Source organism: Schistocerca nitens, chromosome 2 (assembly GCF_023898315.1).
Source record: "Schistocerca nitens isolate TAMUIC-IGC-003100 chromosome 2, iqSchNite1.1, whole genome shotgun sequence".
In the NCBI taxonomy this organism is placed as follows: Eukaryota; Metazoa; Arthropoda; class Insecta; order Orthoptera; family Acrididae; genus Schistocerca; species Schistocerca nitens.
In genome coordinates, this window is record NC_064615.1 from 1,066,948,942 (window position 1) to 1,067,237,299 (window position 288,358).

Here is a 288,358-nt window from a genome sequence, read left to right on the forward strand (position 1 = left end):
AAGGTTCTGGTAACTGGGGTGATACAAAAGTTTTTTTGATGTGTGTATTTTGAGAAATCGCAAAACCAGGATAAAAAAATAAGAAACTGAGGCCATTTGTTGTCCTTAATCAATTTTTAATGGGACTAAGAAGGCAGCATTAAAATTGAGGGCTGTCCGCAGAAAATTAGGACGTCTGGTAACCTCAGTTTAATGATTAAAAGTACAGTAGGAGATTTGGTTTGCTGTGTCGATGGATGTTGGTGGTGCCGCAGAAGGGAAAGATATTGGGGAGACCGATGGTGCTAAAAAAGAATAGGAGTCATTTTTTAATTCTCGCCTACAGCGCAAAAACACCTAACAACACAAGTCAAGTGGAACACAGTATAGACAACAATAAGGGTATTGTTCAATTTATAATACTATGGCAGAACCCCTACTTCAGAAGTTGCAGTGTCATGTATTATACTTTCCGTCTCACAGTAGATGTTACATTGTCATTTCCAATTATAGCGCCATTTTTCATTTTTGTTTATTTGTAATGTGTTCATCGATGCACAAAACGTGGTATAAAAGTCATAGCACCTTGCCCTATTAGAATAATGGCTGTGTACATATCATAAGGGCATACCATCTTTAAATTGGCTTTTTATATGACTGGCCTTGTGCTATTCTCCACTTTTAAATGATTCACATCGTATTCTCTCACATACTGTTACATGTAGGCTATGTAGATATTGCTTAAAAATAAATATTATTCGCAAGACAGCTGTCGTCTGGTAGTACCGCACTATATTATTCTGTTAGCCCAACTGGTATTCAGCTGTGGTTAGCCAGCTGTCAGCTCATACATATATGTAACACCTGTGTGACTTTGTGTTGCCATGAGGGCACAGCTATATTTTTTAATGTTTTACTCTCTTTTCATTACGAGCTAAAAATATCTTTGGCATACACTGGAATTTATATACGCATTGCAATAACTTATGTAAATGTAGTTGTATTGTTTATTTCCAATTCAAAGTCCATCACGATGCTTCAAGACCAAATGTGTTCTTTATCGTACAGCATGATATCAAAACCTGCACACAGGGGTATGTCAGAAAGAATTTATGTATAATCGTTATTTTAGTCTTGCAACTACAACAGTGTAACATTTTTGTTATCTTTGTAACCTTGTAGACCTGAAGGTGGCAGCTTTGTCCTGCCGAAACTAGTGATTCAGTTACCTATGTGCGATCAAGGCCCTAAAAACTTCATACCTGAAACTTTTTTTTAAATATTCAATATCAGTGTGTTTTCCATGTGCGGTGTCCTGTTACTTGACGGTTTCTTTCCTATGAAGCCAATCCCAGGATACAATATATTGCTCACATAAGGACTGCATAGAAATTCGAGGGAGGACGAGTCACTCTCTCACTATTCTCCATATTCAAGCGTATTATTTAAAGTTGATTTAACACCCAAGACATGGATTTTGTGAAACGACAGGAAGTTATCAGCAGGAGGAGGCATGGATGGGAGTATGTATGTTGTTAATGTATGTGGGATCTTTATGATGGATCTCCATCTAATAGTATTTTTCTGGAGTTGAGAACAAGCAGGCAATTTGGTCATTTAATAGGAAATCTTGCAGTTGATATTTGGGGCTTGAAATATATATGCAGCTATTAGGGAAAGGAACATCTCGAAGCATTTACTGGCGACAGGATGCTAGGCACAAGAATTTCTCGTACCGGTGTGCAGACAATGCGTCGAGTCAAAGAGCCAAAAAAACGACCTACCTGGACTTACCTGTTAGGCGCCTCTTGCCACAACAACGACAGGGAAGTCGAGATAAATCTTGGTCACCCAGCCATTGCGTTATGACATTGTTGTAAACATCCTTTGTGAACACGGCTGGCAGCAATAAAAATTCGAGAGTTCCCATGTTCACTTTGGACAGGATGCTATCGAGGGAGTTGTCAGGTGATGTTGTCCCTCGGCCTGCAGAGGTTTTTGGGAAGCCTCAGACTTTCAAAACAATTTTAGAAGGAATACAAAATTTATGGCGGCTCTGAAATGATCTATATTGGGAAACATAAGTACTTCTCTTAGTTTAGCCGGGGCCCCTGGTCGGACACACGGTAACGTCTGGCCAGTCCGGATAACTATCTCCATGATAAATGTGTTGTTCACTTTAGAGCTATACAGGAACTTAAAATAACATGCTGCCCAAAGTGGCTGTGGGAAAGATGGGGAGCACAACATCTCCTTTCTCTGCCGGGGAATTTGCGACTCAGGGATTGGCCGCTTCTCCTGAAGAGTGAAGAATATTGTTAACTTTGATTATGATTGGACGACGAGTAGAGCAGATGAGTTCGAGGGGACACAGAGCTTGTGGAGTTTTGTTCGGAGCAGTTGCAGGAATAATTTTGTGGAGTTTACCGAGGTTTAATGGAATGGGAGAGAGGAAAAACTTGGTCTTCCAATTCAGAACAGTCTGGAGTGAGTTTCTGATTCAGACTCCAGTTTGGGGAATATTCTGGTCTTGACTTTTGTTATGAGTATGTTACACTTGGGACACTTGATCCTGAGCGTGACTTTGCACTAGCGCTGGTCTGGACTGAGGAGTCTGTGGTGAGGACTTGGCTGCACAGACGGTTTAGACCTCAGTCATCTTGGACAACTAGCTGTGCCGAGGGCAATCTTATCTGTGACAGGTCTGCCGCCTTCACGTCTGATCTCCTTGTGTGGACTGCATTGTAAGTGAGTCAAGTTGGTCCATGGTATGACCGGCGAATGGGAGTCCCACATGCTGGAATTTGCAGAGATTTCAGGGCTCCATTGGAGAGTAATTGCGATCTATCTTACAGATCGCCAGCCGTGACTTTACATATTTCTTACCTGCGATAGGGAATTACAGGCGCCACACATCACTGCTCTGCAGACACGTGAACCATGACTGTCATCTGCGAAAATGCAGCACATCGAGAAAAAGAGTATTGTATTGCTGCTCCAGTTTGTTCTACATCTACATCTACATCCATACTCCGCAAGCCACCTGACGGTGTGTGGCGGAGGGTACCTTGAGTACCTCTATCGGTTCTCCCTTCTATTCCAGTCTCATATCGTTCGTGGAAAGAAGGATTGTCGGTATGCTTCTGTGTGGGCTCTAATCTCTCTGATTTTATCCTCATGGTCTCTTCGCGAGATATAGGTAGGAGGGAGCAATATACTGCTTGACACTTCGGTGAAGGTATGTTCTCGAAACTTTAACAAAAGCCCGTACCGAGCTACTGAGCGTCTCTCCCGCACAGTCTTCCACTGGAGTTTATCTATCATCTCCGTAACGCTTTCGCGATTACTAAATGATCCTGTAACGAAGCGCGCTGCTCTCCGTTGGATCTTCTCTATCTCTTCTATCAATCCTATCTGGTACGGATCCCACACTGCTGAGGAGTATTCAAGCAGTGGGCGAACAAGCGTACTGTAACCTACTTCCTTTGTTTTCGGATTGCATTTCCTTAGGATTCTTCCAATGAATCTCAGTCTGGCATCTGCTTTACCGACGATCAACTGTATATGATCATTCCATTTTAAATCACTCCTAATGCGTACTCCCAGATAATTTATGGAATTAACTGCTTCCAGTTGCTGACCTGCTATTTTGTAGCTAAATGATAAGGGATCTATCTTTCTATGTATTCGCAGCACCTTGTCTACATTGAGATTCAATTGCAATTCCCTGCACCATGCGTCAATTCGCTGCAGATCCTCCTCCATTTCGGTACAATTTTCCATTGTTACAACCTCTCGATACACCACAGCATCATCTGCAAAAAGCCTCAATGAACTTCCGATGTCATCCACAAGGTCATTTATGTATATTGTGAATAGCAACGGTCCTATGACACTACCCTGCGGCACACCTGAAATCACTTCGGAAGACTTCTCTCCAATCAGAATGACATGCTGCGTTCTGTTATCTAGGAACTCTTCAATCCAATCACACAATTGGTCTGATAGTCCATATGCTCTTACTTTGTTCATTAAACGACTGTGGGGAACTGTATCGAACGCCTTGCGGAAGTCAAGAAACACAGCATCTACCTGTGAACCCCTGTCAATGGCCCTCTGAGTCTCGTGGACGAATAGCGCGAGCTGGGTTTCGCACATTCGTCTTTTTCGAAACCCACGCTGATTCCTACATAGTAGATTTCTAGTCTCCAAAAAAGTCATTATACTCGAACATAATACGTGTTCCAAAATTCTACAACTGATCGACGTTAGAGATATAGGTCTATAGTTCTGCACATCTGTTCGACGTCCCTTCTTGAAAACGGGGATGACCTGTGCCCTTTTCCAATCCTTTGGAACGCTACACTCTTCTAGAGCCCTACGCTGCAAGAAGGGGGGCAAGTTCCTTCGCGTACTCTGTGTAAAATCGAACTGGTATCCCATCAGGTCCAGCGGCCTTTCCTCTTTAGAGCGATTTTAATTGTTTCTCTATCCCTCTGTCGTCTATTTCGATATCTACCATTTTGTCATCTGTGCGACAATCTAGAGAAGGAACTACAGTGCAGTCTTCCTCTGTGAAACAGCTTTGGAAAAAGACATTTAGTATTTCGTCCTTTAGTCTGTCATCCTCTGTTTCAGTACCATTTTGGTCACAGAGTGTCTGGACATTTTGTTTTGATCCACCTACCGCTTTGACATAAGACCAAATTTTCTTATGATTTTCTGCCAAGTCAGTACATAGAACTTTACTTTCGAATTCATTGAACGCCTCTCGCATAGCCCTCCTCACACTACATTTCGCTTCGCGTAATTTTTGTTTGTCTGCAAGGCTTTGGCTATGTTTATGTTTGCTGTGAAGTTCCCTTTGCTTCCGCAGCAGTTTTCTAACTCGGTTGTTGTACCACGGTGGCTCTTTTCCATCTCTTAGGGCAAGCAACAGCACAATCTCGCCAATTGTTCTCAGCTGCACCAACGAAGATAACTACTGTGTAGAATAAATCGATCAAAGTCCTCTCAGTGTTAGATATTTCCGATTGCTTTATCCATATTTTGAGCCAGAGTAAACAGTTCAATCAGACAAACGTTATTCTTTGCCAACTAGCCACCACCCAGGGAAGTGTTAATTGTTTGTAGCATATTTGTGTTGCCATCGGATCATGCTTTATTTTTGTCACTTCGTTTAAAATGTATGTTATTGTCCTATTTTGTAATCATTAACTTGTGCCATAACTTTTATAAAAGACCGAAGCTGTGTTGATGTATTAATCACCCATCAACAACTGATTCTGATAAATGTGATAATTTCTAAGGCATGCTATCAACAACAGACAGTCAAAGGGCATAAAAATGAATTTAGCGGATGCGTGGGGCAGTCAAGTGGAAGATTTACTAATTAAAGTAATTTCTGCCAGGGCGGTGATTATAATTAAACTTTCAACGCTGTAGAAATAACACCAATGGTCAGAATGACGTTAAATTACAGCGGAATATGATCGGAGGATGGGGAAAACGTATGGAAGAAGAAAAAAATAGTGTAAAAATTGATCAATAGTTGGCGCTGAATATCTCAGAATACGTAAATGAAAACACCTGTCATGCTCACGAGCCATTGAAGTTGGCATAAATAAGCTGGGTACGCGACTTTGGCTCAAATGGCTCTGAGCACTATGGGACTTAACATCTGAGGTCATCAGTCCCCTAGACTTAGAATTACTTAAACCGAACTAACCTAAGGACAGCACACACATCCATGCCCGAGGCAGGATTCGAACCTGCAACCGTGGCAGCAGCGCGATTCCGGGCTGACGCGCCTAGAACCGCTCGGCCACAACGGCCGGCTTATACGGCTTTTCCTCCTTTCGCGTCTGCGACGTTCACCATTACTGTCTCAATCCAGGATCGCGCTCTGCTTGTAAAGTTGCATTACAAGAATGATGACTGTACATAAGTCGCTCTGCAGAAGTTCCGCAGACTAAAGGGTTCGAAAAAAAGGCACTGTTCCGATGACTGCTGTCGGTCTGGAGAAAATAATTCGGAAATTCGAAAAGACGGGTACTTTTGGTGTGCAACCTGGTAGAGGGAGGAAACGAATTGATTCGACGACCGTGGAAGCAGTGGCCACAGCAATGCAAGAGGAGACGAGTGGTGATGTGCAAACGTGTAGTGCTTCTAGAATTGCTCAGACATTGGACATATCCGTGAGCACGATGCGTAAAATCCTACAAAACGTCCTTCTTTGCTACCCATTCAAAATTACTCATGTGCACGAGAGCTGCTTCCTGGTGACCTGCCAGCAAGAGAGTCCTCTGGTTTAGAATTTATTACTCGCATGGAAGTGGACAATGATTGGCCGTGGAAGATTTTCTGGACAGCAAAGCCCATTTCCATCTGACAGGATATGTCAATACACAGAATTGTCGAAAATGGGCAACGGAAAATTCACACGCAAATTAACCAGTACCACTTCATCCTGAAATGTCACTGTGTGGTGCGGGTTTACGGCATCATTTGTCATAAGGCCATATTTTTTCGAAGAGACAGATGCTTCCAGTCCTCTTTACCTGTATTTTCACTGGTAAGCGCTATGAGTTTCTTTTGCGCAACCGCGTCATTCCAGCTCTCCAACACCGTGGATGTGTGGATGGGATCATTTTTATGCAAGATGGCGCACCTCTATACATTGCATATCACGTTAAGCACGTACTGAAGCGCTATTTCGGAAATGCTAGAATTATCAGCCGACATTGCCCTACAGCCTGATTGTCCCGATCACCTGATCTTAATCCGTGTGACTTCTGCCTGTGGGGCTATCTGAAAGATGTTGTGTTCAGTGCTCCGATGGCACTGAAGGCACGCATTCCGCAACACATTCTGAACGAGACCCCGACAAAAACTTCGGTCAGTTGTGGAACATGCTGGTTCTCGATTTAAACGCGTTGCAGAAAACGGTGGACAGCATACTGAACATGTTTTGCATCAGACACGCAGAAATTAATAATCCGGATTGATTTTGACTGATGCTTTTTATGAGGTTTTTGGCCTCAGGTCAATTAAAAACCGATGTGATTCATGCTTTTTATGCTGTTTTTGGCCTCGAGACAATTAAAAACCGACGTGTGTGTTGCTTTTTATGCGGTTCTTGGCCTCAGGACAATTAAAAACCGATTTTTCCCATCAGATGTGGTATAACCTTGCCATGGAGGGTGGGCTTACATAACTAACAGTATCACACTTGTAGACACATGCACACTGAGTGGTACAGTTTGTTTAACGTCATGCGTACACATTAACCATTGTTGTATGATTCAGTTGTCATTTGTAGTCGACCACTATTAAATTATGATGCTTACAGCGCCATCTACTACTACATTTTGTAACTATTTTTCTTCTGCCATCCGTTTTCCCCATTCACCGATGATATTCCGTTGCAATTTCACGTTATTCTGACCAGTGGTGTTATTTCTACAGTGGTTTGAAAGTTTAAGTTTAATTATAATCACCCTGTAAATTAAAATTTACATCTATTTTGTTTCTCTATGTTGTTAAATTTTGGCATAATGTACTTGTTTTGCTATTGAATAATTTTGTAATTTCACATGAGAAATATATAAATTTTCAGAGGCAGACCATATGGACCGACGACTTGTCATTCTTTGTCCTCTTAGCACTCACTCTATGGGAGGAACTTACAAAAATGTAGAAGATGCTTGTTTGGGTGTACACAAGACATGAGAAAGTCAATGTTTTGTGGCTTAAATGATAACAATGAAGGCTTTTACATTTATAAGATAAGTATTAAATATATTTCTTTAATTCATTACCAGAATGGTAACAATCTCTCATATTACAATATTTTCAGAAGGCATGAACATTATACATGATCCGTTAATATTTCCATCAGTGTACATTTAAACAAAATACCACATTTGCAAAATTTGAAAGACATATATATTCACTTTTCATTCGTAAGATTTAATTTAGTAACAATGGTTTTTGAATGTGCACAACTGCAGCTCCATGGTCAAACTTTTGCCATCACCCATTATCGACACTGCGAATGATTCCACTAGCATCGTCAGTGACCACTATACTGAACGCTGCTTCCTGCCATCGATGCAGTACATCTACTGGTATCTCAAGATCTTAGATCGCGGCTGATTACTTTCCCTGAAAAGAAAGGTTGAGGTGGTTCATAAAACATGGAGAATTAGGGTATAATTGTTCTCGCAGCTGGCAGCTAATTATTGTGGTAATCAATCTCTGTAAATGAGTATGAGTAGTTAGGAAATTTGTGGTAAGGTTTTATGGGACCAAACTACTTAGGTCATCGGTCCCTAAGCCACCACACTACTTAATCTAACTTAAACTAACTTACGCTATGGACAACACACGCATCCATGCCCGAGGGAGGACTCGAACCTCAGACGGCGGGAGCCGCACGGACCGCGACAAGGCGCCCCTGACCGCGCGGCTACCCCGCGTGGCTGAGTAGTTAGATACCATTATTTGAAACTGGTGGATTGTTTCTCACATCGTTCACTTGGAAGCCATACATCATTGCTTCCAGTCGTTTCATCAAAGAAAAATTGTCAGATTACTGAGTAAACTGTCATTTGGATCAACAATACCCTGGGTACAACACTCTGCTGTTTGTGTGATTACCAATGATTCGAATTTCAAATGATTATGTAAACCAGGGATTCCCAAAGTGGTCGATATCGGTTTCCTATGGGTCGACATAAACGAAAACTGATTTTGGGGGTCAACGAGGTCTAAAAATCGACCCCTATTAAATTAACACAAGTTCTTATTTAAAAAGTTCAAGATAGGTAGGTACTGTATTGTTTATGTTGTTTTACGTGTACTAAGAAAAATTAATATTTTTGTAGGAAATAGCATTGTTGTAGTAATGTAAAGTCTCAAGTTCATACAAGATGAAAAACTCGGCAAGTCTGTGTGGACAAGTTTGTGCATGATAATGAGTTCGAACGTACGTCTTTTTATTTTGTTAAATTTGATGAGAAAATGAAGTCAACTTTACTCACTTAACCAAGTGCAATGTTTTCCATTTGGTACCTTAGTACCTAGGTTTTTTGTATCAATAGGAAAAAACTAAAGATAGGCCCCCTTATTCATAATAGTCTGCTAACTTAAAGCATTGCTAATTCTCACTCTGTCTTCTTCTATTGACCTAAATCAGAATGGAAAATAACACTCTGTAGCAGCTGTTTTAAGTTAGCGGACCATTATGAATAAGGAGGTTAATCTTCAAAGTGGGTAATTTGGCCATGGGGGTCTGAGGTAACAGTTCATTTTGGAAAAGGGGTCACTTGTCCAAAATAGTTTGGGGATCCCTGGTGTAAACTGTCATTTGGATCAACAATACCCTGGGTACAACACTCTGCTGTTTGTGTGATTACCAATGATTCGAATTTCAAATGATTGTGGACTTTAGCTGACCTTACCCTTGTGTTTTATACACGTTTTGACTGTGTACTGGACATTATTTCTTTATAATACTATAATGTAATGCTAGCATTTTCGTACCTAGTTACAGTATGTGTGCTCCATCGTATAACATATTATCGGTGAACTTTTCACATTATTTTTGCATAAAATATCAAGCATTCAACAAAATCCGCCGTTTCTTCGCCAGGGAAGTAATGGACTGCCACAGAGAAGACACACATCCAAAGATGTTCTGCCTATGACCAGAGATCACGCCAGAACCAGCGATGGTGCAATCACGCCAGAGCCAGCGATGGTGCAATCACGCCAGTGCCTGCGATGGTGCACTGCTGCAACTTCATTGTTCTCATAACGATGTAAACACTGGAGAACATTTTCCTAAAGGTTCACTGTATAAACCAGTCATTTTCACTTATTGATGAGACTGTAAACTCAGCTATATTAAATTTGTAAATGCACGAGGTGATGTCTCGTTGTTGACTGAACACCGTTTATAAGAAGTGTGTTTCAGAATCAAATCCGTGTGTGATATACTTCCATCTTGTGCGCGCATAGGGTACGTAAGCAAGCGGCCTGTCAGGAGCTAAGGATGTTCATGCAATCAGCATTGGAAAACCTCAACTTAACTGCTGTAGACACACTGGCAATGGCCGTTTTTGTTGTAAGGGCAAAATAACACTGAAAATCTGAGAGTGAAAGCAAACTGAATGAACCGGTAGTCACACAAAATCCAAATACGTCAGATGGGAAATTAGGCTTTGAAATTAATGGCAAAAAATGCGTAATCAACACAGCCAGCGCTTTCAAAGTTGGTATTGTACAAGTGAACAAATTTTGTATTACTCCAAAGATTAGTAATAGCCACATAAAAATTACTACAGGATGCAGCGAGGTGGTCGTTTTTGTTGTAAGGGCAAAATAACACTGAAAATCTAGGAGTGAAAGCAAACTGAATGAACCGGTAGTCACACAAAATCCAAATACGTCAGATGGGAAATTAGGCTTTGAAATTAATGGCAAAAAATGCGTAATCAACACAGCCAGCGCTTTCAAAGTTGGTATTGTACAAGTGAACAAATTTTGTATTTCTCCAAAGATTAGTAATAGCCACATAAAAATTACTACAGGATGCAGCGAGGTGTAAATGAAGGGCCTACATCAAGTGGTATCTAATAATGTCGCAATGTCTACCATACAGACAGTTGTTTACCTGGAAGATGCAGAAAACCGATAATTAATTTAATAACCTAATTAGGCATTCAAATGGTTCAAATGGCTCTGAGCACTATGGGACTCAACTGCTGAGATCATTAGTCCCCTAGAACTTAGAACTAGTTAAACCTAACTAACCTAAGGACATCACAAACATCCATGCCCGAGGCAGGATTCGAACCTGCGACCGTAGCAGTCTTGCGGTTCCAGACTGCAGCGCCTTTAACCGCACGGCCACTGCGGCCGGCTCAATTAGGCATTGATAACCAATAAAAACACAAACGCACGCAACGCTGTGTGTTACAATCAAATGAATTAAGATACAGCCTTAGTTTCTGAGACACGAATGTGCAGTAATTGCTTAATTAACTTCACAAGATCATGACACTAATTAATGCGACTATGGATCAGTGGTATGTGATAGCTCCGTTTCATAGACACTACTGGAAAGAGGATGATTTTACATGTACACTAAATATTATTATTAGAAACAGTCTTTTTAGGATATGAAAATTTGCAAGTGGAGCTTTATTTTCCAAGCAACAGCATGTCTCTAGCATTCAAAATCTTATAAAAATGTTCAAATTTTGTTTCAGACACTTTATGTCTTTATTCAGGAATACTGAAAACGTTTAGAAGAATTCTAATAGTAATCTGTTACTTTTTACTTCCTTGTGCAGAATATTTTTGGACCTTCATTTTAAAATTACTAGCCGTTTTTCGAGGACGAGAGCAGTCGTGCAGATACAGTGAATTCGGAACAATATGTGACAATGTTAAATGACTTTTTGGTGCCGGAATTGCGAAACTTCTCTGTTTATAACTAAAGAACATGGATTCAGCAAGACAGGGCCATAGTACACACGTCGAATGTGTCTACACTGCGAGTTCATGAAATTTTCCCTGGCAAATTGATCCCCAGGAGGGGGTGGCAGATTGGCCCCCACGCAATCCAGATTTGAGCCCCATGGTTGTTTTCTTATGGGGCTATGTCCAACTTAAAGCGCATGTCACTAATCCGACCTTTCTGGAGCAACTGAAAGAAAATACCCGTAGCGAAGTGGCAGCCATCCCAGTGTCTACATGTGGAGCCGTCATGCAAAATTTTGCTCATCGTTTGAATGAGTGCTGTTGACATGCTGGACTGCGTTTAAATGACATTATTTTCAAGAAGTACATTCCTACACTGTATATTTCAATAATAAAGATTTGTCGACAGACTTCAACGTCTATTTTATTTTGACGTATCAAATATAAACTTTCTTTAGAGACACTCTGACATTTATCCTACTCTGAGATAAGGCTGTCATTGCCTTCATAGAAAATGTTTGAGGTTGCCTACGGAACCATGAGTGTTCCCAGCTCAGCACTTCTTCGTCCAAAGTAAATTGATGGCCGCGAATGTCTTTCTTCTGGGGCTGTTGTCGCAAACCACACCCTCTTTAAATGGTGTCACGTTGACGGAAAACTCAAAAAAATTCGAAGAAAATTTCAAAAATCCAAAATCATGGAATTAGCCCAGCTGTGCTTTGTAACACCTCCGCCTGCCCCGCCCTCCAATCAGAGAATAATCTTTTATACGCCATTAAAATGAAACAGCCGGTCACAATGTAGCCATTTCGACTGTTCAAAAGTATCTCAAAGCTCTGAAATGTTTTTTTTTTTTTTTTTTTTTTTTTTTTTTTGCAATGTTCAAAAGTATTTATCGAAAAAATTATATTTAGGTTTCCAGAATGAGATTTTCATTCTGCAGCGGAGTGTGCGCTGATATGAAACTCCCTGGCAGATTAAAACTGTGTGCCCGACCGAGAACCGAAATCGGGACCTTTGCCTTTCGCGGGCAAGTGCTCTACCATCTGAGCTACCGAAGCACGACTCACGCCCGGTACTCACAGCTTTACTTCTGCCAGTATCTCGTCTCCTACCTTCCAAACTTTACAGAAGCTCTCCTGCGAACCTTGCAGAACTAGCACTCCTGAAAGAAAGGATATAGCGGAGACATGGCTTAGCCACAGCCTGGGGGATGTTTCCAGAATGAGATTTTCACTCTGCAGCGGAGTGTGCGCTGATATGAAACTTCCTGGCAGATTAAAACTGTGTGCCCGACCGAGATTCGAATTCGGGACCTTTGCCTTTCGCGGGCAAGTGCTCTACCATCTGAGCTACCGAAGCACGACTCACGCCCGGTACTCACAGCTTTACTTCTGCCAGTATCTCGTCTCCTACCTTCCAAACTTTACAGTTTTAATCTGCCAGGAAGTTTCATATCAGCGCACACTCCGCTGCAGAGTGAAAATCTCATTCTGGAAACATCCCCCAGGCTGTGGCTAAGCCATGTCTCCGCTATATCCTTTCTTTCAGGAGTGCTAGTTCTGCAAGGTTCGCAGGAGAGATTCTGTAAAGTTTGGAAGGTAGGAGACGAGATACTGGCAGAAGTAAAGCTGTGAGTACCGGGCGTGAGTCGTGCTTCGGTAGCTCAGATGGTAGAGCACTTGCCCGCGAAAGGCAAAGGTCCCGAGTTCGATCTCGGTCGGGCACACAGTTTCAATCTGCCAGGAAGTTTATATTTATGTTGTTTCTTGCAGTTTATCCAAACACTGAGCTTTTTTGGTTCGTGTTGTAAAGCAGTCATTAAAACGAGAACAAAGTGAACACAGTTATTCCCACATCTAAACGTCACGAACTCGTGTCTAAAACCGATATCAAACTCAGCCATACGCTATAGTAGCCCCATGCTAGGATATTAGCTTTGTCTTGCTGTTCAAGACATTGGCCATCTTCTGCTATGGAAACAAAAACGCACTTTGATGGAACAGCATACTGAACAGTAGTAATACACATTTGTATAGCTAAGAAATTACGGTCACTATGCTTTCAGAGCCAGCCAAACATTGTAGAGGTGCCAGGATAGGTTATTAATTTTACCTTGCAGCACAAAATGTTTGCCATCTTCTGGTGATAATGCTAAATCACGCTGTAACGCAGCGAAACCTACAGTCTTTGAAATGCATGTTTTCCGGAAATTTTATGCATCAGAGATAGTCTAGGAACTTTGAACAATTACTGAACTTGCTACAGGGTTTCAGCTATTGGCCGGCTGTCATCTGCTGGGAGTATCAGCTACTGGGGACTGTTTCCCAGTGTAAACAGATAGCAGGTGAAAGTATAATGGGTAACTGGTACTCAGTAACAAGTAAACAATAATGGCCAATGGATAAATAAGTAAATAGTAAATGGACCCATTATCTTTTCCCCAGTACCTGTTTAACCATTTCCCATTATCAGTTTACCTGTTACCCTTACCTGTTTAACTGTTTATGTATTTAACTGTCACCCATTTAGCTGTATACGTTGGAAAACAGTACTCAGTAGCTGACAACCGCAGTAGGAACCCTGTCCCGCTTTGCACCCCTCAACCAGCTGAAATCCCATAGGAAGTACTAGTGAACGGTACAAAGCTTCCAGAACAACTACGATATATAAAACTTCTGGAAAATATTCAGTTCCAAGCCACTTGATTCCACTGTGTGACAGGATTTAGCACTATTAGCAGAAAATGGCAAACGTTTTGTACTGCAATATAAAGTTAATACTTTAGATGGAGTCACTACAATGTTTGGCTGACTTTGAAAACACAGCAACCTTTGCCTATACGAATATGTACTACTACTGTTCAGTGTACTATTCCATTAAAGTGTCAAGTAGTTCCCACAGCAAAAGATGACAAACGATTTCACCTGCAAGACATACCCCCGCATGGGGTGACTATAAGGTTTGGCCAACTTTGATATCAGTTTTAGAAATGAGTTTTTGTTGAATGTGGACATAGGAGTAACATTGAGTACTTTGGTAATTCTCGTCAACAAGTGCACTTTAAGCTGTAAGTTAGATCAACAGTATGCCCATGTGTGTTTTGTAATGTGGTATGCATGTCATATTACACTGAGCTGAGAGACAGTTCACTGGATGTCAGCAAGACATGAAAAACACTCAGTCAACAAGTTCAGGCTTGCCGATATCTACCTGTCTACCTAGTGCCACGTGACAAGCATCGCAGAAGAATTTAGATGTAGAAAATAATTAATTTGAGACTCTGTTGTGCCATAACCATCTGGGGTACAGAAATAGAACTTTGCAAGTACACAAGTGCTGCTTTACGTAATTTTTGAATAAATACTTTTGAAAACAGCTCAAAACAGCTGATCGTTTGGATACTTTTGAGCATGTCCAAGATAACTACGTTGTAACCGGCGGTTTTATTTTAATGACTTGTAAAGCACTTTTAGATGTGTAAATATAGCAAGTTACACACTTTATATAATTTTTCAGATAAACAAAGTGAAAACAAAATTCAGAGCATTTTGATATTTTTGAGGAGGGCCAAAATAGTGCATGTTACAACCCTCATAGAATTTTTGAATAATGCTTTTGAACATGGCGCAAAAAATTTCATACTGTTTGGATACTTTCATGCACAGTCAGGATGGTTACATTGTGACTGGTTGTTCCATGTTAATGGTGTCTAAAATACAATCTTCTGATTGGAGGAGGGGGGGTAGTAAGGAGAGGAGGTGGTGGTAGAGGACACAGCTGGGCTAGTTCCAGCATCTTGGATTTTTAATTTTTTTATTTTTCTAAATTTTTCGAGGTTTTTTTTGTTTCTTACCATCCTGCATTACTAAATTTTCCATGAACATGATATTATTGAAAAAAGGTTGTGAATTGTCGTGTCATAATGATTCAACATAAATAAGAGGGTGTGACTTGTAATGTCACAATCGAAAACAAAGTGTTCCAGAATACACAATGTAAACAAAGTGCACTGGAATTGGTATGCCTTCCTACTGTAGTCTCAATACAGTGAGCCTAAAGATAAAATCTGTGCACGGCTTGTATTGAAGTAAGAACAAAAAGGCTACAGGCAGTGTAACATCGTTGGCATCATCTAATTCCTGGTCACAAATGCTTCTCAACAGGTTTCACATTTGTTGATTTTCATAATCACTTGATATTCAACAACAAAGTGCATCTAAATTAAGTTTGACAATGCACTATCTAATATTTATGTCATTGTTGCTGACTTAACAGCAATTATGTGAAGCGTGTTTCCAAATGCATGTCTTCATGTGCCATTACTTGTATCTTTGGTGTGCTTTGTGGATGTAAGCCAATGACCTTTGAAGATACTACAAGAATAAACATCTTAGATAAAGAGACTTTGATACCACACCACCAAGAACTGTGGACTAAAGAAGATGACAAAGAGGAAGGAGTAGCAACTGAGGACGAAGGAGATGGACTTGTGTATCACATATGTGACTTCACACTAGATGAGATGCAGGAGGCACTGAAACTGATGAAAAGTTTTCAGTAAAAAAACTAAAACAGTGATTTTCAAAGGGAAGTTTCCACTAGGCTCCAAAATAGTATTAGATGAACCATCAATAGAACAAGTGCTATATTTTAGCCTGTTAAACTGTGATATTACCTATGAATATGAAAACGATGTCGCTAATAAATTAAACGAGTTTCAAGTGATGTGTGGCACTACATACACAACACTGGGTAACAAGACAAGGAAGGGAAAAACCAAAAAAATTTATGAAGTGCTGCCTACTCCTACTGTAGTGTATGGAAGCCATTGTTGGACATTGACTAAGACAAAAAAAAGAACAATATAGTCAGCTGGAAATGGAATTTTTAAGGAAAGTTAAAGGGCCTACACTCAGTGATCAAATATGAAACAATATCATAAGAAATGAACTTAAAATATACAGTGTAAATGAAAAAAATAGAGCAAGCGTTCATAAAACTGAAACAACATATCCCCTACAGTTTCATTCATGTACGTATTCGACAAATATACTGCACGCATCTCCTCTTCCTCCTCCATCTCTTTCTCCATCATCATCTCCTCCTCCTCCTCCTTCTCTTCCTCCCCCTGTCTCTCTGTCCACCTCATCCTCCCATTTCTATGTGTCCATACCCTCCTCCCCAATCTTTCTGTCTCTCTGTCTCCTTCTCCTCAGTCTCTTTGTCCATATCTTCTACACCTCATTATGACCATATCCTCCTCTCCCTCCCTCTGTCCATGTCGTCCTTCTACTCTCCCTATCTGTCACCTGCTCCCTCTCTTCCTTTTGCACCACTATCCCTCTATACCTTCCCCCTGACTCTTGTATTCCCCCTCTCTCTTACCATTTCCTCCAGCCCCTCTGTCTGTTCATACCTTCCTCTGCCCTATCTTCATCTCCTCCCATTCTCTTACCCTATTTTCCTCCTCCCCCCCTATATCCTCCTGCTCCATCTCTACATTGTCCGCCCCTGGTAGCTGAGTGGTCAGCGCGACAGACTGTCAATCCTAAGGGCCCAGGTTCGATTCCCGGCTGGGTCGGAGATTTTCTCCGCTCCGGAACTGGTTGTTGTGTTGTCCTAATCATCATCATTTCATCCCCATCGACGTGCAAGGCGCCGAAGTGGCGTCAAATCGAAAGAATTGCACCTGGCGAGCAGTCTACCGGACGGGAGGCCCTCGTCACACGCCATTATTATTATCTCTACATTGCCTCCTGTTCCTTCTCTCTATCTGCTCCATGCTCCCTCTCCTCTCTCCCTATCCACCTCCAACCCCCCACCTTTCCTTATTCATCACCTCCACCCCCACTTTACCTATTCATCTCCTCCTGCCCTTCTCTCCAATCTGTTCCTCCACCATCTCCCTGTTCCTACCCTCCTTCCTCTCTGCCCTTCACTTCGACCATCTCCTCCTCCCCCTCCCTCTGACCATACCCTCAACCTTCCCTCAACCACACCCATCCGCATGCGTATTTTTGTAGATTTACTCGTTACTGTTTTTAGCCATTATCTCCGCATTTGTTTCTTTTAATGTTTTAAGGGCACTGATAACCTCAGCATTGAGTATTCCAACCCAAAACAGTCACACAAACTCACCCACCTACACACACACACACACACACACACACACACACACACACACACACACACACGTGTAGCTCCTGCAAAACAAACCAGGTCGATAAAGCAGGCCGATACTTGTCCTACAAAACAGTCTGCTGTGCAGGACATTATATAAGGCACAGGCTGAAAAAACACGTTTTTGACTGTTCTACCACTCCTAGTGGAGCTAGGAGGTTATACACCCCACAGTGCTGATATTCGTGTAGTTTTCTGTTTGTGTGGCAAACTTGGTTGAAATCGATACAGGGATTTGAGAGGAGATCTTGGACATATATATACAGACTCTGCTCCACTGACAGAGGAATCGGAGGAGTTTGGCAAGAGCTTGATATTTTATCCAAATTAATGAGGTAAGTGCACTGACGATATGTTACACAGGAAACCTGTTGCGCTCCACTGAGAGCTCCCGCTTGAGTCCTGGAATTCTCACTCGTTATCCTCCTGCTGCTGCTGCTCCAGCAGGTCGTAGAAGATGGCGGCGGGGTCCGGCTGGAGTTCCCCCACGGCGAGCCGCTCCGCGAACCACCGGCCTGCCTCCTCCAGCTGCCGCACCTTGCCCGCGAAGGCCGAGGCGCTGCTGCTTCTTCTGCGGCTGCTACCGGTCTCGTCGCGACTGTACTGCAAGAGACAAGTCAAAACAAAAGAATAGCACTCCACACTAACAGATTAATTTGCACTGACGAGCCAAAACGTTATGAGCACTGCCAACCTCGAGGTTGAATGCTGGCTCGTGGTCTGGCAGACACGTGACATGTACGGAAAGTGTACAGGGTGTCACAGGAGAAATGGGCGATACCCAGGGGTATAACAGGAACGATCATTTGTAGCAAAAAAGCTTCATATGGCCATATGCCGTATTCCGAATGTTTTCCGAGATGGAACACGGCTAATGTACCAGGTGATCAAAAAGTCAGTATAAATTTGAAAACTTAATAAACCACGGAATAATGTAGATAGAGAGGTAAAAATTGACACACATGCTTGAAATGACATGGGGTTTTACTACAACAACAACAACAAAAAAAAACAAAGATCACAAAATGTCCAACAGATGGCACTGGACAGGAAAACTACTACCGTGACGGATGAGAGGTACGCCGATATGTTACAGAATCGCATCATCGCAAGCTTGCCTGATAAACACCTGCTGGAACGTACGATGTTTATGCAGGATGACGCTCCACCCCATATTGCTAGACGCGTGAAAGATCTCTTGGGCGCGTCGTTTGGTGATGATCGTGCGCTCAGCCGCCACTTTCGTCATGCTTGGCTTCCCAGGTCCCCAGACCTCAGGCCGTGCGATTATTGGCTTTGGGGTTACCTGAAGTCGCACGTGTATCGTGATCGACCTACATCTCTAGGGACGCTGAAAAACAACATCCGACGCCAGTGCCTCACCATAACTCCGGACATGCTTTAAGTGCTGTTCACAACATTATTCCTCGGCTACAGCTATTGTTGAGCAATGATGGTGGACATATTGAGCATTTCCTGTAAAGAACATCATCTTTGCTTTGTCTTACTTTGTTATGCTAATTAGTGCTATTCTGATCAGATGAAGCGCCATCTGTCGGACATTTTTTGAACTTTTGTAATTTTTTGGTTTCTAATAAAACGCCATGTCATTCCAAGCATTTGTGTCAATTTGTACCTCTCTACCTACATTATTCCGTGATTTATTCAGTTTTCAAATTTATACTGACTTTTTGATCACCCGCTACATTGTTATTTATTTTCTGTATCACATTGTGAGTTTGCAAATGAAGAACTTTTAGTAAAAAAACATGTTTGAGCGAAGTTGAACTTTCATTATCAAAACTTCTGCCAATAAATGACAAGGATTCTGAAAGTGGAAGCTTTGCGAATAGAGGTACCACATCCAAACTGACAGATAGATCACAACACTGATTTTAGATTTCTGGAGGACTTCGACGATAACGCGCTGGAATGTGCTATCTTGAAGTGTACGGTTTCTTGGTGATACGTTGACGCCGGCCGGGGTGCCGAGCGGTTCTAAGCGCTACAGTCTGGAACCGCGCGACCGGTACGGTCGCAGGTTCGAATCCTGCCTCGGGCATGGATGTGTGCGATGTCCCTAGGTTAGTTAGGTTCAAGTAGTTCTAAGTTCTAGGGGACTGATGACCTCAGACGTTAAGTCCCATAGTGCTCAGAGCCATTTGAACCATTTTGTTACGTTGACGAAACGTTTGTAGCGTGGCCCCATGGTGAAGCCAAAATAACGAGAATGTTTAAGTCATCTGAATTCCATCCATGGACAATCCAGTTTACAATGGAAATTGAAAAGGAGGGCTGCCGTCCATTTTTGGATGTTCTGGTACAGCACAAAGATGATGGCACTTTGGGACATGTAGTATACCGGAAACAGATAGTTGCCGCCAACCTTCCCAAGTGATGAGTGTTCTTAGAACTTTGGTTCACAGAGCACACATCATTGCTGACGAGATAAGTCTGCAGGACGAGCTCCTACACTTAAAGAGAGTTTCTGCGGCCAACAGGTATTCTCCACAGACGGTACGTAAGGCGCTACGAATGAAACCAAATGTGGCCATAAGCAATGCAGACGAAGATACAGAAATATTTAAATCCGTGGCTTTCCTGCCATACGTGTGAAGCCTATCGCCAAAAATAGGGCGGATCCTCTGGAAACACAAGTAGAAGTGATTTTTCGGCCTCCACCGAAGACAGAAGCACACTTTGGTTCCGTTAAAGATGATATGATGCTCTGGAAAGCTGGCGTTTATTAGAAGATCCCCTGTGAATTTCTCTTTCATACACTTTTTTTTTTTTTATTTTGACAGATAACGCTTACAGTCCATGAATGATGTATGGAGCGCCGACGCCACACCCAGCTCTTACAGCCCAATAAATCGGCTGTGCCAGAGCAGGGTACTGATAATGATCCCTCTATGTTGTACGAAAACGTCGAAATTTTAGCGTCTCCTTCATCTTTTTGGGACTCGACGATGAAAGACGCAATTAAAATTAGCTTGGCGACGAAGTTAATTAATACACTACTGGCCATTAAAATTGCTACACCATGAAGAAATGCATATGATAAACGGGTATTCATTGGACAAATATATTATACTAGACCTGACATGATTACATTTTCACGCAATTTGGGTGCATTGATCCAAAGAAATCAGTACCCAGAACAACCACCTCTGGCCGTAATAACGGTCTTGATACGCCTGGGCATTGAGTCAAACAGAGCTTGGATGGCGTGTATAGGTACAGCTGCCCACGCAGCTTCAACACGATACCATAGTTCATCAAGTGTAGTGACTGGCGTATTGTGACGAGCCAGTTGCTGGGCCACCATTGACCAGACGTTTTCAGTTGGTGAGAGATCTGGAGAATGTGCTGGCCAGGGCAGCAGTTGAACACTTTCTGTATCCAGAAAGGCCCGTACAGGACCTGCGACATGCGGTCGTGCACTATCCTGCTGAAATGTGGCGTTTCACAGGGATCGAACGAAGGGTAGAGCCACGGGTCGTAACACATCTGAAATGTAACGTCCACTGTTGAAAGCGCCGTCAAAGCGAAAAAAAGGTCACCGAGACGTGTAACCAATGGCACCCCATAAAATCACGCCGGGTGATACGCAAGTATGGCGATGACGAACACACGCTTCCAATGTGCGTTCACCGCGATGCGACCATCATGATGCTGTAAACAGAATCTGGATTCATCCGAAAAAATGACGTTTTGCCGTTCGTGCACCCAGGTTCGTCGTTGAGTACACCATTGCAGGCGCTCCTGTCTGTGATACAGCGTCAAGGGTAACCGCAGCCATGGCCTCCGAGCTGATAGTCCATGCTGCTGCAAACGTCGTCGAACTGTTCGTGCAGATGGTTGTTGTCTTGCAAACGTCCCCATCTGTTGACTCAGGGATCGAGACGTGGCTGCACGATCCGTTACAGCCATGCGAATAAGATATCTGTCATCTCTATTGCTAGTGATACGAGGCCGTTGGGATTCAGCACGGCGTCCCGTATTACCCTCCTGAACCCATCGATTCCATATTCTGCTAACAGTCATTGGATATTTGACCAACGCGAGCAGCAATGTCGCGATACGATAAACCGCAATGGCGATAGGCTGCAATCCGACCTTTATCAAAGTCGGAAACGTGATGGTACGCATTTCTCCTCCTTACACGAGGCATCACAACAATGTTTCACCAGGCAACGCCGGTCAACTGCTGTTTGTGTATGAGAAATCGGTTGGAAACTTTCCTACTGTCAGCACGTTTTAGGTGTCGCCACCGACGCCAACCTTGTGTAAATGCTCTGAAAAGCTAGTCATTTGCATATCACAGCATCTTCTTCCTGTCGGCTAAATTTCGCGTCTGTAGCACGTCATCTTCGTGGTGTAGCAATTTTAATGGTCATTAGCGTAGATAAAGCGACTACAGCTTGGATAAACCATGGAATCCGGCGCTTTCTGAAACAAACATATAAAGTGATAGATTGACATCCCAGCGTCGATCTACCACGCAACCACAGATCGAACTCATGCATACGTATTTGCAGCCGGTTAATGTCTCTGGTGGTTGTGTATCTGTGGCCGCATGCGCAGAAGCGTGTTCAGCGAGTTTAAAAGGGTGGAGCGACTGCTGGGGTGTCAGACTTTTTTCTATGTAGTAACCTCGAGTCTTTCGGATGACTCTAAAGATGGCTGAACGATATATTTGAATATGAAGCTCAATTTATGCTGCTGCACACCCGAAATTTAATGGACTTTTACGACACACGTTTTACAAAGTTGTTGTTGTTGTTGTTGTTGTCGTTGTTGTGATCTTCAGTCCAGAGATTGGTTTGATGCAGCTCTCCATGCTACTCTATCCTGTGCAAGCTTCTTCCTCTCCCGGTACCTACTGCAACCTACATCCTTCTGTATCTGTGTAGTGTATTCATCACTTGGTCTCCCTCTACCATTTTTACCCTCGACGCCTCCCTCGAATACTAAATTGCTGATCCCCTGATGCCTCAGAATATGTCTTACCAAACGATCCCTTCTTCTAGTCAAGTTGTGCCGCAAATTCCTCTTCTCCCAATTCTATTCAGTATGTCCTCATTAGTTACGTGATCTACCCATCTAATCTTCAGCACCTTCGGTAGCACCACATTTCAAAAAAATCTATTCTCTTCTTGTCTAAACTATTTGTCGTCCATGTTTCATTTCCATACATGGCTACACCCCATACAGATACTTTCAGAAAAGACTTACTGACTTCTCTTCTTCAGAAACGCTTTCCTTGCCATTGCCAGTCTACATTTTACATCCTCTCTACTTCGACCATCATCAGTTATTTTGCTCCCCAAATAGCAAAACTCCTTTACTACTTTAAGTGTCTCATTTCCTAACCAAATTCCCTCAGCATCACGTGATTTAATTCTACTACATTCCATTGCTCTCGTTTTGCTTTTGTTGATGTTCATCTTGTATCCACCTTTCAAGACACTGTCCATTCTATTCATCTGCTCTTCCAGGTCCTTTGTTGTCTCTGACAAGAATTACAATGTCATCGGCAAACCTCAAAGTTTTTATTTCTCCTCCATGGATTTTAACTCCTACTTGATATTTTTCTTTTGTTTCCTGTACTGCTTGCTCAATATACGGATTGAATAACATCGGGCATAGGCTACAACCCCGTCCCAAACCACTGCTTCCCTTTCATGCCACTCGACTCTTATAACTGCCATCTGGTTTCTGTACAAATTTTAATTAGCCTTTCTCTTCCTGTATTTTACCCCTGCCACCTTCAGAATTTGAAATGGCTCTGAGCACTATGGGACTCAACATCTTAGATCATAAGTCCCCTAGAAGTTAGAACTACTTAAACCTAACTAACCTAAGGACATCACACACACCCATGCCCGAGGCAGGATTCGAACCTGCGACCGTAGCATTCAGAATTTGAAAGAGAGTATTCCAGTCAACATTGTCAATAGCTTTTTCTAAGTCTACAAATGCTAGAAACGTAGGTTTGCCTTTCCTTTTACAAAGTATCAACTTCAAAATACGTGTTTTTAACAAAAAAATTGGTTCAAGTGGCTCTGAGCACTATGGGACTTAACGTCTGAGGTTATCAGTCCCCTAGAACTTAGAACTACTTAAAACTAACTAACCTAAGGACACCACACACATCCATGCCCGAGGCAGGATTCAAACCTGCGACCGTAGTGGTTGCGCGGCTCCAGACTGTAGCGCCTAGAACCGCTCGGCCACCCGGTCCAGGAAGGGGCTGCTTACTAAATTCCGAAATCCGATCTTCGCCGAGGATGTAGAGCATATATTATTACCATCAGCTTTCAAATCGCGCAATGATCACCATTCAAAGATAAGGGAAATTAGAGCTCGTACTGAGGCCCATAGTGCTCAGAGCCATTTGAACCATTTGAACAGATAGCCGTACCGTAGGTACAACCACAACGGAGGGGTATCTGTTGAGAGGCCAGACAAACGTGTGGTTCCTGAAGAGGGGCAGCAGCCTTTTCAGTAGTTGCAAGGGCAACAGTCTGGATGATTGACTGATCTGGCCTTGTAACAATAACCAAAACGGCCTTGCTGTGCTGGTACTGCGAACGGCTGAAAGCAAGGGGAAACTACGGCCGTAATTTTTCCCGAGGGCATGCAGCTTTACTGTATGATTAAATGATGATGGCATCCTCTTGGGTAAAATATTCCGGAGGTAAAATAGTCCCCCATTCGGATCTCCGGGCGGGGACTACTCAAGAGGATGTCGTTATCAGGAGAAAGAAAACTGGCGTTCTACGGATCGGAGCGTGGAATGTCAGGTCCCTTAATCGGGCAGGTAGGTTAGAAAATTTGAAAAGGGAAATGGATAGGTTAAAGTTAGATATAGTGGGAATTAGTGAAGTTCGGTGGCAGGAGGAACAAGACTTCTGGTCAGGTGATTACAGGGTTATAAACACAAAGTCAAATAGGGGTAATGCAGGAGTAGGTTTAATAATGAATAGGAAAATAGGAACGCGGGTAAGCTACTACAAACAGCTTAGTGAACGCATTATTGTGGCCAAGATAGATACGAAACCCACACCTACTACAGTAGTACAAGTTTATATGCCAACTAGCTCTGCAGATGACGAAGAAATTGAAGAAATGTATGATGAAATAAAAGAAATTATTCAGATAGTGAAGGGAGACGAAAATTTAATAGTCATGGGTGACTGGAATTCGAGTGTAGGGAAAGGGAGAGAAGGAAACGTAGTAGGTGAATATGGATTGGGGCTAAGAAATGAAAGAGGAAGCCGCCTGGTAGAATTTTGCACAGAGCACAACTTAATCATAGCTAATACTTGGTTTAAGAATCACGATAGAAGGTTGTATACATGGAAGAACCCTGGAGATACTAAAAGGTATCAGATAGATTATATAATGGTAAGACAGAGATTTAGGAACCAGGTTTTAAATTGTAGGACATTTCCAGGGGCAGATGTGGACTCTGACCACAATCTATTGGTTATGACCTGTAGATTAAAACTGAAGAAACTGCAAAAAGGTGGGAATTTAAGGAGATGGGACCTGGATAAACTGAAAGAACCAGAGGTTGTACAGAGTTTCAGGGAGAGCATAAGGGAACAATTGACGGGAATGGGGGAAAGAAATACAGTAGAAGAAGAATGGGTAGCTTTGAGGGATGAAGTAGTGAAGGCAGCAGAGGATCAAGTAGGTAAAAAGACGAGGGCTAGTAGAAATCCTTGGGTAACAGAAGAAATATTGAATTTAATTGATGAAAGGAGAAAATATAAAAATGCAGTAAATGAAGCAGGCAAAAAGGAATACAAACGTCTCAAAAATGAGATCGACAGGAAGTGCAAAATGGCTAAGCAGGGATGGCTAGAGGACAAATGTAAGGATGTAGAGGCTTATCTCACTAGGGGTAAGATAGATACTGCCTACAGGAAAATTAAAGAGACCTTTGGAGATAAGAGAACCACTTGTATGAACATCAAGAGCTCAGATGGAAACCCAGTTCTAAGCAAAGAAGGGAAAGCAGAAAGGTGGAAGGAGTATATAGAGGGTCTATACAAGGGCCATGTACTTGAGGACAATATTATGGAAATGGAAGAGGATGTAGATGAAGATGAAATGGGAGATACGATACTGCGTGAAGAATTTGACAGAGCACTGAAAGACCTGAGTCGAAACAAGGCCCCCGGAGTAGACAACATTCCATTGGAACTACTGACGGCTTTGGGAGAGCCAGCCCTGACGAAACTCTACCATCTGGTAAGCAAGATGTATGAAACAGGCGAAATACCCTCAGACTTCAAGAAGAATATAATAATTCCAATTCCAAAGAAAGCAGGTGTTGACAGATGTGAGAATTACCGGACAATCAGTTTAATAAGCCACAGCTGCAAAATACTAACACGAATTCTTTACAGACGAATGGAAAAACTAGTAGAAGCCGACCTCGGGGAAGATCAGTTTGGATTCCGTAGAAATACTGGAACACGTGAGGCAATACTGACCTTACGACTTATCTTAGAAGAAAGATTAAGGAAAGGCAAACCTACGTTTCTAGCATTTGTAGACTTAGAGAAAGCTTTTGACAATGTTGACTGGAATACTCTCTTTCAAATTCTAAAGGTGGCAGGGGTAAAATACAGGGAGCGAAAGGCTATTTACAATTTGTACAGAAACCAGATGGCGGTTATAAGAGTCGAGGGGCATGAAAGGGAAGCAGTGGTTGGGAAGGGAGTAAGACAGGGTTGTAGCCTCTCCCCGATGTTATTCAATCTGTATATTGAGCAAGCAGTAAAGGAAACAAAAGAAAAATTCGGAGTAGGTATTAAAATCCATGGAGAAGAAATAAAAACTTTGAGGTTCGCCGATGACATTGTAATTCTGTCAGAGACAGCAAAGGACTTGGAAGAGCAGTTGAACGGAATGGACAGTGTCTTGAAAGGAGGGTATAAGATGAACATCAACAAAAGCAAAACGAGGATAATGGAATGTAGTCGAATTAAGTCGGGTGATGTTGAAGGTATTAGATTAGGAAATGAGACACTTAAAGTAGTAAAGGAGTTTTGCTATTTGGGGAGCAAAATAACTGATGATGGACGAAGTAGAGAGGATATAAAATGTAGACTGGCAATGGCAAGGAAAGCGTTTCTGAAGAAGAGAAATTTGTTAACATCGAGTATAGATTTAAGTGTCAGGAAGTCTTTTCTGAAAGTATTTGTATGGAGTGTAGCCATGTATGGAAGTGAAACATGGACGATAAATAGTTTGGACAAGAAGAGAATAGAAGCTTTCGAAATGTGGTGCTACAGAAGAATGCTGAAGATTAGATGGGTAGATCACATAACTAATGAGGAGGTACTGAATAGGATTGGGGAGAAGAGGAGTTTGTGGCACAACTTGACCAGAAGAAGGGATCGGTTGGTAGGACATGTTCTGAGGCATCAAGGGATCACCAATTTAGTATTGGAGGGCAGCGTGGAGGGTAAAAATCGTAGGGGGAGACCAAGAGATGCATACACTAAGCAGATTCAGAAGGATGTAGGTTGCAGTAGGTACTGGGAGATGAAGAAGCTTGCACAGGATAGAGTAGCATGGAGAGCTGCATCAAACCAGTCTCAGGACTGAAGACCACAACAACAACACTGAGGCGTTCACACAGTCGTTTTTCCCTCGCGCGATACGCGAGTGCAACACACCGCTTAGTGGCTACCGGAGTATACAGGGTGAGTCACCTAACGTTACCGCTGGATATATTTCGTAAACCACATCAAATACTGACGAATCGATTCCACGGACCGAACGTGAGGAGAGGGGCTAGTGTAATTGTTTAATACAAACCATACAAAAATGCACGGAAGTATGTTTTTTAAAACACAAACCTACGTGTTTTTAAATGGAACCCCGTTAGTTTTGTTCCATTTAAAAAAACGTAGGTTGGTGTTAAAAAACATACTTCCGTGCATTTTTGTATGGTTTGTATTAACCAATTACACTAGCCCCTCTCCTCACGTTCGGTCTGTGGAATCGATTCGTCAGTATTTGATGCGGTTTACGAAATATATCCAGCGGTAATGTTAGGTGACTCACCCTTTATATGTTGATGTAGGTGTAGATATGGGTAATCTCTCTGGGAACCATACAGGCCAGAAAAGGGCAAATCTGCTAACACAGGCGACTTTGGTTAGGGGCAGATTATTATGGGCTGCTGGCAGGGAACGAACATCCATGAAACGGTGATGCTGGTCGGTTGGTTGCGCGCTGCTGTCGTGAGCATCTATGGAAAGTGCTTAACGGACAGTGAAATAAGCGACAAGGTGTTGGGAGTCCGCGCATTATCACAAAAGGTGGATGCCGCAAGGTTGCTCACCCTTTGGAGCAGGACAGGTGCCGATCTGTGGAAGGTCTGACGAGAGAGTATAATGCTGGGTTCAGATAAAAGTGTTTCGCCGTACACCATTCATTGCACGACGTTGTACATAAGGCTCCACAGTAGACAACCAAGACGTATTAACTTGTTGACACAATAACATCGTGAACTACGATTGCATTGGACACATGCTAATCGAGACTGGACCATGGATCAGTGGGAGTTGTCGCCTGGTCTACATCTACATCTACATTTATAATCCGCAAGCCACCGAACGGTGTGTGGCGGAGGGCACTTTACGTGCCACTGTCATTACCTCCCTTTCCTGTTCCAGTCGCGTATGGTTCGCGGGAAGAACGATTGCCGGAAAGCCTCAGTGCGCGCTCGAATCTCTCTAATTTTACATTCGTGATCTCCTCGGGAGGTATAAGTAGGGGGAAGCAATATATTCGATACCTCATCCAGAAACGCACTCTCGAAACCTGGACAGCAAGCTACACCGCGATGCAGAGCGCCTCTCTTGCAGAGTCTGCCACTTGAGTTTGCTAAACATCTCCGTAACGCTACCACGCTTACCAAATAACCCTGTGACGAAAAGCGCCGCTCTTCTTTGGATCTTCTCTGTCTCCTCTGTCAAGCCGACCTGGTACGGATCCCACACTGATGAGCAATACTCAAGTATAGGTCGAACGAGTGTTTTGTAAGCCACTTCCTTTGTTGATGGACTTCATTTTCTAAGGACTCTCCCAATGAATCTCAACCTGGCACTCGCCTTACCAACAATTAATTTTATATGATCATTCCACTTCAAATCGTTCCGTACGCATACTCCCAGATATTTTACAGAAGTAACTGCTACCAGTGTTTGTTCCGCTATCATATAATCATACAATAAAGGATCCTTCTTTCTATGTATTCGCAATACATTACATTTGTCTATGTTAAGGGTCAGTTGCCACTCCCTACACCAAGTGCCTATCCGCTGCAGATCTTCCTGCATTTCGCTACAATTTTCTAATGCTGCAACTTCTCTGTATGCTACAGCATCATCCGCGAAAAGCCGCATGGAACTTCCGACACTATCTACTAGGTCATTTATATATATTGCGAAAAGCAATGGTCCCATAACACTCCCCTGTGGCACGCCAGAGGTTACTTTAACGTCTGTAGATGTCTCCCCATTGATAACAACATGCTGTGTTCTGTTTGCTAAAAACTCTTCAATCCAGCCACACAGCTGGTCTGATATTGCGTAGGCTCTTACTTTGTTTATCAGGGGACAGTGCGGAACTGTATCCGGAAGTCAAGGAAAATGGCATCTACCTGGGAGCCTGTATCTAATATATTCGGGGTCTCATGAACAAATAAAGCGAGTTGGGTCTCACACGATCACTGTTTCCGGAATCCATGTTGATTCCTGCAGAGTAGATCCTGGGCTTCCAGAAATGACATGATACGCGAGCAAAAAACATGTTCTAAAATTCTACAACAGATCGATGTCAGAGATGTAGGCCTATAGGTTTGCGCATCTGCTCGACGACCCTTCTTGAAAACGGGGACTACCTGTGCTCTTTTCCAATCATTTGGAACCTTCCGTTCCTCTAGAGACTTGCGGTACACGGCTGTTAGAAGGGGGGCAAGTTCTTTCGCGTATTCTGTGCAGAATCGAATTGTTATCCCGTCATGTCCAGTGGACTTTCCTCTGTTGAGTGATTTCAGTTGCTTTCCTATTCCTTGGGCACTTATTTCGATGTCAGCCATTGTTTCGTTCGTGCGACGATTTAGAGAAGGAACTGCAGTGCGGTCTTCCTCTGTGGAAAAGCTTTGGAAAAATGTGTTTAGTATTTCAGGTGGTCGGTTGAATCGCGTTTCTTATTACACCAGGTGATGGTCCTCCCAGACATTCCACCATACGGGCGAATGGCTGCCTGAAACATGCACCGCGCCACGGATGCAAGCCAGTGGCGGCAGTCTAAAGCAGTGGGGGACATCCACTTGGGCACCCATGGCATCTGATTTAGTATTCGAAGGCACCATTACAGTTGTGGGCTCCGAGAACATTAGTGTGAAGCGCCTGCATGCTTGATGCCTTCACTGATAACGATGGACAGTTCCAGGAAGATAACTATCCGTGACACAATGCCAGAGACACGCTAAGATAGTTCGTGCAGCGTATTAGTGAACTCACATTTATGTCTGCACCACCGAATTCGGTAGATTTGAACCAGAAAATTTTGGAAATTTGTGGTAAGTTCCTATGGGACCAAACTGCTGTGGCGCGATCTGAGGCGTCACGATCCGCGCGGCTCCCCCCTTCGGAGGTTCGAGTCCTCCCTCGGGCATGCAATCCTGCAGCAACAACAATACTCGAATGTTCCGACAACAGTGACTGCCACCAGTACATTTCCACCAGTACATTTACAGTGCGACACGCTGCAAGTAGTCACTAGTAGCTGACGCAACCTGAACGGTTCCGTACCAACACCGACTCAAAGGAAGGCCTCGGCGCTTGTTGGTGACGTCACGTCAGCTAGACACGGCGAACACCAGGTCTGTTGCAGACAGAAACGCCAGGGCGTGCTTATCACTATAAATCTCTTATTTTTGGACAAAATGTTTGGTATTGTTTTGGATTCTGCAGTTTTATTTAGATGAAAGATTTTCTTACTATCGTAAAGCTACAAATGAAGATCATAGTTCTGTATTACTGAATCCTGTCGAAACAAACGTAGATCAATATGAGAAGATGCTTTGTCCCATTGCAAGCTTCGGAAATTTTACATTCAAGTAACTATATTTACTTGATCCATTTTGTTATCGAAACTTACCCCAAACCCCTTAGAATTAACTCGTTTCTTTTAATTATTTATTTATTTTCGCTTGACATCGTCACTGAAAATGTGAACTAATTTACATGTGTAAATGTCCAACTGTTGCCAGTCATTAGATTACAGTCGTTTTCAACGAAAGGAATTTTAAACAGGAAACAAAATAGCTTCACACATCGAAAATATTGCTGAGCTTAAACTTTTTTAAACATGCACATTAGAAAAGATAAATATTCCCCTCTTGCAACTGAAAGGAGAAACTTTATAAGATAAAAAAATTATATTTGATAAAACAAGTATCTCTCTTTTGCCTCTTCTTCTGCCCCCACCCCCTCCCCCAACGTGTACAATCGCAAGACATTTCATTAACATTCAGTGCTCCTCACCCCATAGTCAACCAAGATACCTAAAGAAGAGCACCAATATGTTCACAGTTTCTTGTAAAAGCAACCCAGTACAAACGTAGCTTCCTCAGATTTACAAATAAGGTAAAGAAGCACGAATTCTGTTGCTGCTGGACCATGAAGTTGTTTTTGTATGTCAATCGTTAAAACAGGTGGAAATTTAAGTTCAGGAGTACACTATTTGTTAAGAAGTGTAATGAATTGCACAATTAATTGATTGCAGAAATCTCTCAGAACAATGTGTGTTGGTCAACTACCGCCAATAGTTTCACATTTTCCTGTGTCGGAGAGAGAGACACCACCATTATGAGTATGCCTGCAACAGATCTGGCGTTTGCCGTGCTTAGCTGACGTGACGTCACCAACAAGCGCCGAGGCCTTCCTTTGAGTCGGTGTTGTCCGTACACTCGCGGGAGTGACGTCACTAGCCTTCGCCACGAGGCCGCCGACCTTCGGACAGCTGCGCCAATCACGTCCACGACCAACAGTTCCACACATAGGCGGGCTGCCGTGGCTGTGTTGCTTCCACACTCGCTTCGCGACCTGGCATGCAACTACTTACACACTGTGCAGCCACCGAAACGCTACAGGGTTCCAGTTCGCAGCACGCAATGATGACACCCACAGCTCAGACAGGTGGCTCAAACTAATATTGCCCCAGTTCTAAGCGACAGTGACAGACTATGTGCTAGATCTCTCAACAAACCAATACTTTATTATCGATACTGGCGCGGAAACGTGCATCATCTACCGAGGAGAACCTACCAATGGAACTTACATTCCACTATGTGCACGCGCCATAGACCTTGTCGATGTAAAACATTTCCACAGCAGTTTTGGTCACTGATGTTCGAGACCTGATACTGGGAGCAGATTTCCTCTGGCACTTTCATCTTTCGTTAGATCTGACATGACGAATACTCATGTAAAGCAGTAGTGGAGAATCCCTACCCGGCATCACCGGTAGTTCGCCACTTTACTCATAGCCATCTTCAGAGGACATTAGTCTGCAGGCATCCCCCACGTGATCCACACAAATGAGACAGCAACTGTCACGTCATCAGCAGCGACATACACGTACAGTTGAAACAGAATTCAATGCCTGTTCCACCACAGACACAAATCAGTACGATGAATTATCCTCGCAGTGTGCATGCATCCTCTGTGTGTGCCCCCATTGCCCCTCAGGACTTGCAAGTGACATTTCAATGCAAAAACTGTGGATTCTACTGACATCGAACTAGCCTTGTTTACATCAATATTATCTGCCTGACAGGTTCCTGACCATCACGGCTCACAGATTACAATAACTGCCTCTGCACATGTAAGTGGAACCTGATGTTGCTGCACCCACTACCCTGTCGAATCCACAGCTCACCATTCCAACGCCACAGCTGGGTAATCCCAACACAGACTGACTGACGGCAATTCCGCCGACTTCCACCCTACTCTGTTAATATCACCTGTATCGAGACGGGGCGAGAATCACAACATCAAGTTCTTTTTGTGCCCTCTCGCCGAGAAACAGCCCAGCCAAGCCCTGCATAGCAGCCAGCCGTGGCACGATTGGTCACACGCACCTGAGCGGAGATGACACCAGCAGCTACGATCTTCGGCGACCTCCTTCTCCAATGCGCCTCACTCCTGGGAGGTGGTGGTGGTAGGGGGAGGGGGCACTATGGAGACCTTACCATCAGTGATGATGAGGATGATGGTTGGTTTGTGGGGCGCTCAACTGCGCGCTCATCAGCACCCGCACAAAGTCCCAATTTTTTTCTGGCCACTGTCACAAATGATGATGATGATGATAAAATGATGAGGATAACACAAACACCCAGTCCCTAGGGAGGTAAAATCCCCAACAAGGCCGGGAATCGAACCTGTGACCCCATAATCCAGAGGCAGCAACGCTAGCCAGTAGAACACGAGTTGCAGACCCTCACCATCGATAACGCGAGACTCAACCCTTGGTGTTTTCCGGTTAGGACAGATGTGGTGAGCAGTGAGAGTCAAAGTCTAGTTAAATGATTTCTATAAGGTATTCTGAAGTTCTTCCTTCCGTATGCCAATTAATTAAGCTGTCCAAAAAAATAGTAGTCTATCCCACTATATGAGCCTTGTCGTAATCCTGTTCATGGCTGTACTACAGGTGAGCGACACAAATGATCTGTGTGTTCCTGACGTTATTGGCAGCTGCCTTTCACTGTTCTTAATGGTAATGGAAAAACTGAAGTGGTATGGCGTTGTGGGCTGACAAGGGGAGGCCGCCAATTGTGAAATTCAGATTCGATTCATACTGCGCATAATAAAAGCTCATGGCCAGACGTGTAATGTGGCAAAGCACCAAGATGCACTTCTCAGCCCTTGTCGAGAAAATCGACAGTTAAAAGAAACCGTTGCGGTGAAATACTCTCTACGATTAATAATTTTCTACAGCGTCGTGGCGCAGCGGTAAGCGATCGGGTTCGTAATGCGAAGGTCGCCGGATCGAATCTCGCGCCATGCAACATTCTTTTATTATTAGTTTTTTGTAATATATATATATATATATATATATATATATATATATATATATATATATATATATAAACTATTAATGAATTGCTTATGCATGTTGGTGAAGGCGGATCGCTCTCCAATTGTACCGCCTCCATTTTTCCGTTTGTTTAACAGGGTGTACCAAAGCTCTCACGTCCGCACTGATTTTCGACGATGTTATAAGTTGCGCTAGGGACCGCATCTACCTTCTTTCGAAGTTAGCAGGCAGTTACGCTGTTATGCGGCGGCTCGTTTCGGCCCATTCAACATCTGTCCTTGAAGTGTAACGAGCGGGTAACGGAGTTTATATTTCATACCTGCCACAGCAAATTTGTGTTCGTGTGGTTTCTATTCTAATTCGAACGTTTGACTTACGCTATACGTATTCGTTTCGGAATATCGTTTCTGCGTCTTCCGTTAACTATACGTGGTTAACATTATGAAGACAATTAATAACATTTGTGAAATACAACTTTGTTTGCGGAAAACATAATGATGTTCGAAGTCACCAGTTTTTCCACGACAAACGACTTTCAACAACTTATTATATGCATAATTGTTGCAACTGATTGCCGGGAATTATATATATATATATATATATATATATATATATATATATATATATATATATATATATATATATATATATGTGTGTGTGTGTGTGTGTGTGTGTGTGTATACACACACATTTGAATTACAAAAAACAAATACTAAAAAAAAAAAAAAGGTTGCATGGCGCGAGATTCGTACCGGCGACCTTCGCATTACGAACCCGAGCGCTTACCGCTGCGCCACGACACTGTAGAAACTTATTAATCGTAGAGAGTATTTCACCGCAACGGTTTATTTTAACTGTCGATTTTCTCGACAAGGGCTGAGAAGTGCATCTTGGTGCTTTGCCACATTACACCTCTGGCCATGAGCTTTTATTATGCGCAGTATGAATTGAATCTGAATTTCACAATTGGCGGCCTCCCCTTGTGAGAGATTCTGAGTAGTAGTTCAGTCACCTAATTGGAAAGTGCATGTTGGTACCACTGTTTCATGAAATGTAGTGTTGTGCCGTAAATTTACACCATGCTGAGTGTAGGTGATAGCGGTGAGTGCCTGTGGAGTTCAGAGTCATGTTCGTGTTGTTAGTATCGATGAGAGGGGAAAAAAAAAACAAGGAGAAAATCGGTGATAACACACTGCCTACTCTTAATAGCAACATGGGGGCAGTAGAGTTTGACGCATTCATCTGACAGATGGATCACCATCGTCTACATTCACATCGATACTCCGAGCGTTTCCCCCCTTTCCTGATCCAGTTGCGAATGGCACACGGAAAGAACGATTCCAGAATGAGTTTTTACTTTGCAATGTGAACAGATATGAAACTTCCTGATAGATTAAAGTCGTATGCCGGACTGGTAACCGAACCCGGGACGTTTGCCATTCGCATGGAATGGCTCTACCGACTGAGTTACCCATCCGCGACTCACGACCCGTCCTCACCGCTTTACTTCCACCAGTACCTCATATCCTACCTTACAAACTTCGCAGAAGTTCTCCTGCGAAACTTGCAAGACTAGCATTCCTGGAATAAAGGATATTGTGGAGACATGGCTAAGCCACAGCCTGATTCCTGCTTGGGTAGCTTACATGGTAGAGCACTTACTTGGTCCCTGGATCGAGTCCCAGTCCATCACACTGTTTTAATCTACCAGGAAGTTTCAGGAAGAACGACTGTTGGGCGATACATTTTGGTTGATTCTTATAGGAAAGTACCATCACTGGATTTTAACGGTACATCATACAGCAAGGCGTATCTAGCGTTACCAGATGTCCCGATTTTCGCGTGATATCCCAATTTTCGGACTGTCATGACCCGACCTCCGTAAGCTTTACCTGGGATGGTTGGTTGGTTGGTTGGTGTTTTTTTTAAAGGGGCCAAACTGCGTGGTCATCGGTCCCAGGATGCCAATTGTTCGGGCCTTAAGGCAGTGCTGACAGTTCGAGGTATAGTGCATACTCAATTCATGTTGTTGTTGTGGTCTTCAGTCCAGAGACTGGTTTGATGCAGCTCTCCATGCTACTCTATCCTGTACAAGGTTCTTCATCTCCCAGTACTTACTGCAACCTACATCCTTCTGAATCTACTTAGTGTATTCATCTCTTGGTTTTCCTCTACGATTTTTACCCTCCACGTTGCCCTCCAATACTAAATTCATGATCCCTTGATGCCTCAGAATATGCCCTACCAACCGATCCCTTCTTCTAGTCAAGTTGTGCCACAAATTTCTCTTCTCTCCAATTCTATTCAGTACCTCCTCATTAGTTATGTGATCTACCCATCTAATGTTCAGCATTCCTCTGTACGACCACATTTCGAAAGCTTCTACTCTCTTCTTGTTAAACTATTTATCGTCCACGTTTCACTTCCATACATGGCTACACTCCATACAAATACTTTCAGAAACGACTTCCTGACACTTAAATCTATACTCGATGTTAACAAATTTCTCTTCTTCAGAAACGCCTTCCTTGCCATTGCCAGCCTACATTTTATATCCTCTCTACTTCAACCATTATCAGTTATTTTGTTCCCGAAATAGCAAAACTCGTTTACTACTTTAAGCTTCTAATTTCCTAATCTAATTCCCTCAGCATCACCCGATTTTAATGCGACTACATTCCATTATCCTCATTTGCTTTTGTTGATGTTCATCTTATATCCTCCTTTCAAGACACTGTCCATTCCGTTCAGCTGCTCTTCCAGGCCTTTCGCTGCCTCTGACAGAATTACAATGTCATCGGCGAACCTCAACATTTTTATTTCTTCCTCATGTATTTTAATTCATATATGGTCGATTATGAGGATTAAAGTTCCGAAATGAATTTCTCAACGCGTCGATGGCGGTAACCGAGAAGGAATAGGCTATGGTGCGCAAGAAGCCGCGATCAGTCGGTGAACTAATGGGACGTCTCAGCGCATGACGGAACATTTCGTTCCAAAAACACTCCGACGCGTAGCTTCCACTGTTGTGTTTATAGTAATACCACCATGCCGCTATTTTCTGAACAGTGCTTTAACTTCTGCCTCCCTCTCGTCCATTAACTGGCCACGACTTCGGCCACGACTTCTATTGGTGCGAAACAAAAGGTGGAAGGCAAGGGCTGATATTAGAATAACGCGCAACCTTTTTTACAGAGGCGAGTGGTACACATTTAGTAGGGCATGGGGGCAGGATCTGGATATGCAGCGAAAGCATAGACACTTGGTTGACGCTTGCAGGGACGCGGGAGCGAGAGTTTCAAACGTGGTGCTGCCCCTCATACCACCTGAAGTCACTCGATCCCACACAGGGCCCACGATAAATACGGGTACACAATGAACCTGTAACATCACACTAGTTGTCTTGCCTGAGATACATTGTGGAAGCTCGGCTACGTCTGGGACCGGCCGGTAATCAATTTGTGAATGAAAAGGTACCCACCCAAGGCCTTACCTTTGTCATTTGTTATCGGCATATAGCCTATATTTAAACATGCAGCTACGAAGTATGAAATTGGTGGCAAATAGTAACTCGCATCCCGCCAGAGAATGTCACTGCAACTTGTAGGACCTGTAGCGTTAGGTGCTGTAACGCGCATCACCAGGCCCGGTCCTGAAGTGGGTAGAGCTGCTACGAGATAGGCAGCTCGCCTCTTGTCCATGAGTCACTTTGGCCCTTTCTACAAGGTTCCAGACGTTTGTAACGCGCTTATACATGATCAGCCAGAACATTATGACCACCCAACTAATAGCCAGTATGTCCACATTTGGCACGGATAACAACAGCGATGCGTCATGGCATGCAAACAATGAGCCACTGATAGGTCACTGCAGGGAATTGGCACCACATCTACATACATAAGTCACCTAATTCCCGTAATTTCCAGGGAGGTGGGCGATTCGGTCTGACACCATTTCAATCACATCCCAGATATGTTCGATCGGGTTCAGATCTGGTGAGTTGAGGTGCCAGCACATCAATTAGAAGTCGCCACTGTGTTCCTTGAACCACTCCATCACACTCCTGTCATTGTGACATGGAGCGTTATCTTGTTGAAAAATGTCACTGCCATCATGAAACATGACTGTCAAGAAGGGGTGTACGTGATCTGCAACCAGTGCGCAATACTCTTTCGTCGTCGTGGTACCTTGCATGATGCCCACGTGAATGTTCTCCGGAGCATAACTGAGCCAGCTTATGTCCGTTCCGCGGAACAGGTGTCAAGGAGCTGTTCCCCTGGAAGACGACTGATGCGCGCGCCCTCCATCGGCATTATGGAGAAGGTATCGGGATTCATCAGACCATGCAACGCTCTGCCACTGCGCCAACGTCCAGTGCCGATGGGCACGTGCCCATTTCAGTCGTAGTTGCCATGTCATGGTGTCAACAATGCCACACACATGGGTCCTCGGCTGCAGAGGCCCATCATCAGGAGTGTTCGGTGCTCTGTATGTTCAGACGTACTTGTACTCTGCCGAGCATTAAAGTCTGATGTTAGTGCCGCCACAGTTCGACGCCTCTCTTGTTTTACCAGCCTGCGCAGCCTACGACGTCTGACGTCTGTAATGATGCGTGGCTGCCGAATACCACGACGTCTGGACGTGGTTCCACCTTGGTTTCGGCACGCTTGAAGACACTTACCACGGCACTCCTCGAGCACCCCACAGTCCGAAATGCTCGGCCGAGCCTCTGCAACACCGACTCAAAGGAAGGCCCCGGCGCTTGTTGGTGACGTCACGTCAGCTAGGCACGGCGAACGCCAGGTCTGTTGCAGGCAGAAACGCCTGGGCGTTCTTATCACTATAAATCTCTTATTTTTGGACAAAATGCTGGTATTGTTTTGGATTCTTCAGTTTTATTTAGATGAAAAATTTTCTTACTATCGTAAAGCTACAAATGAAGATCATAGTTCTGTATTACTGAATCCTGTCGAAACAAACGTAGATCAGTATGAGAAGATGCTTTGCCCCATTGCAAGCTTCGGAAATTTTACATTCAAGTAACTATATTTACTTGATACATTTTGCTATCGAAACTTACCCCAACCCCCTTACAATTAACTCGTTTCTTTTATTTATTTATTTTCGTTTGACATTGTCACTGGAAATGTGAACTAATTTACATGTGTAAATGTCCAACTGTTGCCAGTCATTAGATTACAGTCGTTTTCAACGAAAGGAATTCTAAACAGGAAACAAAACAGCTTCACACATCGAAAATACTGCTGACCTTAAACTTTTTTAAACATGCACATTAGAAAAGATAAATATTCCCCTCTTGCAACTGAAAGGAGAAACTTTGTAATATGAAAAAATTTTATTTGATACAACAAGTATCTCTCTTTTGCCTCTTCTTTGTCCCCCACCCCCTCCCCCAACGTGTACAATCGCAAGATATTTCATTAACATTCAGTGCTCCTCACCCCAGAGTCAACCATTTACCTAAAGAAGAGCACCGATATGTTCAGTTTCTTGTAAAAGCAACCCTGTACAAACGTAACTTCCTCAGATTTACAAATAAGGTAAAGAAGCACGAATTCTGTTGCTGCTGGACCATGAAGTTGTTTTTGTATGTCAATCCTTAAAACAGGTGGAAATTTAAGTACAGCAGTACACTATTTGTTAAGAAGTGTAATGAATTGCACAATTAATTGATTGCAGAAATTTCTCAGAACTATTGGCCGTAGTTGACCTTTTCCTGTGTCAGAGGGGGAGACACCACCATTATGAGTATGCCTGCAACAGACCTGGCGTTCGGCGTGCCTAGATGACGTGACGTCACGAACAAGCGCCGAGGCCTTCCTTTGAGTCGGTGTTGCCCTCTGGGCCATCACAGTCTGCCCTCAGTCAAACCGCGCGGCTTCCCCATTTTACACGCGGGCAGCTCGCTCACTGACAAGACGTGCGACGTGTGTCTGTCTGACTAGCAGTCATTCCTCACCGGGTGACGCTGCTATCGCCTGGAAGGCTTCATATCGATATTAGGTCGGTGGTCACAATGTTACAGCTGATCAGTGCATAAGCGCAACACCGTGCCAGCCCCACCAGACAGTGGCTTTTACTCCTGATGACGATGCCTGTCTTAGCTGTTGTAAGCTCGACTTTTTATTTGAAGTAACTTGTAAACCGAGATCATATTCAGTCTTGTTGCTGCCGGATTACACGATTGTCGATCGATTACTGTAGACAGTTACAACCATAGAATATACTGTTGTAGAAAAAGCATAAGCGAGACAGATTCATTGGAAGAATCTTGATTCATCCACACAAGCTGTAGCTCACAATAAGTCCATTCATCGATTCTTAAATAACACTTGTTTGGCACCCTTATGACATGGGACCAATAGCAGAGATGAAGATACAAGGAAGAGCAGTGCCTCCGTCACAGGTTTGTTTAATAAGTACGAGATGATCATGCAACTCCAGTGGCCAATTCTGTGAGAGAGGCACTTTATATGACCGAAAGATTATTATTAAATTTCTGTCGGCACATGTTCCAAGAAGAGAACATGATACTTCCTGATGGGAATATTAGAGAAATCCCAGCTCACATTTGTGAGGTAATGGGCGGGTCGTGGCGCCCTGAAAATATTCTAACAAGGGAACCTCCCCATCGCACCCCCCTCAGATTTAGTTATAAGTTGGCACAGTGGATAGGCCTTGAAAAACTGAACACAGATCAATTGAGAAAACAGGAAGAAGTTGTGTGGAACTGTGAAAAAGTAAGCAAAATATACAAACTGAGTAGTTCATGGGAAGATAGGCGACATCAAGGACTCTAAGAACGCAGGAGCGCCGTGGTCTCGTGGTAACGTGAGCAGCTGCGGAACGAGAGGTGCTTGGTTCAAATCCTCCATCGAGTGAAAAGTTTAATTTTTTTATTTTCAGTTTATGTGACAAACTATTGTGTTTTCATCACTTTTTTGGAAGTGATTATCACATCCACAAGAAAACCTGACTCGGGCAAGGTACAAGAATCTTTTTACCCATTCGCCAAGTGTACAAGTTAGGTGGGTCGACAAGATATTCCTGTCATGTGACGCAGATGCCGTTACCAGTGTCGTATAGAATATATCAGATGTGTTTTCCTGTGGAGGAATCGGTTGACCTATGACCTTGCGATCAAATGTTTTCGGTTCCCATTGGAAAGGCACGTCCTTTCCCTACTAATCGCACGGTTTTGCGATGCGGTCGCAAGACACAGACACTAAACTTATTACAGTGAACAGAGACGTCAATGAACGAACGGACAGATAATAACGATGTAAAAATAAAGTAAAATTCTCACTGGAGGGAAGACTTGAACCAAGGACCTTTTGTTCTGCAGCTGCTCACGCTACCACGAGACCACGGCGCTCCTGAGGTCACATTATCCATGATGTTGCCTATGTGGCACATGGACTACTCAGTTTGTATATTTTGCTTATTTTTTCATAGTTCCACACAACTTCTTCCTGTTTTCTCGATTGATCTGTGTTCAGTTTATCAAGGCCTATCCACTGTGCCAACTTATAACTAAATCTGAGGGGGGTGCGATGGGGAGGTTCCCTTGTGAGTTTGGAGTTGGCGTGGCCGAGCTGGGGCCTCTCGGTAGGACGCGGCCCGCCACCAACCATGTGGTGGCGAACGTTAGCTTAGCAACCGCGCGATGCCGCACAATGGCCGGACGACGTGGCTGGGAATTCACTGGTGGCGCTGTGTCGATGAAAGACACTTGTACACCGGTAGTGCCAATGATGGCGGACTTTGTGAAACCTTAATGACAGACATTTCACAGTTCATATAGAAATTAATAGTAGCCAGTGGAATCATGATACCTCAAAAAGAAACATGTAAATTACCATTATTTGCAAGACGATTCTGATGGTGTAATCAGATTTTCAATATCTTTATTAGTTTAAAGTATTATCTGACTGTAAGTTGGACAAGTAACACCCAGCAACGAATTTCCAAAATGTAAGCGCTTCATCCGATTTCGTCGATCGACGCGTCTTTAGAAAGCTATCAATGTAAACCTACATTGGTATAAATTACAGACATGTGACTTGAATGGTACATGAGTTATTGGTGGTCAAAGTGGCCGATAACAATCGATCGCGTCATGCCACAAGTACTCCACAGTTACATGAAAAAACGGTAGCAGCATGCTTATAAATATACACTCCTGGAAATGGAAAAAAGAACACATTGACACCGGTGTGTCAGACCCACCATACTTGCTCCGGATACTGCGAGAGGGCTGTACAAGCAATGATCACACGCACGGCACAGCGGACACACCAGGAACCGCGGTGTTGGCCGTCGAATGGCGCTAGCTGCGCAGCATTTGTGCACCGCCGCCGTCAGTGTCAGCCAGTTTGCCGTGGCATACGGAGCTCCATCGCAGTCTTTAACACTGGTAGCATGCCGCGACAGCGTGGACGTGAACCGTATGTGCAGTTGACGGACTTTGAGCGGGGGCGTATAGTGGGCATGCGGGAGGCCGGGTGGACGTACCGCCGAATTGCTCAACACGTGGGGCGTGAGGTCTCCACAGTACATCGATGTTGTCGCCAGTGGTCGACGGAAGGTGCACGTGCCCGTCGACCTGGGACCGGACCGCAGCGACGCACGGATGCACGCCAAGACCGTAGGATCCTACGCAGTGCCGTAGGGGACCGCACCGCCACTTCCCAGCAAATTAGGGACACTGTTGCTCCTGGGGTATCGGCGAGGACCATTCGCAACCGTCTCCATGAAGCTGGGCTACGGTCCCGCACACCGTTAGGCCGTCTTCCGCTCACGCCCCAACATCGTGCAGCCCGCCTCCAGTGGTGTCGCGACAGGCGTGAATGGAGGGATGAATGGAGACGTGTCGTCTTCAGCGATGAGAGTCGCTTCTGCCTTGGTGCCAATGATGGTCGTATGCGTGTTTGGCGCCGTGCAGGTGAGCGCCACAATCAGGACTGCATACGACCGAGGCACACAGGGCCAACACCCGGCATCATGGTGTGGGGAGCGATCTCCTACACTGGCCGTACACCACTGGTGATCGTCGAGGGGACACTGAATAGTGCACGGTACATCCAAACCGTCATCGAACCCATCGTTCTACCATTCCTAGACCGGCAAGGGAACTTGCTGTTCCAACAGGACAATGCACGTCCGCATGTATCCCGTGCCACCCAACGTGCTCTAGAAGGTGTAAGTCAACTACGCTGGCCAGCAAGATCTCCGGATCTGTCCCCCATTGGGCATGTTTGGGACTGGATGAAGCGTCGTCTCACGCGGTCTGCACGTCCAGCACGAACGCTGGTCCAACTGAGGCGCCAGGTGGAAATGGCATGGCAAGCCGTTCCACAGGACTACATCCAGCATCTCTACGATCGTCTCCATGGGAGAATAGCAGCCTGCATTGCTGCGAAAGGTGGATATACACTGTACTAGTGCCGACATCGTGCATGCTCTGTTGCCTGTGTCTATGTGCCTGTGGTTCTGTCAGTGTGATCATGTGATGTATCTGACCCCAGGAATGTGTCAATAAAGTTTCCCCTTCCTGGGACAATGAATTCACGGTGTTCTTATTTCAATTTCCAGGAGTGTATTTATTCATCTGTGTCTTTGTTTATATCCGATATATACTATTCATGAAGAAATTAGTTAAATATTTGCTGTGTTTTACAAAGCACAGAGACATTAGGCTACTGGCCTACCTTCTGTTACTATTACTCTGATATATGTTTATTTAATTTGTTTATATATTTAATAATGTTTGTTAGAGCGTGTTTATGGTCCAGCTGTACGAATATTTACTTAATTTCAAGTCATTTAAATGTAAATCCAGTATTTTGAATGTGTTTCATTATGTTTGTGTGGATATGTTGGCTTGGAGACATGGAGGGAGCGCTCTAGCCAAACACAGCGCTAGTCACTAAGAGAGACGTATCAAGGTTGGGGAGTAACATCGTTTCCGGAGAGGACACGAGGTAGTTTGGAACGGTACAGTGCGAGGGAAAGGACGGCACAGGACACGGGGGAGTCTGGGACAGTACGGCGCGAGGGACGCACGGTGGCGAGACAGACTTGGAGTGTGGAGCGGTTTGCGCGTGGTCGCGAGATAGAAATACTTCGAAGTGCCGATTTGTGTACCTGTGAGATTTCCGTAGCTTCTACAGTGAAGACGTAGTGTGCGTTTAGAAGTGAATATCTTGTGAGCTATGTTGTTGTTCATAACTAATTACGTTCAGTAGGAATCTATTGTTTCCCTGTTATTCAACTTATATTTTATTTAATTGCTGGACCATCGACACCAATAAGTGTTTTGCAGAAATATACCACATTCTCAAAAGTACTTCTACTATCGCACTCATCATTTAAAGTCGTTAAGATAGTACCTGCAGATTTTATTTATTTGCAATCTCTCATTTATAAATTTCTACGTTACATTCGCAATTGCCGAGTGATAGAAATCTTCGACCAACCGATTCATCTGTATATTCATATTGTATACTGTCGACTCAGTAGTGTGTGGCTTGTAATGCGGCAACTATGTATCCCAGCTCCTAGACAACAAAACAAGGCACAACTTTTAATATTTCAACTCTGAGTCTGAGGGTACGTAGTTGAGGGAGGGCCACCACCACCATCATTTCATTTTACATTTGAAAGCCCGCACATTGGAGCTCATAGAATATCTCTCTTTTCACGCATCATTTGCAACTGGAAGAAAAAAATGGGGAGAGGGACTTGGGTCCATGAATGGGTGATATTGGTACACGAAGTCCTCCACTATACGCCCACCATAATATGTTTTCCACAGGACAGCGTGACATCTCGTTTACTGGTATAGAGTGGAGCATAAGAGTGGAGCTGTTGGCTTAGCATACATTTCATACCCTAACTCTGACTGATCGTCTTTGTCTGCGAGCACGCGGAGAATTTCACACATTATGCACAGCTTACATCATTCGACTTTTCTCTCTAGGACTTTCATGTTATTTACAAACAAATTTACCTTGACGGTTAACAGAGGATAAACCAGTCAACAAAAATAAAGCAGCCAGCAATAAGACTTAATGATGCTGCGACAGACTTACCTGGAAATCCGTGGGACTGCGGAACACATTGTAGGTGTCGTGTTGCGTCGGTGGAGGGGATGGGGGCCTGCTTTGTGAAGTCACCTCCGGTTCAGCCGGAATGTCACCTCCTGCAAAACACGTCTTGCCGAGAAAACGGGATACATTAATCACGAAATAAAGCACTTCTCTTAATTTTCTGCAACAATTTTTTTGTTAACTGGCCTGTTTATGGCTTTTTGAGCCATCCTCAAGTGGCAACTGACTGTAGCAATCGTAGATAGAACAAAAGAGCATCAACCCTGAGACCCGTGCTGTTCCCAAAATTTAGCAAGCCCTTCATATCTTTGCACGATATAAACTTCACATTGCTTTCCATAATCGACAACCTTCTCCCATCCGCATCCTGTACCAGATAACAAAGTTCCAACACCTATTCAAAAAAACTGTAACAGCTTCACCTATTCTACATCTCCCACGAACGTGAATCCAAACACTCCTTGTATACCACAGTCCAGACTTCCCTGTCCTACAGCCGTGCCTACACCAGCACATCCCATGTTTACTCAGTCACCAGACACTCCACAATCTTCCCCTGAGTAATTATAGTCGTCTTTCTACATGTACATGTTTACTCTGCAATTCACACTTAAGTGCCTGGCACAGGGTTCGTCTTCCCCTGAGCAATTATAATCTAATCGTCTTTCCACATCTACATGGTTACTCTGCAATTCACACTTAAGTGTCTGGCAGAGGGTTCATCGAACCGTTTTCATACTACTTCTCTACCATTCCAATCTCGAATGGCGCGTGCGAAAAAGGAAAACCTAAATCTTTCCGTTCGAGCTCTGATTTCACTTATTTTATTACGATGATCATTTCTCCCTACGTAGGTGCGTGTCAACAAAAATATTTTCGCATTCGGAAGAAAAAGTTGGTGATTGAAATTTCGTAAATAGATCTCGCCGCAAAGAAAACCGCTTTTGTTTCAGTGACTGCCACCCCAACTCGCGTATCATATCAGTGACACTCTCACGCCTACTGCGCGATAACACGGAACGAGCTGCCCTTCCTTGCACTTTTTCGATGTCCTCCGTCAATCCTACCTGCTAAGGATCCCACACCGCGCAGCAATATTCCAGCAGAGGACGGCTGTCTCTTCAGTGGGTTTGTCGCATCTTCTAAGTGTTCTGCCAACAAAGCGCAGTCTTTGTTTCGCCTTCCCCACAACATTATCTATCTGGTCTTCCCAATTTAAGTTGCTCGTAATTGTAATTCCTAGGTATTTAGTCGAATTGACAGCCCTTAGATATCTGCGATTTATCGTATACCCAAAATTTATCGGATTTCTTTTAGTACCCGTGTGGATGACCTCGCACTTTTCTTAGTTTAGTGCCAATTGCCACTTTTCGCACCATACAGCATTTCTCTCTAGATCATTTTGTAATTGGAATTGATCTGATGATTTTACTAGACAGCTTCATCTGCAAATAATCTAAGGAGGCTGCTCTGATTGTCACCTAGTTCATTTATGTAAATCAGGAACAGCAGAAGACCTACGACACTACCTTGCGGAACGCCAGATATCACTTCTATTCTACTCGATGATTTACCATCCAGCACTATGAACTGTGACCTCTTTGAGAGGAAATCAGGAATCCAGTCACACAACTGAGACGAAACGTCATATGCACCCAGTTTGATTAATAGTCGCTTGTGAGGAACAGTATCAAAAGCCTTGCGGAAATCTAGCAATATGGAATTGATTTGAGATTGTAACGTAGCAGTATTTTGCACCTTACTATAATATAATAATTGTTGCAAACACGAGTTAGATATCGGTTATTATGTTATTTATCAGGCAATCAGCCTATTGAAATTAATAAAGAGAGTATCAGACGGCATAAGACGCGTGTTAACTTTAGGAAATTAGCATGTTGCATGAAGTCGGGGTTCAGGTGATATTTACACGGAGTTTGGCTGGTGCGGACGAGCGGCACTGCTCAAAGGCAGGGCAGAGGGGTGCGGAAGTTTACAACCGACCATTACGAGTCGGCATGCGAAAGCGTCCCACTCGGGGAGACGCGCCGCCGGTGCAGGTAGACAACCATTGCGTGGCTACGTGCCAAGCAAGATCGTAACAGATGGAAAAGAGCCACCGTGGTACAACAACCGAATTAGAAAACTGCTGCGGAAGCAAAGGGAACTTCACAGCAAACATAAACATAGCCAAAGCCTTGCAGACAAACAAAAATTACGCGAAGCGAAATGTAGTGTGAGGAGGGCTATGCGAGAGGCGTTCAATGAATTCGAATGTAAAGTTCTATGTACTGACTTGGCAGAAAATCATAAGAAAATTTGGTCTTATGTCAAAGCGGTAGGTGGATCAAAACAAAATGTCCAGACACTCTGTGACCAAAATGGTACTGAAACAGAGGATGACAGACTAAAGGACGAAATACTAAATGTCTTTTTCCAAAGCTGTTTCACAGAGGAAGACTGCACTGTAGTTCCTTCTCTAGATTGTCGCACAGATGACAAAATGGTAGATATCGAAATAGACGACAGAGGGATAGAGAAACAATTAAAATCGCTCAAAAGAGGAAAGGCCGCTGGACCTGATGGGGTACCAGTTCGATTTTACACAGAGTACGCGAAGGAACTTGCCCCCCTTCTTGCAGCGTAGGGCTCTAGAAGAGTGTAGCGTTCCAAAGAATTGGAAAAGGGCACAGGTCATCCCCGTTTTCAAGAAGGGACGTCGAACAGATGTGCAGAACTATAGACCTATATCTCTAACGTCGATCAGTTGCAGAATTTTGGAACACGTATTATGTTCGAGTATAATGACTTTTCTGGAGACTAGACATCTACTCTGTAGGCATCAGCATGGGTTTCGAAAAAGACGGTCGTGTGAAACCCAGCTCGCGCTATTCGTCCACGAGACTCAGAGGGCCATAGACACGGGTCACAGGTAGATGCCGTGTTTCTTGACTTCCGCAAGGCGTTCGATACAGTTCCCCACAGTCGTTTAATGAACAAAGTAAGAGCATATGGACTATCAGACCAATTGTGTGATTGGATTGAAGAGTTCCTAGATAACAGAACGCAGCATGTCATTCTCAATGGAGAGAAGTCTTCCGAAGTAAGAGTGATTTCAGGTGTGCCGCAGGGGAGTGTCATAGGACCGTTGCTATTCACAATACACATAAATGACCTTGTGGATGACATCGGAAGTTCACTGAGGCTTTTTGCAGATGATTCTGTGGTGTATTGAGAGGTTATAACAATGGAAAATTGTACTGAAATGCAGGAGGATCTGCAGCGAATTGACGCATGGTGCATGGAATGGCAATTGAATCTCAATGTAGACAAGTGTAATGTGCTGCGAATACATAGAAAGATAGATCCCTTGTCATTTAGCTACAAAATAGCAGGTCAGCAAATGGAAGCAGTTAATTCCATAAATTATCTGGGAGTACGCATTAGGAGTGATTTAAAATGGAATGCTCATATAAAGTTGATCGTTGGTAAAGGAGATGCCAGACTGATATTCATTGGAAGAATCCCAAGGAAATTCAATTCGAAAACAAAGGAAGTAGGTTACAATACGCTTGTTTGCCCACTGCTTGAATACTGCTCAGCAGTGTGGGATCCGTACCACATAGGTTTGATAGAAGAGATAGAGAAGATCCAACGGAGAGCAGCGCGCTTCGTTACAGTATCATTTAGTAATCGCGAAAGCGTTACGGAGATGATACATAAACTCCATTGGAAGACTCTGCAGGAGACGCTCAGCAGCTCGGTACGGGCTTTTGTTAAAGTTTCGAGAACATACCTTCACCGAAGAGTCAAGCAGTATATTGCTCCATCCTACGTATATCTCGCGAAGAGACCATGAGGATAAAATCAGAGAGATTAGAGCCCACACAGAAGCATACCGATAATCCTTCTTTCCATGAACAATACGAGGCTGGAATAGAAGGGAGAACCTATAGAGGTACTCAAGGTACCCTCCGCCACACACCGACGGGTGGCTTGCGGAGTATGGATGTAGATGTAGATGTAGACAACAGAGGCAGGCCTTCGTGGGACGGTGCCTCGTTGGCGCTGGGCGTTACGCCGACGCCACTATGTCGAGACGAGCTGGGGCCTAAGGGAGCCTTCCCAAGAGTCTTAACGTTTTCTGGGGCTTTCTAAGAAAAGCGGTTAAGCTAGGGCAATGACCTTTTCCCGCGCGAGGGCGAACAGAGAGGCACGATTGGTGGGTTCAATTTTGAACGGAGTTTCCAGAACATTCTAGGTGCAGTAAGGTGCGGAATGTTTTGATTGGTTGGAAGAAGCCAGGAAATAATAGTGGGAGCGAACTGTGCTGGTCTAGAGCCACGGGATTGGCCAGCTCGAAAAATAGCGGGGAGGGGGGGGGTGCTGATTTTTGCAGAGGGAAGCTTTTGGAGCTGTTATCTGGGAGAAGCGTCTTAGCTCCTGTAGCGAGCGGACGTCGTGCTTTCGGCTCTGCTGTAGGAGAGTAAATTATTTTCAGTGTGCTGTGCAGGACTTTGAATAAGTCTGCCAGCTGCAACTGAAACTAGTATTCAGCTAGGGGAACTGTCGTGTTTTACTGTTAGAGACAGGCTGATTCCACCAATTACGGTTGGGAATACTGTCTCACAGAAAGCAGACAGGAGCCGAGCAATTTCCTTCAGCCACACTTTATTAAAGACGTTACTGGATTGCGCCTTTGGGCTGGTGAGTCACGTCTTAAAGTGTGCGAGACGATTGGAAAGAAAGCAGAATTAGCTTTTGAATAGGAGTTTACGAACAGGAGGCCTGTTCGCGAAAGTAAATTCATTTTTGTTACAATTGTGGCTCCTCGGCGACGCAGACGCCATCGGCAGCTTGCTGACCTGTCCACGACGCTGCATTTGGTAACGTGATGCTCAGCTTCGGCATTTAGTCCGACATTACGCACGCCTGTGATTACCAGAGCTGAGTTTTCCAGCCACGCTCTTATTGAGAATTTGGTAATTAAAGTAGGTTTGTCTGCCGTATTTTATGCTGTCTGACAAGAGGAGAGAGTAGAAAATAACAAGTACAGATGCGTTATCCGACCTTAAGAGTTAGTTTTGGAATTTAAGGGCCATTACTAATCTTGATTTTATCACTTATAAATGTACGTCATTGTTCAGTTTGATGTTAGGAAGATTATTGTTCAATAAACGTGTTCAATGCTATCCTTGTTTGTTTAGTAGTGATCAGTTCCCTGAACACTATTTAGTTATTAAATATTAATCAAAATTTGTAGAGGGGCAGTTTTAATTATCACGTTGGGTCTCATAACAGGCCTTCAGCCAGAGCCAACGACCCGATCCAGTAGGGTAAGTGAACAAGTAAAAGCACTCTTGTTAAAACCCCTCGACATTTGTCGGACCAGCCTAGGATCCCTCATCGTCATTTATTGAAATAAACCTCGTTCCTCGTGGCTGACCCGCCTAGGATGCATAGACAGCTGTAATCTTCTGATTAGTAATCACGGCGGCAGTTATTTGTGCGCGGTAAATTCTTTATATTTGTGTTTGTGTATTTATGTTGTGAATTTGTTTCAGTGTTTCTATGTATTGCTGGCGCGTCGTTAATTTGTTGTTGGTGGGATTACTGTGTTGTTTTGTGTTCTGTGTTTTGTCATAGATTGAATAAATATTTTGGCTTAGGGAAATAATGAGAGTAGGTTAGGCATAGGTTCCGCAGAGATCGGGAAGATTTGTGGGATTTGTTGGGTAACCTGTTTGTGAATATTATAGAGATACTGGGAGTTAATGTTTATAATGTGTACTTTGTGTGTAAAATTTTGTTAGTGTATAACGTTAGTGGGTAAGGAAACGTAGATGATTACGAGGGATATGGCGCGCTTAATAGAGGCAGTTCAGGGCGCAACAGGGGTTGACAGAATGGCAGACATGAGAGGAAGCAGCGACAGCCTACACGAATTAGCGGCAGCGGAATTCGAAAGAGAAAACAGCTATTTTCGGGAACGAACAGAGCGCATGGCGTCACCGGACGACATGGAGCATGATACAGGAATTGGTGGGCCATTGGCGAGTCCAAGAGGTGCAATCAGGCACATTGAACCGGTGATACGCACGCGCGAGTTCGGCAGTGTGACACCGCGGGGGCAAACGTCGCCTACGAGAAGCATGAGTGGGTTACGTACAGGAGGATCGGAACGGAATAGTCTGACACTGTCGTACCGAGCAGGGTTTAGACCTTACTCGACAGGAGACGAAAGAATGAGCAGGAGACCACCTGCAAGTCATAACAGTAGTTGTTGTTGTGGTCTTCAGTCCTGAGACTGGTTTGATGCAGCTCTCCATGCTACTCTATCCTGTGCAAGCTTCTTCATCTCCCAGTACCTACTGCAACCTACATCCTTCTGAATCTGCTTAGTGTATTGATCTCTTGGTCTCCCTCTACGATTTTTACCCTCCACGCTGCCCTCCAATGCTAAATTTGTGATCCCTTGATGCCTCAAAACATGTCCTACCAACCGATCCCTTCTTCTAGTCAAGTTGTGCCACAAACTTCTCTTCTCTCCAATCCTATTCAATACCTCCTCATTAGTTACGTGATCTACCCACCTTATCTTCAGCATTCTTCTGTAGCACCACATTTCGAAAGCTTCTATTCACTTCTTGTCCAAACTAGTTATCGTCCATGTCTCACTTCCATACATGGCTACACTCCATACAAATACTTTCAGAAACGACTTCCTGACACCTAAATCTATACTCGATGTTAACAAATTTCTCTTCTTGAGAAACGCTTTCCTTGCCATTGCCAGTCTACATTTTATATCCTCTCTACTTCGACCATCATCGGTTATTTTACTCCCTAAATAGCAAAACTCTTTTACTACTTTAAGTGTCTCATTTCCTAGTCTAATTCCCTCAGCATCACCCGACTTAATTTGACTACATTCCATTATCCTCGTTTTGCTTTTGTTGATGTTCATCTTATATCCTCCTTTCAAGACACTGTCCATTCCGTTCAACTGCTCTTCCAAGTCCTTTGCTGTCTCTGACAGAATTACAATGTCATCGGCGAACCTCAAAGTTTTTACTTCTTCTCCATGAATTTTAATACCTACTCCGAATTTTTCTTTTGTTTCCTTTACTGCTTGCTCAATATACAGATTGAATAACATCGGGGAGAGGCTACAACCCTGTCTCACTCCTTTCCCAACCACTGCTTCCCTTTCATGCCCCTCGACTCTTATAACTGCCATCTGGTTTCTGTACAAATTGTAAATAGCCTTTCGCTCCCTGTATTTTACCCCTGCCACCTTCAGAATTTGAAAGAGAGTATTCCAGTCAACATTGTCAAAAGCTTTCTCTAAGTCTACAAATGCTAGAAATGTAGGTTTGCCTTTTCTTAATCTTTCTTCCAAGATAAGTCGTAAGGTCAGTATTGCCTCACGTGTTCCAACATTCCTACGGAATCCAAACTGATCTTCCCCGAGGTCAGCTTCTACCAGTTTTTCCATTCGTCTGTAAAGAATTCGCGTTAGTATTTTGCAGCTGTGACTTATTAAACTGATAGTTCGGTAATTTTCACATCTGTCAACACCTGCTTTCTTTGGGATTGGAATTATTATATTCTTCTTGAAGTCTGAGGGTATTTCGCCTGTCTCATACATCGTGCTCACCAGATGGTAGAGTTTTGTCATGACTGGCTCTCCCGAAGCCATCAGTAGTTCTAGTGGAATGTTGTCTACTCCCGGGGCCTTGTTTCGACTCAGGTCTTTCAGTGCTCTGTCAAACTCTTCACGCAGTATCTTATCTCCCATTTCGTCTTCATCTACATCCTCTTCCATTTCCATAATATTGTCCTCAAGTACATCACCCTTGTATAAACCCTCTATATACTCCTTCCACCTTTCTACCTTCCCTTCTTTGCTTAGAACTGGGTTTCCATTTGAGCTAATCAATCTGCAGTTCATAACCAATAGATTGTGGTCAGAATCCACATCTGCCCCAGGAAATGTCTTACAATTTAAAACCTGGTTCCTAAATCTCTGTCTTACCATTATATAATCTATCTGAAACCTGTCAGTATCTCCTGGCTTCTTCCATGTATACAGCCTCCTTTCATGATTCTTGAACCAAGTGTTAGCTATGATTAAGTTATGCTCTGTGCAAAATTCTACAAGGCGGCTTCCTCTTTCATTCCTTCCCCCCAATCCATATTCACCATGATAACAGTAGTTATCATGCTGAAAGGGGAGACCTGGCGGTTGACGGTTCAGGTATTGTAGAATGAAGGCTTTCACGACCGGGTGACATGGCTGTTGATATACTTTCCGGGATGTGAGGTCGTGGTCCAAGAACTTTTCTGCTCCTTACGTTTCATCCAGAACTGCGCTGGACTTCCTCAGAGGCGCTGCTCCGCTGAGTCTTGCCGACTGACTGGTCGGGTGTCTGAGAGCGACTTATATATTGTGAGAAAGGGGGGGCGTGGTTCAGGTGACACGTGATGAGCAGTGATAATCCATAGCAAAGATAAGGTTGACTAACGATTACCACCTTGTCAAAGATAAAAATTGTTAGCAATTTTGTAGAGCCACTGATAATCCATAGCAAGATAAGGTTGACGATCGATTACCACCTTGTCCAAGATAAAAATTGTTAGCAATTTTGTAGAGCCACTGTCCATATATCGCTAAGTTTCATAGCCTCCTCTTTCCTATTAAAATTATCGTGATGTTTATAAATTTCAAGGAAAGAGATAAATAGAATTTTGCGTCCAAGGAACAGAAACCCAAAAGATAAGAATGAACCACAACGACAGAAAAATACAGTAGTTCTCCCTTTTATTAAAAAAGTAACAGATCGGATCGGTAAGATTTTACGAAAACATGACATAAAACCGATCTTTAAACCAACAAAGAAAATAAGTCAGGTACTACGATCTGTGAAGGATAAACGCCCTCCCCTGTCGACATGTGGTGTGTATAAAATTCCATGTACCTGTGGTAAAAGAAGTGTAAACACGCGACTCAGAGAGCATAAAAGTCTTTGTCGACTTGGAAAAATAGAAAAGTCAGCTGTAGCGGAACATGCTTTTCAACCAGGCAACCACCAAGTGAAGTTTTTAGGAAAGAGGAGGCTATGAAACTTAGCGATATATGGACAGTGGCTCTACAAAATTGCTAACAATTTTTATCTTTGACAAGGTGGTAATCGATAGTCAACCTTATCTTTGCTATTGATTATCACTGCTCATCACATCACGTGTCACCTGAACCACGCCTCCCTTTCTCACAATATATAAGTCGCTCTCAGACACCCGACCAGTCAGTCGGCAAGACTCAGCGGAGCAGCGCCTCTGAGGAAGTCCAGCGCAGTTCTGGACGAAACTCAAGGAGCAGAAAAGTTCTTGGACCACGACCTCACATCCCGGAAAGGTTCAGGTATTGCTGGATTGGAGCGTACGATACAGAAGATAGACGCTAGTACGAAAGTGACGCAGGAAGGAATTGAAACGTGTAGAAAGGAGGCGAATGAAAGTAGAGTAGAGACGCAAGCTAGTTTGCAAAGAATCAGTGAAGAAACACAGAGGAGCATAGAGGAAAGTAGAGTAGAGACGCAAGCTAGTCTGAAAAGAATCAGTGAAGAAACACAGAGCAGCATACAGGAGTGTAGAAAGGAAACCCGGACGCAGCTTGCCATCATAAAGCGTGAAACATGCGGTGTGAAGGATGACGTAAAAGGGTTGCGCGAGACGTTAGAGCGAGAGATAGCCGAAGCGAAAAGAACCGCCAATGAGGCGAAATTAATTGCGCGGAGACCCAAGAGAATAGCGAGAGAAACGAAGGAGGTCACAGGGAACACGACCAAGATCGGAAAAAGTGTTATAAATAAGCTGCAGACACGAGTGAAAAAGATTGAAGAAACCGTGTCGTGCAGCAAGGAGGAAGCCGGAGAGGCACCACTGATGGCAGAATTTGCCGAGTTTAAACGACAAATCGAGAGCAGGGTAGAGGCACTGTCAGTCGACAGAACTTCTACAAATACAGGACAAACTGGAGCCGATATTCAGACGGTATCCACGGAAAAGGTAACCTCGGAAGTACGGCAATGGGACACAGTATCTGTCACAGGAGCTGTGAACCGACGTGATAATGAAGCACGCATGCTGCAAACGAGACCGTTAGAACGTCAGAGCTGCTATGAACCGCGAGACACACGTACGGAGGTACCGCGCGTAGTTAGTGATTTGCCAGAGGCGGAGTTCAGTAGCAGAACAACTGGCGCAAGCAATTGCTACCCGCTTAGGCGATCCACCTCGCACTTGCGAGAGCCACAGGATACCCAGGAGGCGCACACGGAGGTAGTTTATGAAAACATCGAAACGCTACCGCAAAAAGATGAAACTAGGCAGTCTGATTATAAACACTTTCTGTCGGTACGCAAGTTCCAGCACTATAAGGATGATAATAATACGTTACATCCAAAAACCTTCATTGAATAGTTTGATCTAACGTTACAACCACAGTGGCCGTTAACGTACAAACTTAACTCTGTGTGCGCGCACTTGGAAGGTGCATCAGCGGAAAGTATGCGTTGTGGTGTCACCCCCAGACACCACACTTGCTAGGTGGTAGCCTTTAAATAGGCCGCGGTCCGTTAGTATACGTCGGACCCGCGTGTCGCCACTATCAGTGATTGCAGACCAAGCGCCGCCACACGGCAGGTCTAGAGAGACTTCCTAGCACTCGCCCCAGTTGTACAGCCGACTTTGCTAGCGATGGTTCACTGACTACAGACGCTCTCATTTGCAGAGACGACAGTTTAGCATAGCCTTCAGCTACGTCATTTGCTACGACCTAGCAAAGCGCCATATTCAGTTACTATGTCTCCTGAACAGATAATATTGTGACATGTACCGTCAAGAGCGACGTTCATCATTAATGGATTAAAGTTAAGTATCAAACTAATTACGTCCGCTTTCTGAATTCTAATTCCTTGTCATGTTCCAGACCTCACGTCAGTATAGTCCTTGCCTCCTCACGCCAGCCTGCGTGAGCTAAAACGCGTGCATTTCGGCCTCAACTAGGAACACGGTGTTGGCTCTTCTGCCAACACAACATGCGTAGTGTTGCTAAAGATTGCAGAACGTCCCAAGAGTTCCGCGACGCAGTTTTGAGCAGATACTGGGCAAAGGAGACCCAAGACAGAATTAAACAGGAAATCCTTATGACACGTGACTTCGAGAGCTCAGGTTTCCGAAGTGTTGTGAAATTTTTTGACAACACGCTGAAAAAGAATCAGTATCTGGACGAACCGTGCAGCCCTGGGGAGATTATACGCGTATGCTATATGAAGCTGCCACTTACATATCAGCAGATGCTAGCTGGCAGATGCGGAAATGACGTAGAAGCATTTAAGGGCATTCTTAGGGAACTGTAGTCTGCCTATAACGAGCAGCAGGTGCGTGAGAAGAAGCAGCAAAAGGAACCGTTTGGGGAAGGCCAAGGCGCGAACATAGAGAGAAACAGAAGCCAGAATTGGCAAGGAAACAGAAACCAGATGAGGAATAACTATGGCGGTAACGGTGGCAATAAGGGAAACAACCCACAGTCGCGCGATAATAGACGACAAAATTTTCCTCCACAGCAACGTAGGTGGAACCAGGATAGTAACAACTGGAACCCAGCCAATCAAAATGGAAGGGAGCAACCAGTGCAGAACTGGAGAGCGAGTGCAGACCGCAATCCAGAACCTGCACAAATAATCGAAATACGTCCGACGAACCCTGTCCGTACGCAAACTGCGCAAAACAGACAAGAATGACTAGGGCGGCACACTCGGCAGCGAAGAACCCGGCCGGGAAAAAAGTCGAAACCCAGGAGATACAGATCCTAGAATATGAAGACACACGAAACGTGTTGTCTGAAGAAACAAGCAGTAAGTCCCAGCAGGAAATCTCCCCCCTGACGACAGTGAACGTTGGTGGTGTATCGCGTGTTGCTATTGTCGACAGCGGGAGCCAGCTGTCCGCAATATCAGAGGAGGTGTTCAGGAGGTGTGAAGACTCGGTAAACCCTCCGACTTTGAAAATCCAGAAAACGAAAGTGCGTGGGGCGCTGTTAGGCAAGTGTAGCGATATTTTGCAACAAACACGGCTAGAATTAGAATGTCACGGACACCACCTGACTGCCAGCTTGTTCGTCATACCTAAGTTAAGCGCAGAAATGATTATCGGGATGGATTTCCTTGCTGAGAACAAGGCGATTCTGGATCTGGGACGGGGTGAGCTGTTATTAGGGGCAACAGAAAAGTTGCGCATCCGGTTCAAAGAACAGGCGATAAAGGCACAAGTACCAGCAAGCTGTTCACGGCTACAGTTTGCCGAGGGAACAGAGGAAATTAATGGGGAAGAAAGTCAACGGTACGAGGCAAGACTCTCAGATCGTAGGCAAGATGACCCACTCGATGACGTTCACGATGAGATCAGCGCAAAGTTGGACAGAATCGAAAGGATAGGGGTATCTGTAAAGAGACACCTTGAGAGAACTGTGGTGTCACCGCCAGACACCACACTTGCTAGGTGGTAGCCTTTAAATCGGCCGCGGTCCATTAGTATACGTCGGACCCGCGTGTCGCCACTGTCAGTGATCGCAGACCGAGCGCCGCCACACGGCAGGTCTAGAGACTTACTAGCACTCGCCCAGTTGTACAGCCGACGTTCATAGCAAGGGTCACTGACAAATACGCTCTCATTTGCCGAGACGATAGTTAGCATAGCCTTCAGCTACGTCATTTGCTATGACCTAGCAAGGCGCCGTATTCAATTGATATTTATTATTGTGAAGCATGTATCATCAAGAGCGATGTTCTACAATTATGGATTAAAGTTAAGTATTACATCATCTACATACTTTATTTGCAATTCTCAAGACATTGTCCTGTTCCAGACCTCACGCCAGTCTGCGTGTAATTAAACGCGTGCACTTTGGCCTCCTCTAGCAACACGGTGTTGGCTCTTCTGCCAACACTTCACATTGGCGCCAAGGATTTTGTGTTTGTTGATAGACTGATTTCATTGTGTCATGGCTTCGATACAATCTCCCGATGTACTGTCCGAATTTTATCGCTTGCAGAATCAGCAGACGCAGGCCTTACTGGATGCCCTTGGACAGCTCGTCCAGGGTCAACGAGCAATGCGAAACGATGCGGCGGCCGCCGCTCCACCGCTACCGCAGCCACAACACGCAGTTGCACCACCTTTTCGTCCTTTTGATGCGGCACTGGAAAGCTGGACGGAGTGGTCACGCCAATTTGGATTCCATCTCGCTACATACAGAATTTAAGGTAACGAGCGGCAGCCTTTTTTGTTAGCATCCGTCGGGGTGCACACATACCGAGTGATAGTGAAATTATTTCCCCGACGCGACGTAGCAACTCTGTCCTACGACGAAATTTTGTCGGCATTAGATGCATATTTCAAAGAATCAGTCAATGTAGTTGCCAAACAGTATACGTTCTTTCGTACCAAACGTACGGCCGGTCAAACTAATCGGGAGTGGGTTGCAACTTTGCAAGGCCTTACTAGGGATTGTGCTTTTGAGTGTGAATGTGGACTCCCTTATTCAGATACTATGGTGCGTGATGCAATTGCACAGAACGTTTCTGATGTTCGTATAAGGGAACAGATTTTGAAACTAGTCAATCCCTTCCTTCAACAAGTGATTGACATATTGGATCGGCAGGACACACTTGACTTTGCTCAGGAATCATTTGCAACTTCGCCAGCCGTGTGTCACGTTAACCGGCCCGCCGGGCGAGCTGCACGGAACAGTAAATAGCCCTCGCGCCCGTCCGCGCAGCTGCCGCCAAGCCCTCCGCTACGTGTGCCGCGCAAGCACGCAAATGCAGTGCTAAAGTCATGCCCGCGGTGTGCTACTAGACATTCATGTGAGAATTGCCCGTCACGCCAAGCTATTTGCTTTTTCTGTAATAAAAAAGGACATGTTCAGAGTGTTTGCCAGAAAAAGCTCAGATCGGACACTCCCAACCATTCCAGGCCCTTTGCTTCGCGCCGGAATCGAACCAATAATACTCAGGCTCGTGAACCTTCGCCCATGGACATTCATGCAGTTCATTCCACTCCGCCCAGTGCCACTCTCTCTAACAGTGACTGTGTTCGTCCCACAAAAAGTGTGCGTCGACGTGGACGGAAATCCCGTCAAGTCGCAAGTGCTTCGGTACCAGTGTCTGTTCACGTTGCACGAGACAGTCGCTCTTGTCGTCAGCACGACAATAAACCTTTTGTAGACTTGGACATTAATAGCAACGTGGTCCCATTCCAGCTCGATACCGGAGCTGCAGTTTCACTAATCAATAAAGACACGTACTAACAACTGGGCACACCTCCGTTGCGTGCTGCAAATGTTAAGTTAAATAGTTATTCTGGTCAGAATATCCCTGTGTTAGGACAGTGCAGCCTTCTTGTAACATACAAGGGACAAACAAAACTTGTGTCATTTTACGTACTTCGTTCTTCTTCAGCAGTGAACTTGTTTGGTTTAGATTTATTTCAGTTGTTTAACTTGTCTATAGTAAATCAGGTCCTATCAGTGAACCAGACTGTGCCTTCAGACGGTGTTTCTCGTCTATGTGAAGAATTTGCTGACATTTTTGCACCGGGCCTCGGTTGCGCTAAGAACTATAAAGCACATTTGGAACTGAAAGTCAACGCGCAACCGAAATTTTTCAAAGCGCGCAATGTTCCCCATGCATTGCGTGATGAGGTCGCATGGACATTAAACGATTTGGAATCACAAGGTGTAATTGAACATGTGCAGGCTTCTCTCTGGGCCTCACCCTTACTAATATTGCCAAAACCTTCCGGAACATTGAGACTTTGTGTGGACTTCAAGGCAACGGTGAATCCACAACTAGTAATGGCAACTTATCATTTACCCCGCCCGGAAGATCTTTTTGACAAACTGTGCCCGGGTAAATATTTTTCGAAGTTGGACCTTGCAGATGCATACTTGCAAATACCAGTGGACGACGAATCCCAGCGTGTCTAGGTGGTTACACACATTGAGAGGTGGCATGAGCCCCCTCTCGTATTTCTATCTTACGATTCTCCTCTCTAGTTGCTGACGCGGACTTCCCATGCAGCGTCTCTCGTCACCCGGGTAGTCCAGTGACAGGCGGGCTCTTCTGACTTTGAAAGGGTAGGCCGAAAGGCGTGGGGGGTCGAGTGAATGCTTTCCAGACGCCGGCATTGTCAGGAGACGCGCCCGTTTGGAGCCGGAAGTGGCGGCTGGGCTGGAGGTTCCGTTGCTTCGCAGAAGCTTAGCGAAAACACTTTCTGGCGGGCTACCAGCGAGGCGTGGGAATGACTTATGTACCCAGGCAGCTGTGGCGGGAAAATTCCCGCGCTTTCTGCAAAATAGGAACTGTGATTGGCTTGCTCAGGGCATAGCTCCGTGACGGAGCAAAATCAGCACAGAAATTGGCGCCAAGAATCTCCATTGGTGGAATGGTAGTGCCCCGGCAATGGAGTGGAATTTCCGCCGGTTTTCGAGTTGCTGATTGGAACGTAACCACGACCACTGTCGTGGGGGCGGGAATGTTGTGTGTTCGGCCTGTACGGGTGCTCTAGGGAGTCGGCAGTCGCCTTTCGGTCGAGGACGTCGAAGCAACCAGCCCTCGCCTGCGGTACGCCAGATCGTGCTCTGGCAGTCAAGAAGACAGTTTTGGTAATGTATGTCCGCAGCACCGGCAGATAGGAATTTTCCTAGGTGATAATCAGAGCTCAGCAGAGCGCGCCTGTTCGTCTTTTTCTAACTTTGTTCTGTCTTGAGTAGCAGCAATTACTGTTGGATTAGCTGTGTGACTCTCTTGAGATTTGAGTGACAAGGAATTGGCTCCACATACCACCTCGTCTTAATCCTCACGATCTAGTTTAGGAACAACTTCACCTTTACAGTGTTTGTATGAATCTCCAAATTTGAGCCAATTTGATATATTATATTTCCTGTGTTTCTTTTACTATTCTGTGTTTAGTCTTAATAAATCATATTGTTATTTTGGACAGAACTTTCATTCTGTTAATCGATAGAGCAACCCTATCATTCCTCACTATGCTAATGAAACCTTTGTTTATTTAACTTATTTATCAAATTAAATTATTGCAGGTGCCAAACTCTCTTCTACTCCACTGGCAGGGTTGATTAGAGTCAGTTCGCGTATTTTTTTATCCTTGTGCAACAGCAAAAGTTGGAGTTAGAATAGGGGGGGCTTAGAGCATGATTTACATATGTGGATTCTAGTAGAATTTAGTGATAAATACACTGCTAGCCCCGGCACCTCGCATAAAATGGCGACCCTTGGCCTCGGATCTTTCCTGTGAATCTCTGATAAGCAAACAGGATTCTTAGTAGGAACATTCAATTTTTTTTCTCTACTTTTTTTTAATGATTAATACCCAACTTGTTTTTTCTGGTAGTTCCGCGTTTAGTTTTAAGTAGCGGCGCATGATTACAGTTTTTGTTTTCAGTGTATATATTTTTTTGTTCATTGTTTTTTGTGTTTCGTTGATGTGGGGTCCGTACCACATCGCACTTTGTCGGATCTGGGTGCGGTTTCTGTACCACATCAAATTGTGTTTGTAGTTACAGCGTTGGAACGGCGTTGTTGAAATTTTATGTCTATGTGGAAAAATATTGGGAGTAGATGATTTTTATTGTGAATTTTAGATAAATTTGTTTTTTTATGAATGATCACGAGAAGTAAGGCACGACTATTAGCGAGCGAAACTAAAACAAAAGAGAATAGCATAATGGATAAGGGGCAGTTTACTGACGGGAATAGGTTCGGAGATGAGATGGGCACATTTTTAGCAGGACAGGACGACAGGATCATTGATGAGGAAGGTGATTTTGACGCGATCTTAGAGCAACGTCGTGACCGTGATTATGATAGTGAGGTAGAGGATGAAACAGAGACAGGCACACAGATCGAGACGGCAGCAGAAGTTCATAATCAAACGAGCGAGAGCAGACAGGGGCCAGCTCGGTCACGTCAGAGCTCTAGTGCCCAGGTGTCCAGAGTTACATCTCCCACGTTTGAAGAGGATGAAAAAGATGACGTAAACCCAATACTGAGCTTCCTACGATCAATGAAAGAAGAAGCTGACGAACAGCGTAAGAAGGAGAAGGAAGAAGCTGACGAACAGCGTAAGAGGGAGAAGGAAGAAGAGGAGAAACAACGTAAGAAAGAGAAGGAAGAAGCTGACGAACAGCGTAAGAGGGAGAAGGAAGAAGAGGAGAAACAACGTAAGAAGGAGAAGGAAGAAGCTGACGAACAGCGTAAGAGGGAGAAGGAAGAAGAGGAGAAACAACGTAATAAGGAGAAGGAAGAAGCTGACGAACAGCATAAGAAGGACACTGAGGCAATAATTTCCCATATAGGGGAAATTCGTGGGGAATTACAAACAATAAAGAAAGAATGTGGAGAAGCAAAACAAATGTCGCTGGTAGCACAAAAAGTAGCAGGCCTGGCCAAAACGGCAGCAACAGGGGCAATGAAAGTCGCAAAAGTAACTTCTCAACTCGCAGGGCGCTTGCGACGTGCGACACAAGCCCACTCAAAATCCCTAGCGTTCTTAAAAACCCAAGGTAGTATCGCGGTTACGAACATCACGAAACGAATGAAAGAAGTAGAGAGTCGAATAGCAAAACTAGAGCGAAACGGGCACACGAGTACTGCGCGTTCGGATACCAATGATGGAGTACACAGGATTGTGTCTCCGAGGAAAAGCCGGCCGTGCTCTAGCCCAGTGACAGCGTGCGGAACGAACAATGCACACGCAGAAACAGCGAGTAATAGCTCCAATAATTATAGCCCACTTAGGAGAGTGAATTCTGAGTGCCACTTCCACTGTGATACAGAGGTAGCACATTACAGTCATCAGCAAGATAGAGCAGGACACTCAGCAGACGTGCAAGTATCGGAAACGAGTGACAACACCAGTGCGAGGATCAGAACGGATTTTGATCACAATCACTTCCTGTCGATGCTAAAATTCCAGAAGTTCAAAGAAAATGGAGGGTCGATGCATCCGAAGAGCTGGGTGATGCAGTTCACAAATTCATTACCGGCATCATGGCCAACCCAGGCTAAATTAGAATTCATGTGTGGACACATCGAAGGCCAAGCCGCGGAAAAGATGCGGGGTGTGGCAGTGACGTGTCGGACTTATCAGGAATTTGTTGGTGCATTCCTGCGGACCTACTGGTCAAAGGAAACGCAAGACAGGATTAAAGAGGAAATAATATTTTGTCCTGAACTGGAAGCGTCCGGGCATAGGAGCGCAACCAAATTTTTTGATGATTTACTCAAGAAGAATCAGTTTTTAGATAGTCCATATAGCAACGGAGAAATCATTAAATTTTGCTTTTCCAAATTGCCAGTTAGGTATCAACAGACACTTGTCGGCAAGTGTGGATCTGACATAGATGCTTTCAAGAGTCTACTGCGCGAACTCGAAGTAGTCTTCGACAAACAAGACGCAAAGGACAGGAAGAAGGCGCAAAATAACAAATACCACGGGCCAAGAAGGGAGGACGACAACAGATCGCATAGTCGCACTGGTCAGTTAGGAAACCAGGGTTACGGAAATCAAGGTTACGCTATTCAAGGTTATGGAAACCAGAGACACGGTAACCAGAACGTCAGGGAACAGGGTCAATCTAGACAAGCAATCTGGGACAGGAGGAATGACGAACGGCAAAGCGACCGTAATTGGAGTGAGCGAAATCAAGGACAACAGGAGAACCAAGAGATTGAAATTAGACCTCCAAATCCTAATGCACGTCAGAGGAGGGGGAGTCTAAGAAGGGATTGACGCTAGTCCATAGGACTCCACCACTTCTCTCACACAAAGAAGTTCGTGGAATAATAGTAGTTTAAGTGGTGTACATAGTAGAATAGGCAAATATATGAACCTTTCTTCGGGGAACAATAATCGTAGCATTAATAGATTAAGATTGTCAAAGTATTAACACGCGGCATAAGAATTTACTGCTGTTAACGTTTTTTTTTTGTCTATGTTCGCGATCTCCTCTGTCTTTGCGATAAGAGGCACTACCTTTCCATGAGCAATGTTTTTTTTTGTCCTTTCCTATCTGGTGTCCATGTTAAGGGGTAAAGATGAGTGACGAGATGTCGCACAAACGGGCGCATACAAGAACGTGCTCTTAGAAGCGTTCTGAGAAGTCGTGATGCGCTCCATAGCGGCCACAACCAGTTCGTGAGACGTTCATACCAATGCTTGCAGGCACGCGTCAGTGCATTGCAAGATTGTGGTATAATGCGTGATTTCGAGGATGAATATGGGCAGCATAGTTTTTACAGTGATGCGCCAGCATCGTTGTCTCGCAAGTCGGGGTGAACCTGTGAGCGTTTGACTCCAGTGGTGCCCTAGGGCCTAGACGGTAGAAATGCGGGCATAAAGCCTACCATGCCAATGTGCTGGTTGGGGATTTAGCGTGCTGCTTGTGACTGTCACAGATGAATCACCAAGGAATTATACTTGGAAATTCGTGACATACTGTGTAGCTGATGTGTGGTGGGCGACGGAATCCTCAACAGGAACCAGTCCGGGCTTGGTCAAATTACATTGCCTCTGGAAATGTGTGCTTTGATCGCGAAAACCGCATCACATAGAGAAGGAAGTTGCAACTATAAATTTATTGTCGTGTACAGCCATGGCTAACCCAGTCTCTGGAGTTTCAGTGAGGCGTAATGAAAACTCGGAGGTCATGTCGTACGGCGCGCACATCACTGTCGTCAATAGCGGCGAGCAGCGAGACATCTCAGCGTAACAGGAATTATGTAAGAGTATTGTATAAGGTAAATAAAAAAATAATAATAAATAAATAAATAAATAAATAAAATAAATAAATAAATAAATAAAAGGGAAAGTACGATACTAGGATAAGTTAAACTGTAGGATTTAACAATAACTAGATTAATATTGTGGGGGTTTTCTACCACAAGTGTGGCGTGCGCCTGTTGGGATGCTATTTTTCAGGTCATCAAATCACAGGGCCGAGATGGAGGGACGACCGGCGAACGAAGTTGCATGTTCTTTATGTTGTTGTTGTTGTGGTCTTCAGTCCTGAGACTGGTTTGATGCAGCTCTCCATGCTACTCTATCCTGTGCAAGCTTCTTCATCTCCCAGTACCTACTGCAACCTACATCCTTCTGAATCTGCTTAGTGTATTCATCTCTTGGTCTCCCTCTACGATTTTTACCCTCCACGCTGCCCTCCAATGCTAAATTTGTGATCCCTTGATGCCTCAAAACATGTCCTACCAACCGATCCCTTCTTCTAGTCAAGTTGTGCCACAAACTCCTCTTCTCCCCAATCCTATTCAATACCTCCTCATTAGTTACGTGATCTACCCACCTTATCTTCAGCATTCTTCTGTAGCACCACATTTCGAAAGCTTCTATTCTCTTCTTGTCCAAACTGGTTATCGTCCATGTTTCACTTCCATACATGGCTACACTCCATACAAATACTTTCAGAAACGACTTCCTGACACTTAAATCTATACTCGATGTTAACAAATTTCTCGTCTTCAGAAACGATTTCCTTGCCATTGCCAGTCTACATTTTATATCCTCTCTACTTCGACCATCATCAGTTATTTTACTCCCTAAATAGCAAAACTCCTTTACTACTTGAAGTGTCTCATTTCCTAATCTAATCCCCTCAGCATCACCCGATTTAATTTGACTACATTCCAGTATCCTCGTTTTGCTTTTGTTGATGTTCATCTTATATCCTCCTTTCAAGACACTGTCCATTCCGTTCAACTGCTCTTCCAAGTCCTTTGCTGTCTCTGATAGAATTACAATGTCATCGGCGAACCTCAAAGTTTTTACTTCTTCTCCATGAATTTTAATACCTACTCCGAACTTTTCTTTTGTTTCCCTTACTGCTTGCTCAATATACAGATTGAATAACATCGGGGAGAGGCTACAACCCTGTCTCACTCCTTTCCCAACCACTGCTTCCCTTTCATGCCCCTCGACTCTTATAACTGCCATCTGGTTTCTGTACAAATTGTAAATAGCCTTTCGCTCTCTGTATTTTACCCCTGCCACCTTCAGAATTTGAAAGAGAGTATTCCAGTTAACGTTGTCAAAAGCTTTCTCTAAGTCTACAAATGCTAGAAACGTAGGTTTGCCTTTTCTTAATCTTTCTTCTAAGATAAGTCGTAAGGTTAGTATTGCCTCACGTGTTCCAACATTTCTACGGAATCCAAACTGATCTTCCCCGAGGTCCGCTTCTACCAGTTTTTCCATTCGTCTGAAAAGAATTCGCGTTAGTATTTTGCAGCTGTGACTTATTAAACTGATAGTTCGGTAATTTTCACATCTGTCAACACCTGCTTTCTTTGGGATTGGAATTATTATATTCTTCTTGAAGTCTGAGGGTATTTCGCCTGTCTCATACATCTTGCTCACCAGATGGTAAAGTTTTGTCATCACTGGCTCTCCCAAGGCCATCAGTAGTTCTAGTGGAATGTTGTCCACTCCCGGGGCCTTGTTTCGACTCAGGTCTTTCAGTGCTCTGTCAAACTCTTCACGCAGTATCTTATCTCCCATTTCATCTTCATCTACATCCTCTTTCATTTCCATAATACTGTCCTCAAGTACATCGCCCTTGTATAAACTCTCTATATATGTTCTTTATAGCACAGTAAAACTTAGACCTGCATAACAACATAATTGAATTAATAGACATAGAATGTAGATCGTTGGCAAATGGTAGTTAATTCTTGAGCATGTCTACTGTCGATCTATGTAATTAATAGTAATATTAGTGCGGGCCCGCACATTTAGTTCTTCATCCAATATAGCGTCACACACCATGTACAATAGTGAGATCGGTCTCTACACAAATATCAAGATAAATTATTTCCATGATTTTTGTTATGATAGCTACAGATAAATAACTATAAAATTAAAATTAGAGTGTCTGAAATGACAGACCATCAATGTATCGTGATGTAAATTTATTATAACATAGAAGGTCATGGGGAAAAGTTAGGCATAAGATTTTTGTAAGAATTGTGCAGATGACGGGGATCGTGGCAATGCAGAGGCCAGCCGGAGGTCATCGGCTACCTGCAAGAAGAAAGCGTCTGCGTGCTACCTGACGTGAAGGGCGCGAAAGCATCCGGTCCTAGAAGCTGACAGCTTCGGGCCGTGTACCTGAGGGATTAGGCGGCAGACAGCCCTCGCCGGGCCACAAGCGAAAGTGGGGCTGGCCGTTGACACTGACACGCGACCCACACGCGACAGCCTGCTAGCTCTCCGGACACGGCAGCCGTTTGGAGGGATTCCCTACGGCAGACCACGTTGTCGTGAGTACACGAAGAAGATCACATATCGTGTCAGAACCTGCGCCCCATGTGCCTCAGGACAGAAAGGGACGCTATATACTCACCTGTTTGGGTTTTTACAACTCACTAGCATTGGCCGATCTGCATACACAAAGCAGTATCGTGCCACACTAAAAAATGTATGGTCTCATTTCTAACTTCTCCTCTCTAATAGAGAGCAGTTTTAGCAATCGTCGCTCCTAGTTCGATCCTGTATGGATGACCTCACACACTTGTGGAGTCACTCCACGTGCCATCATCCCTCGTCGAACTGCAATATTGGGAAACATAAAGTACTGTCCAGCGAGAGAAGAGGCCTAGACTAGTCATGTATCCCAAGAAGTAGACCTCAGAGACAAGTAATCAACGTGAGGAGAGCCTATCACTGTGTCTTCCTACCGTACTGCCGTGATCATATGCGTAGGTCTTGGTGCAATCTCAACAGAGTACTGCAGATGCTCCAGCACACCCTATTGCCGTTGCAACAATGTAGCAACAACACCCGACGTTAGCCTTATGTGATGTCAGTACTGTGTAATTAGTGAAGTGCTACGGATATTTCTAACAATGTGATTTAGTGCCTCATTCTCAGCACAGTCGTGAACTTTGTGCAATGTGCATGCACAATTTGATGCCCCATGAACCTTGTTTTTTTTCTTAAATTTCTTTCTCTTATGTTGTTTTTGTAATGTATGTTATACCTTGTATGCGTTCGTGTTTTACACTGTAATTCTTATTACAGATTACTGTATTGTTCTCCACACCATGTTCTTTTTGTATTTTGTGTTTATTGTTGTGTGTATGCAAACAGTGTGCCTGAAGTCCCCATAAACTGAAGCAGATACCACCACTGTCATTGTGAATGGACCATCAGTTCAGGGAACATTTTGTAAAGGTTATTCTTGCTGCAGGGAGACAGAATGAATCGGAGGTTGTAACTAGATTCTGAAAGCTCACAAAGAGATTGTTAACTTATATAGTATCATGTGTGAGTGAGGTCAGGTTAGTTTAATGATTAAAATTGTTGTAACATCTTGGGCATTTAATTGCGGAGCACTCCAACTCTGATTGTAAAGAATAAACTGCTCCATATTTGGCTCAGATGCCCGGGCCCTATTTAGAGCGTGAATGTCTGCGTGAATCGGTGTTTGGAAGGGGCTCCCTGGGTATGGATGTGTGATGTGAGTGTTAGTGTTCCATATTAAGAAGGTGAAGTTGGCTACATCATAAATAATCCTCCCTCTATGAGCTGCATTTTACAGTTGCAGTGATTTTCTTTATAGAGTGCGGCATGTGGAGCCAGTTTGCGAGATTGTTCTTGGGCGATTGACTCACTACCTTGCTCCTAAGTGGGCCAACCGCTCACCAATTACAATCTAAAATGGCGTAGGGGCTATGAGAGGTGGCATGAGCCCCCTCTCATATTTCTATCTTACGATTCTCCTCTCTAGTTGCTGACGCGGACTTCCCATGCAGCGTCTCTCGTCACCCGGGTGGTCCAGTGACAGGCGGGCTCTTCTGACTTTGAAAGGGTAGGCCGACAGGCGTGGGGGGTCGAGTGAATGCTTTCCAGACGCTGGCATTGTCAGGAGACGCGCCCGTTTGGAGCCGGAAGTGGCGGCTGGGCTGGAGGTTCCGTTGCTTCGCAGAAGCTTAGCGAAAACACTTTCTGGCGGGCTACCAGCGAGGCGTGGGAATGACTTATGTACCCAGGCAGCTGTGGCGGGAAAATCCCGCGCTTTCTGCAAAATAGGAACTGTGATTGGCTTGCTCAGGGCATAGCTCCGTGACGGAGCAAAATCAGCACAGAAATTGGCGCCAAGGATCTCCATTGGTGGAATGGTAGTGCCCCGGCAATGGAGTGGAATTTCCGCCGGTTTTCGAGTTGCTGATTGGAACGTAACCACGGCCACTGTCGTGGGGGCGGGAATGTTGTGTGTTCGGCCTGTACGGGTGCTCTAGGGAGTCGGCAGTCGCCTTTCGGTCGAGGACGTCGAAGCAACCAGCCCTCGCCTGCGGTACGCCAGATCGTGCTCTGGCAGTCAAGAAGACAGTTTTGGTAATGTATGTCCGCAGCACCGGCAGATAGGAATTTTCCTAGGTGATAATCAGAGCTCAGCAGAGCGCGCCTGTTCGTCTTTTTCTAACTTTGTTCTGTCTTGAGTAGCAGCAATTACTGTTGGATTAGCTGTGTGACTCTCTTGAGATTTGAGTGACAAGGAATTGGCTCCACATACCACCTCGTCTTAATCCTCACGATCTAGTTTAGGGACAACTTCACCTTTACAGTGTTTGTATGAATCTCCAAATTTGAGCCAATTTGATATATTATATTTCCTGTGTTTCTTTTACTATTCTGTGTTTAGTCTTAATAAATCATATTGTTATTTTGGACAGAACTTTCATTCTGTTAATCGATAGAGCAACCCTATCATTCCTCACTATGCTAATGAAACCTTTGTTTATTTAACTTATTTATCAAATTAAATTATTGCAGGTGCCAAACTCTCTTCTACTCCACTGGCAGAGTTGATTAGAGTCAGTTCGCGTATTTTTTTATCCTTGTGCAACAGCAAAAGTTGGAGTTAGAATAGGGGGGGCTTAGAGCATGATTTACATATGTGGATTCTAGTAGAATTTAGTGATAAATACACTGCTAGCCCCGGCACCTCGCAACATCTTGGTTTGTATCGAATCAAACGACTGCCATTCGGGTGTGCATCCGCCCCTGCAGTGTTTCAGCAATATCTGCAAACTGTATGTGCGTCGGTCCCTACTGCAGCAAACTATCTGGACGATATTGTGATCTCCGGAAAGACAGAAGAAGAACATTTAGCCAATCTCCGAACATTATTTCAGGTCTTGCGACAAAATGGTCTTCGCTTGCGGAAGGACAAATGTGTGTTTTTTGCTCGTGACTTACCCTATTTGGGACATGTAATCAATGCCCAAGGCATACATCCCAGTCCCGAGCACCTCCGTGCCATACAGGACTTGCCTTCGCCGCAGAATTTGAAGCAGCTACAGAGTGTGCTGGGAAAAATAAATTACTAGAACAAATTTGTGCGCCATGCCTCTTCCATTTCAGCTCCGCTTCATCGCTTACGCCGTAAAGGTGTTCCGTTCATCTGGACGACGGAATGCGAACGCGCCTTTCGCCAGTTGAATTCGGCGTTGCTTTCAAATACTTGCCTTACGCCATTCGATCCCCAGAAACCCCTTTTGTTGATGGTGGATGCCTCGGATTTCGGGATCGGTGCTGTGCTTGCGCACAAAGATGGATCGCATGATCGCCCTATTGCCTTTGCGTCCAAATTGCTCTCGTCTGCGCAAAGAAATTATTCACAGATTGAGAAAGAAGCTTTGGCTCTCGTATTTTGTGTTACTAAGTTTCATGATTTCTTGTATGGTCGTCACTTTACCATCATCACAGACCACAAACCTTTGACGTCGCTTTTTCATCCGAACAAACCTGTACCTCCACGTACAGCGCAGAAATTCATTCGCTGGTCTATTTTCCTCTCGCAGTACCGCTACGATATCTTGTATGGGTCCACTGCTAAGCACGGAAACGCCGATGCGTTGTCCCGGTTGCCTGTTGCTGAGGATAAAGCATTCGATTCTTCCGAACTTGCTTGCATGTTCATTGTTGCGGAAACCGATGACGTGGTCGAATCGTTTCCGATTGATTTTCGTCGTGTAGCTACAGCCACAGCTGCTAACCCTGTACTTGCTACCGTTTTGCGTTTTGTTGCTACTCAATGGCCCTTGTCAAAGTCATGGATCGAGGATCCGTTGGTTCGCCGATTTTTTGCTCACAAGGAGAGACTTTTAGTTCGACGTGGTGTTTTGCTGTTGCGTTCTGATAATCATCAGTCCAGGGTCGTGGTCCCACGTTCGTTACACTCCTCTCTCTTACGGCTTCTCCACCAAGGACATTGGGGTATAGTGCGAACGAAACAACTTGTACGTCAGCACTGAACTTGGTTCGGAATCGATGCTGCGATTACGAATATGTGCTCTTCTTGCATGGCGTGTGCCGAACAACAGTCAGTACCACCATGGAAATTCTTTGCATGGCCGAAAGCCACTTCCCCTTGGCAACGCTTGCACATCGATTTTGCTGGTCCATTCTGGAATGCTCGATGGTTGGTTGTGGTCGATTCCTTCAGTAATTTTCCTTTTGTTGTCCGGATGTCTTCCACAACGTCATCTGCCACCATCCAAGCGTTATCCACTATCTTTTGTATTGAAGGTCTTCCACAGACTATTGTTTCCGACAATGGCCCACAATTCATGTCCGCAGAATTTCAGTCATTCTGCAAGGCCAATGGTATTCAACATCTGACATCCGCGCCGTTTTCGCCTCAGTCAAACGGTGTCGCTGAACGATTGGTCCGGACTTTCAAGTCCCAGATGTTGAAATTGAAAGAGTCGCATTCTCGGGAGGACGCGTTATTGCTCTTTTTGTCCTCGTATCGCTCTCAGCCCCGAGATGGTCGCTCGCCGGCTGAGTTGCTCCACGGTCGTCCTCATCGAACCTTGATGTCTTTGCTACATCCGCCGCATCAGGTTCCTGTGCAGCGGCAGCCACCTGCTTTTGCTCCAGGCGACGTTGTATACTATCGCACCTATCAAGGTTCACAACGTTGGCTCGCAGGGCGCATTCTTCGCTGCCTCGGCCGCGCTATGTATCTGGTTTTGGGGGCCTCTGGTGAGGTGCGTCGGCATCTCAATCAGCTGCGCCTCTGTCGTCGCACGGGTTCTGCCGCTCCCCGTCTGCTTTCAGCGACGGTGCCGTCAGGTCAGCGCCCTGGGGACCCATCTACTGGCTCGCCTCATCCCCAGGTGTTACCGACGCTGCCTTCCATTTTGCCCCATGGCGACGCGCCGCCGCCGCCGCCTGTTCTCCCGCCGGCGACGCCCGCAGTGGACACTTCACTCCCACCGCCGGGCGCCTCCCTCGGTCACGCGCCGCCAATCGCTTCCCGTGACCAGCTGTCCTCCGCCATGGAACTCTTGCCCGCTCCGGACCAGATGTCGGCTTCACCCGTCGGGTGCACCGCCCCGATGGAGGTCGACCCTTTGGCCACTCCTGTCTCTCTAAGGGCGCATACACCGCATGTTGGCGTGCACCCTGGACTAGGTTTTCAGGCGTTTCCTAGCTCCCTTCGGACCGAATGGCCGGGTGCGGGTGGCCCAGCCTCGCCTGTTGTTAGGCTCCCCACCTCGTCGCCTACATCAACATGGGGTCGTCCCCACGGCAGGCGGAAGCCTTATAACACAACCGTACGCCGATTTGCGAGGGAGGAATGTGGTGTCACCGCCAGACACCACACTTGCTAGGTGGTAGCCTTTAAATCGGCCACGGTCCATTAGTATACGTCGGACCCGCGTGTCGCCACTGTCAGTGATCGCAGACCGAGCGCCGCCACACGGCAGGTCTAGAGACTTACTAGCACTCGCCCAGTTGTACAGCCGACGTTCATAGCAAGGGTCACTGACAAATACGCTCTCATTTGCCGAGACGATAGTTAGCATAGCCTTCAGCTACGTCATTTTCTACGACCTAGCAAGGCGCCGTATTCAATTGATATTTATTATTGTGAAGCATGTATCATCAAGAGCGATGTTCTACAATTATGGATTAAAGTTAAGTATTACATCATCTACGTACTTTATTTGCAATTCTCAAGACATTGTCCTGTTCCAGACCTCACGCCAGTCTGCGTGTAATTAAACGCGTGCATTTCGGCCTCCTCTAGCAACACGGTGTTGGCTCTTCGGCCAACACTTCAAGAACACTTAGGGCTAACGTGGCAGTCTTTTTGCCAAAGCCGGGTGCCATCAAGGAATATCAGTACAGGTTCAAGGTGAAAAAGCACATCCCTTTCTGCGTACGGCAATACGATATCCCTTGGTCGTACCGGGAGAGGGTAGCCCAAGAACTTGAGAAGATGCTGGAGGAGGAAGTAATCGAACCTGCAGCCTCCGAGTACAACAGCCCGCTCCGGGTCGTGGATAAATGTGACGGCAGTATACGGCCAGTACTCGATTCCAGACAGATCAATACGATAATAGTACAAGAGACAGACCGACCGGAGAGACTGGAAGAACTCTTGCAAAAATTCCAAGGGGTTTCAGTCTTCTCTATGCTGGATCTGCGCTCTAGATTTTATCAACTGCACCCCGAATGCAGAAAATATACGGCATTCGTAGCATTTGGTAGATGTTACCAATTCCGGAGACTGCCATTCGGACTTAATATCTCCCCTGCCGCCTTAATTCGTGGATTAGGTACTCCTTTCAATGACGAAATGAAGGACAAAATGACGTGCTACATCGACGATATATTTATAGCAGAACCAAACAGGCAGAAGCACAATGAGGTGCTCGGTGAAGTCTTAAATAAAAGGAGTACCGTGTTACCGTAAACATAGGAAAATCGTGTTTTGGTAACAGTGAGGTCGACTTCCCGGTGGCACGTGATCGCTGCGGAGGGTGTAGTGCCGAACACAGAACGATTGGAGGCGATAAGTGAGTACGCGATGCGAACCACACGAAAACAACTAAGAAAGTTTCTAGGGGTTGTAAACTTTTATTATATATATACACTCCTGGAAATGGAAAAAAGAACACATTGACACCGGTGTGTCAGACCCACCATACTTGCTCCGGACACTGCGAGAGGGCTGTACAAGCAATGATCACACGCACGGCACAGCGGACACACCAGGAACCGCGGTGTTGGCCGTCGAATGGCGCTAGCTGCGCAGCATTTGTGCACCGCCGCCGTCAGTGTCAGCCAGTTTGCCGTGGCATACGGAGCTCCATCGCAGTCTTTAACACTGGTAGCATGCCGTGACAGCGTGGACGTGAACCGTATGTGCAGTTGACGGACTTTGAGCGAGGGCGTATAGTGGGCATGCGGGAGGCCGGGTGGACGTACCGCCGAATTGCTCAACACGTGGGGCGTGAGGTCTCCACAGTACATCGATGTTGTCGCCAGTGGTCGGCGGAAGGTGCACGTGCCCGTCGACCTGGGACCGGACCGCAGCGACGCACGGATGCACGCCAAGACCGTAGGATCCTACGCAGTGCCGTAGGGGACCGCACCGCCACTTCCCAGCAAATTAGGGACACTGTTGCTCCTGGGGTATCGGCGAGGACCATTCGCAACCGTCTCCATGAAGCTGGGCTACGGTCCCGCACACCGTTAGGCCGTCTTCCGCTCACGCCCCAACATCGTGCAGCCCGCCTCCAGTGGTGTCGCGACAGGCGTGAATGGAGGGACGAATGGAGACGTGTCGTCTTCAGCGATGAGAGTCGCTTCTGCCTTGGTGCCAATGATGGTCGTATGCGTGTTTGGCGCCGTGCAGGTGAGCGCCACAATCAGGACTGCATACGACCGAGGCACACAGGGCCAACACCCGGCATCATGGTGTGGGGAGCGATCTCCTACACTCGCCGTACACCACTGGTGATCGTCGAGGGGACACTGAATAGTGCACGGTACATCCAAACCGTCATCGAACCCATCGTTCTACCATTCCTAGACCGGCAAGGGAACTTGCTGTTCCAACAGGACAATGCACGTCCGCATGTATCCCGTGCCACCCAACGTGCTCTAGAAGGTGTAAGTCAAGTACCCTGGCCAGCAAGATCTCCGGATCTGTCCCCCATTGAGCATGTTTGGGACTGGATGAAGCGTCGTCTCACGCGGTCTGCACGTCCAGCACGAACGCTGGTCCAACTGAGGCGCCAGGTGGAAATGGCATGGCAAGCCGTTCCACAGGACTACATCCAGCATCTCTACGATCGTCTCCATGGGAGAATAGCAGCCTGCATTGCTGCGAAAAGTGGATATACACTGTACTAGTGCCGACATTGTGCATGCTCTGTTGCCTGTGTCTGTGTGCCTGTGGTTCTGTCAGTGTGATCATGTGATGTATCTGACCCCAGGAATGTGTCAATAAAGTTTCCCCTTCCTGGGACAATGAATTCACGGTGTTCTTATTTCAATTTCCAGGAGTGTAGATTGTACTTCAGGAAGCGCCACGGAACGTGGGACGTACTTTTGAAGGACTTTCAGGATGTCATTAACGAGCTCCCTCATAGTACCACATTGTTACCGCCGATGACGGTTTTAAAGAACAAATGGCCTCCTGACAGGATTAGGGAAAACACTGACTTTCCACCCAGGACGCGCACACAGCACAGGGCAATGATAGCCGAAGCTATACAGAGGATAAAAAGTGCGGGATAGAAACGGAAGGCACGGGCGGAGAAGCGGGCACAAGTGTGAGATTTTGTTGTTGGACAAAGAGTTCTGGTGAAATCACACCGTCTGTCCAATAAACAGAATAAACTCTGCAACAAGTTTTTTGCACTGTATAATGGCCCTGTAAAAATTAGAAGGAAAGCTCACAACAATGCCTACAAGCTGGAATCACTGAAAACTGGCAAATCACTGGGCTTACACCACGTGAGTCACATAAAGCATTTGTAGGGTAGGTTTGGGTGACAACAAGTGCGGACAATGTATGTAAATAGTGTATAATTACATTAGATTTTTGTGATTTGTTGGTGGTGTTTATTTGTATTAGTATAGGCAGTGTTTTATTTGTGTTTTGTGATTATTTGTCTTATGTTGTGTGTATTTATTTTGCTATTTCTCATGTGTTTGTCTTATTTTGGTATGGGTTGTGTCTATATTATGTGTTTCATGTCAAATTTTGTTGTATGGGGACCACTGGGTCGGTTAGTATAGAAAATTTGCTTCAGCTATGACACAAACAATATTTAGAAGTATTAGATTAATTATAGAAGGGGTTTTCTTATGTAGATAACTTCCTATACAAAATTTTATGGCAAGGCTATTGGACGGGAGAACTTTCAGGACAAAATATGGATCTGTGGTGGATGGATTTGGGGTGTGTTGAGCGTGTTGTGATGTGGTAGGTGGACATTGCGTTCCACCGAACGTGTTGCGTTTCTTGAGACGAGTACAGGGTGTGACGTCCGGCGCGGTAGTGTTCAGACCCACGCATTGCGTTATTAGCGTATGGCGATAGTGGGTGTTTCGGGTGATAATTATGAGGTGGTCTGTCCGATGCAGTAGTGTTCGAGATGCACATGTTTTGTCAATTGTGTTGCTAGTGTGAGTATGGTGATCAAAACGATTATCCGGTGGCCAATCAATCGCAATTAGGCGATAAGGACGCATCAAACATGGATAATTCGTAATAGGAGCGATGAGGGCGTTGTGTGAAAAGGCGAGTTTTGAGCCGTCATAGAAAGACGTAAATCAGGTGGCTGGTCGCACGCAATAGCGTGATCCACGCACTTTATTGATGATCTGCACTGTAGGAGTGTTGTAGAGACGTGTTAGCGACGGTAGCCGAGTCTGGGCTTAACTATTTGAGTTAAGCAGAGACGCTAAAACAACACATCACACAGTTTAAAGGAAGATAATGAAGTTCACCACGAGAGATAGATGCTCTGAACAGAAGTCCAGCCAAGAACCTTGACCACTATCACTGATTTTTACTTGCTGTAACCTGCAAAACTAACTCTTGTTTTGTTCAACAGATAAGCATGACGTTGAATTGAGCCTATCATTACAGACAGAAGCAGACTAGGAGCGGAAGACCAATGCCATAACCAGTCAAACAAGCACTACATCAAAGGGGTATCGGAGAAATTCAGAATCACGGTAACCTACAATAATGTGCAACAAATGTTTTTTAATTGTTCACAGATAATAGCAGCAACTGAGCGACGCCAGGGAAAGGGGTTTACTATAAAAGGTCACAGTATGTAGTAGTAGCATGTTGATGTCAACTGTAGAAAGTAGAAATAGAGAAATTAGTAGTTCGAGACCATGTAGTGATGGGATGACTAAATTAATAAACGTTTATTTTATCCACAGGGAAAGACCGTCATGCTTGTTTCTATAATTTTGTTTTGAACATCTTGTTTAAAAAATGTCTTTCTGTAAAGTAATTGTAATGTATTGTACGGGATGACGTAAGAGGAAGTGGCTTAGGCAATAAGTAATCATGTATAAAATATCGTATCATCAGTGAGTGCAGTTACATGTTCCTACAAGAACAGGTATACAGAGTAAAAGGCATATTACTATAAACAAAACTAGGTCTACTTTGCGTCTTCGGGTCGATTCCACAGTGCCAAGTCTTGTAGGCGATGATATCTCGGTCGGCGAAAGATTCCAATCCACGTAGGGACGCATTCTCACAGCGGACAATTGCGAGTGTAAACCAACCACAGCCAGCTGCTCAACTTGCAACATCAAGTGAAAAATTAAGACGATATTAAAAAAAAAAAAAAAAAAAAAGTCCATTAAGTATAACAGATTGTGCGGTCCCATTTGTTCCAAGTTTATTTTCCAAGCTAATTACATGTTTGTAAACTGGCATGCGGTGGCGGCGATGACGATAAACACGTCGACGAGGCATAGTGCTTCAATGCTGTTGCAGATAGAGGTCACAGCGGAATGGTTCCGCTGGCGTGCACTGCCCGCTTATATAGAGAGCGAACGACCTTGGTTACGTAACGACGCTGATAAGAGACTTTGACTGGCCAGCTGACGACGGGCTGGACAGCAGACGAGAACCACGAGGGCACAGCGCAGAGCGGCGCGTGACCAGGGCGAGATGAATGAGCGGCCGGCAGGCGGCGGCGTAAGTCAGCGCAGCGTGGGGCGGCTCTCCAGCAGACACAATGGCCCAGCTGCGAGGAAGGTGGGGGCAAACAGCCTGTATTTAGGTACACTACTTAGATGTTCGTACGTGAAGATTGACAACTAGATACAGATACACAGAATCCTCAGCCAGCGCAGAAGGTTCCGTGGCCCACTGAAATCTAACCATTAATATTTCAATGCCCACGACCACAAATGACGAACAACGTCTGTTCACAGTCACACACCAGGCTACCACTGGAGATGCAGGGAGTGATTCGCCATGCCCAGGTGAGGACGAGGTTGGAGCCGGACGGGACACTGCGCCACGGCCGTGGGTGCAGTGGTACGATCGAGTTGAGAGCAGTTGGTTTGCGCAGAATTCAGAGCTGTTAGCGTGTGCTAAGTGCTTGCGAATAGTGCCAGTGCATGTCAATTAAATTTGCTGTTTATGCATGCAAACAAAGTGACAAAAGTGTAACGATATGCCCTAAATCACTAGCCACAAAATTTGAAAGACAGCTAGGAACTGTGTACTCACTAATCTCATTTATGTGATTGCTTTTGTATAGATTCACTGTAGTAGGCCATTTTGTAGTTATGACAATATGTCTGCCTCATGATTAACATTAATGAATAAGGCAAGGCTCATTTTGGTCATCACTCATAATTTTCTTCTCGATTTTGTTAATGTATATGTTGTGTTTTTGTGTATTTGTTTGTTTTGTCTTGTATTGATTTGATTCAGGTGTGTTTAAATTTGTTGTGTGTACTATGTTGTTTTATGTGCCACCTCTTTGATATATGCCAATTGTTTTATGTGATTTTGTACTATGTGTTTTTGTGTCACTGTTTGAATACGTTTTTACGTAATTATTTATGTGTTAGATAGTGTTGAAAGAATCCGCATAGATGTGATATTATTCTTGCCAGCAGTTGCCACACTAATTCAATAATTATTTCTGTGGTATTTCACAAAATGTTAACACCTTGACAGCCACTGGACTTGAGCAGACCGTATTGAAATTTTGTAAAGCTAGAATGTCACATTGTCACCACAAACACGAAAACATCCAGCAACAGGAACACGATTTTGACTGAATGAAGTGAGCTTCAGATGGAAGCATATGTTAAAATTATTTTGTACTAGTTTTGGGCAATCTGCTGAGCGTAAATTAAAGAGGGATTACCTGTCAAAAACAGTGGACACTTTAATGTGTAGTTGTAAAGTAGGGATGGATGAATGGGATGAATGGACCTTATGTCAAAATCATGAACAGGATAGGATGTACTAATTTTGAAAATAAATGATTAAAATTCATTTGATCATGGACAAGAGTAAGTATTGCTGAGTTTTGTTATACCTCTGGACTGCGTTCTAGCAAAGAGGAAGAGACTGTAAATGTAAATATATTCTTGTCCATTAGTAATTTACTTGCCTTTCAGTACTTTGTGGGACACGAATCAGTTTTGACTTGCAATTAGTTTTTTTTCGAATCTCAGGACTATGTACCAGCATAAGAGGATAAGTTAAATGTAAATGTAAATGCGTTCATGTCCATAACATATTTAATTGATTTTGAGTATTTTGGGGAACATGAGACCAAAAATTGTTTCCATTTGTCGAAACTCAGGACTACGATCCAACATTATAGACGCGACTATAGAGTAAATGTCTGTGTTCCATAATAATGATTAATAATATCTTGATAAATGTATGTATACAAGTATGATTGGACAGTGAATGTGCAGGAGGCATTGGCACTTACATTTCCTTTTCACAAACGTAATGTAGCGAGCTCATAATATGTACAGATATGAATTTTGTACGGCGTGAGGTAACTCCAAATGACTCAGCTCACTTGTACAAAATTAATGGAGGAGGATGGGGTATTGTAAGGTAGCAGTACTTTGCACCTTACTGTAATATAATAATTGTTGCAAAGACAAGTTAGATATCGGTTACTCTGTTATTTATCAGGCAATAAGCCTATTGAAACTAATATAGGGAGTACCAGACGGCATAAGACACGTATTAACTTTAAGAAATTCTGTTGCATGAAGTCAGGGTTCAGGTGATATTTTCACGGAGTTTGGCTGGAGCGGACGAGCGGCAGTGCTCAAAGGCAGGGCAGAGGGGTGTGGAAGTTTACAACCGGCCATTACGAGTCGGCATGCGAAAGCATTCCACTGGTGGAGACGCGCCGCCGGTGCAGGTAGGCACCCGTTGCGTGGACAACAGAGGCAGGCCTTCGAGGGACGGTGCCTCGTTGGCGCTGGGCGTTAAGCCGACTCCACTCCGTCGAGACGAGCTGGCGCCTAAGGGAGCCTTCCCAAGAGTCTTAACGTTTTCTGAGGCTTTCTAAGAAACGCGGTTAAGCTAGTGCAATGACCTTTTCCCGCGCGAGGGCGAACAGAGAGACACGATTGGTGGATTCAATTTTGAACTGAGTTTCAGTTTGTTCCAGAACATTCTAGGCGCAGTAAGGCGCGGAATGTTTTGATTGGCTGGAAGAAGCCAGGATATAATAGTGGGAGCGAACTGTGCTGGTCTAGAGCCACGGGATTGGCCAGCTCGAAAAATAGCGGGGAGGGGGGGGGTGCTGATTTTTGCAGAGGGAAGCTTTTGGAGCTGTTATCTGGGAGAAGCGTCTTAGCTCCTGTAGCGAGCGGACGTCGTGCTTTCGGCTCTGCTGTAGGAGAGTAACTTCTTTTCCGTGTGCTGTGCAGGACTTTGAATAAGTCTGCCAGCTGCAACTGAATCTAGTATTCAGTTAGGGATACTGTCATGTTTTACTGTTAGAGACAGGCTGATTCCGACAATTACGGTTGGGAATACTGTCTCACAGAAAGCAGATAGGAGCCGAGCAATTTCCTTCAGCCACACTTTATTAAAGACGTTACTGGATTCCGCCTTTGGGCTGGTGAGTCCCGTCTTAACGAGTGCGAGACGATTGGAAAGAAAGCAGAATTAGCTTTTGAATAGGAGTTTACGAACAGGAAGCCTGTTCGCGAAAGTAAATTCATTTTTGTTGCATTTGGAGGCTCCTCGACGACGCAGACGCCATCGGCAGCTTGCTGACCTGTCCACGACGCTGCATTTGGTAACGTGATGCTCAGCTTCGGCATTTAATCCGATATTACGAACGCCTGTGATTACCAGAGCTCAGTTTTCCAGTCACGCTCTTACTGAGAATTTGGTAATTAAAGTAGGTTTGTCTGACGTATTTTATGCCGTCTGAAAGGGGAGAGAGTAGAAAATAACAAGTACAGATGCGTTATCCGACCTTAAGGGTTAGTTTTGGAATTTAAGGGCCATTACTAATCTTGATTTTATCACTTATAAATGTACGTCATAGTTCAGTTTGATGTTAGGAAGATTTATTGTTCAATAAATGTGTTCAATGCTATCCTTGTTTGTTTAGTAGTGATCAGTTCCCTGAACACTATTTAGTTATTAAATATTAATCAAAATTTGTAGAGGGGCAGTTTTAATTAACAGGTTGGGTCTCATAACAGGCCTTCAGCCAGAGCCAACGACCCGATCCAGTAGGGAAAGTGAACAAGTAAAAGCATTCTTGTTAAAACCCCCCGACATTTGGCGGACGTGCCTAGGATCCCTCATCGTCATTTATTGAAAAAAAAACACCCCTTCCAAGATCCCTTGTCGACAGCACTCATTACTTCATGAGAATAAACTGCTAGCTGTGTTGCACAAGAACGATTTTTTCTGAATCCGTGTTGGTTATGTATCAATAAGTCATTTTCTTCAAGGTGATTCATAATGTTTGAGTACAGTATGTGCTCCAAAATCCTACTGCAAATTGAGGTCAGTGATATGGATCTGTATTTCAATGGGTTACTCCTATTTCCTTTCTTGAATATTGATGTTAGCTGTGCTACTTTCCAGTCTTTAGGAACAGAATTTTCGTCAAGTGAGCAGTTGTATATGATTGCTAAGAAAGGCGCTATTGTGTCTGCATACTCTGAAAGGAACCTGATTGGTATATCATCTGGACCGGAAGACTTACCTTTCTTAAGCGATTTGAGTAGTTCACAACACCTAAGATATCTACTTTTATGTCACTCACGCTAACAGCTGTTCTGGTTTCGAATTCTGGAATATTTACTTCATCTTCTTTCATGAAGGAATTACGGAAAATTGTATTTAGTAACTCCGCTTTAGTGGCACCATCATCGGTAACATTTCCACCACTATCGCGCAGTGACGGTATTGACTGTTTTTTGCCACTGGTGTACTTTACATACGACCAGAATCTCTTTGGGTTTTCTACCATATTTTGAGACAATGTTTCATTGTGGAAACTATTAAAAGCATCTCGCATTGACGTCCGCACTAAATTTCGAGCTTCCGTGAAACTTAGCCAGTCTTGGGGATTTTGCGTTCTTCTGAATTTGGCATGCTTTTTTCGTTGCTTCTTCAACAGTGTTCTGACGTGTTTTGTGTACCATGGTGGATCAGTCCCGTCCCTTATTAACTTATGCGGTATGAATCTATCTATTGCTGTCGATACTGTATCTTTGAATTTGAGCCATATCTGGTCTACACTCACATAATTAGCTTGGAAGGAATGGAGACTCTCTCTTAGGAAGGCATCAAGCGAATTTTTACCTGCTGTTTTAAATAGATATATTTTGCATTTATTTTTGGTGGTTTTGGTTTATATGGTTTTGAGCCTCGCTACAATGACCTTGTGTTCACTAATCCCTGTATCCGTCATGAGGCTCTCTATTAGATAAGGATTATTTGTGGCTAAGAGATCAAGTGTGTTTTCACAACCATTTGCAATTCGTGTGGGCTCATGAAGTAATTTGTCAAAGTAATTCTCAGAGAAAGCATTTAGTACAATTTCGGAAGATGTTTTCTGTCTACCACTTGCGTTGAACATGTATTTTCGCCAACAAATCGGAGGTAGATTGAAGTCTCCACCAATTATAACTGCGTGAGTGCGGTACTTATTTGTAATGAGATTCAAGTTTTCTTTGAACTGTGCAGCTATTATATCATCTGAGTCGGGGGTTCGGTAGAAGGAGCAAATTATTATTTTGGTATAGCTGTTGAGTATAGCCTCTACCCATAGTACGTCGCAGGAGCTATCTACACTTATGCTCATACAGTATATTAAGGGTAATGCTGATACGTGGTGAAACAACTCTCTGGTGGGCGGTTTGCGGGTTTAAATCGCCTCGGGGTATGACCATGCGGTGCATTTGACCTGCGGTCGTCGCACGGTGGCACTGGCAGCTGTCCACATACGCAGAGGTGTGTTGGTGTATGTCAGACTACGGTGCAGCGAGTAAGTGTGCAGACGTTATCAGACGTGCTAATGGTGACTGTGTGTTGAAAATTGCTCAAAGAACACGTATTGATGACGTTATGAGGGCTAGAACACTAGGGCGACTGGAGGCTGGTCAAACACAGCAGGTCGTAGCACGGGCCCTCCGTGTCCCACAAAGTGTGATCTCAAGATTATGCCAATGATTCCAGCAGACAGGAAACGTGTCCAGGCGCTACAGTACGGGACGTTCACAGTGTACAACACCACAAGAAGACCGATATCTCACCATCAGTGCCCGCAGACGGCCACGGGGTACTGCAGGTAGCCTTGCTCGGGACCTTACCGCAGCTACTGGAACAGTTGTCTCCAGACACACAGTCTACAAACGACTGAACAGACATGGTCTATTCGCCCAGAGACTTGCAAGGTGCATTCCACTGATGCCTGGTCACAGGAGAGCCCGTAAATCCTGGTTTCGAGAAGACAGTAAATGGTCATCGGAACAGTGGTCCCAGGTTATGTTCACGGACGAGTCCAGGTATAGTGTGAACAGTGATCCTCGCCGAGTTTTCATCTGACGTGAACCAGGTACCAGATACCAACCCCTTGATGTCCTTGAAAGGGACTTGTATGGAGGTCGTGGATAGATGGTGTGGTGTGAGATTATGATTGGTGCATGTACACCCCTGGATGTCTTTGACAGAGGAACTTTAACATGTCAGTTGAATCGGGACGTCATTTCGCACCAGTATGTCCGCCTTTTCAGGGGTGCAGTGGGTCCCACCTTCCTCCTGATGGATGATAACGCACGGCCCCGCCGAGCTGCCATCTTGGAGGAGTACCTTCAAACAGAAGATATCAGGCGAATGGAGTGGCCTGCCTTTCTCCAGACCTAAACACCATCGGTGAACGTCTGGAATGCTCTCCGTCTGACATGAAGAATGATTGGGAGCTTCACACCACTGTCTCTCTATTCTCCCCCTGCATATGAAATACTGTGTGCATTAATGACTTCATATATGACGGCGGGTTTTAAACTGAAAATATCTACATCTACATCTACATCCATACTCCGCAAGCCACCTGACGGTGTGTGGCGGAGGGTACCCTGAGTACCTCCATCGGTTCTCCCTTCTATTCCAGTCTCGTATTGTTCGTGGAAAGAAGGATTGTCGGTATGCTACTGTGTGGGCTCTAATCTCTCTGATATTTTCCTCATGGTCTCTTCGCGAGATATATGTAGGAGGGAGAAATATACTGCTTGACTCTTCGGTGAAGGTATGTTCTCGAAACTTTAACAAAAGCCCGTACCGAGCTCCTGAGCGTCTTTCCCGCAGAGTCTTCCACTGGAGTTTATCTATCATCTCCGTAACGCTTTCGCGATAACTAAATGATCCTGTAACGAAGCGCGCTGCTCTCCGTTGGGTCTTCTCTATCTCTTCTATCAATCCTATCTGGTACGGATCCCACACTGCTGAGCAGTATTCAAGCAGTGGGCAAACAAGCGTACTGTAACCTACTTCCTTTGTTTTCGGATTGCATTTCCTTAGGATTCTTCCAATGAATCTCAGTCTGGCATCTGCTTTAGCGACGATCAACTTTATATGATCATTCCATTTTAAATCACTCCTAATGCGTACTCCCAGATAATTTATGGAATTAACTGTTTCCAGTTGCTGACCTGCTATTTTGTAGCTAAATGACAAGGGATCTATCTTTCTATGTATTCGCAGCACATTACACTTGTCTACATTGAGATTCAATTGCCATTCCCTGCACCATGCGTCAATTCGCTGCAGATCCTCCTGCATTTCAGTACAATTTTCCATTGTTACAACCTCCCGATACACCACAACATCATCTGCAAAAAGCCTCAGTGAACTTCCGATGTCATCCACAAGGTCATTTATGTATATTGTGAATAGCAACGGTCCTATGACACTCCCCTGCGGCACACCTGAAATCACTCTTACTTCGGAAGACTTCTCTCCATTGAGAATGACATGCTGCGTTCTGTTATCTAGGAACTCTTCAATCCAATCACACAATTGGTCTGATAGTCCATATGCTCTTACTTTGTTCATTAAACGACTGTGGGGAACTGTATCGAACGCCTTGCCGAAGTCAAGAAACACGGCATCTACCTGTGAACCCGTGTCAATGGCCCTCTGAGTCTCGTGGACGAATAGCGCGAGCTGGGTTTCACACGACCGTCTTTTTCGAAACCCGTGCTGATTCCTACAGAGTAGATTTACGGTCTCCAGAAAAGTCATTATACTCCAACATAATACGTGTTCCAAAATTCTACAACTGATCGACGTTAGAGATATAGGTCTATAGTTCTGCACATCTGTTCGACGTCCCTTCTTGAAAACGGGGATGACCTGTGCCCTTTTCCAGTCCTTCGGAACGCTATGCTCTTCTAGAGACCTACGGTACGCCGCTGCAAGAAGGGGGGCAAGTTCCTTCGCGTACTCTGTGTAAAATCGAATTGGTATCCCATCAGGTCCAGCGGCCTTTCCTCTTTTGAGGATCTTAATTGTTTCTCTATCCCTCTGTCGTCTATTTCGATATCTACCATTTTGTCATCTGTGCGACAATCTAGAGAAGGAACTACAGTGCAGTCTTCCTCTGTGAAACAGCTTTGGAGAAAGACATTTAGTATTTCGTCCTTTAGTCTGTCATCCTCTGTTTCAGTACCATTTTGGTCACAGAGTGTCTGGACATTTTGTTTTGATCCACCTACCGCTTTGACATAAGACCAAAATTTCTTAGCATTTTCTGCCAAGTCAGTACATATAACTTTACTTTCGAATTCATTGAACGCCTCTCGCATAGCCCTCCTCACACTACATTTCGCTTCGCGTAATTTTTGTTTGTCTGCAAGGCTTTGGCTATGTTTATGTTTGCTGTGAAGTTCCCTTTGCTTCCGCAGCAGTTTTCTAAATCTGTTGTACCACGGTGGCTCTTTTCCATCTCTTACGATCTTGCTTGGCACATACTCGTTTAACGCATATTGTACGATGGTTTTGAACTTTGTTCAAATGGTTCAAATGGCTCTGAGCACTATGGCACTCAACGTCTCAGGTCATCAGTCCCCTAGAACTTAGAACTAGTTAAACCTAACTAACCTAAGGACATCACACACATCCATGCCCGAGGCAGGATCTGAACCTGCGACCGTAGCGGTCTCGCGGTTCCAGACTGCAGCGCCTAGAACCGCACGGCCACTTCGGCCGGCCTTTGAACTTTGTCCACTGATCCTCAACACTATCTGTACTTGAGACAAAACTTTTGTGTTGAGCCGTCAGGTACTCTGTAATCTGCTTTTTGTCACTTTTGCTAAACAGAAAAATCTTCCTACCTTTTTTAACATTTCTATTTACGGCTGAAATCATCGATGCAGTAACCGCTTTATGATCGCTGATTCCCTGTTCTGCGTTAACTGTTTCAAATAGTTCGGGTCTGTTTGTCACCAGAAGGTCTAATATGTTATCGCCACGAGTTGGTTCTCTGTTTAACTGCTCAAGGTAGTTTTCAGATAAAGCACTTAAAATAATTTCACTGGATTCTTTGTCCCTGCCACCCGTTATGAACGTTTGAGTCTCCCAGTCTATATCGGGCAAATTAAAATCTCCACCCAGAACTATAACATGGTGGGGAAATCTACTCAAAATATTATCCAAATTATCCTTCAGGTGCTCAGCCACAACAGCTGCTGAGCCAGGGGGCCTATAGAGACATCCAATTACCATGTCTGAGCCTGCTTTAACCGTGACCTTCACCCAAATTATTTCACATTTCGGATCTCCGTCAATTTCCTTCGATACTATTGCACTTCTTATCGCTATAAACACGCCTCCCCCTTCACTGTCCAGCCTGTCTCTGCGGTATACATTCCAATCTGAGTTTAAGATTTCATTACTGTTTACGTCTGGTTTCAGCCAACTTTCTGTCCCTAGTACTATGTGGGCGTTGTGACCGTTTATTAATGAGAGCAGTTCTGGGACCTTTCTATAGACGCTCCTGCAGTTTACTATTAGCACATTAATATTGCTATTCCCTGTTGCATTTTGCCTACTCCTACCTTGCCGCGTCTCAGGAGGCGTCTTGTCGGGCCTAGGGAGTGAATTCTCTAACCTAAAAAACCCACATGTGCACTCCACACGTACTCCGCTACCCTTGTAAAAAAAGTAACTTGCTTCTGTGGAAGCTGAAGTGTTTGCTCTGGAGTGACTATTTGGCTCTCATGATTTTTAACTGCCATCATGAGTCAATTTTGGAAGATTCTAGGATGAAGGACAGAACCAGATGCGATAAGGGGACGCCGTCATACCATTTAACCCATTACTTGCCAAAACTGTATTATTTTATTTTTTCAACCTAGTTTTTGCATTAATGTGAAATGGCAAATGAAAGGAAAAGCTGACTTGGAAAATTTGAGTATATTTTTAAAACAACTACACTGCCCCTTTTTAGGACATTGGGAAAATTAGCTATCAAAATGTACAATATTATTGTCAATGCAGAAAACTACAAGAAACATCTTGAACAACATAAAAACACTCTTTGTAATATTATCGAGTGTTTATTCAGTACGAAATGAAACAAAAAACTTGTCATTTACACTAATATTGCACTTATAACATATTTTTGTTACTCTTTTCACCTGCAGTATTCACATTTCCTGGATCTAGTCGTACATCTGTGCTCACCTATCCTCCCATTAGTTTGCTACCTTGTGGTCCTCTGCTTTTTGATGTTGCTCCTGTTTTCTTTGAAAGGTACATCACCACTATTCTCCTTCGGACACCCAAAAGTGAGAGCTTATCATCTGGGTTAGCAATTAGGTATACGCGCCATGTGTTTACCATATCAATCATCTGGGTGAATAATGGCCACCACCATTTCTTTGATCGAATAAAGTGACAACTGTTTGTCTAGTAGAGCAACACCCCCCATATGGCTATTGTATTCTTGAACGAGATGCAGGTTTATAACAGATATTCCATTTTTCTTTGCCTGCGAGTATCATTTAGTACAGCGCAAAGGGGTAGTGCACTGTAATTTGTGGTTACATGTACTAGTTTGTTGTCCCTACATTTCACTACGAGAAGTTCATTCTCTTTCCCAAAATTGTAGCCACAGAATCCTCATCCCTGCTGGTTATAAATTCTACAGTTACTGCTACATCTTGCTCAATACAGTAGTCGTTCAGTTCATTTTCTTCAATGCCTTCTGCAATTGTTATTTCATCTACACTAAGTGAAATATTCATCTTCACTCAATTCATAGCTCTTTACTTTTACTTGAATTTCTTTAACTATCAGGTCCACGTGGCATTTTTTGTCGTATTGGAAACGTAAAATGTGAAAGGTATTGTTTCACTCTGTTACCTAATCCTGGCAACAATCTCATACAATGTAAAGAAGCTAGATCTTAACAATGTAAATAGTAATTTTTGTATATAAGAAGTGTATCCATTAATACGGCATTTCATCGCAGCAGTGATAATCTGAAATGGCATTGTTGCATTATTGGGACGCATAAAATAAATTGACATTGCACTTATTTCAGGAAATCTGAAATATACTGAATGTTTCATGGATATCCGTACGTCCATAACAAACACACACCCACAACTAAATCAGAATTCACAGTTGTACAGAAACTACCAGGAGACATTCAGTGTAGCCAAGTGTGGAGACAGAAAATAGGCAAATTAATTTCTTTCCCAAAATAAGCTAATTAGAGAAAAATTATTTCTTTCCAATTTGCAGGCATTGTCAATAACAACCTTTACATATAACAATCAAAGCCAAAAATTTCATTGCTTACGTTGAAAGAAATAAAATACAGGGGGTATCAAAACGAATGATCCGATTTAAAAAATCATAACTATTATGTTATTTGAGATATGTGCATGAACAACTTTTTGTTGGAAAGAGCAAACTCTCGAGGTTTACATGTTTCCCGCTAGGTAGCAGCAGTGTGTGCTGACTTCAGTTCTAGTAAAACTGTGTCGGGACTACAGAAAGCGTTTTGTGTTCTATGTTTTGCGCAGTGCGCGTCAGTAACAACTGCTCATTGTGACTTTCGTACAAGGTATGGCGTGGATCCACCTATAGCGCAGAGCATTGACGATGGCATGAACTTCCGAGAAACTGGTTGTTTGTATAAAGGAAAATCGCCGGGCCGTCCACGACTGGCTGACACAGACGTTGAACACATCCGCCATAGTTTTACAAGCAGTCCGCAGAAATCAGTTGGCCGTGCAGCTCGCCAGCTCAACATGCCCCTGATGTTCGTATGGCATAAGAACGTAGGCTTCCGCGGCCGGTGTCATAGTGATCAAAATTCTTCTGGGTATTATGCCGCGTCATTGCTAAAAACTAACAACAACAATGAACTAAAACCGACGTTTCTGACGAATTGCAACGGCCTTCCTCAGGGCACGACTGGTTTTGCATGGGGATAGGTGCTACTGTTTATTACAGACTGTCGGTGTCTGACGTCACTGTTATAAAACTTTTAATTGGCCCTCTAATATGATTGGCTAGTCATGACGTAAGGGAAGATAGAAAGAAAGAGGCTATTCGTGGATGTCCACGTCGTCAACGATTGTTAGCTGTCCGCCAATCAGCGTTCGGCTTCTGGTCGGCAAGTTTTCCTCCTGGTGTGCGCGTAAGTGGACTGACAGTTGCTCTACAGCTGTTTATGCAGATACGTCCGTGTCCCCTGTAGCTTCTGCCCCGCGACCGCTCGCGGCCCGTTGGACTGGGATGGCCGGCAGCCAGGACGCCGGGAGTTTGTAGCCATCTTCTCTGTTGATGTTGTCAGACTGTTTAATAATTTCGATCGCCTCCTGTATTTTGCGTTCTCGCATCCACGATTCTTTCGCCAGTACTCGGGCTTCCTGGAACCTGATAGGTTGTCCACAGTCACGGCGGTATTCCGCTAACGCTGATTTGTTACGTTGTTGTAATCGTACATATCGTTCGTGCTCTGTTACTCGTAAGCTGACAGGTCTTCCTGTTTCTCCTATGTAGGAGGGCCAATTAAAAGTTTTACAACACTGACGTCAGACATCGATACTCTGTAATAAATAGTAGCACGTATCCCCATGCAAAACCAGTCGTGCCCTGAGGAAGGCCGTTGCAATTCGGCCGAAACGTCGATTTTAGTTTACTATTGTTGTTAGTTTTTAGCAATGACGCGGCATAATACCCAGAAGAATTTTAATCCGTATGGCATGTTTTGCGACGACGTTTACACATGAAACCATACAAAATTCAGCTACTGCAAGCTCTTCGTGAAGGTGACAAACAAAAACGTGCGGAGTCCTGTAATTTCGTTCTTGGCAGGATGAAGGATGACAGTTTTCATCCGCCCTTAGAGTTTAGTGACGAGGCAACATTCCATTTAAACGGAAAGTTGAACCGCCATAATGTGAGAATATGGGGTACGGAACAATCACATGAAGTTGTACAGCATGAGTGGGACTCTCTAAAATTTAATGTGTTTTGTGCAGTTTCACGAGAAAAGGTGTATGGTCCATTTTTCTTTGCCGAGAACGCTGTTACAGGAAGCAAATACCTCGATATGCTTGAGAACTTTCTTTTCCCACAGTTGGAGACTGATTCGAACGACTTCACATACCGACAGGATGGGGCACCGCCGCACTGGTATATGTAAGTGGGAATTTTTAAATCAAAGGATTACTGAACGACGAGTCGGTCGCAGCCTTACATTACTGACCGTACGTGATTATTTCTTGTGGGGGGTTTATGAAAGACTCTGTTTATGTGCCTCCGTTACCAACAACAATGAATGAACTGGGACATCGCATAACAGCAGCTGTGGAAGCTGGAACTCAAGACATGCTGCAGAATGGGAAAAATTTTAATACCGCATTGACATATACCGTGCATCTCAACAGGAACATATTGTACTCCTATGAAAGGATATTTAAAAAAATTTTTTGAGTTCCCTATTCATCAAAAAACAAAATTAATTGTATATGTTTATTAGTTCCGGAAATATAGACGTGTCAAATCGGATAATTCTTTTTGAAACCCTGAATTTGCGCCCCAAAAAAGGAGTATTGGTAAATAATACACTACTGGCCATTAAAATTGCTACACCAAGAAGAAATGCAGATGATAAACGGGTATTCATTGGACAAATATATTATACTAGACCTGACATGTGATTACATTTTTACGCAATTTGGGTGCATAGATCCTGAGAAATCAGTACCTAGAACAACCACCTGTGGCCGTAATAACGGTCTTGATACGCCTGGGCATTGAGTCAAACAGAGCTCGGATGGCGTGTAGAGGTATAGCTGCCCATGCAGCTTCAACACGATACCACAGTTCATCAAGAGTAGTGACCGGCGTACTGTGACGAGCCAGTTAATCGGCCACCATTCAAAAATGGTTAAAATGGTTCTGAGCACTATGGGACTTAACTTCTCAGGTCATCAGTCCCCTAGAACCTAGAACTACTTAAACCTAACTAACCTAAGGACAGCACACACATCCATGCCCGAGGCAGGATTCGAACCAGCGACGGTAGCGGTCACGCGGTTCCAGACTGTAGCGCCTAGAACCGCTCGGCCACTCCGGCCGGCTCGGCCACCATTGACCAGACGTTTTCAATTGGTGAGAGATCTGGAGAATGTGCTGGCCAGGGCAGCAGTCGAACATTTTCTGTATCCAGAAAGGCCCGTACAGGACCTGCAACATGCGGTCGTGCATTATCCTGCTGAAATGTAGGGTTTCGCAGGGATCGAATGAAGGGTAGAGCGACGGGTCGTAACACATCTGAAATGTAACGTCCACTGTTCAAAGTGCCGTCAATACGAACAAGAGGAGACCGGGACGTGTAACCAATGACACCCCATACCATCACGCCGGGTGATACGCCAGTATGGCGATGACGAATACGCGCTTCCAATGTGCGTTCACCGCGATGTCGCCAAACACGGATGCGACCATCATGATGCTGTAAACAGAACCTGGATTCATCCGAAAAAATGACGTTTTGCCATTCGTGCACCCAGGTTCGTCGTTGAGTACGCCATCGTAGGCGCTCCTGTCTGTGATGCAGCGTCAAGGGTAACCGCAGCCATGGTCTCCGAGCTGATAGTCCATGCTGCTACAAACGTCGTCGAACTGTTCGTGCATATGGTTGTTGTCTTGCAAACGTTTCCATCTGTTGACTCAGGGATCGAGACGTGGCTGCACGATCCGTTACAGCCATGCGGATAAGATGCCTGTCATCTCGACTGCTAGTGATACGAGGCCGTTGGGATCCCGCGCGGCGTTCCGTATTACCCTCCTGAACCCACCGATTCCATATTCTGCTAACAGTCATTGGATCTCGACCAACGCGAGCAGCAATAACGCGATACGATAAACCGCAATCGCGATAGGCTACAATCCGACCTTTATCAAAGACGGAAACGTAACGGTACGCATTTCTCCTCCTTACACGAGGCATCACAACAACGTTTCACCAGGCAACGCCGGTCAACTGCTGTTTGTGCATGAGAAATCGGTTGGAAACTTTCCTCATATCAGCACGTTGTATGTGTCGCCACCGGCGGCAACCTTGTGTGAATGCTCTGAAAAGCTAATCATTTGCATATCACAGCATCTTCTTCCTGTCGGTTAAATTTCGCGTCTGTAGCACGTCATCTTCGTGGTGTAGCAATTTTAATGGCTAGTAGTGTATGTTGATTTCCGTCAAAACGGACGTTTTCCGTGCGCATTTGGACAGCAACAGCGCTGAAATCAGCGACTTAGGACTTATGACTAAAGAAGATAGTCTCGTGGGTCTGTGCAAGGCTAGAGACCTCATTAAAGAAAATACGCGAGGAAAGGAGTATAGAAGAAAGGCAGGAGTTCAAAATGGCTCTGAGCACTATGGGACTTAACATCTATGGTCATCAGTCCCCTAGAACTTAGAACTACCTAAACCTAACTAACCTAAGGACATCACACACATCCATGCCCGAGGCAGGATTCGAACCTGCGACCGTAGCGGTCACGCGGTTCCAGACTGAAGCGCCTAGAACCGCACGGCCACACCGGCCGGCCAAAGGCAGGAGTGTTGTGGTTTATAGGATAGAAGTGTAAAAATTGTAAAGCTGTCTGGTGATGTTCTTACCACTGGCTTCCTGCGGTGTTGTTCCATCACCTGCTGCTTGGCCTGGAGACTGTGTGCACGAACGAGTCGACGGCTGATCATCAACAGGTGGTGCCGGTGTGCCCACAGTGTTAGCCTTCTGCTTCGTGGACCGCTTGCGGGGTCGGCCTCGTTTCTTGTACGTGGGAGTCATGAAGTCGGCCAGCACCAGACCCCTCCTGGGGGAAGAGGCCTCTTCGGTCGCCGGGACATCCGGCGGAAGCGTGGCAGCCTGGCGCCCAGCCGCCACGTCGGCGTAGGAAACAGTCTGGGTGCCCTGCGGTTCATCACTGACTGTTCTTACTCCCTCTGCATCGCCTGTTACTTGCCTCTTGTCTGGAAGTTCACCAATGACACCGGCCGATCCACCCTGTGAGAAATGCGCCGTTACCGACCTTTCGCAGTTATATACATACAGGTCATTACAATTAGCAATATCATCAAAACGGCATGCAGCAAAACTGCATTAAGTACAGGGTGTAAATTTTGTCAAACCAGAATAACTCGAAAAATAAGCTTCACACGAAAAAATGTGTAGAATCCAAATGTGTAGAATCCAAAGTTTCTGGTGCTAAAACTAGCCCGCCACCCCCAGGCCCCTGGGGGTGCGGCGGGAGGCAACTTTAAGATTTCAAATGAGAACCCCTATTTTTATTGCAGACTCATATTCTACACAAAAAACTACGTACATTTTGTCAAACATTTGCTTTGAATCTGGATGCACTGTTGCCTGGTTATTGACCGAGTGGTACCCCTGTATTGCATCCTGAATCACAAATGTAAAATTTTCTGCAAAATCAGAAATTTTTGAATTTAGGGTATTTTGTGTAATAGACAATGCTGTAGAGAACACTTCTCTAAAAACAATCATGTTGTTGTTGTTGTTGTGGTCTTCAGTCCTGAGACTGGTTTGATGCAGTTCTCCATGCTACTCTATCCTGTGCAAGCCTCTTCATCTAAAAGTACCTACCGCAACCTACATCCTTCTGAATCTGCATAGTGTATTCATCTCTTGGTCCCCCTCTACGATTTTTACCCTCCACGCTGCCCTCCAATACTAAATTGGTGATCCCTTGATGCCTCAGAACATGTCCTACCAACCGATCCCTTCTTTTAGTCAAGTTGCGCCACAAACTTCTCCCCAATTCTATTCTCCTCATTAGTTATGTGATCTACCGATCTAATCTTCAGCATTCTTCTGTAGCACCACATTTCAAAAGCTTCTATTCTCTTCTTGTCCAAACTATTTATCGTCCATGTTTCACTTCCATACATGGCTACACTCCATACAAATACATTCAGAAATGACTTCCTGACACTTAGGTCTATACTCGGTGTTAACAAATTTCTCTTCTTCAGAAACGCTTTCCTTGCCATTGCCAGTCTACATTTTATATCCTCTCTACTTCGACCATCATCAGTTATTTTGCTCCCCAAACAGCAAAACTCCTTTACTACTTTAAGTGTCTCATTTCCTAATCTAATTCCCTCAGCATCACCCGACTTAATTCGACTACATTCCATTATTCTCGTTTTGCTTTTGTTGATGTTCATCTTATATCCTCCTTTCAAGACACTGTCCATTCCGTTCAACTGCTCTTCCAAGTCCTTTGCTGTCTCTGACAGAATTACAATGTCATCGGCGAACCTCAACGTTTTTATTTCTTCGCCATGGATTTTAATACCTACTCCGAATTTTTCTTTTGTTTCCTTCACTGCTTGCTCAATATGCAGATTGAATAACATCGGGGATAGGCTACAGCCCTGTCTCACTCCCTTCCCAACCATTGCTTCCCTTTCATGCCCCTCGATTCTTATAACTGCCATCTGGTTTCTGAGAAATTGTAAATAGCCTTTCGCTCCCTGTATTTTACCCCTGCCACCTTCAGAATTTGAAAGAGAGTATTCCAGTCAACATTGTCAAAAGCTTTCTCGAAGTCTACAAATGCTAGAAACGTAGGTTTGTCCTTCCTTAATCTAGCTTCTAAGATGAGTCGTAGGGTCAGTATTGCCTCACGTGTTCCAACATTTCTACGGAATCCAAACTGATCTTCCCCGAGGTCGGCTTCTACTAGTATTTCTATTCTTCCGTAAAGAATTCGCGTTAGTATTTTGCAGCTGTGACTTATTAAACTGATAGTTCGGTAATACAGATCATTACAACTGCAATATCATGAAAACGGCATGCAACAAAACTGCATGAAGTACAGGGTGTAAATTTAAAGTTGACAAACCAGAATAACTCGAAAAATAAGCTTCACACGAAAAAATGTGTAGAATCCAAAGTTGATTATTTTCGAGGGGGACATTTTCTGGTGCTAAAACTAGCCCGCCACCCCCACGCTCCTGGGGGTGGGGCGGGAGGCAACTTTAAGATTTCAAATGAGAACCCCTATTTTTATTGCAGACTCATATTCTACACAAAAAACTACGTACATTTTGTCTTAAACATTTGTTTTGATTCTGGATGCACTGTTGCCTGGTTATTGACCGAGAGGTACCCTTGTATTGCATCCTGAATCACAAATGTAAAATTTTCTGCAAAATCAGAAATTTTTGAATTTAGGGTATTTTGTGTAATAGACAATGCCGTAGAGGACACTCCTCTAAAAACAATCATATCAATTGCAATGTTATAACTCAACCCAGTGAAGAGATATTCATAATTTTGCTAACGTCTCTAAACTGAATGATCATTGCGCGCTTACAAACGAAAATGGCCGCCATTCAGTAAAGGTGAAAGGTAGAATTTTTTTTAAAAAACTGTTTTGAACTTCTCAGTTATAGGGTAATCACATATAAAAAATTAAAATATTTAAAAAATGGTCAAGCAACCAACTTAATTTTTATTGGACCACTTCATTTGCATTGACCCGGATGAGACCTATTTCAACTGCACTCTCGTTTACAACCTCTGAAATTCACGGCAGTGCGCACAATCAGATCACCACCAACCTTTCTCCATCAGTGTGTAGGCTACTAGTACAATATAATTCCGCTAATGAGACCGTATTTGCTGCTATCGATTTCTGTGCAAACTACGTTGTCAGTGGTTCGTGAAGTAGTTTTTGCACATGAAATGCACGTAGATGGGGAAATGTCGAGCTGGTGGACGCCGGTGTGCGTTGTGAGGGCAGACCATGTCACTGGAGGCTCTCGAAGCTCTGGCGCTGTTTTACCAGCTTTGGCGTCAGTCCATTAGCTCCGATAGACGACAGAACAAATGAAGCACATATTTAAGGAGTTTAATACTGTAACTACAAAACACATTACTTTCAAACAATGAAAACTCCAGGTAGGAACATCAACAATGTTGGAAGTGTAGCCGGCCGGTGTGGCCAAGCGGTTCTAGGCGCTTCAGTCTGGAACCGCGCGACCGTTACGGTCGCAGGTTCGAATCTTGCGTCGGGCATGGATGTGTGTGTTATCCTTAGGTTACTTAGGTTCAAGTAGTTCTAGGTTCTAGGGGACTGATGACCTCAGATGTTAAGTCCCATAGTGCTCAGAGCCATTTTTTTAGAAGTGTAGATTGCTACTTACCTTATCAACAATGCAGGAAAAGACAGATTGCTACTTACATCCCTAGGCAGGCTATGTGGGAGTGATTTTTTATGTGAAAGGGATGACAGCTGTCAAAATGCAGACACTGTTAGTGGTTAGTGGGTTTAATGTGGAGCGAGCTAAACATCAAATCCCTAGTCTGGTTCATGTTCATTGTCCATATCTTCATTTCTGGACTCAGGGCCAAGACACTCTACCTTCGTTCCTGCACAACCTCAACACATTCTCACCCATCTGCTTCGCGTGATCCTCCTCAAGCCAGCGTGCCATCTTCCTAAATGTTGACTTCCTCCTCTCTGATGGCTCCATCAGCAACTCCGTCCACATTAAACCCACTAACCACAAACTGTATCTACATTTTGGCAGCTGTCATCCCTTTCACATCAAAAAATCCTTCACATATAGACTACCTATCTGGGGATATCGTATCTGCAGTGACAAAAACTCCCTTGCTCAGTATGCTAAGGATCTCACCAAGGCCTTCACAGACAGGCACTGTCCCTCAGACCTAGTCCACATGCAGGTTTGCTGTTTTATTTCCCCTCACACTTCCAATCCTCCCATCATTCCCAAGAACCAGCCACAAAGAAGTGACCCCTTTCATCGCCCCCTACCACCCCAGAGGAACAACTGAACCACATCCTTCGCAAGGGCTTTGATTACCTATCATCATGCCCTAAAATGAGGGACATCCTACCCAAGATACTTCCCATCCCTCCTACAGTGGTGTTCCCTCGCCCACCCAACCTGCACAACATCCTAGTCCATATCTATGCCACCGGGGTGGCAGAACGGTTCTAGGCGCTACAGCCTGGAACCGCACGACCGCTACGGTCGCAGGTTCGAATCCTGCCTCGGGCATGGATGTGTGTGATGTCCTTAGGTTAGTTAGGTTTAAGTAGTTCTACGTTCTAGGCGACTGATGACCTCAGAAGTTAAGTCCCATAGTGCTCAGAGCCATTTGAACCATCGCAAGAATGATGCGTGTGTGTGGGTCTTTTACTAATCAGGGATGTGCCCGAAAACTATCTGCAAGTGTCTTTTAATTGTGCTCGTCTGCAACTTGACGTGTCTTCTTTACGGTAAGTAGTGAAGTGTTGGCAGAAGAGCCAACACCGTGTTGCTAGAGGAGGCCGAAATGCACGCTTTTAATTACACGCTAACTGGCGTGAGGTCTGGAACAGGACAATGTCTTGAGAATTGCAAATAAAGTACGTAGATGATGTAATACTTAACTTTAATCCATAATTGGTGTACATTGCTCTTGACGGTACAGGTTTTATAATAAGCTCAATATAACTGGTAATGGCGCCTTGCTAGGTCGCAGCAAATGACGTAGCTGAAGGCTATGCTAACTATCGTCTCGGCAAATGAGAGCGTGATTGTCAGTGAACCACTGCTATGAACGTCGGCTGTACAACTGGGACAAGTGCAAGGACGTCTCTCTAGGCCTGCCGTGTGGCGGCGCTTGGTCTGCAATCACTGACAGTGGCGACACGCGGGTCCGACGTATACTAACGGACCGCGGCCGATTTAAAGGCTACCTCCTAGCAAGTGTGGTGTCTGGCGGTGACACCACAAGTAGCAATCTATCTTCTCCTACATTGTAAACACATTAGCTTTTTCTGTTATCCAATTTGTAAATAATCATTTGGAGTTGAGAAGGAATAATGACATTTTTTAAATGTATTATTGCATGTAAATTAAAAGCAAAAGAATCTCCATTAGGAGTACAATACAAAAAGAATGTCTTAATTTCATCCATTTTTTGTCATCATTGTTTCTGCGACTGTATTACTTTTGTACAATAAAAAACAAACTTCTCATTTTCAGTCTCTTTTTTTCTTAATTGGATTTCGATTCTCCTCTAGAGGGGGCGCGGGCTCTGCAGCCTATAGAAAAGTTAAAAAACAGAAACAGGAGATATGTAAAACAAACAAAAGCAGGCGATAAAACGGTGACTGTTAAAAATTGAAAAATGAACAAAAGATAGGAAGAAAATGTAAAAACAAACGGTCGGCGACGCTGATTGAAACACATACTAAATAGACGGGCACTATTTTAAAAACACGGCGACAGTCTGGCTTCCGTTCGCACGAGATTTAAAAAAAAAAAAAAAAAAAAAAAAAAACCACAACTAGCGACAGTATGGAGGCTGTTCGCAACACTGGCAGGGGACGTACAACACTGAGCACTCACTTAAAACAGCACTAGAGAGGCGACACGGCGCACGGCGGCGGATGGGGGATAGGGGGATGGAGACCTGATGAGTCTACATCACTTTGCGAATTTATGTTACTGCTGGTCTGGTTTCAGAAGCGGTTACATAGTTTTTAAGCAGGGAATTAGTTTTTAAGCACGGAATTAGTAAACATAAAATCACTTTTTTGTCATAACATGTTTGTGAATGAAATTTAACAGGTCGAAGAATTTGTTTACAGATATTCTGAGAGAAGAAATGTGTGCATATTCATATGAATATACACTATGTGATCAATAGCATCCAGAAACCTGGCTGAAAATGACTTACGAGTTCGTGGCGCCCTCTATCGGTAATGCTGAAATTCAATATGTTGTTAGCCTTGATGACAGTTTCCACTCTCGCAGGCATACGTTCAGTCAGGTGCTGGTATGTTTCTTACGGAATGGCAGCCCATTCTTCACGGAGTGCTGCACTGGGGCCTGGCACGAAGTCGGCGTTCCAAAACACCCCAAAAGTGTTCTGTAGGATTCAGGTCAGACCTCTGTGCAGGCCAGTTCATTACAGGGATGTGTAACCACTCCGCTACAGGCTGTGCACTATGAACAGGTGCCCGATCGTGGTGAAAGATGCAATCGCCATCCCCGAATCGCTCTTCAACAGTAGGAAGCATGAAGGTGCTTAAAACAGCAATGTAGGCCTGTGCTGTGATAGTGCCACGCAAAACAACAAGGCGTGCAAGCCCCCTCCATGAAAAATACCATCACCTTCGAATTTTACTGTTGGCACTACACACGCTGGCACGTGATGTTCACTGGGCATTCGCGTTAGCCACACCCTGCCATCGGATCGTCACATTGTGTACCGTGATTCGTCACTCCACACAACGCTTTTCCACTGTTCAATCGCCCAATGTTTACGCTCCTTACACCAAGCGATATGGCATGATGTGTGGCTATGAGCAGTCGCGATACCATGAAATCCAAGTTTTCTCACCTCACGCCTAAATATCTTACAAGGGAACCTCCCCATCGCACCCCCCCCCCCCTCAGATTTAGTTATAAGTTGGCAGAGTGGATAGGCCTTGAAAAACTGAACACAGATCAATCGAGAAAACAGGAAGAAGTTGTGTGGAACTATGAAAAAAATTAGCAAAATATACGAATTGAGTAGTCCACGTGCAACATATGCCACTTCAAGGGTGACACGCAGCCAGGAGCGCCGTGGTCTTGTGGTTAGGGTGAGTAGCTGCAGAATAAGAGGCCCACGGTTCAAGTCTTCCCGCGGCTGAAAATTTTTGTTTTCAGACAATTATTATCTGTCCGTCCGATGCGATCACTTTTTTGGGAGTGATAATCACATCCACAAGAAAACCTAAATCGGGCAAGGTAGAAGAATCTTTTTACCCATTCGCCAAGTGTGCAAGTTAGGTGGGTCGACAACATATTACTGTCATGTGACGCACATGCCGTCAACAGTATCGTATAGAATATATCAGACGTGTTTTCCTGTGGAGGAATCGGTTGATGTATGACCTTGGAGAGGCACGTCCTTTCGTCTACTAATCGCACGGTTTTGCGGTGCGGTCGGAAAACACAGACTCTAAACTTATTACAGTGAACAGAGACGTCAATGAACGAACGGACAGATCATAACTTTGCGAAAATAAAGAAAGTAAATTTTTCACTCGGGGGAGTACTTGAACCGTGCACTTCTTATTCCGCAGCTACTCACGCTAACCACAAGACCACGGCGCTCCTGGCTGCATGTCACCCTTGAAGTTGCATATGTTGCACGTGGACTACTCAGTTCGTATATTTTGCTAATTTTTTTCATAGTTCCACACAACTTCTTCCTGTTTTCTCGATTGATCTGTGTTCAGTGTTTCAAGGCCTATCCACTCTGCCAACTTATAACTAAATCTGAGGGGGGTGCGATGGGGAGGTTCACTTGTTAGTACTTGCGGTGGATACTGATGCAGTTTGGAATTCCTGTGTGATGGTCTGGCTAGATGTCTGCTATTACACATTACGACCCTCTTCAACTGTCGGCTGTCTCTCTCAGTCAACAGACGAGGTCGGCCTGTACGCTTTTGTGCTGTACGTGTCCCTTCACGTTTCCACTTCCTTGTTTAGGAGTGTGGAAATCTCGCGTACAGACGTATGACACAAGTGACACCTCATCACCTGAGCGAGTTCGAGGTCCCTGAGTTCACCTAATATGAAAAACGTATGTTTTCGGGGGTGTCCGGATACTTTTGATCAGATAGTGTAGATATGCTGATGATGCCTCATCCAGGGTAACATGCTGCGTCCCATCTACCAAGAAATCCTCAATCCAGTCACAGATTTGGCCTGATACCCCATACGACCATATGTTTAATAATAAGCGTAGGTGTGGTTGGTACCGAGTCAGATGCTTTTCAGAAGTCGAGAATTAATGCATCTACCTGACTGCCTTGATCTATGTCTTTCAGTATGTCATGTGAGAAAAGTACGAGTTGGGTTTCACATGATCTATGTTTCCGGAATTCAAGTTGGTTGGCATGGATAATGTCGCTCTGTTCGAGATACCTTATTATGTTTGAGCCCAGAAGTCAGCTGTAAATAATCAGCTTGCATCCACATTTAAATACAATTTGAGCTAATTACATATAAATTGACTCGTTCGACGCCATTAAGACATATTGTGCAACTGAATCATGGAATATGTAACTAACTGTTAGACAACAGTTTTGTTTGCTGCAATAAGACAACAATCCTGAATCTGGCATTTTCTGTTTCACCACGATAATGCTCCTGTCCACGAAACAGAGACCGTAGCAACAAGGTTCAAGGGATTCCAGTTGAATGTGGAGGACTGGAATGTTAAAACTCCACTCTGAAATCTGAACCTCATCAAACATCTGTCGGGTAAATTAATCAGCCAGACAAATTCGCCCAAAACACCCATAACACTACTCATGCTTCAGGAAGAACGTATGAGAACTTGGAGGAAAGTTGCCCATACATTATGTTGCGGCGTAAAAACAAACGCTGGCACGCCAGTCGGGAACGACACGGAAGACAAGGCTGTGAGAGGATATCAGCCAATCACACGCTGACAGACCTCCCTTACAGGACGACAACGCGACAGCAGCGGCCCCTAGGTGAAGAGGACATAACCGCCGCGCCCGACTGGTGGAGCCCAGTTGGACAGCAGCATCAAAAGTAGCCAGTTCGATAGCAGCTTCAAGAATAGCCACTTGCGTAGCAGTGTCAACATTAGGCACTTCATAGCAGTTCAGGAAAGAAGAAGAGATAGCAGTCACTGCAAAAACTGATTATTTCGAATGCCGCCCTTTGCTTGCGACACATCTGTGTAATTGCCAAAGTTAACCGTTGTAATTTTCTTGTTGTAATAAAACTTATTAGTACGAGTTTTTTGATTGTTTGTCTAACGAACCGAGTAGCCAGGATTCCTAGACACAACAAGACGACGAGGCTGGTCGAAAGAGATTAAGTGCTGTAATATTAATAATTATTATACAGGCGATCCCACAGAACGGTTTACACTGACCTTTAGTAACTTGAACAAAAATAACAAAAACTATTAAATCTTAAATCTCAAAGATGGTAACGACTTTTTTTTTCTTTATTGTGATTTGAATACCCGTATAAAAACAGGTAGGCTGGCAGCAGCACAATACGCCGCTCTTCAGCCAAAGATATTACAATGATAACACAGGTTTGACACACGAGTTGGAACAAAAACGGCGGGGAAAAACAGTAGACACATGAACATAAAAAACATGAAGCCGGTCACACTCGATGACAATCCACACTACAAACTGGTGAAACGACGCACAAACACTGAAGATGTCGATGGCACTGGTGAACGATGGAGTGTGATGGTGAACACTGAAGACTAAACAAGACGACACACACGAGACATTAATGGCGATGATCTCTGGCGCGCAATGTCCATGTAGCGTGTGCGAGTCCGGGGACCTGCCAAGAGGGGAAGAAGGGTGAGGGGGGAGAGGAGAGAACAAAGATGCCAATGGCTGGGGAGGAGGAATAGAGGGACAGGGGAGGGGAAGCCCAGGGGAGGAGTGGGGAGAAATGGAGGAGGGAGGGAAGGGGGGAGAGAAGGGAGGGAGGGTGTCCAAAGGAGCAAACACAGGAAGAGGGAGGGAGGATCAAAGTTGGTAGGAGGGATAGATGGAGGGGAGGAGGGCATCATCAGGGAGGGGGAGCTGGCGGATGCCACCTTGGGAGAGGGTAAGGAGGGTGGAGAGATGGAGACCGGGTGGGACGTGGGAATACAGGTGCGGCAGCGGGCAGGGTTGGGAGAGGATGAGGGAGACAAGCGGGTGAGGAGGATCGAGTTTTCGGGAGGTGTACAGGATCCGTATCCGTTCAAGGAAAAGGAGGAGGTGGGGGAATGGAATGAGGTCGTACAGGATGCGCGTGGGGGAGGGGAGACGGATGCGATAGGCGAGGCGGAGAGCATGGCGTTCAAGGATCTGAAGGGGTTTATAAAAGGTAGGGTGGGCGGAGATCCAGGCAGGATGGGCGTAACAGAGGATAGGGCGGATGAGGGATTTATAGGTGTGGAGGATGGTGGAGAGGTCCAGACCCCACGTACGGCTGGAAAGGAGCTTGAGGAGACGGAGTCGGGAGTGTGCCATGGCTTGGATTGTCCAGAGATAGGGGGTCCAGGAGAGGCAACGGTCGAGGGTGAGATGGTAACGACATTACTGAAAATGTTTTAAGGTTTAAGATATTCATGATGTCCTCCGTCGGTAACGATGTAGCGCCTCCAACGCAGCAGAGCCGATCGACAAACATACGGTGCCGGCCATTAAAATTGCTACACCACGAAGATGACGTGCTACAGACGCGATATTTAACCGGCAGGAAGAAGATGCTGTGATATGCAAATGATTAGCTTTTCAGAGCATTCATACAAGGTTGGCGCCGGTGGCGACACCTACAAAGTGCTGATATGAGGAATGTTTCCAACCGATTTCTCATACATAAACGGCAGTTGACTGGCGTTGCCTAGTGAAACGTTGATATGATGCCTCGTGTAAGGAGGAGAAATGCATACCATCACGTTTCGGACTTTGTTAAGGGTCGGAGTGGAGCCTATCAAGATTGCGGTTTATCGTATCGCGTTATTGCTGCTCGCGTTGGTCGAGATCCAATGACAGTTAGCAGAATATAGAATCGTTGGGTTCAGGAGGGTACTACGGAACGTCGTGCTGGATCCCAACGGCCTCGTATCACTAGCAGTCGAGATGACAGGCATCTTATCTGCATGGCTGTAACGGATCGTGCAGCTACGTCTCGATCCCTGAGTCAACAGATGGGGACGTTTGCAAGACAACAACCACATGCACGAACAGTTTGACGACGTTTGCCGCAGCATGGACCATCGGCTCGGAGACCATGGCTGCGGTTACCCTTGACGCTGCATCACAGACAGGAGCGCCTGTGATAGTGTACTCAAGGAGGAACCTGGGTGCACGAATGGCAAAACGTCATTTTTTCGGATGAATCCAGGTTCTGTTTACAGCATCATGATGGTCGCATCCATGTTTGGCGACATCGTGGTGAACGCACATTGGAAGCGTGTATTCGTCTTCGCCATACTGGCGTATCACCCGGTATGATGGTATGGGGTGACATTGGTTACACGTCTCGGTCACCGCTTGTTCGCATTGACGACACTTTGAACAGTGGACGTCACATTTCAAATGAGTTACGACCCGTGGCTCTACCCTTCAAAATGGTTCAAATGGCTCTGATCACTATAGGACTTAACTTCTGAGGTCATCAGTCCCCTAGAACTTAGAACTACTTAAACCTAACCAACCTAAGGACATCACACACAACCATGCCCGAGGCAGGATTCGAACCTGCGACCGTAGCGGTCGCGCGGTTCCAGACTGTAGCGTCTAGAATGGCTCGGCCACTCTGGTTGGCGCTCTACACTTCATTCGATCCCTGCGAAACCCTACATTTCACCAGGTAATTCACGAACGCACTTTGCAGGTCCTGTACAGGCCTTTCTGGATACAGAAAATGTTCATCTGCTGCCCTGGCCAGCACATTCTCCAGATCTCTCACCAACTGAAAACGTCTGGTCAATGGTGGCCGAGCAACTGGCTCGTCACAATACGCCAGTCACTACTCTTGATGAACTGTGGTATCGTGTTGAAGCTGCATGGGCAACTGTACCTGTATCGCCATCCAACCTCTGTTTGATTCAATGCCCAGGCGTATCAAGACCGTTATTACGGCCACAGGTGGTTGTTCTGGGTACTGAATTCTCAGGATCTATGCACCCAAATTGCGTGAAAATGCAATCACATGTCAGTTCTAGTATAATATATTTGTCCAATGAATACCCGTTTATCCCCTGCATTTCTTCTTGGTATAGCAATTTTAATGGCCTGTAGTGTACTTTTCAAAGTGTAAGAAACTTTTCTAACAGCTGGTTTGCTAGCAGTTCTGTTTCTGTTATGCTCCACCTTCAGCACTAGGCCAATCAATAAAGTGAGGCGCTTTACCACCAACCCAGCAAGGAAATTTGAGGAACAGAAGCTCCTGCTTAGCCTCCACAGACAGCGGACTGAGGTGAAGTACGAGGTGCGATAAAGTAATGAGACTGATTTTCTTTGAAAGATGGGGCCACCCTGCAGGCTTGTGTAGGTGCAATATCTTTGACCTTCGTCTATAAGCTGCATTCTAGTCCAAGCGGCACATCGATGCAACTGCTCAATCATGAGTTGAGTTGTAATTAGATAACACGTGTTTGTGTCTGTTGTCACGGATATGGAACCGCATAATATTGCACAACGGTTATACCATTTCTTTTTGCGTTAAATTGGGTGAAAATGTGACGACAACTTACGGTAAGCTTCAGGCTTTTGGAGAGGAGGTTATGTGAAGAGCATAAGTTCTTCGTTGGCATAAAATGTTTAGTGAAGGCAGAACGAATCTTGAAGACGGCAGTGGACGACCATCAACCACACAGATAGATGTCAACTTGGTTAGGGTGCATGAACTCGTACGATCTGATCGAAGATTATCTGTGAAAATGATTGCAGAAGAACTGAACATTAATCGAGAAACAGGTTGTGACATTAATGTTCTGGGCAGTGTATTATAAACAAACGAAATAATAAAGGACGAAAAAAAGTGAGACTGTATGAATAAATAACACAGTGTAAGACATGAACTAAAGCGGAGACGGCCGGTGTGGCCGAGTGGTTCTAGGCGCTTCAGTGTGGAACCGCGCGACAGCTATAGTCGTAGGTTCTAGGGGGGGACTGATGACCTCAGATGTTAAGTCTCATAGTGCTCAGAGCCATTTGAGCCAAATCGGGAGAGTGGGCTGACCACTCCAAATCGCCCGTTATTGAGACGAGGCGCCCCAGTAAGTGTTCCCGCAAAACAGCCACTGATGCCCTTGAAGTGTGAGCCGTTTCTCTATTCTGCTGGAACCAAATTCCCCTACGTCCAATTCATCAAGTCGTGGAAAAGAAATTCCTCTAACACCTTCACATACCGGTCTGAAATCACTGTCACAGTGACTCCATTTTCTTCAAAAAACCAGGCACCAACAGTGCCAGCTGACGAAACTGGACCACATACTGTGAATTTAGATGCCTGCGGACGTCTTTGATGCAATTCTAGGGCATTGGTGTCCGCGCAGTTGCGCATGTTCTGCTTGTCCACGCATCCAGCCGAGTGAAAATGGGCTTGACCACTGAAAACAAACAACTGCGTCCTCAAGAACGTTTTTGAGAAGTGCCCCATATGCGTTCCTCTGAGGATTGAACCCGCGCTCCGAGAGTTCCTGCACGATTCCTAACTCGTACAGTTGGTAATGAAGATCATAATGAAGAATTTGCCTCACCGAACTACCGGAAAGTCTAAGGGCAGATGCACGTCAGCTCGCAGAACGCCGTGGGCATTGCAAAATTGAAGCTCTCACTGCCCCAATGTTGTCAGGTGATCTGATGGGCTGAGGGACTCCACTTCTTCATCTTGTCACATTCGCAGTTCGTCTAAATGTAGTGACTGATGTATCAATTGATTTCCATTCCGGGACACGGCCCAACGGGGCTACATTGAAGTGATTTCAGAAGACGAGCTGGGTTGCGACAATGAAGCATTCGAGTGAAAACTAGGCCTCGGTGGCAAACGCACGCTCCTCACTGTTCCAACGCATGATGGTGACTGATTTGGAAGAGAGCAACACTTCATATCTAAGCCTCTCAAATAAAACCACCTTCACCCTGCTGCGACTGTTACAGCCTGTCACGCATGTCAAACAAGGAAGTTATGTTGCCGCACTCTGTATAATAATACGACACAATATATTGTTTGGTTGGGTGGAGAAGGGACCAAACTATGCGGTCATCAGTCCCTCCGACCTTAGATTAACTAAAACCGATAAAATCCGACATTAAAGAGGGAACTACAATATCCATAAAATGATAAACTACTGACAGGGAAGGAAGGAACTGGACGGCAGAAGAGGGGAGGGAAAGAAAGTGACTAATGACAGGGGCGTGAAGGAAGAAGCACAGGAGACAAGAGAGATGCTCAAAACATAACAGACCCCATAAGGAAAGGAGTGTGAAGGCAGAGGGCCGGGGTGAACCACCAAGCCCAGTCGAAGACAATCCAGTCAGGGCGAAGGGGGGAGCAAGAGGGCCTGCCATCCCCTTCACTCACCGCTAAGGTGGAAGGTCCCTCCCTTAAATAAAGCGATAAAAACCCCTATCACGAATAAAACGTAAAGCAAGATCCGCCGTTGAGGAACTGTCACCTAACACCAGGGGTAGCGAGTCTGGAAAGCTAAAAGCCCGTCCCAGGGTGGCTAAGTTGGGTCAGCCCAATAAGATGTGAGCCACAGTCAACATCAATCCACAACAACAGAGAGGGGGTTCCTCATGATGGAGGAGATAACCGTGAGTTAACCAAGTATGGCCGATGTGGAGCCGGCGTAGGATGACAGAGGCCTTACGAGAGGCCCAGTAGGAGGACCGCCACGGAGTTGCAGAATCCTTAATCACTCTGAACTTGTTCGGGGAAGAAAGAGCGTGCCATTCCGCACCCGAAAGGCCCAAAATCTGATGATGTAATGCTGAACGAAGATCTATTTCCGGAATGCCAATAGCAAGAGATGGCCTGGTAGTAGCTAACTTAGCCAGTCGATTGGCAAGTTCATTGCCAGGAATCCCATCATGGCCTGGGGTCCAAATGAAAACCACCGACAATCCACGTTGAGCAAGGAGAGACAGGGAGTCCTAGATAGCGATGACCAATGGGTGGCGAGGGAAGCACTGGCCGATAGCGTGCAAACCGCTCAATGAGTCACTGCAGGTAGTGAAGGACAGTCCTGAGCAGGAGCGGATACGGTCTAGTGCACGCAAGATGCTACCAATTCTGCAGTAAAAACTCTACAGCCACGAGGCAAGGAACGAAATTCTGTACAACATGCATAGGTTTAAGCAAAACCAGTGCGGCCAGCAACCATGGAGCCATCAGTATAAATCACTTCTGAGCCCTGGAATGAACTGAGGAGACAGTAGAATTGGTGGCAAAGAGCCATCGGAGGGACACAACCCTTTGAATCGATTGAGAGATCAAGACAGAGCTGTGGCCGAGAGACGCACCAAGGAGGGGTACGTGCGTGAGCAGAGAAGAGAGGCAGTAAAGGGAATTGCTGGAGCTCAGAAAAGAGCGACTGAATGTGGGCAGCCATGGTAAGCCAACATCGTGGCCGCCGCTGCAGCAGGGTGATCTCCGCGTCTGGATAAAGGATACCATAATTAGAGTGCTTTGGAGTGCAGCGAATGCAGAGCGCATAAGATATCAGCTGTTGGCGCAAAACTCGCAATGGTGGAATCCCTGCATCAGCGAGAAGGCTAAGTATGGGGCTAGTCCGGAAGGCACCAGTCGCAAGTCAGACCCCACAGTGGTGGATGGGGTCTAGGATCTGCAGCGTCGAAGGCGACGCAGAACCATAAACAGTACTTTCATAGTCTAAATGAGACAGGACCATAGCTTGATGTAATCGCAGGAGAACAGAGCAGTCTGCACCCCAGGCAGTGTGGCACAGACACCTAAGAACATTGAGATGGGACCAGCACGTCCTCTTCAGCTGGCGAAGATGAGGGAGCCATGTCAACGGGGCATCAAAGACCAGACCCAAGAAGCTATGGGTGTCCACTACCTCGAAGGACTGGCCATCGAGGAACAGTTCCAGATGGGGATGGGGCTGGACTGTACGGCGACGGCAGAAATGCATGACACATGTCTTGGCCGCCAAAAACTGAAAGCCATGGGAGAGAGCCCATGAGTGCGCCCGGCAGATTGCCCCCAGCAGACGGCGTTCTGCAGCGCCCATTATGGAGGAAGTGAGTTAGATACAAAAATCATCAGCATACAAAGAGGGGGACAATGTCGGTCCAAAAGCTGTCACCAGAACATTAATGATGATGAGAAAGAGAGGGACGCTCAGGACGGAACCCTGTGGAAACCCATTTTCTTGCCAATGTGGAGTGTCGTAGGAGCAGCCAACTTGGACGTGAAAAGAGTGACAAGAAAATAAGTTATTGATAAAAATGGGCAGAGCGCCACGAAGGCCCCACTCGTGAAGGGTGGTGAGGATGTGGTGGCGCCAGGTGGTGTCATAGGCTTTATGCAGAACAAAGAAGGAGGTGTTGCCGATGGGCAAAAGCCGACTGGATAGCAGACTCCAGGTGCACCAAGTTATCGACAGCGAAAATCACTTTGATTCGATGACAAAAGGTTGCGGGATTCAAGGATCCAAAACAGCCGCTGACTCACCATGCATTCTAGGTGCTTGCAGAGGGTCTCAGTAAGGCTAAATGGACGGTAGCTATCCAACTGAAGAGGCAGCTTCCACCCCAGGCTTCAACACAGGAACAACAATGCTTTCCTGCCACTGGGAAGGAAAGACTCCCTCACTCCACAGATGGTTGAAGAGGGTCAGTATACGACAGTGGCCAGCCACCGATAAGTGTTGGTGAATGGAGCATTATATGGCTCTGAGCAACGAGAAACAAAAGACAAAGGCAGTCGTTCTGAGTGCTCTTTCCGGAGAAGGAATGTGGGCGAATACTGAGCCAATGCCGAAGCTTGAACAAAGTGTTCAGCGAAATTTTCTGCTACAAAATCCGGATTGGTAAGGACAACTCCATGCACAGAAATTCCTGCAGCCCTGGTGGGAGGACGGTGGCCAAAAATTCGCCTGAGTTTCGCCCAGACTTGTGAAGAGGGGGTGTGGTCTGATGGCAGCTACGTATCGTTCCCACCAAATCCGTTTCTGAAATTTGATTAGGTAGCGGGCACGGACACGGAGTTGTTTAAATACCAGAAGAAGAGCAGTAGAAGGGTGCTGCTTTAAGTGTTGAAGAGCATGGCGGCGGTCTTTTATGGCTGCAGCAATTTCCGGAGTCCACCAATGGACCATCTTCCGGTGTGGGGAACCTGAGGAAGAAGGGATTGCTGTAACAGCTGCTGAAAGGATGGCAGCAGTCAAAGTCTGAGTAGATTCACCAACACTGTCGTGTGGCAATACAGGGAGGATGGGAGCAGAGGAGAAGGCACCGCAATCAGCCTTAGATATGGCCCACCTGGGCGGGTGACAGAGAAAGAGACACTGAAGGAAGGTCAAAACAATCGGATAATGGTCGCTGTCACATAAGTCATCGTGGACTCCCCACTGAATGGAGGGAATAAGACCAGGACTGCAGATGGAGAGGTCAGTGGTAGAGAAAATGCCATGCGTCACACTAAAGTGTGGGCATTAAAGTCCCCTAATAGCAGGAAGGGAGAAGGGAGTTGTTGAAGATAGGTGGTGAGGGCATGGCATGTGGGCAGCCTTTCAGGTGGGAGGCAGAGATTACAGATTTTGATTGGAGTGGCCAGATGGACACTGACTACAATGGCTCCCAGAGTGGTATGGAAGGGAACACGTTTACTAACAATGTCCTTGCAGACCAAAGTGCAAACACCACCACAGGCCCACAAAGGGCCAATTCAGTTCCGACAGAAAGCATGGAATCCACGAAGGGCGGGTGAGTAAGAATTGACAAAATGGGTCTCCTGGAGCGCAATACAAGCGGCAGAGTAGAAGGAAAGAAGGGGCTGCGACTCTGGAAGATGACGAAAATACCCATTACAATTCCACTGGAGGATTCTCAAGCCGGAGTCCAAAGGGGAAGTGCAGGGACCTGAGTTAGTCACGCCGCTGAGTCGCCATCCGTTACCGATAAGGATGGGGTAATATCCATACAGGTGGGGTCAGACTCTGTTGGTTCATTGACTGGAGGAGAGGAAGGCTGCACCTCAGGGGGTACCGGAGGGGCCTTGCCCTTGTTCTTGCGTTTCTGCTTGTTCCCTTGGGAAGGAAGAGAAGGGCAGACTTCTGCGAGGGTGGGCACGGCATTACACCAGGCAATCTTGGCGCCCACCAGCCGCGGATTGCACTGCCGATATGGAGCAAGAGATCGCCTTTCAGGGGGGTGCCGGGAAGAGGAGTCCTGGGAGGGAGCTCAAGTACCAGCGGCCACCGAAGGACGGGAGCACTTCTCTAGGGGAGGGAGGGGGAGCAGCACCTGAAGGGTTGGGTATGGGTACTGACAGCGAGGGGGAGGGGGAGTGGGAGAGGGAGACTGAAGGTATGGGGCGAATGGGGTGGGGCTGGGAAGAGGAGGGGGTAGGGGGGGGGAATGGAGGTAACAGAAGCAAAAGTAGAAGACATAGACACAGGATGGTGGAGCCAGTCATACTTTTGACGAGCCTCAGTGTAGGTGAGCCGATCTAGGGTTTTGTCCTCTTGAATCCTTCTTCCTTTCACAAACATCGGGCATACAGGTGAGCATGAAGAATGCTGCCCATGACAACTTACATACACTGGTGGGGGGGCACTCCCCTCATGGAGCGAGTACCCGCAGTCACCGCAGAGGGGATCAGTGGTGTAGTGGGAAGACGTGTCCAAACCGTAAGCATTTAAAGCATCTCATCAGTGGTGGAATATAAGGTTTTACATCACACCGATACACCATTACCTTGACCTTCTCTGGGAGGACATCCCCCTCGAAGGCCAGGATAAAGGCGCCCGTAGCGGTGCAATTGTTTAGAGGGCCTCACTGCACACGCCAACAAACCCCCCGCCACTCAAGGTTAGCACGGAGCTACTCGTCAGTTTGGAGAAGAAGATCTCAGAAAAAAATAGTGCCCTGTACTGAATTCAAAGATTGGTGGGGCGTGACGGAGACTGGGACGTCACCCAGACGGTCACAAGCACACAGGGCGTCACACTGGGCAGCAGAAGATGTCTTTATGAGCAAAGCACCAGACCGCATTTTACTCATCGATTCCACTTCGCCATACTTCAATTGTCTCCATGAAAAACAAAAGGCTTGGTCGTGGCAAAACTTCCGCCATCTGTCCTGGTACAAACCAAGTACCGAGGGGAAAGGTTTCAACCCAAGCTGACGAGCTTGACCCTCCTCCCACAGGGTGGCCAGGGAGGGGAAGGCCGAAGGATCAGAAGAAGGAGCGTCACGTCTGCTACCACTCTTAGAGACGGCCAGAAAATGGCCAGGATGGTGAAGCTTTTGTCGCTTCATGCGCAAGGCGTCTGTCCTAGTACCACCCACTCCGATCAGGGGCTCACCTCGTGGCCATCACCCAACCACAGCAAGGGCCGTCTGGCACAGCGGCCATTGCCGGAAGTTCTGGTGCCCCAAAGTGACGAGCAGCGACTCCTGGGCATACACGTAGCGTTAACAGCTCAGGTACTAGCAATGTGATCCCTGTGGTTTCAGAGGCTCAGCCAATCGAGCTCTTAACAGCCGCACCACACGGACTGGCTACCGTGCTGGTGACCTAGCAGGAGGGGGGCCAGGGTGCAAAGGGAAAGGGGAGGTGGGAGGAACCTGCACCATTGAAGTAGGTATGGAGTTCATCCCCAAATGGCTCACACTGAATGGAAAATTTGGGGAATCGAGATCAAACCTCAAGGGGATCAAAAACGCCGAAAAGGAGATGGAAATAGCAAAGTAAACAATAGCACAGGCCAAAACAAAGCCAGGAGGATAGCCAGGCCAACATAAAGAAGTCCACTAAGAGGGAAGAGAGGGGCCGGGACAAACGAGTAAGGATAGGGAGGGAGAGGAACAGGGATGGTAATGCAGCCTGGAGAGGAAAGGAGACTGCAATAACTCGGTGCTCCATGTGCGCCACACACGTACCCACAAAATGAGTGTGGACCCCCTGGGAGGACGACACAGTAGAACGAAAGCAAAAAATAAAAATAAAAATAAAAAAAACAAATAAAAAATAAAAAAAATAAAAAATAAAAAAGTTAACACAACTTCACATTTCACTATCAGACACTACGGAGATCATTTTTATAGTGAAGGTAGCAGTATCCAGCAATAACTAAGAGTGCCACAACTACGGTCCCGCATCCTTGACATCCATTTACTGTAAAATTTTAGAACATTTTCTGAGCTCAACTGGAATGAGGTATCTCGAACAGAACGACGTCCTCGGAAGATATAGATCACGTGGAAGCCAATTCAAGCTTTTCTCACATGATATCCGGAAAGAGATGAATCAATGCAGCAATGGAGGTTACAGTATTTCTCAAATTTCGAAAAGCCTTTGACTCAGTACCACACATACGTTTGTTATTGAAATTACGACCGTATTGGGTTTCAATCGAAATTTCTAACTGGATTGATGTTTCCTTGGTAGGGAAGACGCAACATATTACGATGGCACGCTGAAAAATAGTGTCTCCGAATTTTTTATGTAAAAATTCTTAAAGCTTTTTAAATAAATCGGACGTTATTAAAATCCTACATTTTTGTTCTTCACGTCTACATATTCGTAGCCCTCCGATCCTAGCTGTAGCGTGTAATATGGCAGTGTGTAACATAACTATGTCGTTGCGTGAGAAACAGCGTGCTGTAATCGAGTTTCGAGTTCGAACAGTTCATATACACGCGAAGCACCCTCTCCTTCACGGTGACAATTCCAGACGGCGCGCGAGCACTGAGACATCCGCAACTATCCGAAGCACTGGTTTCACTCTCATCGATCATCCTCCACACAATCCCAACTTGGCCCCATCAGATTTTCATGGGTTTCCAAAACTTAAAGAACACCTTCGGGAACTTCACTTTGACAGTCGATGAAGCGGTGCAAGCACACGTGAGGTTGCGGTTCCGTCAACAAAGTCAAACATGCTGCAGTGACGGTATCAACATACTGGTCTCACGTTGGGAGAAATGTGTTCGTCGCCAAGGTAACTATGTTCTAAAATAAATATGTAGACATGAAGAATAAAGATGTGGAATGTTAATAACATTAGTTTTATTTAAAAAGTTCTAAGAGTTTTCACATAAAAAATTCGGAGGCTCTACTTTTCAGCGCACCCTCGTGTCTCATGGAGAGTCAAAAATGTGTGTGAAACCTTATGGGACTTAACTGCTAAGGTCATCAGTCCTTAAGCCTACACACTACTTAACCTAAATTATCCTAAGGAGAAACACACACACCCATGCCCGAGGGAGGACTCGAACCTCCACCGGACCAGCCGCACAGTCCATGACTGCAGCGCATGAGACCGCTCGGCTAATCCCGCGCGGCTCTTATGGAGAGTCATCGACAGATGTAGAAATAACTTCAGGTATACCCCCATGGAAGTGTGTTGGGGCCCTTGCCGTTCATGTTATATATTAATGACCTTGCAGATAATATTAACTTCAGGCTTTTCGGAGATGATAGTTATGGATAATTAAGTACTATCTGAGAGAAGCTACGCAAATATCCACTCGGATCGTAATAAGATTTCAAAGTTCTACAAAGATTGCCAACTTGCTTCAAAGGTTTAGAAATATAAGCGGTTCCACTCTATAAAACGAAAAAAAACATAATATCTTAATGACTACAACATCAGTGAGTTACAGTTGGAATCGGTCAACTCATACAAATAGCTAGGTGTAATCATTTGAAGAGATATGAAATGGAACCATCACACAGGTTCAGTCATAGGTAAAGTGGGTGGCAGACTTCGGTTCGTTGGTAGAATACTATAGAAATGAAATCGGTCTACTGAGACTGCTTACATAGCACCTGTGCGATCCATTCTGTAATACTGCTCAAGCGTATGCAACTCAAACAAACTAGGAGTAACAGGAGATATTGAAAGTTAGAAAGAAGGGCAGCTCGAATGGTCATACTTTTGTTTGACATGTAGGATAACGTCACAGTGGCGCCGAACATACTAAAGTGGTAACCGCCTGGAGATATTCTGCGTCTATTCTACATTACTGGCCATTAATATTGCTACACCACGAAGATGACGTGCTACAGACGCGAAATTTAACCGACAGGAAAAAAGATGCTGTGATATGCAAAAGATTAGCTTCTCAGAGCATCCTTGCATAGCTTGCATTTATCGCGAATCTCTTGCCCAACGTAAAGTCCCGAGCAACTGGAAAAAAGCGCAGGTGACGCCTGTATATAAGAAGGGTAGAAGGACGGATCCTCAAAATTACTGACCAATATCCTTAACATCGGTTTGTTGCAGGATTCTCGAATATATTCTCAGTTCGAATATAATGAATTTCCTTGAGACAGAGAAGTTGCTGTCCATGCGTCAGCACGGCTTTAGAAAGCATCGCTCCTGCGAAACGCAACTCGCCCTTTTTCCACATGATATCTTGCGAACCGTCGATGAAGGGTATCAGACGGGTGCCATATTCCTTGACTTCCGGAAAGCGTTTGACTCGGTGCCCCACTGCAGACTTCTAACTAAGGTACGAGCATATGGGATTGGTTCCCAAATATGTTACTGGCTCGAAGACTTCTTAAGTAATAGAACCCAGTACGTTGTCCTCGATGGTGAGTGTTCATCGGAGGTGAGGGTATCATCTGGAGTGCCCCAGGGAAGTGTGGTGGGTCCGCTGTTGTTTTCTATCTACATAAATGATCTTTTGGATAGGGTGGATAGCAATGTGCGGCTGTTTGCTGATGATGTGGTGGTGTACGGGAAGGTGTCGTCGTTGAGTGACTGTAGGAGGATACAAGATGACTTGGACAGGATTTGTGATTGGTGTAAAGAATGGCAGCTAACTCTAAATATAGATAAATGTAAATTAATGCAGATGAATAGGAAAAAGAATCCTGTACTGTATGAATACTCCATTAGTAGTGTAGCGTTTGACACAGTCACGTCGATTAAATGTTTGGGCGTAACATTGCAGAGCGATATGAAGTGGGACAAGCATGTAATGGCAGTTGTGGGGAAGGCGGATAGTCGTCTTCGGTTCATTGGTAGAATTTTGGGAAGATGTGGTTCATCTGTAAAGGAGACCGCTTATAAAACACTAATATGACCTATTTTTGAGTACTGCTCGAGCGTTTGGGATCTCTATCAGGTCGGATTGATGGAGGACGTAGAAGCAATTCAGAGGTGGGCTGCTAGATTTGTTACTGGTAGGTTTGATCATCAAGCGAGTGTTACGGAAATGCTTCAGGAACTCGGGTGGGAGTCTCTAGAGGAAAGGAGGCGATCTTTTCGTGAATCGCTACTGAGGAAATTTAGAGAACCAGCATTTGAGGCTAGCTGCAGTACAATTTTACTGCCGCCAACTTACATTTCGCGGAAAGACCACAAAGAGAAGATAAGAGAGATTAGGGCTCGTACAGGGGCATATAGGCAGTTATTTTTCCCTCGTTCTGTTTGGGAGTGGAACAGGGAGAGAAGATGCTAGTTGTGGTAAGAGGTACTCTCCGCCACGCACCGTATGGTGGATTGCGGAGTATATATGTAGATGTAGAGCATTCACAAAAGGTTGGCGCCGGTGGCGACACCTGCAACGTGCTGACATGATGAAAGTTGCGGTTTATCGTATCGCGACATTGCTGCTAGCGTTGGTCGAGATCCAATGACTGTTAGCAGAATATGGAATCGGTGGGTTCAGGAGAGTAATACGGAACGCCGTGCTGGATTCCAACGGCCTCGTATCACTAGCAGTCGAGATGACAGGCATCTTATCCGCGTGGCTGTAACGGATCGTGCAGCCACGTCTCGATCGCCGAGTCAACAGGTGGGGACGTTTGCAAGACAACCATCTGCACGAACAGTTCGACGACGTTTGCAGCAGCATGGACTATCAGCTCGGAGACCATTGCTACGGTTACCCTTGACGCTGCATCAAAGACAGGAGCGCCTGCGATGGTGTACTCAAGGAGGAACCTGGATGCACGAATGGCAAAACGTCATTTTTTCGGATGAATCCAGGTTCTGTTTACAGCATCATGAAGGCCGCATCCGTGTTTGCCGACATCACGGTGAACGCACATTGGAAGCGTGTATTTGTCATCGCCATAGTGGCGTATCACCCATGGTGATGGTGTGGGGTGCCATCGGTTACACGTCTCGGTCACCTCTTGTTCGCATTGACGGCACTTTGAACAGTGGACGTTACATTTCAGATGTGTTACGACCCGTGGCTCTCCCCTTCATTCGATCCCTGCGAAACCCTACATTTCAGCAGGATAATGCACGACCGCATGTTGCAGGTCCTTTACGGCCCTTCCTGGATACAGAAAATGTTCGACTGCTGCTCTGGCCAGCACATTCTCCAGATCTCTCACCAACTGAAAACGTCTGGGCAATGGTGGCCGAGCAACTGGCTCGTCACAATACGCCAGTCACTACTCTTGATGAACTGTGGTGTCGTGTTGAAGCTGCATGGGTAGCTGTACCTGTACACGCCACCCAAGCTCTGTTTGACTCAATGCCCAGGTGTATCACGGCCGTTATTACAGCCAGAGGTGGTTGTTCTGGGTACTGATTTCTCAGGATCTATGCACCCAGTGTGAAAATGTAATCACATGTCAGTTCTAGTATATAATATATTTGTCCAATGAATACCTGTTTATCATCTGCATTTCTTCTTGGTGTAGCAATTTTAATGGCCAGTAGTGCACTTAGTGATTTCAAGAGCCAACTTCAAGTGATGAACCTGGGAATATATTACAGTCGCCAACACACAACGAGGTGACAAAAGTCATGGGATACCTCTTAATATCGTGTAGCATCTCCTTTTCCCCGGCTTAGCGCAGCAACTCGACATAGCATTGATTCAATTAGGTCGTTGGAAGACCCCTGCAGAAGTACTGAGACATGCTGCCTCTATGTACGCCTGTAATTGCGAAAGTGTTTCCGGTGCAGGTTTCTGTGCAGAAACTGACTTCTCGATTACGTCCCGTAAATGTTTGATGAGATTTATGTCGGGCGATCTTTGTGGCCAGATCATTCGCTCGAATTTCCCAGAATGTTCCTCAAACCAATCGCGAACAATTATGTCATCTACCCAACTTCCTTCGCTGTTTCGGTACATGAAGTCGATGAATGGATGCAAATGGTCTCCAAGTAGCCGAACGCAACCATTCCTAGTCAAGGATGGGTTCAGTTGGACCAGAGGTCACAGTCAAGTCCATGTAAACATAGCCCACGCCGTTATGGAACCACCACCAGCTTACACAGTGCCTTGTTGACAACTTGGATCAATGGCTTTGTGGGTCTACGCCACACTCGAACCCTACCATAAGGTCTTACCAACCGAAATCAGGACTCATCCGATCGATATAGTCATGATCCCAGGAGAGACACTGCAGGCAATGTGGTGCTATTAGCAAAGGCACTCGCGTCGATCGTCTGCTGTCGTAGACAATTAACACCAAATTTCGCCGCGCTGTCGTAATAGATTGTAAGAGGTCCATGACTAAGGAATTTATTGCTAGCGCACTCGAGCAGATGTAACTTCGATGGATTGCTCACGCGCTGCCTGTGGTATGTATGCTACAATATAATCGCAGACCAGAGAGCAGTGTCGGTTGTAGTAGTAGTAATAGTAGTAGTGGCTCGCAGTCGGGTGCTTGGGTCAGGTGGCTCTTAGAGAGCAGTTGTCAAGATGTATAGCTCACAGAGAGCACTTGTGTCCTGTATGGAATTACCAAGGCTGGTCGCGGAGAACGATGACGATGCCTGAGCGATGTAGTATAAGGTAAACCCAAAAATTATTATTTATAGCAACGCGCATATGTAATTTGTAACAACTGATTTTGTCAGTAATTAAAACTTCCGGGCTAAGAGCCCGTGGTCCAATAGTAGAAATACTTCTCAGTATAATAATGAGTTCTATGAACAAATTAATGGAGTGGCAATGGGTAGCCGTCTAAGTCCAGCCGTTGCTAATATTTTTATGGAATTTTTTGAACAGCAAGCACTGCAGTCAGCCAGAAAAAGGCCCTTGAAGTGGTATCGGTATGTGGACGACACTTTTGTCATATGGAATCACGGTGAAGAAGAACTGAACCGTTTTTTGAAGCATTTGAATAGCATCAATTCAAAAATACAATTCAATATGGAGACAGAAAGTAATGGACAGATAAATTTTTTGGACGTCTCAGTAATTAAACGAGCAGATGGGACTCTGGATCACGAAGTCTACAGAAAAGATACGCATACCGATCGTTATCTTCATAAGGATTCAAACCATCATCCCAGGCAGAAGAGAGGTATTATGAAGACATTGGTGGACAGGGCTAATAAAATATGTGAGCCAGCTTATTTGCAAGAGGAACTAAACCACTTGCGAACCGCTTTCCAGGAAAATGGGTACGCTGGCAAGGAGATAGATAGAGCACTCCATCCCAGAAGAAAAATGTCCGAAAACGTGCAACAACAACAACCATCGGTGGGGAAAGTTTTTCTTCCATTCATCCACAACATTACGGACCGTATCGGGAAAGTGCTGGCCAAGTTCAGAGTTGAAACAATCTTCAGACCCACCAAGAAGATTAGTGAATGCTTAAGATCGGCGAAAGATGCACGACACCCTCTAGCTACTCCTGGTGTCTATAAGATTCCGTGTAGTTGTGGGAAGGTTTACATTGGAACCACAAAAAGAAGTATCAATACTCGCCTAACTGAACATAAAAGGAACTGTCGACTGGGACACACGGACAAATCGGCTCTAGCGGAACATGTTTTTGAAATGGGTGACCATGAAATAAAATTTAGTAAGACGAGCGTGCTAGCTAAGACATCGCATTATTATGCACGTATGTATAGGGAGGCTGTAGAGATTTTTAAACACCACAATAATTTTAACAGGAAAGAAGAAGGCTTGAAGCTAGATAAGATATGGCGATCGACTCTGTACCAAAGATGTGATAATCGATTACCTTCGATCGAGAGTAATGACGCCAGCCAGAGGTAGTTTTACTGTTGACAACACGTGACGAATGGTGGCGCCCTCTACGCGCTCTATATAAACAGGACCTCCACGGCCTAGCAGCCAGTCGTAGACTCACCTCAGATGATGTTGCCCGCAGCTGGCAACGAAACGTCAGGGAGAAGTATTTCTACTATTGGACCACGGCCTCTTAGCCCGGAAGTTTTAATTACTGAAGACGCCGGCCGTGAAAGTCTACAAACTGATTTTGTGCTATTGTTATATCAAGTCCCACGTAAATGTTTTTTTTTAACTTTTAATACTAATCTTTCTTATAAAGATAAATTCTGACAATCATTCATCTGAATTTAAAGATTTTAGTAATTTCGCCTATCCATGGCCATCCCGATTATCGTAAAGAAAAATCAGTTGTTTCTTTCTGTACATGACAAATCTAGCGGCCAGCATTTGGACTGGGCTGTGCCAGCAAATTTTCTTATAGGAGCAGATATATACGCGTTATCCGGCGACTTCATTGAGGTAAGAATTTTCAATTTATTCAGAATGATTTTTCAGGGCCATGACACAGCATTGCTGACGTCCAGATTTACCAGTTTAGGTTCACAGTCAGTTAATTATTGACATGTTATATATGAGTCACATTTTCATTGGGAGGTTAGTCACGTTTTATTTCGAGGTTACGGAATTAAACTGTTGGGAGGTTACAAGGTACATTCGTCGCACGTCCCACATTGATTTTTGCAGTTATTTCGCGCAGTGTTGCTTGTCTGTTAGCACTGACAACTGTTAGGGCGTAAAGTCAAGCGCTGGCACGCCAGTCGGGAAGGACAGCAAAGAGATGGCTGTGAGAAGAAGTCAGCCAATAGCACACTGACGGGACCTCCCTCCAGGACGACAACGCGACTGCAGCGACCCCTAGGTGAAGAGCGACGGTTCAATAGCAGCTTCAAGACTAGTGACTTCAACAGCAGCGTCAACGCTAGATACTTTGCTTGTACTCTCTATGTAGCACGGGATTGTTTATACTGAAGAAGATTATTAATTTTGTATGTCGTCCTTGTTTGCGACACACCTGTGTAATTGCAAAAGTTGAGTACTGCGATTTTCTTTTCGTAATAAAACTCATTAAAACGATTGGTTTGATTGTCTAGCCATCCGACTGTGCAGGCTTCCTAGACACCACAACAACTCTGCGCAAAGGTCGCTGCTCTCGGTCGTTAAGTGAAGGCAGTCGGCCACCACGTTGCCAGTGGTGACAGGTAATGCGTGAAGGCTGGCATTCTCGGCACACTATCGACATTCTGGATCTTGGAACATTGAACTCCCTAACGATATCTGAAATGGAATGTCCCATACCTCTAGCTCAGACTACCATTCCGCGCTGAAAGTCTGTTAACTCCCGTCATGCGGAATAACGACACCGGAAACCTTTTTCACGTGTATCATCTGACTACAAATGGCAGCTCAGCCAATGCCCTTTTATACCTTGTGTGCACGATACTACCGCCATCTGTAATGTGCACATCGCTATCCAAAATTCAATATATTCTACCGTAAGTCTCAATATTTGAGTGTTGCCTTCCTGAAACGTTATCCATAAAAGCCATTACAAAGTCAAGTAAGCAATGGATTACTAAGGGAATCAAGATAACGTGTAATAAGAAGAGGGAAATACAGGGTGGTTCAAAAAGAATACCACAACTTTAAAAATGTGTATTTAATGAAAGCAACATAATATAACCTTCTGTTATACATCATTACAAAGAGTATTTAAAAAGGTTTTTTTTTCACTCAAAAACAAGTTCAGAGATGTTCAATATGGCCCCCTCCAGACACACGAGCAATATCAACCCGATACTCCAACTCGTTCCACACTCTCTGTAGCATATCAGGCGTAACAGTTTGGATAGCTGCTGTTATTTCTCGTTTCAAATCATCAATGGTGGCTGGGAGAGGTGGCCGAAACACCATATCCTTAACATACCCCCATAAGAAAAAATCGCAGGGGGTAAGATCAGGGCTTCTTGGAGGCCAGTGATGAAGTGCTCTGTCACGGGCTGCCTGGTGGCCGATCCATCGCCTCGGGTAGTTGACGTTCAGGTAGTTACGGACAGATAAGTGCTAATGTGGTGGCGTTCCATCCTGCTGAAATATGAATTGTTGTGCTTCTTGTTCGAGCTGAGGGAACAGCCAATTCTCTAACATCTCCAGATACTGTAGTCCAGTTACAGTAGCACCTTCGAAGAAAAAGGGACCAAAAACTTTATTGGCTGAAATGGCACAGAAAACGTTCACCTTAGGCGAGTCACGTTCATACTGAGTTGTTTCCCGCGGATTTCGGTCGAAATGCACGCTGAACAACTGTCGTCGATTCACTTCTGCCGTACTCAATAACACAAAAAGCTTTCTGTTGAGCGGTCGCCATCTTAGCATCAACTGACGCTGACGCCTAGTCAACAGCGCCTCAAGCGAACAAATGTACAACTAAATGAAACTTTATAGCTCCCTTAATTCGCCGACAGATAGTGCTTAGCTCTGCCTTTTGTCGTTGCAGAGTTTTAAATTCCTAAAGTTGTGGTATTCTTTTTGAATCACCCTGTATATGGACAGGCCAGAATAAGCCAGGATCCGACGATACTTGCTTACTGCAAAAGATACTGTAATGTTTTAAGGAAGGTCGTTTAGAAATCGAAAAGAAATTAATAATGCGGATAATAACATTAAAACTATATGGAATACTGAAACTTCCTGGCAGATTAAAACTGTGTTCCGGACCGAGACTCGAACTCGGGACCTTTGCCTTTCGCGGGCAAGTCCTCTGCCAACTGAGCTACCCAAGCACGACTCACGCCCCCTCCTGACAGCTTTACTTCTGCCAGTACCTCGTCTCCAATATTGAATATTGTCAAACAGGAGAGGGGGCAGTCTGACAGTGCACAGCATACCATAGCAATAAAGCTAAATGATGATGTTGTGAGTCATAATTCACATGTTGCAAGTACTTTAAACAATCATTTCCTGACTGTAGCTGCAAGAATAGGGTTAAAGGGTTCAGTTGAAGAAGCAAAAAAATATGTTAAAAATGTCATTCCCCAGGATTTTGGGCCTTAAAAAATAGCACCAACATCCTCCACTGAAATTAAGGGAATTATAAATAGACTGAAAAACAAGAGCTCACGTGGTGGTGATGGAGTCCCTAACAGAATTTTGAAGTGTTGTTCTAATTTAATAAGTGGAGACCTTAGTGATGTATGTAATGCTTCGCTGGCACAGGGAATTTTTCCAGACAGATTAAAATACGCAACTGTCAAACCTCTTCATAAGAAAGGGGACAAGAGTGACTTAAATAATTAAAGACCAATCTCATTGCTGACTTCGTGTTCTAAGATATTCGAAAAAGTTATGTATTCAAGAGTATTCAAAATAATTTACTTAGCATGTCACAGTTCGGATTCCAGAAGGGTTATTCAACTGAGAATGCTATCTACACATTTACTCATCAAATTGTACAAGCCCTAAATAACAAATTATCTCCAGTTGGTATTTTTTGTGATCTTTCCAATGCATGTGGATCATGTCACACTCTTAGAAAAACTCAGGTTTTGTGGAATTGAAGGCTACACACACAGCTGGTTTGAACCATACTTAATAAATAGAAAGCAAAACGTTGTGCTGAATAACACAAATAATATTGGAAGGGTGGTAAATTCTAGTGAATGGGGAGATCACAAAGGGAGTCCCACAGGGTTCAATTTTCAGTCCTCTGCTGTTCCTTATTCATTTAAATGACATCTCACTTAACGTTCAGCAAGCAGAACTAGTACTTTTTGCAGATGGCACGAGTGTTATAACAAATCCCATTCCAGAAAAAGCAGCTGAAGATATTGTTAAGGATGTCTTTCAAAGAGTAATTAAGTGGTTCTCAGAAAATGGACTCTCCCTTAATTTTGAAAGAAACTCATTATGTCCAATTCTGTACACTGAATAGAGTCATACCGACAATTGATGTAGCATATGAACAGGACTCAGTTAACAGGGTAGATTTCTCCAAATTTTTGGGTGTTCACATTGATGACAACTTGAACTAGAAGAAGCATATTACTGGACTTCTTAAACAATTAAGTTCAGGTTCTTTCGCTCTTCTTATAATCGCTAGTGTTGGTAATAAGTACATCAGCCTCCTAACGTACTTTGCATATTTCCACTAAATAATATCTTATGGAATAGTTTTCTTGGGTAACTCACCACTTAGACATAAAGTATTGATTGCACAAAAGAGAGCAGTGAGAATAATTAGTGGTGTTCACCCAAGAACGTCATGTAGGCACTTATTCGAGGAGTTAGGTATTTTAACTGCACCATCAGAGTACATATATTCCCTAATGAAATTCGTCATAAATAATCCATCTGCATTTGCGAAGAACAGTGATGTTCATACGTACAACACTAGAGGGAAAATGACCTTTCCTATCAGTTATTGAAGCTGTCAGTTGCTCAAAAAGGAGTACATTATTCAGCAACAAAAATCTTTCATCATTTGCCCAACAACATTAAGTGTCTGGCAGGTAGCAGATCAAGTTTTAAACTTAGCATAAAATTATTTCGTTTGGATATCTCCTTCTATTCCATGGACAAGTTTCTGTTTCAGAACAGGTAAGAAAAAAAAATTGTACCTCTAAATGTAGTTGCATATGCATAACTAAAAATAATATTAGCACTATATATATATATATATATATATATATATATATATATATAGACACACAGGGTGTTACAAAAAGGTACGGCCAAACTTTCAGGAAACATTCCTCACACACAAAGAAAGAAAATATGTTATGTGGACATGTGTCCGGAAATGCTTACTTTCCATGTTAGAGCTCATTTTATTACTTCTCTGCATATCACATTAATCATGGAATGGAAACACACAGCAACAGAACGTACCAGCGTGACTTCAAACACTTTGTTACAGGAAATGTTCAAAATGTTCTCCGTTAGCGAGGATACATGCATCCACCCTCCGTCGCATGGAATCCCTGGATAATGGCGTATTGTATCACAGCCGTCCACAATACGAGCACGAAGAGTCTCTACATTTGGTACCGGGGTTGCGTAGACAAGAGCTTTCAAATGTCCCCATAAATGAAAGTCAAGAGGGTTGAGGTCAGGAGAGCGTGGAGGCCATGGAATTGGTCCGCCTCTACCAATCCATCGGTCACAGAATCTGTTGTTGAGAAGCGTACGAACACTTCGACTGAAATGTGCAGGAGCTCCATCGTGCATGAACCACATGTTGTGTCGTACTTGTAAAGGCACATGTTCTAGCAGCACAGGTAGAGTATCCCGTATGAAATCATGATAACGTGCTCCATTGAGCGTAGGTGGAAGAACATGGAGCCCAATCAAGACGTACTGATGTGCTTGATGCTAGTACTGTAGAGCAATGAGTCGCATGTCAACACAAGCACCGAAGTCAACATTACCTTCCTTCAATTGGGCCAACTGGCGGTGAATCGAGGAAGTACAGTACATACTGACGAAACTAAAATGAGCTGTAACATGGAAATTAAGCGTTTCCGGACACATGTCCACATAACATCTTTTCTTTATTTGTGTGTGAGGAATGTTTCCTGAAAGTTTGGCCGTACCTTTTTGTAACACCCTATATATCTTGTAATGTGACTTGTTCCACATCATATCGATAAAATAATCGTGGAAATGATCTACGGAACATGACATAACTAAACTAAACCATGACTTTTGTCACCTCATTGTATGGCTGCTGTAGGGATCGTAAAGACTAGTCAATTCTAATTATAGCGCGCACAGAGGCCTTTAAGCAGTCATTCTCTCCCACTGCATAAGTGAATAGAAAGTTAAACATCTCCAGTAACTTGTAAAATGGGAAGTGCCCTCTGCCATGCACTTCACAGTGGTTTGCAGAATACGGATATAGAGAAGCTGTCTGAACAAGAGCGCAGCAGGATGCAAAAGAGACACGAGTGTGTTACTTTCTCGAGAAACTTGTGAACTGGCTAGGTCAGAAAGTTGGCGACTTTGGAAGCTTACCCTGGGCTCAGCTGTGTCTTCAGTACCACCAGGAGTGAGCAGTCCTCTGGGAGAGGGCGGCGACGGCGACTGTGGACAGCTGCCAATGATTGTAACCAGCGACTCTGCGAAAGTCGACGAGCTCCACAGTTCTTTAACAATGGTTGCGAACTCGTCGTGCTTCCCGCTGCCCAGGAGAATTTCGCTGGAAAAGTTCCATGAAGACCACTCTGGCACCTCTGCTTCGGCGTACACAGTTTCAGGTGCGTCCGAGTTGAACTGACCTAGTGTAAGGAAGTCTTCACTGGCGCTGTAGAGCAGGAGCCATATACTCGTTGTTGAAGGAATAAGAAGTGTTAAAAGCCTTGCAAAGTCCCTATTTGCAGTCACGTTGGTAAGTTCTTCTTTCACCTCTTTTTTTATTCCTTCGTAGTGTGGAAAATTTTCATAACACAGTTGGGAAGACTCCCAATCCGCCGTTGTATCTTCGGATCCGCTTCGACGGTTCTTCGGCATCCCTGTAAAGACAGAGCACTTATCAGCACACGTTTCAGTAGCGCATTCTGTATGCAGCGTCGCTTGGGGAACTAAGCTGGCCAGGATAACACGCCAAGTGCCATAACCCGATTTCCCTGAAACTTCACTGGAAGAGTCAAAATAAATTTGTGTCTGGGCTTTCGAAGTACTTTAAATGCCTTTCAAATTCTGAAGGTGGCAGGTGTAAAATAAAGGGAGCGAAAGACTATTTACAATTTGTACAGAAACCAGATGGCAGTTATACGAGTCAAGGTGCATGAAAGAGAAGCAGTGGTTTGTGAAGGGAGTGAGACAGGGTTGCAGCCTATCCCCGACGTTATTCAATCTGTATACTGAGCAAGCAGTAAAGGAAACAAAAGAAAAATTTGGAGTAGGAATTAAAATCCATGGCGAAGAAATAAAAACTTTGAGGTTTGCCGATGACATTGTAATTCTGTCAGAGACAGCATAGGCCTTGGAAGGGCAGTTGAACGGAATGGACAGTGTCTTGAAAGCAGGATATAAGATGAACATCAACAAGAGTTAAACAAGGATAATGGAATGTAGACGAATTAAATCAGATGATGCTGAGGGAAATGAGACACTGAAAGTAGTAGATCAGTTCTGCTATTTGGGGAGCAAAATAACTGATGATGGTCGAAGTAGGAAGGATATAAAATGCAGACTGGCTATGGCAAGGAAAGAGTTTCTGAAGAAGAGGAATTTGTTAACATCGAGTATAGATTTAAGTGTCAGCATGTCTTTACTGAAAGTATTTGTATGGAGTGTAGCCATGTATGGAAGTGAAACATGGACGATAATTAGTTTAGACAAGAAGAGAATAGAAGCTTTCGAAATGTGGTGCAACAGAAGAATGCTGAAGATCAGATGGGTAGATCACGTAATTAATGAGGAGCGTCCGAGCGGTTCTAGGCGCTACAGTCTGGAACTGCGCGACCGCTACGATGGTTCAAATGGCTCTGAGCACTATGCGACTTAACTGCTGAGGTCGCCTAGAACTTAGAACTAATTAAACCTAACTAACCTAAGGACATCAGACTGCAGCGCATGGAACTGAGCTACCGCTACGGTCGCAGGTTCGAATCCTGCCTCGGACATGGATGTGTGTGATGTTCTTAGGTTAGTTAGGTTTAAGTAGTTCCAAGTTCTAGGGGACTGATGACCTCAGAAGTTAAGTCCCATAGTGCTCAGAGCCAACTAATGAGGAGGTATTGAACAGAATTGGGGAGGAGAGGAATTTGTGGAACAAGTTGATCAGAAGAAGGGATCGGTTGATAGGACATGTTCTGAGGCATCAAGGGATCACCAATTTAGTACTGGAGGGAAGCGTGGAGGGTAAAAATCGTAGAGGGAGACCAAGAGATGAATACACTAAACAGATTCAGAAGGATGTAGGTTGCAGTAGGTATTGGGAGATGAAGAAGTTTGCACAGGATAGAGTAGCATAGAGAGCTACATCAAACCAGTCTCTGGACTGAAGACCACAACAACAACACTCTCAGCCGAAATGGCGGGATATTGGCTAATGTGGCGGTCTCTCAGTTTCACGTCCGGTGTTCGAAAGCTGTTTATCAGTTTTATTTATTTAATTTTTTCATTTATCTAGTCATGTCCGTAGAGGGTTACTACACGAAACTTGCTTATCAAGATAAGAGGTACAAGGCTGTTATCGTAATCGTAAAATTACAATTGGGTTTCACAATAAGTGTCATACATTTATTATACAATATACGTTTGTACGGTGTTTTCAGGGCTTAAATCTTTTTTTTTTTTTAATTCTTATGTTATGATATTTCATTCTTATATCAATCATTATATCAATTCTTATGTTTGATTCTTAAGCATATTCAACATGTGAAGATTTGGTGCATTCCCCTGGAAGTTACTGATTGTAGGAACATTCGGAATGTAGAAATTATGAACGGCACGAGCCCTGTGTGTAGGCAGTGTAAGCAGTGTATAAAGCTCCATCCATCTTCTCAGCCACGAAAGATACAGAAGATGCCATTAGCACATTCTATGATATGAGGTGGTACTACATTGCACAGTGTTTCATTGTTGTTCAAATTTATATTAGTAAGATGTGGAGCAGAATTCTTATTCTTTCAATGCAATTGAATGCTAAGATTTGGCGTATTACAATCAGTTTAAGAACATAATTTGCAATGTGCTAATATATCAATATTGTACAATTTTTGTGTGGAAATAACAGTGATTTTATGATGAGATCTTCTCATTAACAATGTCGACTTACAGGAAATGTTCCAACAAGTCTCATACTCAGATGCAGATAAAGAGCAGGCAACTTGCCAAAATATGGCTACAATGTAATACAATACCTCAACTGATAAACTGACAAGCACCCCATGAAGCATTTAATTTGCTATGGTACAAAGGAGCCCTTATGATAGTAGGGGGGGAGAGGCTATATCTGGGGGGAGGGGGGTATGGAGTATTTTTAATATTTTGGAAGATGAATGGTGACTTGTAAATAGCCATAAAAAATTCCAGTTCTGACTCTGTTAAAAACCTGCAGAATAACAACTTTTAAATTATTTTCTTGAGACAGAAACATCTGACTACACTATTTTTTTCCTACAATGAGAGCTGGAGGACGGAGAGGGTGGCCTTGCACCCTGGACCTGGGTGCCATTAGGATGGCTTGTATGCCCCAAAGATACATGTAGCCAAGGGCTCCATACTCTGGGGCAAGAGGCGAGCAACCTCCCCCCCCCCCCCCCCCCGCCCATCTGCCCACCCTCAACTCTCAGGAAAGGAAACAATAAAGCGTTATCAGGTGTTTTTCTTTCAAGAAACTGATTTAGAAGTTGGTATTATGCAGGTTTTTCCCACGTCAGAAATGGAACTTTTTTATGGCTACTTACAAGTCACCATTTGCCTTCCAAAATATTAAAAATACTCCATATCTCCAGGTCTAGTCCCCTTTATCCCCCTCCCACAGACTATTGTAAGGGCATCCTTGCAAGTAGCCTACACCCCATAGGTGTAATCACAACAGACTGGCCTAACTGTGCAGAGGCCAGGTTAACCTGTGGTTCCCGAAGAGGCAGCAGCCTTTCCAGTAGTTGCAGATACAACAGTCTGGATGATTAACTGGTCTGGCCTTGTAATCCTTATCCAAAGTGACCTTGAGATTCCAAATGATAGAAAGCAAGGGAAAACTATAGCCATTACTTTTTCTGAGGGCATGCAGCCCTATTGTATAGCTGAATAATGAGGGCAGCAACAGAAAAAATATTCTGGAGGTAAAACTGACCCCATTCAGATCTTCGAGTGGGGAAACTCAGGACATCATCATCAGGAAAAACAAAACTGACCTTTCGTGAGTCAGAGCAAGTAATGCTAGATTCCTTAATCTGATAGGTAGAGGAGTGAATTTAAAAAGGGGAATGGATAGATTGAAGTTAGATACAGTGGGAATTAGTGTAGGCATGGCCAGAACAACAGGAATTCTTGTCAGGTGAGTTCAGAAGTATAACTACAAAATCAAATAAGGGTAGTGAAGGGGTATGTCTGATAAAGAATAAGAAAATTGGAATGCGGGTAATCTGCTATGAACACCATACCAAACACATTATTCTAGCCAAGACAGACACCAAGTGTTGCGAGTGCAACAGCAGGTTCATTGGCCGCAATCAGTGTGACCAATGCACGACCTAATTAATTGTTGGCTTGATTCTTTTTCAAGAGATGATGTCTGTCATGTACTGTCATTTTAAAGCTGATGCATTTAAGGCAGAACGAATCTTGAAACATTTTTTTAGAAAATAATCAAGTCAGAAAAATATAAATTATAAATAAATAAGACAATGATGAGTTAAATCCATAGAATTAAATATGTAGGTGAAACAAGAGAGTTATATTTTAAATGAAACAAATCTTTATTACAAAATTCATATTTAAGACACTGATGGCCTTACATGGACTGTGGATTCAAATGAAAAACAATTAAATAATAATTATGTAGTATGTAGTGTGAAGCACTAGTGCGAGCACATGTAGTTCCTTACTCTCAACTGGGATGTAAACTCACATTTGCTACTTACTGAAAAGAAGAGAAATCAAGTGTCTTATTTACAGTAAGTAGCAACCTGTCTTTTCCTACGTTTTTGATATTCCTACTTGGAGCTTCCATTGTTTGATAAACTAACGTTTGTTATTCTGAGTACCCACTACAGAAGGCATGCAATATCTGTTCCAAAGACAAGTGAATGACATATTAAATATTTTTCTGTTTTCTCTGCACATCGATTTTATTAGACCCTTATTTACATAAACGACATTCTCATTTCGGCAGTTTGCCATTTTCAAATTCTCCTTTTTACATGTCACAACACAGTATTGGAGTGTCTATTGAGATTCTATCTTAGTTTCCATGTTGTTAAGGCTCATTAGAAGTTTATGGATTGTGTCCATTTTTCATTTGTACGCATGTTAGTTTGTCAGCAAAATACATTCCACTAATGAACATATGTTTAAAAAGTAAACCCTCATCTCTCCTATCACCTACCATTTTCCACGAACCCACTGACCAGCCACAAAGGGGTGCTCCTCTCGCAACTCAGTCCCACCCAGGACAGGAGCAACTGAATCACATTCCACCCCAGGGTTTAGATCAGTTTTTGTCATGTCCTGAAATGTGAAATTCCCCCCCCCCCCCCCCACCCAATCCCTCTGACAGTAATCTTCCACCACAACGTCCAACCTGCACAGCATCCTTGTCATCCCTACTCCAACCCCCTTCACCCATCGTTCAAGGACATCACACACATCCGTGCCAGAGGCACGATTCGAACCTGCGACCGTAGCGGTTGCGCGGTTCCAGACTGTAGCGCCTAGAACCACTTGGCCACCCCGGCCGGCTTACATTTTGTTATTATGCTTTAACATACAGTATAGAAAGATTAATGTCACTTTAAGCTAGCAAGACGGTAGGATCATAAGGCATGCCCTTTGCACGGCGTGACAGATGGCCTCAGAGAGTAAGAATAGTGGGCAAGTAGAAGCCATATCATGCTTGAATCTATAGTTACAGCAGGGATTCATCTACAAGGTTTGGTGCCAAGAAGAATATCTTTCATTATTTGGATTTACTGTTTGAATGTTTATATTCCACTCCAACTGTGCTGCTGGCATTGCTAGCACCACTCATAATTTGTTAAAAATAATTTCAATAACTCTCAATTCTTACTCAGCAACTAACTGTAATTTTCAGTTACTGTTGATAATCACTGGTGGACAAGATAAAACAGTCAGAAGTGTGCCATGGAGGACAGGTGCCAAACTGTTAAGATAGGCCCGTAGGAGTATCCAGTCAGTTTCCAAAGATGTGTGTATGAAGTCAATCTTGTGTAAAAGGGAATTTGTTGGACATTGCCTTGGATGACGTATGTGTGTAATACCATGTTAACCTTATGGTAATTAGAGGAGTCTATGATCTGGTTGTGAAGAGGCAACATGTGATACAGTGTGTGAAGTGCAACTTCATGTAAAAGTGGAACAATTTGCTAAAAGTTGTCTCAGAAAACATACAAGTGTAATCTTGTGCTGATCTTCAGATCATGTGAACTATTATTTGTGAATTTTTATTGTGCTTGAGAAGTATTGATTAGTATCCAGAAACTTGGCTGTGTACATTAATAGTAGACTGGGTCTTGAAATTGCTTTCTTGATTTTGTGATTCTATGAATATAAGAAAATCAAGTTATATCCCATTACTTTGTAATTCTCATTTTTAGTAGCATTGATATTTTCCTTCTTGTCATTCCATTACACGCTGTTTATTGCATGAATGTTTGGGTCTGCAACTGGGGGAGAAGAAACCAGTCTTAATGATGACAATTAGTTATCTTTACAAGACATGAGGTAAGCAAGCTGCCTCCAGTTATACTACGAGAAGTAGCTACGGATGTTACATTCAGAAATCCACCATGTATGTTGCAGCTGAGACACCTTTTCTTGGTGGAAAGTGTTACATTCAGCAACCCACCGTACAGTATATGAGGGTTACAGTTTGTATCTTTTGGGATTGTCATAAATATTACAACTGACATAACCTCATAACATTACAGTATGATCCTGAGTGATAAAAGAATATAGTGTACTTGGATGGGTAAAATCTACATACCAAGTGGCACCAGGAGGACACGCATATAAAAAAAGGTTTAACTTATGCAAGCTTTTGAAGCCAATGGCTCTTCCTTCACGCAGAAGGGTTGAAGGGGAAGGAAGAGAGGTGAAGGGAAAGGAACTGGAGAGCTTTAGGAAAAGGGGTAGAGTTTGGAAAAGTCACCCAGAATCTTGGATCAGGGGAGAGTTACCATACGGGATGAGAAGGAAAGTCTTTCCTTCTCATTCTGTCTGGTAAGTCTCTTCTGATCCAGGATTCTGGGTGACATTTCTGAACTTTCCTCTTTTTTCTGAAAGCTCTCCAGTTCCTTTCTCTTCACTCTTCTTCCTTCCCCTTCAACCCTTCTGCTGGAAGGAGGAGCCATTGGCTCCAAAAGCTTGCATAAGTAAAATCTTTTTTATATATGTATTTTCCTGTCGCCACATGGTGAGTAGATTTTTTATTTATCCAGTTACATTATATTGTCAAAAATTGATTTTTTCCTTGAGTAATAAAAGACTTCTATACCACAGTGCACTTGCAGTTGAATGACAATTCTATAAGTAGGCAAACAATATCAAGCAACTCCGTTGAAGTCTATTTATGGGCAAATTGTAACAGTTGTTAATTAAAAGATGTTTATAATCACTCAGATTTCTGAACGTCATTATCAGTAGCACTACAGGGTTATTACAAATGATTGAAGCGATTTCATAAATTCACTGTAGCTCCATTCATTGACATATGGTCACGACACACTACAGATACGTAGAAAAACTCATAAAGTTTTGTTCGGATGAAGCCGCACTTCAGGTTTCTGCTGCCAGAGCGCTCGAGAGCACAGTGAGACAAAATGGCGACAGGAGCCGAGTAAGCGTGTTTCGTGCTTGAAATGCACTCACATCAGTCTGTCATGACAGTGCAATGACACTTCAGGACGAAGTTCAACAAAGATCCACCAACTGCTAACTCCATTCAGCGATGGTATGCACAGTTTAAAGCTTCTGGATGCCTCTGTAAGGGGAAATCAATGGGTCGGCCTGCAGTGAGCGAAGAAACGGTTGAACGCGTGCGGGCAAGTTTCACGCTTAGCCCGCGGAAGTCGACGAATAAAGCAAGCAGGGAGCTAAACGTACCACAGCCAACGATTTGGAAAATCTTACGGAAAAGGCTAAAGCAGAAGCCTTACCGTTTACAATTGCTACAAGCCCTGACACCCGATGACAAAGTCAAACGCTTTGAATTTTCGGCGCGGTTGCAACAGCTCATGGAAGAGGATGCGTTCAGTGCGAAACTTGTTTTCAGTGATGAAGCAACATTTTTTCTTAATGGTGAAGTGAACAGACACAATGTGCGAATCTGGGCGGTAGAGAATCCTCACGCATTCGTGCAACAAATTCGCAATTCACCAAAAGTTAACGTGTTTTGTGCAATCTCACGGTTTAAAGTTTACGGTCCCTTTTTCTTCTGCGAAAAAAACGTTACAGGACACGTGTATCTGGACATGCTGGAAAATTGGCTCATGCCACAACTGGAAACCGACAGAGCCAACTTCATCTTTCAACAGGATGGTGCTCCACCGCACTTCCTCCACGCTCTCCCGACTTAACCCCATGCGATTTCTTTCTGTGGGGTTATGTGAAAGATTCAGTGTTTAAACCTCCTCTACCAAGAAACGTGCCAGAACTGCGAGCTCGCATCAACGATGCTTTCGAACTCATTGATGGGGACATGCTGCGCCGAGTGTGGGAGGAACTTGATTATTGGCTTGATGTCTGCTGAATCACTAAAGGGGCACATATCGAACATTTGTGAATGCCTAAAAAAACTTTTTGAGTTTTTGTATGTGTGTGCAAAGCATTGTGAAAATATCTCATATAATAAAGTTATTGTAGAGCTGTGAAATCGCTTCAATCATTTGTAATAACCCTGTACTTTTGTATATTGCACTGTATTAGTGATGGTAATTAGTGGTAATAGTATCTAATATGCTACTTGCTGCATATATTTTTTATACATATGGCTTCATATCTTTGTTGTGAACATACAAAACATTACAGTATCCAAGTCTTAAGGGTATTACGGACAAATAAAAATTATTACTCTTATTAATATTATTATTATTGCTATAAAAATCTGTCAGCATCTACACAGTGCTACATCTGTAAAACTGAGATGTTCCACATCGTACCGAGAGATCACAATTATGAACAATAGAACATCCATATAACTAAACTATGACATGTGGATTGTCTCAAAATGTCTTTGGCTTGAGAAATTTTAAGAAGTTATTATCTGGAAATGACAATTTTGTAGCTGCAGTCATTACTTTTCCCAGCCTTTAGGAAATTCAAGTACTACGGTAAAAAGTTACACCAAACAGAATGCACACATTTGTTAGGCCAGACCTGAAATCCAGACATAGAAACATAAATTTGGTACTCATTATTTTGACCATTTAATCTAATTCAAACAATTTTATAAGCATCAACAAGGCTTTTATAATAACAAATCTAAAGGCGCAGAGTATCTGCACCACAGAACATTATAAAATTCAGTCAAATCTCAAACAAACAAATAGCTTCTTTGAATGTATAGAACTTGGAAAATATTAGCCAACATACTACAGAATAAAAAACTGTATTGTGGGTAAGACATTTACCGAACGTAAGCTGCAAATGATTTAACTGTAAACATCAGTTAATTCCTTAATTATAAGATTTCATGGATTACTTTTCATTTATACTCTATTCTACTTCAAATTCCTGATAACTCTCCATTATGATAGTATTTATAGATCACAATGCGTGAATTACTTAATTAATAATGAAAAGGCACAACTTCATTAACTGAGCATAACAGATAAATGGTGCTACTATGTACGAGGGTCACTCTAAAAGAAATGCACACTATTTTTTTTAAAAAAATCCATCTTTTATTCTACATGTTTGAAAGTTTTACAGTGTGTAGATACATCTTTTAGGAACAATATTTTCATAGCGCCTGAATACCCGCACGGTAAAATTCTGAATCAACCCGTTGGAGCCACTGTTTGGCAGCATGCGCAAGGGAGTCATCATCTTCAAACCTTGTTCCACAAAGAGAGTCTTTCAGTTTCCCAAAGAGATGTTTCCCAAAGAGATGATAGTCACATGGAGCCAGGTCAGGAGTGCAAGGCAGGTGTTTCAGTGTTGTCCATCCGAGTTTTGTGATCGCTTCCACGGTTTTTTGACTGACATGTGGTTGTGCATTGTCGTGCAACAGCAATACATCCTGCTTTTGCCAATGTGGTCGAACACGACTCAGTCGAGCTCGAAGTTTCTTCAGTGTCGTCACATATGTATCAGAATTTATGGTGGTTCCAGTTGGCATGATGTCCACAAACAAGAGTCCTTCGGAATCGAAAAACACTGTAGCCATAACTTTTCCAGCAGAAGGTGTGGTTTTGAATTTTTTTTCTTGGGTGAATTTGCATGATGCCACTCCATTGATTGCCTCTTCCTCTCTGGTAAAAAATGATGGAGCCAAGTTTCATCACCTGTCACAATTCTTCCAAGAAATTCATTTCCACCATTCTCGTACTGTTCCAAAAGTTCGCTGCATACCGTTTTTCTTGTTTCTTTGTGAGCCACTATCAACACCCTGGGAACCAACCTGGCACAAACCTTTTTTAACGCCAACACTTTAAGTATTCTGCCAACACTTCCTTCCCCTATACCAACGTAGTGTAACAATTCATTCACTGTGATACATCTGTCAGCAGTCATCAATTTGTTAACTCTCTGCACATTGTCTGGAGTGTGTGCACTATGAGGCCTGCCACTGTGAGGACAATCCTCAATATTGCTGTGCCCGCTTTCATCACGTAATCTGCTTGCCAACCGACTAACTGTACTGCAATCAAGAGCAGTATCTCCATCTCCTTTTTCAACCTCTTGTGGATGTTTCCCACTGTCTTGTTTTCACAGCACAGGAATTCTATGACAGCATGTTGCTTCTGACGAACGTCAAGTGTAGCAGCCATCTTGAAGACATGCTGTGATGGCGCCACTCAGGGGAACAGGTTGAACTAAGTTTGAAAACAAGTGGGAAGGATGTATCTACACACTGTAAAACTTTCACACATGCAGAATGAAAACTGTATTTTTACCCAAATTGTGCGCATTTCTTTTGGACTGACCCTCGTAAAACAAACGTTAAAAATTCTTGGCAGTCCTTGTTTTCTCTGCTATAATGACAATGAAAATTATGGAATATTTATTTAGTTTGCATATATGAGGCACAGTCAAATGAAAAATGGACACCCTCCAGAACGCGACCGTGGAATGGTTCCATTTGAAAGTAATTACCACGTGCATTATGACATTTATCCTATTGGGAGACAGGATGATCAATTCCTGTTGTACAGAATGTTGTCAGCCACTGATGGATCCACTTTTGCATTTCCTCACCCTACTGATAAGACATCCACACATCTTTCTTCATGTCACCAAGATGTGAAAATCATACAGGGAAAGATTTGAGCCATATGGAGGATGCTACAGTGATTCCCAACCAAATCACCTTCGTCTATTGGCGGTGTGGGGATAGGCATTATCAGGCAACAGGATGATTCCATCTGACAGTATTCCAATAGCACGAGGTCAAATGGCAAAGCCAACAGTGAAAATATCCCACAGTTTCCACTCAAAGAAATCAAAAGCTTTTCAGACAAGTTCTGGTAAGGTCATGATGACCTCCTTCTTTAACTGCAGGGCCATCTACTTGTCGAGTTCCTCAATCATGGAATGACAATCGACGTGCAGCGTTATGAAGACAAAGTCAAAATGCTCAGGAATGCTGTTAAACTGAATCGTCCAGTTAGACAATAACATGCACCCTGCCAATCAGAGGAAGGCTATGCTCCAACAATTTGGTTGGGAAACACTGCAACATCCTCCCTACAACCTGGATCTTTCACCGTGTGATTTTCACATCTTTGGCAATCTGGAGAAAGACATGCATGAGCACTAGTTTCAGGCAGACAAGAAACTGCAAAAGGGGGTGCAGTTGTGGGTCCATCAGGGGCCTATCACGTTCTACAAAACAGGAATTGATCATCTTGTCCCTCAGTGGGATGAATGTCTTAATGTGTGGGGTGATTATTTTTGAATGGAACCATTTCATGGTCCTGTTGTGCCAAGTGTTTGGTTTTCACTTGACTGTCCTTATAAATATTCATTTAACTTCATAAAAAATTTTTCTTTTAGTATGTAGCCAAAACTACATCATCAGAGAATGAATAAAATAAAAAAAAAAATGCAGTGTTTCCGATGGCATCATGCTAAACTCAAAAGGCCTAAATTTGACAGAAAAAATATAGATAAAAGTTGGTGACTTGGGAAAGATTTGCTAACAATAAGCAACTTATAGTTAAACAATGTCACCATCGTCAATTGTAAAATCAGTGTACTTGTACAACCTGGACTTTGAGTGCCAAAACTCAACAAATATGTTACAGATATGAGAAATGCAAAATAAGAAATCCAAGAGTTCCTTCTGAACAGGAAAGTGCTTACAGAGGTGTCTCCGTAAATGTTGAAATGAATTCATTAAGAAGCAGCAGTGAAGAAGAAATTACACATTCCAGTCACATTAATGTAACCACAATTAAAAAGCCTGAATAATCACATTTTTCAGCACGGACATGCAGGAATCAGTGAGGTTCTGGAAGACAGCAACAGGAATGTGCAGCTATGCCGACTATGCACATGGCCAGCTGCACTAAGTTTCTCAGTAGACGAAGCCAAGGCACGAGATCAATGTGGTCACACAGATTCTTGCTTAGATTTAAACCGAGGGACTTTGGTGGCCGGGTGAGTACAGTAAAGTTATCCTCGTGCTCTTTGAACCATGCATGAGTGACATGTTGCATTGTCCCACTGGTAGATGCCATCATGTTGAGGAGAAACTGCATGCAAGGGTGGAGATGGTCCCCAAGGATAGATGCACACTTGTGTGGCTTCCAGAATGACAAGCTTGCCCAGGGAGTGCCACTAAAACATTCTCCAGACCATAATACTCCCTCCTTTGGTCTGGACCTTTCCGATGATGGTTCCAGGGCCCTACATGCCAACCACCATCTGTGGAGCATTAAATTTGATTCATCTGAAAAGGCCACCTGTCACCACTCAGTGGACACCAGTTACAGCACTGGCGTGAAAATTCCAGCCTTCATCACTAATGAATAGCAGTCAGCATTGATGCATAAATCAGGCACCTGCTGTAGAGGCTCATATGCAGCTATGTTAACTGAATGGTCATTGAGGAGACACTGCTGGTAGCACCTTCATTACTCTGGCCAATAAATTGACCAACAGTTGCACGTCTATTTGCCCATACATGTCTCCACAGCTCTTGTTCAGTGCTGTCATCTATAGCCTATGGTGCACCACAGTGCTTCAGTGCTGGTTTAAGATAGTGCCATTTTACCATACTGGTAATACTTCAATAACAGCAGAAAATTATCTGTTTATACACCCAGTAATTTTTAGAACGCTTCTATCTTTGGCCTGAAAGCCAATGACCATGCCCTTTTGGACGCCTGATAAATTGCTCTGTTTCTTCATTACGACAGCATTTGCACTGTTTCCGCATCTCTCTGACACACTTTTTGTACACTCCACTGCTAGTGCTGCCAACTGCCATCTATGAGTGGTTATTGCATACTGATGTCAAACATAGGCAGTGGTCACATTAATGTGACTCAACTGTGTAAGATAAAAACCACGACCTGTCTGGCAAGAAATGTTTATGCATTGTCCAGGCTATTATTTGGTAGAATGCTAAAAAGGAGGTCAGTCAGTGACAAATATATGGCAAGATAAACTGTGTCATCAAAGAATAATGTGATAATCTTGGGGTAGTTCTCATACAACCAAAAAATTTCTATGTGAAAACTGCCTAGGAAAGAATGGTTTGCATTTAAATACATTGGAAACAAACACGCTCCTAGATGTTTATTGATGTCTGCAAAATCAACAGAAACAAGAGAAACTAATGTGGCCTGATGCAGGTGAAAAATCAGATGCTCTAGCAGCAAAGCCAAGTAGAAGCACATCAAAATGGAGGAACTACAGAATATGCTCTCAAAATACAGTCTGTAACATGCAAGCAAGCAAAAGGAGTATTAGATGAATTTATTTCTATGGACTATCCAATACAATGGCTACAAGAAACTAGAAGCACAAGTACTCTTAAGTGTAATCAACAAGACGTGTTATGCACAAGTGAACATGAGCAAAACAAAGTTACACACATAAAATTAAACATAGATTGCTACTCACCATTTACAGGAGGCACTGAGTGATACCAGAGTGAGACAAGCACGTTAAAAGTACATTTAAAAGTGGACTAAGTTACCAGTCAAAATAGTTCATCGGAGGTTGAAAACCACACACAACTCACAGAAATGGCCTGGGCCTCTGCTGGAGACATTATGTGTTTGTGAACTGTGGGTATATGAATGTACATCTATTTTTTTCAATCTTTGAAGAAGGACTTGGTCCGATAGCTAATCTACTTTTAAATTTACTGTAAGTGCTTGCTTGCAGCTGACTCCTGCTCTATGTGGTGAGTAGGAATCTATTCTGTTTCATATTTTTGAAGGTTAGATCAGTAATCTGACAATAAAGGGCTCTATCTTATCCATTTATTTCTGTAGATCCTAACGTAAAGATGCTGGAGTTTCTATACATACAGGGCATTCAAGAAAAAGTGTCAAATACAAGAGGTAGTAGTACTCATCAAAAAAAGAAAAAGAAGTCCAAAACAAAGATATGGGTCCATGTGGTTCCTGCATGACGGTGCACCAGCACACTTTAGTCACAATGTGCGCAAACATCTGATGCAGATATTTTATGACCACTAGGTTGGGGGAGGGACCCAGCATCTTGGCCTGACCGTTCCCCAGACCTCAAACCCCTAGAAATGTTACAAGAACACTTGAAGGCATTGGTCTATGCCATGCCAATCAACATTGTGTGGATACTACAGGGTCACACTTTCAATGTGTGCCAGCACATACAACAACAACCAGGTATACTTCATAGGGTGCATCATTCCTTACGCCATAGGGCAGGAGAGAGCATTGTCATGAATGGACGCCACATTGAACACCTCCTGTAAAAATGTGTTTATCTCAGGAAGTACTCGTTTCCAGACCCATGCTTACTGGACTTACTTTTTTTTTTGTTTTGATGAGTACTACCACCTCTCGAAAAATTCAACACTTTTTTTTTACCATCCTGTATATACGTCAAAACGAGAAAGCTCCTAAGGACTGCAAATAGTGAAGGGAGGAGAAATATAAAAGTAATAAAAGTATCTCTGAAAAAATTGCTAAGTTACTACAAAAGAATATGAATTGATACATTATTAGGCTATATGTGGAGATTTCAATGTTGACATGGGAAAAGGATAAAAAATAAAACATGATTTTGAAAAATCATTAACACAGTATAACACTGAGGCAGCAACTTCAGAACCTAAAAGAGTTACTTCTCAAAGTCTGATTGTTATTGACAATATCATTGCTAATATTATTAGACATGACTGTGAGTGACACATAGTTCAAACGGAAATACCTGATCATGACAGACAGCTGAACTACTTTTGCAGACATAATGACATAATTATCTGTAATACTCTCTTTCAAAATGAACAACAAAGAAGTAAGAATCATCACCAAAATTTAACACCTTTAGAACAATATTGAATAGGTAAGCCCAAACCGATGCCCTACAGGCACAGAATGTAAATGAAAAGTACGAGGGTCAGTCAAAAAGTAATGCCTCCTATTTTTTTTTCTACGTTTAATTGTCAGGAAACTTAAATGCAATTACATAGGTTGAAAACCACAACATTGAGGATCATTTTGTCATTTTTCAATGTAATCTCCGCCCATCTCTACAGTTTTGGTCCATCTTTGAACAAGGGCATGTATCCCAGCACGGTAAAAATCACAGCTCTGCTTCCTAAGCCATTGACGCACGGATGTTTTGACGGCCTCCTCATCTTCAAAATGAATCCCACGATGAGCTTCTTTTAGTGGCCCGAACAGATGGAAGTCTGATGGTGCCAGGTCAGGGCTGTATGGGGGATGAGGCAAAACTTCCCATCCAATTTTGACAATCTCGTCAGAGGTGTGACGACTGGTGTGTGGTCTTGCATTGTCATGCAAAAGAAGAACATCTGCCATTGATTTTGTTGGGCGAACTCGCTGACGACGTGCTTTAAGTTTTTTGAGGGTTGTGACGTATTGAACAGAATTTAGTGTGCATCCCTGCTCCAAAAAATCAACCAGAATCACACCCTCTGTATCCCAGAAAACTGTTGCCATAACTTTCCCTGCCGATCGCACAGTTTTGAATTTTTTCTTCCTCGGCGAGCTTGTGTGACGCCACTCCATTGACTGCCTCTTTGATTCGGGTTCAAAAAAATGCACCCATGTTTCGTCCCCGGTCACAATTTTTTTCAGAAACTCATCTCCCTCCAAACGGAAGCGCTGCAAGTGTTGGGAGGCTATTGTTTTCCTTGCCTCTTTATTCTGATCGGTTAACATTCTTGGAACCCACCGTGCACAAACTTTTGAGTACCCCAATTGTTTAATAATCGTGATCACACTGCCTTTACTAAGAGAAATAATGCGACACACTTCATCTGCAGTCACCCGACGGTCACCACGAATGATGTCATCAACTTGCTGAATGTTGTGTGGAGTCACTGCACTCACCGGCCTGCCGCTCCGCTTTTCGTCAGTCAACGGTGTTTGCCCTTCAGCTTCCTTACAACGACGAACCCATCGTCTAACAGTGCTGACATCCACTTTCACAACACCATACACCTTCTTCAGTCTTTCATGAATGCGTATGAGCGTTTCACCTTCTGCATTCAAGAATTCAATCACACAACGCTGTCTCAAACGAACATCGATGTCGGCCATCTTACAAACTTCTGCTGTGCTGCCACCTGTTGACACAGAAAGTTACTACTGCAGTGGATTGCAGAAGAAGGTTTGAGGAATGGCGCCAAATTCAAATTTTTCACTTAACTTAATTTCTTTAAGTAGAAAAAAAATGGGAGGCATTACTTTTTGACCGACCCTCGTACAATGTATTCTAGGGGTCCAACTTAGCTTTTCTCCTATAGCCACATGATTAAAATTTTGGTCCAAATGTGCCCTCACCTATACTTACACAATAAATTTCATTGCTTGGGGGCTTCCACAGACCCCCAAGCCTTTGTATTGTCTCCACTCAGCTCTCTTTTTATTTTAACCATCTCCTCTCTCTTCTGCTCCTACTGCTAGTATCCCCACTCAGTTCTCTTTCCCTTTTACTGCCACTGTCTCTCACTGACCATCTCTACCTCCTCTCTCTTTGGCTCGCACTGCTATTGTCTTCAACCATGTCTCTATCTCTATTGCTGCTACCTTCTCTCTTCTATCATCACTGTCTCCTCTCCCTTTCTCTCCCACGTACACTGTCTCCTCTCTCTTCCACCATTACTGTCCCTCTGCTACTCACTTTCAGCACAAAAAAGCAAGAATAAGTTTTATGCCAAAATTTTTGGCAAGGAAGATGGAATGAGGATTGCAGCAGCTCGTCCCCTCACTTTTCTGTCAGTCTTTTAAAGACGAACATATTTGCCTTTCTTGTGCTCTGACAGGTGTATTTTCCTACTGATTCCCTTCTTTTTCCTGCTACAGCAGGGTCTGCTGTTTACAAAAAATGAATTCTTTGGGTCAGTAGAGTTCTGACAGTTTATTTATACTTCAGCACAGTTATATACTTTGACATATATAAACAATAAATAAGCTGGCACAACACAGTTAACACAAAATCATTTACTTTACAGTTTTTCTGTATGCTTTGCACATCAACCACAACTCACCAAAAATGTCTGTCTCATGATTTGTATCTTAAAAGAGTTAAAATATTATTAGTAATATTTTACTGAATTTATAATCTTTCCAGTTTACAAAAAAATGCACAATATTTTTGGGCTGCATCTACAGAATGCTGAAAAATGCAAAATTTGATTTGCAAGTATAAAGAATTTCATATGACAAAATAATTTTTGTAAGGTGCTTATGCCGCCAGGTGGCACTACAGACAAATTTACAGGTGAAGACAGCCTATACAGGCATGAAGTGCCCATTATACGGAGAAAGTGTGTCATAAAGTTTTATTGGTGAAAAAATGCTGACTAAAAACATAATTTTCTGACCTGAGAGCCATTATGATTGCCCCAGAAACCTTGTCATGTGTTCACTGCATCCTTTAAAACTACTGTTATGTCTCAGACTGGATACTTCATGCATACGTTATGTGCATAAGTATGGTAACTTTGCACTTCTGGATCTTGGTAATGGAGATCATCATCATCCTAAGAACATATGGTAAAAATTTTGACAATTTGCCATAAAAAGAAATTTAGAAGTGGCCATATCCACATTTCATACTTTCCAAACTGGTACCTAATAATCAAAGTTTTTCGGGTGTACCTTAACAGATAAAGATTTTCAAAATCAGGAAAGTGGCATTTTTGGTAAGTGTCTAAATAATCCACAGTTAAAATTTAAAGCACTTGCTTTGGTTAGTCATTTAGGTAATTGTGGACCACAAACTAATTTTTGTGGTTTTCTCTGGAACTGACCATAAGCAAATGGGCTTTTATAAGCTGCCTAAGGTGCATCCTATACCACACTTAATACAAAATAACCAACCAATTTGCCTGGGCTGGAGGTAGCGTGTAATATTTAAATTTTGACTCTATGCTGTAGGATAGCTATGCTATGCCATTCTTCTGATATGTACACAAGTGGTTGCTAGGCCAAGGGCGATCCAAAACACTTGACCCTTTATCTCTGTTATCACAAGAATCCGAAATGAAAAACTGTGTTTTTGTATACAGCTTTTTGGAACACATTGGTATCATACACTCTTGTACATAGACCAATAAAACATCATATTGGCCTGTCTCATAAAAACAAGATCACAACATTCGAAGTACTACTCCAGTATAAACTGAATGTTGATACAATTTTTATTATTGAACATTGGTTACCTGTACTAGCTGTCAAAATAAAATCAACTTCAGCAGCAGGATTTCAACTAATGAGACACTTTAGTAAGGCATCCTATACACATGGTGGTACTGCTGGTTTTGTGAAAGTGTGAACGAGCACATAAATTTCACTGAATTCAATAAATGTTATATTAATCTAACAGAAAAGGATTCTAAATTATCTGCAACCAAACTGTCAGAACTTGACTTCATAATCCTTGTCAAATATAGAACACCAGTTGGTAAGAGAATGAACAATGGAAACCAAGTAGGAATAACAACAATGTAGGAAAAGACAGATTGCTAATTACCATAAAGATAATACACTAACCTGCAGACAGACACAATTAAAAGACACTTACACATGAGCTTTTGGCCGCAGCCTTCATCAGAAAAAGAGAAATATTCACCGTTCATTCACACAAGGAAGCATATCTCATGCACACATGACCGCCATCTCTGGCGGCTCGGACCAGAATGTCCAGCATTGTGTGAACGAATGGTGCGTGTTTCTCTTTTTCCGATGAAGGCTGTGACCAAAAGCTTATGTGTAAGAGTCTTTTTAATTGTGCCTGTCTGCAAGTTAGCATGTTATCTTTACAGTAAGTAGCAATTTATCTTCCTAAAAGTGGTACGAGTGAGGTCTATCTTTATGAATAAATTGAAGATTCTGCTGAGAAGACTCAGCTAATTAAATATGGAGATAGTATTTTGTGGTGACTTTAATACTGATTTTTCAAAAAATGGTAAAGCTGCAGAAGCATATATAAACATGAAAAAAGCATTCAGTCCAGTCCCCACAATAAACTGTCATATAAAATCAACAGCAGGTACGTTTTCCATCATTGGTCAAATGTATATTTATCTCAGATGAAAACTATGCCTTTACTAGCAATGTACTGACCATGACCATTAGGCTCATTTGCTAAGCACAAAGAGGGAAAAAGTAAGTTTCAAAAAATTAGTTAAAAAAGGAACATTTTCCAAAGATAACATTAGAATATTCAAGTTCCTATTACGTAGGTAATATAGCAAAAACATTTTCATTGAGAAAAATTTTTATACTATATAAATATTTCCAAAACTCTTCCATATGGCTATCCTTCTTCAAACCAAAATGTTAGATGTTCAGAACAAAAAAGAATGGGCAGTAAAAAGCATAAAATTTCCTATGAAAGCAACAGATCCCTGCAGTAATGCTGTAAAAGATACAAAGTTTCCCAATAATCTGCTGAGTACTCTAAAATCTACAAAAAGAGCTATTGTAGAGTCGGCAGATAGGCAAAAATTGTATATGATGATACCGGTAATGTAATGAGGAACTCAGCAAACAGAATAGGACCCATTAGAAAGGTTATCAAAAGGAAAATTTGTAGTATACTACCTAAAAAAGGGATATATCTTTGTCATTTTTGATCATGCTATTAAATTCCTCAACCAACATGAAATCATTTCAGTATTTCTTCTAGATCAGCATCATTAACCAAAAACTCATACTCAAAAAAAGCTACGTTGAAAATTTTTCATGTTTGTTTATCCTTGAAAAGAGTAATCCACTGTGGCATCACATTGTACAGTAACATACCAGAAGTAACAGAAGTTGCCCCAAAGCCAGTATTTAAGAGCAGGCTAAAGATATTCTTAATAAAGCAGTTTTTTCTGTATCAGAATTTCTAAATAAGGAAAAAAGTAATTTTTCCTTCAAATGTAAATCAGTCAGTTAGAAAAGTCTAAGAATGTTTCTATATTTTTCTTTTTTGTGTTTACAGTGTATGTTGTGTTGTGTTATTTTACCATCCAGTAGCAGTTGTACAAAATGATATGTATGCTAAAGCTGGACTGATAAATATATCATACTGCACAAAAAATATGTATATTGATGAGCAGAAAATTTGTCAACCTAGCACAACTGTGGGTTTGATATCAATGAAAATTTCATTTTCTTATTGTTGGTAAATGTTGTACAGCAAAAAAATAATTGTATTAATTTCATTTACAGAATAGTTTTGTTTGTATTAGTTTTAAAATCAGTCATTTTATGAGTGTTTTGTTCAAACTGGTAAACTGGGATAATATGTCATTAGGAAAACCAGTACAAATACATTTGTTGTTAATTCTAGAACACCCCGCAAAGATCTATTAAAAACTGGATATGTGGCACCTACTTCACAAATATATACACACATACATACACTCTAAAACACATACACATGTAGGGGCCCAGGCGTGTGCATAAATGAGCGTGAATGTGTGTGTGTTTAAGCATTTTACTCTAGTTCATCAAAGAATAAATCTGAAAGCTAGCAAGTTTTCTTTCTTTTGTGTGTGTCTATCAACTGCATAATGGTTCTGATTTTTGGTCAGTGATGTCCTTTAATCCTGAAGTATTTGCATCATATACAGTTTGTAATGTTTAGTTTATAATTAGAATGTCAAGTCATTTCATTGTATTGCACTTCTCTCATCATCACAGAGACCACTTTCTGTTCAATCCATGGGATGTGATGAATATAATGTAAATGTAAAATCCAAAGTTGGTATAGAACCATAAGGAATCCATTCTACCCAATAGCTAAGAAATGGGTAGTTGAATTCAAATACAGCTTTACTTCTCTTGAAACAATCCATGTGAAGAACATCCAAGAACATCAATCACACATGAAAATACTGATAATGTGCATAATAAGATATTGGACAATCAGCAGTTAAAATTGTACGAAAAAGATAATTCCATGGCATTATCAGAATAAAGACCACAGAGCACTTCACATGAAGAATTAAGTAAGAAAATGTTTTGTGCAGGATGAGTGAATATTTGTTTGATGTTGATCAAAAGTAAAAGTGAAAAAAGTTATCAGCAAATTTTGGTTCATTTGAAAGAGAATCCAAATGATTTTATGACCTTATTTGTTAATGTGGATGAGAGATAAGCGTACCACTTCGTGTCAGAAATGAGACAGCAATCAAAGAAGAATCCTGAACCTGGTGGCCCTACATGAAAAAAGGCACAATCAGTCTCACTTACCAGGTATGTTCTAGCCACTGCTTTCTGGGACACAAAAGCGAATCTACTGATCTGTTACTTTTCAAAGAGTAAAACAAGAACTGGAAATATTATATAAGTCTTCTGGATGAAAAGTGTGCAAAAGGAGCCTTGGATTCAAAAAGAAGAAAATATCTTTAATGAGAACAATAGACTTGCCCACAAATGTGCATTTCTTAGGCTTAAAAAATAGAGACCAGTGAATATATAATGGAACCTGCTTAATGGAAAAAAATTTCTGTGATGTGCATTGTGCTGAAAGGTCATGTTTAGGCAGACCAAGAAACATTTGGTACTTGCGTTAGAAATATCTGCAACTCTAACACATGGTTTGTTGAGCATTCTACTGGTGAAACAGCTTCATCTAAGAAAAGTTCTTAAGCAATGACTGTTGAGCATTCTACTGGTGAAACAGCTTCATCTAAGAAAAGTTCTTAAGCAAGGAAGTAAGAGTCAACTACATAATACTGGCTCTGAATGACAAGTGTCAAAGTCAGCAAGAAGTAAAGCTTGTAGTTTCTGTAATGGTAGCTACTGTTCCCATATTACTTTGCATGTAGTACTGTGCATGGCATCCATTGCACACATAACCGATTAAGTGCTGATTTAAGGCTTTGCTTCTTCCAAGTTAAGAATCCATATGGTTTATTGTCCACTTTGGATGTTATATTGTCATACAGCATGTCATATTTCTCTTAATTGTTGGAATAGCCTCAGAAACACAGTGTATGTATATAGAAATAACAGGGTATATTGAACATATATGGCAGGTACTTGATGATGTAGTGCCTATATAGAGTATCCCTTGAGAACATAAGCATACTCACAAAATTTCAAGAAACAGAATAAAAGTACAAGTTGATAAAATGAGACATCAAAACACTGTTTTGAAACAATGAAGCAGTGTATTGTATGATAGATAGGTCTATATATTATCTCATCTTCAATACATAATGTAAAAATACTGCCATATCAGTACAAATGAGTTAGATTTACTAATCTGGCATCTAACTTCCCAATATGCCATTTTAATAAATTATACTTCAAACATGTTTTCAAAGGCACACAAAGATTATCACACATAGAAACTCTTAGAACATAACCCAAGAATAAAGGAAAGCAAAATTTGTGAAGTGTGGAGGAGTAAGTGTCTTTTAATTGTGCCTGTCTGCAACTTGACATGTCTTCGTTATGGTAAGTAGCAATCTGCCTTTTCCTACATTGTCGATATTCCTACCTGGAGTTTCCATAGACATAAATTACAGCCAGCAGCCAACTGAATTGCAGAAAAGTCAGGAGGTGCGAGTCTTAGCAGTTTCATATTTCCTGCACCAAATGCACTGCTTTCACATCTAGTGACTTTCCTACTTTCTAGTGTGTTTGACGTATTGGATTTAGTCAAAATCACGGTAATGCATATATTTTGCTTTCCTGTAGTATTCTAATGCCTAATTTTAATAGGTTTTATGTATGACAATCTTTACATGCTCTTGAAAAAACATATTATGAGGTATAATTTACTGAGATAACACACTGGAAAGTGTGACACTCAATGAAGGAATTTTACCCATAAGGACTGCAATACTCTATCTGTCATCTATTTAGTGAATGATGTGTAGGGAGATGTACCTGTTTGCAGTTTTTTACCACTATGAATTACAGCTAGAAATGTTTAATCCATCACATTTGTTGTACTGTATAATAATATAGACCAGAGTAGCAAATATACACATATAAACAGACTAAATATACACATATAAACAGGCTATTAAAGCTGCAGAAGGAAATAGTAAGGTGTATTGGGGTGCTAACACCCAGTTGGCCTTGCAGAAATAATTTCAATTAATATTAAATACTAACAGTGTTCTCCACGTACAAACACAAAGCACGTTCTGAAAGTAAGTATACTGTGACCATAATGGGCAGTGGTTTTTGTTTTTTTGAGGGTTGGCAACAGTAAGTGGTGGAGGGAGATTCCCTGACCACAGCAAGAATCACAGGAATGTGGTAGTATGTAAACTCACACTGCAGTGTGCATTTGCATGAAATATGTTGGTAAAAATCCCACCACATGCAAGCCATGTGCTGTGATTATGCTTGCTACTCACAAAAGGAATAATAATACCTAACAAAATTTTTTGTGAATGAAAGTAGTATACGGTGAACATGTCATGAACATAATGGGTGTGTTTGAGTTGTGTATGGAGTATAGTGGAGGCTCAACAAGTCTTCATGATGAACAAGGAGTGGAAGACCTTCCATTTGACTAATGAGCTAATGCAAAAAGTTGAGGAAACTGTTCATGAAGTTCGCTGATTGAAAGTGGATGAAATTTCTTCAATGTTCCATAACTCTCCAGAGATCTCTTATACAAGCTCGCACAAGACACTCACAGAAATGCTGGATATCAGAAACTATGTGCAAGGTCGCTCCCAAAATAACTGCCAGAGCAGCACAAGAAAAATTGGGAAACCAGCACCTGCTAGTTTATTAAGCAACTTGAATTGGAAGGTGAGGATTTTCTGACATTTATTGTGACTGGAGATGAAACATGAGTGGCTCATTACTTGCCTGAGACAAAAACACAGTCTTCACAGCAGCATCATGGCAGTTCCCCATCTGCCAAAAAATTCAAAACCTAAGTGTTTTGGGATTGCAAAGGCATAATTTTGATCAAATTTCAGCCTCATTGGGAGACCATCAATGCATAGCAATATTGTGTGACACTAAAAACTCAAAACAAACATTCAGAATAAAAGGAGGGGAATGTTAATGAGAGGAGTGTACTTGCTGCAGGACAACACTTGTCTCCACACAAGCTTAGCCACCAGCATATTCTTGGACTCATTTGGTTGGGATGTTTTGAATCCCTCTCTCCTACTCCCCCCTCTGCAATATTCCCATGACTTGTCACCTACATATTATCATTTTGTCACCTCCCTGAAGCCACAGGAACAGAATTAAATTTTCAACTGACAAGCAGCTGCAGAAAGAGGTTCTGAAATGGGGGAAAGAGCAGGCACAAGAGTTCTTCACAGAGAGTATAAAGAAGCTCATGCCATGGCTCACTACATGCACTGAATGGGATGCCGCCAATTATGCATAAAAATAGTCAGCAAGTGTATCAATAGTATCCTGTGTTTTTTTTAAATACGCTTTTCCTAAAAATACATAAAATCTCCTGAAAGGAGACATGGCAAGATGCAGACAGGCACAATTAAAAGACACTTACATAAAGCTTTCAGCCACTGTCTTCATCAGTAAAAGAAAGACATACACCATTCACACACACAGGCAAGCACACCTCACACACATATGACCGCCAACTCCAGCATCTCGGGCTGCAATGCATCTATCACATGGGACACAAGCAGCAATGTGGAGGGGTTTGGGAAGGGGAAGGGATAATAGTGTACAGGTGAGGAGATAGATGAACACTGTCTGGTGGAGTGTGCAGGGACTAGACTTCTAGCAGGTGCCACACCAGGATGTTGTGAGACAGGGAGGTGGGGAAAAAAGGAGAGGAGTGGGTAAGCTGGGTGGATGTGTTGGCAGAGGGCTAGAAATAAACAGGATGGAAGATGAGAATGGGGAGGAGATGATAGGACAGAGGGGGCATGAACTGCTGGGTGGAGAGTGCTGGGACAGTACGTTACTGTAAGTTGACGCTGGGATGAAGGCTGTGGCCAAAAGCTTTATGTAAGTGTCATTTAATTGTGCCTATCTGCAACTTGGTGTGTCCTCTTTATAGTAAGTAGCAATCTGTCTTTTCCTACATTGTTGATATTGCTACCTGAGGTTTCCATTGCTTGAATGCATAAAATGTAGTACACTTACTTTCTGAAGATGCCTCATCTGAAAGTATCATGTTATTAAAAGTAAATACAATGCTTATATTAAACAAAGCAGTGCATAATTATCATGCAAGAGACAAAAATAATTATTGTATCCACATTACAAGACACAAACTTGCTGATAAGAATACCACAAAGTTATTATGGTTACTACTCAACAGTCTACTTGAGAATACAAAATATTTGGATGGATTACCAGTCTTCAAAAGAAAACTTAGAGAACACTTGAATGCAGCATGTTTGTACAGTGTGAAAGAATATTTGGAGGCTGGTTGAAAAGAACTAGGATAATAATTGTGATTCTAAACTGGTTCGAGCAATGTTTTGATTTATATTATGTCAGCAAGCTGTTTGCATGCCTTTCTTGTTCAATCAAAAATCTGTTCTAGTGATTATTTGTCCTATTTACACTGCAGTGTCAAGTGCTATTAAACATACAATAGAGTATCAAGCAAAAGAGAATTACTGAACAAGGCAGTGCAGCTGCTGTGACACTGATCTCACATTCACGAGAACAGAGTTGTTCTGTCCGGCCATCCTCATTTGCGTTTTACTAGATTGCTAGGGAAAATACCAGGATGGTTCCTTAATCAAGGCCACAGCCAACCACTTGTCCTATCCCTACAGGCTACCTGTTGTGTTCTCTTAAAGTATGTTATGTATGCTGTGTGTTATATTTTGGCCTGTTGATTGACATTGTATTACCTTGACAAATCCTGTATCATTGTGAAATGAGATGAACCTTGGATGAATAAAGATAAATAAATGAAAAAATAATTTTAAATGTAAATATAATAATAATATAGTAATTCAATGTAGAGTTAGTATGTGTGTGTGTTTGCCCAATACTACCGATTAAAAACTTGTAGATTTTTTTATAAAGCTTATATTGCATTATATTTAAGTGTGCTCTAATCGTAATTTACGGTTTATTCATAACTATTCTGGCATACTCAATATCACTCTATAAAAGGGTCAAATGATAACATAAATGGGTTTGTTGTTCGGGTATGTTCATCAGTCAGTTATAGTACATTAAAAAAAGGAAATTTATCTACCTGGATACCAAAAAACTTTGACTCACCTCACACGTTAAAATCTGAATCACTATTATTTAACTTTTTTCAACTATTCTCTTGTGGTTCTTGGAGTAGCCACTCTTTGTGAATGATTCACATTTGTGAGTGTGCCCACCCATCCTTTTCTCACTCATGCTTAAGTTCTCCCTTGTTTGCCACACAGAGCAGAACTACAAAGTACCTAACTGATGCATAAAGACCAAAGAATTACCATAACAGGTTGGAGTAAATAATACAACTGTCAAATATGGTGGTTTTTCATCAAACATCACATCCATTATCTCCTCTATTCAAACAGCATTGAGTCTGAAGACATCAGTTATATGAAACCCAACTTGCATTTTTCCCTCGTGAAATACTGAAAGCTTTGGATCAAAGCAGTCAAGTAGATGCAGTATTTCTTAGTTTCTGAAAATCATTTGACTTTGTAGCACAACTATGTTTACTATCAAAAGTATATCTTGGATCGAGAGTCATCAACATATGTAGAAGTAACTTCGTGTGTTCCTCAGAGAAGTGTATTGGGATCCTTGCTATTCATGTTGTATATTAACGATCTTGTGGACAATATCAATAGTAACCACAAAGTTTTTGCAGGTGATGCAGCTACCTATAATGAAGTACTGTCTGAAAGAAGCTGCACAAAAACAGTCATTCAGATTTTAATAAGATTTTGAAGTGGTGCAAAGATTGGCAATTTGCTTTAAATATTCAGAAGTGTAAAACTGTACACTTCACGAAATGAATAAATTTGGTATCCTATGACTTCAGTGTCAATGAGTCACAGTTGCAACTGGTTAACTCATACAAATATCATGATGTAATACTTTGTAGGAATATGAAGTGGAATAAGCACATGGGCTCAGTGACGGACAGGGCAGGTGGTAGACTTCAGTTTACTGGTAGAATAATGGTAAAATGCAATCAGTCTACAAGAGAGATTGCTTACAAATCACTAATACAACCCATTTTAGAATGTTGCTCAAATGTGTGGGATCCATATCAAATAGGATTAACAAGGTATATTGAAGATATACAGAGAAGGGCAGCATGAATGATCAGAGGTTTGTCTGAACCATGGGAAAGTGTCACAGATGTGTTGAAGAAACAGAGCTGGCAGAGTCTTGAAGACAGATGTAAACTGTCCCATGAAAGCCTACTTACAAAGTTTCAACAACCAGTTTTAAATGATGACTCTAGCAACTGTGGAATACTATAGAAATTTTTCCTACGTGGAATGTTTCCCTCTATTATAACATTTTTGAAAATGTCTGCTTGTGTCTGTGTATGTGTGGATGGATATGTGTGTGTGTGCGACTGTATACCTGTCCTTTTTTCCCCCAAGGTAAGTCTTCCCACTCCCGGGATTGGAATGACTCCTTACCCTCTTCCTTAAAACCCACATCCTTTCGTCTTTCCCTCTCCTTCCCTCTTTCCTGATGAAGCAACAGTTTGCTGCGAAAGCTTGAATTTCGTGTGTATGTTTGTGTTTGTTTGTGTGTCTATTGACCTGCCAGCACTTTCGTTCAGTAAGTCACATCATCTTTGTTTTTAGATATAAGTAAATATAAACCTACACATATGGATCAAAAAAATTAACTGAATGGTGAGCAAAAACATAAGTGTCTTTCTGTGCACAACAATTTTGAGAAAAATGAGCTTGTAGGATAGCTATGTGTAAGAGTTAGCAGAACAAACACAAATACAAATACAATACACCACCTAGAAAATTCAACACACGTTGTCCAGAGATGAACAACATAAATCAAATGTTTCATGTTTCAGTAGGTCTGCCATAATATTTTTAAACTTCAATTTAGAATGTATACAGCAGGCCCAATGAGCCATGCAACTTTTTCACTTCAAAGACAAGCTCATCTGCCTGTTATTCCTTGCCCCTGCTTTGAGAATATGCACCCACATGGAACAGAGATGCTATGATACAAAGACACAATTCCATTATTTCCAATAGGTTAGGAAACAACACACAGTTTTCTCTTTGCCATGGCAATGGTTCCTGTTGTCTGTGTATCAGTGACAGCTCCATATATTTATAAAACTTGATTATACTTGCAGTATGTGGATTGTCCACACTTTGGAACAACCCTTGTACAGCTTCATCAAAATCTTGTCAAATGTTGTTACTGTCAGAACTGAATGTCTTGCCACTGGTCATGTTGCTGGTTAATTATCTGTAAAATAGTGAGGGGGTTTCTGGGTCACTTCTTAATGATGGCTTCTTTTGTTTGTTTTAACCAATGCCCACTCTTTGAAAACCCACACTGCTCATAGCGAGGATCCTATAATGTTGCTTCCCAAGCAATTGCTTTGTCTGCGAACTTTCCAACGAACTGATTACAAATTCCATCCTCATGTTTATCAATTCCTGTTTCAATGAATGCATTGCAGTAATCTGACTTTTCGGTCTCAGACAGTGATTTTGTAAGGCCAATTTTTTCATTTTTTTCACTGCCAATTTTGTGGTTTAACTGCTCAAAAGCAGACAGTATTTCACAAAGACTTTTCAGTAATTGTGTAGTCTTCATTGAGCAGTTTTATTAGTGAGCGTGGTGAAGGTGTTTCATGAAAGCTCCTTTATTTTCAAAATCCTGTTGAACTATTCTTATAAGGAGTTTCATCTCATAGGGCAACCTCGTTTCAGTATTAAAATCGGGGAATTCATTCGCTTTTGAATGTGGTGTAATTTTCAAACGCTTGAGAGCTTCATTTGAAAATTCCACTGTTGCCTTCAGTTTTGCCCTTGCATCTGAAATTGGTTCACAGCTAGCTTGTACAATTACAATTAAGATATGTGCAAAACAATGTGCTGTACGTGCCACAATTTGCGCATCATCACTGCCTTCACCATATCATGTGCATTCTCTGTGATGCAAGCTATAATTTTGTTACTAATAACCCAAGCTGAAGTCACATTTTATAATTCCTTGTCCATGTTTTCAGCTGTTTGCCTATCATATGGTTTAAAAGTAGGTAGCAAATATGGTTGCACACTGCGCTCAAGAGAATAATTCGTTAGTGAGTGTTCTCATACTGGAAGGTACAAAATGTTTCATTTAGTTAATACTGTATATAGTTTTTATTTAGTAAATAAGTCATTTTCCTAAATTCTACATTCTCAGCTGCATTAAACAGTAGGTATTCCATAAAAACAAGTCTTAAAATCAGTTTCTCTAGTTTGACTCATTTGGATGAGGGCTCTGGTCTCGATGCTTATCCTGTAATTTTTGTTTGCCTACCATGTCTAACGGCAACGAACCAGTATAAGTGCTGGGAATTTCTTGAACATATTGTTCACCTTAGTGCACAGGCACTGAAATGCAGATTCCTGAACAGATAAACTGACTTCATCACTGTCTACATTCATAAATACTGGTTTAGAATTAGTTTCACTTCTCCCCTACAACATTAACTGTGATTCTTAGGCCGCAAATATCTACGCAAGAAGCAGAAGGAGGCTTTCTGCCAGTTGCTTCAATGAACCTCTTGTTCTACAGCAAAAAGTGACCTATTGTACTCACTGTAACATTATCTCCATGCACCCGCACAGCATATCTGGGTTGGTGCAAAATTTTCAATGTCACCTTCACCCCAAAAGACTTTTGCTACAATGAAAACAACCAAAATCCAGGGCACAATGCAAGGCAAATATAATTTTAAACATGTATACATACAGCCATCTAACAAAATGTTAATACTGGTTGGCTGATTGGTTTGGAGAATAAAGGGACTAAATTGCTTGGTTATCAGTCATTAATACTGGTAAGTGAAAACTAACCTACTCTATTTTGGTGTAGGCTCTATTTCAACTGCCATTGTCTATGGCTGTTACCATAATTATGTTATGGAATCAGAGTAATCTTAAAGGATTTCATCAAAATATAGGAGGTATTAGAGATAAAGTTAGTGATCTGCTTATAGATGTTGACTCTGAAATTATTGGTAAGTTGGAGCACCACTTAAATAATTTGACAAGTCAGAGGCTTCCTTTACCAAGATACTGATTATCTGGCTGTTTTTCAGGGAGTTCCTTGCAGGGTGGAGGATTGGTTATGTACATAAAAAACAGCATTCCATTTGAGTCCATAGACGTATCACAGTACTGCACTGAACAGATATTTGAATGTTGTGCAGGGGCAGTTGAATTTAGTGAAACTAAACTTCTACTTGTTGTTGTTTATAGGTCCCCTAACTCTGACTTCAGAGCACTTCTGCTCAAGCTAGAGAGGGTTCTTGGTTCACTTTGTAGGAAGTACCAGAAATTAGTTATATGTTGTGACTTCAATATAAATTTTGTATGTGATGGTGCAAGAAAAAGAATGTTCGTAGATCTCCTAAATTCATATGATCTGATGCAGACTGTGTTTTTTCCAACTAAGGTGCAGGAGAATAGTAGCACAGCCATACACAATATTTTTATTCATTCTTCATTATTAGATGGGCATTCTGTGTAAAAGGTGAATGGCCTTTCAGACCATGGTGCACAAATTTTACCACCAAAAGGCTTTTGTACTCAAACAAATGTCACATTTAATTACAAACTATGTAGGAATGTTAATTCAACAGCAATAGAGAGTTTTTTAAACCTTGTCAAGGAACAAGAGTGGCAGGATGTTTATAGTACTGATAATATAGATGATAAATTTAATGCTTTCCTTAACACATTTCTCATGCTCTTTGAGAGTTGTTTTCCATTAGAACATTCTAAACGGGGTACTGGCAGTAGTAGGCAGCCCGGGTGGCTGACTACTGGGATAAGGATGTCATCTACAACAAAGTGGGAATTATATAAAAATGCTAGAAGTAGTCACAATCAAGCTACAGTATCCCATTACAAACAGTACTGTAAGGTGTTTAAAATGTTATTAGGAAGGCAATAGAATAGCTAAATCACAGGATAAAATTAAAACCACATGGGCTATTGTGAAGGAAGTGTCTGGTCAGCAGACTCTATAAAGTCAGTTCATTGTAAAAATATTTCTGTTACTGATAAATCAGGTTATATGTACAGTATTTAACAGTAATTTTCTGAGCATTGCTGGTGAATTAAATAAAAATTTAGTTTCTACAGGAAATCATATAACTTTCTTGGCAAATGCCTTTTCAAGATTGAGGTCTGAAATACTCCTCTGTGATACAGGCAACGGGGAGACTGAGTCAATAATTAAATCACTGAAGACTAATGACTCTCACGATTATGATAAGAGTGCCTAGCAGAATATCAAAGTACTGTGCTGCACATGTTAGCCCTGTTTTAGCCATAGTTGCAATTTTTCCTTTAGAAAATTGACAGTTTCCTGAGCAATTAAACTACTCAGTAGTAAAGCCACTTTATAAAAAGGGAGAAATGGATCATGTAGACAATTTTAGACCTATTCCTATGCCATCAGTGTTTGCTAAAGTTAGTGAAAAGGCTGTGTATGTAAGGATAATTGATCATTTTATATTACTCGATTTGCTATCAAATGAACAGTTCGGCTTTAGAAGTCGTTTAACAACTGAAAATGCTACACTCTCTTTTCACTGTGAGTTACTGTATGGGTTAAACAAAAGCTTTTGAACGTTAGGCATATTTTTTGATTTAACTAAGGCGTTTGATTGTGTTGATCACAAAATATTGCTCCAGAAGTTGAACCATAATAAAAAAGGGGAAGTAGCTCAAAATTGGTTCACCTCTTATTTTAGCAACTGACAGCAAAAGGTCATTATTCACAATGTTAAGAATGGCTGTGATGTGGGGTCTGAGTGGGGTACGGTCAAGTGGAGGGTGCCCCAGGGATCATTGTTGGAGCTACTCCTGTTCCTGATTTATATAAATGATATGCCATCTAGTATTACGAGTAATTCTAAAATAATTCTGTTTGCTGATGACACTAGCTTGGTACCACAGAAAAGGATGTTGTGAGCAATATTGGCTCAGTTTCAAATAATGCAATTCATGACCTAAGTTCAGGGCTTGTAGAAAATAAACTAATGTTAAACCACAGTAAGACTAAGTTTTTACAGTTTTTAACACACAATTCAACAAAACCTGACGTTTTAATTTCACGGAATGGGCATATGATTAGTAAAATTGAACAATTCAAATTTCTAGGTGTTCTGATTGATATTAAACAGTCGTGGAAAGTCCAAGTTCAGGATCTTGTTCAAAGACTTACTGCTGCAATTCTAATTATTCGAACGGTATCTGAAGTGAGTGATCGTTCGCACGAAAATTAATCTACTTTGATTATTTTCACTCGCTTATGTCGTATGGTACTATATTTTGGGGTAACTCTTCCCATTCTAAAAGGATATTTTTTGCCCAGAAACGGGCGGTTCGTGCAAGAAGTGGTGTAAGTTCACGACCCAAGAATAAGCAGCTTTCTACTGGATGGAAAGCCTAAGTGCACGCCCCCTAACCCAAGGAAGCTATCCAGATGCAGGAGAGGAAGGTTAGGTTAGCCTACTTTATTTATTTTGCTCGGGAAACTGACCCAAATATCCATCCTAACTATACATTTCTTGTTAACAAAATTAGCTTATTCCCAAGAATACGCAGCTTTCACTCAGTTAATACAAGACAGAAATCAAACCTACATTTGGATCGGACTTCCTTAACTCTTGTGCAGAATGGTGTGCATTATACTGCTGCATACATTTTCAATAAGCTACGACTCGAATTCAAAAATCTTAGCAGTAATCCATGCGCTTTCAAATCGAAACTGAAGAATTTCGTCATGGTTCACTCCTACGCTGTCGAGGAGTTCCTTGAAAAATTAAGCTGATTTTTGTTGTATTGTTGACTGCGTTTACTTAAACTTGTGGATTGACTTTTTTTGGGTTCAAAGGCTTTTATTTTTATCTGTTATTACTTGTATGTTGTAATTTCATGTACTGACACATCCCATGACCTTGGAGATTTGTTCCTCAATTTGGTCCTACGGAACTTGACGTGTAAATAAATATGTAAAAAAAGAATTGTGGAATTATTCTCCGTTAGGGTCAGTGTCTTAAGAGCTTCTATGAGCAATGTATCTGATGGCAGATGCATAATGTTCTGCTGCATATCGAATTACACCTGGGTACCGCAAATGTTTCCACCATTTAAAAACTAGTTGTAGCTGATCGATATTTCAACTTCAGGCATCATCTTTGGCATTGCCGCTATTTCATTATTTTACAATGTTTAATTTTATTTTAAAGAAAGACACATATTTCACTTGTCAATACGCATTTTAGAGTGGATTTTTCAGACATATTGTATCAAAGTAGACAATAATTTCAACTGACTCCGTGGCGCAACGGTAGCGCGTCTGACTCCAGATCAGAAGGTTGCGTGTTCAAATCACGTCGGGGTCAAAATATTTTTATTGTTTCCAGATTCTACAATTCTGATGCATGTAATTGGTCACGAACAAATCTGACATAAAATTCGAACTGCAACTTTTCATTCAGTGCGGTTCTTCAAAAAAAAAAAAAAAAAAAAAAACTTTTTGTGTAGAATCTGCTGTTATGTTACATATATTAGTGGAAGTGCGTGCTTAGGAAAGGTTTGTATACCATCACTAAAATGAGCAGTGACAGCATACCATAAAACTAAAAAAGAATCCACTAGTGAAAGTGTACAATCACTGGTGCCTGTTAGTGGATGTATGTAGTAGAAGATTATTGAGGGTGCGTTCGACATGGATTTAATTGTCGTCAGTTGGTTATTGTTACGTTATACGGCAGTGAAGCTATGTTTGAATCAGTGAAGTTTATGGAACATCTCAGAGTGGAATGGGAAGACCAATTATAATTGTGTCTTCATGGATAAAGAAAAGTAAGACTCGTTTATCAGCAAGGTTAAATGACTAAAATCTGGGCAGAAGACGGACGGCAACGACTAGAAGCTTTTGAAGAGATATGAAACGCTCGAGGTGAATGAAATAAAATTAATACGCGTAGGAACTGTTCCTGAAGAAGGCTAGATTGAGTACTGTATGTATTATGTTTATGTTAAGAACTGGATGATATTATGTACGATGCTGACGCAACGATAGGCCACAGTGGACGCGACCGAATGGTAAAGGCAAAGTACCATAATAAAACATACAGAGATGTTGAGATGTGTCTTAGATTATGCGAGGCTTGTTTACAAAAAACAAAAGCGTCAGAAGAAAGGAGTAGTAGTGAGGTCTATGTTGTTCAAAGAATTAAATTCCAGATGTCGAGCTGATCTCATTGACTTAACAACTGCCTTCAAATGGAGACTATAAATTCACTAAATTCGTTGTTCTCAGGCCACTATAGTCCAAAACAGATGAGGAGATATGCGATATTACTGATATTTTTACGTTGTCAGGCCCTTCCTCAGACTTGCGGTCAGATAATGTTCGAGAGTTCGTCACCAAAATAATGAGCAGTTTAACTGAACCACAGCCCAGTTTTAAGATTGTGCACGGTAAACCTAGACATGGCCCGAGCCAAGGCGGTGTAGAGCGAGCATAACACCACAGAATGGAGCTGTGCACTAATATTTGTGCAGTTTATAGCTCTGTACATTTTGGAATTAAAAAGCCCCCATACGAAGCGATGTTTGGACGCACATGTTCTGTTTTCATCGAGGTTTATCTCCTGAAGCAATGGCGAACGTTCACTCTGAGGACGACCTTGAAAATATAATTAATCAAGTGTGCGTTAGCACTGAGAAAGGAACCGAAAAGTTGCAGGGCAATGGTCACAGCAAATCTCCAGTGCTAGAGGGAAACATAGAAGAGGAACGGAGGTTGAGAACAGAGAAAAAGTGTGTTCCAGACAATAATGAACAATACCTGACTGATTCAGAGTCGTCACCTCTTGATATTAAAAAAACACAGGACTGAGACGTACAAGTGCTTAGAAGAATAAGCACAAAGACTGCAGCAGAGCTCAGACTGTCGTTTGCTACCTGTGGAAGGGGGATGTACAGACTGAGTTCCAGTTCCGGACTTGATCGAGGAAGAGGAGATTCAAGGTCGACATTGGGTGTCGTTCTCTAGACAACGGGTGATGGCTTCTGCCGAATCGGGATGAGAGGTGATGTGCCACGCCGGCTCCGTGCAAGGTAATAAATTGATCGTTTTTAAATATACGAGATGCGACTGTGACCATGACTGCCACAGTTTGTTTCAGGTGCCAGTTCAGTACTTGCCCTGGAATAATCTCAGAGGAGGAATTCCATCAAAGAAAACTGTTGCTCTAAGGACAGTTGCGATGGTGGAAAGCGGCCAGGGATTGTTCGATTGCAACTGCCGGTATAAATGTCAGACTCTGAGATGCTTTTGCAAAAGAAAAAATGTGTTCTGCAAGTGGTGCATGTCCTTGCTGCAATAAATGAATTTTATATAATATGATTATGTGTTCAAATTGCAGCTCATAAAATGCAAGTTTCGAAATATGATTGTGGTTTGTTATTGCAGCAATATGAAATTGTTTGTAATATGACTATGTATTCAAACAGTAGCTCACAAAACGCAGCTTTCGACGTGTGATTGTGTATTGGTATTGCAGTAAAATGAAATTTATGACTGTGTGTTCAAATTGCAGCTCACAAAATGCAACTTTTGAAATATGATTATGTTTTGTTATTGCAACTGTATGATTCAAATGGCTCTGAGCACTATGGGACTTAACATCTGTGGTCATCAGTCCCCTAGAACTTAGTACTACTTGAACCTAACTAACCTAAGGACATCACACGCATCCATTCCCGAGGCAGGATTCGAACCTGCGACCGTAGCGGTCGCGCAGTTCCAGACTAAAGCGCCTAGAACCGCTCGGCCACACCGGCCGGCATTGCAACTATAGTCCACATTAGTTACCTCTTGGCAACGAAAGTATAGGCTACCTTCGCTATCGATGGTGCACTACCCCTAGTGAATGTGTATTGTTTGGCAAAACTGTAATCAACAATTCTCTTTCACTACGAGGCTGAATGAAGATGCACCATCACCAGTGATGGTATACCTTCCCTAAAACTTCCACTTCTACTATAAAATACACATAAGTAAGTCGGCAGCAAAGCGGAGACTGTGATTGAAAGTTATGCAAGTTATGAATATTGTTTTGCGAATGGTGAACCTAAAACAGAAATAGCTTCTACAGTCACAAAATAATCCTGCTAGCTGAGATCCTATCTTGTTCCGTATTGACTGGCCTGCACTATTTCCTAATACTAGCGGGTTACCTGGGAAGAAATATTCGATTGTTTTCAAGAATTTTTTGTTGATATCTGAATGTGCATTGAAGGTGGTCGTGAAAATTTTGGTAACGACTCAAAAGGAATGTAAGGCAGCTAGGGCAGAACCACTCTATAGTTCTTGTCAAAGTGGATGGAATGCATTTCGAGCATTTAGTTTTTAGTACTAGAATAAGAAACCAAATAGTGTACAATCTAGTAAATTTACTAGATTCCCTGTACACCTGATTATCATATTAGTGCGAGGACACTGGTGAAGCCAGCAGGATATCTTTCAAATGAGGATATCTGTCAAATGGGTAACTCCTTAAAGAAAATAAAACATGAAATTTGTCAGAAGGTTCAATCATTCACACATTTGTGTTTAATTTATATGGCTCTGAAGAAGAGCCTTCAGCCACTGCCGAAGAACGAATAAGCAAATATAAAGAAATGTAACCCCAGTGACTATCATATGATGGAGTTGATACAACTGTGCTACCTGAGCACATCTCAGAGACTGACTCAAAGCATTGGATCGATTTATCAGGCTAAAAGCAAATATCTCAAAGAATCAATCTGATACTGCTTTTGTTCTCTTCCGATGTCTAGCAAACGTATTCCACTTTCAGATGATTTAATTCGACCAGCAGAAGGCGCTCATTCAACAGGCATCGCCCATTGAGGGTAAGAACTTTCCGTCCGAACCCCAGTGAACAACGTACTTATATTTTTTTTATGGCTGATTCTGAGATTATTTGTACTGCTTGTCTGCAATGACTCTCACATTTGTCGTAATATCCGCACTTCGAAATTATCTGCAAGTGCACGTCTTAAAATACGAAAACTGCTTTTCAAGACATGGAGACGCTTTTCTGCTTTATACTCTTATGTTTCAATATTAGATGCTATCTATACCATTAATTACTCGCATCTCTAATTGAAGAAAACATTGATCGGAAATCTGCCTCAAAAGCACTGTCTCTATGACATATGAAGGGAGATATTACATGCACCGTAGGTTGCTTTTTTGTTTAAATGCGCTTAAGTAACTATAATTTCTTCTATTGACGATAATTTTTACACACGAGACAAAAACCTTATGATCTGTGCTATCCCACTTATCTTCCAGAGGAATAAAATAATTTTACAGTAGCATATCTTGATATAGTTTAATTTTGCAGCTCGCATTGTCCACTTTTCTGTGTCAGACACATAAAAATTCGGACTTCATTCAGCGATGCTTGGCAATTTCCAATGCCATGAAGAGACTAAAATGGTTCAAATGGCTCTGAGCACTATGGGACTCAACTTCTCAGGTCATTAGTCCCCTAGAACTTAGAACTAGTTAAACCTAACTAACCTAAGGACATCACAAACATCCATGCCCGAGGCAGGATGCGAACCTGCGGTTCCAGACTGCAGCGCCTTTAACCGCACGGCCACTTCGGCCGGCCCATGAAGAGACTGTTCAACAAAGTTGCTTACGAATGCTTTACCATCCTTCGCCAACAATTAAATGTAAGTACTACCCCCCATGAACCATGGACCTTGCCGTTGGTGGGGAGGCTTGCGTGCCTCAGCGATACAGATGGCCGTACCGTAGGTGCAACCACAACGGAGGGGTATCTGTTGAGAGGCCAGACAAACATGTGGTTCCTGAAGAGGGGCAGCAGCCTTTTCAGCAGTTGCAGGAGCAACAGTCTGGATGATTGACTGATCTGGCCTTGTAACATTAACCAAAACGGCCTTGCTGTGCTGGTACTGCGAACGGCTGAAAGCAAGGGGAAACTACAGCCGTAATTTTTCCCGAGGACATGCAGCTTTACTGTATGATTAAATGATGATGGCGTCCTCTTGGGTAAAATATTCCGGAGGTAAAATAGTCCCCCATTCGGATCTCCGGACGGGGACTACTCAAGAGGACGTCGTTATCAGGAGATAGAAAACTGGCGTTCTACGGATCGGAGTGTGGAATGTCAGACCCCTTAATCGGGCAGGTAGGTTAGCAAATTTAAAAAGGGAAATGGATAGGTTAAAGTTACATACAATGGGAATTAGTGAAGTTCGGTGGCAGGAGGAACAAGACTTTTGGTCAGGTGAATACAGGGTTATAAATACAAAATCAAATAGGGGTTATGCAGGAGTAGGTTTAATAATGAATAAAAAATAGGAGTGCGGGTTAGCTACTACAGACAGCATAGTGAACGCATTATTGTGGCCAAGATAGACACAAAGCCCATGCGTACTACAGTAGTAGAAGTTTATATGCCAACTAGCTCTGCAGATGATGAAGAAATTGATGAAATGTATGATGAGATAAAAGAAATTATTCAGATAGTGAAGGGTGGCGAAAATTAAATAGTCATGGGTGACTGGAATTCGTCAGTAGGAAAAGGGAGAGAAGGGAACATAGTGGGTGAATATGGATTGGGGGGAAGAAATGAAAGAGGAAGCCGTCTGGTAGAATTTTGCACAGAGCATAACTTAATCATAGCTAACACTTAAAGGTTGTATACATGGAAGAATCCTGGAGATACTAAAAGGTATCAGATAGATTATATAATGGTAAGACAGAGATTTAGGAACCAGGTTTTAAATTGTAAGACATTTCCAGGGGCAGATGTGGACTCTGATCACATTCTATTGGTAATGAACTGTAGATTAAAACTGAAGAAACTACTAAAAGGTGCTAATTTAAGGAGATGGGACCTGGATAAACTGACTAAACCAGAGGTTGTAGAGAGTTTCAGGGAGAGCATAAGGGAACAATTGACAGGAATGGGGGAAAGAAATACAGTAGAAGAAGAATGGATAGCACTGAGGGATGAAGTAGTGAAGGCAGCAGACGATCAAGTAGGTAAAAAGACGAGGGCTAATAGAAATCCTTGGGTAACAGAAGAAATATTGAATTTAATTGATGAAAGGAGAAAATATAAAAATGCAGTAAATGAAGCAGGCAAAAAGGAATACAAACGTCTCAAAAATGAGATCGACAGGAAGTGCAAAATGGCTAAGAAGGGATGGCTAGAGGACAAATGTAAGGATGTAGAGGCTTATCTCACTAGGGGTAAGATAGATACTGCCGGCCTGTGTGGCCGAGCGGTTCTAGGCGCTACAGTCTGGAACCGCGCGACCGCTACGGTCGCAGGTTCGAATCCTGCCTTGGGCATGGATGTGTGTGATGTCCTTAGGTTAGTTAGGTTTAAGTAGTTCTAAGTTCTAGGGGACTGATGACCTTAGAAGTTAAGTCCCATAGTGCTCAGAGCCATTTGAACCATTTGGTAAGATAGATACTGCCTACAGGAAAATTAAAGAGACCTTTGGAGAGAAGAGAACCACTTGTATGAATATCAAGAGCTCAGATGGCAACACAGTTCTAAGCAAAGAAGGGAAGGCAGAAAGGTGGAAGGAGTATATAGAGGGTCTATAGAAGGGCGATGTACTTGAGGACAATATTATGGAAATGGAAGAGGATGTAGATGAAGACGAAATGGGAGATAAGATACGGCGTGAAGAGTTTGACAGAGCACTGAAAGACCTGAGTGGAAACAAGGCCCCGGGAGTAGACAACATTCCATTACCATCTGGTTAGCAAGATGTATGAGACAGGCGAAATACCCTCAGACTTCAAGAAGAATATAATAATTCTAATCCCAAAGAAAGTAGGTGTTGACAGATGTGAAAATTACCGAACTATCAGTTTAATAAGTCATTGCTGCAAAATACTAACGCGAATTCTTTACAGACGAATCGAAAAACTGGTAGAAGAGGACCTCGGGGAAGATCAGTTTGGATTCCGTAGAAATGTTGGAACACGTGAGGCAATACTAACCTTACGACTTATCTTAGAAGAAAGATTAAGAAAAGGCAAACCTACGTTTCTAGCATTTGTAGACTTAGAGAAAGCTTTTGACAATGTTAACTGGAATACTCTCTTTTAAATTCTGAAGGTGGTAGGGGTAAAATACAGGCAGCGAAAGGCTATTTACAATTTGTACAGAAACCAGATGGCAGTTATAAGAGTCGAGGGGCATGAAAGGGAAGCAGTGGTTGGGAAAGGAGTGAGACAGGGTTGTACCCTCTCCCCGATGTTATTCAATCTGTATATTGAGCAAGCAGTGAAGGAAACAAAAGAAAAATTCGGAGTAGGTATTAAAATTCATGGAGAAGAAGTAAAAACTTTGAGATTCGCCGATGACATTGTAATTCTGTCAGAGACAGCAAAGGACTTGGAAGAGCAGTTGAACGGAATGGACAGTGTCTTGAAAGGAGGATATAAGATGAACATCAACAAAAGCAAAACGAGGATAATGGAATGTAGTCAAATTAAATCGGGTGATGCTGAGGGAGTTAGATTAGGAAATGAATCACATAATGTAGTAAAGGAGTTTTGCTATTTAGGGAGTAAAGTAACTGATGATGGTCGAAGTAGAGAGGATATAAAATGTAGAGTGGCAATGGCAAGGAAATCGTTTCTGAAGAAGAGAAATTTGTTAACATCGAGTATAGATTTAAGTGTCAGGAAGTCGTTTCTGAAAGTATTTGTATGGAGTGTAGCCATGTATGGAAGTGAAACATGGACGATAACTAGTTTGGACAAGAAGAGAATAGAAGCTTTCGAAATGTGGTGCCACAGAAGAATGCTGAAGATAAGGAGGGTAGATCACGTAACTGATGAGGAGGTATTGAATAGGATTGGGGAGAAGAGAAGTTTGTGGCACAACTTGACAAGAAGAAGGGACCGGTTGGTCGGACATGTTTTGAGGCATCAAGGGATCACAAATTTAGCATTGGAGGGCAGCGTGGAGGGTAAAAATCGTAGAAGGAGACCAAGAGATGAATACACTAAGCAGATTCAGAAGGATGTAGGTTGCAGTAGGTACTGGGAGATGAAGACGCTTGCACAGGATAGAGTAGCATGGAGAGCTGCATCAAACCAGTCTCAGGACTGAAGACCACAACAACAACAAACAATACTAGAGATATGTAATTATTGTCGTAGTGTATGGATGTATTAGGCTGGTGCGCAAGTTCGTAGCGTTTTTGCTTTGCATGTTGGTATTCCGGTTGCTATGGGTTTACTTATCGATTGACAATTTTTATAAGACTTTACATTTTGTCATTTGGAGATAGTGAGTGAAACTATGTACGCTAGAAAATGGAGTGTCAAGTGGAGAAATCGGAACATTTTCGACCTATCTTGTGTTTGAGATCAATAGAGAGTTAAAAGCAGCGAGAAGCATTTGTGCTGTGTATGCCGATAATGCCAATTCACAGAGCACGGGAATAAAATGGTTTTCTCGCTTTAAGGACGATCGTTTTCTCATTAGTGACACTCCACACTCAGGAAAACCTTCCAGGCTTGATGAAGATCGTTTAAACGCATTAATGCACAGTGATCCATGCCACGGTAATGCAGAACTGGCAAATGTGATGAAATGGGCTCATTCTACCATCGTGTGACATTTGCATGCAACGGGGAAGGTTCAAAAATCGGGTGTATGGTGACCGCATACTTGTCGCCAAAATCACGAAAGTCAGCGGGTCACTACATGTGCGTCTGCCTCCTCGTCGTCAACTGGCTCGTGAATAACACCGACCATTCCTATCCTGTTATCGTTACTGGTGGCGAGAAATGAAGTCTTTGTGCTGCCATAAGGAAAAGAAAGGAGTGGCTGAGCCCAAACAAACGAGCAATTTCCGTGCAAAGAACTGTGCGCATCCACAGATGTCATGTATCTGGTGGAACAACAACGCTATCGTATTCTACGAACTGCTTCTCAGAGGTGTGACCATCGATGCTGGCATATAGTCAACAACAGTGACGGCCTGCGGAGGCATTCCAAGAACAACGACCAGTGAAGTGATGCTACTCCATGATAACGCCCGACCACATTCTGCTAGACTCACAAAAAACACTGTTCAGGAGTTGGGCAGGGAAGTCAGTCTGCACACACCTTATTCATCTAAACTTGCTCCCTCAGATTTTCACTTTTCCGTTCTCTATCGAACAACCTTCAAGGAGCTTCTGGGTGCGCTCCGAACAAGGATCGACGTGTTCTTCACTTCAAAACCGTGTGATTATTACAGTCGCGGAATCAAAAAGTAAATAGTGAAGAAGAATATATTACTGATGACTGAAGCCTATGTTATGTGTATCTGTTGTGTTTATTAAACCTATGCAAAAATGCTAAGAACTTTTGCACCAACTAATACTACAGGGTGATTCAAAAAGAATACCACAACTTTAGGAATTTAAAACTCTGCAACGACAAAAGGCAGAGCTAAGCACTGTCTGTCGGCGAATTAAGGGAGCTATAAAGTTTCATTTAGTTGTACAATTGTTCTCTTGAGGCGCCGTTGACTAGGCGTCAGCGTCAGTTGATGCTAAGATGGCGACCGCTCAACAGAAAGCTTTTTGTGTTATTGAGTACGGCAGAAGTGAATCGACGACAGTTGTTCAGCGTGCATTTCGAACGAAGTATGGTGTTAAACCTCCTGATAGGTGGTGTATTAAACGTTGGTATAAACAGTTTACAGAGAATGGGTGTTTGTGCAAAGGGAAAAGTTCTGGACGGCCGAGAACGAGTGATGAAAATGTAGCACGCATCCAGCAAGCATTTGTTCGCAGCCCAGGAAAATCGACTCGCAGAGCTAGCAGAGAGCTGCAAATTCCACAATCAACTGTATGGAGAGTCCTACGAAAAAGGTTAGTTATGAAACCTTATCGTCTGAAATTCGTTCAAGCACTGTCTGCAGCTGAGAAGATTAAAAGAATCGATTTCTGTGATTTTATCCTTGCTCAAATGGAAACAGATGAATCTTTGCCGCGAGGGATTAGCCGAGCGGTCTAAGGGCTGCAGTCATGGACTGTGCGGCTGATCCCGGCGGAGGTTCGAGTCCTCCCTCGGGCATGGGTGTTTGTGTTTGTCCTTAGGATAATTTAGGTTAAGTAGTGTGTAAGCTTAGGGACTGATGACCTTAGCAGTTAAGTCCCATAAGATTTCACACACATTTGAACACATGAATCTTTGGTTTCAAAGATTGTGTTTAGTGATGAAGCAACTTTCCACACTAACGGGAAAGTCAACCGTCACAATGTCTGTATATGGGGCACTGAGAATCCGCGGGAAACAACTCAGTATGAACGTGACTCGCCTAAGGTGAACGTTTTCTGTGCCATTTCAGCCAATAAAGTTTTTGGTCCCTTTTTCTTCGACTGTGCTACTGTAACTGGTCTACAGTATCTGGAGATGTTAGAGAATTGGCTGTTCCCTCAGCTCGAACAAGAAGCACAACAATTCATATTTCAGCAGGATGGAGCGCCACCACATTGGCACTTATCTGTCCGTAACTACCTGAACGTCAACTACCCGAGGCGATGGATCGGCCGCCAGGCAGCCCGTGACAGAGCACTTCATCACTGGCCTCCAAGAAGCCCTGATCTTACCCCCTGCGACTTTTTCTTATGGGGGTATGTTAAGGATATGGTGTTTCGGCCACCTCTCCCAGCCACCATTGATGATTTGAAACGAGAAATAACAGCAGCTATCCAAACTGTTACGCCTGATATGCTACAGAGAGTGTGGAACGAGTTGGAGTATCGGGTTGATATTGCTCGAGTGTCTGGAGGGGGCCATATTGAACATCTCTGAACTTGTTTTTGAGTGAAAAAAAAACCTTTTTAAATACTCTTTGTAATGATGTATAACAGAAGGTTATATTATGTTTCTTTCATTAAATACACATTTTTAAAGTTGTGGTATTCTTTTTGAATCACCCTGTAAAAGCAAAGACGGCCACTCTGGCCTTAGACGGGCCAATCAGGACCGAACGAAAGGCGTGTCCTCTTCAGTCAAGGACATTACTTGAATGCGGTATGGAGGGGCATGGTGTCGGCTCACTACCCTCCACTTCGTAGTCGGCTTTGCAGACGTTGGAGCCACAACTTTTTTTCCCCCGAGCAGCTCCTCTGTTGGCTTCGGCTGAGTCGACACCGTTTCATTCCTCCAACCAAGTGAACTCCCTGGCAGTGCCGGGAAGTGGTATCCTCTGCATGGCAGTCATCTACTCTGATCACTCAGTTGCGGATGCGGATGTGTGGACATAGTGGGGCTAGATAAAAACGTGGAAACACATTGGCACTGCTGTGTTACAGATTTGCGCAGTTATATTGAACGCGATACGTAACTGTTTTGTAGTTTCCACGTTATAAGAGTACCTCATCCTCCATCCTTCTCAAGGGAAAAAACAATAATGGAACAGTCTACAGATGCCAAACTTTTCGCAATAAATTGCAGTCCGAATTCTCAGATATGTAAACTAAGCAGTGCGCTGGTAATTAAAATGGTTTGGAATGAGTTTTGTATCAACGATCATGTTATAATATCTAGAACAATTTAACAATGTCGAAATATTATTTACGGCAAAAGTCACCTCAATTCTTTATTCGCATTTTTCCTGAACTTCTACGACCAATACACAGGGTATATTCCAGACAAAAAAAGGTTAGCCATTGAAGAGTCCTTACCACATCTACACTTATGTCACAAGTACGACCAGATGGGATATCATGAGAAATTTGTGACTGGCTTGAGATTTTTTGGTAGGGACGACGCAGCATGTTATCTTAGATGAAAAGTGTGGTGTCACCGCCAGACACCACACTTGCTAGGTGGTAGCTTTAAATCGGCCGCGGTCCATTAGTACATGTCGGACCCGCGTGTCGCCACTGTTAGTGATCGCAGACCGAGCGCCACCACACGGCAGGTCTCGAGAGACGGACTAGCACTCGCCCCAGTTGTACGGACGACTTAGCTAGCGATGCACACTGACGAAGCCTCGCTCATTTGCAGAGCAGATAGAATAGCCTTCAGCTAAGTCAATGGCTACGACCTAGCAAGGCGCCATAGCAATTGATAGTTATCGTATGAAGCATGTCTCATCAAGAACGATGTATACAAATGATGGATTAAAGTTAAGTATTCCAGAAGCTACGTACTTTTCTTTATAGCATTCATTACGTATCCTGTTTCAGACCTATCTCTAGCCTGCGTGAGTTTAACGCGTGCATTCGGCCTCCTCAACCAAGTAGTGTGCGTAGTGTTGGCTAACTGCTAACACTACAAAAAGTCATCGGCAGATGTAGAAGTAATTTCGGGTGTGCCCCAGGCAAGTGTGTTGACACCCTTGCTGTTCATGTTACATATTAATGACCTTGCTGAAAATATTAATAGTAACCTCACACTTTTTGGAGATGATGCAGTTGTCTACCGTGAAGTACAGTGTGAATGAATCTATACCCGAGAAAGCCTACTTACAAAGTTCCAAGAACTGGCTTTAAATGATAACTCTAGGAATATACTACGAACCCTAGCTACAACTCAAACAGGGATCGTGAGGACAAGATTCGATTAACTGCCGCACAAACATAGGCATTTAAACAACCATTCTTCCCGTGCCCAATACCTGAATGGAACGGGAAGAAACCATAATAACAGATACAATGGGACGTGCTGTCTGCCATGCACTTCACAGTAGTCTGCGGAGTGTAGATGTAGATTTATTGGCTGTTAATGAAAGGAAAGTCATATGAAGCTGTTAGATGTGCAACACAATGAGCGTCTTTCTCTCGCCAGAACTATCCCCAACAATGTGTTTTGTGCAGATTAGAATGCGGTTTAATTAATTAATTAATAAGTTCTTTAAAAGATATTACAGAAGGCTCAACATACATATATTGGCTTCGTCGGCTTCGAAAAGGTATTTGACAGGCTAGACTGGCGACAGCTTTCTGAGATGCTGAGAGAGGATGGCATAAAGTGTAAGGTCGGAAGAGTAGTGCAGCAGTTTAAAGAAGAGGTGGGTTTGATAAGACGTGGAGAAGATCAATAAAAGCTCATTCATCAGGATGGACGTCAGGACTGCTAACTCGCTCCTGTCTTCTTCAATGGGTATATTCAGAGTGCCATACATGAAGTTAGGCAGAAACTAGGAACTACAGGAGGAATTTAATTCACGGCAACAAAACAGACATGTTGAGATTCGTTGATTATGTCGAAGTGTTATGAGAAAGTGCGATGCTCTCCCAAATGGAAACCACCATCAGCTCTTTTACAACATAAAAATTAATGAAGGTAAAAAAATTAATAGTGAATAGACAAAAGCACGTTGCGCCGCAATGAGCGATTGGAGACCATAGAATCCTTTACCTATCTAGGAAGTAAAATCAGACGTAAGATCAAGCAAGGATATTTCAAGCTGAATCCACAAGGCAAAATCTGCTTTCAACAAGAGAAGAAATCTTTTCACATGCCGCTGCAGAGACAAACATCTCAGGGAAGAACACTTGAAGACGTTTCTTTGCTGCTGCACGGAAATGAAATATGGACACTCGGAGTAGCAGAAAAACACAAACTAACAGCCTTCGAGATGTGGTACTACCGCAGAATGCCCAAGATTTCCTGGGTAGACAAAATATCAACCGGAGAAGTGCTCCACAGAGTGGAGGAAGAGAAGCCATGTGTCTTGCAGCTTATCCTGCCCGGAAGGGACACATGGGTGGGCCATCTGCTCAGAGACAATGGTAGGGATGGGAAAAACCGACCAGTTACAACCGATACCGGTATTTTAGTTCTGAATAAGTCTTTTTTTAAATATTCGTTTGGTCTCCGTTATAAGAGTTTTCTTTAACTAATAACTGGAGAAAAAAGGCGGTATATTGATTTTCCATAGCAGCGCTGCTAAAAAGTTGTTTCTGAACGAATCCTTTACTATCCAGAAACAGTGGTTCTTCCATTTCTTGTGCGGGGGGGGGGGGGGGGGCTTACACACAACTTAATCTAATTTAAAGTAACTTACACTAAGGACAACACACACAAACACACACGCCCAAGCGAAGACTCGAACCTCCGACGGAGAGAGAGAGCCACATGAACCGTAGCAAGACGCCCCAGACCGCACGGCTAACCCGGGCGGCTGTCATTTGTAGCCCAATAATATTTATTTTTGGTATGAAATCATGTGGGTTCTGACAGATTGATATCGTCTTTGAATAATAATGTTTGTGATGAATGGAATCGACTTACATATACGGATCAACACATTATACAACGAGCATTTATGAACAGATTGGAAATAAATATTGACCAATGAGTTTATTCATTATTAAAATTTTAGCTATTGTCAGTAAATGTTCCCGTTCAATGTTGTATTTTGATTACTACGGTATCTAAATTTTTCATCTGAAATTTTTGAAGGGGCAAACTTATTTCCATCAGCAAAAAACCAATTAAATTCAAATTCTTATTAAAAAGCAAAAAATGTACTTGACTACAAAACCAGTTTATGATTGGAAACAATTAAAGAAAAAGAAAGCGACAAATTTTACACAAAAGCTTAATATTTGTCAGCCACTTCTATGAAATAATAAATTACAAATTTGATTATATAAAAATAGCACTCGGTCTTCAGGCCATGAGTGGCCTACCGGGACCATCCGACCGCCGTGTCATCCTCAGTGGAGGATGCGGACAGGAGGAGCGTGAGGTCAGCACACCGCTCTCCCGGTCGTTATGATGGTATTCTTGACCGAAGCCGCTACTATTGGGTCGACTATCTCCTCAATTGGCATCACGAGGCTGAGTGCACCCCGAAAAATGGCAACAGCGCATGGTGGCCTGGATGGTCACCCATCCATGTGCCGACCACGCCCGACGACAGCGCTTAACTTAAGTGATCTCACAGGAACCGGTGTATCTACTGCGGCAAGGCCGTTGCCGCAAATTTAATTATGGCAACAGTAATAAATTAAAAACTCAACAATACATTCATAGAATATAATAAAAATAGAAAATAGGTGAGCTCTGCCTGAGTGTACATAATATGCGTTATACCCATTAAGAATGACCAACTCAACACGAAAAATAGAGTTTTCCAAGCTTAGTTTTCCCCCTTTAGCACTAACTATTCTTAATGCCCAAATAGCGGTATTAACCTCGATTACAATATGATTTTTGAAAGTGTCAGAAATTAGAATCAGTAGGACAATAATGGTGATTCTTTTTTAGTAGTCGATATCTAATTATTTTTCGAGAAAAGCAGTGAACTGTGAACCGATTACGTTTTATTTTATTTACCTACTTTATTCGAAATTTTGATTCAAGGTATCTTCAAATGCATAGTGCAACAACCTGAGGGAGTCTTAGAATTTTTCAGTCTTTGTTCGATGTCTACGTTTATTGTTGGAAACAACAGCAGTAAAAAAACGGGAATCGGCTCTTTCAGAAAGCGGTTATTTCGAGCGGTTTTAACAGTCAGGTTAAATTGAAGACGACGCAAACCGGTATAACCGAAAACCGGTTGCTTCAGTGATAACCGCCATCCCTACTTGAGGGTATCATTGAAAGCATAATCGAAGGGAGAGTTGAAGGAAAGAACACAAGAGGTAAACCGAGACTAGAATACATCAACCACATTATGGAGGGTACCAGCTGCAACATCTGTAACACTCTCAAGACGAAAGCTGAAGACAGAAATACATGGCGAACTGCTGGTAACCAAGCTGATGGTTGAAGACCTACGAAGAAGAAGCATTAATCAACTACTGAGGAATGCCTCATGCCCGTAATGAACAAAAAGTGCGTATTACGATAGACGCGGGTGAAAGTCTACAATTGTAGGAGAAAAGACATTCCAGCATGGATCCACAAACGAGTCGTTTGCGAGATATCTGCAAACCCGTGATACCTGGCTACCACTGACTCCAGTACGAAATATTGACACAGTTAATACAAATTATGACTGTTGATATTCCTAAAAGTACCAGGAATCCGATACATCGATATATTAAAAATATAGTTGACAAAACTCGATATATCGAGAAAACGTCAGAAGTAACAATGTATCGACGGAAAATGTATCAACGCAAAGGAAAACGATACAAGTTCACGCTTGGTGATAATAACTTTGCTAACAATGGTAATTGCATGTAATAGGTTCGTCGTACGGTTTCGTCACATATCGGATTTGTCTGGAAGACTTCATATCGACTTCCCTGTTTTTTTCATTTCTGCAAACGCCAGCGATCTAGCATTTGTAGTGTCAAAATTATATGATGGAGTCAACCGTTGCAGTTTCTGTTGGTAGCGCCGATTTCGTCAGCACTTCGTCTTACAAGTCTCCGCTCACCGCAAAGACCACTGTTGCCATTTAGATTTTTGTTTATCATTTTCGGCAACTGTTTTTGAAGAGTGACAATGTGAAGAAATAGCACAATAGTTCCGTAAAAAATTGTTTTTTAAGGCAACTGGTGTTCTATTTCTTCACATCAGACATCTTATTATTCCAGTCACACCCTCCCCTCAATCCCCAGTGCAATCGGACTTCTTCTTTATGCCAGCTATACTTGCTTTACGCAGTCAAAGAGAAAGACTGGGCGTGATGAACGTTCAAAAAGTAGTAAGACTCCTTCACACGGGAATGTAAAATTATGTTCTACTACAGTGGCAAAAAACGCTTTCAAATATTTACCAAAAATCGCAAAGAAATATAACATAAAATAAAAATATCGGCACTCGATATAGCCATTTCGATATCTATTTATCGATATATCGGGACCGAAAGCTTCCCCAATAAAAATTGTAAATTTTTGGAAAAAATATTGATATTTTATAAACAGCCCTAGAACAAACGTATTTGGAATGAAAACTTTTCGGTTTAGTCCCCATGTAAATGCGCTCAAATTTCGCCCATGTCCAGTGGTTGTCGAATTTAGTAGATACACGATGAGGATCTTACACTCGTTGCTTCTGATTTAAGACGATATCTAACGCGCCATTGCGGTTCTAGATGGACAGTAACGTGCCTCCAATATCACCTCCTCTAAATCCTCAGAATTTTCCTATCTGGGGCCATCTTTAAGTGAAGTGCACAATACTCCAGTGGAAGAACTGGAGCAGCTAATTGTACAGCCTTGTCAAAATTTACGAGACAATTCGTGTGTGTTTGAAAGAATACGTATCCCACTGTAGAGACGAGTCGAGTATTGCATCCAAATAAGATGACAAGTGCAATAACTTTTTCGACAGGTACAAGAGTAGAATGTGATGTGCTGAAGTAGTGCTATATTTCCTATTAAGGTAGGCCTTGAGTGGAATTAGAAGCGAATTATGAGGGATCTTAATCGAATAGCTTACATTCCATTTGCATGTGTACTAACTAGTTCAATACTTGATACTGGAGTCAACGGCGACTCACAGAGATTCGCGACTACCTCATATCTTCACTGGAGCGCTTTTGCTTGTTATCGTAATCTTTCAGCCCTGTCTATTTTCGTTGGTAATTAATACGAGACTGGTTTGACAAGTCTGGTAAAAAAGCAGGAAAAAATGTTTGTTTCGTAAACGACTCACCTTACTTCTCGACATAGTCTCCTTTGAGAGAGAGACACTTGGTCCAGCTATCCTCCATCTTCTTCATCCCATCGGAAAAATAGCTTACGTCAAACTCTGCAAAATACTCGTTGACTGCAACTATCACTTCCTCATTTTATGAAAAATTCTTCCCAGTAAGTAGAAGTTTCAAGTCAGGCAACAGGAAGAAGTCACTTGGAGCTAAGTCTGGTGAATAGAGTGGGTGAGGAACCAATTCAAAGCCCAATTCATGCAATTTCGCCATTGTTATCACTGATGTTTGGGATGGTGCATTATCCTGGTGAAAGGGCGATTTAATAAAGCATAATAAGAGTCCAGTTATGGTTCTACCTTTTTCCAGGTAATCTATGTGGGTTATTCCTTTGGAATCCCAAAGGCAGTGGTCATCATCTTACCATCTGGCAAAATGGTCTCTGCCTTTTTCGGTGCACTTTCACCAGCCTTTGTCCATTATTTCGACTGTCATTTTGACTATGAAGCGTAATGATGGATCCAGGTTTCATAAACAGTCGAAAATCAGCGCAAAAAGTTTCGCGGATTGCGGTTAAATATCGCCAGACATTGTGCTGAAACATTGTGCCGGATGCGCTTTTGGTCGATTGTGAGCAATCGCGGTACTCACCTTGCACACTGCTTCTTCATGGCCAATACTCCATGCAGGATATAATGGACTCGCTCAGTTGAAATGCCTGCAGTCTCGGCAATCTCACGAATTTTTATTCGGCATTGTTGCCTTGCCATATCATGAATTTTGTCGACGGTTTCCTTTGTGGCGACCTCAATTGGACGACTAGGGCACGCTTCGTCTTCGGTGTTTGTCCTATCACGTCTAAATTCATTAACCCTTAACTCACGAGGTGACTCTTCTGTAACGTATACTACGAGGTGTGGTCTCTGAGACCCCTATCTTTAAACCAAGATTTAGCTGTAAATCATTTGAAAATTTAATTTATGTGATATAACATTTATGGTTACAATTATATAAGTGTTGTTTAAATACTTCTCGTTGCTTTTATTGCATTAAATAAAGCCAACAGTATTTTATTTTTGTATCAAGCAAAAACCACATACTTTTTCAATAGTACACAAAACGAACTGTTAGAGCACTGAATTTTACGTTCTGAAAAATTATGGTATCTCTGTAGAAAGCAAATTTTAGCATAAAACTAATTTCTGGGGTTTAAACTTGCATATAGCCAGAAAAAGAAAGGCTGAAAAATTAATATGCAGTGCTGAGATCTACATCTTTCTTTACCACCACAGAGAACACATTTAATTTTATAGTGCGCTTAAAATTAGTTGCGACTTTTGACGTTTGGCTTACTGGAGGGGGGGCGTGACGCCATTGTCCAGGTAACACCAATGGCGAGCTGGCTTTGCCTACCACGGTGCCTGCGGTTCTGCTGGTAAAGCGCTCCTGTTGCCACACCATGAATAAACAGTACCACGTGGTGCCACGCGTCATATGCATCAACGTTTGTCAGCTCCGTAGCAAAGTCGTATTTTCTGGCATTGAAGTGTTCTGTAGTCGTCTGGTATTGTGAACAGATGTTCTGTGTGTGCAGAACATTTCAATACGTGATTTGCAATAAAAGTGTCGTCCAAGAACATATTCATCCGCTGCGAAGATAACGTTTTGCTGCAAAACATTCCTCGGAATTTGACAATAGTAATGGAAGAAACGCCATATCACTCTGTTGTTATGCATAAAGCTCCAACAATGCAATGGAGGAATGCGGATATTTTGCAAAGAAATGTTCCACGAGATAAAGTTGAACCTAGCATGTATAGAGTGAAAAAATAGTTCAAATGGTTCTGAGCACTGGGACTTAACTTCTGAGGTCATCAGTCCAGACTGTAGCGCCTAGAACCGCTCGGCCGCCCAGGCCTTCTGCCGTACAAGCCAAAACTTCACGCTACCAGGTCGACGAACAGATTAACGATAAAGGGCATAGTTTAATCACGCTTCCTCCGTGTTATGCTCCTTTAAATCCGAATCAAAATATATGGGCCCAGGTGAAAAGTAATATGACAAAAAACAGCAAGAAGCTTATGCTCACTGCGGTCGGAATGCTGACAAAACAAGCCACTGAAAATTTTACACGACAGGACTGATTTTGAGTTGTTACCCATACCAAGAAGGTATTTGATGAGACACTGTTTCATGAAGGACTGTAACTAGTTTTGAGGAACACGTAGCTTATGTTGTTGTCATGTTAAAATCTACTTCTTTTGTCGAAACACACTAGAGGTTAGAAAAATTCATCTCTGTAATATTCTAATGCAGTTAAAATTGCCACAGAATCGTAAAATAGTGTATTAGTAAACTAACAGCTGAGTGCGATTCAGGTAAATAGGTTATGAAATGGCCCATTCTCAGTATAAAAATTAACGTGTACCTTCTTCATTTACATTGTTACACAACCTACAGCAGTTCTCATTTCACCGGCTATCGATGGCCCTCAATAATTACTTTATTTCATTGGAAAAATCTATAGTCACTTGAATACCGGAGTAGACATGAAAGTTTCACGTATTAATCATTTGGCAAAACACTCTCGTGTTTGCGCGCTATCATTTGCCAAAATCTTGTTTCGATATCTCGGACCGTTTATGAAATACGAGGAATTTATGAATATTTCATTCTAGTATTTTTTTTCACTGACGCACAATTTCGTGAGGGAGCACTTTACATACATTCCATTTTCCCGAGATTGGAAACAGAGAGTGATATCGCTCCAAGTTTCAACAATGATTCAATATATTATCTTCATTAATACGCAGCAATGTATAACCTATCACGCACCAAACACGAATTAATAGCGACACCTATTTTTCATTGCAAACTAAGAATTTCTAGCAGTAGTTAGCTACTAATGAAATATCACAATAACTATGGCCATTAAGGAAATGATAGGCATTTCATCATGATGCTGACTGATTAAACTATAAGATGTGCGAGAATGAGAGTTTATTACCGACTGGCTTCTTTAAAAAGCGTCTAGGAAAGATAGCACCACGCTGTAAAGCGAACTACAGACGCGCCTAGTACACGCTGGCAACTACGCTTTCCTCCGCTCGCTCCGTACTGAACTGTCAAAAGTCGCAGCTTATTTTAAACGCACTATAACACTAAGTATTTTATTGGAGAAACAGAAAGGCCCTCGTCACTATTGTCCTGAAGCCCTTCCTCTTAATGGGTCCTCTTCTTCACTAGAAGAATTGTGATCACTGGCTACTGAAAAATCGTTGTCTTCTTCGTCTACTTCTTGTTCTATATCATTTACATCATTCTCCATCAACTGACTAAAAATTTCATCGAACTTAGAGAGAACAAAATTGTCACATTTTTACTACCACATTTTGTACTGAACTGACGAAAGCAGGTGTGTAGTTCACGAGGCGCGGTCTACAAGACCCCATGACATGTCAACAACAATCAAATAAGGCAATAAAGCAACTGGCAATAATAATTTGTAACGTTGGTGATTAAAAGAAGGTAGGTGAGGTATAAAAACGTTCCGCCATAATTGACCTACGAGAGTGACTTTGAAAATTCTGGCGCGGTCTGAGAGACCACACCTCGTCAGTTGAGGGTTAATCCAAAAGTAAATGGTCCTCAATGCTGGTGCAGAGTCCACGTGAACTTCAGTTCTGTTCTGATTTGTGCGGGAGTCAAACCCTTAAAATGAAAATGTTTAATAACAGCCCGAAACTCGGATTTTCTCCGTTTTAAATCGCAGTCGACAAATTGACCAATTCAGGCGGTTGTCAACAATGTACTTTTACGATCCTTGGAATAATCAAGCTTACCAACCCTGAATGTGCGACAATAACGTTCTGTTCTTTCATAAAAATTTACCAGAGTTATCAAACTAACCTCGTACACCCCAGTTATTTCTGCAATTACATACGACACATAGATCTTTATCACTGTTCACAGTAATACAATGGAATATCTAGGTCGTTAGATATTACTGAATCATGAACGTCCGCAAACATTTATTCAAGAGCAGGCAAAATTGTGAAATAGCCATTTTTCATACACTTTATTCTGTGAGTTTGAGAAAATGTAATGCCCCCTAAAAATTGGACAGGAAATGCACAAATTTTGTTGTGCCTAAATGGACTGATAGTAATTCACTGAATAATTTTTTGATAGGTATATTATTTTGACACGTTAAAAGGTAATCACATTTATTTACACTACTGGGAATTACAATTGCTACACCAAGAAGAAATGTAGATGATAAACGGGTATTCATTGGACAAATATATTATACTAGAAATGACATGTGATTACATTTTCACGCAATTTGGATGCATAGATCCTGAGAAATCAGTACCCAGAGCAACCACCTCTGGCCGTAATAACGGCCTTAGTACGCCTGGGCATTGAGTCAAACAGAGCATGTCATGGATGGTGTGTACAGGTACAGCTGCCCATGAAGCTTCAACACGATACTACAGTTCATCAAGATAGTGACTGGCGTATTGTGACGAGCCAGTTGCTCGGCCACCATTGACTAGACGTTTTCAATTGGTGAGAGATCTGGAGAATGCGCTGGCCAGGGCAGCAGTCGAACATTTTCTGTATCCAGAAAGGCCCGTACAGGACCTGCAACATGCGGTCGTGCATTATCCTGCTAAAATGTAGGGTTTCGCAGGGATCGAATGAAGGGTAGAGCCACGGGTCGTAACACATTTGAAATGCAACGTCCACTGTTCAAAGTCCCGTCAATGCGAACAAGAGGTGACCGAGACGTGTAACCAATGGCACCCCAAACCATCACGCCGGGTGACACGCCAGTATGGCGACGACGAATACACGCTTCCAATGTTCATTCACAGCGATGTCACCAAACATAGATGAGACCATCAGCGATGCTGTAAACAGAACCTGGATTCATCCGAAAAAAATGAAGTTTTGCCATTTGTGGACCCAGGTTCGTTGTTGAGTACACCATCGCAGGCGCTCCTGTCTGTGATGCAGCGTCAAAGGTAACCGCAGCCATGGTCTCCGAGCTGATAGTCCATGATTCATCTGACCGGACGACACGTTTCCACTGATCCACGGTCGAATCTCGATGATCTCGTGCCCACTACAGCCGTAACTGACTACATTGTTGAGACAACATGGGAACACATAGGAGTCGTCTGCTACGGAGCCCCTTGTTCAGGAGTGTGCGCTGAGCTGTGTGCTTCAGAAAGACTTGTGCCTGCTCCAGCATTGTACTCGTTCAACAGATCTGTCACAGACCGTGGCCTATCCCACTTTCCAGATCAGGCCAGCCTCTGGTGTCCAGGTTGTGTGATGAGACTTGGGCGTCCAACGCATTGTCGCCTTCTCTTGGTTTCACCGTCCTTCAATCAATTTCCATAGATGTTCAAGATATGAGCATGTGAACAGTCGACCAACTTCGCCCTTTCCGAGACGATTGTGTCTAGGTCTGGGCCATCACAATCTGCTCTTTGTTAGAAATTTTTTTCAGGCGTCTGTCAACACCATCAATACACTTAGAAAAATGTACAGACTGTACTGTCTTTCAATATACTTACTCATAACCAGTTTCGATCATCGATCATTTTCAAGTGGAAAAATATTGTGACAACTCCACATGTTATGCAGGCTATGTCGCCAGAATAGACGCCACAGCTGACATACAAACGTCAGAAGAGATACTTCAGGCCGTAATACCAGCTTAAGCAAGCAGAAAACATTGAAAACGTGAAACCATGTACCAGCAGTAAGTGCACAGCACCATTGCTTAAGCCAGTATAATGGCGAGAAGTATCTTTCTCTGACGTTTGCATGTCAGCTATGCCCTCGTTTCTGGCGACATTTTTTTTTTCTTTTATTGAGTTGCAATTCCCCCCGAAGGGGGCGGGCTGGCAGCAACTTAGTACGCTGCTCTACAGCCTACAGACATTTTTTTAAAAAAACGAAAGAAGAAAAGAAACAAGAAAAACAGGCGATAAAACGGTGACATAAAGTGTAAAATGTCGGAAAAATGCGGAAAGTTAAAACAGAAAGCAAAGGGGTTGGCAATGTTAATAAAATACAGAGGAATCAGACAAGTAACATAGTAGACACACAATTAAAAAAACATGGCGACAGTCTGGTTTCTGTTCGCAAGAGATAAAAAATCGCACCCAGTGACAGTATGATGGCCGTTCGCAACACGTCCCAAAAGACACACAACACGGAACACTCACTGTAAAACACTGCACGAAGATGGCGGCACAAAGATGACACTCCCGAGCCAAGGGCAGACGGGGGGAAGGGGACCTGGAGGATGGGGAAAAACAAGGAGGGAGGAGAGGAAAAAACAGAAAAGAGGGGGGGAACCAAGGACGGAGAGGACTCATAAGGGGGGAGAGGGGCAGGGCAGACGCGAGAGGGAATGAGAAAAGGCAGAGGAGGGAAATGCAAAAGGACTCGGGGGAGAGAAGGGGCAGAGAGAGGGGAGGTTGGGAAAAAAGAGGATGGAAGGGCGGGGAGAGGGAGCCCGGGAAAAGGACAGAGGAAAGGAGGGGATTGAGGATCAGAGTTGATAAGAGGGATAAATGGAGGGAGAGAGGGCATCATCCGGGAGGGGAAGTTGATGAAAGCCACCTTGGGAAAGGAGATGGTGTAGAGATGGAGGGTAGGGGGGACACAACAGTGAAGACGTGGCAGGGGGCGGGGATGGGAGAGGAGAGGAGCAACCAGGGGGTCAGGGGGATCAAGGCGGCGGGAGGTGTACAGGATGCGGATATGTCCGAGGAATATGAGCAGATGGGGGAAAGGAATGAGGTCATAGAGGATCCGCATGGGGGACGGGAGGCGTATACGGAAGGCGAGGCAGAGTGCATGACGCTCAAGGATCTGGAGGGACTTATAGAATTTGGAGGTTCTGGCGACATAGCCTGTGTGACATATGAAGTTATCACAATGTTTTTCCACTGTGAAGATGATGAATGATCGAAATGGGTTGTGAATAAATATATTGTAAGACAGCATACTGTGTGCCACTCTTTTGCAAAGTCGCTTATTGTCAGCAGATTTGCCTATTTGCTTCCCATATTGTCGCTAGAATGATTCCGCATTCGTCTCTGCTCCGCTTATGTACTTTCCTTAGCATGTCACGTGTTCACAACGCCACCAGGTGGCACTGAATCTCGCATTGGGCAGTAGTCATGGTGTTTTGGCTCTTCAGTATATTCAAGAAAGATATTTTTATTCAGACTCTTGTAGACTTAGACAAAAGCCTTTGACAATGTTGATTGGAAAACACTCTCTGAAACTCTGAGAGTAGCAGAGGTAAAATACAGGGAGCGAAAGGTTATTTACAATTTGTACAGAAACCAGACAGCAGTTATAAGAGTCGAACGACATCGAAGGGAAATCGTGGAAGAGAAACGATTGAGACATGGTTGTAACCTGTCTCCCACGTTATGCGCTCTGAGCAAGCACTTACGGAAAGCAAAGGTACAGTTTGAGAAGGAATTAAAAGTTCAGGGAGAGGAAATAAGAACTTTGAGGTTTGCCGATGCTGACAGTATCTTTAAAGGAGGACATAAGGTGAATATCAATAAAAGCAAAAGAGTGGTAATGGAATGTAGTCGAACTAAATCAAGCGATGCTGAGGGAATTCGATTAGGGAATGAGATAGTAAAAGCAGTGGATGAGTTTTGCTGTTTAGGCATTAAAATAACTGATGAGGGCCGACTCCGAGACGATACAAAATATAGACTGGCAGTGGAAGAAAAAGTGATTCTCAGGCAGTCCAGACAAGAAAGTAACAAAAGCTTTTTAAAATGCGGTGCTACAGAAGAAGGCTGAACGTTAGGTGGGTAGATCGCACTTCCCTAATAAGGAGATAGTGAGGAGAATGAAGAAGAAAATAAATTTATGGCACAATTTGACTAAAAGTCAGACAAGAAAGTATAGATTGATAGGACAATTTCGGAGACATCAAGGAAGTTTGGGGGGGGGGGGGGGCAGGGGGTTGGGGGGGGGGGGGAGTGGAACTTCAGAAGGAGCCAAGAGATATTAAGCCAGTAAGCAGGAGGTTCACATGAATGTCGGTTGCAGTAGTCACTCCGAGATGAAGTACCTAATAATGTTATGCTGACGCTGAACATTAACAATCTGAAACAGAAAAAAAATCTGACTGATTGAGAGAACGTTATTAGATATCAACGAAAATGACCATCAAGACATGCCGCTGATTAACACTCCTCAAAGAGCAAAAAAGGGAAATACACTTAAACATTTATTCAACTTGATTCGTCTACATAGAACCTGTTTCAGAACATTTTCCCGCACAAGCTGCATATCATCTGACGAATTCCCTTCCTCCGTCCCGTTCCTCTTTCCCACTTTCCTTCGAGTTTCCTTTCCTTGGGCTCTTTAAGATAAATCTTAAGTCCACGTCGTGGAAAAAGGGTTATTTACAGGGTTTAGTGCCTCAGTCAGGTAAAAGCGGAGCCTTAATACAATTGCTTTGTTGTCCGTCTGTCTGCTCGATTGTTAAAAACCATTTTTCTCAGGAAGACGTATGGAGTTGAAATTTGGGTAGACATCTCAAGTTGAAATTTATGTCGCATACTAAGCTCTAAGGATCCTTGGCGCTGTAATAAATGTAAGCTATTAAGTCAACGCATCCAAAAGCTACGGCCATTTAAATTTTGATACTCGCAAATTCACTCATCAACACCTACATGATACTTCCCGTTGGCCTAGTCATGAAATTTGGCAAAAAGAAGGTTTCACTGTACAGCCAAAGGCAAAAATTCGAAAACTGTAAATTTGTAATTATATCAGACAAAAACAACTTTTTGTCGTCTGTTATCAGACTGGAGACACCTTTTTTCATAGGAACAGGTATTTATGTCACATACCGAGGCCTATGGACCCTCGGTGGAATAATAAACGTTGCAGTCAAAAGGTACGGTCGTTTCTGTGACATACTCTGATATTCCCAAACTTACTCATCAAAACGCATAGAGTACTTCCCGTTGATCTGTAACGATGAAAATTGGCAAGAAGTATGGTTTAACAGTGCAAGTAACGGCAAAAAAATCCGAAAATTGTTAATTTGTAAATGTATCACACGAAAAAAATATATTTTATCATTTGTTTGTCTTGTATATAAGCGGAACAGAGACGCATGGGGATCATTCTAGCGACGATATGGGAAGCAAATGGGCATATCTACTGACAGAAGCTACTTTAACAAAGAACAGATCGTTATGGCTCCACCCTGGAAACGATCATGTCGGAAAGGACAAAATTAAAATAATCAGTAGTTCTGCATTTGCGTTGACTGGGTCGTGATGGAATGACTTTATTGCCAAAATGACGCGTTTCGAAATTTATCCATCACCAGAGAAGCTGTAGTGATTGTGATTATTGTACGTAAACATGGAGTTTCAAGTTGTTATGTGCAACAATGATTCACGGCCAAGTCTGTGAATGTTTGTTTCACATACACCTTGAAAGCCACTCTACGTGCTGTTATCGCTCCTGGATATCAGATCAATGATGGATAAATTACGAAATGAGTCATATGAGCAACGAAGTCATTCCTTGTCTTGTGTTTGATGGTCATTGGGACTCATTCAGTCCGAATGGAGAGCTGCTGATTATCATTATAATGGTCGCCTGCGTCTTACATGAATTTGTCACGTTTATATGGTTGAAATTAAAACATTCTCGAAAATCAGTGGGACCGATATCTTGCCAGCATCATTGTCAGTGACAGGCAAAAATGTCGATATTACCAGTTCCCGGAATGGATGAACCATCTCTATGTGTAATTTTGTATGAAACCCTCAGTACGCGAGTCCGACTCGCAACTGGCCAATTTTTCCTTTTAAAATAAGTTCTAAAAAGCCAATCTTCTGTAACATACATACATTTCTAGTTCTTATTCCAGCGCCAAATATTAAAAACAGTAAAAATTAATTTCCATTTAAGGTAATTCCTAATGCCTTTAAAAGCGTTCAGTGAAAGCTGAAAGAAGGAGGCCTATTACATTTTTCTATTTTCAATAAACCTGAGCTACCTACTAAAGTGAGTGAAAATAATGAAATGATAAAATTTCTGTTACATATTTTAGTTAAATAATGGAACATTTTAACTCTAAAATTTACTGATTATTTCACTTTACGTCAGACGAAGTCGAACGGAAATAGGCCTACAAGAAAATTAGCTAATTTTATACTGACATGTTGAACATTAGTCGCTGTTTTCCTGTGTAAGTTGTACGTTGCACGTGAATTAAACGCACACTAAATAGTTAAATATTTGAAAATTTCCGCGAAAGTAGTTGAAAATTGATAAATGCGTTTAAAAATTTTATGTATGCAACTGAAAAGGAAAGCATGCATTTGTGTATGACTCTAAAGAGAAATATTCTATTAACATATTCACGTAAAATTGCTACAGTTGTCCAATATTTATGTACTGACAGGTTTTTCTCTTAGCTAAAAACATTTAGGTTAACAATCTATTTATTGACTTGTAAGTACCACTTTCATGTCCAAAGTTGATAGACCACACAACGTTCTTGAGAAAGTGTTGACTCAAAGTAAATCTTCTAACTTGAACTATGAAAAACTACTTTCATTGCTACCTACAGATATATGTTAAGTCAGGGACTTTCACAAGCATCCGAAAGTACTGAAAAAAATCTCAATAAATTGCTTTTTGTAAGGTAAGGTAAAGTTTCGATAGGCTACTTCTTGCTCCATTTTACTTACATAATTCAAGATTTCGACGTTGTCTTTGCAAATTTCCTCACAGGTTTATTTCTTAGAAACTAGCTGTCGTCTATGGTTTCCTGACATTTCCTTGCCATCCGTGATCAGAATTGTCATACTGAGAATGTAAGCTCTATCAGAGGGGTGAAGAGAAATACTTTAGACAAAGTGAACCACACATGCCGGCGAAATGTCGGTAGCCAACCGTACTATCGATGACGACCAATATGCCTGAAAAGCAAACCTGCGAGGGATTCTACAGGCTCTTTATACCCTACTCAAATTCATTTTGTCTTATCTTTTATTAACTTTGATTACAAATTCAAGAGAAATATTGTACACATTGTGAGGTAAATATTACAATATTTAACTTAGTTATGTGAAATGTGCACGTGGTACAGAATAACGTCCGCACTTTTTATGACGCAACAGAGATTTGCACACGGCACGATGGCGGATCGGGGCTGACGCACAGTCACAGGCCAGATAGTCGAGACACTACCGTATTCACCATTTTTTTTAAATCGTATTACTTTTGTCTTAGATTACAAACCTGTTGGCTGACTCTAATAATTAAGAATTACAGTAATTCAATTTAATTTTTCAAACAAAAAATTGTATTTTTTAGAAACAAGAAACTAAGTGTAGTAACAAGTACATAAAATGAGCCCTTACCTGCACCAGCAAAAGTTCAAACTCTTTTCACTGCTTGTAGCAGGAGACTCAAAAAATCATCGCCTTTGCTTTTTGTTTTCATTTTCCTTTCCTTCTTATGCTATTCTTTTCCGATAATTTGCTCCAGATAGCTTTTATTTCTTTCAAATGTATCTGCATTAATATGAAGGCAGTAAAAATACAGACTAATTTCACAAAAATTGTTGGACAAGAGGATACAGAACAACCTACTAGCAATGTAGGAGACCGACTGCACACTGCGGACTGGGATGAAGATTTGCTACCACATTGTTTGGATGTCATTGTTGGCTATGTAAAGAGGAAGGAAAGGAGGAAAGTCACACACATGGGTAAAGCGTGCAATTGTACGCCCGTGCAGTTGCCATTTGTTTGTTAACATGTTCTAAGTTTAATACTATCCTATCAGATGCATTTTATTCAAGCCATGAATATAATAACATCCATACGTAGGTGAATAATAGCGCTCAATGTGGGTTCGATTACACAGGCCAACGACGGAAAAACTTTTTTGCTGAAAATACACTATTTTTATGTTTTTTAGGATGGTAAATCCTAATATGATACTTTAAAACTGTATCACCCACCATTTCTTCCCATTTTACAGTTAAATTTATTAAATTAAGCGATTATTTAAAGAATTTAACAGCTTTTATATAGTTAAAATAATTTAAAAAGGATGTGTAATGAATGTAGATGATGTTGGTAGCACTGCTGAAAAATATTTGCTGGCAAAAAAAAAAAAAAAATGTCGATTCTATTTTTGTGTTAACAGATGCTGTTTTGTTTACTGTCAACCAAACCTCACTTTCCTGTTTCCTATACATGTGCTGAGTACAATGTCTAATCATGGTCGTAAAAGCTCTACTGACAGTTTTTGTCATATTTGTGGTGAATTTGTGATTAAAAAACACCAACGAAACATTATAGACTTTGTAAAAAAGGTTTATCTATCATACTTTGGATCTAATCTTGGCGATCAAGATAAATTTTGGGCGCCGCATAAGGTATGTTATGTGTGGGTTGAAGATATGAGAAAATTGTCCAAAAAGGAGGTAGAAGTCTTTAGATTTGCTGTCCTATAATACGAAGGGAGCCAAGAAATCATTCCAATGATTGGCACTTTTTCAGTATTGATATTACTGGTCATAATTCGAAAAACAAGAAGGTAATAAGCTACCCTAACCTTCCGCCCACCATCCAACCAGTAGGACATGGTGCAGATTTGCTGGTTCCTGGACCGTCAGATGCTTTAAATTCTATTCCAATACAAGTATTTTCTGATGTACAATCTGGTTTACATGAACCAGATGATGATGAATTCCATTGTAATACAGAAAGTCTAGAACCCAAATTGTTTACTAAGACCGAGCTTAACTATGTGGTTAGGGATCTGGGCTTAACGAAAGAAAAAGCTGAATTGCTCGGCTCTAGATTAAAAGAAAAGAAAGTATTAATGTTCCCTTACCATTTATCCTTCTCCATCATTCCTGAAAGTCAGTCATTCAGGAGGACGACGGTTCAATCCCGCGTCTGGCCATCCTGATTTAGGTCTTCCGTGATCTCCCTAAATCGCTTCAGGCAAATGCCGGGATGGTTCTTTTGACAGGGGACGTCCGACTTCCTTCCCCATGCTTCCCTAATCCGACGACCTCGCTGTCTGGTCTCTTCTCCCAAATCAACCCCAACTCTGAAAGTCTGTAACATCATCACGGACTCACCCTCTGGACACCACAGATATCTCATGCACTTTGAGAACAAAACACGTTTATACGAAGTGACAAGTCGATAAGTGACCATCCAAATGGTACAAGCATAAATGTCTAAACGAATGAAATATTTCCGAAAGTAGAGCTTGGCAACCCAGTTACACAAGACATTTGTGTGGCGAAAAAACTGTGCTGATGGAAGTGGTCGTCTAGAAGATAATACTGTGTGACGTGTATGTAGAGAGACACCCCCACTTCTGGTTGGCCGCCGTATCATCTCCAGGTAGCCATGAGAGGTAAGCTTATGTGTGCTTGTTCAGTACTCTCGACCAGTGCCTCTCAGGCGGCATTGCAGTCTTCCAACTAGACGACCGCACCTTATTGTCACTGTGCTACACCCAGTTCAGTTTACGAACTCATCGAAGCAGTTCAGAGGTGAGCAGGCCTGATTTTCGCGACATTTGTTCCATATTTGGTCCAGGGCGCATCATGTTCTGTCTGGGATTCGTTCCCCATGTTCACGCTCTCAGTTCTTCTTTTTGTGGAATTCTGCTGCTGCCCCAATACGTTTTCAGCAACTCCATTGCAGGATGCCAGGCTCTACTGACTTGGTACCCAGTGCCTCGATTAATGAGGTCTTGCATCACCTTTATGTTGTAACGGCGACTGGAATGGTCGCGGGGTTGAAGTGACGGAAAGCGCGGCGGCACCCGCGGAGCGGCCCGCGAACAACAACACAATTGGAGAGGACGGATACGACCAAAGAAGTTCACAGCTCGAGACGTACGCAAGGTTAGACTGTCTGGCTGAGCTTTTTTTTTTTTTTTGTCTTTATTGATTTTCAATTCCCCCCGAAGGGAGCGGGCTGGCAGCAGCTTACTACGCTGCTCTACAGCCTACAGACTTTTTTTAAATAAAGCAAGAAGAAAGAAACAAGGAAAAACAGGCGATAAAATGGTGATTTAAAGTGTAAAATGGAGTAAAATTGCGGAAAGTTAAAACAGAAAGCAAAAGGGGTTGGCAATGTAGATAAAATACACAGGAATCAGACAAATAACATAGAAGACACACAATTAAAAAACATGGCGACAGTCTGGTTTCTGTTTGCAAGAGATAAAAGGCACACCCAGCGACAGTATGATGGTCGTTTGCAACGAGTCCCAAACAAACACAACACGGAACACTCACTGTAAAACACGCACTGTAGAACACTGCACGAAAGTGGCAGCACAAAGACGACACTCTCGAGCCAAAGGCAGATGGGGGGGGGGGGGGACATGCTGGAGGGGGAAAAACAAGGAGGGAGGAGAGGAAAAAACGAAAAAGGGGGGGAACCAAGGGGGGAGAGGACTAATAAAGGGGGAGAAGGGCAGACGCGAGAGGGAATGAGAAGAGGCAGAGGAGGGAAATGTAAAAGGACGCGGGGGAGAGAAGGGGGCAAAGAGAGGGGAGGTGGGGGGAAAGAGGATGGAAGGGGGGGAGCCCGGGAAAAGGACAGAGGAAAGGAGGGGGAGGGAGGATCAGAGTTGATAGGAGGGATAAATGGAGGGAGAGAGGGCATCATCCAGGAGGGGGATCTGGCTGAGAGAGAGGCAGGCGCTTTTTAAGTACTCTATTGGGGGCGCTGCTATTGGCCGCCGCAATCACGTGTTCCACTGTGGCGCCCTCAGCTAAATGCGGGCCAGGAGGCGCGCGCCGCCACAGCTTACGGCGCGATGGTGCAGAGACCTCCAGGGGTCTTCGACGTCCATGACGTCTGGCGGGGATTCAAATTCCGCGGCGCGCGGTACCAGACTTTATCTCTGTAGACTTTCTTATAGCACTGTCCCAGTACCTGGAGATCTGTGCCAGAAACCTCGTTTCATCAAAGGAATGACTGAGTTCCATACAGTGCTATAGCCAAGCCATCTTGGATTCTGATGTCGTTGGTGTTGTTCTGGATCGTCATCTTGGATTCTTACGTCATAGATCTACCAAATTAGATTTTACGAGTGACCACCTACATTTCCTATTCGGTTGTTCTGGATAGCAGCCTGCGTCGAAATCACTGAATATCATCTCAAAATCAACTTGTATAAAATATTCAAAGAGAGAAGTGTTCAGAATGAAAGGTATATATACATTGATCCGCAGGTGTACGTGGCGCAATTGGTAGAGAACTAGCGGTTGTCGTAGTAATACATTCATTCCATAGATGCGAATGGTAGGTCCCATGACAAATTCATTATGGTAGTAGTAGTAGATTCATACTGTACATGCAAATAGGTTCCCAACTATCTATAGTAGTTCTAATAGTCGATTCACACCATAGATTCTTGACTAACTGTATAGTAAATTGCTCACACTTTTTGATAAATGACAATATTATTCTTTAACTAACACTAATTTTCAATGTGACAGAAATTTGAAAACGATGTACACGGACTGAGCAAGAGGTTTGTTTGGAGCGCTTAGGAAGTAAGTGTGATAACATATACAGAATGAAATCAGAGACTTCCTGCCATGATCATAACAGGTACTTGAAGCTCAGACAAAAGTGTAATGTAAGACCACCTTTATAGAAGGATGGTTCCAGCACCTCAGTTGTTCAATATAAAATGTCAAATCAAAACACCTTCAGCCGTCTAAATTTCCAGTTTTATTTTATTTGTGCTACCAATTTCAGAGTTACATTACGACATCACTGGTGTCCATAGATTTCTTCTTAACACTTGTCTGCAAGCGATGATCGAAGGGATCGCTGTGTTAAGAAGAAATCAACGGATACCACTGGTTGTATGTTGGAGTCCTGTGTCGTCTGTACAAGAAGCGGGATTCTTCCTGCACGTCGGCCAGGGAGCTTCAAGATGGTGTAATGTAAAGCTGAAACTGGTAGCACAAATAAAATAAAACTGAAGATGTTTTGATTTGACATTTTAAAAGTATAATGGACGTGAACTGGGGTGCGGTACAGTGATTGTATGGTGTGGTGTGGTCGTGTAGCCGGATGCCCACTGTACCGCCTGAGACGTAGCGGTCGAGAATGCTGTGCAGGCACACGAGGGCTTAGCTCGTGTGGCTTGCCGAAGATGATGTGGTGGCCAACAGGGAGGGGGCCGGGGGGGGGGGGTCTGCTTATCTATTTTTGTGCGGTATTGTCTTCTAGTGGACCACTTTGTTGAGCTTACAGTCGCTAGATGAGCTGTACTCTGCTGCTGGTGGTAGCAGAATTGTTCCGCCGGTGGTGATAGCACAACTTTTCCACCCTGGAAATATCTGTACAGTTATATTACTGAGCTCTAGTCTTGTAAAAAACGTCATTCTTTTAGATATCTGTATTCGTATAATTTTTGCGGTTGCATATCTACTTGTCACTTTGTATAAACGTGTTTCATTCTGTGTGCATGATACACCTGTGGGGTATATAATCTTCACACACTTGGATGCATCTGTGTGGCTGGTTATTGACTCAGTTGCCATTTATCGTACATATAAGCTTTTTGGTGGATTTTACAAGCTTAGTACTTGAACCTATTATTTTTTGTTACTGAGGCACTGCATAAGTCCTCCTGCCAAGAAAGTGAATGTGCATCTGTGATTTTCTGAATTTCCCTGCAGGATGTATGTGCAGGCTATATGTCATTTTAAACTTGGGACAATTTTTAATTTCTTGCCTTTTTTTTCAATATCGATTAATGCTGCAACTAAAGTGGCTTTCCCATCAATGCCACAAGGAAAGTGATTAATGCCTTTCGTCACAGCCAACACAAACCTGTAGTAATACAAATTGGCTGCACGGTACCTGTCATACGATCAACCCCACATGCTCGATGGAATTACCAGAAAGCTGACTGGACAAAGTTTTCAGTGGAACTGGATAAGACCATTCGCTGGATACCTCCATCACATAAGAACTATCAACGCTTCATTGCGGCAGTAACAGCAACAGCTAAAAAGTGTATGCCAAGAGGATACCGAAAAGAATATGTTCCAGGATGGAATGATGAAAGTGAAACAATGTACCAACACTTCCAGCAAAGTGGTGACTCAGAGATAGCTACAGAACTATTGTCCAGCTTTGACATGTCTCGGAGATAGAAATGGGCAGAAACAGTCGAAAATATGGACTTTACCCACTCGAGGAGGAAAGCAGGGAGTCTTCTGAGAAAACTGGGAGGAAGTGCACCAGCATGCAGAAAAAATTCCGAAGTAACACCAGACCAAATTGCTTCCCACATCATTACTACCTCGAGTGCCTCCTGACAAGAAACATACAAGACATATGAGACGACAGCTTTGTGACCTGGAAAAGATGGCATCTCTCTCATCTGAGTATACCCATCCCTTCACAGTTTCAGACATTGACTCTGGACTAAGGGAACTCAAACCTCTTAAGGCGCCTGGATTCGATGATATCCATCCAGAATCCCTGATCCGTATGGCAGGAAACGCTAAGAAATGGCTGGCAGAATTCTTCACTGACATCCTGCTGACTGGTCAATTTCCATTTATGTTTAAAAAGGTGAAGATAATATCTGTTCTGAAACCTGGCAAACCCAGCAACATGGTAGAAAGCTATCGCTCCATTCCCCTACTTTGCTGCTGTTACAAGCTTTTTGAAAAGCTAGCATATAACAGAATAAGTAGCGCTATCCTAGAGAACATTCCAGTTGATCAGGCAGGCTTCAGACTAGGGCGTAGCTGCTGCGACCAAGTATTGTCTCTCATATCCTTCATAAAGTCAGGATACCGAATGAAGCAGAAAACATCTGTGGCGTTTGTTGATCTAACTGCCGCCTTCGACACTGTGTGGAGGGAAGGCCTTATCTACAAATTTCTCTGCATCATACCCTGCAGAACAATGGTTCGACTGCTTAATGGCATGCAAAGCGATCGGAAGTTCCAGATAACCACTGGAAGCAACATAAGTAAGGAGAGAAAGCTGAACAATGGATTGCCTCAAGGTTCAGTTCTCTCAACATTACTGTTCAACCTATATCTATCTGATCTACCTGACACTTCGCCCAGAAAATACTGCTATGACGATGACCTGGCTCTAGCCGTACGACACCAGGAAATGAAGACAACAGAAGAGATTCTAACCAATGTCCTGTCTGCACTAGATAATTACTTCAAAATCTGGAGACTCCAACCCAGCCTGAGTAAAACAGAAGTGTGTTGCTTCCATTTAAATAATCGGTTGACGAACGTAAAATTGGAAGTAAATTTCAGAGACAGAATTCTTTGTCATAATTGGAACACAAAATATCTTGGTGTCATCCTGGACCATACACTATGCTTCAAACAACACCTTCTTAATTTAGCTCAAAAGTCGAGGACTGGAAACAACATCCTCCATAATCTATGCGGAAATACCTGGGGATCTCCAGCAACCACCCTGCGATCTTCAGCTCTGAGCTTGGTGTACTCAAGTGCTGAGTATTGTGCACCTGTCTGTGTGAACAGTCATCATACAAGGCTTGTTGTCACCCAGCTGAATACGACAACGTGCATAATATCTGGTGCAATCAGATCTACTCCAGTTTATTGGCTTCCACTGTTAACTAGTATAATGCCTCCTGATCTACGCACATGTACTGCCCTTATGAGAGGATTCCACAAGATCTCCAGGATTTCTAACTGACCCGTACATAGCGACCTGCCACTTTCAAATCGCAGGAGACTGAAATCACGCCATCCAACTCTGTGCAATGCTGCTGACATGGTTGCTAAGGATTTCAAACCTCTCGAAGAATGGAAAGGTCGGTGGGAAGCAGTGACAGATGTGCGCCTGCATAACATCTTCTCAGGCGCAAAACTTCCAAGTGGATTCGATCTACTCTCAATAGAATCCGTACCGGCCATGGCCGATGCAGGGATGCTCTCTTTAAGTGGAAGAAGCTGCCTAACCCAGCCTGTGACTGCGGGGCTCCATAGCAAACTGTTCACCTCATTGTCAGTGAATGCAGGATTCGGGCCTATCACGGTGCCGAAGAGGACTTCCTGTTAGCAACTCCATATGCAGTGCGCTGGATTGAAGGACTGGATATTCTGTTGTAAAGACAAACTTAAGTTCCTTGTGTGTCAATATGTACATATGTATATGTAATTTAATTTTATGGTATGTCTGTATTAGCCATACGCCAAATAAATAATAAATAATGTATAAACGTGGTACTTGCATTTTTCCAACATTTCTGTGATTGTAACTTGGGCCATGTGGGCTGTGACTGTAACACCATCACAAACAACATGCTAGTGGTTGGAGTCAGAACTACTATCCTGTCAAAGGCAGCCATATCGGCAGTATGCAGATCAGCAGTATCCATTGTGCAGTGTCTCTGTGTGTTCCTATGATGTGGCTGTTAGCTGTGGAGGTGGTGTGGTAGTTCCAACACTCCTGTAGCAACATCAGGTGACTTGGCTGCACTTGGTACAACGTGACAGCTGGGGGTGACAAACTCCACAATTCAGTGTGGTAGGTGGGCTCTCCCCATTGTGGTATTTGTTTACACAAATATTCTTATCTTAGACTGTGGCAGGGGCAGTTGTTTAAGGGGCTCCGGAAAGGCTCAAAATCATGAAAAGTTCAATTTTTACTTTTTTGCGTTTTCTGAATCTGCAGACTATTACCTTTTAATAGATATATAATTTATTCAATTCCGAAGACTACAACTATTTTTAAATTTTTTTTGAAATGTGTTCTACATGGGCGTGACCCACTGTGGCACTGTTAAACTGCTGTCAAATGGTGTTATTATTAACGTCCGTGTTCATCAGGTACATTTTAGTGATGTGAGATAAAGTATGTGTTGTGGCTAACCTGTGATGGTTCAATATATATCGCTGGTGTGATTGTCGATTGTTTCATGTTTATTTACTCTGTCGTTATCTCGAAAATATTCGTAATTAATTCTGTTTCTTGAGTCTCTGTTTTGTTGAAGTATAATAATGAGTAAAAGTAAAGTTATTAGAAATCCTCTGAAGGCTTTTAAGAAAAGGAGAAATGTTGGAAAGCCAAAGGTATTTAGAAATATTGGAATGAAGATAGGTTCTAACATGGTACGAGCAATGCTTGCTTTAGACAAGGAACGCCTTCGGGCTGCAGACAGGGCTGTAAAGAGTCTAGAAATACAAGTAAGAGTAAACAGGAGGAGGAACAAGAGGAAGCTGGAGGAGGAGTTTGCAGAGGATGAAGATAATCCAACCTATGGACCTGGAATGCACTAAAAAGTTAATCCAATCTTTGTCGCTCGATTCCCAAAACTTTTATTTTCTCATACTAATTACATGTTTTCTAAGGATCTTCCAAACATATTTGTTTCAAACTTTCAGTAAATGTTACACAGTACCTTCTACATAATTTAAAACATCCTTTTTCCAAAAAACTGTATATTTTTGAATATATAAATAAAAAATTGCAAAAGAATGTTGTGAATTTTCATTACAATTGAAAAAAAATCATTTTTAATAACTTAACTAAAATTTTGTAAAATCCCTGTGTTAAGTTGTAGCCCATATTCCAATAAATAATCTGTAAAAAGTTCAACTTCCTACCTCAAATACTTTGTGAGGAAAGATGTAATTTATAAGCGTTATTTTAACATTGCAAGTATAGGGCGTTCTGGAGCCCCTTAAGTATGGCGCAATTGGACTTAAAGTTAGGATAAGTTAACTGTAAAGTTATAGGCAAAACCACTGACTTTTGAAGTTCCTGCCATACAGAAACTCACAACCGTCCAGGCTGGGCCAGTATCGACCAAGTCTGCCACCATTGATTCTTACTTTATAGGGTTCAGGAAATCTGACGACCAATGCATGCTACCCCGTTCCCCATGTCTACCATATTTTATTCTATAACAAGAACATGTGACCTAGCAACCATGCAAGCTGGTCTCGTATACACAGGTCCGCCATCTTAAATTTCACATCAACAAAACAATATGCCAATTTGGAGGCCCTACCAATTAACACTGAGCTCTGAGCTATGGTGTCATATGATTGGGAAAAGCAGTATATTTTTTTGAAATCCCTACAGTTTTCGAATTTTCCGCCATTTTAAGCATAGGGCTGCAGGCCTATGTTATAAGGCCAGAAATCAGGTAACAATGCATGATGTCATCGATGCTGTAACAATGGGAAGGGGAGGGGATGAATCTGGCAACAATGCAGACTGGCCCACGACTCTCCTGGGTATACTACTAGGGATGTAATTTACAGTAGCTATGCTTGCATAGGATAGAGTAGTGTGGATTACTGCACCATGGGCGTTGACTTTTAGTACTAATTTGGCACATATATTGTGTTTTAACATTATAAACTACCTAGCAGAAAATGATCTAGTGATGCACAACCAGCAGAGATTCAGAAAATATCATTCTTGAGAAACACAAGTGACTCTTTATTCACACAAAGTAATGAGTGACATATGAAATTGTCTGCATATGAAGTATCGTCTCAAATGTGCGACTGGTTTTATGCTTACCTGTCAGAAAGGTCACATTTCACAGTAACTGACGCGAAGACACCTAGTGAAACAAGAGTGATATCTTTGGTTTCTCATGGAAATGTTACAGGCCTTGTACTGTTCTTTTAGATAAACGATTTTGGAGTTAATCTGATAATCTCTTGCTAATGATGTTGTCATTTATCGCCTAGTAAAGTGAACTGAAGACCAAAACGAATTGACGTAGACAAGATATCTGCATGGAGACAAAGTGGGACGCAATTGACTCTAACCAATAAAACGTATGAGATCATCGATAGGAGTACTTAAAAAATCTTTTAAATTTCAGGGACGCAATTAATCACAAAAATTTGTAGGTTGTAGATTGAAATAAATATCTGAGGACTACAATTACAAATAACTTAGACTGGAACCATGTTGTGGGGAAGGCAAACCAATGACTACGTTTTATTACAGAACTGTAAGACGATGCAACAAATCCACTAAAGAGACAAACTACACAACGATTGTCCGTCCTCTTCTGGATTAGTGCTACGCGATATGGGAACCTTAATAGACAGAACTGACGAAGGACATCGAAAAAGGTCAAAGAAGAGCAGCTCTTTTTGCATTATCAAGAAGTAAGGAAGAGACTGTCACGCACACTGTGACAAACATTAAAACAAAGGCGTTCTTTTCACGAAATTCTGATCACCAATTTTGTCCTCTGAATGGCATAATATTTTGTTGACTCCCATCTACAAAGGAAGAAATGTCCATTGTAATCAAATAAAGAGATATCAGAGTTCGCACGGAAAGCGTTCGTGTTCATTTTTCTTTCCCACGTGCTATTCGAGAATGGATGGGTGGAGAAATAGTCTGAAAGAGGTTCGATGAATCCTCTGCCAAGCACTTAACTGTGAGCTGCAGAAGAATCATGTAGATGCAGATCTAATGAAGACTACACCGCCAGAATTACGAGGAAGTGGCAGAGAAAAGACTGGAGGCTACTTTGGTAATGTCCTACAAAGGTTTTCCATACGAAACACAAGTGACTCTTTATTCACACAAAGTGCCAAGGATAATTTCTCGTGAACAACCTGACAGTCAAATAAAGCCATGTTACATAGGGTTCAGGAGGAGTGCTCAATATTCAGGGATTTTCAGGAACGCTCACTTGAAGCAAAATACATCATATGGACGTTTGTTCGTTTCCGGGTGGTTTCCGAAATTCATCAGTGTGTTGATAGGCCCACTTACTTTAGAATACCGAATGACGGGACAAAATTACTTGCATTTCTTGGAAAATTAATTCGTTGATGGTTCCTTGGCCACGCAGGCTGCAATGTGTTAAGTTGGTGCATAAGTTCGAAGCGTTTTAGTTTTGCATGTTGGCATTCTGGTTGCTATGGGTTTATTTACCGATTGCCATTTTTATTTGTTGTTCAGTGTTGCTATTTGCGTTTATATATTGTCATTTGGAGATAGTGAGTGGAGCTGTTGGCGCTAGAAAATAGAGTGCCAAGTAGAGAAATCGGAATATTTTCCGACCTATTCTTCTATTTGAGTTCATCGGAAACAGCCAGGAACATTTGCGCCGTGCACGGGGATGTCATTGGACAGAGCACGGCAAGAAAATGGTTTCCTCGTTTTAAGGAGGATCGTTTAGTCATTAGTGACTCTCCATATTCAGGAACACATTCGGGGTTTGATGAAGACCGTTTAAACGCATTAATCCACAATGATCCACGTCAGTTACTCGACAACTGGCAGATGTGATGAACTGTTAACATTCAATCGTACGACGTTTGCATGCAATTGAGAAGGTTCAAAAATCGGGTGTATGGGTACCGCATGCTCTAAGCCAAAATCACAAAAATCAGTAGATGGCCATAGGTGCGTTTCTGCTTGTTCGTTATCATTTGGCTCATGAACAGCACCAACCATTCCTATCCTCTATCGTTACTGGTGACGAGAAATAGTGTCTTTATGCTAAGGTAAGGAAAAGAAAGCAATGGTTGAGCCCAAACAAAGCAGGAACTCCGCGTACAAAGATCTGCGTGCATTCAGAAAAAAAAATGATGTTTTGCGTCTGATGGAACAGCGACGGTGTGGTGTACTACAAACTGCTTCCCTGAGACGTATGCAGCACTGCTGATACTCATTGTCAACAGCTGAGACGTCTTGCAGACGCAATCCAAGAACAACGACCAGGAAGACTGGGGGAAGCAGACAAAAAAAAAAAAAAAAAAAAAAAAAAAAAAAAAAAAAAAAACACTACACGGTCGTTGCTTTGGGAAGTCATACCGCATCCACCCTATTCACCTTATCTTAGACTCTCAGATTTTCATCTTTTCCGCTCTCTTTCGAACAGCCTTCAAGCAACTTCATTTTCGGATGAAAATGCCCTCCGAACACGGCTCGAGGAGTTCTTCGCCTCAAAACACGTTATTTCTACAGCCGCGAAATCGAAAAGCTACCCCATCTTTGGCAAACTTTTGTAAATAATGAAGGAGAATATATTATTGATGCCTAAAGTCTTTGTTAGGGTATCTTTTGCGTTTATTGAACTTGTGGAAAAACATTACGCACTTATGGACCAACCCAACACTTGAATTTCTCAGAAAATTAGTTATGTGAACACCTCGACGTTCCTTTGGCCACGCGGACTGCAATGTACTTCCAGTATGAGGGAGCCCATCCATATTTTACCAGACGTGTGAGGGACATCTCAAGCGCGCTTACCCTAATCGCTGGATTGGTCGCGGTAGAACAGTTACCTGGCCACAAGATTGCCAGACCTTACATCGTTAACTTTTTGTTTGTGGGTTTGGACGAAGTCTGAGGCGTACAACCGAAAGGTGAAGACGCGAGATGAACTGCGTGGTCGCATCACTCCCTCATTACAGAACGTGCAGAGGCAGTTTCACAAGTAACGCAACACGTTCCTCCAAGAGCGCACAACTCCATTGTACTAGACGGCAGGATTTCCGAACATTTATTGTGAACTGTACTACACTACTGGCCATTAAAATTGCTACCTCAATAAGAAATGCAGATGATAAATGGGTATTCATTGGACAAATATATTATACTAGAACTGACATGCGATTACATTTTCACGCAATTTGGGTGCATAGATCCTGAGAAATCAGTACTCATAACAACCACCTCTGGCCGTAATAACGGCCTTGATAGGCCTGGGCATTGAGTCAAAACGAACTTGGATGGCGTGTACAGGTACAGCTAGCTGCCCATGCACCTTCAACACGATACCACACCACTGGCGTATTGTGACGAGCCAGTTGCTCGGCCACCATTGACCAGACGTTTTCAGTTGGTGAGAGATCTGGAGAATGTGCTGGCCAGGGCAGCAGTCGAACATTTTCTGTATCCAGAAAGGCCCGTACAGGACCTGCAACATGCGGTTGTGCATTATCCTGCTCAAATGTAGGATTTCGTAGGGATCAAATGAAGGGTAGAGCCATGGGTCGTAACAAATCTGAAATGTAACGTCCTCTGTTCAAAGTGCCGTCAGTGCGGACAAGAGGTCACCGGGACGTGTAACCAATGGCACCGCATTCCATCACTCCGTGTGATACGCCAGTATGGCAATGACGAATACACGCTTCCAATGTGCGTTCACTGCGATGTCCCCAAACACGGATGCGACCATCATGATGCTGTAAACAGAACTTGGATTCATCCGAAAAAATGACGTTTTGCCATTCGTGCACCCAGGTTCGTCGTTGAGTACACCATCGCAGGCGCTCCTGTATGTGATGCAGCGTCAAGTGTAACCGCAGCCATGGTCTCCGAGCTGATAGTCCATGCTGCTGGAAACGTCGTCGAACTGTTCGTGCAGATAGTTCTTGTCTTGAAAACGTCCCCATCTGTTGACTCAGGGATCGAGACGTGGCTGCACGATCCGTTACAGCCATGCGAATAAGATGCCTGTCATCTCGACTGCTAGTCGGCACGGCGTTCCGTATTACCCACCTGGCCCCACCGATTCCATATTCTGCTAACAGTCATTGGATCGCGACCAACGCAAGCAGCAATGTTGCGATACGATAAACCGTAATCGCGATAGGCTACAATCCGACCTTTATCAAAGTCGAAAACGTGATGGTACGCATTTCTTCTCCTTACACGAGGCATCAGAACAACGTTTCACCAGGCAACGCGCCGCGCGGGATTAGCCGAGCGGTCTCAGGCGCTGCAGTCATGGACTGTGCGGCTAGTCCCGGCGGAGGTTAGAGTCATCCCTCGGGCATGGGTGTGTGTGTTTCTCCTTAGGATAGTTTAGGTTAAGTAGTGTGTAAGCTTAGCGACTGATGACCTTAGCAGTTAATTCCCAAAAGATTTCACACACATTTGAACATTTTTGAACCAGGCAACGCCGGTCAACTGCTGTTTGTGTATGAGAAATCGGTTGGAAACTTTCCTCATGTCAGCATGTTGTAGGTGTCGCCACCGGCGCAACCTTGTGTGGATGCTCTGAAAAGCTAATCATTTGCATATCACAGCATCTTCTTCCTGTCGGTTAAATTTCGCGTTTGTAGCACGTCATCTTGGTGGTGTAGCAATTTTAATGGCCAGTAATGTGTATCTATAATGTGACGTACGATAATGGCCCACTGCTTGAATACTGCTCAGCGGTGTGGGTGTACCAGATAGGGTTGATAGAAGAGATAGAGAAGATCCAACGGAGAGCAGCGCGCTCTGTTACAGGATCATTTAGTAATCGCGAAAGCGTTACGGAGATGATCGATAGACTCCAGTGGAAGACTCTGCAGGAGAGACGCTCAGTAGCTCGGTACGGGCTTTTGGTGAAGTTTCAAGAATATACCTTCACCGAGGAGTGAAGCAGTATATTGCTCCCTCCTACGTATATCTCGCGAAGAGACCATGAGGATAAAATCAGAGAGATTAGAGCCCACACAGAGGCATACCGACAATCCTTCTTTCCACGAACGATACGAGACTGGAATAGAAGGGAGAACCGATAGAGGTACTCAAGGTACCCTCCACCACACACCGTCAGGTGGCTTGCGGAGTATGGATGTAGATGTAGATGTAGACGCTAATCTGTTAAAAATTCTTATTTTTCAGTCGATGCTTTGTAAAATGCACATTGTAATAAAAGGCAGTGTCTTGACTGAGCGATCATCGCAAAGACCTGAACTCTAAAAGGATAGAAACTTGAAATTTGTAGAGGGTATTCATCTTATAGTATAGACATCGCTTAAGAAGGGACTGTTCGAAATCCCACTCCTAAGGCGATGAAATAGGAGATGAAAGGCTTTTCGAAAAGTGTGTCACTATTAAGGCAGTTTTGAAGCTAGACTTGCGAAAAATGGTATTTGGTTTCCCAGGAGGAGGAGGAGGAGATTAGTGTTTAACGTCCCATCGACAACGAGGTCATTAGAGACGGAGCACAAGCTCGGGTTAGGGAAGGATGGGGAAGGAAATCGGCCGTGCCCTTGCAAAGGAACCATCCCGGCATTTGCCTGAAGTGATATAGGGAAATCACGGGAAACCTAAATCAGGATGGCCGGACGCGGGATTGAACCGTCGTCCTTCCGAATGCGAGTCCAGTGTGCTAACCACTGCGCCACCTCGCTCGGTGTGGTTTCCCAGTCAGAAATAAATAAAGACGTTTTCAGTATTTTTGGAAATTCAGCACCTGAGGGTGTAAAATGGTTTGAAAATAAATCATTATCAAAGTACTACTAAAGCGTTTTTAGCTACGTCTATGAAAATTGCTGTTTGACTTCTCCGTCAAAAATGAAAAAAAAAGTGTTGCATTGTTTTGGAAATGCAATCCCTAAGGGGTTGAAGTAGGGGATTAAAATTAAGAAAATATTTCTTATTGAAAAAATTTAAAGCTAAATCCTTGAAAATTGGCTATTCACTTACCGGTTGGATTTAAGAAAATATGTGCTAGAGGATGGAAGTCTCTATGGAAATATCATCACAAAAACGCAAAAAGCGTGAGTAACTGAAACCTTGTACTCCAGCTACAAGAACTGCTGTTTGGTCAGAAATACATTCGGAAAAGCCCATGTTTCTATGGCATTAATTAGTGTGGATAGCTTATTAGATGTTGCAACTTGTGAACAACATAAAAAGTCGAGTAAGGAAAAAAAAATCTGTGCAGACCATACAGGCTATGTGAGCAAACTAGCTGTTGTACATGTGTACTTGTGTAAACCTGACAACCTACTGAATAATGAAGAAAATAAATATTAACGTACACTATGTGATCAAAAGTATCCGGACAGCTACCTGAAAATGACTCACAAGTTCGTGGCACGCTCCATCGGTAATGCTGGAATTCAATATGGTGTTGCCTCCCCCCCCCCCCCCCCTTGCCGACAGCTTCCACTCTCGTAGGCATACGTTCAGTTAATTGCTGGAACGTTTCTTGGAGAATGGCATCCCATTCTTCACGGAGTGCTACACTGAGAAGAGGTATCGAGTCGGTCGGTGAGGCCTGGCACGAAGTCAACGTTCCAAAACATCCCAAAGGTGTTCTACAGGATTCAAGTCAGGACTCTGCGCAGCCCAGTCCATTACAGGGATGTTATTGTCGTGTAACCACTCCACCACAGGCCGTGCATTATGAACAGGTGCTCGATCGTGTTGAAAGATGCAGTCACCATCCCCGAATTACTCTTCAACGGTGGGAAGCACGAAGGTGCTGAAAACATCAATCTAGGCCTGTGCTGTGATAGTGCCACACAAAACAACGAGGTGTGCAAGCCCCCTCCATGAAAAACACGACCACAACATAACACCACCGCCTCCGAGTTTTACTGTTGGCATTACACACACTGGCAGATGACGTTCACCGGTCATTCGCCATACCCACAATCTACCATCGCATCGCCACATTGTGTACCGTGATTCGTCACTCCACACAGCGTTTTTCCACTGTTCAATCGTCCAATGTTTACTCTCCTTACACCAAGCGAGGCGTCGTTTGGCATTTACCGGCGTGATGTGTGGCTTATGAGCTCGACCATGAAATCCAAGTTTTCTCACCTCGCGCCTAACTGTCATAGTACTTACAGCGGATCCTGATGCACTCTGGAATTCCTGTGTAATGGTCTGGATAGATGTCTGTCTATTACACATTACGACCCTCTTCAACTGTCGGCTGTCTCTGTTAATCAACAGACGAAGTCGGCCTGTGCGCTTTTGTGCTGTATGTGTCCCTTCACGTTTCCACTTCACTATCACATCCCTAACAATGAACCTAGAGTTGTTTAGGAGTGTGGAAATCAAGCATACAGACGTATGGCACAAGTGACACCCTATCACCTGACCACGTTCGAAGTCCGTGAGTTTCGCGGAGCCACCCATTCTGCTCTCTCACGATGTCCAATGACTACTGAGGTCGCTGATACGGAGTACGTGGCAGTAGGTGGCAGCACAATGCACCTAATATAAAAAACGTATGTTTTGGGGGGTGTCCGGATACTTTTGATCACATAGTGTACATGAAATGTGGTCTATCTCGGAAAGCGTTCGGAAAAGAGGAAATGTCCTTATGAGGTTTTCTGCTTCACATAATCGTTCCTGTAATATCCCTCAATACTGATCATTCCTGGAAAATTGCTCAAATCACACCAATACCCAAAACGGGAAGTAGGAGTAATCCGTTGAATTACAGGCCTATATCACTATCGTCGATTTGCAGTAGGGTTTTAGAAATATACTGTATTCGAACATTATGAAGTACCTCGAAGAAAACGATTTATTGATACTTAGTCAGCACGGATGCAGAAAATATCGTTCTTGTGAAACACAACTAGCTCTTTATACTCATGAAGTAATAAGTGATATCGGCAGGGGATGTCAAATTGATTCCATATTTTTAGATTTCCAGAAGGCTTTCGAAACCGTTCCTCACAAGTGTCTTCTAATCAAACTGCGTGCCTACGGATTAGCGCCTCAGTTGTGCGACTGGATCCATGATTTCCTGTCAGAAAGGTCACAGTTCGTAGTAATAGACGGAAAGTCATCGAGTAAAACAGAAGTAATATCCGGCGTTCTCCAAGGAAGTGTTATAGGCCCTCTACTGTTCCTGATCTATATTAACGACATAGGAGACGATCTGAGTAGCCGTCTTAGAGTAACCGTCTTAGATTGTTTGCAGATGATGCTGTCATTTACCGTCTTGTAAAGTCATCAGATGATCAAAATGACTTGCAAAATGATTTAGATAAGATATCTGTACGGTGCGAAAAGTGGCAATTGACCCTGAATAAAGAAAAGTGCGAAGGTATATAATGTGATTTATACTGTAAAGCTCAATTTTTATTTGCCGAACACACTTCGCGAGCTATCTATTAGTGTGGATAACCCGGAAGTGATAATTGTCAGTCCTCCGACTGAAAAAGAATATTATGTTTAAGACAGACGAAGAAAAGAAATATTGAAATCAGAAGAAATGAAGAGACAGGTACCGCGGCTGTATTGCTTTTACGTGCATCAAGGTGTCATGTCTGCTGTGCACAACGAAGGAAGATGATCTTTCATGAAACTGTTATCAGGGTCTACCCATTCGGGAACTTTCTTAAGCAGGGAAACCTTGGAAAACCTCTTAAGCCTAGACCCCCAGCTTACGGTACATAGAAGATAGGAAAGCCTATAGAAGGAAAAAAAAATAATTTTGGAAATAGATCTCTAAAGGAAAGATAGGGATCGATCTATATAATGATTTGGAGAAGAGTGATTTGTGCCTCTAGCAAAAAAAAAAATTTTACAATAAATAACGTAAGTTTTCGTTTTACAATCTTGTTCCTAGGACAATCTCTTGCGGTGCTAAAACTCCCCCGGGTCTTGCATGTCCCCGACGTCCACATTTGTAGTCGGTCTTCTACGCGGCCCACTTTGTAGTCGGTCTTCTACGCGGCCCCCAATGGGAAGAGTAGAAGGAACAGGGATACCCGATTTCACATGCAACATTCATTCCGAAAGAATTAGCAATGACCAAAGGGGAAACTCTTCCTGTAAGAGAACTGGTTAGGTTGCACCGTCCAAGATTCTCCTTTTTGAAAGCAAAATCCTTATGGCTTCATGCATCCTTTTTCTTACGACGTACTTCAAGGAATTTCACCATTAACTAATGCTGTTGCCAAAACATCCTCAGATTTATTCTAGTTTGAATACTCTTTCAGACTTTGCATCTCCACTTGTGCTTATAAGTCCGAAAGTTCTGACACATTTCTGTCAGTGATTTGTTCTTCGTAATTTAAAGGATTCATGCAACTTACAGTAGATTTTGGATTCAAATCATCGAATAATGGAAAGTGTGGTTCATTTTATACAAAGACATAATCCCTCATTTCCTTGCAAGTCATATAAGTTATCTATACTCAAAAACTTTTTATCCTAAATACACATATTTCTCCAATTGATTGTTGAAATGTAAAAGTTATTAGCATTGAGGAATGCGGATTCACTTCTTTCATTTATTCTCTGATTCATACGGCGTTCACACATGCACATATATGGAAATGGATTTTTCTCTTTCAAACAAAAATTCCAAACGAACACGATCCATTAAATAACTACTAATTCTATGAATATTACTTTCTTTAAACATTCAATAATAAATTAAAAACTCTTAACTTCTAATTATAACACCTTTTCCTTTTAAAGTTCAACATGAATCAGTTTACCCTCGCGTTTGGTGCGAGTCTCTTACAAAGCATATCTGTGTCGTCTATATCGATTCTAACTCTCGCGCCGACGTCAACTGTTTTGCGCGGGAAATCATCTTTGCGGCGTTAACCGTCACTCATGATTCACTGCCTTAACACATTCCTTCACACGTTTACATATCTAAGTGTGCACTTGAAATTATATATGAACCTTCACTCGGAACCTCTTTTGATTATTCAGCGTCATTTATGGGAAACATTTCATTGTTCTTGAAGGTCAATTAGATCCTTTATAAATCTTGATGACATTAGCAATGCTAAAGTTCCATGTTCACCCAAACACAGGTGAAGCCTATCCTCACTATCTTCCTTGCAACACTCGATAGTAACAGTTAGTAACTATTTCTATAGTCTATGTCACTGATTAATTATTTCAATTTAAAGTTTTCTAACACTACACACACAGTTTATTGTTATGTTTTTTTACGAGCGTTCATCTCTGTCGCTCGCAACACCATTCCTCCCTATCTTCTAATCTTCATTAAATTTTTTCAAGTCGTTATAACCCTTTTATTTCGTTCGATACTGTTATCCTGGTTCTTAGTTCTGGGCCTAGTGCATAATCTAGAGCTGCTATAAAGATTCCAGCACTAATGTTGAGTCCGAAAGGAACTACAGTAAATTGGTAACTTCTTCTGGAATAAATGAAAGCCGTATATTTCCTTGATGACTCATCCAGCTTGACTTGCCAATAAGAACTCCGCAAATCAATGCTTGTCAAATATTGGACATCCTGGAACCGTTGTATAAGTTCGTCTATGTTTTCCGGATGTGTTCTCACTTGAATTATAATTTTATTTATTTCTCTGGCGTCGAGTACCAGTCTCACAGTCCCATTTGCTTTTGGCACGACCTACAATGGGGAGCAGTATGGGCTTGTAGAGGGTTCGATCAAACCCCATTTCAACATGCGATCTATTTCTTTCTGAACTTGAGCCTTTAACCTCCAGGGAACAGGATAGAAAGTTCTACAATACGTTTCGTGCGGCTTAACGTAGAGATGGCATATGTATCCCTTAATAACTCCTGGCCTTTCATCAAACACGTTTTTATACGATAATAATAATTCTTTTAGCTGCTTCTTCTGATCTTCAGTAATGCAGTCGGATTTATTTAACTTCTCGTACACTAATTGACCGAAATCTCCTTTGACTTGGAACTCACTATTTACATACTGTTTAGAATTTTGTTCCGTCCTGATTACTTGCACACTGATCCCACAATTATATTTTCTCGTAAGGCTTTCTTTTTTCAACAAATCTAACTCAATTTCTTGTTTATTAACATTCAACCAAATTTTTCCTGTTTTAAAATCTATTCTGCATCCGTATTGACGTAGGCTGTCGACTCCGATAATGCAATCTACCACCAAATTTTTCACAACAAGGAATGTGCTTAATATTGCTACATTTCCGATTTCTACAGTAAGTAGTGACTGCACTTTTACATTAGCCGATCTAGCCCCAACGGCGCCTATTATTTTGCAATTTTGAACTGGAAAAATTGGTACTCGTCTTATATTTCTGATCTTGTTGAATAGTGCCTCCGAAATAACATTTGTGGTTGCAGCTGTGTCTAAAACCGCCACTATAGGTACAGTCTCCAAAATGACTTGCACTTCGGCTACTGCCACCTGCTCCTTATCCTCATCCTGTGGTTCCAAGTCCTCGGTCAGTTCATCTGCCAGTAATCGTCCATCATTATACGTTAGCATGGGTACACATATCCTGTTGCCCCTCAACCAATTGTTGACCTCTCCTCCGGGGCACGAGTGGGTCCTTACAAGTTTGTTGGATTTTGATTTGCCTGCTGGTTGGCATCATCCGTCACTTCGGTAATTACCGGTTGATTCGTAGATGTCCGTCCCCACTGATGTTGGTTATTTGAGTTCATTCTCCCCGGTTGATTCCACTTTCTATTACTGTTATTATTCCAGGCTTGAGGTCTGAAATTCCTTTCGTTCCCCCACACAGGATTGTATCTTTTCCCATTCCTGTTGTTCCTTGGATAGCCCCTCGCAAGACTATTGCCGGTATTACTATTGAGATTTCGAGGGGTTTCTCCACTATTTAACGATCTCTGTCCATTCCCTTGCCTACCGTTTGGCGGAGGTTCTATCTCCCTATATTGGAATCTGTTATTACGGGCTTTCTGGTTGTTCTCTTCAATAATATCTATATGGTCTAACGTCGTGAGGAACGACTCCCAGTCTTTATCATTGCCGTAAATCAATTGATTCCGGATGCTAATTGGTAGTCTTGCCTTAAGTATGTTTATTATGTCTGGCAATGGCATAGGTCTGTCCCAGTATCTAGTTTTATTTATATATTTTTCAAAATACTTCCTAAGGCTTCCTTTTGAAAAGAAGAAAGGCTCTGGGTAGAGCACCTCCTGCCTTAGGCGTTCCTGTACCCCTTCTGACCAGAACTTTGCTAAAAACGCCTTCTCAAAATCGTCATATGTCGAGCAAACAGAAGTCATGTCCGAGGCCCAAATCGCCCCCGAACCTTGTATATATCCTGTAACGAAACTGATCTTCTGCCACTCCGACCAATTTCTGGGTAGCACTCCTCTGAAACTTCGAATAAAAACAATTGGATGGACCCCTCTTTTGTCAGTGTTAAAAATCTGGAATTGCCGATGCTTTATCATTTTTTCTTCGGCATGGCAAAGGCTTTCGTAATCTCCATTAGATAAGACTTCACGCGAACAACTAGCTCGAGGCAATTTCATGTTTGAGTTACTTGCACAAGTCGGTATCGTGTGCGAATGTGCAGTAACTGGCTCTATAGTCGCTGCCAACTTCTGCTGCTGGCCTGTATTCATTTGTTCTGAGCCTTGTTGTGAAACGCGTATCGACTCTTCTATCGTTTGTTTCCAATGCTCGAAATCAGCACCTAACTGCTGTCACACTTCCTCAAGTCCTTTCGCAAAAAAAATCTCTTCCTGTTTGCCAGATAGACTCTGGAATGCTGCCTTAACATTTTGCTCAACGTTTTCACACATTAGCCTTTTGTTTTCTAATGTAATTTCGGATAATTTACCCGTTAATACATTAATTTGGTGGTCTATAACATCTTGACGCTCTGTCAGATGTTCAACACTTTCCTTTAGGTTAGTCTGCGTACGTGCCAATTCAGGAAGTTGCGCAATTGCACATGACATGGCATCTTGCTTTTGTACTAATTGCGGAACCATTTCCACCTGTTCCCGTACGGTATCTATCTTAATAGCCACATACTCCTTCATTTCTACACGTACGCGGTGAGTAGATTCCTCACATTGAGCTTTCACCAATTCTATTTGTGCAGTTAATTTTCGTTCCATCTCTTCGGCCTGATCTTTAAGTTCCTTTGTCTTCGCCTCTATCCGCTGCTCTAATTCAGAAAAACTGTCTTGTAACTGCTGCTTAATCTCAGTTTTCAAATTTTCCTGCCCTTCCGTAACTGAGGCTAATTTCGCATTAATATCGGTTTTCATATTATTCATGCTCTCGGTTATCATCTGCATCTGTCTCATGATAATTACCAATGGATCTAATCCATGTTGCGTACTTGCTGTTACATCTCCAGCCGTGTCTACCGGGCGTTCTATTGCGCTGTCTGTAGCGATCGGTTCTACAACACTTCTTACTACATCATTATTATCAGTGCTAACAGCTGAAGGCTGTTGCGTGCTGCTCTGCTTGACTCATCTTAAACATTGCCCTAGTTAAAACCATATAAATGTTCTACCGTCAATATATATATGTTTAAGAGAACAAAATTATTTTAACAACGTCCAAAAACGTGTCCTGTCACGGATTGGCCATTATAATTCGTATTTATACTTGTAAATGATGAAAGTATGTGAATGCAGCTTGCCGCTAACTTGGTGTAATGTCTCTCACACATGAACCTGTACAGCAAAGTAAGGGCCTCCTGTTTTTATCTTTAGGCTGATCCGTGATAAGACAGGCAACAATTATACTAATGGAGGATTCTGCGTATTTTCTCTAATTTCATTCACTCTCTCTCTCTCTCTCTCTCTCTCTCTCTCTCTCTCTGTCCTTCATCTATATACAGTTTTAAATATATTATTTAATTACGTGAACTCAGCCCAATAGAATCTCTGGTGGAGCCCTTCGTCTTAATATTCAGCGGCTGGCTTGCTGTAAAAGATCTTTATATCTATTATTATTGTTAAGCGCTGCATTCAGTTGGGAAAATCGATCGTTTGAACAATTCGTTCATTTTACGACAGATTTAGAATTTCAGATGTGTCCGAAGCCTTTTTGGACGATTTTATATAATAGCGGTGATTGCAGGCTCTCTTCGTCACAACTGAAACTTCCCCACTAATTACAGGGCCAAGACAATCATCAATGATTCAAACAGAGAACTCATTCGTCATTCACTCTAGAATAAAAGGGTCACAAACCTTATTTCTGAGGAAAAATTGTATATTCAATCCATATCCAGTACATGTTCCGTTTTCTGTTGATTCCAAGTCTTACTTAATTTGCGTTTACAGTTTTTCTCTCTCTCCAAATAACCCGCTAGTGGCACAAACGTTAATAGCTCGCTTTAGCGAGAAGAAGAGCAAATATGTCTCTTTTAGCAGCCCGACAATCTTCCAACCGATACTTCCGAAGCTGTCCTCGTTATTTCTCTCTAACAACCATGGAGAATACATATATGTATCTCTGTTCTTCCAAAGAATAAACGTACTAGAAAAATACCTTGACGTCGACGAGCTGTCGGCGCATATATTACTAGAAAATCCGATCAGATACTTTCCAAAAGTGAATAAATGTGGATGATTTGATTGATAATTATTAATTATTGCGTGGTAGAGGGTAATTTTCCGTGGGGAGATTACAGGTATTCACATGAGTACTAAAAGAAATCAGCTAAATTTCGATTACGCGGTAAGTCAAGCAAATCTGAGGGCTGCAAATTCAACTAAATACTTAGGGATTACAATTACAAATAACCTAAATTGGAACGATCACATAGATAATATTGTGGGTAGAGCAAACCAAAGACTGCGATTCATTGGTAGAAGACTTACAAGGTGCGACGGGTCTACCAAAGAGACTGCTTACACCACGCTTGTCCGCCCTATTCTGGAGTACTGCTGTGCGGTTGTGCGGTGTGGGATCCGCATCGGGTGGGACGGACGGACGACGTCAGAAATGTACAAAGAAGGGCAGCTCGTTTTGTATTATCGCGAAATAGGGGAGATAGTGTCACAGACATGATACGTGAATTGGAGTGGCAATAAAACAAAGGCGTTTTTCGTTGCGACGGGATCTTCTCATGAAATTTCAATCACCAGTTCTCCCCTCCGATTGCGAAAACATTCTGTTGGCACCTACCTACATAGCGGGAAATGATCATCGCGATAAAATAAGAGAAATCAGGGCTCGCACGGAAAAATTTAAGAGCTCGTTTTTCCCACGTGCCGTTCGAGAGTGGAACGGTAGAGAGACAGCATGAAGGTGGTACATTGAACCCTCTGACAGGCACTTTATTGTGAATAGCAGAGTAATCACGTAGAGTTGATACCTCCTAGGACATCCTGAATAGCGATTACTACAGCCACAATGATTCACGCCTCGCTCAGGAATGCTAATTATGCCGTTTAGTAGAAACACACAGACTGGGGCACTCCCCTCCGTCCGCCATCCCCTGAAACCACGCACCTCACCCATCGTCGCTGGCGGCCGTGTACAGAATTAGTTCAGCCAACTCGGCACTGCACGGGGGCGAGATAAGAAGGGAATGTGGAATGGAGGGGCGTCGCCTGATGTCCAGCGCTTCCGCTGGCTGCGACCCGCTCGCTTGCAGTTGAGCAACGCCGTCTGCGAGATAACGCTCCACCGAACATTCCGAGCTCCGAGTGTATGTGGGAACTGTAGCTCTTGTTTACTTCAGTTAGGAACAGGTGCGTTAACTTCCTCGATTGTGCAAACTGTTAAAGGCGACAGCACAACGGTCTCGAGTCGTTCGTCTAGTGATGATATTTGGACGAAAATAATCAGATAAACTAGTACAAGAGCATTCCACCTGAAGACGCCGTAACATAATGCTAAACTTTGCAGAGGCAATATATACAGATCCGATATAAAACTACCGAACATTTTTAAATAAAGAAAGCCAACACTGCCAAAAATTTTTGGTATCAGTATTGACAGACCGGAAACTGGACTGTTAAACAAGTTAGCAAGTTTAGCGGTGCAACAAATTTTACGAAAAAATTTAACGCCTTGAGAAGTCTTGACAGATTCTTGTCATCCTTCTCCAAACGACGGAGCTTCTTGTAAAGGTCCGCAAACCTTTTCCATTTTGTCTTTCAGCAGTCATCTCTCATATCAAATCGAAACCGTCAACAGGATGATTTAAAATTATGAAAAAAATATAATTTGCAGGCCGATAGCTCAATGAATGAGTGACGGATTAAAAATTCGAGGTCGCCTCTTAAATTCCTGATCGGATGAATAATCTTTCTCTGCCTTTATAGTTTCTTCCGCCTCTGGTAATGATTTGTTAATGTGCAAAATGCTAAGCTGCAGCATGGTGCTGGGCCCACGTTAACCTGTAGCTCCTTTTCTATTAGAGTACCCCAAATACTACGCTAATAGGGATCTTGCTGCCGGTTCTAGGCGCTACAGTCTGGAGCCGAGCGACTGCTACGGTCGCAGGTTCGAATCCTGCCTCGGGCATGGATGTGTGTGACGTCCTTAGGTTAGTTAGGTTTAATTAGTTCTAAGTTCTAGGCGACTGATGACCTCAGAAGGTAAGTCGCATAGTGCTCAGAGCCATTTGAACCATTTTGATCTTGCTGGTACATGATTTTCCTTCTGTCTAACTAAAAGGATGCAGAGTGTTGCATTAAGAATCTCAGGGAGTGTACAAAGTGAAACAGCGTCTTCAGAATGGGGAATAATTACTACAGGCGTACCACAGGGATCAATATATGGTCCACTCTTGTTCTTATTATGAATACGAGGTTGGTTTGAAAAGTTCTCGGTATCACCACGGAAGGTCAGCGCTAGCGCAACGAGTTGTTCACATCATATTCATTGGACTGTTGCCTGTAAACACGTGCCACGTCAGTGCTCTTGGAAGAGAGCTCTGGCGGTGACGTGGCTCTGTTGTTGTTGCCGCGTAGTGATTTGCGAAGATGGAAAAAATCGAGATTCGAGCAGTGATTACGTACTTCGTAAAGAAAGGTATGAAAGCAAAGGACATTCATGCCGATTTCCAGAATACACTGGGGGACTCTGCTCCTTCATATTCACCTGTTGCCAAGTGGACAAATGAATTTAAACTTGGTCGGGAGAGCTTAGATGAAGATCCGCGCAGTGGTCGGCCTCGATGTGTCACTACTCCACAAATCATTGCAAAAGTGCACAAAATGGTTGTGGAGGATGGCCGATTGAAAGCGCGTGAATTGCTCACAGTTGCCAGATGTCATCTGAAATGGTATATCACATTTTAACTGAAGAATTAGAAATGAAAACATTATCTCCAAGATGGGTGCCGCGACCCTTGACTCTGGATCAAAAACACATGAGAATGGACATATCGGAACAATGTTTGGCCGTTTTGGGAGAAACGAACAAGATTTTACGCGCCGATTTGTAACAACAGATGAAACTTGGGTGCACTACTATACCCCAGAGACGAAACAATACTCAAAGCAGTGGAAACATGCTGATTCTCCGCCATCAAAGAAAGCAAAGACAATTCCTTCGACGGGAAAGGTCATGGCATCTGGGATGCGAAGGGGATTCTGTTTGCAGATTATCTCCGCATTGGGCAAACAATTACTGGAGAACACTATGCTAACCTCCTGGACAAATTGCAAAAAAATATACTCGAAAAAAAAAAGCCACTGGGAAGATGTGCTATGTTGTAAAATTCCGTGGCCGGCCGAAGTGGCCGTGCGGTTAAAGGCGCTGCAGTCTGGAACTGCAAGACCGCTACGGTCGCAGGTTCGAATCCTGCCTCGGGCATGGATGTTTGTGATGTCCTTAGGTTAGTTAGGTTTAACCAGTTCTAAGTTCTAGGGGACTAATGACCTCAGCAGTTGAGTCCCATAGTGCTCAGAGCCATTTGAACCATTTTGTAAAATTCCGTCGTCCCATAACATAGGGAGAGGTCGCAATTACGATGCACGGAACATGCAGAAAACTAACTATAACCCTGTAAGTGGCTAGTAAGGCCATTTCCAAGGTTTAAAAACAAAGTCACAGAACATCCAATAGGGTCATGCCTAGAAAAGTACTGTAGTGTTTAAATCAACCTTCGGGTTGATGACAGCTTAATTATTTTTACCTTTAGGTACCACAGGTATATTAATAAGACTAGCTATGCAAACAAACTGGGGATGCTTACACTGAGATCGTTGCACATCTCTACTTGTTGCTGATAACCAGTACTTGTCTAAAAGAAACGCTAGTATCCGTTTAGTGGACACACGACACAGGGGGTGTCTATATGTTACGAGAATCTTTTGTAATTACTATTTGTAAAAGTACGTACACCATTCCGCAACTTAAATAGGCTTCTACGACCCTGTTAGGAACAAACTGAAATTGCGTGCTTTTCTCTCGGCGTTTCTCCTGGTCCTATGGAGAACACTCGTGGCCAACTTACCCGTGTATTGTAACAGTCGGAATGTACAATACTTTATATCCATTTAACCGTGTTGTAATAGTTGTGAAAATTAGGAAAGTACTATTCATGTGAGAATATTTTAGGCCCGCTTATTGAATTAACGTTATTGTAAATCACAGGGAGCACTGAAAATAAAGACATGGCAAAACACCTAGAACGCCCGCAGAAAAGATTTCTTGCGTATTTTGCATACTTTCACTCTCCAGATAGTGCAGCTAAGATGAAAAAAAGTATAAGTTCTAGAGAACCGTGCAATAAGAATATTGTGTAAAGTTGATAATCGAACATCTTGCAAAATCCTCTTCAAGGAGCTAAGGATCCCTACACTCGTATGCTGAAATATATACTCCCCACTGGTATTTGTGATTCATAACAAAAGCGAATTTAGGATGAACTCAACAATTCAGAATCACAATACTAGAAGTAGAAATAATTTCCATGTAGACTTTGCAATCCTCTCTAGAGATCTGAATGGAGTTTTATATTCTGGTGCAAAACCCTGTAACAGATTTCCGGAGGATATATGGCACGAAATCGAAAATCCCAAATGTTTAAACTCAAATTAAAAAAATACCTTATTACGCACTCCTTTTGCAACATACCGAAATACCTGAACTCAGGGATGTAAATTCCGTGTAATAGTAAAATACCTGAACTCAGGGATGTAAATTCCGTGTAATAGTAATATTTTTAATAGTTAGATATTGTTTTTGGCATTTGCGGTTGGTAGCGGTCCCTGTAAAGTTAAAATGTTTTGTGTGAAGTATGAGACAGTAATCAGAGCAACTGAGTACTGTAGGAGGGGAGCAATGAGGTTTTTTTTGAAAAACCAGCTGTTTTTGTCCTAATCTACACATGAAGAGCTTATTTCAATAGTGGTGCAAGTCCATTTTTGTTCATATTGAGATACAGACTCCTAAAGTTAAATGAGCGCTGAAAAATCTGCAGTTGAGATACCAGAAATATTCAAGCATATTGCTTCTTGGTAGAGTTGAACCTTTCTTTCTGTTTGTTTGGTTCACTAATTTCAGAAACATTATAGAGAGAAAAGCGTAGGTAATGGACTTGTACCACTATTGAAATAAGCCCTTCATATATAATGTAATTTGTAAGTGATTACCATAATTATCAGTTTGAGTAGGTCAGCGCCAGTTATTACGTGGTGTTGGTATACTTTACTGACTTCTGTTTAATATGACTGGTTCCCAGGGCTATAGTTGGCTGGAACGTTGTTCCCAGAAATACTTATCTCGAACCATGTTTATACAAATTTTATCGCAATTAACAATCACGGAATTCGTTAAGTGGAAGGAAACGTCTGTTTTCCCATGGCTACAGTCTAACAGCAACACTATGCCACAAGTGTTAACTCCACTTCCGATGGAGGGATGAAACGGAGCTAGTACCTGCATTTGCGGGGTGGAATATGTGCTGGTTACAGCATAAGAAAAAGACATGTTTCCGAAATTTTTTACTGAAAACTCTTAAAGCTTTTTAAATGAAAGAAATTGTATTAACATTCTACTTCTTCATTCTTCATGTTTATTTCTCAACATAGTCACCCGGGCGATGACATTTCTCCCAACTAGAGACCAGTTTGTTCATACCGTCGCAACCTCACCACTGTTTGGACCCCTTCGTCACTATCAAAGTGGAGTCCTCGAAGGTGTTCTGTCAGAAAACAGATGAAAAACGGAGAGGCCAAGTCGGGCCTGTATGTATTATGATCGATGACAGTGAACCCAAGGCCTCGGATTGTTGCTGACGTAGCAGCGCTCTTGTGTAGTCTGGCAATTTGATGATGTGGACGAGCAATTCGAATTCCTGTGTTGATATCAGTGGAATCTCTCTCGAAACTAGAGAGACATAATAAGCTGCTTTCAAATTTTTTGGGTCGTGTTGTTATAATCAGTAACGTGATATACATCAGAACCGCCTTTACGAACTTGTGTCATAACTGAAATAAATTGTTGTAGCTCCGTCATAAGACGCATTGAGAAGTGTCTTTTTTTTATTTCTTGACACTGTCAAGAAATAAAAAGAAGATTCTTCTCAGCGTAACTTATGACGGGTCTATATATGGCACATATACTACCGTCTGTTGGAACAGATAATGGCCACTCTTTCCCAGTTTCTGCGAATTCTTCTTTTTCGCCAGTTTTCCTGTAGTTGTGACAGCTCTTGTTCTTACTCAGCTGCATTTTTTCACTATATTGCTAACGAGGAACATTAACAGGTGACTCGTATGGTCACCGCAATTGATTGGAAAATTGAGTTCTAAAATAAACAATGTAAATAAGAATTCAGCATTTATCAACTCGTCGCTTCCACTTTAACACCGAACTCCAGTTTTTTATTGTTATGCACACATGTAACATTTTCTTGGTGCTTTTTCGTTTCCATATGTCTTGAAATATCTTTTTTTACCATTATGTGAGGTAAAAATGTCACGTTGGCAAAAGGTAGAAAATGCAAACGATGGGCCTTTCCTAAACTAGATAATGCATGGAAACCGTTCCGAATATTGTTCAACAAAACAGTGTTATATATTTTTGCCATAATGAGAAACAAAACATCGAATCAAAATACTGTGAATATGACGAATAAGATACACTTGAAATAATTGCTTACGCAAAATTAAAGTCTTTTTTTTCTTCAGAGATTCAGATAACAAAATAACACTCTTAATCATTCACTCTAAAGATTTATACTGATTATAAAGACGTCGAATAATAAGTGACTTCACTTAAGCACATTGACAACACACGAACAGAAGTCCAAACAGAGCACAATACTGAACAATGCGAGTATACATCTACAAAATGCGCGGGAATGAGGAAAAATAACAATCGATATACAGCTCGCGGACGTCTTCCTGATTTTCATAAACTTCTGTATGTACGTCGATTAAAAACGACTAATGGGCCAAACGACAGTAATGGCTGGTTTTGAAAACAAAGGTATTAGGTTTGACGATAATTAGCTAAAAATCTGGAGAAACAATGGAAAAGTCAGGACGCGGGAGAAAAAGTGGAAAATCTGGAGATCCCTGCATAAATCAGGAGACTTGGCAGATATGCTTTGGTAATACACGAGCCTTTAACATAATAAGGAATGAGGAGCTATGGCACAAGCTGAATTTTCTGACTGCCAAACTACCAAATTACGAAGTATAAGCCTACATGGCCGACAGACAACGAAGAAGTGGCCATAGTCTACGTCACGACAGTGAGACACACCGTGGCAGAACACGCAACTACAACGACTTCCTGGAAGCAGCGAAGAGGTGAGCCTTGGGTTGGACCAGAAAGGATTCCTGAGACCGTGACAGCCATCGCCCGGTTTCTGCACGTTCGGTGGCATAGCAGCGCAGTCTCTGTGAGTCTTGAGTTGTGCCTCAGCGCACCAGCGGCTATCTATCCAGAAGACAAAATGTGGAAATATAGTTTTGCTTCTGACACCACGTACAGCAGGATAGTGTAGTTTAGTACTATAAAATGTAGCGTTATCTATTACAGTGTAGTCTAGAACCATAAATTACAAAATGTGTATTGTAGCAATGTATTGTCGTGTAGTACAGGGGTTCCCAAATTTTCCTCTGGCAGGACCTTTTGAGAATCGTGGCATTCTGATGGAATACCATGCTTATTTTGAAGGTAAATAAAATTTTTAAAAATGGGAAAGATTTGTTTTACTCAGTGATTACTTCAGTTTTAAATCATAACTAATAACACTAAAACAATAATAAAATTTTAAAAACATATTTAGTATCGTCGAAATGTCGGAAAATAAAACGACATGTTATTCATAGTCTTCCGCAGAGCACTTACTCACTTCCTCCAGAACCCAGCGCTCCGCGGAATACACATTAGGAAACACTGGTATAGTAGACCAGTAGCATATGCCTACTGGATTCCAGATGAGCATATATCTGTGTGCCAAATGGATGAAGAGTGGTATGTAGCTTATTTATTTATTTATTTTTCTGGGTAGATATTTTATGCGCGTTTTTACCCTTAAACACCATAATGTTGATAATTCTGACAAATTTGACATTTTATGTTAAAATATTATGCTTTATATTCATATATGACAATTCACATTTTGGTCTGTTCCAGTATCTGAATAACATACTAAAAGAAAATAGGAAATGAATAAATACATAAATAAACATACGTAGTGCATAGGCAAACAGTGTCCGAGGAGTCCCGTACCCATCTTGACTTACAATTCGGGAAATAAACAGTTGTTTTGTTGGTATTCATTTGCAAAATACAAGTTGAATTTCCAGCAACGCGGTGCACGGTGGATGATCACACTGAAATGATCTGAAAATGAAAGGATTTCAACCGACGTTTGTAAATGAATTTTCTGTCAACGGGAGGGAGCAGCGAGTTGCAGCCATCAGTGATTTGTTGGCAAATTTCCAAATGGCATGTCTCGCTCAAGACTGTTATTTCCTGATGAGTGTGAGGTGCATCGCAGTTCACTTTGGAGGAATGTGGTTTACTTACTCTAAGGAAAATCCTCATTATGTGCGAGGGTTGGAAAGGAACTCGCCTCATGGTGTGATATGGTATGGTATGGTATGACTTTTTTTTTTTTAAGGAAACGTGTATGAAACGCCTAAAACAAGCTTGAAGGAAACGCAGTTAATTTCTCAGCTCTAAGGTAAGACACTCATGGATCATGTGCGGTTACAGCAGGACAGAGCATAAGCACACATTGCTATTCGGGAGCGTTAAATCCTTGACGTACAATGTCGAGGCTGCTGGATTGGGCGTGATTCAGCCACTACGAAGCCCGGACGTTGCCAAGCCAGACAACTCAGCGCGGAAAATAATCAAGTTCCAGTTGGCTCAAAGTCGCTACAGAATTAATGAAGAATTGCGCAAGAGTGTTTCGGAAGGCATTCGCAGCATAACTCCTGACATGCTTCATGAGATGTCAAAGACACAGACACTCTGTGATCTCTGTGTAAGATACTACGGTGTGCATGTAGATCCGATGGATGCACAGTTCGTATATTATGTACTCCAATATACCATGCACTGACCCGCCCGTATAGCCGTAAGCGTTAGCTCGCTGCTTCCGGGATACGGGGATGCGAGCTGCCCATGGATCGAATCCGCCCGCCGGATGACCCAGCATGTTTCCCAGTGTGGATTCTCGCCACGGCGGCTCATGCAGTGGTTACCAAAGGCCAAACAGTAAAGATGCAGTTCCTCGTGGTCGTGTGGCAGGTGCGTAAGAAGACAAAACATCAACGCAAATACCACCAAACGTTCCACAGATTCCTGCAGAAACGCCTTTCAGAAACGCCCTTCGCACACCGTGACCCCCACCCTCCCAAAACACCCACGCCCTCGCTGTCGCCGACGCCGTCCTCCAAACCTTCCAAAGCCGCATACCTTCAAGAACAGTGGCGAGTTATCAAAGTGTGCCGAGTGTGAAGTGATAGTGGTTTCAGTCTCAAAGCAATTTGAAAATTCTCAAAAGTGATCCGGCAGTGTATTTCTGTGCAACATACATACAACAGCGAGATCTGTCACAATACAGAGCGTGTAAAACGCACTTCCCTATAAAAGAACTGAATGTGCCCTGTCTCCCTCTCTCGCTCCTCATTACAAAAAAATTAAATTATGTGTCACAATATACACATCACTGACACACTGATATCCACTAAATGTGTTTCGTATGCTCAAATGTAATATGGCCTCAGTATGTGCTCAGCTCATGTTTATTATTGCCTAACAATGTAACGTTGTCCGCTTAAACTGTTAGCCGGCTGCTGTGCCGGCACGGTAGCTCAGTGTGTTCGATCAGAGGGTTACCTGCGCTCTGTAATAAAAAAAACTGACTTAATGGATCAACGATGAACTTAAACGGGTGTCTTACGACGTCCGCCCCGAGGAGATGCATCGAACGAAAACGAACAAAATGAGATTTTTTAAAAAAAGAAAAAAAGGTTCTAGGCGCTCCAGTCCGGAACCGCGCTGCTGCTACGGTCGCAGGTTCGAATCCTGCCTCGGGCATGGATGTGTGTGATGTCCTTAGGTTAGTTAGGTTTAAGTAGTTCTAAGTCTAGGGGACTGATGACCTCAGACGTTAAGTCCCATAGCGCCTAGAGCCATTTGAAGATTTGAAGCTTAACTGTTCATATACATGCCCTTCATATTCCTTGTTTAATGTGTTATAAATTGTATTAATTTTTTGTCCTTATCACTATTGTAATTCTCTCTCTCTTTCTTGCCCCCCCCCTTAAAAAAAGTTACTAACATGTCACAATATATATCACTGACATACTGGCATCCATTAAATGTGTTTGTGTGCCAAAATGTAATATCATCCCAGCTCATGCTTCGCATGTATGTTTCATTGCCTTACATAATGCAACGTTTTCTCTCAAGTTACTCATACATAACTCCTTTTATATTTATTTCCTTTTAAACTGTTTCAAATTTTTAAGCACTGTTTTGATGCTCTGTCACATAATTAGCTAAAATAATACCTACACTAAAATCACTATGATAAAAATAGCAAAACTGATGATACTGCAACACGCCAAAACCTAGAAGCCTTTCATATAACTAAATCAAGACACCACCAACAATAAACGAAAATAACAGAAAACAATGTAAAAATTCTATGCAAGACAACTGAAAAATTAATAACATACATGTGCTTGATTTTCTCTCTCTCTCTCTCTCTCTCTCTCTCTCTCTATATATATATATATATATATATATATATATATATATATAATTGTTGAAAGTGTAAATAAAGGTCTATATAAATTAAAAAGTCTAGATGTGCTTGTTTGGCAGTTCCCATATCCGACTAGGTGAATCCCAGGAGCCCGCATCTCGTGGTCGTGCGGTAGCGTTCTCGCTTCCCACGCCCGGGTTCCCGGGTTCGATTCCCGGCGGGGTCAGGGATTTTCTCTGCCTCGTGATGGCTGGGTGTTGTGTGATGTCCTTAGGTTAGTTAGGTTTAAGTAGTTCTAAGTTCTAGGGGACTGATGACCATAGATGTTAAGTCCCATAGTGCTCAGAGCCATTTGAATCCCAGGATGATTTATTATTCTGACATAGGGTAAAGCGGCTTCTTCGACACACTATGAAGAGAATTTTACTGTAAATTTATGAAAACTATACTAATTATTTTGTAAATGAATTTCCAGGTTTTTCCTTGTATAATAGCAATGACATTGTTATTAGAGCCTCTACTGCATTGTACATATATAATTCTCAAATATGACTATTGTTAATATGTGTAAATGTAGGTGATTGTTCATGAAAACAAAAGCCATTAATAAAGAAAAAATTATTCAGAATGTACGGGTTAGTGTAAACATTCTGTGTGTGTGTGTGTGTGTGTGTGTGTGTGTGTGTGTGTGTGTGTGTGTGTGTGTGTGTGTGTGTGCGTGTGTGTGTGCGTGTGCGTGTGTGTGTGTGTGTGTGTGTGTGTGTCTGTGTAAGCAGTGACCAATGAAGCAACATAAATAAATAGTGTACCAACACGTTTGAGATTAGCGGTTAACTTGTTTATAAATATATATTCACAGAAAAGATAATTGAACACAGGAAAGAAACCATTTTTCAACCAAACACGCTTGTAATGATACGGCTGATTTAACTTTACAATTATTTTCTCATTCGTATTAAGCTAACAAGTCTAACAACACTGTGTAAATGATCTGTGGATGAATAAACTAACTAACTAGAACGGTAGAGAAAAAGCTACGTGTTTCTGACCCCTACCATTTCACCTGGAGAGGAGTAGTTTGTTTCTGTCCCGTTTATTGTCCAAATTCGTAAAAAAAAGAAACAATTATTTTGCGCTAGGTATACTGTATAGCGTTGCCAGAGTAATGTGAGCACATGTAAAACTTCAAAACGTTGGAACAATATTTATAAGAGATAATAATACACAAAGGGACGAATATTTTGCTGCATGAATGCACTCTTAATTTTTTATCTATCAAGATGTTCAAGCGAATATATATCTCGATAGATAAAAGATTAAGAATGACGATTTTTAAAGGGCATTCGAGAACTGGTCACACAAGTGCATGTTCGTATGATGCTTGTTGTAGTTCACAGGGAAACTTGTCGCACGAGAATGAAAGGAAGTGCCACATAAGGGGGCAGTTTGCTCGCAAAGTGCAGTTTCCGCACATCCCCTCCATCACCGTTGATCACGTACCAACAGGGGTGAAAACTTTCTGTGTGCTGGTGGCCTTAGTTGTCATATTTAGCACATCTCTCCTCCACCCCAGTCCGTCCCCCACGCACCTCTTTCTGCCGATACGCTGCGTTACAGACTTTGACAAGCATCTAAACACTGTATTCTTATTCAAAGAGGCTTAAAAAGTACGCCAGATAAAAATATTACATGTAATAACAATACAGAAAATTGCTCGTCACATTGCGCGCTATCAGTTGGACATATCTTGTGGCGATATGTTTTCTTCTTTTTGTTTAGTATTTGCTACATACTGTAGTACACCATAAAGCGAGCCTTGTTACTCAACGTTTCGGTAAAGGAAGTACTTAATTACTATTCATTATATATATATACTGTTGAACTTCCCAGACTGTGTATGGACACTTTCGTTTGTCTGACTTTATTAGTTACCACCTATATAAATGTTGGCTTGTAAACACAACACATTGTTTCGTGATTCAACATCGGTATTTAATTCCCCAACGCGTTTCGCCTTGCATACGAAAGGCAGTATCACTGGGTGTTCTGGGAAACCATACAAATCTGTGTTTATAATAATTATCAATTTAAAAAATAGTCTGGCCATGCAATAAATAAATGTAAGTACCGATTTAAATCTATGGTGAATAATGTAATTCAAGAATAAAGCTACATACTCTTCCAGAATACCCACTGAAGATGCCTTTCATAAACAGAGTACATAAAAAGTTGAGGGAGACTAAGTTGAGGAGTGAGTTACGAAAAATTTGCAAATTATTTTATAATACACGTAAATTGTTTACAAACAACAAACTGGGCACACCAAAAGATGTTTGATTCCTGATTTATTCATTCATATTTATAACATGCGAAGAAGGGAAGGTAATTTATCCAGCAAACAGTGGAAATGTAATTTGAAGCAAAACTATTCATATCGCCAAATGCTCTATTTCAAATTGTTTTCGTGAGAGAATACCTTAATACGCACCGTTTTTGTTTTTCGATTGTAGCATTTTTGTATACAGAAACTTCTGCCCTCACAAACGTAAATAAATATTCGCTAAGAGAAGCAATATTTGTGAACTACAGTAGTTTCATTGTAAAATGCTGAAAAAGTATTATGATAGATAGTAAATATGTAACGAATTACATAAATAATAACCACCACACACAAAAGGAACCATTTCATGATGATAATGCAAGGAAATATTCAAAATAGACTTTATGTCTATATGAATTCTTTTTCTTCGAATGATGATTTCTGTCACCTCCAATGTAGCAATATTTTCTTCGCTGTCATCCTATACGATTTGTCTCGAATAAACTCATGGCCTCAGTTGTGTTACGGGTATAAACCTACTCGTGAAGTGTTGTGGGTGTCCATGTTAGGTAGTAGAATATGTAGTACCTGAATTCTGTTTCTGAAAAATAGTGTTAAGTTCTACAAATTAATGCCTTACCACTTTCTATATGACTTCTTTATTATACTAGACACACTTCCCGTTTATTCCTGGCGAAAATTTGGTTAGCACAGTGGCAAACGTAACATCGCATCAACATCTTCACGCAGTACTCTGCTACACTGTACACCGAATTGGCAATATTAAAGAACGATTTGTAACCTCACGGACTGCGTGGCACTGAAAAGGTTTTGTTTTGATTTTTTCTCAGGGTCCATACGTATTTCTTTTTTATCCCTTAAGAGTTTAATGCTAATATTGCACAGGGGTTATAGCAATGAAACTGCGCTATTCGGTGTAATACTTAACAGCGCATGACACACGTCAAAGAGCCATATTCTTAGGATGAGAATAAAAGACTCCGCACTATAAAAACAATAATTACCTTTCAGAGTTGCAGCTTCGTTGTCGGTCAACACCAGTGCAGACTGCTAGTACGTGTTGCGTCTTGAGATTCCCGACAGCTCGCACGCGTGGATGTGACAAACCCCGATCGCTGCGCGCAGACGCACTGTCGACTTCTGGGAACTCGACTGGGTGGTAGGGAGCGCTGCCGACGCAGCTAAGCCGGACTGCTTGCTGCTGATGGGCCAATCAGGTAACACAGCCAAGGCAGTGGCGGGCCTGCCTTCTGCAAGCAGCCACCGCGATTCTTTTTTCTATCTTTGAGTTGTCTTTTGTTTTTCTACTTCATACATTGATAACAGCTCAGCATGCCATTACATCCAGATCACTAGTAAAGAGCGAAGTTCACTAGCTTTTACCTGACAATGACGAAAAAGGGAAAAATCGTGAGGAACCACTGTCTTTTACTTTCAGAATGCACACAACGCGATTCGGAGCCAACGTTTCGTCCTCTGGTGATACACAAATGTTGTGGCCTTACGTATACAGTCGTGCCAGAACTTATTAAATGCTACTGTAGACTTTTAGTGATGAAAATGAATGGCATTTCGGATTGAATAACAGGAAGGCAGGAGTGACAGGAACCGAAGCAGGAGAAGAACGAGAATGGATTGTATAATTTACTTGTGGAGACGACCGGATCTAAGAACGTGGCACCCACTCCCTTCCCTGATGCTCAGTTTTCCACCCGCCGTACCACCCTCACGATAAGGTCTAAATGCCATTTTATTTTCACTCTCATTGTTTACAACTCATTGAGCCGGTTCTCGCAACCCCGTATTCAACCCTCTTGATGTTTGGATAAATCTTCTTTCACATTTCTTCGTTGCATGTCCTCCTCCACTTGATTTTTCCATTGTGCACAGGATCTTCCTCTTTTTCCTCTTGCGTAGAGTTTGCCAGCATAGTACTTTTCGGCCAGCGTTCATTTCTTAACTTCATCACATGCTCTTACGATTTCACATGCCGTTTTTTCAACCTCTTTGATGATATACGTGGGAATTTTCATTCGCTGCCTGATTTCTTTAATTGGGCTCTACTCTCACCTTGGAACTCTACAACTTCTTCTCAAAATGTCCTTTAGCACTACGGTACTTCAAGTGTCCCTCAGTCTTGTTTTATCATTTCGCGAGTTTCCGCTCCGTATAAACAAATGCTATGTATTACTGATTCGTATAACTTTTTTTGTCTTTTGCTTAAACTCATCTGATAAAGGAAGGCATTCAACTTATAGATTGCTTCTTTTTTTGGCTTGTATTTTCCTCAGCGTTATTTCTTGTTTCTGCAACCATGACATGGGACTATAACATCCAGATATTAATACTTTTGCTATGCCTGTTTTTCCCCTTATGATAATGTCATGTTGTTTACTTTCTACAAACATACACTCCTGGAAATGGAAAAAAGAACACATTGACACCGGTGTGTCAGACCCACCATACTTGCTCCGGACACTGCGAGAGGGCTGTACAAGCAATGATCACACGCACGGCACAGCGGACACACCAGGAACCGCGGTGTTGGCCGTCGAATGGCGCTAGCTGCGCAGCATTTGTGCACCGCCGCCGTCAGTGTCAGCCAGTTTGCCGTGGCATACGGAGCTCCATCGCAGTCTTTAACACTGGTAGCATGCCGCGACAGCGTGGACGTGAACCGTATGTGCAGTTGACGGACTTTGAGCGAGGGCGTATAGTGGGCATGCGGGAGGCCGGCTGGACGTACCGCCGAATTGCTCAACACGTGGGGCGTGAGGTCTCCACAGTACATCGATGTTGTCGCCAGTGGTCGGCGGAAGGTGCACGTGCCCGTCGACCTGGGACCGGACCGCAGCGACGCACGGATGCACGCCAAGACCGTAGGATCCTACGCAGTGCCGTAGGGGACCGCACCGCCACTTCCCAACAAATTAGGGACACTGTTGCTCCTGGGGTATCGGCGAGGACCATTCGCAACCGTCTCCATGAAGCTGGGCTACGGTCCCGCACACCGTTAGGCCGTCTTCCGCTCACGCCCCAACATCGTACAGCCCGCCTCCAGTGGTGTCGCGACAGGCGTGAATGGAGGGACGAATGGAGACGTGTCGTCTTCAGCGATGAGAGTCGCTTCTGCCTTGGTGCCAATGATGGTCGTATGCGTGTTTGGCGCCGTGCAGGTGAGCGCCACAAACAGGACTGCATACGACCGAGGCACACAGGGCCAACACCCGGCATCATGGTGTGGGGAGCGATCTCCTACACTGGCCGTACACCACTGGTGATCGTCGGGGGGACACTGAATAGTGCACGGTACATCCAAACCGTCATCGAACCCATCGTTCTACCATTCCTAGACCGGCAAGGGAACTTGCTGTTCCAACAGGACAATGCACGTCCGCATGTATCCCGTGCCACCCAACGTGCTCTAGAAGGTGTAAGTCAACTACCCTGGCCAGCAAGATCTCCGGATCTGTCCCCCATTGAGCATGTTTGGGACTGGATGAAGCGTCGTCTCACGCGGTCTGCACGTCCAGCACGAACGCTGGTCCAACTGAGGCGCCAGGTGGAAATGGCATGGCAAGCCGTTCCACAGGACTACATCCAGCATCTCTACGATCGTCTCCATGAGAGAATAGCAGCCTGCATTGCTGCGAAAGGTGGATATACACTGTACTAGTGCCGACATTGTGCATGCTCTGTTGCCTGTGTCTATGTGCCTGTGGTTCTGTCAGTGTGATCGTGTGATGTATCTGACCCCAGGAATGTGTCAATAAAGTTTCCCCTTCCTGGGACAATGAATTCACGGTGTTCTTATTTCAATTTCCAGGAGTGTATTTTGTTTTAGGAAAATTTACCTGTTTTTTCCAGCCTTGTTGTTGTTGTTGTGGTCTTCAGTCCTGAGACTGGTTTGATGCAGCTCTCCATGCTACTCTATCCTGTGCAAGCTTCTTCATCTCCCAGTACCTACTGCAACCTACATCCTTCTGAATCTGCTTAGTGTATTCATCTCTTGGTCTCCCCCTACGATTTTTACCCTCCACGCTGCCCTCCAATACTAAATTGGTGATCCCTTGATGCCTCAGAACATGTCCTACCAACCGATCCCTTCTTCTGGTCAAGTTGTGCCACAAACTCCTCTTCTCCCCAATCCTATTCAGTACCTCCTCATTAGTTATGTGATCTACCCATCTAATCTTGAGCATTCTTCTGTAGCACCACATTTCGAAAGCTTCTATTCTCTTCTTGTCCAAACTATTTACCGTCCATGTTTCACTTCCATACATGGCTACACTCCATACAAATACTTTCAGAAATGACTTCCTGACACTTAAATCTATACTCGATGTTAACAAATTTCTCTTCTTCAGAAACGCTTTCCTTGCCATTGCCAGTCTACATTTTATATCCTCTCTACTTCGACCATCATCAGTTATTTTGCTCCCCAAATAGCAAAACTCCTTTACTACTTTAAGTGTCTCATTTCCTAACCTAATACCCTCAACATCACCCGACTTAATTCGACTACATTCCATTATCCTCGTTTTGCTTTTGTTGATGTTCATCTTATATCCTCCCTTCAAGACACCATCCATTCCGTTCAACTGCTCTTCCAAGTCCTTTGCTGTCTCTGACAGAATTACAATGTCATCGGCGAACCTCAAAGTTTTTATTTCTTCTCCATGGATTTTAATACCTACTCCAAATTTTTCTTTTGTTTCCTTTACTGCTTGCTCAATATACAGATTGAATAACATCGGGGAGAGGCTACAACCCTGTCTTACTCCCTTCCCAACCGCTGCTTCCCTTTCATGTCCCTCAACTCTTATAACTGCCATCTGGTTTCTGTACAAATTGTAAATAGCGTTTCGCTCCCTGTATTTTACCCCTGCCACCTTTAGAATTTGAAAGAGAGTATTCCAGTCAACATTGTCAAAAGCTTTCTCTAAGTCTACAAATGCTAGAAACGTAGGTTTGCCTTTCCTTAATCTTTCTTCTAAGATAAGTCGTAAGGTCAGTATTGCCTCACATGTTCCAGTATTTCTACGGAATCCAAACTGATCTTCCCCGAGGCCGGCTTCTACTAGTTTTTCCATTCGTCTGTAAAGAATTCGTGTTAGTATTTTGCAGCTGTGGCTTATTAAACTGATTGTCCGGTAATTTTCACATCTGTCAACACCTGCTTTCTTTGGGATTGGAATTATTATATTCTTCTTGAAGTCTGAGGGTATTTCACCTGTTTCATACATCTTGCTCACCAGATGGTAGAGTTTTGTCAGGACTGGCTCTCCCAAGGCCGTCAGTAGTTCCAATGGAATGTTGTCTACTCCAGGGGCCTTGTTTCGACTCAGGTCTTTCAGTGCTCTGTCGAACTCTTCACGCAGTATCGTATCTCCCATTTCATCTTCATCTACATCCTCTTCCATTTCCATAATATTGTCCTCAAGTACATCGCCCTTGTATAGACCCTCTATATACTCCTTCCACCTTTCTGCCTTCCCTTCTTTGCTTAGAACTGGGTTGCCATCTGAGCTCTTGATATTCATACAAGTGGTTCTCTTCTCTCCAAAGGTCTCTTTAATTTTCCTGTAGGCAGTATCTATCTTACCCCTAGTGAGACAAGCCTCTACATCCTTACATTTGTCCTCTAGCCATCCCTGCTTAGCCATTTTGCACTTCCTGTCGATCTCATTTTTGAGACGTTTGTATTCCTTTTTGCCTGCTTCATTTACTGCATTTTTATATTTTCTCCTTTCATCAATTAAATTCAATATTTCTTCTGTTACCCAAGGATTTCTACTAGCCCTCGTCTTTTTACCTATTTGATCCTCTGCTGCTTTCACTACTTCATCCCTCAAAGCTACCCATTCCTCTTCTACTGTATATCTTTCCCCCATTCCTGTCAATTGTTCCCTTATGCTCTCCCTGAAACTCTCTACAACCTCTGGTTCTTTCAGTTTATCCAGGTCCCATCTCCTTAAATTCCCACCTTTTTGCAGTTTCTTCAGTTTTAATCTACAGGTCATAACCAATAGATTGTGGTCAGAGTCCACATCTGCCCCTGGAAATGTCTTACAATTTAAAACCTGGTTCCTAAATCTCTGTCTTACCATTATATAATCTATCTGATACCTTTTAGTATCTCCAGGGTTCTTCCATGTATACAACCTTCTATCATGATTCTTAAACCAAGTGTTAGCTATGATTAAGTTGTGCTCTGTGCAAAATTCTACCAGGCGGCTTCCTCTTTCATTTCTTAGCCCCAATCCATATTCACCTACTACTTTTCCTTCTCTCCCTTTTCCTACACTCGAATTCCAGTCACCCATGACTATTAAATTTTCGTCTCCCTTCACTATCTGAATAATTTCTTTTATTTCATCGTACATTTCTTCAATTTCTTCGTCATCTGCAGAGCTAGTTGGCATATAAACTTGTACTACTGTAGTAGGTGTGGGCTTCGTATCTATCTTGGCCACAATAATGCGTTCACTATGCTGTTTGTAGTAGCTTACCCGCATTCCTATTTTCCTATTCATTATTAAACCTACTCCTGCATTACCCCTATTTGACTTTGTGTTGATAACCCTGTAGTCACCTGACCAGAAGTCTTGTTCCTCCTGCCACCGAACTTCACTAATTCCCACTATATCTAACTTTAACCTATCCATTTCCCTTTTTAAATTTTCTAACCTACCTGCCCGATTAAGGGATCTGACATTCCACGCTCCGATCCGTAGAACGCCAGTTTTCTTTCTCCTGATAACGACATCCTCTTGAGTAGTCCCCGCCCGGAGATCCGAATGGGGGACTATTTTACCTCCGGAATATTTTACCCAAGAGGACGCCATCATCATTTAATCATACAGTAAAGCTGCATGCCCTCGGGAAAAATTACGGCCGTAGTTTCCCCTTGCTTTCAGCCGTTCGCAGTACCAGCACAGCAAGGCCGTTTTGGTTATTGTTACAAGGCCAGATCAGTCAATCATCCAGACTGTTGCCCTTGCAACTACTGAAAAGGCTGCTGCCCCTCTTCAGGAACCACACGTTTGTCTGGCCTCTCAACAGATACCCCTCCGTTGTGGTTGTACCTACGGTACGGCTATCTGTATCGCTGAGGCACGCAAGCCTCCCCACCAACGGCAAGGTCCATGGTTCATGGGGGGCTTTCCAGCCTTATTGTATGTTTTAAGTGCTATACAACACCCTTGTCTAAGACTCTGATTAGTATCGCGGGGTAGCCGAGCGGTCTATGGCGTCTTGTCACGGTCCGCGCGCCTTCCCCCTTCGGAGGTTCGAGTCCTCCCTCGGGCATGGGTGTGTGTGTCGTCCTCAGCATAAATTAGTTTAAGTTAGATTAAGTAGTGTGTAAGCTTAGGGGCCGATGACCTCAGAAGTTTGGTTCCATAAGACCTTACCACATATTTCCTAAGACGCTGATTGGTCTTATTTAGCCGGGAGAATTCGGTTCCTATCTTAAATCTTGTCTGTAATCTTCGCAATTTTTTTCACTGCAGCAACGTTACATAACGTAAGCGAGTGAAACAGTGCCTCAGAATCTGATTCAGCAACTCATCTTCATAACCTCCACTTTTAGAGATAGACGCCTTCATGGGTCAGGTTTTATTTCTGCTATTCGTTTTGGGTCTTACATGACTTCTTTTTGCTCGTGGTGCCTATTTCATGGCTGTTTGTTTAACATATTTTTATATTATATCGTCGATACTGGGCGAGGAGAGCCGCTCACCTCATTTGTAAACATAAAAAGGATATGGATAAATAGTAAAAAAAATTATTTTTGTTTGCTTTGGTAGCTTTGTAAATATTTATCATTATTGCTTGGTAAATATTCTTTATTAATTACGTCTGCTTCGCTCAACGAGAGAGGAAGGAGATCTACATTCCGATTTTTTATCATTTGTTCCGTCAGAGAAAGTCAGCGACTATAATTTCTCTGGGTAAAAATAACGCAGATGACTAAATTATGGTGTCTAATTGTCAATGACAACTAAATAAATTACACTAAAATGATAATAAAAATAATAACCGATCGATTCCTGCTGCTGAGAGGGAGATACGTCAGATATTAAAGCACCCATCGACAGTGGCAACGATCTATCGATACGATCTCATTGTAGGCACTAGCGATCGAGGTGGCCAAGCGGTTGGCAAACTGCGCCCGCATTCGGGAGGACGACGGTTCAAACGCGCGTCCAGCCATCCTGATTTAGATTTCCCGTGATTTCCGAAAATCGCTCCAGACAAATGCCGGGATGGTTCCTTTGGAAGGACACGGCCGATTTTCTTCCTCATCCTTCACACAATCTACATCTACATGGTTACTCTGCAATTCACACTGAGGTGTCTGGGAGAGGGTTCATCGAACCATTTTTATACTACTTCTCTACCATTCCACTCTCGAATGGCGCGTGGGAAAAAGAAACACTTAAATCTTTCCGTTCGAGCTCTGATTTCTCTTATTTTATTATGATGATCATTTCTCCCTATGTAGATGGGTGTCAACAAAATATTTACGCATTCGGGAGAGAAAGCTGGTGATTGAAATTTCGTAAATAGATCTCGCCGCAAAGAAAACCGCCTTTGTTTCAGTGACTGCCACCCTAACTCGCGTATCATGTCAGTGACATTCTCACCCCTATTGCGCGATAACACGAAACGAGTTGCCCTTCTTTGCACTTTTTAGATGTCCTCCGTCAATCCTACCTGGTAAGAATCCCATACTGGGCAGCAATATCCCAGCAGAGGACGGACAAGTGTAATGTAGCCTGTCTCTTTAGTTGCTTTCTCGCATCTTCTAAGTGTTCTGCCAACAAAGCGCAGTCTTTGTTTCGCCTTCTCCACAACATTATCAATGTGGTCTTTTCAATTTAAGTTGCTCGTAATTGTAATTCCTAGGTATTTAGTCGAATTGACAGCCCTTAGTTTTGTGAGATTTATCGAATACCCAAAATTTATCGGATGTCTTTTAGTACCCATGTGGATGACCTCGCACTTTTATTTGTTTAGTGCTAATTGCCACTTTTCGCACCGTACAGGAATTCTCTCTAGATCATTTTGTAATTGGAATTGATTGTCTGATGATTTTACTAGACGATAAATTACAACGTCATCTGCAAACAATCTAAGGGGACTGCTCAGATTTATCACCTAGATCATTTATATAAGTCAGGAACAGCAGAGGGCCTATGACACTACACTGCGGAACGCCAGATATCACTTCTGTTCTACTCTATGATTTACAGTCTGTCACTACGAACTGCGACCTCTGTGAGAGTAAATCACGAATCCAGTCACACAACTGAGGCGATACTCCATATGCACGCAATTTGATTAATAGTTGCTTGTGAGGAACGAGCTTGAACTCTGTCTCTAATGACCTCGATGTCGGCAGGACGTTAAAACCAATCTTCCTCCCTTCATTGCAGGAACTGTCACGTTTTACTCCTCTTTTCCACAACTTTATCCTTCACTTTACTATGACCATAAGCGTCCGGAAGGGGAGGGGGCCGGGAGCAGAAGGGGACACTCAGCCTCCCCTTTCTCTGGAATCTGGAGTACAGATTGATTACAGAATTCTCGAACTCTTCTAGAAATGATTTACCTGTGATTCCATCAAAAATCTCGTTTAGCCATTTTCACATTATGTTATGCCACACGTCTCGACACTGACCAACTCCAAAATGTCAATTTTCGAGGCGTTTCACTTCGAAAATAATACGTTTGCACCAACGTACGAGGAAAATTCCAAAAGTAAGGTCTCCTATTTTTTTATAAGTACATAGACCTATTTATTTCTACAATGGTTTACATCAGTTTGCAGGCTGAATATTTAGCTATTTTTCGACATATTCACCATTTCTGTCGATGCATTTTTGTAGACGCCGTGGCAGTTTTTGTATGCCCATGTCGTACCAGCTCGCCGCCATGCTGTACAGAAAGTTGTGAACCTCTTCTTTCACCTCGTCGTCGGAGCTGAATCGCAGGGACCACAATTAACGTTTACAGTTACTGTGAGACTCTGAAAAAACTCAAACGGGCAATTCAGAACTGGAGAAGAGGAATGTTGAGCGAGTGCGTACACATTCTCCATGACAACGCTCGCCCACACATCGCTCGGCATACCGTTGCTCTCCTGCAACAGTTTCAGTGGAACATAATCACCCACCCACCCTATAGTCCTGACTTGGCCCTAGGTTAAAAGAACATTTGGCCGGAAAGCGATTCAAATCCGACGACGAAGTGAAAGAAGAGGTTCAAAACTTTCTGAACAGCATGGCGGCGAGCTGGTATGAGATCGGCATTCAAATACTGCCACACCGTCTACAAAAAGGCATCGACAGAAATGGTGATTATGTCGAAAAATAGCTAAATGTTCAAGCTGTAAACTGATGTAAACCATTGTAGAAATAAACAGGTCTATGTACTTATAAAAAATAGGTGACCTTGCTTTTGGGATTGCCCTCGTGTGTCTAAGCAAAAGTGAAGAAAAATCTGTGGCTGGGCATGTTTCAGATTGGCAGCAATAAACACTGAGTATTTTAAATGTCACAACTGAAAACGGTAGACAGGGAGCAGATATATGAAATTCCATATCTGAAAGTGTAATGGAAAAGAAGGCTACAACAGTATGACGCTCTCGGAGAAGAGGTTTCTCTCGAAGAATCAGCACAGATTCAGAAAAAAACAAGGTGTCCAGAGGTATGCGGATACGGAGGTCTGCAAACAACGGAGATTTCGGGACACAGCCGGTTCACCAAAGGCGATTCACCACTCCTCGAAAACTGAGTGAATTTTGTAGTGTGGGCATCCGACCACCCTTTACCACTAATATTGGCAAATTTAGTAATTAACACGCTGACCCCGTGAAGATGTGGGACAAACACGAAGGAAAAGAAGGCTAAGAGGAGATTTGAAATGGGACGAACATACAAAATCAGTACCTAGGAAGGCAAATGGAAGACTTAGATTTGTTGCACGGATTTTGGGAAAGTGCCGTTCGTCTGTAAAGAAAATCCTATGCAGCGTTACTATGAATGATTGAAGCGACTTCTCAGATTTGCTGCAGCTATGTTATTTCACATATTGTCACAGGGCTTCGCAAATACATAGAAAAACTCAATTTTTGTTTACAAGTGCTCCATACCTGCCCCCTATTGATTCTGCAGAAATCAAGGAAACATTCCTCACACACAAATAAAGAAAAGACATGTGTCCGGAAACGCTTAATTTCCATGTTAGAGCTCATTTTAGTTTCGTCAGTATGGACTGTTCAAATGGCTCTGAGCACTATGGGACTTAACATCTGAGGTCATCAGTCCCCTAGAACTTAGAGCTACTTAAACCTAACTAACCTAAGGACATCACACACATCCATGCCCGAGGCAGGATTCGAACCTGCGACCGTAGCGGTCGCGCTGTTCCAGACTGAAGCGCCTAGAACCGCTCGGCTACTCCGGCCGGCCAGTGTTTACTGTACTTCCTCAATTCACCGCCAGTTGGCCCAATTGAAGGAAGGTAATGTTGACTTCGGTGCTTGTGTTGACATGCGACTCATTGCTCTACAGTACTAGCATCAAGCACATCAGTACATCATGAACAGGTTAGTGTTCATCACGAACGTGGTTTTGCAGTCAGTGAAATGTTTACAAATGCGGAGTTGGCAGGTGCCCATTTGATGTATGGATTAGCACGGGGCAATAGCCGTGGCGCGGTACGTTTGTATCGAGACAGATTTCCAGAACGAAGGTGTCCCGACAGGAAGACGTTCGAAGCAATTGATCGGCGTTTTAGGGAGCACGGAATATTCCAGCCTATGACTCGCGACTGGGGAAGACCTAGAACGACGAGGACACCTGCAATGGACGAGGCAATTCTTCGTGCAGTTGACGGTAACCCTAATGCCAGCGTCAGAGAAGCTGCTGCTGTACAAGGTAACGTTTACCACGTCACTGTATGGAGAGTGCTACGGGAGAACCAGTTGTTTCCGTACCATGTACAGCGTGTGCAGGCACTATCAGCAGCTGATTGGCCTCCACGGGTACACTTCTGCGAATGGTTCATCCAACAATGTGTCAATCCTCATTTCAGTGCAAATGTTCTCTTTACGGATGAGGCTTCATTCCAACGTGATCAAATTGTAAATTTTCACAGTCAACATGTGTGGGCTGACGAGAATCCGCACGCAATTGTGCAATCACGTCATCAACACAGATTTTCTGTGAACGTTTGGGCAGGCATTGTTGGTGATGTCTTGATTGGGCCCCATGTTCTTCCACCTACGCTCAATGGAGCACGTTTTCCTGATTTCATACGGGACACTCTACCTGTGCTGCTAGAATATGTGCCTTTACAAGTACGACACAACATGTGGTTCATGCACGATGGAGCTCCTGCACATTTCAGTCGAAGTGTTCGTACGCTTCTCAACAACAGATTAGGTGATCGATGGATTGGTAGAGGCGGACCAATTCCATGGTCTCCACGCTCTCCTGACCTCAACCCTCTTGACTTTCATTTATGGGGGCATTTGAAAGCTCTTGTCTACGCAACCCCGGTACCAAATGTAGAGACTCTTCGTGCTCGTATTGTGGACGGCTGTGATACAATACGCCATTCTCCAGGGCTGCATCAGCGCATCAGGGATTCCATGCGACGGAGGGTGGATGCATGTATCCTCGCTAACGGAGGACATTTTGAACATTTCCTGTAACAAAGTGTTTGAAGTCACGCTGGTACGTTCTGTTGCTGTGTGTTTCCATTCCATGATTAATGTGATTTGAAGAGAAGTAATAAAATGAGCTCTAACATGGAAAGTAAGCGTTTCCGGACACATGTCCACATAACATATTTTCTTTCTTTGTGTGTGAGGAATGTTTCCTGGAAGTTTGGCCGTACCTTTTTGTAACACCCTGTATACTCCTGTTGGTAGATGAAGTCTACACTGTCTGTCTGTAGTTGTGGCAAGAGTTAATTTGCCATCATGTCCAGATATCCGTGCCTTGTAACGGCCTTTTCTCAGAAGAAAAAATGACCGCAAACTTTAAACAGAGGTGGTACGTAGAATACATTAACCTTTGGCGAATTTCGAATGTTCTGTACGATAACGTGGTGATCCTCTGTCCCCCACATTCTCACACTGTGCCCGTTCACTGTGCCTATCACAAAAAAAGAAAAATGTTGCTTCATCACTAAAGAAGTGTTTCTCGCGAAACCTGTCTCGTTCCGTAAGCTGTTGTAACTGTGCCGAAAATTCTGAGCATCTGACGTTGTCATCGGGAGTCCGCCTCCGTAGCGTAACGGTAGCGTTACCGCCTCACAGGGGACCCGGGTTCGATTCCCGACAGGGCGACTGGGTGTTGTGTATCCTTCATCATCATTTCATCATCACTGACTTGCAAGTCGCCCAAGTGGCGTCAACTAAAAAGGAGTTGCAATACAGCGGCCGAACTCCCTCGAATGGGGCCTCCCGGTCAACAGTGTCATACGATCATTTCATTTCATTTTTTGTCATTGGGAGTCAAAGCTTGTAGCAGTTGCAATCGGTAAGGCTTCAGCGTCAGTCGTTCCTTTAAGATCTTTGAAACGTTCGGTTGCGGTTATGTTCAGTTCTCTGCTTGCTCTGTTCGTCGACTTTTGTGGCGTTCGTGCGAACTCTCTTGCACGCGGTTCATTTACTGCAGGCTGACCCATTGATTTCCTCCACGCAGTGGCATCATGAAACTTTAAACCACGCATGCTATCGCCAATGGAACTGGCATTTGGTGGATCTTTGTTGAACTTCTTTCTGAGGTGTCACTGCACTATTACGGCAGGCTGATGTGAATGTATTTTAAGTACAACATCCTTTCTGGCTGCCTTTCGCCATCTCGCCTAACTGCTCACTGTCACCCTCTCGTGACATAAATCTGAAGTGAGGCTGCAACAGTACGAAACTTTTTGAGTTTTCTGTTAGAGTGTCGAGTTTTGTGACAATATGTCAATTAATGTAGCTACAGTGAATTCATAAAATCGCTTCAATCATTTATAATAATCTTGTACTAGACGCTAGTGCGCCGCCTCTTACATTGCAGCGTTTGGAGACCTAATGAAGTAGGCTTGAGAACGGACATTCAACGAATTCACAGACGAGGTGCTAGATCGTAACGGGTCGGTACAGCCCATAAGAAAGAGCGACACAGATGCACGAGAAGCTGAATGTGAATCTTTATACTCGCGCAATCTTGTCCGGTAAATTTTAAACACCGGCATTCGAAGAAGTCAGTGTGATAGTATTGCTATCATCCAGAACCGTACCGAGGTGATAGTGTGGCATCACAGGAAGTACTGCCGAAGCTACTCCCTCCCCCTCCCCACCCCCGCTCCAACTCCCCGTAAAACTAGCTTTCTACAAGTTTTCGTAGCATTTTTAGCATATTTTATGTTTTCAAGTAAGTTTGATACAGACAAAGCATTTCAGAAAAATATTACTTAAATTGACTATATTGATGAAAAATTTCGCAAGAGAACTTCTGCGAAGATTTCTGATAGTGATGAGGTGGAAGTAAAGCTGTGAGGCTGACTCGTGAGTCGTGCTTGGGTAGTTCAGGTGGTAGATCAATTGTTGCGGTTGGCGAAGACCCCATGTTCGATTCATTTTGATATGAGCACAATATAGCTTTCCGGAGACGTATAGTGTCCACTGTTCACATCCGATCACGGTTCATAAATTATACGATGCCTGCATCAGACCTATATAAAATGATCGTTAGTAGCGGGGGATACCTCCTACAAGGAAACAGATGAACGCATAGCAGCAGGGGTCCGACATGTGAAAATTACAAGTCATTCCATCACTAACTCTGTAAACAGCACATCTGTCGAGCAAATGTGTACACGGGGATTGCAGCGTCTCACAAGCACCTATTGCTAACTTAGTTATGCTGCTGAAGTCTCGATTTTACACCCAAGATGCTATAGGAGGCATGGAGTACATCGCATAAATCAAAGTTCGTGTAGAGGAATGTGTCAAGTTTCATCATACATGAGATGGAAGTCTTCTGATGACCAACAGGCTTACCGTTTCCGATTTCAAGAAGCCATTGCTTTAAACCTCATACAGAACACATGGCTGTATACGAGTACAACGCAGGCTGTGTCATGCAACTGGAAAAATTGACCTGCAGCAACTTGTCCTTCTCTAGAATGCATCAGTCAACCATTAAATCGTTCTTCGTTACAGCTGCACCTCAATCGATCACCCCGTCCACACCCTGTTATCCTTTAACACAGATGCGTGTAAGTTTAGAGGTGAATGGTTCTCTGTTCTCCTGAAAAGCATCAAATACAATAGTCAACTCGTGTGTATCACTGGTACATCAATAGACATACAGTATAATGCTGCCTTGATGGAAAAAAAATAGACTGCCTCCCTGATTCCATTCGTTTCGATGTCGACGTTGTCTCGGATTCCTCTTGTTGCCGCATACTTGTTCCCATGTACAAATTGTTCGGCACGAACCAGAAGATATACAAGTACTTCTTCAATTTCCTCACATTTTGGTGTATGTTCAGTCAATTTATACCTATTACCGCCGAATAAATAAATATATTTACAATCTTAAATTTGTGTTTGTGTTTTTATTTCTCTAGACAAAATGTCACATACGTTAATGCACACAGAGCAAGTGTTTCACGAAAGAAGTTTTTTCGTTTCACGGTTCAATAACATAGTTCATCGTAGAGAACCCGGGAAGAAGGATGTATGTCATGTGCCTGAAATATATTTCTCACAATGGAATATTAACAACGCTACATTCCATAAGACTGATAGGAAATGCATGCGATCTAACATTATAGCACGTTTTAAGTGCAGACCGTTGTAGCCTTAGGAGTGCATGGTTTTATGTTCTCTCTTACCAGTACCTTCCAGGTATCAATCCTAGACTCTAGAACAATACTTCAGAGTTGATAGCTTGGTTGATTTACGTAAAAATGCGTCGAACTCCATCCGTCTGGAGTCGCATTGCATATAAAATAATTTGTTTCTTGTTTTGCTTAACTGTCTGCTATTACATAACGGCACTTTGAAATCTGTTACTGTACATCGATAAGGAGTGCTAAGCTCCTCGACATGGACGCATCTCGAAATGGGTGAGGAGTCGGGAAGCTCCATTCATTCACGAGACGTGGAGTGTAGCGGTCTTCTTCTGCTCGGTTGGAGATTAATTCACTAATGGAGCTGCAGGGCGGGTTAGCCAATGACAGTGTGAGGAAGGTCTTTCACTCTCTAATTTTACCCTAAGACAGCGAGAATGCTTTGTGACTTCCATAGGCAGAGAGATAGATCACAAATTAAACACTATGCTCGAAGTGGTAGAAATGGGTGGAGTGCCACTATGCTCGAGGTGACAGAAATGGGTGGAGTGCTGTTTTTTATACTTAGATGATTTATGTGTTCGAGAATTAACATTGAATGAACGTACTGCACAGTCATCTATCCATGTTCGCAATGATACTTGCAAAGTGGAGAGGGGGGTGGTTTATCTATGATACTGAAATTGGGGGAAACATGCTGTCACATCATTGGCAGGTGTTGAAATTACTGTAAAATTGCTAAAACTGTTTGTGCTATCAACTGTGATGCTTATTATTAGAGTATGTAAGTTGTCTGTTTATGTTTTATTATTGGCAACGTTACGTAGCGCTCTGTATGAAAATCACTGGCTGTGCTGTGTGCAGTCTGTGACTAGTTTGCATTGTTGTCTGCCATTGTAGTGTTGGGCAGCAGCAGCTGGATGTGAACAGCGCGTAGCGTTGCGCAGTTGGAGGTGAGCCGCCAGCAGTGGTGGATGTGGGGAGAGAAATGGCGGAGTTTTGAAATTTGTCATGAACTGCTATATATATTATGACTATTAAGGTAAATACATTGTTTGTTCTCTATTAAAATCTTTCATTTGCTAACTATGCCTATCAGTAGTTAGTGCCTTCCGTAGTTTGAATCTTTTATTTAGCTGGCAGTAGTGGCGCTCGCTGTATTGCAGTAGTTCGAGTAACCAAGAGTTTTGTGAGGTAAGTGATTTGTGAAACGTATAGGTTATTGTTAGTCAGGGCCATTCTTTTGTAGGGATTCTTGAAAGTCAGATTGCGTTGCGCTAAAAATATTGTGTATCAGTCTAAGCTCAATCCTGTATAATTGTTCAAAGAGGACGTTTCAAGTACATCAATGGCGTCTTTTCCATCCCATTCATGCACTGGCACGCTTTTGGTTACCACATAATGATTGACTGATATCGCTTGTTTGAGTTGAGGACAGAGTTTTGCTGGGTGGACAGCACCTTCTGGGGTGGATAGCACCGAAACACTGATCGCGTATATGAGTGCAATATGAGGAATCAATCGAAAGGGAACGCAGAGCCATCAGCTATTCCGTCAGTGTGAGACGAGTCTAAATGTAGAGCTCGTGAATCACCTTCGGACTATAGTTTGGAAACCAATGCCAACGTCGTTAAACTCTTCACCTAGAGTATAGGGGATCAAACTTTAAAGCGGCCTCTGCAGTGCCTGCATATTTAACAGGCTCATGCCAAACAGGAGGCAGTAGCAGCAGCAGTTTGAGGTGTAAATTCGGTGCAGGACGAGTATACCGTTAGGAATGCTTGGATTGCTGCACACTGTGCTATTCTGGGTAGCATTGTGAAATCTCTTTCTCCGCGCTGCACCGCACCGCAGCTATGTGTCATTGACTTCTAAATCGGATGGGTTTTTATAGTTCGTAATTTTTCTATGTTGGGGGGGGGGGGGGGTAGAGAATAAACGATGATAGCATGTTGGGCTGACTGATTTCAATTGAGGCGGATCAGCTTTGGGCTGTAGTATCTGTATCTAGTTTGGAGACGTACCACATTGCGCGCATTTCCAGCAAATGGTCAAAACGCGGTCCTGTTGCAGTAACTCAGGTTGTTCTGTTTCTACATGGGTTTCAGAAGGTGGTGGATATGTCTTTCTCCGACTTCTGCTCAGTTCCAACTTACATTGGAAAGATCACATGCGAAAAGCTGTAGAAATGGGAGCAGTTGCAAGATGCGTAGGGGGTGACTGAAACCACGTTTCAATTTTACTGTAGCAGCTACGTTCAGGAAAGGTGACTCGTTTCGAGATATGAGAGTGCCATAAATATGATTAGTAGTGGTTGTAATCATTAAAGGAATTGTCAATAGGATCCAATGCAGGTATGGGCTTGAATGGAAAGACCCGATTCCAAATCATGGACATCATTTCTAGCGGATAGCATAACACTAGAGATCTGAGAAGCTAGTGTAATTTTCTTACAAGCTCAATTGGCTCATCATCTTTTACTACTGTTTGTGTTCCTTCTCAATCAGTCATCGCCTATAACTCAGTGGATATATCGTGGACCTCTGATGTGGTCTCGAGACAGAATGCACCAAAAATACTATAGAATTATCTAGCTGGGGCAGTGTGAGGGAGTCGCAAATACCGCTTACGTACTACGTTCCTTAGTCGAAACACTTCCAAAATGTGGTAATTTTATCACGAGGTTGCATCGTGGGCTAAGTGTTGGTCTGATAATACACATTCCTACAATCACCGTCACGGTATTTGTCCGGAAAGAAAACCACCTCATTCAGAGGTAATGTCGTACATCGATTCGTAAGGTGGGTATAGCATTTAACATGGATACTTGTGTGCACCTGTAGAACCAAGATCGCTTTTGACAGTAACATGCAGTAATTGTCGGTATCAGGTTTTTTTTAACATCTGACCGATTACGTCTCTCTTTCTAAGACACAGCGATAGCACTCGCAGGAAAAACATAAGAGGCATGCCCACCCATCGTTGATTTTCGGTCAGTAGTATTTTGCATCCTGTGGAATCATTTATTGCTCAAGTATTAGTAGTAGTGGGGGGGGGGGGTGCGCGCAATATGTTCGCATTTGAGCATCAGGCTTATAATGTATGTGTTTGTGTTCCGACATGTGTAAAGGAGATGACGATGTCCAGTCGTAAGGAATGTACACATATTTCTATTTCCTGAGCCACAGCCATCAATAGAGTGTATTTCCGATACTTTGCTCACTGTCAAATGCTGTTCAATTGAGACCGAGATCGTGGCATTTAGTTGTAAGTATATGGATAAAATATATATGTAAACGAATTCATAGGATGATTGATTCTACCTGTACATGCTCGGCCTGCAGCACTGAATACCTGTGTGGGAATGATTCACGTTTCCTGTTAACGGCAGCAGCCATCGAAATACAAAGGCCTGTTGGAGTGTAGGAACATAGATGAATTAAGGTGTTGTCCTCTAGACTAACGAATAGTGAAGTAATACTTAGTATGTGTTGGATAGCTTTCGTGATTGCATGGAAATTTGAGAATGAATATGGAGGTGTGTTTGCGTTCGACTGTTATTTCCTCCCATGTAAAATGTTCGGTTTACTTCTTCTGCACATTTCGCACCTTTATTTAGTTGAGAGATGATCGATTGTGGGGTGTGCATCTAGCAGGTGAAAGAGATGTTTGCTTGTTCTCTAGGTATGAGAAGCACCTTAGCTGACTTTATAAATTACAGGGGTGATTTCGAAACTGTTACATCAACTAGATCGGTATTTGCAGATGGAAATATGATTTACCATCTGTTTGTTTCTAACTATTCAGTGGTCTAGGGCATGCTCCACCTAGCTAAAGTTTTGGGTTTGTAGAGAAATAATTTCCAGTCTATAACTTCGGAATTATGTTGCGTGAGTGATCGGGGAGGCTGCTGGAGTGAGCTTGATATCGAGAAGCACTGCGATAATGATATAATATTATGGTAAACCAAGCAAAAATACTTGTGTTCTTGTAACCCTAGAGTCTGGAGATGGTTGTAGAAATGGGAGCAAGCAGGCAGCTTCGAACCAGAAATAATAACGCATTTTACGACGGGGGGGGGGGGGGGGGGGACCAGCCAGTCTCTGCACAACAGTTCTGAGAGCGACTTCGATGCACTGATAGCTTTGTGATTTGAAAGGGATCATTTCGTTTGGCGGAGGATATGAATTGTACATTTACTACATCGACACGGTACACGGTGATATATTGCTGGGTTGGAGATCGGTTTCACGCTCTAATATTCAAGCTCCTGTCCTCAGTGAGAGCATTGTAACTGAGTAAGAGTGTTTCCGTATTTGTCGATATGTATGGAACTTTGTGAGGTTTAGTTGTCGCTCCAATATGGCGATCAGTGTAAAATAGTTTATTGCTGCTGAATGTCAGGTCTGTAAAAAGAAAGAAAAGGGGAACGGTGCATCCCTAGGACTGAGGAGCATCGTGACATATAGCAGGTGTGAGTGTAGATATACCATAATTTTTTCGGGTGCTGTACAGATATAAAAGGTAACTGCACTCTTTGTGTAAAATGTATATATATTGCATTGTATTGTTACTTATGTCGTGTAAAATGTGTATATACTGCATTGTAAAGTTATTGTGGTTTATGTTGTGGCATGACTAGAGAGGATGACTGTGTGTCCTACCGTGAGGAACGTATAGATTCAGTACTTCGATAACCGCAAGGGTATGAGAGAGATTTTTTATGTGGAAAATTATGTGCACTTTAGATACTGAGATTCATTACAGAACATAGCCGTCAAGATGAGACATTACCTGCACATCAATCGGTGCCAGACTGTAGCAGCAATTGTAATATTTAATTGTAGTTACACTGGTAAATATGTTCCTAGCTTCCAATATTCTTGTGAGTCTCATATTTATTTGGTGATCTATAGACAACTTTACGGGTTTAACTGTCAATGCACTTTAGCGATCTGAGCAAAATAATTTTACTGCTGAGAGTCATGTCTGCAGAAAGAAAGATAGAAAAGGTGGTGGTACTTTGATACCGACGGCAACAGTAATTCGGCGGATAAATTCGATAAGAGCCACTTTCACCTACATCTGGTGGCAGCTTGCAGCTGCGCGGTGCGCCTTTCCCTGGAGGATCTGCACCCCCGCCCGGTCGCGTCAGCATCGGTGCCTAGGCGAACACGTATTTCGAGAGGAATTTCTCAGGTGTCAAGTATGGAATGGATGTATCCGCCTCATGCTTGTGGGCATCTGTGCGTGGTTTGACAGCTGACAGCCGTGTCCTTTCGCGGGGGCTACTGCTAGCCTCCTGTGCAGTCCAATGGACAGGGTGCGGGGGCTGTGGTTGCACACGTTGATTGCTGCCGAAATTTTTACAAAGGCACAGACGGTGTTTAGAAAGGATAGATTGCATGCAACCGGTGGTGGCGTGTTTGTTGCTGTTAGTAGTAGTTTATCCTGTAGTGAAATTGGATTGTTCCTGTGAATTATTATGGGTGGAGGTTATACTCAACAACCGAGCTAGGTTAATAATTGGCTCCTTTTACCGACCTCCCGACTCAGTAGCTTTAGTGGCAGAACAACTGAGAGAAAATCTGGAATACATTTCACATAAATTTCCTCAGCATGCTATAGTCTTAGGTGGAGATTTCAATTTACCAGATATAGACTGGGACTTTCAGATGTTTAGGACGGGTGGTAGGGACAGAGCATCGAGTGACATTATACTGCCAAGGGAACCTCCCCATCGCACCCCCCTCAGATTTAGTTATAAGTTGGCACAGTGGATAGGCCTTGAAAAACTGAACACAGATCAATTGAGAAAACAGGAAGAAGTTGTGTGGAACTGTGAAAAAATAAGCAAAATATACAAACTGAGTAGTTCATGGGAAGATAGGCGACATCAAGGACTCTAAGAACACAGGAGCGCCGTGGTCTCGTGGTAACATGAGCAGCTGCGGAACGAGAGGTCCTTGGTTCAAATCCTCCATTGAGTGAAAAGTTTAATTTTTTTATTTTCAGTTTATGTGACAAACTCTTACGTTTTCATCACTTTTTTGGGAGTGATTATCACTTCCACAAGAAAATCTAAATCGGGCAAGGTAGAAGAATCTTTTTACCCATTCGCCAAGTGTACAAGTTAGGTGGGTCGACAACATATTCCTGTCGTGTGACGCACATGCCGTTACCAGTGTCGTATAGAATATATCAGATGTGTTTTCCTGTGGAGGAATCGGTTGACCTATGTTTTCGGTTCCCATTGGAGAGGCACGTCCTTTCGTCTACTAATCGCACGGTTATGCGATGCGGTCGCAAGACACAGACACTAAACTTATTACAGTGAACAGAGACGTCAATGAACGAACGGACAGATAATAACGATGTAAAAATAAAGAAAGTAAAATTCTCACTAGAGGGAAGACTTGAACCAAGGACCTTTCGTTCTGCAGCTGCTCACGCTACCAGGAGACCACGGCGCTCCTGACCTCACATTGTCCATGATGTTGCCTATGTGGCCCATGGACTACTCAGTTTGTTATTTTGCTTATTTTTTCACAGTTCCACGCAACTTCTTCCTGTTTTCTCAATTGATCTGTGTTCAGTTTATCAAGGCCTATCCACTGTGCCAACTTACAACTAAATCTGAAGGGGGGTGCGATGGGGAGGTTCCCTTGTGAGTGCTTTACCCGAAAATTACCTCGAGCAATTAAACATTAAACAAAAACCGACTCGTGGAGATAACATCTTGGACCTACTGATAACAAACAGACCCGAACTTTTCGACTCTATAAGCGCAGAACAGGGAATCAGTGATCATAAGGCCGTTGCAGCATCCCTCAATATGGAAGTAAATAGGAATATAAAAAAACAAGAAGGAAGGTTTATCTGTTTAGCAAGAGTAATAGGAGGCAGATTTCAGACTACCTAGCAGATCAAAATTTCTTTCCCGACACTGACAATGTTGAGTGTTTATGGAAAAAGTTCAAGGCAATCGTAAAATGCGTTTTAGACATGTACGTGCCGAGTAAAACTGTGAGGGACGGGAAAAACCCACCTTGGTTCAATAACAAAGTTAGGGAACTACTGCGAAAGCAAAGAGAGCTTCACTGCAAATTTAAACGCAGCCAAAACCTCTCAGACGAACAGAAGCTAAACAGTGTCAAAGTTAGCGTCAGGAGGGCTATGAGTGAAGCGTTCAGTGACTTCGAAAGTACAATTCTATGTACCGACTTGACAGAAAATCCTAGGAAGTTCTGGTCTTACGTTAAATCAGTAAGTGGATCGAAACAGCATATCCAGACACTCTGGGATGATAATGGCATTGAAACAGAGGATGACACGCGTAAAGCTGAAATACTAAACACCTTTTTCCAGAGCTGTTTCACAGAGAAAGACCGCACTGCAGTTCTTTCTCTAAATCCTCGCACGAACGAAAAAATGGCTGACATCGAAATAAGTGTCCAAGGAATAGAAAAGCAACTGAAATCACTCAACAGAGGAAAGTCCACTGGACCTGACGGGATACCAATTCGATTATACACAGAGTACGCGAAAGAACAACTGAGGAACGGAAGGATCGAAATGATTGGAAAAGAGCACAGATAGTTCCAATTTTCAAGAAGGGTGGTCGAGCAGATGCGCAAAACTATAGGCCTATATCTCTGACATCGATCTGTTGTAGCATTTTAGAACACGTTTTTTGCTCGCGTATCATGTCATTTCTGGAAACCCAGAATCTACTCTGTAGGAACCAACATTGATTCCGGAAACAGCGATCGTGTGAGACCCAACTCGTTTTATTTGTTCATGAGACCCAGAAATTAGATACAGGCTCCCAGGTAGATGCCATTTTCCTTGACTTCAGAAGGCGTTCGATACAGTTCCGCACTGTCGCCTGAAAAACAAAGTAAGAGGTTCAAATGGCTCTGAGCACTATGGAACTCAACTGCTGAGGTCATTAGTACCCTAGAACTTAGAACTAGTTAAACCTATCTAACCTAAGGACATCAAAAACATCCATGCCCTAGGCAGGATTCGAACCTGCGACGGTAGCGGTCTCGCGGTTCCAGACTGCAGCGCCTTTAACCGCACGGCCACTTTTTTTTAGAAGGGCTGCTAACCCTCTTTTTTATTGTTTTTTATTATTTTTTCTTTTTTTCTTTTTTTTCTTTTCTTCTTTTTTTTCTTTTTTTGTTTTTTTGTTTTTTTAGATTCCTAGGCAGTTACCTAGGCTGTTACGCTATTTTTTTTAAACCCTTTAATAAAGTGGAACTAAAAAAAAGTGCCACCGCCACTTTTCATCCTATAAGAAAAAAAAAATCTAGGCCACTTCAGGCGTTGGCTCCTGACTAAACCTACCCCAGAGAGCTGCCTATATACCAGGGGAAATATGGGAAATCAAGGTTAGGGCTATCTTTACAAACAAAACAAAATCTTCCTTTTTCTGAATTTTCTTCTTTTTTTTTCTTTTTTTTGTGTGCGTATGTGTGTAAGTGATCAGAGGCCTTCTGCGCCCCGCTGGCAATATGTTGAGTCACGTCTTCTCGAAATTGATGTGTTCCGTTCAATTGTTCAGAAATGTTCATTGGTTCAAACAGGAAACCTTCTTCTCTCTTGGCTTAACACATTCCAGCTGCGAGGTGGCTCGTGGAAAGCACTCCCAAGGAAGTTCGAGAAAAATTGTCTGTATTTTGGGTGACGGACAACGACATAATGACGGTCATTGAGGTATGTCCAAAAATCGAGTGCAGAGTCTACAGTTTGTCTAAATAAGTAGTGAATGGCATGTCCGCGAATCCAATTCACAGCATTGGTCTTTGTCCGAGGAAATAATAATGAAAGGGGAGTAATCCGATCCGGAATGTCCCGCGTTAGAAAAGCCACAATACGTCGAACCAAGTGCCTGACCTCCGCCGCCGGTCCGCAAACAAACCGATGTTCATCATTGTCTGGCACTCCACACGTGGAGCATAGAGGTGATTGGGCGAGGTGGATACGATGAAGGCGAAATTGGTTGATTTGCTTACCATTGACAGTTAGGTACCAGACAGATTGAACATTCGTGTCAAGGTAACAGGCGAACAACGCGCGCCATACATGACGCCAGTCAACCTGGGGGAACTTTTGTTCAATCGGGTTAGGTGGACGACCTAATTGGAGGTCATTGTATACTGCCTTTGTCTTGAGTAAAAGCTGTCTTGGTAAGGTGAGGCGTAGATAACTGAGTTCCAGAAAGAAGTACCGTATATAATGGAACTGGGCCGGAACATCCGAGATCATCACTGGGGCTGACAGTGAGACCGGCGAGTATGCCGACAGGAGGAGACCAGTGAGGCTCGTTGGGCAACGTGTCCATACCGTCATCTGGGAGCCGACAAATAGGGCGCGAGCTCTATCCGGCACGTGAAACAGACCTATCCCACCACGTTCACGGGGAAGAGTAAGGGTTGCATAGTTAACTTTGAACAACATCCCAGAGCTGACGAAAGATGCCATCGCTGCCAACATGCGACGTGCCACAGTAAGCGTGAAAGGTAGAACTTGTGCTACATGGGGAACTCGGGATGCAATATATGTATTGACATATCGAGCTCGTTGGAGAATATCTAGGGATCGAAGGCGATGGTCCATAAGACCTGCTCTGATCATTAAAAGGAGGCGTCGGCAGTTGATGGTGGCTGAACGCCGGAGATCAGATGAAAAATCTATTCCCAAACAACGAATGGTATCAACGGTGGTGAGAGGTGTAACGCACTCCACGGGAAGTCCCGTGCCAATGAACATAACTTGTGACTTACGTACGTTTAAAGAGCTACCCGACGCCTCACCATAAGTCGCTACCCACGTCAAAACAGCTCGAACCTCGTCGGCATTACGTAAACAGATGACTACATCGTCAGCATAGGCCGTGCAACAGAATCGGTAGCGATCTATGGACAACCCTACCAAGCGTTGTCTTAGTCCACATAGCAAGGATTCCAAGGAAAAGGCGTACAAAATTGCTGATAGAGGGCAACCTTGACGTACGGATCGACCTATTATTATCGGTGGAGTGAGTCTGCCATTGTACATAATCCTGGATGAGGCACCCCGCAGAAGGCGCATCACTACCGTGATAACGGCGACTGGGAAACCCATATGGTGGAGAACGGCCGTAAGGAACGAATGGTCAACCCTATCAAAAGCTTGACTAAAGTCCAAAGACGCAAGTGCCCCAGAGAGGCGTTGTGCCTGGGTAACGGCGATCATATCCCTGTAGCGGCATAAAGCCGTGCGAATATTATTATCTCCTCCCAAAGAGGCTTGGTCTGGCGACACAACATATCGGGCAACGTTTTTAAGTCGTGCTGCCAAAAGGCGAGTGAAGATTTTCATATCACTGTTAAGGAGGGTGAGGGGCCGATAGTCACTGATATTGTTGCCACCGTGCGGTTTATGTACAGGAATAATAATTCCTTCCATGAAAGCGTCCGGCACAGGTACTTCCAGAGACATCAGTTCCCGACAGATGGAGGTGAAGGTGGACTCTAACAAATCACGGAAGGTGCGATAAAATTCGAGGGGAAGACCGTCGGGTCCTGGGGAGCGATTGATGGTTCCTGCCCGGATCGCATCGCGGACTTCCTCATCAGTCACCTCTGACATCAAGTCAATCGCCGCATCTCCTGGGATACCACCGAAGTTGAGCTGTGAGACTTCCTCGATCAACTCTGGGGAATGTGGAATTGCGGCGTAGAGCTGCCGGTAGTGGGCGTGAAGCACATTCCCTATTGCAGATTGGGTTACGTAGCGACGCCCTTCTTGATCCGTTAGGACGTGAATCAATTTTCGGCGTCGATTTTGTCGTTCTTGGATGATATGGTACATCGACGGATGTTCATGAGGCATGCGATCAGCAGTACGAGATCGTACTATCGCACCTTCCAAATGCCGTCGCATGAGATTGGAGATTTGGGCCTTAGCTTGGTTCATCCTTGTATGGCGCTCAGGGGAGGCTGGCATCGTGGAGCATTCTCGTAGGATCCTGTAGTAAAAGTCCATAGTGCTCTTCCTCCAGGCGACAACATCTTTGCCATACCGGATTAAAGTTTTGCGAAGAGCAGGTTTTGCACACTGGATCCACCAGGATATGGTAGACGGATACGTGGGTCGGCGTCTATGACATGTGATCCAAGTGTCTTCTATTAGAAGTCGACAGTCAGGTGAATTAAGAAGTGCCGTGTTCAGTTTCCATAAACCACGTCCGTGCCATACTGCCTGTCTTGTGAGAACAACATCACAGAAGTAAGCCTCATGGTCTGAGAAAGCAACAGGCCAGATTTCAGCCTGTCGAGTGTGTTGAATTAGGGATCGCGAGATGTAGATGCGATCCAGTCGGCTAGAGGAGTGCGCAGTGTAGTACGTAAAGCCCAAAAGATCACCGTGAACATGTCTCCACGTGTCGACAAACTGTAGCCGCGTGACGACTGTTTCCAGAGCTGCGCATGGTGAGTGACGCGGCAATTGATCCTGAGGTCGCTGGGTGCAGTTGAAGTCTCCACCCATGACCCAGTCATCGTGTGGTCCCATAAAAAGGGGTGTAACTTCATTCGCGAAGAAGCGTTCACGACGGTAGCTGGAGCCCGACGGCGCATAAATGTTGACGATGCGTACACCAAAGAGAGTAAGGGCCATACCTCTGCCGCTGGGGAGGTATAGGACATCTTCGGCAGGAAGACCTTCGCGTAAGATGATGGCAACACCACTACCGGTGTCCGAAGCGGGAGAAAGATGCACCGTGAAGCCATGTGGTGGTGAAAAATCGGCGACATGCACTTCCTGAAAAAGCGCAATATCTATGTCCGCATCATAAATCATATCGCGGAGCAGCGCCAGTTTGTGGGGCGCACGAATGGTCGCGAGGTTAATCGTTGCGACACGATAATGCTGGTGTTGGAGTCCCACAGGCACAGGTGGGGCTTCTTCTTCAGGAGCGACAGGTCGTCGATCTTGCCGGTCCGCTGAAGAGGCTGCTATTGTGGAGAGTTTGCGGGCGCGGGCGCAACCGATGGGGGTGCCCCATCATCAGCAGCGTCCACCCCAGTCCCTTCGATCTCCACGTCGTCTGCCCAGGAGACTGATACTGCGGTAGGGCATCGGCTGTGCACATCATCCACGTGGAGAGGAGACGTAGTTTTCTTCTCATCGGATAGGCTCTCTTCAACGTCGACCTGTGGAGGCGACGGCGCCAGTAAGGAGGGGTGTTCGTTGCCAGTGGTCGCCTGTGGCGGGTCGTTCGCATCAGACTTTTCGTCATCAAAGAGCGGTTTGTCGTCCATCTTCGGGTCTGCATCCCTGGTATCCATCCGTAGAATGGATTCATCAGGGGGTGTACGGCTACGTTTCTTTCTCTTTCGTGTCGACCCTTGTTTTCGAACAGGTCGTTCAGTGTCCGATTGCGGGTGGCTTTCGTCGGACTCCGGACCAGTCTGAAGGAAAGCAGAAGTAGGTACCACTCCCGGATCAACGTCCATCTCAGTAGCATTTTCAGTCACAGTGCTGCGATGATTCGGCAGGTCAGGATCTGGCGTCTGGGGCACCTCAGAAGGAATCTCAGGAGCGGTTGCATCTACCGGATCAGACGACGTCAACGGAGCAGGAAGACTCTGTGTAGACGTGCTACCTTCCTGGGCAACCTTGGCGTATGTGACAGGGATCTGAGTCATCACCGCTTGGGACGCTTCCTCGCCGACCGGCGTCTGGATCAGGCGGCGTCGCATGCAGGCGGATCTGACGTGGCCTTCTTGTCCACAACCCGCACATGTTCGGGGTTGGCCGTCGTACATGACAATGGCTCGCACCCCGCCAATGGTCAGGTATGATGGTATATGTTTTTTCAGTTCAATTTTGACCTGACGCACACCATTAAGGACATGGTAGGTCGTGAAGGTTTGCCATTTTTCCTCTACGTAACCGATGACGTTACCGTATGGTTGTAACGCAGAGACAACTTCGTCCTTCGGCACTTCAAAAGGTAGTTCAAACACCCTAATCGTGCGTTGACCGTACTCTGCGAGTTCAAGTGTTACAGCTCCGACGTGACCATTGGCATGGCGGCGAATAACATCTTCACACACCTCGGTGTTTGTCATTTTAATATGAACGACACTTCTCGTGATCGAAAAATGGATTCCGATAACGTGGTTAGGATCTAAACGAACTTCTTCACGTATGAACGTTTCAACTTCATGTGCACGAGGTCGCGCATGTTCAGCTGGGAAGGAAACTTTAAGGGTCGCACGGCGGTAAGCGCTCGACATGTTGTTCACGGTGGACGGACACTAGCCTTAAAGCTACGACGCGGAAGTAAACAAAACCCCTGCAGCGGAGCACTGGCCGGCGCGCGGGGCCGTCCGCACGCTGCCACGGCTGAGAGCCGACTGCCACTTCGGCCGGCAACAAAGTAAGAGCCTACGGAATATCTGACCAACTGTGTGGCTGGATTGAAGAGTTTTTAGCAAACAGAACACAGCATGTTGATCTCAATGGACAGACGTCTACAGACGTTAAAAACCTCTGGCGTGCCACAGCGGACTGTTATGGGACCATTGCTTTTCACAATATATGTAAATGACCTAGTAGATAGTATCGGCAGTTCCATGCGGCTTTTCGCAGATGATGCTGTAGTACACAGAGAAGTTGCAGCATTAGAAAATTGCAGCGAAATGCAGGAATATCTGCAATGGATAGGCACTTGGTGCAGGGAGTGGCAACTGACCCTTAACATAGACAAATGTAATGTATTGCGAATACATAGAAAGAAGGATCGTTTATTGTATGATTATATTGTAGTGGACTGTTAAGGCAGCCAGTCCACAGTGAAGTAGCCGAAAGGACACGCGTCAACTCACGCCGTCTGGCGTTAAGTCTGGAACAGGATTCGTAATGAATGTGATAAAGAAAAGAACGTAGCTACTAGAACACTTAACTTTTATATCGTCCTTTGGTATACAGCATTCTGGATGATACAAGTGAGACTCTATCTTGAGGTACATGCAACGTTACAAATGGCGCCTTGCTAGGTCGTAGCCATGGACTTAGCTGAAGGCTATTCTAACTGTCTCTCGGCAAATGAGAGAAAGGCTTCGTCAGTGTAGTCACTAGCAACGTCGTCGTACAACTGGGGCGAGTGCTAGTAAGTCTCTCGAGACCTGCCTTGTGGTGGCGCTCGGTGCGATCACTGACAGTGGCGACACGCGGGTCCGACATGTACTAATGGACCGCGGCCGATTTAAGCTACCACCTAGCAAGTGTGGTGTCTTGCGGTGACACCACATATATGATAGCGGAACAAACAATGGTAGCAGTTACTTCTGTAAAATATCTGGGAACGATTTGAAGTGGAATGATCATATAAAATTAATTGTTGGTAAGGCGGGTGCCAGGTTGAGATTCATTGGGAGAGTCCTTAGAAAATGTAGTCCATCAAGAAAGGAGGTGGCTTACAAAACACTCGTTCGACCTATACTTGAGTATTGCTCATCAGTGTGGGATCCGTACCACGTCGGGTTGACAGAGTAGATAGAGAAGATCCAAAGAAGAGTGGCGCGTTTCGTCACAGGGTTATTTGGCAAGTGTGATAGTGTTACAGAGATGTTTAGCAAACTCAAGTGGCAGACTCTGCACGACAGGCGCTGTGCATCGCGGTGTAGCTTGCTGTCCAGGTTTCGAGAGGGTGCGTTTCTGGATGAGGTACCGAATATATTGCTTCCCCCTACTTATACCTTCCGAGGAGATCACGAATGTAAAATTAGAGAGATTCGAGCGCGCACGGAAGCTTTCCGGCAGTCGTTCTTCCCGCGAACCATACGCGACTGGAACGGGAAAGGGAGGTAATGACAGTGGCACGTAAAGTGCCCTCCGACACACACCGTTGGGTGGCTTGCGGAGTATAAATGTAGATATAGATGTAGATGTTGCATTATTTTGTGAGCAGGTCTGTAGGCTGTGCTACGTGTTATTTGGACAGTTTACGATTTCGTGCCTGCATATCAGTGTACTGCATTACTTAGGAGCAGTTTGCAGGTCTGTACTGAAGTCACGCTACTGGCCATTAAAATTGCTACACCACGAAGATGACGTGCTATAGACGCGAAATTGAACCGACAGGAAGAAGATGCTGTGATATGCAAATGATTAGCTTTTCAGAGCATCACACAAGGTGAAAGGTGGCTACACTGAGCCACAGCGCCAGAGGTCGCGCTAGAGAGTATTGTTCGGCCGCCTCCACTGGCAGTGATTATTGAGAACTCGTAGTAGTCAGTGCTTGGGGAGAGCTCGTGGCAGAGAGTGTTTGTTGAGATGGGCTAGTAGGGAGTGCTTGCTGAGATGTGATACTGAAAAGTTCTTGTTGAGATGTGGGAATAGCGAGTCGGTGTGGAGATATATTGTAATGATTAGAGTGATTTTGGTCAATATATGAAGGTAACGAAACTTGATTTATTTTTCATTATTTAATGTCGTAAATAATGCTTCATTACAGGTTCAGTCAACAAAGCATCTGGCATGTGTTCTTGGATTAGAGGGTAATTCTGGTTTTCTTGAGTAATTATGGTATTTCTATTTCCTTTAATTAATTCAGTATAAATGATATTTAAAATTTCTTGTGTTGTTGAAGAAGAACCGTGCCAGATGCGTACGTTGAGTCATACTTCCACACACAGAACAGTTATACTTGTGCTTTGGTTTCGTAGGTTTTATAGTTGCTGGGGACTTAATTAATTAATTGTATTAACGAAAATTTTCATTTCATTCTTTGTTGTTGTTCTATGCAGTCAGATAGCGTAATAATACTAGTCAGGGCCAACCGTTTACGAGACTTCGTAATCGGACATACAGCTATTAAAAATTAAAATTATTTGCATTATATTTTAATTAAGCCCCCATGCAAAGGTTGGCGTCAGTGCCGACACCTACAACGTGCTGACTTGAGGAAAGTTTCCAACCGATTTCTCGTACACAAACAGCGGTTGACTGGCGTTGCCTGGTTAAACGTTGTTGTGATGCCTCGTGTACGAAGGAGAAATGCGTATCATCACGTTTCTGACTTTGATAAAGGTCGGACTGTAGCCTATCGCGATTGCGGTTTATGGATCACAACATTGCTGCTCGCGTTGGTCAAGATCCAATGACTGCTAGCAGAATACAGAATCTGTGGGTTCAGGAGGGTAATACGGAACGCCGTGCTGGATCCCAACGGCCTCGTATCACTGACAGTCGAGATGACAGGCATCTTATGCGCATGCCTGTAACGGATCGTACAGCCACGTCTCGATCACTGAGTCAACAGATGGGGACGTTTGCAAGACAACAATCATCTGCACGAACAGTTCGACGACGTTTGCAGCAGCATGGACTATCAGCTCGGAGACCATAGCTGCGGTTACCCTTGACGCTGCATCGTAAACAGGAGGGCCTGCAATGGTGTACTTAACGACGACCCTGGGTGCACGAATGGCAAAACGTCATTTTTTTGGATCAATCCAGGTTCTGTTTACAGCATCATGATGGTCGCATCCATGTTTTGCAGTGAACACATGGTTTGTCGTGGGGCGATCACTCTGTTTTTAAAATAATTGAAAAGCCACGATCGCTTCAATCATTTATTAGATGCATCCATGTTTGGCGACATTGGAGTGAACGTGCATTGACAATACTTAACTTGACATTGATTTGTTTGAATTGCTATATAACGTTCCGAGAATGCAGCATCCTTTATGCACCCTATACGAGATGAGTGGGCAGGACCACACATTCTGTATGAGGTATCCTTCGTTGATGAGCTACAGTTTCCTCAAAACGTTCCCAATAAGCAAAAACTGAGCATTCACCTTTCCTACTACTGTCTTTATGTACTCGCTCCATTTCATGTCGCTTTGCAAAATTACGCCTAGATATTCAATCGACATCACTGTGTGTCAAGCAGCTCGCCACTAACACTGAACATTACACAATTGTTTTTCCTATTCATCTACATTAACTAACACATTCTTACATTTAGGGCAAGCTTCCATTTATGACACCAATGAAAGTTTTGTACCCTTTTACAGTCAATCAACGACAACACCTGTAGGTACACTGCACCATCGTCAGCAGCAGGGGCATAGATAGGGTGGGGGGGGGGGGGTGGGGAGGGTGATGAGGGGGTCTAATCACCCATCCCCCTTCCAAGCCATTAAGTTTCTTTCTACGTGTGTTAAGTCGCTATTGTTAAAACACGTCAATTATTAGTTGTAATCGATATGAGTTTAAATTTTACTTGTTGAACACTTACAATGAGTAGTAGATCGCAAGCTTGGAAGCAGCGAGAAGTGCCACAATGTCTATTAAATGCAATACTAAGCTGAGCTTCGGCTCTCTAGTTGTTGGTATGCCTGGCGATCTCATGTTGTGCCTGCATTTGAAAAATAAATAGCTTAACTGTATGATATACATGCACATAACCTTGTTACTTCCGTGTGTAATTTATAGCATAGCTGTTGATTATCTGAGGGCATGCATGCCTAAAGTGACATCACATTCCCCCCTGTTACGTGCCTCCTCGAAGCGGGGACAAGATTCTCCTTCCTGCTTTCTCTGCACCTCATTTTCCACTGAGGTCGAAGACTACTTATACCGATTTTATCGACTGATGTCGATATCTGCACAATGGAACTGTGCCGTCTGAGATCACTAAAACTTGAAATAAAAAAAAATGCTTTAAACATGATAGTGATTCTCAAAAACCTGAACACTTTTAATCACGTTTACTACTTTACATTCGGAGCGTCTAACTCATTTATATAAGAAAAGAGAATTTTAAAGCTTTGTCCCCCCCCCCCCCCCGAGATATTTCTGTGAACGCCCATGAATATACGAAAGTTATAAGCCTTATTTCCAGTATCATAACAATACAGGGTAGCTGTATCCTAAGGTCACTGACCAATCACCGGGAATTATTTGTTTACTTGAGGGTTAAACGATAAACACAAGTACATTTTTTGCAACTTTTGTCTAATTGGTAGCAAGAACGGAGTTGTAGTATTTTTCGCGATAGAATGTGTTGTTTGGTCAGTTCACCTGAGGTGATTTTTCACCATAAGTTTTTTTATTCATATTTCGAAAGAGTGTAGAGTCATTAAACAATTGTGTTAATTGAAACATGCTGACTTTACATGGCGATAAATGTAAATTTTGTATCATCCAGTCAAATTTAAGTTTAGGGGGTTACCTCTTAAATAAACAATAAATAGCCTGTTTCTAGTGGCCTTTTAAATGCATTAAAACTAAGGGCAATGCTCCAGAAGACCCATCGGGGAACAATACTGTAAGAGTGGAAATGTGACGTCATGTGCACTATAATGTATAGAATAAAGTTCGTAAACGAACGGAAAACGTTTCATTACATAATTATAGAGATGTAGTTACCTCGTGTAGAAGGCCTGCTCTATGACGAAGGGGGGAGCCACAAAGAAGCCATCCTATAGTTTGATATACCTAAACATATTATTTTGCTTTTGATTCATACTTCATTTCGGTAATATTTTCGAACTGTGTTCATCCTGGAAATAGAAAATTGATAACATGATGCAGGAAATTGAAGTCTGTTGAATACGGTGAAACCACGTAAATTCAGCATGGCAGATCTGTTTTTCTGTCAGAAGCGAATAGCAGTATATGTTGTTTAATGGCAGACATTTGCAGCTCGTGTTGGGATATGTGACCACTTGATGTGATAGAAATGACGCAAGAAAAGCATAAGGTTTCGTGAAAGCGCATTAGGAGTATGTTCATGTTCACATCTGGTATTATTTGTGAAACAGCTCAAGGTAAAGCAGGTCACTGCCTAACGGCTAGTGCAGTGCCACTTACAATTAGTTTCAGCTCGCATAGTTTGGCAAGCGCGATGGCACGCTTTAAGAAAATATGCGAATTCTATCGACGGATTCTTAGCTGTACTACAGTAATTGCGAAAGAAAAGTTGGACAAGCTTCATGGTACGGTCACATTACACAAATGCAGTTTTCCTTAGCGTAAAAAGTAGGAAGCTGCAAGGTTACGTGAAGCAAACGCTTAACGAATGATTCGGGCCAGTTGCTTGGATCGCCGCTACATGAGTGTGAATGAAATGGGAATGGTGGATCGGTTGGTAGGACATGTTCTGAGGCATCAAGGGATCACCAATTTAGTACTGGAGGGCAGCGTGGAGGGTAAAAATCGTAGAGGGAGACCAAGAGATGGATACACTAAGCAGATTCAGAAGGATGTAGGCTGCAGTAGGTACTGGGAGATGAAGAAACTTCTACAGGATAGAGTAGCATGGAGAGCTGTATCAAACCAGTCTCAGGACTGAAGACCACAACAACAACGTTACATGTTTACTACTTTCCCTTAGATAGGGAAGCTTTTTGACAGTAAATTGAAAAAAGAAAAAGCGATTTACGTGGGAACAGTGGCACAGCAATCACAGTTTTTCTTTTAAAGGCAAAAAATTTCAAAACAGAAGAGTAAGTCATAGAAACATAAGTCGCCACGCCCCACTCACACTCTTTATTTTACCTGACGGAGCTAATCAGTCGACGAAAAAAATAATTTACTGACTGCCGTACTAACACCTGGAACGTTAATAGTTACATTGTTGTCTTGAATAAAGTATTTCAATGACGTGCTTTTTGTGAACGACTTTGTCTTCTGATGCAGGGGTTCCAGGCGGTGGCTTTGCGTAAAAGGAAACAAAACACGTACTGCTTTCAAATAATAAGCTTACGTTACTTTATTTGATACTAAGAAACTGACTGATAATGCGTGTACCTATATAATGCTAAAGAAGATGGATTTACTGCAGAATGTTTGTTTCGAACTGTACGCAGGACACAGGAAGATCTGATCGTATCCTCCACACATCGCCCTTCATTAATCGTCGCTGCTTTTGCCAGGAATGATTCATCTTGTTTCGACGTTGGTGATATTTTGATCGATCTTGTGGTGGTTATACGGAAGTTTTCGGTGTTTCTTTGCTGCCAACTTATGCGTATACCAACGTATGGCCCAGCAATAGTCATTACGCAGTGAACAGTCTATTGATGTAATCGTCGCTTTGTTGGGTGTTAACGCTAATTCGTATCGTGATATGAAGAAAGTTTACATCTGGAACCGGATTGTGCGTATTACAACGAGCTGATTCTTGACTACTATAATTGTGATGTGAAGTTTAACTTGACTGTGTGACTCATACGTGACTATGTTTAAGTTAAACATAAAGCTAGGAACCTCCTACCTCCAGGTATGAAGTTAAAACTGCAAGTATGATGAAAGCTACTTGCAATTTGGCTTTATCGTAAAGGTTGTGTAATAACTCCCAATCTCATAAAGCAGCGATGAGCTGCGTCTAAGAACTTTTAACTACTATCTGTGTGATGTATTTTGTTTAAATAAATGAATGTCTGTTTTACGCCTCCCTCGCTGCCGCGAAGATGACACACTTCTGTTTTACCTCTAGTTATGACCAGACGCCTTTTCCATTACAGGTGCGGTAACCATTTTGTAACGGGTAAAATTTACGTAAATATCGTAAAATATGTTTAAGTTAATTCAATCAGTTGTTCTAATAATGTAATTAACATTTATCAGCACTATATTAAATATTTACCCATCTTTCTTATTGCAGCCTTAGATTGTCTGTGGGACTATCGCCATATGCCGATAGCAAATAGATGCATTTGGCCAGCAGAAATTGCCAATGCTGTCAGCGAAAATAGCTCGGCCAAAATATCTAAGAACTTCGTCTTCTCGTTTAGTTCGGAGATTTCAAAGCCCGATGCCTTCAAATTATTGTCATTATTTCAGTTTCAGATAACACAGTCACGGCTTTCTTTTGTTGGACAGGCAGAACTGTTAATATTTTTTTAATAAGATTGCAACCAGCCAGTCCCATGCATAAACAAGGTGCTTTTTTATAACTAATCCTCCCATTTGAACTAAATTTTATTGCAATCACTAATTCCGAACTCTAATATCCAACCAGTAAACCTTTCACAGGATTGTAGAGTGAAAATCGCTACCCTCTCTTCATGTCATCCCTTCTTAGTAAAAGAACAGATTAAGCTGACGAAATACGCGAGGAATGAAGAAACAGATAAAAACTGACGATTCCGTGAGAAGACTCGTTTTGAGTGTTTGCTATACAAATCCTGTTTCTGTTTCGTGAACCACACGTCATCAAAATTGCTAAGCCACTTCTGATGATTCAGAGCACAAAAGAATGATGGGAAAGTAATGGACTCACCTCGGCTCATGAAATTTGCCGACTTCACTTCCGTAGTTCTCCACAACCAACGCAGGACAGCAAACTTTTATGTAAACAAATATATTTCACGGATGCACATTGTTTATCATTTATTCTAAGTTTATGTCCACAAGTTAATTATTCAGTGTTTAATTGTTGTATTGTGAATTTCAAAAAGGCTGCATCTGGGCAATAGTTGAGTAGTAGCTTTATTCATCCGTAGATCTCTTTTTACAAGGATATAGGACATGTTAAAGTATTTACAAGTTTAGATCAATTTAAAATAACCAAATTCGTATACACGAATATATACAGATTTCTAGTTAGAGACAATCATTAGATTTACTTCTCGTATACAATACTTTTTTTACACATAACTTATTAAATAATGTAATGCCACATCGTTCACTCTTATCTCACTGTCAGTCACTGCACACACTACACACATTGTTTCATAACACTTCACTCACCACACACACACACACACACACACACACTCACACACACACACACTGGTGATCTCTGGGCCATTTTCTGTACTGCAACTTCCCATTTGCTATCCTGAAAAACTGAGTCAGCATCCCTCCATAATGAGTGAGATGTTGAGCTCAGAAAGAGGAAGAAGTGTTAGTATTGTGCCATACATAGCTTGGGGGGGGGGGGGGTTAATTATTTCTATAAAGGAAAAAAAGAAGAAAAAAACATAAAGTGAAGGTGTTATGTGGAATGTTGGATATTTTATAATCATTATTATTATTATTATTCATTTGTATAACATTTTTTATCAAACCCCTACTCTGTTTTAGCTAAGTAATTCTCCAATTTATAAGATGTATTGCATAACATATACTTTTTAGCTACCTTTTTAAATAAGTGTATTTTTGCAATTCCTTTAATCTCTTTTGGTAATTTATTCTACACTTTTATTCGTTGGTAGGAAATGCTGTTTTGAGTTTTATGCTTATTTTTTCTTGGTAAATGTAAGTTGAGTGTATCTCTTGTTGCATGGTCATGGACAGACCTGTTCATGCAGTAATTACCAACTTTATTTTCGATGTGTACAACTGATTGGTAAATGTATTCACATGGAGCAGTTAAAATCCCGTGTTCTGAAAAGATCTTTACAATGACCATGACTAGTATTTTTGGTTATTATTCTTATGGCTCTTTTCTGGAGTTTGAAAATTGTGATCATATTTTGGGCATTTGTTCCCCAAAAAAGAATGCCATAGCTAAGAATTGAGTGTACATGTGAATAATATGTAACTAAAAGACACTGCATGTTACACACTGATGATAGGATTCTAGGGGCATAACATGCTTATGACGTTCGGTTTGCAAGTACCTTCGTGTGTTCACACCAGTTCAACTGAGAATCAATATTTATTCCTACAAAGGTGCCATCTATATTTAATTAACACTGTCATTTTTCCTCTTCAAACTGTAATTCATGGCATTTTTTAACTTTTTATTATTTATTTATTTATTCATCTGTAAACAAATTTCTTTGTATGGATGTCGTCATTATACATACATATGTACATTATTTTGTCACATAAGATAATGAAATACAAGCTATATAAAAAAAATTCATTATATATATATATATATATATATATATATATATATATATATATATATATATATATAATCTTACACACACAATTTATCATTGAATTACATAATGCAGAAGAACCTGTTTCAATCAAAAGAAATAGATCACAAGACTCCTCTAACACTTGTATGGGTAAATTACAATCTAGAATGTCCATTTTATAATTGATTAACCTGATTATTTATTTATGCCAATTTTATGTTGCATGAATTCTCTAATCGAGTAAAAACTATTTTTTAGTAAATATTCTTTAAGGAATGCTTTAAATTTACAGAGTTCCTTTATGTTTTTGATTTCTTTTGGCAATTTATTGTATATCTTGACACCTTGGTAAAAAATAGTGGTTTGGGTTTTAGTTTTATTCATTCTGTCCAGGTACAAGCAATTACTGTTTCTGGTTTGGTGATCATGTATGCAGCTGTTTGCTAAATGTTGCACAATATTTTTGTGACAGTTTGCAAGATATATTCACTTGGGATTGTCAGAATACCCAATTTTTTAAATAGCTAACTGCATTGTGCTCTTTTGTGACTCTTGCTCATTATTCCCAAGCATCCTAATATGTTCATCCCACTTTAATTGTTGATCAACATACATACCCAAAAATGTTGTGCTGGCTACACACTCTATGGTTTCATTTTGAAGTTTTGCCATATTCGGTTTTTTCTTTATATAGAATATGTTATTAGTCTTTTTCACATTAAGGGTTACTTTGTTGTTATTTGACCAGTTGTGAACTGCCATAAGTTAGTTTTCTTTATATTCAATGTCACTTTATTAGCTGTTGACCAATCATAAACTTCCTTGAGAGTTTCATTTGCTTTCTCAGCAACAGTGACTATAATATTGCTGTAATCAGTGAAGAGTATTTTTTCACCATGAATAACACTACTGGGAAAGTCATTGATGTATATCAGGAACAGTACTGGTCCTAATATGCTACCTTGCAGAACCCCTGTATTAATGTATGTTGGTTCTGATAAGTGTTTTACTAAATGTTTAGTTCTATTTGAAGTATATGATATCTCTACTCTTTGTGCCCTATCTGTTAGGCATGATCGAAACCAGTTATTAGCTACCCCTCTTTTTCCTAACACTTCTAATTTATTTAATAGAATCTTGTTGTCGACTATATCAAACGCCTTAGAAAGAGCCAAAAATGTGCCTGTGACACACTCATCTTTATCAAGAGCATCAAGTACAACTTTTGTGAATTCTACTATGGCTGACTCCGTATTTTTGCCACTTCGGAAAACAAACTCTGATTCGCTTAAAAGATTGTATGTATTCAGGTAATTCATTAATCTGTCTTTCATAATTGCTTCTATTATTTTTGAGAATGCTGACAGCAGGGAAATGGGCCAGTAAAATTTCTATGTCTTCTCCTTTACCTTTCTTAAGCAAAGGTACAACTCTAGCCTGTTTTAACTGCTCTGGAAATGTCCCTGATGTGAAGGATTCATTTATTATATTTGTTAAGGGGCCTTGTATAATCCTTATGCATTGTTTCAGTACACACATTGGTACTTAATCTAAACGCACTTACTTTTTATTTTTTAGGTTTTGAATTATTTTACTGACTTCATTCTCTGTGGTTGGAAGTAACACCATTGTAATTAGTGCAACATTATTTACAGGTGTAATATTTGTTTCGGGGAACAGTAACACGTTATACCGAAGAAGCCAGACTCGATTGTTGTTGGACGTAAATGTAATTGTTAACGAAGGTGCTTAATGTGAAAGATATTAGAAATCACTCGTAGATATTTTCTAGATCCGTAGTTTCAAAATTTTCTCTGTTGATTGTATCTCGATTCTTACATATGACGAAGATAGGCAGGTTTAATACAATGGCTGCGGAAGACAATGCCAATTTGCCGATAGGCGATGAAATCTTGTCGGTTAGTTCGGTTGAACAAAATGTTGAACAAATTCTCCCTTCAGAACCTCAACCAGTGACGAGTTCTGAAGAGGAAAAAACAGGTATTTTGTACTGTTAATCTCGTGCACGGACAAATCCATGCCGAAAATGAGCAGCAAGGAGATAATGTCTTGGGAAACCTGTCTCCAAGTGCACAAATTACACAGCCCCCACAAGCCGACATAATGGCATAGTTGCAACAGACGTTCGAGGAATTACAGGCAGATAACAACGCTTTGAAAACCATTTAAATGCTTTAAAACCTGGACTGAAAACCTAGCTATGTAACTACCTCGATCGATAAAAAGCTAAAAATCCTGCCACAAAGCAACAATTACATGATATCCGTATACAATTACAGGCCCACTCGGATGACATAGAGACGCTAAATACAAATTTGGATAATCTGTTTCTGCGGTGTATCATCGTATATAAAGAAATTACGCAATTACTTAATGTATGTAAGGACCTCCCAGCAGCAGTACACAAACTTAGTAAAAATCGGGATACGCTAACAAATGCTGTGAAAAATATGGAAACCCGTATAGAAAATGTTGCTGGCGAATAGTATACTCACCTAAAACAACAGAGAAGTGCGCATTGTCAAACCATCACAGGAAACTGCTTGGTGCGAAAGAAAAAAGTCGAACCAGCGGAAGAGGTGAGTCAAGATCTGAATAAAATAGTCACGAAAAACTTTACTGAAATCACAGGAAAACCTGATAGTACCAGTGACAATTTGCAAAAGAAATTGTCTGAGATCAGAGGTGTATTACAAAACGATTTACCCAAATTGCGCGATGAAGTACACTGGCAGTTTAACACAGAACACAACGAAATTTCGGCGGCTAGGGAATGTATGCCTGACGCGTCACGTAAAATAGTCCAAATCGCGAGGGGTATCTGTCAGATTCTAGTGACGAGGCGGACACAAATGAAGTCTCTCCGCCACGCAGATATTACAAAACGGCCACTAGCCCCACACTTTCTACCTTATTACTAGACGGAAGTGTAATAAAGCACGGCAATTCCAAATCTTCTATCCAGAGAAATTAACTCCACATCCTATGTTTTTATTAAATCTTTTCGCTGTGTATTAAACCCCCTCCCCTGGGCAGAGCATCAAAAGATACAGTTCGGGGTGGGATATGTTCAGGGTTAAGGAGCCATATGGTCAACGAAATATGCGAAACATATGCGCAATTAGAAAACGCAGTTTTAAAGAAATACTGGTCCACATTGAACATGCCAAACAAAGCCTCAGACGATAATTCGAAAAAATACCTGAACAAAACGCAATATTGGGACGAGCCCGTTTCACACAAAGGCGTGATAAGGATCCTTAAAGGGAAGCTACCCACTAGCATACGTTTAGACTTGATGTACGCTTCCGAAGACGACCTGGATCAGTTTTTGGCCACCCTCGATACAACTGATCTGATACACGAGGATATGAGAGTCATCTATAACCAAAATAACATGAATTATGAAAACAGATCCTCGGAGCCACGCCAGCTGCGATGTGGCAACAATAACGGCGGGCCAGCTGCAATGGCAACAGTCAGTGGTATCCCAACCAAAACCAGCAGTACTGGAACAGGCATAAAGAGAACGTGAATAGCTTTCCGCTAAACAGTCAGAAGAGGGGTACATCAAGTGACTACAATAAGTGGACGCCGCATACACATGCATTCCGTAAATATAGTGGAGATTGCAAATGGCCAACGCCACCCGATGTATAGTCGGCGTCAACAAACGAGGACCGAACACATTAAGCCCTGTAATGTCGGCTGTAACACCGCCTGGGGGCACAGAACAAATGAAAACAAATCTACTTAGATACAATGACGGTAATGACATAAGGGTTGGACTCACACAGGAGTCACATACGTGTCAATATAAAGTACAAATGACAGTGCAGGCTAACATAAAATTGTAGGCAAAACACTTACCACTATAGTTCTCGACACAGGCACGGCGACAAATGGTGTCTCACAAGCATTTTTCGAAAGAATAAGGGAAGCCACAAAAATTGCTATTCTCCCACTACAAGACTCCTCTCAGGTGCTACTGGTGGAAAAGCTATATTACTGGAATCAAGGGTGTATAGGATATGGTGGCCGATGCGCAGTGAACAGTTTTCATCCAAAGAGCTGGGCAAGTTCATTCGTTTGTTGATCAGGGGAGGCCGAAAACGATTGTCACCTTTCGGCCGGTCGGCGATGACAAAATCGACACTCACTCCCTGCAATCTTTCGGAACGATTTTACAGAAACTATTCGGTAAAAAATTTCATTTCAGCTTTTTGTAGCTTTGTACGTGAGGTTCATTACGATGTGCCCATCACTTCGCTAATGGTCGTAGTTACGGTGATATTTAAGCGCACGTAAGACACTTCGCGAAATTCGAAAAAGTTTTCAATGTGAAATAGGGATCGCTATGATTTTGTGTTTGGTGCATGTTACATAATATGTTTCTGCGTATGATATTTTGCTACATACTGAACTTTTCTTTACACTTCGTTGGAAGCCTCTGTTTGTCACCAATCTCGAGAAAATTAACCTGATATAGCGCACTCATTTGCAATCGCACCGCGCCAGCGATAAAGCCAGAGTGAAATATTCACAACATTCCTCGTAGTTCATAAACGGCTTGATATATCGAAATGAGATTTTGGCAAATAATAGCACACAAAGAGGAGTGTATTTTACCGCATGGTTATTATGCAAAACTTCATTACCTACCGTGTAATTCCACTAACTACACACTTTTTTGGTGAAAGAATATAATTATTGAGGGCCATCGATAGCTGGTGAAACGAGAAATGCTACGGGTTTAGGAATGACCTAAGTGATGTCGTTATACGTTTGTTTTGTACCGATGACGAGCTTTTTCATAAGATACTGACCTTACTTTTCCTCAGTTCCTCACTTAATAAACCACTGTTTCAGAATTCTCTCTTAATTGCGTCTGCACTACATGTTAGTGAGCTGAGACTGTGTAAACTCTGCAGAGTTTTGGTAAAAGAAGCAAATTTTGCATGGTAACGAGAGAAATCTGTAGGTTTTACTCAAAATTCCCCCCTTGTAACTCTTCTCTGAAAGTTACAAATGGTTAACAAACTGGGCGAAAATAAATTGCTGCATTTTCGGTGGAATTCTTTTTATACAGGGTGAGTCACCTAACATTACCGCTGGATATATTTCGTAAACCACATCAAATACTGACGAATCGATTCCACAGACCGAACGTGAGGAGAGGGGCTAGTGTAATTGGTTAATACAAACCATAAAAAAGTGCACGGAATTATGTTTTTTAACACAAACCTACGTTTTTTTTAATGGAACCCCGTTAGTTTTGTTAGCACATCTGAACATATAAACAAATACGTAATCAGTGCCGTTTGTTGCATTGTAAAACGTTAATTACATCCGGAGATACTGTAACCTAAAGTTGACGCTTGAGTACCACTCCGCTGTTCGATCGTGTGTATCGGAGAGCACCGAATTACGTAGGGGTCCAAAGGGAACGGTGATGGACCTTAGGTACAGAAGAGACTGGAACAGCACGTTACGTGCACATGCTAAAACCTTTTTATTGGTCTTTTTCACTGACGCACATGTACGTTACCATGAGGGGTGAGGTACACGTTCGACGGGCGTTTCATAGGACGTGGAGGACGCATAAATTGGCCAGTCCGTTCTCCTGATCTTACACCTCTGGACTTCTTTCTGTGGGTTACGTTAAAGGAGAATGTGTACCGTGATGTGCCTACAACCCCAGAGGATATTAAACAACGTATTGTGGCAACCTGCGGCGACATTACACCAGATGTACTGCGGCGTGTACGACATTCATTACGCCAGAGATTCCAATTGTGTGCAGCAAATTATGGCCACCACATTGAACATCTATTGGCCTGACATGTCGGGACACACTCTATTCCACTCCGTAATTGAAAACGGAAACCACGTGTGTACGTGTACGTCACTCCTCATGGTAATGTACATGTGCGTCAGTGAAAAAGACCAATAAAAAGGTGATAGCATGTGGACGTAATGTGCTGTTCCAGTCTCTTCTGTACCTAAGGTCCATCACCGTTCCCTTTGGATCCCTACGTAATTCGGTGCTCTCCGATACACACGATCGAACAGCGGAGTGGTACTCAAGCGTCAACTTTAGGTTACAATATCTCCGGATGTAATTAACATTTTACAATGCAACAAACGGCACTGATTACGTATTTGTTTATATGTTCAGATGTGCTAACAAAACTAACGCGGTTCCATTAAAAAAACGTAGGTTTGTGTTAAAAAACATAATTCCGTGCACTTTTTTATGGTTTGTATTAACCAATTACACTAGCCCCTCTCCTCACGTTCGGTCTGTGGAATCGATTCGTCAGTATTTGATGTGGTTTACGAAATATACCCAGCGGTAACGTTAGGTGACTCACCCTGTATATTAACCAAAGAAGGAGTGACAGATACTTTTGAATGGTCACCATGCAAGAGTGGGTGTGGAAGGTTACCACTAAATATTTACCAAAAATGTGAGTGATGTCCACTTTTGAACGGCTCTTCCCGTCCAGCACTCGGTATTTCCCCTAAGCATTCTTAGCGACCCCCCCCCCCCCTCCACTTCTGCTCTCCCCACACTTCACTAGCCGACTGCGCATCTAGTGGCCACGGCATTTCGTGCGCACTAACCCAGGATCTGTGCTAGATGGGGGCAGGTAATGTTAGTCACAAGGAACAAGGAGCAGGAACAATTTTGTGTTAGCAGAAGAGCCAACACCGTGTTACGAGTGGAGGTCGAAATGCACGCGTTTTAGCTCAAGCAGGCTAGCGTGAGGAGGGAAGAACTATACCGACGTGAGGTCTGGAACATGACAAGGAATGAGAATTCAGAAAGCGGACGTAATTAGTTGGATACTTAACTTTAATCCATTAATGATGAACGTCGCTCTTGACGGTACATTATTCACAAGATTATCTGTTCAGAATACATTCTTGAAGATAGTACTTATAGTAACCGAATATGGCCTCTTGTTAGGTCGTAGCAAATGACGTAGCTGAAGGCTATGCTTAACTGTCGTCTCTGCAAATGAGGGTGTATGTAGGCAGTGAACCATCGCTAGCAAAGTCGGCTGTACAACTGGGGCGAGTGCTAGGAAGTCTCTCTAGACTAGACCTGCCGTGTGGCGGCGCTCGGTCTGCAATCACTGATAGTGGCGACACGCGGGTCCGACGTATACTAACGGACCGCGGCCGATTTAAAGGCTACCACCTAGCAAGTGTGGTGTGTGGCGGTGACACCACAAACAACAGACAGCATTTCTTAATAAATGAAACAGAAAACCAGTGAAAATTGCTTTTAATAAACATTTTTAACCATGAGAATGCACTTGCAGCACAACACCATTTTTTAATTTATTGTTATCTTCTCGGATTTGCCATAAATTTGTCGGTTACTTTCTTTTCTAACACCTCGCAGTTTTCTTTCACGTAATTTCGGTGTATGCTCATCAGCTACAATCCAGTGAGCCTTTCTTCTCCCATATTGTTTCTAAACCATGTCTTTACTCTCCGAAGCGAACTGACAGATCGCTCCACAGTCACCGTTGCGCATGGAATAGTGCTGAAAATTCATAGCGCTTTGGTCATGCTAGGGGGGGGGGGGGGAAAGATATTGGTCTCATTAAACAGCTCAACGACTTCCGTATCTCTTAATTTAGCTTTAGGTACATTCTTTTTCCTCCATAAATTGTACCATAGCTGCAATTCTCTGGCAATGTCATCCACACCATCACTTTATAAAACAGTTCTGCATTTTTATGAAATTCTGTCATACTATAGTTCAATTCTTTTATCTTGGCGGCTCGCGCATGCCCGCCTAGACGCGGGAGATTGCTGCGTTGCCAGTTGCACACGACGCACGCGCCAAGAGAAGCAGCGCCATAGTATAGCATAGTTCGCAAACTTACGTTTAGGGGGGAGCGCGCAGTTTATGAAGTAAAGCCACCACGGCGGCATTAACCCTTTCGCTGATACAGAGACGTGCTCCCTGCATTCCGCGCTGTGGGCGATTTTGTCACTGCACTGCTCGCCTGTGCAGACACATTGTGTTCCGACTGCTTTGACACTCTTTATCATTCGATTCCACAAAAACTATTTGGCTCAAAAATTAGATTTTTACCTATCTTCTTGACTGATACGTTCCCCCCATAAATGACTTAATTTTGTTTCGATGTTCAACGCAGTTATTGCGCAGCATTAAATGAAGTAAACCATTGCACGAAATTTTGAATAGTCCAAATAGTTTTTGTGAAATCGAATGATAAGTGTGTCAAAGCAGTGGAAACACCGTGTGTCGGCACAGGCGAGCAGTGCAGTGATGACAAAATCGCACACAGCGCGGAATGCGGGGAGCACGTGTCTGCAGCAGCGAAAGGGTTAATGAAGAGACAAAGCACTAGAAATTTCAAAAAATTCCATTCAAACGAATCAAATTCTTGAAGTAAGACACTGAAATATTGTTTTTAAATAAAGAAAAATATTTGCACTGCACAAGGTTTGAGCACACAACTTTTCGCTTAGTAGCCCAGCACTATGACAGTTACGCTAACACAGCTCGTCTGGCAAAAATATTGCATATGGATTCTAATAGGTCAAGCAAAATACTGACAAACACTATTCGTATGACTATGAATTACTCATGCTTCGTCGAAGTACAATAGGAAATAAACAATTACCGCTGTTCTTTATTGCGAAAAAGCGGTTCGTGAGATTGATACAAACACCTTCCCTTGTTATCGCCTGAATTAGGAGTCTTATTGCTTGTTTGGTTTAATTAATTAATATAATGATGTGTCGGCAGCTGGGCCAACACCTTGTAGATAGAGGTGGCTTAATGCACGCTAGACTAACGCAGACGGGCGTGAAGTACTGGAACAGGATACGTAATTAATGCTATGAAGAAAAGTACGTAGCTGGTATAATACTTATCTTTAATAACTCATTGTGGTACATCGCACAAAGGAGACTTTAATTACAATCACTGTAAGGCTAATGGCGCCTTGCTAGTTCGTGGCCATTAACTTAGCTGAAGGCTATTCTGTCTCTCGGCTAATGAGAGAGAAAGGCTTCGTACGTCTAGTCGCTAGCTCTGTCGTCCGTACAACTGGGCTGAGTTCGAGTCAGTCTCTCGAGACCTGCCTTGTGATGGCGCTAGGTTTGCGATCACACAGTGGCGACACGCGGGTCCGACATGTACTACAGGACCGCGGCCGATTTAAGCTACCACCTAGCACGTGTGGTGTCTGGCTGTGACACCACATTCCTCCCCCGCAAATCGGCGAACGGTCGTGAGATAAGGCTTCCGCCCGCCGTGGGGAGGACCCCATGTTGACGTATGCGATGAGGTGGGGAGCCTAACAACAGGCGAGGCTGTGCCACCCGCACCCGGCCATTCGGTCCGAGGGGAGCTAGGAAACGCCTGAAAACCTAGTCCAGGGTGCACGTCAACATGCGGTGTATGCGCCCGGAAAGAGACAGGAGGGGCCGAAGAGTCGACCTCCATGTGGTCGGAGAATCCGACGCGCGATGATGACATCTGGGCCGGAGCGGGCAAGAGTTCCATGGCTGAGGACAGCTGGTCACGGGAAGCGATCGGCGGCGCGTGACCCAGGGAGGCGCGTGGCGGCTGCAGCGAAGCGTCCACTGCGGGCGGCGCCGGAGGCGGCTGCGGCGGCTGCGGCGGCTGCGGCGGCGGCGCGACGCCATGAGGCAAAATGGAAGGCAGCGTCGGTAACACCTGGGGATGAGGCGAGCCAGTAGATGGGTCCCCAGGGTGCTGACCTGACGGCTTCGTCGCTGAAAGCAGACGGGGAGCGGCAGAACCCGGGCGACGACAGAGGCGCAGCTGATTGAGATGCCGACGCACCTCACCAGAGGCCCCCAAAACCAAATACATCGCGCGGCCGAGGCAGCGAAGAATGCGCCCTGCGAGCCAACGCCGTGAACCGCGATAGGTGCGATAGAAGACAACGTCGCCAGGAGCAAAAGCAGGAGTCTGCCGCTGCACAGGAACCTGATGCGGCAGATGCAGCAAAGACATCAAGGTTCGATGAGAACGACCATGGAGCAACTCAGCCGGTGAGCGACCATCGCGGGGCTGAGAGCGATACGAGGACAAAAAGAGCAATAATGCGTCCTCCCGAGAATGCGACTCTTTCAATTTCAACATCTGTGACTTGAAAGTTCGGACCAATCGTTCCGCGGCACCGTTTGACTGAGGCGAAAACGGCGCGGACGTCAGATGTTGAATACCATTGGCCTTGCAGAAGGACTGAAATTCTGCGGACATGAATTGTGGGCCAATGTCGGAAACAATAGTCTGCGGAAGACCTTCAATGCAAAAGATAGCAGACAAGGCTTGGATTGTGGCAGAAGACGTCATGGAAGACATCCGGACAACAAAAGGAAAATTACTGAAAGCATCGACCACAACCAACCAACGAGCATTCCAGAATGGACCAGCAAAATCGATGTGCAAGCGTTGCCAAGGGGAAGTGGCTTTCGGCCATGCAAAGAATTTCCGCGGCGGTGCGGATTGTTGTTCGGCACACGCCACGCAAGAGGAGCACAGATTCGTAATCGCAGCATCGATTCCGAACCAAGTACAGTGCAGACGAGCAAGTTGTTTCGTGCGCACTATACCCCAATGTCCTTGGTGAAGAAGCCGTAAGACAGAGGACTGTAACGAACGTGGGACCACGACTCGGGACTGATCATTATCAGAACGCAACAACAAAACACCACGTCGTACAAAAAGTCTCTCCTTGTGAGCAAAAAATCGGCGAACCAGCGGATCCTCGATCCGTGACTTGGACAAGGGCCATTGCGTAGCAACAAAACGCAAAACAGTAGCAAGGACAGGGTCAGCAGCTGTGGCCGTAGCGACACGACGAAAATCAGTCGGAAACGATTCGACCACGTCATCGGTTTCCGCATCAATGAACATGCAAGCAAGTTCGGAAGAATCGAATGCTTTATCCTCGGCAACAGGCAAACGGGACAACGCATCAGCGTTTCCGTGCTTAGCAGTGGACTGATACAAGATATCGTAGCGGTACTGCGAGAGGAAAAGAGACCAGCGAATGAATTTCTGCGCCGTACGCGGAGGTACCGGCTTGTTCGGATGAAAAAGCGATGTCAAAGGTTTGTGGTCCGTGATGATGGTAAAGTGACGACCATACAAGAAATCGTGAAACTTAGTAACACCAAACACGAGAGCTAAAGCCTATTTCTCTATCTGTGAATAATTTCTTTGCGCAGATGAGAGCAATTTTGACGCAAAGGCAATAGGGCGATCATGCGATCCATCTTTGTGCGCAAGCACAGCACCGATCCCGAAATCCGATGCATCTACCATCAACAAAAGGGGTTTCTGGGGATCGAACGGCGTAAGGCAAGTATTTGAAAGTAACGCCGATTTCAACTGGCAAAAGGCGCGTTCGCATTCCGTCGTCCAGACGAACGGAACACCTTTACGGTGTAAGCGATGAAGCGGAGCTGAAATGGAAGAAGCATTGCGTAGAAATTTATGATAATAATTGATTTTACCCAGCACACTCTGTAGTTGTTTCAAGTTCTGCGGTGACGGCAAAACCCGTATGGCACGGAGGTGCCCCGGACTCGGATGGATGCCCTGGGCATTTATTACATGGCCCAGGTAGGGTAAATCCCGAGCAAAAAACACACATTTGTCCTTCCTCAAGCGAAGACCATTGTGTCACAAGACCTGAAATAATGTTCGGAGATTTTGCAAATGTTCGGCTTCTGTCTTTCCGGAGATCACAATATCGTCCAGATAGTTCGCAGCAGTAGGGACCGACCCACAAACAGTTTGTAAATATTGCTGAAACAATGCAGGGGCGGATGCACACCCGAAAGGCAGTCTTTTGAAGCGATACAAGCCAAGATGCGTGTTTACCACCAAGACGCGCTGGGATTCTTCGTCCACCGGTATTTGCAAGTACGCATCTGCTAGGTCCAACTTTGAAAAATATGTTCCCGGGCACAGTTTGTCAAAAAGATCTTCCGGGCGGGGCAAAGGAAAAGTTGCAGTCACAAGTTGTGGATTCACAGTTGCCTTGAAGTCCACACAAAGTCTCAATTTTCCGGAAGGTGTTGGCAAAATTACTAAGGGAGAGGCCCAGAGAGAAGCCTGCACACGTTCAATGACACTTTGAGATTCTAAACCGTGCAATGTCCTTGCGACCCCATCATGCAATGCGTGGGGAACATTGCGCGCTCTGAAAAATTTCGGTTGCGCGTTCTCTTTCAGTTCCAAATGTGCTGCATAGTTCTTAGCGCAACCAAGGCCCGGTGCAAAAACGTCTGCAAATTCGTCACATAGACTAGAAACACTGGCGGAAGGCACAGTCTGAATCACTGAGAGGACCTGATTTACTATAGACAAATTAAACAACTGAAATAAATCTAAACCAAACAAGTTCACTGCAGTAGAAGAACGAAGAACGTAAAATGACACAAGTTTTGTTTGTCCCTTGTATGTTGCAAGAAGGCTGCACTGTCCTAACACTGGTATTTTCTGGCCTGAGTAACTATTGAGCTGAACATTTGCGGCACGCAACGGAGGTTTGCCCAGTTGGTTGTACGTGTCGTGATTGAGCAATGAAACTGCAGCTCCGGTATCGAGCTGGAATGGTATCACTTTGCCTGCAAAGTCTAAGTCTACAAAAAGTTTATTGTCCTGCTGACGACAAAAGCGACTGTTTGGTGCAACTGGAACAGACACTGGGACAGAATCACGTGCGACGTGACGGGACTGCCGTCGACGTCGACGCACACTTTTTGTGGAATGAACACTGTCACCGGACGGGGTGGAATGAACTACATGAATATCCATGGGCGAAGGTTCACGAGCCTGAGTTTCCTTGGTTCGATTCCGGCGCGAAGCAAAGGGCCTGGAATTGGCGTGAGTGTCTGATCTGAACTTTTTCTGGCAAACACTTTGGACATGTCCTTTCTTATGACAGTAAAAGCAAATAGCTTGGCGTGACGGGCAATTTTCACGCGAATGTCTAGTTGCACACCGCGGGCATGATTTTACTGCATTAGCTTGCTTACGCGGCGCACGTGTTTGCGAGCTAGGCTGCCGCTGCGCCGACGGGCGCGAGGGCCGCCTAGCGTCCCGTGCAGCGGGCCCGGCGGGCCGGTTAATGTGACACACTGCTGGCGAAGTTTCAATCGAGTCCTGAGCAAAGTCAAGTGTGTCTTGCCTGTCCAATATGTCTATCACTTGTTGAAGGGAGGGATTAACTTGTTTCAAAATCTGTTCCCATATGCGAACATCAGAAACGTTCTGTGCAATGGCATCACGCACCATAGTAACTGAATAAGGAAGTCCACATTCGCATTCAAACGCACACTCCCTAGTAAGTCCTTGCAATGTCGCAACCCACTCCCTATTAGTCTGACCGGCCGTACGTTTTGTACAAAAGAACGTATACCGTTTTGCAACGACATTTACTGTTTCCTTGAAATAGGCATCTAAAGCAGACAAAAGTTCTTCGTAGGACAGAGTTGCTACGTCGCGCCGGGGAAACAACTTCACTATCACTCGGTAGGTGGACACACCGACACAAGAAAGCAAAAACGGCTGCCGCTCATTACCTTGAATTCTGTAGGCTGCTAGATGAAAGCCGAACTGGCGAGACCATTCTTGCCAGGTCTCTTGGGTTGCATCAAAGGGTCTGAATTGAGGTGCAACAGTATGTTGTGGCGGCGGTAGCGATGAAGCGGCGGCGGCCGCATCGGTGTGCAGCACACGTTGACCCTGGACGAGCTGTCCAAGAGCATCCAATAACGCCTGCGTCTGCTGATTCTGCAAGCGATAAAATTCGGACAGTACATCTGGAGATTGTGGCGAAGCCATGACACAAAGAAATTAGGGCAAAGTAAAACACAAGGTCCTTTGTAGACTCGTCGCCATGTGATGTGTCGGCAGCTGGGCCAACACCTTGTAGATAGAGGTGGCTTAATGCACGCTAGACTAACGCAGACGGGCGTGAAGTACTGGAACAGGATACGTAATTAATGCTATGAAGAAAAGTACGTAGCTGGTATAATACTTATCTTTAATAACTCATTGTGGTACATCGCACAAAGGAGACTTTAATTACAATCACTGTAAGGCTAATGGCGCCTTGCTAGTTCGTGGCCATTAACTTAGCTGAAGGCTATTCTGTCTCTCGGCTAATGAGAGAGAAAGGCTTCGTACGTCTAGTCGCTAGCTCTGTCGTCCGTACAACTGGGCTGAGTTCGAGTCAGTCTCTCGAGACCTGCCTTGTGGTGGCGCTAGGTTTGCGATCACACAGTGGCGACACGCGGGTCCGACATGTACTACAGGACCGCGGCCGATTTAAGCTACCACCTAGCACGTGTGGTGTCTGGCTGTGACACCACATATAATATGAAGCAATTGGTATAAAGAACACTTTTTACAAACTTTCTATAAAAGAAAGTCTGCTATCAAGACATGGCTTTTGTTCTATTACTTTATTTATGACTGAACGTTTCTGAAACTGAAGACACTCGTCCGTGCTCTGCACTGCAGTCGAGATCTGGCAACGTCGTTCTCTGTTCATTGGCTGACTGTGTTTTGTGACGTCAGATGCGCAGAACGAACCTAAACTCGGCCGCCAAGATATATGACGCGCACTTTAGTTTCGCTCATATTCAATGGATGTAGCTTATTTAGAGCAAAGGCTGGAGTATTTTCTAGTGAAAAGCAAACATTTAATGATGCCATGAATGATTCGATATGTGGTATTACCAGCGAACGTCGCCAGTATTCGCTGTCACTTTCTGGTGGCGGATTGCTTCTGAACTTTTGCATACTTCTGTATCCCGCCTGGAAGGCAGCGCGTGGGTCTGCTCCTGAAAACTGAAAGGTTGGCCGAATGCAGGAAGTGAGTAGGAGCAGGAAAGGGTGGATCCTCGTCGGTACTGCAAGCAAGTAAAAGTGGTTTACTGGTGCATGAATATATACAGAGGCATCCATAACTGTACGTTGGTGCGGAGCGTTAGACCTGTCATAAGCAGAGCAAAGTCTCTGTAAGAAGCGAAGTGTCCCGGCCGTCTGCTCTTGATCAAATGGGCAGAATCTGGAGCAGAGCTCGTGGAGCTTTCCCACTCCGGCTAGAGTGCGCTGTCGTCGGTGTCTGTCGTAGTGGGAACTTAGCAGAGCGCAACATCAAGGATTCGTGTGATGTGTTCCCTCACTGCGATGAAATGAAACGTCATGTGGCTAGGGCCTCCTGTCGGGTAGACCAGTTGCCTGGTGCAAGTCAAAGTTGATGCCACTTCGGCGACTTGAGTGTCGATGGGGACGGGATGATGATAATGAGGACAACACAATACCCAGTTCCTGAGCGGAGAAAAATATCCGACTCAGCCAGGCACTGCACCCGGCTCTCGGGGCGGACACTGCGGTTATATCTATACATTTAGACTGCTATACATTAGCCACTGGTTCCAAAACTGCTGACTATTTGGCTATTGTTTGTAAAGCTCAGAGGAACACTGTTTTTGTAATTGCTGAAAGCAGCTGATATGCAGATCTTCTCGTTCCATAATTTCCGTCCATAGAACATTTTCTAGAGCTCTCAGAACGTCTGGGAAATGTTGAGAAAATATTCTGATGGATTTATATTTTTCAGACCATCTCGTCTCACACATTCGTGATAAATTGGGAGCATATTTCCGCCCTGTAATCGATTCTCTAAAAAAGTTTATAGTGTCTTTTATAGTGTTCCTAATTTCCGGCGCTGTATTTGCATCCGCGACTGCTACGGTCGCAGGTTCGAATCCTGCCTCGGGCATGGATGTGTGTGATGTCCTTAGGTTAGTTAGGTTTAAGTAGTTCTCAGTTCTAGGGCACTGATGACCACAGATGTTAAGTCCCATAGGGCTCAGAACCATTGTATTTGCATCGCTCAGCACAAGGTTGAGTTTGTGACTTGAACAATGAACGTATGAAGTTCGATAATACTTGTTTCTTAAAATGGCTCTCACACCGGTCTTTCTGCCCGCCATTGTGGAATAGTCATCGAGGCAAAATCCTACAAGATCTTCTGCTGCAAGATTATTACTGGTCAGGAAACTGGCAATTGCTTCGACGATTGATGAGGCATTTTGTGACTTTAGTTCTACAAAACCTACAAATTCTTCCCGAATTTTCAATTTGCTTTCATCATAGAACCGCACGCCTATAGAGAACTGTTCCTTCCCGACTATGTCTGTTGTTTCACCAGCCAAGACTGCGCAAAACATTGTTTTTTTAATGTCAGTGGCTATATTCTCCCTATAACATCGCTTCACAAATTTATCAGTTCATTTTGTATTTTCGGCTCTATGTAAACAGTACTGCGGCGACAATTTTCCAGTTGACTCCTAAACTTGTCGTCGCCAGAATCGATTCTCAGATTCAATAAATCTAATAAAACACCTTTATCTGCGTGTTTTCCTCTAAGAGGCATATCATGTGTACTTCAAGAACCTATACAAGAAAGAATTGTTGATAATATCAGCCTGTTTTCATGATCACTTTTTGATGGACGTTATGCAATTGGACGTCTACAGGTACTTGTTCAATAAAAGCTTTTGCTGCCGCTGATGCTGTTAAGTGAAGCTAGGTTTTAACATGTTTCCGGTAGTCTTCATTCATATTCTTGAATTTTATGAATGGTCTAATGACAAAAGAGCCTAAAATGTCTCTAACGGTGCCAGTGAACAGGAGGAAACAAAACACAATGCATTCATAGGGCGCCTTTTAGTAGCTTGGAATATACTAGCCACTGTTCATATTGTTCTAACCGAGCATGATAAAATTTTCTTTGCAAATGGCTTGTAACACTTTCAAAGTCATAATTCCTTGAAGGCGTCCAAGGATTGAGTAAGAACTCCATCTTCTTTTCCTCTGGTATCTTAGTAATAAGCCTAATATAACGACCCAGACCATTTTCATTGCAGCTACCTTTAATTGCAGTCTCCTAATCGTCTTTGAACATACAAGCCACTTGGGATGCTGACTGAGAATTATGAACAGGGACTGTTACAGTTACAGGTATTGTTGTTGAATCGGATTGTTGCTCAGTGTCCCCTTAGGTGTTGATCGTGACACTTCATTTTTGTTATGATCGTCATTACTTCCACTGCGACTATTTCCACTCCTTTTCCTTTCATGAGCAGTTGGCCCTACAAAACAGATAAATGTAATTTATTTCCAACTACTTAGCCATAGAATGGAAATAGAGTTAATACAAGTGGAAGACATAGAATTATCGGAAATATAATTACTTTCAAGTGCCAAGTAACTGTATTATTTCTTCCACCAGTCTCTGAGCTGTAAGAAATTATTATTATTACAGCCTGTGAACTTGTTAATTTATCCACGTCATTTAAATTACTACTGTTGAATTTGATAAATTCAGCACAAAGCAGATAGGGTATGTAATTCAGGCAACAAACAAGTTATGTGTGGAACTAAAATAATTTCATGTTGTAACTCTCTCAGTACATCTCAAGCACATTTCATTAGCCTACATGTTATTTGTTGCAGAATTCAGTATAGATGTTCCATTATGAAGAGCATCCATATGCCCTCAGCTGTTCCGAATCTATATAAATGATTCAGGTGACAATCAGAGCAGCCATCTTAGACTATTTTAGGTGATTCTGTCATTTACCGTCTAGTAAAGTCATCAGAAGATCAAAAGAAACTGCAAAATTATTTAAATAAAATATCTGTACGGCGCGAAAAGCGGCAGTTGGCCCTGAACAATGAAAAGTGTGAGGTCATCACGAGTACTAAAAGGAATACGTTAAATTTCGGTTACACTACAAATCGCACAAATGAAAAGGCTTCCAATTCAACTAAATACCTCAGAATTACAACTATGAACAACTTACATTGGAACGATCACAAGGATAATGTTATCGGGAAAGCTTACCAAAGACTTCGATTTATTGGCAGAACAATTAGAAGATGCAAAATGACTACTAAACCGACTGTCTATCTATACTACGCTTCTCCGTCCGCCGCTACACTACTGCTGTGCAGCGTGGGACCCTTACCAGATAGACTGACGGAGGACATCCAGAAATTTCGAAGAAAGGCAGCTCGTTTTGCATTATCGCGAAACAGGGAGACGGTGGGTCGTGTGAGTAAAATGGAGAGTGTGCTTTATTCTAGGAATGTCAGCGAACATTCTCAGGTTCAGTGGCGTAAATAACGGCCCCACAGTGTGGGGGGAGTGGAGGGGGTGAGTCTTCGCGTTAAGGGGGTCTCTTACTTCAGAAGGCCCCAAACTACTTTGGTGATTTACTTAAAGATACATTCTTATATTTAATTTAGCCACTGAATCTCATTAAGAAGCGGACAGGTGCGTGCCAGCAGGCTTTTCGTACTTTTTGTTGTTGTTGTTGTTCGAAGCTAACGATAATGCTACAGCGCGTGGCGGGTGTTTCTCTACGCAGTGACCGGTACATCAGCTAGCGCTCTGGAATGCACTATCGTCTTCATAGTGTATTTCCTTCAATTGGTGTTGAAGCAATAGGCTCTCCTACACAAAGTCCCTTAAGCTTTTTTCTTTTTCTTGTATGGTTGTGACAGACGTAACGTTACTGGGTGTGTGCATAAGTTCGTAGCGTTTTCCCATAAGTTTATAAAACACCATAGATACAGATAACAGAGACTTTAGTCACCAGTAATATAGCCGGCCGGAGTGGCCGAGCGGTTCTAGGTGCTACAGTCTGGAACCGCGCGACCGCTACGGTCGCACGTTCGAATCCTGCCTCGGGCATGGATGTGTGTGATGTCCTTAGGTTAGTTAGGTTTAAGTAGTTCTAAGTTCTAGGGGACTGATGACCAAAGCAGTTAAGTCCCATAGTGCTCAGAGGCATTTTTTGAACCAGTAATATATTCTCCTTCAATATGAACAACAGACTATTAACACCGGGTCAACTTTTCGATTCCGCGACTGTAAAAATCTCGTGGTTTTGAGGCGAATAACGCGTCAGGTCATGTTCGGAGCACATTTTCATTTTGAAAGGAAGTTCATGGTTGTTTTATATGGAGCGGAAAAGGTGAATATCTGAGGGCGCAAGATAGGATGAATAAGGTGGATGAGGAATGACTAGTGTTTTTTTTTTTTTGTTCACTCTAGCAGAATGCAGGCGGGCATTATCGTGGAGTAGAATCACTTCACGCAGTCTTCCTGGTCGTTGCATCGGCAAGACATCTCAGTTATTGACAATAAATGTCAGCGGTGATGGCAACACATCGGGGAAGCAATTCGTAGTGCACCACACCACTGATGTTGCACCGGATGCATAACATTATCTTTTTGTGGATGCGTACAGGTCTTGGTATGGGGAGTTGGTACGCTGTTTGGGCTCAACCATTCCTTTTTTTCCCTTATGGTAGCATAAAGACAATTTCTCATCACCAGTAACGATGCAGAATAGGAATGGTTGGTGTTGTTTGCGAGGCATCTGGTTTATTTATTTAATAGCGTCTGAGCTACATATGTCATTAATTAATAGGCTATATACACTAGGCTGTATTGTATTGTATCGTATCGTATGTTAACGGGAGACCTAGAAACGACGGAGAGGCTCCGACCCCGCTGCAGCCGCAGTGGTCCACAACCCCACGACGACTGCAGCAGTCCACTTCAGCCCTCCGCCGCCCCACACCAAACCCAGTGTTATTGTGCGGTTTGGCCCCCAGTGGACCCCCCAGGGAACGTCTCACACCAGATGAGTGGAACCCCTATGTTTGCGTGGTAAAGTAATGGTGGTGTACGCATATGTGGAGAACTTGTTTGCGCAGCAATTGCTGACATAGTGTAACTGAGGCAGAATAAGGGGAACCAGCCCGCATACGCTGAGGCAGATGGAAAACCGCCTAAAAACCATCCACAGACTGGCTGGTTCACCGGACCTTGACACAAATACGCTGGGCGGATTCGTGCCGGGAACCAGGTGCTCCTTCCCTCTTGGAAAGTCGTGTGTTAGACCGCACGGCCAACTGGGCGGGCGTACACTAGGTTACAATTACAACTAAATAATAGTTATACATTCAGATATACACTCATGATCTTCACATATCGTAAGTCGTCATTATTGTCTACAGCAAGGCTCATATCTCTCTACAGGTTTTGGCACACTTCACTGCAGCGTTGTTGGCCAGCCACGGGTTCTTGGAAAGTACATGGGGCCAGCAAGGATGGATAGGTCAACAGGTGTGTCATCATTTGTTTTCCTCCACATTGGCAGGGCCCTTCTTTGGCGTATCCCCATTTGAACAGGTTATCCTCTGATCTTCCCATTTGACACTTAAGTCTTTTTAGGCTCTTCCAGACTCTCCATTCCAACTGTGATCCAGCAGGATTTTTTTTTAATGTTCCAACTTTTCAGGCTGCCTTTATCCAATTTCTGTTTTCACTTTGATTCTCTGGTTGTAGATTGACTTTCGTTTAGTGGGCGTTCAACCTTTGTGATATCTTTCCTACATTTAAGACATGCCACCGCTGGTTGATGTGCGTACAGGGGATGTCTTCTATCTTCGCACTGCCAGCTTCGTTCGGCCGTCGCCAACGTCTGTCGTCTGATCTGTGTGTGTGTGTGGGAGGGGTTATTCCAGCATCATGGTTGCTTCAGGCATCCCGTAATTAATTGACATGAGTCATTCAGTGCTGCATCTAGCTTCTGGGCATGTATCAATCTTCTCCAGACGGGGCATGCATATTCAGCTGGAGCGAAGCACAATGCCAGGGATGATGCACGTAGAATTTCAGGATTTGCTCCCCAGTGTCCGTTGGTATGTTTGCAGATTATACCGTTCCGTATGGCATCTTAATATAGGTGGTGGTAGGAGGATGTGTGGGACAGGTCTGTGAAACCAGTCATATGATTTACAAGCTAAGCTGCAACCTCTGTGCTGCATTCTATGTAGGCATGACAACCAACAAGCTGTCTGTGCGCATGAACGGCCACCAACAAACTGTGGCCAAGAAACAAGTGGACCACCCTGTTGCTGAATACGCTGCCAAACATGATATCCCTCATCTTAATGACTTTCACAGCCTGTGTCATATGTATCCTTCCCACCAACTGCAGCTTTTCTGAATTGCGCAGGTGGGAACTTTCCCTGCAATACATCCTACGTTCCCATAACCCTCCTGGCCTCAATCTTCGTTAGTCACTGTCCTCACCCATCTATCCCCCTCCCTGTTCACATTCCAGCACTACACAGCCGTCATTTCACTGCCACACCCAGTCTTTTATTTTCTCTCCTCTCTGCTACTTGCCCCCTCCCCCCTCTGCACCTTCTTTTCTGCCCTCTGTCTAAACTGCAACACTTGACTGTCCACCACTCCCACCATACTACCCCTCCCTGCACCAGCCACCTCCTTACCCCCACCCAGTCGCCACTCCCATCATGCACTGGTGCAGTGTAGACTCAGCTCTCTGAGACTGCAGATGTGTGTGCAAGTTGCATTTATGTGAGTGTGTGTGTGTGTGTGTGTGTGTGTGCGTGTGTGTATGTGTGTCTACTGCTGAAAAAGACCTTAATGGCTGAAAGCTTTAATTGTGTGAATCCTTTTATTGTGCCTATTGCGACTCAGTGTCTCCACTATACGGTGAGTAGCAACTTTCCTTCTCTGATATTGTTACATTCCATCCTGGATTTTCCATTGTTGGAAAATAGTTCTAGTTTCACTTCTTGTTCTCAGTTTGATCTAGTCGGTACAGAAGATAGGCACAATTGTGTTAACATTCTCCATTCCCAACTCCACCTGTAAAAGGTGTCATTTCTTTGTTTGTTGTCAGAAGTAACTTAAGCAATGATGACCAATTTGAAATATTAAACAACATGTGGGTAACTGTACTGAAAGAAAGCATTTGAATTGATTTATGGAGTGATTTACATGAACATCAATAAGTATTGCATTTTTTATACTGTAGTCCCTTCATTTCCATTCATTTGTATCAGAATTTTCAATAGATACAACTTGTGTTCCAATTTTAAGTATTGAAACTGTTCATGACAGTTCAGCTACTAATATTTTGTGGTACTGACCTGAATTAACATGTTGTTGTTGTTGTGGTCTTCAGTCCTGAGACTGGTTTGATGCAGCTCTCCATGCTACTCTATCCTGTGCAAGCTTCTTCATCTCCCAGTACCTACTGCAACCTACATCCTTCTGAATCTGCTTAGTGTATTCATCTCTTGGTCTCCCTCTACGATTTTTACCCTCCACGCTGCCCTCCAATGCTAAATGTGTGATCCCTTGATGCCTCAAAACATGTCCTACCAACCGATCCCTTCTTCTAGTCAAGTTGTGCCACAAACATCTGTTCTCCCCAATCCTATTCAATACCTCCTCATTAGTTACGTGATCTACCCACCTTATCTTCAGCATTCTTCTGTAGCACCACATTTCGAAAGCTTCTATTCTCTTCTTG

At 43.0% G+C, this 288,358-nt stretch overlaps 1 protein-coding gene and 1 non-coding gene across 3 annotated transcripts; one reads left to right on the forward strand and one right to left on the reverse strand.

Moving 5' to 3' along the window:
- Positions 1 to 7,820: 7,820 nt before the first annotated feature.
- LOC126237449 (uncharacterized) lies at positions 7,821 to 228,229 on the reverse strand. 2 transcript variants are annotated; one of them, XM_049947580.1, is made up of 6 exons: positions 228,098 to 228,229; positions 126,703 to 127,199; positions 93,536 to 93,923; positions 44,907 to 45,016; positions 18,068 to 18,255; positions 7,821 to 8,145 (listed from the first exon to the last, which is right to left on the reverse strand). In XM_049947580.1, the coding sequence occupies exons 2-6, from the start codon at positions 127,195 to 127,197 to the stop codon at positions 8,103 to 8,105; spliced, it is 1,224 nt and encodes a 407-aa protein (XP_049803537.1). In that variant the 5' UTR covers positions 127,198 to 127,199; positions 228,098 to 228,229; the 3' UTR covers positions 7,821 to 8,102. The 2 variants fall into 2 exon arrangements, with proteins under 2 accessions (XP_049803537.1, XP_049803538.1); XM_049947581.1 differs by lacking the exon at positions 228,098 to 228,229 and adding an exon at positions 160,030 to 160,136.
- Trnaw-cca (transfer RNA tryptophan (anticodon CCA)) lies at positions 160,720 to 160,791 on the forward strand. The gene has a single exon. It is a non-coding gene; the product is annotated as a tRNA-Trp (tRNA).
- Positions 228,230 to 288,358: the final 60,129 nt, after the last annotated feature.

Excerpts from the sequence above, each read along its gene's own strand:
- LOC126237449 (XM_049947580.1), bottom strand. The coding sequence starts at position 127,197 with ATGCCGAAGAACCGTCGAAGCGGATCCGAAGATACAACGGCGGATTGG. Across the intron at positions 93,924-126,702 it reads AAGACACAGCTGAGCCCAGG|GGTGGATCGGCCGGTGTCAT; the intron begins GTAAGCTTCCAA and ends CATTTCTCACAG. Across the intron at positions 45,017-93,535 it reads AACACCGCAGGAAGCCAGTG|GAGGTGACATTCCGGCTGAA; the intron begins GTAAGAACATCA and ends CGTGTTTTGCAG.